The 271,685-nt window shown below is 45.7% G+C and overlaps 5 protein-coding genes, 1 long non-coding RNA gene and 1 pseudogene across 13 annotated transcripts; 4 read left to right on the forward strand and 3 right to left on the reverse strand.

Annotated features, from left to right (window-relative positions):
- Positions 1-4,449: 4,449 nt before the first annotated feature.
- RNF169 (ring finger protein 169) lies at positions 4,450-88,846 on the forward strand. Of its 2 annotated transcripts, XM_002708692.5 has the most exons (6): positions 4,452-5,016; positions 41,791-41,864; positions 63,145-63,291; positions 70,007-70,125; positions 85,895-85,994; positions 86,376-88,846. In XM_002708692.5, the coding sequence occupies exons 1-6, from the start codon at positions 4,512-4,514 to the stop codon at positions 87,561-87,563; spliced, it is 2,133 nt and encodes a 710-aa protein (XP_002708738.2). In that variant the 5' UTR covers positions 4,452-4,511; the 3' UTR covers positions 87,564-88,846. The 2 variants fall into 2 exon arrangements, with proteins under 2 accessions (XP_017200197.2, XP_002708738.2); XM_017344708.3 differs by lacking the exon at positions 63,145-63,291 and having other exon boundaries at positions 4,450-5,016.
- On the reverse strand, positions 8,998-9,097 carry LOC127485263 (small nucleolar RNA SNORA26; annotated as a pseudogene).
- Positions 88,847-95,824: 6,978 nt separating the features above from the next.
- Positions 95,825-188,703, reverse strand: XRRA1 (X-ray radiation resistance associated 1). 7 transcript variants are annotated; one of them, XM_008263957.4, is made up of 19 exons: positions 188,513-188,644; positions 186,117-186,184; positions 167,350-167,447; positions 161,497-161,678; positions 157,863-157,934; positions 156,494-156,566; positions 153,430-153,527; positions 148,503-148,636; positions 139,621-139,749; positions 138,779-138,996; positions 117,416-117,456; positions 113,371-113,496; positions 106,738-106,831; positions 106,152-106,267; positions 102,684-103,031; positions 97,545-97,743; positions 96,772-96,887; positions 96,506-96,611; positions 95,825-96,272 (listed from the first exon to the last, which is right to left on the reverse strand). In XM_008263957.4, exons 3-19 carry the CDS (start codon positions 167,441-167,443, stop codon positions 96,019-96,021), a joined length of 2,400 nt encoding a protein of 799 aa, XP_008262179.3. In that variant the 5' UTR covers positions 167,444-167,447; positions 186,117-186,184; positions 188,513-188,644; the 3' UTR covers positions 95,825-96,018. The 7 variants fall into 7 exon arrangements, with proteins under 7 accessions (XP_008262179.3, XP_069931481.1, XP_008262183.3 ...); XM_070075380.1 differs by lacking the exon at positions 153,430-153,527 and having other exon boundaries at positions 188,513-188,703; XM_008263961.4 differs by lacking the exon at positions 186,117-186,184 and having other exon boundaries at positions 188,513-188,656.
- On the forward strand, positions 111,796-117,176 carry LOC127492259 (large ribosomal subunit protein uL23-like). Its single transcript, XM_070075403.1, has 2 exons — positions 111,796-113,990; positions 116,740-117,176. Exon 1 carries the CDS (start codon positions 111,859-111,861, stop codon positions 112,327-112,329), a length of 471 nt encoding a protein of 156 aa, XP_069931504.1. The 5' UTR covers positions 111,796-111,858; the 3' UTR covers positions 112,330-113,990; positions 116,740-117,176.
- Positions 188,704-188,800: 97 nt separating the features above from the next.
- Positions 188,801-225,428, forward strand: SPCS2 (signal peptidase complex subunit 2). Its single transcript, XM_002708690.5, has 5 exons — positions 188,801-188,984; positions 209,624-209,707; positions 210,245-210,405; positions 217,214-217,348; positions 224,540-225,428. Exons 1-5 carry the CDS (start codon positions 188,871-188,873, stop codon positions 224,724-224,726), a joined length of 681 nt encoding a protein of 226 aa, XP_002708736.1. The 5' UTR covers positions 188,801-188,870; the 3' UTR covers positions 224,727-225,428.
- Positions 225,429-240,111: 14,683 nt separating this feature from the next.
- On the reverse strand, positions 240,112-242,750 carry LOC138849967 (uncharacterized). The gene is made up of 2 exons (XR_011389301.1): positions 242,561-242,750; positions 240,112-242,468 (listed from the first exon to the last, which is right to left on the reverse strand). It is a non-coding gene; the product is annotated as an uncharacterized lncRNA (long non-coding RNA).
- NEU3 (neuraminidase 3) lies at positions 242,735-260,678 on the forward strand. Its single transcript, XM_002708504.5, has 3 exons — positions 242,735-243,086; positions 249,210-249,421; positions 254,500-260,678. The coding sequence occupies exons 1-3, from the start codon at positions 243,023-243,025 to the stop codon at positions 255,577-255,579; spliced, it is 1,356 nt and encodes a 451-aa protein (XP_002708550.3). The 5' UTR covers positions 242,735-243,022; the 3' UTR covers positions 255,580-260,678.
- Positions 260,679-271,685: the final 11,007 nt, after the last annotated feature.

A 271,685-nucleotide genomic window follows, 5' to 3' on the forward strand; every position in this document is an offset into this window, starting at 1 on the left:
TCCATCCACTGGTTCACTCCCAAATTGGCCATAATGGCCAGAGCTGGGCCAATCTGAAGTCAGGAGCCAGGAGCTTTGTCCAGGACTCCCATGTGGGTGCAGGTGCCCAAGGACTTGGGCCATCTTCTACTACTTTCTCAGGCCATAGCAGAGAACTGGATTGGAAGAGGAGCAGCTGGGACTTGAGCTGGTGCCTATATGGGATGCTAGCACTGCAGGCGGTGGCTTTACCTGCAATGCCACAGCACCGGCCCCTCCATAAACCTTTTGAAGACCCCTTATATGCATGGATTTCATTTTTTGTCCCCAAATAAATTTAGCCTTTAATTCCATTTTTTCAAAAAATGTTTTATGGGGCTGGCGCCATGGCATAGTGGGTTTGGAAGCTGCTCTGCTTCCAATCCAGCTCCTTGCTGATGCACTTGGGAAAGCAGTGGAAGATGGCCAAGTGCTTTGGTCCCTGCACCCATGTGACGAAATGCAGATGAAGCTCCTGGCTCCAGGCTTCAGCCTGGTCCAGCGCTGGCCATTGCGGCCCTTTGGGGAGTGAACCAACAGATGGAAGATCTCTCTCTCTCTCTTTCTCTCTGTAACTCTGACTTTTGAATGAATAGATAAATCTTTTTAACATTTTTTACTTATTTGAAAGAGAGAGGAGAGATATCCTCCCTTCACTGATTCACTCCTCAAATGGATATAATGGCCAGGGCTGGGTCAGGCCAAGGCCAGGCACAAGGAGCTCCAATGGAGTCTCCCACATGGCTGGCAGGGGTCTAAGCACTCAGGCCATCTCCCACTGCTTTCCCAAGCACATTAACAGGGAGCTGGATCAGATGTGGAGCAGCCAGGACCTGAGCCAGCATCACTCATATGGGATGCCAGAGTCGCAGATGGCAATTAACCCACTGTGCCACAACACCAGCCCCTCACAAACTTCTTTTTCTTTTCATGTATTTATTTGAAAGTTTGAAAGGCAGAGTATCAGAAAAAGGGAGAGAGATCTTCTATCTGTTCATTTATTCCCTAAATGTGCACAGTAGCCAGGGCTCGGCCAGGTGGAAGCCAGGAGCCAAAAAGTCCCTCCAGGTCTCCCACATGGGTTGCAGGGGCCTAAGTACTTGGCCGTCTTCTGTTACACTCCCAGGTGCATCAGCAGGGTCTTGCATGGGGTGCAGGCAGCCATTGCAGGCCAGTGCCTACCCTGCTGGGGTCACTGTGCTGGCCTGCATTCTGGGAACTGTTTGAACTCCCCTTGTATGCTCTATTCTAGGCTGGTGGCCTAAGCTTACCAGACCTTTTTTTTTTTTTTTTTTTTTACAGGCAGAGTGGACAGTGAGAGAGAGAGACAGAGAGAAAGGTCTTCCTTTGCCATTGGTTCACCCTCCAATGGTCGCCGCGGGCGATGGCAGGAGCCAGGTACTTATCCTGGTCTCCCATGGGGTGCAGGGCCCAAGCACTTGGGCCATCCTCCACTGCACTCCCTGGCCACAGCAGAGAGCTGGCTTAGAAGAGGGGCAACACCAGATCACTTTGTAATCTACAAAGCACCCCTGACAACCGTTTTCAGTGACAGTTCCAAAACAACAGACCAATGTCTCCAGTGCTGCAATGCAAACAAAGGAATCTGTTGTGGGATTTAAGAAAAAAGGGAATTTCCTGAAAGGATATAAAGGGTTGACCGGAAGATTGGAGGTCGGTGACGGAAAGTGGATGGTAATCCAAAAAAGGCAGGCAGCAGCCACCACAACTGGGCTCCTGCCTTAGGAACACACTGGCATGGCCACCAGCACCATGGGAGGGGCCCTAGGCCACCTCTGAGAGCCACTGCTCTGCGTACCCACTGTCCCTGTTGCTGTGAGTCACTCCAGAATCCTCTCTCTCTCTCTGAGGATTGTGTCACCCCCTGAAGATTCAATGGTCAGACGGCAAGAGCTGGGGGTGCTGGCCTAGGTCATAGATCATAGGTCATGCCCTGTTAGGGGCGGGGAGGGAAACCTGCTTGGCTTCGGCCTCCCTGGTCTCATTAGTGTTACAGGGGGTGGGGCATTCCCTAGAGAAGGGAGGCTCCATGCTGGGGGCAAAGTAAACCAAGTGACCACCAGGCCCAGCTCCTCCTCTCCCTTCTGATCGCTCTGCCTTCTGACCTGTTCTGTCCTTGTCACTTAGCCACTGTGAGCCCAGTCCCAGGCTCCAAGGCCTGGAACTTTAGAATCACCCTCTTCTCCCTGCTTTTCCCATGGGGAAGGACCCAACAGGTCCTCAGATGGTTCTCACCATCCTGGCATTCCCACCTTGATTTTTGGGTTCAGATTGGGGGGCTGGAAAGTATGTGCACGTGTTTATGTGTGTGCATGTGTGAGGTACCTCCCAGGGTGAGAACTGAATTCTAATACCCTTGCTTTAGAGATGAGGCGGTTGAGGCCCAGAGAGAAGTTGGTTGGTTGAAATCCCACAGGGGCCAGCGTTATGGCATAGTGGGTAAAGCTGCCACCTGGGGTGCTGGCATCCCAAATGGGCATTGGTCTGAGTTCCAGCAGCTTCTGATTCAGCCCAAAAGCAGTGGAAGATGGCCCAAGTGCTTCGGCCCCTGCACCCATGTGGGAGCTCTGGAAGAAACTCCTGGCTCCTGGCTCCGGTCTCACCAAGCTCTGGTGGATGTGGGCATCTGGGGAGTGAACCAGCAGATGGACCATTTCTTTCTGTCTCTCCCTCTCTCCCTTTGTAACTTTGCCTTTCAAATAAGTAAATCTTAAAAAAAAATCCCACAGTGACTCAGTGAAGGATCCTCTGGACCAGGGTTGCTGAGACTCCGGCTTTTTCCTTCTGCAAAAGGAAATGTCCTGTCTTTATCTGTATCCACGAAAGCCTGCCCCACTCCCCTGGCTCAGCTCCTGCAACTGTAAACAGGCCCTTCAGCTTCACAGGCCCAAACAGTCCCAAGGGAACAGCTCCCACTGAGGTCGGCTTGATTCACCCGGGCTTGGCTTGATCTCTGAGCCAGAGGTCTCCCTTGTCAGGATCTGGAAAAGTTGTCCCCAGGAGCCTCAATTGGGGAGGGGAGCGAGGAGGTCCCCAGCCAAGGCGGGCTCTGTGTTAGGCAGGACGCCAGGGGGCTGGGCCTCTCCACACACAAACATTTGCTTCAGTTACTCGGTGACCCTTCCTCTTGACTGTCCCCTTGCCATCTGGTTCTCATCTTGGGAATCCACTTCTTTTTCCTTCTTTCTTTCGCCACCACTCTGCCTCAGATTGGTTTATCACTAGCTGTGAGCACATGGGAACCTAGGCATCTGATGCCTTCTAGTGCATTTTTTTCCCTGTTGATGTTGTGTTTTCTTTTAAACACACCCATAAGGAAATACCGTTTATTTAGTGCGGTCTTGTTCCAGATCTACCTTGGAGCGGAAGCTGGGAGAATGGGCTGTGGCAGAACCATGTCTCCACTGCAGGGGAGCGCTTCTTTCCTCCGTACTGAATCCAGAAAGGGGGCAGGCATCAAAGCCCCATCCCCTCACCCCAACCCAAGCAGGGATGCCTTGGTCAGAGCTGGCCTCTAAGGGAGCAGCTCTGGAGCGGGGGAAGATGGATGAGAGGCAGCGAGGCTGGGGGAGCGGGTAATCCAAGAAGAGATTGCAATAATCAAGGTGAGAGATGATGACACCTGGGCTGGGCAGTGGGCGTGAGATGAGGAGGAGGGAACGGGTGGGAAAATGCTCGTGATAGCGGGAGAATGGACGGGGTGTGGGAGATGACGGAGTGACCTATGACTAGGCTTAGAGCCTGCACACCTGGGAGGGCGGGAGAGAAGGAGGGTGGAAAACGGCGATTTTTAGAGATCCAAGAGATGTTCCCACTGCAGGCAGCTGCCTCTGGGGACGTGGACCCAGGAGACCTGGGCTGCAGGTATCAGCTGGAACTTTCTTCAGAGGAAGAAGGTGTGAGGTGGGCCAGGGGAGTGCGCCGAGTGAGAAGCAAAGGGGAGTAAGGCCTCAGCTGAGGAGACCACAGACCTCAGAGCACCAAACCCAGGGAGGGCGCAAGGAAGACGTCTGAGAAGGAGCTGAGGGGCTGGGAGAACGCCGATGCTGGACGCTCAGGAAGGCACTGACCGGCACACCAAAGGCAGGTTTATGGGTAAGCCCCTGTGCCCCGCTCCCTTCAGCCATAGTTATCTGGGTATTGCGGGATAAACAAGTGGAATCGCTTTATAATTAGTGTTTACTGTCGCTCAGAATTTCCCGGTCAATCCCCTCAGTTCATAGCCTCACTAGGCTCAATAAGAGGAACCCATGAAGAATCCGGAGGGTCAGGTTGAAGACTGGCTATATAAAGAATACCTAATGAATATTAACGAGGTATCCTTTCCCGCCAACCAGGTCCGAGAAAAACAGGCTCTGCGCTCCTCGGGCCCCGCCCCCTCATGATTATGCAGATAGAGATGGCCGCCGCGCACGGCCCCGCCCGCTACTCTTCTCCCTCGCAACGGATTCTGCCCTCAAACGGGAAACAAGATGGCGGCGGCGGGCCCGAGTACTCGGGCCTCTTCCGCGGCGGCCGCGGCAGCCCTGAGTCGGCGAGGCCGGCGGGGCCGCTGTGACGAGACGTCGGCAGCGAAGACTGGGGCCCCGGGCCCGGCTCCCGGCCCTGCGCTGTTGGTGTTGCCGCCGCCGCCGCTGCTGCAACCGCCACCAGCGGCGCGGCGGGAAGAGTCGGGCTGTGCCGGGTGCCTGGAGACCCCGGTGGAAGCGGCGGCCCTGCCGTGCGGCCACTCGTTGTGCCGAGGCTGCGCCCAACGCGCCGCCGACGCGGCGGGCCCGGGTTGTCCGCGCTGCCGCGCCCGCGGCCCTGGCTGGGCCCGCCGTCGGGCCCGCGACGACGGCCAGGCCGACGCGGAGGTGCCGGGCGAGCGCGCCCGCCGCGGCCAGCCGGAGCGCTGCCGCCCGCGCCGGGACGGGGGCGCGGCCGCCGCGAGGCCCAGGCCGGAGCTGGAGGCGCGCGCCGCGCCCGCGGAACCAGGTGGAGCGTCCCCTCCTCCCCGGTGGGGTGCGGAGCGGGGGCCGAGCCCGCCCCGGCGCGGGCCTGGGAGGGGGCGGGCGTGGGGGGAGCGCTCGGGAGGTGGTGTGCAGCAGTGTTTGGGAATTTCGAACTTCGGAGTGAAGTACGGGCTTGTTGGGTTCAGAGGGCGAGTCGGGGTTCCCCGCTGTTTACGTTGAGTCGGAAGTTTGGTGGGAAGCGGAATTCTTGGAACAAGTTAGGGGCAGGTCGGAATTAGTGCGCGGGGCGGGAGGGGGCGCGGCGGAGCCGAGAGGCGCAGGCTTCGGGGTCGTTATTGTGTGGCGAGAGAGGGGCTCCCGGGCCTGGATGGGTCAGGGCCGGGGGTGGACCCTCCCGGGGACAGGTTGGATTCGAGGGTGTGCAGGGAGCTTTTCAGACTTGCGAGGAGAGAGGGATGGGAGAATGAGCTCCCGTGTGAAATCTGGAAAACTCGCCTGCTCAGCACAGAGCCCGGCACAAAGTGCGAAATGACAGCTCTTCCCGTGGCAAAGAATAAGACGCCCCGGTCGTGCGCGAAAGGAGAAGCCGAGGGGCGTCTGAAAGTTTGGGAAGCGGACTTTGCCGGTGGGGCCGCTTCTCTCTCCTGGGCCGGCCGTGTAGATTCCCTGCAAGGCTGTCCCGGGACTGCTGCCTCGGACTTTTGTGCCTTTCTTAGCGCTGCTGCGTGCTGAGCTTTGCGATGGAAAGCGCCCGGTTTAAAACAGGGCGAGACTGTTAGAACAAGCTTCTTTGGGGGCCTTACCCAGTCAGTGCAACGTCTCCAGCTCTGATTTAAAAACAAACAAACAAACAAAAAAAAACACCTTACCTGGGACATTTTCAAGAAACAGAAATTAAGGCAGGCGAGGTGTGTTTTTTTTTTTTTTTTTTTGGGGGGGGGGGTCCCTTTTGTGTTGGGGCTTCTGAGTTCTGCCGTGTGTTATTTTCAGTGGGGAAAGGGAGGCGTTGCTTATGTCTGAAAGTGCGGTCTGGAACTACAGGTTCCAGAATGCAGTGTTTGCATTCGAGCCGAGACGGCTGCCACTGTCCTAGGGGCTGGGGAGCCCTGCTGCCTACTATGCTCCTGCTGCTCCTTGCGAGCGTCAGTGCTGACTCCTGCTGAATCAGGGGTGAAGGAAGGCCTCCCCCAACGGGATGCTGTGTGACGGTCGCGTATGCTAATTCGCTTACTTCAAAGTCTGAGATGATGGTCAAAATAGAAAAATGTTTCTCTGCTCTGGTACTGTAGTCCAATAGGACAGAAAACGTTGTTTCCGAAGCTTGGAGGCCGTTGTGAAGTAATCAGGTTTGAAAAGTGAGCCATGCGAGGGAGTATGGCTTGATGACTTCTGCAGACTTTTTTTCTCTGGAGATGCTTTTTGTCATAAAATGTGTCTGTGATGTGGGAAAATGATCTCAAATGAGATTCCAGATTAGGAGCTATTGAGTCCCTTGGTAACCCTCAGCTACTTCATGTGTTTACATGAGGGCCGTGGTGGGAAACGTTCTTGTTGGGTTGTTGAGTTTATACAGTTACATGCTTATGCAGCCAAAGCATTTTAGAAGAATAGAAAAATTATTACTGAGCAGGGTTTGTAAATTATCTTTTAGCTTCAGTAGACTGAACTTCTTGAAGTTATATACAATATCTTATGTACACAATTTTAATATGTAATGCATTTACATGATTCAAATAGAGTACTTCAAGAAGTTCATGAAAAATGTATATTGAGAAAAACCTGCTTGGAATTAAACATCTCTGCACTAAAATAAACTTTTTTTCATTAATATTTTTTAGAGGTTTATTTTATTTAAAGAGAGGGAGAGACAGAGAAAGAGGAGAGAGAGAGAGAGAGAGCTTCCACTCGCTGTACACCTCCCAGATGGCTGCAGTGGCCAGGGCTGGGCCAGACCAAAGCCAGGAGCCTGGAACTCCATCCAGGTCTCCCACTTGGGTGGCAGGGGTGCAAGTACTTATACCACCTTCTGCTGCTTTTCCCAGGCCATTAGCAGGGAGCTGGATCAAAAGTGAAGCAGCCCGGACATGAACCGCTGCCCATATGGGATTCTGGCATCAGAGGCAGTGGCTTTACCTGATAAACCATGATGCTATCCCCTAAAAATTTTTTTAAATTATTTATTTGATTGACAAGGAAAAACCCATTTGTTGGTTCACCCTGCAAATGCCTACAACAGCTGGGCTGTGCCAGCCCTAAACTGGGAGCTGGGAACTCCATCCAGGTCTGACCTATGGCTGGTGCCTGAGCCACCGCCTGCTGCCTGCCAGGGTGTGCAGTAGCAGGAAGCTGGGCGTAGAAGCAGAGCCAGGATTCAAACCTAGGTACTCCACTTTGGGATGTGGGCATATTAACTGGTGCACCAAATGCCCATTCCTAAGCTTTTAATTCTACTTTCCATGAACTATTTATTTATTTATTTTTTGACAGGCAGAGTGGACAGTGAGAGAGAGAGAGCGAGAGAAAGGTCTTCCTTTTTCCGTTGGTTCACCCCCCAATGGCCACTGTGGCTGGCGCACCGCACTGACCCGAAGCCAGGAGCCACGTGCTTCTCCTGGTCTCCCATGGGGTGCAGGGCCCAAGGACCTGGGCCATCCTCCACTGCACTCCTGGGCCACAGCAGAGAGGTGGCCTGGAAGAGGAGCAACCGGGACAGAATCCAGCGTCCTGACTGGGACTAGAACCCTGTGTGCCAGCGCCACAAGGTGGAGGATTAGCCTATTGAGCCACAGTGCTGGCTGACTTTCCATGAACTTTTTAAAATGCCTGTTTATTAGAAAGTATATGGTGAAAAAGTGCTTTCTTACCTCTTTTTTCTCATTCCCACCAAAGATTGTTATTTATTCTTTCATAGTTTATGCATCTATATGCAAATTCAGGTGTACTTATTTTTTGTCTTTTTTGTAAAAAAGTCACATACTGTTTTTCAATGACTTTCTTTTTCTCCCTTGTTTGTTAAATATGTATTTATTTATTTGAAAGGCAGAATTATAGAGAGGCAGAGGCAGAGAGAGGTTTTCCATCTGCTGGTTCACTCCCCAAATGGCCGCAATGGCTGGTGCTGTGCCAATTCAGAGCCAGGAGCTTCTTGCAGGTCTCCCACATGGGTGCAGGGGCTCAAGGACTTGGGACATCTTTACTGCTTTCTCAGGCCATAGCAGAGAGCTGGATCGGAACTGGAGCAGCCGGGACTCAAACCAGCACCATATGAGATGCCAGTGCTGCAAGCAGCGGCTTTACCCAGTGTGCCACAGCGCCAGCCCCATCTTTCCTTTTCAATTTAACAGCACATGATGGAAATCTTTTCTTTTCAGTCCATATCAGTTCTCCATTCTTCTTAACAGTTATATGGACTGTCATTATGTGGATATAATTTACTTAACCATCTATTGGTGAACATTTAGGTCAATTCCTGTCTTTTGCTTTATACATAATTTTGTATAAAATTGTTATGTAAGTGTTTATAAGCATTTTTATGTAGCAGTCACCCATAGCTTTTAACAGATTCTCAAAATGTTGTCGCCTCTAAGACAAGGCATGCTGTGAACCATTGTTTTAATCTGTGTCCCTCATCATACGAAGAGAAACTGAGGCCCAGAACAGAGAAGGGATTCTCCGGTAAAGGTTCCCTGCGTGGGTAGCAGATAGCGAAGGGCTGAAAGGGTGATCCATACAGAAGGGCTCATTCACAATGAAATGCCCATGATGGAATTTAACAGGAAAAGCTAAAAATACCAGTTTCATAAATATTTACATTGTGTTTTTATGAGCAAGACACAGCAACAAAAATGGCAACTTTAGGGCTATTCAGAGGTTTATTGCTTAGTGGGATTCTTTTGGCAAAGTTAGAGCAATTGATAAAGGTAAGGCTAGGGCTGCTTTACAGTACTGGCAGTGAGATCTTGTAGTCAATGTATATTTAAGTGAACTTCTTAATTATTTTTTCAGCTGTGACTCCAGGCAGTCTCTTCTCTAGGTTTTATGGAGCTTTTCTTTCCCCTTCTGTGTTAGCCTCTTAAAGCACACTCTCAGCTCTAAAAGGGAAAAAATTCTTAAATTTTAAATAATTGTGTTGAAGCCCAGTGTATCTTGGAATTGTCAATGAAAAAAGTGCAAGAGTTTGTTGAGAATTTTGTTGTGCTTGTGACTTTTTTTTTTGCCAGCTTTTTAAAAAATTATTTATTTGAAAGGCAGAGTATCAGAGAAAGGAGGAGAGCCAGAAGGATCTTGCATCCATGGGTTCACTCCCCAAATGGCCTCAAATGGGCCAGGCTAAAGCCAGGAGCCAGGAACTCCATCCAGGTCTCCCACATGAGTGGCAGGAGCCCAGGTACTTAAGCCATCATCCCCCACCTTCCCAGACACATGAGCAGGGAGCTGAATCTGAAGCGGAGCAGCCAGGACTTGAACTGGTGCTCTGGAGGATGTGGGATTCTGGCATTGCAAGCGGAGGCTTAACCCACTGCACCATAGCACTGGCCCCTTTGCCAGCTTCTTGGCAGACCTTAAGGTTCAGAAAGTTAGTGGTCTCTGTGTAGATGTTTTATTTAATTTTTCGACACGTTGTCAGTTTGCGTTTGAGTATAGTCTCAGGTGTTTTTGTTAATTTGTGAGACTGTATGAAGAGGCTATGTCAGTAATCATGTGCAGATGGTGAACTCTGGTTTCAGCTTCATGTTCTTCCAGGACCTCAGCTCCCTGTGTGGACTGACACATTAAGTGATTGGACCCCTGTAAGTAGTAGCTGTGGATTATGTGATGAGGGCCTACTCTGAACTAGAGACTTTTTTTTTTAAGATTTATTTATTTGAAATTAGAGTTTCAGAGAGGCAGAGAGAGAGCCAGAGAGAGCCAGAGAGAGAGAGAGAGAAAGAGAGAGAGAGAGAGAGAGATTGGTCTTCCATCTGCTGATTCACTCCCCAAATGGCCAGAGCTGGGCCGATCCAAAGCCAGGAGCCAGGAGCTTCTTCCAGGTCTCCACACGGGTGCAGGGGCCCAAGGACTTGGGCCATCTTCTACTGCTTTCCCAGGCCATAGCAGAGAGCTGGATTGGAAATGGAGTAGCCAGGACTTGAACTGGTGCCCATAAGGGATGCTGGCACTGCAGGCAGCGGCTTTACCTGATGTGCCATAGCGCTGGCCCCATAGACACTGTTCTAGGTCCTTGGGAAATATTCTAAATTTAGAGACAGTGCTGGTCCAATGTCTAAAAGAAATTACCACACAGGTGTACATAGGTACATTTAGAGCTATGCATAACAGCTGCACTTAAGCCTCATTGAATGTGATTAATGAATTTTAAGAGTTTGTTTAGTCTTTCAATTTGAGTTCAAGGATGATTATTCTAAGTTGTGTTACCTTTGAACTTGAAACCAAGACCTTTTTATATGACAATTCTTGTTCTTCTATCATGAGTAATGATTGAAGAGAAAAGCTGGATAAAGGCTGATGTACTTTTTAAATTGTCAACTTAAACTTTTTTCTATTTGTGGTTTTAAAGTTGCATCCCAGAAATTGAATTGATCAAAAAATTGAATTGTGTCTCATTCCTTCCTTTAATCCTACATCAACCTCCTTGTTCACTGAGAGTTAAAATACATTTAAGAAATGTCCCCCTCTGTGAAAAGCAAGTAGTTCTGGTTTGTTACTCAGTTAGCAGACAATGTTTGCTATGTATTCAGCCTTAATTGCATTTAGGACTAGTGAATAATGAAGCCATGTGATTGTACTGTAAAAGGACAGGAATTTTCCTGGGCTATAAGGATTTATGTGAAATGTATAAAATGACTTGACCTTTTATTCTTAATCGCACCCATTCCAGTTTGTCCTTATGTGTTGTACTGATGCAGGAAACATTTGCCTTGTGCTCGGGAGTTTTTCAGAATTCATAATGAGATTACCTCACCATGTATTCTACTAACTAGATATTAATTACTGCAGAAGAACTCGCTCTAGTCTAGAATTGAGGATGAAGCAGCAGGAATCCAGGAGGTGTTTTTGTTCATTTGTATTTACACTGCCTAACTTTATCCATCTTGGAAGAGTTGCCCACTTTGAATTCACTTACATCTGTATTTGCTTGAGGATATGATACAGGATATTGTTTGTCAAATTTCTTTCCACTAAATCAGTGATCATTTGGGGAGCACACAGAATACAAATGATTTAATAAAAAGCTAAATAAGATGTGGTCCCTGTTCTTTAAAACTCCACAGTTTGGTTGGGGAAACACACACTCAAATAACAGTATGATGTGGTAAGTGCATAATGCCAACAGAGTGTGGGAATGGGCTAACAGTCTGGAGGAAATTGGAAGAAGGCATTTGACCTGCATATTGAAGAAACAGTTCACCAGGTAAGGGAGAAGGGAATGGCCAAGCACAAGAGCCTGCATGTGCAAAGGTATGAAGGTGTTTGTCATTTTCAGGGGCTGGCAGGAAGCTACATAGGTGGAATATAGGGTTGGAGTGGGCGAAAGTAGAGACTGCTGAAGTCAGATCACGAAGAGCATTGTCAGCTGTGAGAACTCTGTACTTTATGTTGTAGACACTGTGGAGCCCTTAAAGATTTTTAAGTGGTAGAATGACATTGTCTTGACGTGCTTTAGATAGGACAGTGTTGGTTGAGGGAAGAAAGATATGAACATACGCTGGGGGAGGGAGTCCAGTTAGGGGACTACTTAAGTAGTTCAGATGCTGGGCTAAAGCAATGGCTGTGGGGATGCTACCTTTGGTCACTGATTCAGTCAGCATCTGAGGGCTTCTGTGTGCTAAGCACTGGACCTACCAACAGAGAGATAGCATGATTCTGTTTCTTAAAGTGCAGCGGAGAGATTGCTGTGAGAACATGCAACTGAAATGTGGTATAGCAAATGCAGTTACAGCTGCAATGCAAGGTGGAACTGTAGAAGGCCATGTGATATGCGTCAAGGTTGCTAGAGGAAGTTCTGGAGACAGTGAACCTGAATTCCAATTCCCAGTGTATTGTTTATAGCTGTGTGCTATTGGGCAAATTTGCTTCACTTCTCTATGTCTTAGTTTCCCCATTGGGGAAATGGAGATAACAGTAGCAAAGTTGTAAGATTGTTGTGAAGACTGAAAATGAGTAATTACAGAGGTTGGCATGTAAAGAACTCAATAAATGATAGCTGTTTTCACAAAGAGAACCCAGCTTGGATGGGATGAAAGAGACATTTGACCATTCTGTAAGTGGATGAGGGTAGGATGAATATTAGAGAAGGGTCTCTCTTTAAATGTATTTTAAAAAATATTTGAGAGAAAAATCTCCCATCTGTAGGTTCAGTTCCCAAATTCCTGCAGTGGCTGGGATTGGGCTTCCAAAGCCAGGAGCCAGGAACTCAGTCCAGGTCTGTCACATGGGTGGCGAGAACCCAATTATTTGAGCCACCCCTGCTGCTTCCTAAAGTCTGCACTTGGGCCATCATCCACTGTTTTCCCAGGCATATTAGCAGGAAGATGGGTTGGAAGCAGAGCAGCCAGGACTCAAATCACCACTCCAGAATGGGATGTTGGTATCACAAGTGATGGCTTACGCTGTGCCACAATACTGACCCCTCTGCCAGCTTCTTGGCAGTCTATGATTCAGAACCTCAATGGCCTGTGTGTAAGTCCAGCAGGATGCTGGAATCAGTAGCCAGAGCTGAGACTAGAATCCAAGCAGTCTGCTCTGGGATGTGGGCATCTTAACCACTAGCCAAACCACAGCCCTGAGAAATGAAACCACAAGGAGGGTTCTAGGAATTGTAAACAGGAGTGGTTAGAGCACAACAGTACATGTGGGAGAGTGCGAGAATGTGGAATTGCAGAAATACTCAGTGTTTGGCTAATAGTGGACTTCAAGTGTCATACTAGGAGGAGAATCTACTTAAGAGGGTCAAAGAACAGCTCATGTTTGCACTGTAGAGAAATCACTCCTGTGCAGGTAACGCAGTAAGTGAAATAAGAATCCAGATTCTTCTGCAAGATGCCAAGGTAACTGAAAACTCTGCTACAGAAAACCTAGATAATACAGAGCAATGATCTTTTCAAGGCACCCCTGAACTTGCAGGAAAGACAAGAAAATTTCCAGGTTGCAGAAACAAAACTGGGACTAAAAACCAAAAATGCCAGCCTTTGAACCCATGCTGTGTTGTCCTGTGTAACATCCTGCATGGACAGAGGGGTTATTGCCAGTTTTCTGTTCCTAGCAGATTGAGTTGTAACCATGTGCACAAAGGAACCAGAACTAAGACCGATGCAGCGAGCTGGGATTCTTGAGGTGCTGCATCGATGAAAAGGTGGGCTAGAAAAAATATCTTCCCCCGAGACAGAGATGGCAAATTTTGTGTTGATTTGCCTGGGCTCAGTGCAAAGAGGAAGTGGAAAAAGCTTTCCTGAGAAACTAAAGCGTATGATATTTTAGGGTACTTCAAAAAGTTAGTGGAAACTGCATACTAGCAAAAAAGTATGCATAGATTTCAAAGTTTTTTGCACAAAAATAAACTTATCTTCCAATTTTTCCATGAACTTTTTGAATTCTTATGTGCTTTGCACACATTTGAGGTTTGAGTTATATATTACATGATTCAGGCATCCTTATTCTTAGAAATTAATACAAAATCTGGCTCCAAGCTAGTGATCCTGCTGGGTCCCTTGGAGAAAGGGAAAATAAGACTTAGGGATGCTCGCGTGCCTTAGACCACAAGGGATTATAAGAAAAAACAAGCCCAACTTAAGGTGAACTTATAATTAAAAATGACAATGTGTGAGGAAAAAATTTCTGTGACAAATGAAAGCCAGCAGATATAACAAGCAGGGGCATCATAGCTACAGGAACTGGGATGGTAGAATGGCAGTTTGAAGGATAATTTAAATGGCATATTTTAGTGATTAAAGACATTAAAGAATCCACATACCATGAAATGAATAAAACATTGTGAAATAGGTGCTTTTGAAAGAGAAACATAGTGAAAAATAGGTTTAAAAGCTGAGTAAATAAGTAGTATATATATATATATGAGAAATTAAGCAGTATGGGAGATAATAGGACATTTCTGAGCATAAAAAACTAAGTTCAGTTGAGGAAAAATGAGAAAAGTGAAGAGAAATGAAAAGGACACATGAAGAGAATTCAGCATCTAATGATAAGTCCAGGAGGAAAATAGATACAATGAGGAAGGTGTGGAATTTGAAGAAATGATGACTTGAGAACATTTGAGAAGTAAAAGGACCTGAATTCTTAGGTTTGAGACTCATCAGGCCCTAGCAAGATTTAAAAAGGAAAAAAAAAAACCCTTGCACCTAACAGCATAGAAACTGCAGAATACCAGAGGCAGTTTTAAATAGACAAAGAGCAGCGGTCAGACTGAGAGCAGGTGTATCTTTTCATCAACAAGAGTGGCCAGAAGCAAACTATATATATTCAAAGTGTTGAGAGCTGAATCTGAGGGTAGTCAAGAGTGAGGGCAAAATAGAAGTATTTGTAAACAAAAATATAGAGAATGTACCATAAGAAGAAAGAAGTGTAACTCAGGGAAGAAAGACTGTAACAAGTCATGGCAAGCGAAGAAGTAACAAATACTTGTGACTAATTAATGGAGGACTAAAACCAAGGTGGAACTGAAATACCAGGCAGGGGACCAGTGTTGTGGCACAGTGGGTTAAGCTACTGCTTGCAACTCCAGCATCACATTTGAGCACCAGTTGATTGCCTGCTGGTCCACTTCCTATCCAGTTTCCTGATAATGTGCCTGGCAAAGCAGCAGAAGATGACCCAAGTACTTGGAACCCTGCCACCCATGTGGGAGACCTGGATGGAGTTCCAGGCTCCTGGCTTTGGCCTGGCCCAGTCATTTAGAGAGTGAACTAGTAGATGGAAGATGTCTCCCTCTCTTCTTCTCCCTCTGATACTCTGCTTTGCAAATAAGTCAATAAATAACTCTTTAAAAAATAAAATACCAGGCAAGGACAAAATGTAACCTGTGAGGGAAAGTGGTAGTTATTAAAGTGTTTCTAAAGTTCTATATATAGTACAATAGGAGGGTAGAGAAATTGATTAACTTTAGGCTTTGAGTCAGTTGCATATTAAAAATTTATGGGTATCCACTAAAAGACTTGATCTACTGTGCATGTATGGAACCGTACTTCTCCCAAATTAGAGAATACAATTTGAGAAACAAACATGGGACATGTGATTTACATAAGGAACATTTAATATAAATTTCTTTTTTCTTTTTTTTTTTTTTTTTTTGGACAGGCAGAGTGGACAGTGAGAGAGACAGAGAGAAAGGTCTTCCTTTTGCCGTTGGTTCACCCTCCAATGGCCGGCGCACCGCGCTGATCCGAAGCCAGGAGCCAGGTGCTTCTCCTGGTCTCCCATGGGGTGCAGGGCCCAAGGACGTGGGCCATCCTCCACTGCACTCCCTGGCCACAGCAGAGAGCTGGCCTGGAAGAGGGGCAACTGGGACAGAATCCAGCGCCCTGACCGGGACTAGAACCCGGTGTGCCGGCGCCGCAAGGTGGAGGATTAGCCTATTGAGCCGTGGCACCGGCCTAATATAAATTTCTAATTTCTAATTAGACCCAAAGTTTCAGCAGGTATGAAAACTTGTTACATAGATCATCCTTCATGGTGGTCTGATGGACAGTTTGGACTTTGCAGTGATACACAAGCCATGCAGATTCAGTAGAAACTGTATTTTGCATTTTGAGCTTTTTCCCAGACTAGGGACTTGTGTTATGATACTATCTTGTGCTGGTATCTCAAGGGTAGACAACTGATCATTTGCAGTATGCTATGTGGCTAAGCTGTGCTATTTTGTACTTTAGGTGCATTAAACATATTTGCAGCTTACAATCTTTATTAGAATGTAACACCATTATAGACAGAAAAGCAGCTGTATAAAGCATGTCATCTGACCCCAACAAGATAAAGAATTAATAACAGGGTGGACTTTTGGCCTAGGAATTAAGATGTCACTTGGGACACTTGCACCCCATATCAGAATGCCTGGGTTCAAGTCCTGGCTCTGCTTGTGGTTCTAGTTTCCTGCTATGTATACCATGGGAGGGTACTTGTCACCCACATGGGAGGCCTGGATTGAGTTTCTGGCTCTCAGCTGTGGCCTATCCTGAGCCTGACTGCCAGCTGTTGTGAGTGTTTAGGTTAGAACCAGTGGATGGGAGACTTTGTCTCCCACTCTCAAATCAGCACATAAAAATTTTTTAAAATAATGGAAGCATAAGCAATTCACCGCTCATCCAGTCCATGTTTATAATTTTTTTTTAAAAAGCAAACTTGTAAATAATATGTAGGCAAAACCAGGTGGCCAACTGTAGAAGTTAGACAAGTAACAGCAGACTAGACCCAAAGGAAGTACTAGGTAGGAAACCAAAGACAATAGAGGAAATAGATAGGATAGAAAAGAAATTTAAAAAAAACCTAGCTCATTTTAAGTATTACTATAGAGTCTGTAGTCAAGCCTCTGGCAAGAATGATCAAGGATAAAGAAAAACAGGAAGTTATAAATAATGTTGGGAATGAAAAAGGTAATGCAATTACAGATAAATATTTTTAAAAATCCCTAAGTATATAATATGAAAAACTTTATGCTCATGAATTTGAAAAATTAGATAAAAGTGTCATAGAAAAATACAGCTGACTCAAGAATTAGTACAGGGGTTGGTGCTGCGGCACAGCAGGTTAAGTCACCATCTGCAGCACCAGCATCCCATATGGGTGCCAGTTCAAATCCTGGATGTTCTTCTTTTGATCCAGCACCCTGCTAATGTGCCTGGGAAAGTGGAGAGATGGCCCAAGTCCTTGAGTCCCTGGATACATGTGTAAGACCTGGAAGAAACTCTTGGCTCCTGGCTTTGGACTGGCTAAATCTCTGCTCTTGTGGCCATTCTCTAATTCTTACAAATAAATTTTAAAAATTCTGTAAAAAAAAAAAAGAATAAATACAAAATATAAATTGAAATGTATTTCACAAAGAAATTGAACAAATTGTAAAAATCTACTCACTAAGTAATAAACATTTGCATACAATGAGCAAAAATCAAAATGTGAAACTTTAGGATATACAACCCATTTTCTTCCACAAATAAGAGAGAGAGAGAGAAGACTATCATCCTCCAGCCCACTCTCCAGATGACCGCAATGGCAGGAGTTGGGCCAATCAGGAGCCAGGAGCATCCTCTGGGTCTCCCATGTAGGTGCAGGGGCCCAAGGATCTGGGCCACCCTCCACTGCCCTCCCAGGCCACAGCAGAGAGCCGGATTGGAAGTGGAGCAGCAGGGACCTGAACCAGTGCCCACAGGCCATGTCACAGTTCCTTTAATAGACATTTGCCCTAGGAAAACGGTGTGTTAGAGCCCATATATATATATATATATATTTTTTTTTTTTTTTTTTTTTTTGACAGGCAGAGTTAGAGACAGAGAGAAAGGTCTTCCTTTCGTTGGTTCACCCCCTAAATGGCTGCTAAGGCTGGCGTGCTGCGCTGACCCGAAGCCAGGAGCCAGGTGCTTCTCCTGGTCTCCCATGCAGGTGCAGGGCCCAAGGACCCGGGCCATCCTCCACTGCCCTCCTGAGCCACAGCAGAGAGCTGGACTGGAAGAGGAGCAACCAGGACAGAATCTGGTGCCCCAACCGGGACTAGAACCCGTGGTGCTGGTGCCGCAGGCGGAGGATTAGCCTAGTGAGCCGCGGTGTCAGCCCCATATATATTTTCATCCTGCCCCTTCCCCCCCAACCAAGTTAGCACACATAATGATGTTTACCATAGCACTAAAATGATGGAAAAGTAACAGTTGCCTTTGGTTGGAGAGGAGTGTTAAATTGTGTCTATATAGCTGTTACAATGAATGTACTAGGTCTTTATCCACATGGGTTAAGAAATACTAAGTTACAAAAGGATGTTTCATTTGATACTATTTATACACATTTAAAATATATACATACAATAGTCATGTTTCCATAGTTAAAGGAAGGCGCATTCAGCCTATGGACTATTCTTGTAAGGAGTTTGCTAATGAAGGAAATAGAGTACAATTGTGCAGAACAGAGTTGACTCAGAATTTGGACTCAAAGTGCTTTCGGAGAGCTTACATCCCTTGGGTTTGGGCAAAACTTGAAAATCTAGTGATAGAAGTCATATTTCTTTTTTAATGAATACTGTGGGAACAGTAAGCTGCCAGGTTGGTTATAAATTGCCACTAGTGGGGCTGGTGTTGTGGCATACAGGTCGAGCTGCTCCTTGCAACGCCAGCATCCCCTATGGGAGTGCTGGTTAGAGTCCAGCTTTTCTTCTTCCAACACAGCTCCCTGCTAATTCATCTGGGAAAGCAGCACAAGGTGGCCCAAATACTTGGGTCCTTGCCATCCACGTGGGAGACCTGGGTAAAGTTCTGGGCTTCTGACTTCAGCCTGCACCAACCTCAGCCATTGTGGACCATCTGGGGAGTAGAATAATGGATGAAAGATCTCTCTGTCCTGTTCTATCACTCTGCCTTTCAAAATAAAGAAATAAAAATAATAAATCACCACTAGTTTTTCCAGGAAAGTGTTTGTTATGTCATCTTAGTGCAAAGCAGATTGTGGATTTAAGAGTTGCAATTCGTAGGAGGATGGAGCAGCCCAGTCTACAGTTGTTGAAGCTGTTCATTTTTAACTGTAGATATGGAAGATGCCCAAATTATTAAATTCTGAGGATACATGGTTATTGACATGGAAGCATATCCACCAGTAACTTTTTTTCCCCAGAATAATTGCTTATAGTTCTATGAGTAACGTACAAGTATGTTTCCTGTTTTAGACAGTACCTTGCATACCTTTGGCCTGTTGGGTATTGTATTTCCATTATATAAATGACTAGAAGAATAAATTCTGTAATAGAGTATTTCAAAAAGTTCTTTGAGAAGCATGCATTTGGTGTAGTGGTTAAGTCAACAGTTATGTCTACCTCCCTGATCAGAGTGCCTAGTTCAAGTCCTGCCTCTTTCACTTCTGATCAGCTTGCTGCTAATGCACATCCTGGGAGGCATCCCGGGATGGCTCAATACTCGGGTCTCTGCAACCAATGTGGGAGACAAGAATGGAGTTTTGGGCTCCCATTTTAGCCTGAACCAGCCCTGGCTGTTTTGGGCATTTGGAGAAGGGTAAGCAAGTGAATGGAAGATCTCTCTCTTTCTCTCCCCCTCACTCTCTTCCCCCCTTTCAAATGAAATGAAAATAAACAAAAACTTTTAAAAACCACAGGCTTGTAATTGCACACATTTTATGAGACACAGACCAGATGGATCTTGTGGTCCTTTTTTTTTTTTAATTTCTTGGAAAAATGGAATTCTAAAAGTAAGTTTATTTTGGTGCAAAGAATTTTGAAATCCATGCAGTTTTTTTCGTAATAGACATTTTCCACTGATAAATCAAGTTAGTGCACTCTAACATTGTAATTACGTTTCTTTTATCCATTGTTCCTGTTTTTGTACCTTACCTTCTACTTTGTTGATACTTAAGAGCATTAACATAAAAGTTACTTGTTAGGGAAATGACTAGTTGTAACGCTTTGTTGCCATCACTCATAGATTTTGGATAGTCTGTAAAGGGTCTTGGGCTTTGCTAAGTCATTGTTTACTTTAGAGTTTTGGCTCTGCCTGGTTACTGTTCAGCACTGCGGAAATCACTACTGTATTGTGGAAACCAGTCTGGGAAATGAAGGAGGTTTAACTTTCTCCTTGGTGACCTGAATTAGATCTATGAGTGATTCCCTTATCTGGTGTAGGAGGAAATGGCATCTTATTTTTTTTTTAAATAGAAGTGACATTTGTACAGGTCATGTGTTTTCGGGAAGGGAAGTAGATTTGAAGTCAGAAAATTTGGATTTGAGGCTCACCCCTGCCACCTTTTCGTAATTGACCCTGGCAGAGCTTAACTTCTTGGGCTATGTTTTCTGGTAGGTAAAGAGTAAACACTACAAAGCACACAGGGTTGTTATAAGGTTTAAATAAGGGTTGTGTTTGTGAAAATACTTAGCGCTCAGTGTCAGTGAATGTTGAATGACTTGGTGTGCTGTTTTTATGGCTTTTTAGATGAAGCTGTGTTAGGCCCTAGACTATGTAGTTTTTTTTTTTAACCCTGAGAGTTCTGTATTGAGGCTGCTTAGTTTAAATTGTGCTCCCTCACTTACTTTACCAATTTTTTGACCTTAGATAAGGTATTTAGCTTCCTTGTGTATAAGTGGAGATAATAATGATAACAGCCTCAAAGAATTATTAAAAGTTTAGAGAAAATTATTGTAAAGTGATATTTTAATAGTAAAATGAGATGAGATTTATAGGATGAGATAAGCAATTTTTTTTTCTTTAAGATTTATTTATTTGAAAGGCAGAGTTACAGAGAGGCAGAGGCAGAGAGAGAACATGCTTCCATCTGCTGGTTCACTCTCCAAATGGCTGCAAAGGCCAGGATTGGACCAGACCAAAGCCAGGAGCCAGGAGCTTCATCCAGGTCTTCCACATGGGTGCCCATGTGGGATGCTAGTGCTGTAGGTGGTGGCTTTACTAGCTATGTCACAGCGCTGGTCCCAAGTTATTTTTGTTGGTATTTGTTGTTGTTGTTGTTGTTTTAAGAATATAAGAGAGGTCAACATAGTGAACCACTTGTTTCCATTTTATATGTGTATTTGGGCATGGAAAATGTTGAAAAAAAATTTTTTTTTCAGATTTATTTATTTGAAAGAGTTACAGAGAAAGAGAAGAGAGATAGAATAATTTTCCAACCACTTGTTCACTCCCCAAATGGCCACAGTGGCCTGGGGTGGGCCAGGCTGAAGCCAGGAGCCAGGAGCTTCCCATGTAGGTATAGGAGCCCAGGGACTTGGGCCATCCTCTGCTGCTTTCCCAGGCACACCAGCAGGGAGCCAGATGGGAAGTGGAACATCAAGGGGATCTAACTCACACCTACAAGGGATGCTGGCACAGCAGATGGTGGCTTAACCTGCTGCATCACAGTGCTGGCCCTGAAAAAAAAAAAAAGTATTCTTACATGGATTTCTCTTCAAAAGCTATTGGCTGGTGCTGGCACTGTGGCACAGCAGGTTAACGCCCTGGCCTGAAGCACCAGCATCCCATATGGGCACCGGTTCTAGTCTAGTCCTGGCTGCTTCTCTTCGGATCCAGCTCTCTGCTATGGCCTGGAAAAGCAGTAGAAGATGGCCCAAGTCCTTGGGCCCTTGCACCCACGTGGGAGACCTAGAAGAAGCTCCTGGCTCCTGACTTTGGATCAGTACAGCTCCGGCCATTGCAGCCATCTGGGGAGTGAATCAGCAGATGGAAGACCTCTCTCTGTGTCTCTACCTCTCTCTGTAATACTTTCAAATAAATAAAATAAATCTTAAAAAAAAAAAAAAAAGCTATTGGTTAGGTAATGTGGTATGTACTAGGTACATGGTATGCCATCAATGACAGATATAATAGTAATCTTTTTTTTTTTTTTTTTTTTTTGACAGGCAAAGTGGACAGAGAGCAGTGAGAGGGAGAGACAGAGAGAAAGGTCTTCCTTTGCCGTTGGTTCACCCTCCAATGGCCGCCGCGGTCGGTGCGCTGCGGCCAGCGCACCGCGCTGATCTGATGGCAGGAGCCGGGTACTTCTCCTGGTCTCCCATGGGGTGCAGGGCCCAAGCACTTGGGCCATCCTCCACTGCCTTCCCGGGCCACAGCAGAGAGCAGGCCTGGAAGAGGGGCAACCGGGACAGAATCCAGCGCCCCAACTGGGACTAGAACCCGGTGTGCCGGCGCCACAAGGCGGAGGATTTAGCTTAGTGAGCCGCGGCGCCGGCCCCAGATATAATAGTAATCTTAAAAACAAATTATTTGAGAAGTGGGGGAGCGAGAGACACACAGAGAGATCAATTTCCCATCCACTGGTTCAGTCCTCAGATGTCTACAACAGTCAGGACTGGGCAAATGCTGAAGCTGGGGTCCAGGAACTCAATCCAGGTCTTCCACTTGCATGCAGGAACCCAGGTATTTGGGCCATCATCTGCTGCCTCCCAGGGTGTGTGTGAGCAGGAAGCTAGAATTGGGAGCAGAGCTGGAACTCAAACCCATGCACTCCAGTATGGCATGTAGGTCTTCTAAGCTGCTAAACCAAGTGCCTGCCCCTACATAATAGTAATTTTTAATCTATTGTGGATATGTACTATCAAATAAACTAGATACATATTGGTTTAGAAATTCAGTAGTCCAGACATTTTAACACATTTGCTAGTGAAAAATGCTTTTTTTTTTTTTAAAAAAAGATTTATTATTTGAAAGAGTTACTGAGAGGTAGAGAGAGTGAGTGAGTTAGTTCTTCCATCTACTGATTCACTCCCCCAAATGGTGGCAGTGGCCATAGCTGCGCCAATCTGAAGCCAGGAGATTCTTTCGGGTCTCTCACTTGGGTTCAGTGGCCCAAGGACTTGGGCCATCTTCTACTGCTTTCCCAGGCTATAGCAGAGAATTGGATTGGAAGTGGAGTAGCTGGGGCCCGAACTGGTGCCCATATGGGATGCTGGCACTGTGGGTGGTGGCAGCTTTACCTGCTATGCCATAGTGCCAGCCCCATAATTGAGTTTTTATAATTTGTGAGAACTTAAGTTGAGCTTCTGATGATTGAGAAACTTGGTCTGAAGTACTGAGTCCTGGAATAAGGTTTTGGGAAGATGGCCTAAATTTCCATGATATTGCAGTACCTGGCATATAGCAGGTTCCTAAATATTTGCTGGGTGCTTGGGATAAATGACTTTCCTTTAACAGTTCAGAATTTCTATTAACACCAATCTGACTGATTTGTCAACTGAGATTCTCTGTTCTCTTGCATCTCCTTCTCCAACACTACTTTAAGACCCCTTATATGTGTTGCTCAGCATACATGGCTTGATTGTAGCGTCTAGGATAATATAAAAGACGGTACAAGTTGTGTAGTGTTTGCTATGTATGAAAGGAAGGAGAGGGATGGTTACTTCTGCAGCTCTTTTCAAACTTGCCTCAATATACCTACTGAATCCCAGGCACAGCAATATTCTTACGTGTCTACTCCTCTAATGAGATAACAAGGTTTGTATAATGCATGCATTATAAATAAAATTTGTCATTAAGTACGTCAGTGTAATGACATTTTGCATCTTAAATAGCATTCTGGAAGGAACATAGGATCGAGAGCGAATAGATCTGAGTTTGCACACTGGTTCTACTGTTTAGTAGTTCTGTGACTTTGGGCAAATTGCTTAAACTCTGTGCCTAAATCTCCCTATTTCTGCTTTATGGATAACGGTATCTGTGTGCAGAGTTGTGAGAATCAAATGACATGACATGTGTGAAGTGCTTATAGAAAGCAAATACCTAATAAACATTAGCTGTTATGGTGTGCATCCATTCATTTTGTGGACATTTATGGAGTAGACCTCACCTATTGTGACATATATTGTGTGCCAGGCATTGTGCTACGTGCTGAGGATGCAAAGATGAGTAAGACTGTGAAAAAATTCTAAGAAGCTTGTTAGAACAATAGATACCCAAAATGGATTTATAGGGAACAAGGCCCAAAGTTAGAGAGCAAATTTGGAATTTGCTATAGAGAAACTGAGCAATAAATAGCACAATGAAGAGAGTGAAACACTGTATATTATTGTTTGCCTCAAGCCAGAGATAGCCACTGTTAATGATTGTATATTTTTGCCAGGTTATTTTCCATGCATAAATATTATGCATGGATTTTTAATGATAAGAATTAGAGAAATGGCTTTGCTTTCTTCTGATCCCTAGGGTCAGATTTATGTTTAGTTACTTAAGTGTTTTGAGTTTAGAGATCCTGGGCAGGTTCTGTTGCCTCAGGATACCACTCATGGACATCTTGTAGTAACAAATTCAGTGAAACTCTGGGTCCCAAGTACTCATGGCTCTCTTAAGCCACAGGCTGTTCTGATGCGAGAAAGTGATAACCATGTTCAAGGAGGAAATTACAGGGAAGATCGTTCTGGGGAGGGGAGAATTAGCATTTATTGGATTTATTTTGTAGCAGGTCCTATGTGCTAGGATTTAGAGTTTATATAATCAACATCTATAGAGTTCATACTATACGTAAGGCATTGAACTAGGTTCTTAGAAAGGTTGGACTTGGGAGCCAGAATATGTAACAAAGAGGAAGGAAAAAGGATCATCTATACTTAATAACTGCTTCAGGCTCTTAAAAGATTACAAGTGTTAGCCCATTATGGTGGAGCTTTGAAAGCAGGGAGTATTGTTTGCTGCTTATTCATACTGATGAGGCTAATGCAGGGCTGCCACTTGTCTTGCTTGTTTTCCAGAGGAAATAGTATTACGGTGAAGATGGTTTGTGCTAAAGCTGAACCAGCTTATTGCAGACTGGCAACTTCCATATAAGGGAGCCGTTCTGATCCTAAAGATTCTCTTTGTCTATCAGAGTATACCCATCTGGTGAAGGCTTTCATGCCTGTACCTCATGCTTACAATGCGGAGGGTGGGAGACATGGAGGGCTTCCTTGATGACTTTCTAAGAACAATTTTGGTAGAGTGAGGAGACAAGGAAAAAAGCTCTAAGAGAGTGGGTTGAAGTGAGAAAGCAGGAATGGTGAATATGTAGAAAAATCTTTGGAGGAATTGGTCAGAACTGGGCTGATCTGGAGCTGGGACTTGAACCAGCGCCCATATTGGATGCCGGTGCTACAGGCAGACTTAGCCTACTACACCAGAGCAATGGATCTGTCCGTTCGTGTTCTCTCTCTCTCTCTCTTCTTTCTTTTTTTAAAAAGATTTATTTATTTATCTATTTGAAAGGCAGAGTTACAGAGGTAGACACAGAGAAAGAGAGAGTGAGGTCTTCCATCTGCTGGGTCACTCCCCAAATGGCTGCAACAGTCAGAGCTGGGCCCATGCAAAGCCAGGAGGTCGGAACTTTCTCCTGGTCTCCTATGTGGGTGCAGGGGCCCAAAGACTGGGCCATCTTCTACTGCTTTCCCAGGCCATAGCAGGGAGCTGGATCAGAAGTGGAGCACCAGGATACTGGCACTGCAGGCAGTGGTTTTACCTGCTATGTCAGTGCCTCCCCATACCCTACACATTTTCTTTTTTTTTTATTTTTTATTTTTAATTTATTTATTTTTGACAGGCAGAGTAGACAGTGAGAGAGAGACAGAGAGAAAGGTCTTCCTTTTCCATTGGTTCACCACCTCCCCCCCCCCGCAATGGCCGCTCTGGCCAGTGCGCTGTGGCCGGTGCACCGCGCCGATCCAAAGCCAGGAGCCAGGTGCTTCTCCTGGTCTCCCATGTGGGTGCAGAGCCCAAGCACTTGGGCCATCCTCCACTGCACTTCCGGGCCACAGCAGAGAGCTGGACTGCAAGAGGAGCAACCGGGATAGAATCCAGCGCCCCAACTGGGACTAGAACCTGGTGTGCTGGCACCGCAGGTGCGGGATTAGCCTAGTGAGCCATGGTGCTGGCCTCTTTCTTTCTTCTTTCGAGACAGAGGATATCAGATTATATTTGCATTAAGCTTTGGATATTTTCACGGTAGAAGGGAAGGTGGTGGTGGTACTGTAAGGAGTGGAGAAAACGGAATGAGCCAAGTCCGTGCGGAGGTAAGGGAAGATGAGCTCTGGAACATGAGACAAGGCATTGGTCTTCGAGAATAAGGGTTTCTCCCATTGTGGTGACTTTGTATTCATTGTTCTTTATTTTCAGAGGTTTCAGTTTTTGGAAAGTTGCATCTCTCTGGTGCTTTTCTTCCCTTCCCCAAGCTTCTGATCATGCCATAGTACTTAGAGTCCTTAAAGGATAGTATGCTTTTTGCAGCCTTCTTGGCATTTGTCACCTGGTAAGTTTATACTAATCTTTATTTATTTATCCATTTATTTGTTTATTTGAGAGGTAGAGTTACAGAGAGAAGGAAAGATAGAGGGAAAAGTCTTCTATCCTCTATTTCACTCCCCAAATGGCCCCCAGTGGCCAGAGCTGGGCTGATCTGAAACCAGGAGCCAGGAGCTTCTTCCAGGTCTTCCAAGCAAGTGCAGGGGCCCAAGGACTTGGACCATCTTCTACCTCTTTTTCAGGCCATTAGCAGAGAGCTGGATTAGAAGTGAAGCAGCTGGGACTCGAACGGAGTCCATGTGGGATGCCAACACCACAGGCAGATGCTTAGCTCACTGTGCCACATCGCCAGCCACTGTGCTATTATAAATATTCTTTGTCTCCAACAGAGCAGAAATTAAGGCCAAGGATTTTTTTTAAAAAAAGATTTATTTATTTATTTGAAAGGCACAGTTACAGAGAAAAAGAGTGTGATTTTCCCATCTGCTTGTTCATTTCCCAAATGGCTGCAACAACTAGGGTTGAGCCAGGCTTAAGCCAGGAGCCAGGAGCTTCATCTGGGTCTCCCATGTGGATATAGTGGCCCAAGTACTTGGGCCATCTTCTGCTGCTTTCCCAGGCACATTAGCAGGGAGCTGGATCTGAAGTGGAGCAGCCAGGACTGGAACTGTCACCTGTATGGGACGCCATCTTCACAGGTGGCTGCTTCCCCCGCTGTGCCACAAAGCTGATCCTTCCATCATTCTTACACACTGTGATAACTGGATATGTTATCACTAATGTTTTCATTTTTCCCCTTTGTGAGTTCTACAACTCCACTACAGCCATTTCTGTCTTTAATGTGTCTTCATTGTTGAGATTATTAGGCATATTAAGTTCACCAACTGGTGTCTTTCACTTAACCTAAAGGGTTTCCCATATTATTTTTTTTTTTTTTTTTTGACAGGCAGAGTGGACAGTGAGAGAGAGAGACAGACAGAAAGGTCTTCCTTTGCCGTTGGTTCACCCTCCAATGGCCGCCGCGGCCGGCGCACCGCGCCGATCCGATGGCAGGAGCCAGGAGCCAGGTGCTTTTCCTGGTCTCCCATGGGGTGCAGGGCCCAAGCACCTGGGCCATCCTCCACTGCACTCCCTGGCCACAGCAGAGGGCTGGCCTGGAAGAGGGGCAACCGGGACAGAATCCGGCGCCCCGACCGGGACTAGAACCCGGTGTGCCGGCGCCGCTAGGCGGAGGATTAGCCTAGTGAGCCGCGGCGCCGGCCAAGGGTTTCCCATATTATTAAAGCAATATCTCAATTAAGAAAACTTGTACCATCACTTGGCAAAGTGATGGTACATTGTATGGGTCATCCATAACTAGCGTAACTATTCCATCAATATTGGATATTTTGGTTATTGCTGGTTTTATAATTATGACCAATGTTACAATGAAAATATTTTTAAGTAAAACTATTTATGGTTTAGATTTTTTTTAGATTCGTAGGTATTATGTCAAAAGTTACAAAACTTTTATGAGTTCGTGGTTATGTGGGCCAGGACATTTTGATTTGATTATTTCTTTGCCACAGGCTAGTTTAAAAGCAGCGAAATCTGATGTAGGATTGGCGTTAATTATGGTGCTTAGGTAAGCAGCCTTAAAATTTGATTTTAATTTTATTAGCTTTTAAACTTTTGCTCATGCGCCTCCTCTGTGAACCAGGTAAACATTCTTTGTATTGCCTGCTGCAAATTGATACTTGTCTTGAGCGAGTGCATAAATGAGCAGGTTGTGTTCCTGTGCCCTGGTGCTTAACTGTCATCTGTACTCCCGGAGTCTGGAAGAGCAAGCCAAAAAATGGCAAACACTCGTGAAGTGGAAACTACTCTAGTTTGGTTTTAGAACACATTTGTGGTTCACTCTTCATGTTTCCACCTACATGGTGTGCTTAATTTAACATTAGAATTTCTACTTCCACATGGCCCATCTGCGAGTGGTTACTCAGAAGTTTGGTGGACTGAATAAGCAGGTCCACTTGAGATTCGAGGGCTGGCAGCCCCCCAGTTCCTGTGCAGCGCTGCACTTCAGTTGTGTCAGTGCAGAAGCGTGCACTTGGACTTGCTGCCTCGTGCTGTTGTGCACCTGCGCCGCTTGCTGTGCTGTGCAGTGCTCAGGTATTGTATATCTCTTTGATGTTCTGTAGTTGCTGCATCCAAGGATCCCTTTTAGTATTATAATAACCATTGGAGCTTTGACCACACAGGTTCTACTTGTTATTATATCCCTCTCCCTAAAAGAAATGTTATCTACTTTCATCTTTTTCTTTACTGCCCATTCCCTCTTTAACCTCCTAATCAATGCTGGTTTTTTTTAAATAATTATTTTATTTATTTGAAAGAGTTACAGAGAGAGAGAGGTAGAGTCAGAGAAGAGAGAGAGAGAGAGAGAGAGAGAGAGCGAGACAGAGAGCTTCTATTCTGACCGCAACAGCCAGAGCTGAGCTGATCTGAGGCCAGGAGCCAGGAGCTTCTTCCAGGTCTCCCACGCAGGTGCAGGTGCAGGGGCCCATATGGGATGCCAGTGCTGCAGGCTGGGGCTTTAACCCACTGTGCCACAGCACTGGCCCCAATACTGACTATTTATGTCTTTTTTTTTTTTTTTTTTTTTTTTTTTTTTTTTTTTTTTTTACAGGCAGAGTTAGACAGTGAGAGAGAGAGAGAGTGAGAGAGAGAGAAAGGTCTTCCTTTGCCGTTGGTTCACCCTCCAATGGCCGCCGCGACCAGTGCGCTGCGGCCAGCGCACTGCGCTGATCCGAAGCCAGGAGCCAGGTGCTTCTCCTGGTCTCCCATGCGGGTGCAGGGCCCAAGCACTTGGGCCATCTTCCACTGCACTCCTGGGCCACAGCAGAGAGCTGGCCTGGAAGAGGGGCAACCGGGACAGAATCCGGTGCCCCAACTGGGACTAGAACCCGGTGTGCCGATGCCGTAAGGCAGAGGATTAGCCTATTGAGCCGCAGCGCCGGCAACTATTTATGTCTCAAAATGATCTCCTAATAAGAACTCCATCCTAGCCAAATTGTTTTGGTTTCTCTGCTATAGATAACAAACAGTGTTGCTTACAAATTATGTTGTCTCTTTCTTTCCTGTTGCCTTCTTCTCTAGCCTCTTAACTTCCCTTACCTGACTTAGCGGCTCCTTAAGTTCTGTGTGTAGCCCTCTTTTTTTTTTTTTTTTTTTTTTTGCTTTGGTAATTCCTGTGGAGGCCTCCTTCAGGCATATCTGCTCTTATAGTTTTTGGTAATAAGTCTAAGCAAGACCACAACATACACAGGTCTAGCCCTTTCACCTTAGTCCCATGCTATATTCAACTATCCATAATAGATTACCACTTGGATGTCATTTATCAAGTTCAGTATAGGGGCTGCCATTGTGGCTTAGTGGGTTAAGCCACCACCTGTGACACCAGCATCTCATATGGGTGCCTGTTTGAGTCCTGGCTGCTCCACTTCCAGTTCAGCTCCCTGGTAATGCACCTGGGAAGGCAGCAGAAGATAGTACCCTGCTACTCCCGTGAGACACCTGGATGAAGCTCCTGGATCCTGGCTTCAGCCTGGCACAGCCCCAGCCATTGTGGCCATCTGGGGAGTGAAGCAGTAGATGGATGATCCCTCTCTTTGTCTCTCCCTCTCTCTTTGTAACTCAAATACAATAAAATCTTTTTTACAAAAAGAAATTCAGTATAGATAAAACCCAAGTAGGATTAGTGTCTCCTTTTAAATCCTTTTGGAGACAACTTGAGCCTCTCAGTTTCCCCATGGTCTGTTACACCTGCTCCTTCCTTCCTCCTTCTCTTTACTTCTGCTTGTATTATTACGTTAGATCAGTCATCAATTGAATTAGATCAGTCATAGATTGCTCCGCCCTCAGATATGCTCCTTCTTAGTCATTGCTTCTGGACTAACGTTAGAGAAGAGTTTCCTGCCATTTCTTGCACATACCACTTGAGACATAGGAACATAGAGGTAATTTAGTCTCCTGGACTCTCCTCAAGCTCTGGTCCCAGGCATCCAGGCGCTTCCATCCCGTGCATGCCCCATCACGCCCGCACCTTGTCGTCCTCCATTTGACACAGTGCCCTTGTTTCTGCCTCTGCTCCTGTGCTCCCTTTGCCAGGAGCAGCTTTCTGTCCTCTGCAGGCACTTGTCTTTGATGCCTGACATACTTGCCTCCCTCACTGATCTTTCCTTTGTCCTCAGATTCACTTATGTACATACGTTTACCTCCTGAGGTGCTTTGTCTCATGGTTTACAAGGTGACTGTGTGTGATATTCAGTTTGTGGTTTCATCCTGAAAATCTTGTCTTTTCTATTGCTTATAGAGAATGTGGGATTTGCTTCTGGCTATGATGGAGCAGATTGTAGCAAAAATACTATTGCTGAGAATAACTAGAAAAGCCCGATTAAAAAAAAAAAAAACAACTATAGGAAGCCGTAGTAAGTTGCCAAGGCAGCCAGGATTTCAGACTTTTGTGAATTCTTGGCAAAGAGAGAGTGCAGGGGCTAGCGCTGTGGCATAGTGGATAAAGCTGCTGCGTGTGGTGCCAGCATACCATATGGGCCATTGGTTTGAGTCCCGGCTGCTCCACTTCCTGTCCAGCTCCCTGCTAGTGCACCTGGGCGGCAGAAGATGGGCCAAGTACCTGGGTCCTTGCACCCATGTGGGAGACCCGGATAAAGCTCCTGGCTCCTAGCTTCTGCCTGGCCCATTTCTTTTTTTTTTTCTTTTCTTTTCTTTTCTTTTCTTTTCTTTTCTTTTCTTTTCTTTTCTTTTCTTTTCTTTTCTTTTCTTTTCTTTTCTTTTCTTTCTTTCTTTCTTTCTTTTTTTTGACAGGCAGAGTGGACAGTAAGAGAGAAAGAGAGACAGAGAGAAAGGTCTTCCTTTTGCCATTGTTTCACCCTCCAATGGCCGCTGCGGCTGGCACGCTGTGGCTGGCGCACCACGCCGATCCAAAGCCAGGAGCCAGGCGCCTCTCCTGGTCTCCCATGGGGTGCAGGGCCCAAACACTTGGGCCATCCTCCACTGTACTTCCGGGCCACAGCAGAGAGCTGGCCTGGAAGAGGGGCAACCGGGACAGAATCCGGTGCCCCAACTGGGACTAGAACCCGGTGTGCCGATGCCGTAAGGCAGAGGATTAGCCTATTGAACCGCGGCGCCAGCTTGCCTGGCCCATTTCTGGCCATTGTGGCCACCTGGGGAGTGACCAGTGGATGGAGGAACTCTTTCTGTAATTCTTCCTTTCAAATAGATTAAAAACAAAACAAAACAAAACAAACAAACAAAAAAAAACAACAGTGCAGCTTCTAAAAGGCAGAAAAGTCAGCAGAGCTTTCTTCATGGGGCTGGGGATACACAAAGTTTGGTTCAGGGCTACCAAGGCAAACAGAACATAGGCAGCCACATTCACAGAGGAAGAGCAGATCCATCATGGCTTCTCTCTGCCTTCCCTGTCCAGACCCACCTGAAACGTTTTCTGCGCAGGGTAGAAGGCTAAGAATAAGAAGGCTCACAGAAAGCTGTGGAAAAGTGAGACCCTGCAGTTTTTCAGTGTTGAGGGGGAAAATGTTTAGCACTTCCTAGGAAGACAGACTGGGTAGACACACGAGACTCTCAGCGGGTCCTGCGGAGACTCCCAGCTCAGGAAGAATGAGCTTCACAGCTTGCCGGGAGTGCTGCCAGGCCCGCGTCAGTGCAGGTAGGCACTGTTCTCTGGTAGGCACATCATCTCAGTCTGCGGGGCCTCTACAGTTTTGTTTCTTCTTTTTTAAGATTTTATTATTTGTTTTATTTGAAGTACAGAGTTACAGAGAGGGAGAGACAGAGAGAGGTCTTCTATTCTCTGGTTCACTCCCCAATTGGCTGGAATAGCCATGGCTGGGCCAGGCTGAAGCCAGGAGCCAAGAGCTTTATCTGGGTCTCCCATGTGAGTGCAGGGGCCCCAGCACTGGGGCCATCCTCTGCTGCTTTCCCAGCTGCATTTTAGTGGGGAACTGGATGAGAGGAGATCAGCTGGGGCTTGAACAGGCATCTGTGTAGGATGGTGGCGTTGCTTCTGGCAGCTTAACCTACTGTGTGCCACAGCACTGGCCTCCTCTACAGCTTTTATACACTATGATAGTATTCTAACAACAATGACCAGCTCAACCAAGAAGCCAGCCCAGGAATGAGAACAGACACTGTAGGAACAGACCCAGTCTCCATTTGAAGAACATTTCAATTGCTTTCCGTCTTCAGGATTGTGAGCCATCTATAGTGAACGTTCTTGTATATGTGTCTTTGTACACCTGTATGGCATCTCTTTAGCATAAAGGAAGTCTTTGCTAATGCTTGTCTTTTTTAAAAGATTATTTATTTATTTGAAAGGCAGAGAGAGAGCAAGAGAGTGAGAGCGAGAGCGAGAGAGAGAGAGAGATCTTCCATCTGCTGGTTCACTCCCCAGATGGCTACAATGGCTGGAGCTGTGCACTGATCTGAAGCCAGGATCCAGGAGCTTCTTCCAGGTCTCCCACATGGGTGCAAGGGTCCAAGGATTTGGGCCCATCTTCTACTGCTTTCCCAGGCCACAGCAGAGAGCTGGATTGGAAGTGGAACAGTCTGGACTTGAACCAACACCCATATGGGATGCCAGCACTGCAGGTGGTGGCTTTACCCACTACACCACAGTATTGGCCCCTAATGCTTGTCATTATCAACTTTTTCTTTTTTTGCCAATCTGATACATAAATGCTCTGTTTTTAAAGTTTTAAATATGAACGACCTGTTCATGTCCTTTGCACAGTGTTATGTAGGGTTGTGACACACATATACCAGAGGAGTCCCATGGCAATAAGAAGTTCATGGAAAATGTTTATTATGAAAAAGCTATGAATGGATTTCAATTTTTTGGCACCAAAGTAAGCTTTTATTTTTTATTTATTTGACAGATAAAGTTAGACAGTGAGAGAGAGAGAGACAGAAAGGTCGTTCTTCTGTTGGTTCACCCCCTAAATGGCTGCCACTGCTGGAGCTACACCGATCTGAAGCCAGGAGCCAGGTGCTTCTTCCTGGTCTCCCACGCAGGTGCAGGGGCCCAAGCACTTGGGCCACCCTCCACTGCCCTCCCTGGCCACAGAGAGCTGGACTGGAAGAGGAGCAACCGGGACTAGAACCTGGTGCTCATATGGGATGCCGGCGTCACAGGCGGAAGATTAACCAAGTGAGCCATAGCGCCGGCCTCTACACCACTTTTATTTCAATATACCAAAGAGACCAGTTATGTGATATGGTCTCTAGTCACCTTTGCAGTTTCAGTACTGCTTCATTCTACTTCACAGTCCACCAACAGCTATGGTTCCTGGGCCAGATCATGCTGTTTCTACCTCCTGCCTCTTCCTGAAATACCCTTACCTTTTACCCTAAGTCTCCATAGCCGTGGTGGCCATTTGGGGGGTGAACCAATGGAAGGAAGACCTTTCTCTCTGTCTCTCTCACTGTCTATAACTCTATCTGTCCAAAAAAAAAAAAAAAAAAAGGCGGTGTAGAACCGACTCTTGTGAGTTGGTTATCTGTGTATGCTTAATGAAAAAAATTAGGCTGTAGTTAATCATTTTATGGCAGTTATAATACAACCATACATTATTACAATGCTAAATAATTCACCAAACGTTGAACGTTAATAGGCCTGCAAGCTTTTGAATTCATTTTTATCTTGTTGTTGTTCTGAGATATGGTTATGTTATTATCAAGTTACAGAGGCAGTTCAAATGCAGAGCATTTTTTTTTTTTAATTTGTCCAAGAATAAATAGCTAGTAAGTAGAAGTTTAGAGTTTGGGACTCAGTAAGTCTAGAGTTGTTTCTTCATTCTGCTGCATGTAAGAAATTGAACCCACAGGGCGAAAACTCAGGCACAGCTGAGTACCCTTGGGATCTGAGAGTTGTTCATATGGCTTCTTCCCAGTGCTTTGAGTATGGTTCTTTCCTTCATTTTGCATTGAGTGTGAATGCTTTGACAATGACATTTTATTCCGGATGTTTTGGTCCAGCTAGCCAAATACCTGTCTTGTCATTTGTTTCCTTTGTTTGCCTTAATTAATAACCAGTCACCCCACCCCAGAGAAAATCCCTTTATTGGAAAGGCCATCAGGAAGTAGAGCTATTAGATTTACATCAGACTGAACACGAAGCTCAGCTTAGATCACTGGGCACATGTATGTGGTGCTTAAGGCATCAGATCCTTGGAGTTTCTCTTCCTGTTAAGTGTGACGGAGGTTAGGTGTTAAGAAGGCACTTCAGCCATTGGGTTCATTATGAGTGCTGATAGGTCTGGCAGCCCAGCAATGCGTGAAGTAGTGCTTTCCTGTGAGGTGGGGGAAGGACCGGCGGTTGCTTCAGTACCTCTGAAACACTTGAAAATGCCCATGAGAGCGGAGAGAGGAAATGGCAGATTTGTGACTAATGCCCAGGGACCAGGAAGGGTGGCGGTGTCTTTTCTGGTGCTCCCTCAACACCTTGTGGCTCTGCTTCTGTGGCAGCGTGACTGGCATTTCAGCCACAGCTTCCTCTTCTGCGGTGGAGCAAACTGACATAAGGCCCTAGGAAGGCAGAGGAAGCAAAGAGAAAATTAAGTCAGGTTCCACAGCAGCAGACGTAAACTTTCTAATTATGACTAGTCATTTTCTGCTAAAATCAGGGGACCTGGATGTTTAATAACAGCTGTCTTAGTATAAATAACAACCTTGACCGTGTGCAAGGAGACTGCAGAATTCATGGAAAATGGACTTACAATGCATGTTTTCCATGAACTTCTTTTAAAAGATAATTTTTTGTTTGCAATCAGAGAGAATGTATGTGTACTACTTGGCACATGGTGCTCACATTAAATGTTAGCTTTTATTTATTTATTATAGAGACTCCACTCTGATTACTGCTGCTGCTGCTTTAGACTGTGATCTGCATTCCTGTGAGGTAGCTTGGCTAGTGCTTTCATCCACGTTTGATAGATGAGGAAGCTACAGCAAACAGAAGCTTTGACATCTCTAAATCCTCATTGATTGGCAGGTGAGGTGTCTGAACCTGTCAAGCTCTTTCACTTCTTAACCTTTCTGGAAGGTGCTACTAAGTAAGAACTAGAATTAAATGTTTAAGGCAGTGTCACATTGGGGCTATTCAGTGTTTGTTTTGAAGATTTACTCATTTCAAAGGCAGAATTAGAGAGGGAGAGAGGGAAAGGGGGAGAGAGAGAGAGAGAGAGAGAGAGAGAGAGAGAGAGAGAGAGAGAGGTCTTCCATCCACTGGTTCATTCCCCAAATGGCCGCAACAGCCAAGGTTGGGTCAGGCCAAAGCCAGGAGCCTCCTCTGGATCTCCCAGGTAGGTGCAGGGGCTCAAGGACTTGGGCCATCCTCTGTTGATTTCCCAGGCACATTAGCAGGGGACTAGATCACATTTACTTTGTAGATCAGATTTACTTAAGTAAATCAAACCAAACCACAATTTAAGAGTGTTGTCCCAACACCACAGACAATTTTATAAGTCCTAATGCATGCCATTCTACTGGCTGAGATCATTTACAAAGTATTTTTTACTCCAGGTTTGACACCTGGAGCAACCAGGTCTCAAACCAGTGCCCATATGGGTTGCTGGCATTGCAGATGGCAGCTTTACCTGCTGTGCCACAATGCTGGCCCTGGCTGTTCAGTTTTTTTATGCTTGACTGTTTTAATATGCAAGAAGTAATTCAAACTATGTATGTACTTTTTGAACTTTTATACATTATGCTATATAATGTAGCATAGGCCTCATGGGGTGAAAAGCATTTTGTATCCTTTAGCATTAATGTTAACCTGAGATTTAGGTACTTTGTATCAGTACTCAGTTTGATGAGTACAAATTGGTGCCCTGACATTTGTGTTCTCAGGTCAGGGGCATAGCAGGAGCCCACGAGGACACCGGGTTTCTCCTTGGCCTTATAACGTGGACTTTGACGTTCTTTATAAATATCTCAAAGTGAATTTAGTGTTCCATGCAACATCCATCAAAGCAGTTGCATTGTTATCTTTGTTTCTTCTATGTTGTACTTAAGTAAATCAAACCAAGCCACAATTTAAGAGTGTTGTCCCAACACCACAGACAATTTTATGAGTCCTAATGCATGCCATTCTACTGGCTGAGATAGTTTACAAAGTATTTTTTACTCTCATTGCACCCATTTGATCCCCATAATAGTATATCATGATAGGTATTGTTCTAATTTTACAGAAAAGAGAACTGAGATGGACTTATCCAAGGTTCCAAAGCTTTTGAATTGGGAATGATGCTTTTAATTTTATATTATTTATGCTACATTCAAAAAAATGAGATTGTTAAGCTCTTGAGACATTTTGTACTAAATATTAACAAGAACCATTTTAGGGAAGACATTCTCCAACAGTGAGTGAAAATTATCATTTGTACCAGGCTATTGCTAAAATATTTTTGGTCTCATGTGTTGTATAGTAGTCTTATTTATAAGCCTGAATGAGATTATGCTCCTTATGTTGCTCCCAAATAAAAATAAAGATGCAGAAATTTAAAAAGTAGATCTGAGCAGAATTTGCAGTTGGTACCAGAAGTTGTTATGTTAGGATTTGTTATATTTTAGCCTGAGGAGTCTTTCCAAATATGATAGAAAATGCAAAAGCCAAAAAAGAAAAGTTTGATTAACTACATACAAATATTCACTATAAGCAAAATCAACACAAAGGATAAACTTGAGAAAGTGTTGCTTTTCATGTGACAAAGGGCCAATTTTCCTTATATAGAGAACATTAACAAATCAAGAAGAAAGGAAGTGCATTTATCTTTCACATCAAAGGAAATGGAAACCACTCTTAGCCATATGAAAAGTATTCAATTTCACTTATGAAGTATATTGGATACAAAATGTCACCTATTAGTTTGGCAAAACTAATGAATTGCAGCACTCGTGCTGGAAAAAGTGTGAGGAAATGACACTGTTATTCATTGGTGATGGGACTGGAAACCAATAAGGCTTCCTGAAGAAAGCCTGATCTGTCAAAAGGCACACTTTTTTTTTTTTTTTTTTTTTTTTTTTTAGCAGAAATTCTGATTCCAGCACTTTATTCTATGGACCTCTTGCAAGCATGTAAAGTAATAGGTATGCAAGATCATTCACTGCAAGGTTGCTTGAATAGTCTCTGGAGATTTAAAGCCATCTTGACATGTGGTTAAGGATTTATTCTTCATATTGTTTTGCTTTCTCCCTGTTTTTTTTTTTTAACCAGTTTTACTAGAGACTAGTTTTTTGTTCATTTCAAAGCACCATGTAAGAAAACTGAATTAGCTTATGTTGTTAATTGCAATCAGCAGAAATCTACTCTGGCAAACTTAAGCAAACAGGGAATTTCTTGAGAAATAATTTGGGGCAACTCAGTGCCATCCAGGTAGATAGAAAATTAGGATATGAAAGTGGTAGCCAGAATCAAAGAACAGAGTTTGTATCATGTGAGTTATTTGAAATGTTTTGAAATGTCTTGGTGATTTAGAGTATTGTGAACATAATTAATTGCTCTTGTTTGCTTTAAGAAATAGGGAGTCAGCTTCTGTATCCTCAGGTTCCACATCTGGGGATTCAACCAACTGTTGATCAAAAATTATGTGCCTTACTGAACATGCACAGGGTATTCCCCCCCCTTCTTTTCTTGTCATAATTTCCTAAACAAGCAGTGTAACAACTGTTCGCCCAGATTTACATTGTTTTGAGGTGCTGTAAGTAATCCAGAGATGATTAGAAATACAGTATATAGGAGGATGTGCACCAGGTATGTGCAAACAGCACACTATTTTGTATAAGGAGCACGAGCATTGTGGATTTTGGTATCCTTGGGGATCCTGGAACCAATCTCCTGTGTACATGGAGGAATGACTATATATTCTGTTCCTTGGGTGCATGCATTTATTATTATTTTTTTAAAGGTTTATTTATTTATTTGAAAGTCGGAGTTACACACAGAAGAAAAAGCAGAGAGAGAGGGAGGGAGGGAGGGAGGGAGGGTGGTTGGTTGGTTGGTCTTCCATCCACTGGTTCACTCCCCAATTGGTTTCAATGGCTGGAGCTACACTGATCTGAAGCCAGGAGCCAGGAGATTCTTCTGGGTCTCCATATAGATGCAGGGGCCAAAGGACTTGGGCCATCTTCCACTGCTTTCCTAGGCCATAGCAGAGAGCTGAATCAGAAGTGGAGCAGCTGGGACTTGAACCGGCACTCATATGGGATGCTGGCGCTGCAGGTGGCAGCTTTACCCACTACACCACAGCACCAGTCCTGGGTGCTTGCATTTATATAAATAGATACAGTCACGCTTGTTAATTGTATTGTCCAACTTTCCCGTAATTTGGATTAATTTCTTCTTTATAATCCTACTAGTTTTTACAGTGTTGTAGGTTCCTACAAGCTCTTAATTGTATCTTCTTGATGGGTGCCTTTAAAAAAAAGGAAGACTATTCAAGGGGGGCTACTACAATGAAGTTTGTGATAGGGGAGATTGGGCTCAACCCCTAACTGGTCGCTTTTTTTTTTTTTTTTTAAGAATTTAATTATTTATTTTAAAGGTAGAGTTAGAGAGGACACACACACACAGAATCTTCCATCCACTGGTTTATTCCCCAAATGGCCCCAATGGCCAGGGCTGGGCTAGGCTGAAGCTAGGTTCCAGGAGTCCAGGAGCTTCTTTCAGGTCTCCCAGATGGGTGCAGGGGCCCAAGAACATGGACCATCCTTTGTTGCTTTCCCAAGCCATTTGCAGGGAGCTGGATCAGAAGTGGAGCTTCTGGGACTTGAACCAATACCTATATGGGATGCCATTGCCTCAGCTGGTGGCTTAACCTGCTGCACCACAGTGCCGGCACCAGTTGGTTGCATTTTAAATCTCTGTATGATTTCCCTCTTCTAGTTATTAACACCCTTCTCCTGGCTGTGCCACGTACTGGCTCTGTGGCCTTGGGCAAGTCATTTGACCCCTCAGAGTAAAATGTGTGCAGTACCTGCCTTAGAGTTTCTGTGACAAGTCATTGAGAAAATGTACATGGAGCATGATCTTACATGTAGTGGAGTCTCGGTAAATGCATTTAAAGTACTTTGTTTCACCATAAGATTTTTGCTTTTCCCTGCCTCCTTCTCCTCTTTTAAAGTGTCTAATTTTAAGTACTGCTTGCTTAGAGTTAGAAATGTGCTTAAGGGATATGACTAAAATAGTTATCCAGTTTTTTTATAAAACTGGGTGAAGGTGATGGTAAAGGGGACCAGCAGTTCTCCTGTGCTTGGCTAGGCTTCCCGTTACTGTTTGCTGTATCTGCATTAGGTCCAGTGTTTCTGTTTAAATGTTTTCAGGGTCCTAAACAAGAGGCCTCTTAAAACAGTTGAGACCCCAGAAAAAAGACAAATGGCAGCTTTTTGAGGAGGTTACTTTTCTAGGACAAATGTTTATATCAACCTCAGTGGGATGTGGTTACTAGTAAGTTTTAAGGTTAATACTATTTTTAGATCACCAAATGTACATAGAAGGTGTAAACATTTAAGGAGGCAGAAGGGTATACTCTCCCCTTCCTTTCTGATGGCATTTAAGACATTTATTCCTGCTTTTTATTTTTACTTTATTTTTTTATTTTTATTTTTATTTTATTTTTTTGACAGGCAGAGTGGACAGTGAGAGAGACAGAGAGAAAGGTCTTCCTTTTGCCATTGGTTCACCCTCCAATGGCCGCCGCGGTCAGCGCGCTGCGGCCAGCGCACTGCGTTGATCCGATGGCAGGAGCCAGGTACTTACCCTGGTCTCCCATGGGGTGCAGGGCCCAAGCACTTGGGCCATCCTCCACTGCACTCCCTGGCCACAGCAGAGAGCTGGCCTGGAAGAGGGGCAACTGGGACAGAATCCGGCGCCCCGACCGGGACTAGAACCCGGTGTGCCGGCGCCGCAAGGCGGAGGATTAGCCTAGTGAGCCGCGGCGCTGGCTATTCCTGCTTTTTAAACTCACTATTTGTTTGAAAGGTAGAGAGCAGAGAGACGGGGACAGACAGAGATCTTCTGTCCTGTGGTTTATTCCTCAAATGCTCACAATGGCTGGGACTGGACCAGACTGAAGCCTGGAGCTAGGAACTCATTCTGGGTCTCCCATATGGGTGGTGGGGAACCAAGCACTTATTTGTCACCTGCTGCCTCCCAAGGTGTGCGTAGGAAGGGAGCCGGACTAAAATGGAGCCAGGACTGGAACTCAGGTACTTCAGTATGGGAGGGCAGCATGCCAAGTGGCATTGTAACCACAGGGCCAAATGCCTGCTCCATTCCTGTTCTGAACTTTGATATTTAGCATCAGTTTATAGGACTAACATGCACTGTGTGCCTCCCATGGGTCTCAGATTTATAAATATATACAAAGAAGAGAAACAGAATTTCAGCTGGGAAAATAGCATACATGTATATATATATGTATATATATATGTATATGGCATGATTAAATGGTCAAGAGTTGAGAGATCTGCACAAGGCTATAGGAGGCAATCTGGAGAAGCTTGAAGGACATGTTGAAAGGTTTTGATGTTATGGCTAATCAAAACCATTGCAGGGAGGTGAGCGTGTGCCATAGTGGGTAAGTTGCTGCTGGGGATGCCTGCATCCCACGCTGGAGAACCCATTTCATGTTCCTGCTACTCTGCTTCTGATCCAGCTTCCCATTAATGAGCACCCAGAGAGGCAGCAGATGATGGATCAGCACATGGGTGTCTCCCACCCACTGTGGGGGACCTGGATGAAGTTCTGACCTCCTTGCTTCAGCAGGGCCCAGCCCTGGGCGTTACAGGCATCCAGGGAGTGGACTAGAGGATAGGAGCTCTCCCTCTCACTCACTTTTTGTCTTTCAAACAAAACAAAACAAAAAATTAAAACCAGTGAATGCTTTGAGAATTAATAGATATCAGGTTGTATTCTGAAAATAAGTACAGGATTATATATAGGTTGCATACAGAAAAATACTTTGCAATCAAAAAGAAATAGAAAAATACAGTGTAAAGAAAAAAACTTCATTTCCTTCCAAATGTTACTCAGTAACAGTTTTACATGTAGTTTTTCCTGAGGTCTTTTTAATGTAGTACTTTACCACTGAGCCTCTTCCAGACCACCCTAGAAATAACATTTTTGTCCCCAGCCTACATTTTCCCCTTCAGTTGCACTTGTACCACTGGCGTGTGCGCTTGTTTATTGTCTATTTTCTTTTCTTTTTTTATTTTATTTTATTATTTTTTTTGACAGGCAGAGTGGACAGTGAGAGAGAGAGACAGAGAGAAAGGTCTTCCTTTTGCCATTGGTTCACCCTCCAATGGCCATCGCAGCCTGCACGCTGTGGCCGGCACACCGCACCTATCCCAGGGCAGGAGCCAGGTGCTTCTCCTGGTCTCCCATGGGGTGCAGGGCCCAAGCACTTGGGCCATCCTCCACTGCTTTCCCAGGCCACAGCAGAGAGCTGGCTTGGAAGAGGGACAACCGGGACATAATCCGGTGCCCCGGCCGGGACTAGAACCGGTGTGCCAGCGCCGCAAGGCGGAGGATTAGCCTAGTGAGCCATGGCACCGGCCTGTTGTCTATTTTCTAATACAAGAGTTGCTGAGTGCTTCTCTTAGTACTTATAGCAGTGCCTGATGGGTAACCTTTAATAAATATTTATTTGATTAATGGTGTCTGCTTAAAGTAAGATTATCATAAATTTTTTAATGTGTTTTAGGATTGGGGGAGTAGGCAGCAGCAGGACAGGGTGCTGGTTCCTTCCTAGACGGTCCTGTTAAAAGGCATTTTCTTGTTCCCTTTCTTTTAGAGTTTATATTCAGAGCTCCAATCAAATTAAGCAAGCCTGGGGAACTTCGCGAGGAATATGAAAGCCTGAGAAAGGTATAGTATACAAATTACCTCGACATTTTTTTTTCTTAAGTATTACACACTTGCTGCTCTGTCTAATCATTGCTCATACTGCTTTCCTTTATCTTTCAAAGTTCCTCTGATTACACCTAGCTGGTGTTACCTTTTATTGCTTTCACTCTGTTAAGTGCTCCAAAGAACTGTAATGTAGGCCAGTAAAGGGATGTTGAAATAGTTTCCCACCTTGCGGCGCCGGCACACCGGGTTCTAGTCCTGGTTGAGGTGCCGGATTCTGTCCCAGTTACCCCTCTTCCAGGCCAGCTCTCTGCTGTGGCCCGGGAGTGCAGTGGAGGATGGCCCAAGTACTTGGGCCCTGCACCCGCATGGGAGACCAGGGGAAGCACCTACCTCCTGGCTTCGGATCACCACAATGCGCCAGCCACGGCGGCCATTGGAGGGTGAACCAACGGCAAAGGAAGACCTTTCTCTCTGTCTCTCTCACTGTCCACTCTGCCTGTCAAAAAAAAAAAAAAAAAAAAGAAAGAAAAAAAAAAAAAAAAGAAATAGTTTCCCAACCAGAAGTGTTTGCCAGTAGGAAAGATTTTAGCTGTGTTTGTATCATCTTGGGTTTTATCTTTAAACTAATTGTGTGGGAATCACCTACAGAATTAAGAATTTAAAAAGGCTCAAGACAAGTATATGCTGGCTTTGTTTCACTGTTCTCCAGTCCTCTCCTCTAATTGATTAAGTAGTCATCCCACATGTGGATATTGAAGATTTTGTAAAAGTAAGTAATCCACTTGATCTGAACTAGGCATCATCACAAAACAGAGACATGATAATAACATTATTGTGATATTTTATATTTAATGACAAATCATTATTTAGCAAAGTCATGTTAAAGACACAAGATAATAGAAAGCTGTGCTTAACTACTGTATATTCTTTGACTTCCCTTTATTGATTTATTTTTAAAAAATTGGTTATTTGAAAGGCAGAGTGGGCCGGTGCCACAGCTCACGAGGCTAATCCTCCGCCTAGCGGCGCCGGCACACCGGGTTCTAGTCCCGGTTGGGGCGCCGGATTCTGTCCCGGTTACCCCTCTTCCAGGCCAGCCCTCTGCTGTGGCCAGGGAGTGCAGTGGAGGATGGCCCAGGTGCTTGGGCCCTGCACCCCATGGGAGACCAGGAAAAGCACCTGGCTCCTGGCTCCTGCCATCGGATCAGCGCGGTGTGCCGGCCGCAGCGCGCCGGCGGCGGCGGCGGCCATTGGAGGGTGAACCAACGGCAAAAAGGAAGACCTTTCTCTCTGTCTCTCTCTCTCACTGTCCACTCTGCCTGTCAAAAAAAAAAAAAACAAAAACAAAAAACAAAAAACAAAAAAAACAAAAAAAAAAAAAAAACAAAACAGAGTGAGAGCGAGCGAGAGAGAGGTGTTCCATCTGCTGGTTCACTTCCCAAATGGTTGCGATAGCCAGGTCTGGGCCAAGGCGAAGCCAAGAGCCAGAACTCCATCCAGCTGTGGCAGGGGCCCAAGCAGTTGGACCATCTTCCACTGCCTCCTCAGGCACATTAGCAGGGAGCTGGATCAGAAGTGGAGCAGCCAGGACATGAACCCAGACTTTGATTGCATTGCAAGTAGAGCCTTAACCCACTGCACCCTTCCCTTTAAATGAAAGTGTCAAATGTCAGTTTAGATCCTTCTGCCTCTTTCATATTGATGTTGTAATTTTTTTTTAAAGATTTATTTATTTATCTGAAAGGCAGTTAGAAATCTTCCATCCATTGGTTCACTTCGCAAATGGCCACAACAGCTGGGAGTGCATCAAGATGAAGCCGGGAGCCAGGAACTCCATCCTGGTCACCCATGTGGGTGGCAGGGGCACAGAACTTGGACCATCACCTGCTGCCTCCCAGACGCATCAGCAGGAAGCTGGGCTGGGACTTGGACCAGCACTCCAGTATGGGATGTTGGCATCGCAGGCAGCAGCTTAAACTGCTGTGTTACAATGCCTGCCTCAAGGTTTTGTTTTTAAATCCCTTTTCAAAACTTTTTTCTCTATGGAAAGGAATTATTTTCAGGGACTTCCTCAACAGGTGGTTCTTTAAGTTCTAGAATATGCAGATACTTGCTTCTGAGATACCCTTTCAAAAACTTTGAGGATGTGGGGATTTTAAAGCTGCCAGTTTGAAGCTAATGTTAAAGAAAGCAAATAAGGCATTGATGTCTGAAAAAGGAGGTAAGTTAGAGTGGAGGTTTTTATAAACAGAGAGAGAGAGGGAGAGAAAACTTGAGGATTTATACTTTTGTTCCTGTTGGAGAGAGTGAAAGGACAGTGATTTTTAAAGGGGCTAATGATGTCATGTTTTTAGTGAAGCTAGGACAGCCTCATATAAACTGGATTGGGTTTTGAGAAACACCTGTGTAATTTGGGCTAAATTAAAGTTCACTCCAGATCCTTCTTCCCCACCCAAGTATCCACATTATTCTACATCCATTAGAGAACCTGGAAGATGGAAATAGAAGCAGAAAACCAAGAGGCACTCAGATGGCATATCCAGATCATGGAATACTATTCAGCAATAAAAAGGAATGCATAACTGATACATGTTCCCACATGAGTGAACCTCAGAAAGATTCTAAGAGAAAGAAATTAGATACCAGGAGCCATGTATTGTATGATTGCATTTATAAAAAAAAAGTCGAGACTTGACAAATGCATAGGGACAGAAAGTGGATTAGATGTTGATTAGAGCAGGAGGAGGAGCTGGGATTGGTAGGAAGGAGTAAAGATTTCTAAAGCTGATTTGTATATTCCCCAGCTTTGTATATTTACCTAAAAGTCATTGAATTATGTACTTGAAATGGATGAATTATATGTGTCTAAAATATGCTTCAATAAATTTGTAAAAGAAAAAGTTAAAAGGCACTAAATTTTGATGGCAAACTAGTTGAGAAAAAAATGATAATTCTTAGAATGCATATTTTCTGAAACAAAGGAAAGTAAATTTATTGTTATTTGGATGAATCCCTAGGGGAGAAAGATCTTTAAAAATTTCTACTGAGCATGGGATGATAAGTGGAAGTTAACTCTACATAGCTCATTGTTACTGAATCAATGTAACATACTGCTAAAATACTTTCTCTTTTGTATACATTGTTGCTTTAAGTGACAGTAGAAGCTTTTATGAGGACTGTAAGCAAGAAATGTTGTGTTTTTTTATTTGTTTTTTTTCTTTTAAAGATGTAATTTTATTTAGACTCTGCTACCTGTGGGAGATTTTCAGAGCAACGTAGATTGGGATGAGAGGGCTCCTTGTGGCATGGGGGTGACTTCTTCCAGGCACTGGTCCAGTTACTAGGTGCCTACTCAGGGCAGGGAGATGCCCCTTTTTCCTTTTTAATGGTTTATTTATTTATTTGAAAGGCAGAGTTAGAGAAAGAGATTTTCCATTTGCTGGTTCACTCCCCAAATGACCACAATTTCTGTGACTGGGCCAGGCTGAAGCCAGGAACCTGGAACTCCATCCGGGTTTCCCATGTGGGTGACAGGGCTCCAAGTACTAGGACCATCATCTGCTTTCCCAGGTGCATTAGCAGGGAGCTGAATTGGAAGCAGAGCAGCTGGGGCTTGAACTGGTGTCCATATGGGATGCTGGCGTCACAGGCCACAACTTAATCTGCTATGCCACAGTGCCAGCTCTGACGTGCCCTCTTTCTTTTTGGAGCTGATGCTTACTGAGATGCCTCTGGGTTTCTTTTTTAAATTTTTTTTAAGATATTTTATTTATTTGAGAGGCAAAGTTAGAGAGAGAGGGATTAGTTCACTCCCCAGATGGCTGCAACAGCTAGAGCTGGGCTGATCTGAAGTCAGGAGCCAGGAGCTTCTTCTGGGTCTCCCATGCAGGTGCAGGGGCCGAAGCACTTGGAGCATCTTCTACTGCTTTCCTAGGCCATAAGCAGAGGGCTGGATCAGAAGTGGAGCAGCTCAGACTCGAACCAGTGCCCATATGGCTTAGCGCACTGCACCACAGCGCCGGCCCTGCCTCTGGGTTTCTGAACTTTATGAGTCCATGAGTAGACTTGTATGTTTAAATATGTTCATCTTTTTCTTTCTGCCATGTGTTGTAGTTAATTTTGTCTTTTTAATGTAAGAAAAATAATGCAGAAATATACAGAGCAAAATGTGGAAATTTCTCTTAGCATGTTTTTCCCCTCTTCCCCCGGGTGACAGATTGTAGCAGCCTAGGGTGCGTTCACACACACGCAGCTTAGTCTTTCAGTATAATGAGATCATGAGCCACATTCATGTGCTGATTGGATATTTTTGTGCCTCTGGGGCCGGCCAGGCACTGGGATACGCTGCTGAAGATGCCCTGGGTCCTTGCCCTCAAGGAGACTGCCCTCTAGTGGGACAGAGAGACACGTCATTAGCAAACTGATGGTTGAGTAGGTGGTTTGAGGTAGAGGGGTCAGGGAAGTGCCCCCTGAGTGCAATGAAGAATCCTGAAGAAGAGCATTCCAGGGGGTGAGAGTAAAGGCCTGGAGGCAGGTGGCGGGGGGGGGGGGGGGGGCAGAGATGGCTTGGGCCAGGCCACAGGTCCAGGAAAGAGACTGAATTTGTTTCAGATGGGATGGGAGGCCGACCTTACACTTTTAAAAGGTCTCTTGGGGCCAGTGCTGTGGTGTAGCCAGTAAAGCTGCCACCTCAGTGCCAGCATCCCATATGGGTGCCAGTTCAAGTCCTGGCTGTTTCATTTCTGATCCAGCTCTCTACTCTGGCCTGGGAAAGCATTGGAAGATGGCCCAACTCCTTGGGTCTCTGAGCCCGTGTGGGAGACCTGGAAGAAGCTCCTGGCTCCTGGCTTTGGGTTGGTGCAGCTCCAGCCATCGCAGCCATTTGGGGGAGTGAACAAGCAAATGAAAGACCTCTCTCTTTTTCTCTCTCTCTGTCTGCCTCTCCCTCTTTCTCTGTGTAACTGTGACTTTCAAGTAAAATAAATAAATCTTTTTTTTTTTTTAAGTCTCTGGTGGTTTAATTTACTGTGATTAATAGAAACCTGAAATCATGACTCAGACAAATGGGATATTTGAGATTTCTGCTAATTGAATAGATTTTATCTGAGTTAGGTCAGGCAGCCAGGAGCCAAAAATTCCATCTGGGTCTCCTACATGAGTGGCAGGGGCCCAAATACTTGAGCTGTTACCTGCTTCCTTCCTGGGTGTGCTTTGGTCAAAAGCTGGGTAAGAAGTAGAGGTGGGACTTGAACCCAGGCACCCTTTTTTTTTTTTTAAAAAAAGATTTATTTTATTTATTTGAAAGAGTTACAGAGAGAGAGGTCTTCCATCTGCTAGTTTACTCCCCAGTTCACTTCCAGTCCAGCTCTCTGCTAATGGCCTGGGAAAGCAGTGAAAGATGGCCCAAGTGTTTGGGCCCCTGCACCCATGTGGGAGACCCGGAAGAGGCTCCTGGCTTCAGGTTGGCCCAGTTCCAACCATTGTGGCTATTTGGGTAATGAACCAGTGAATGGAAGGTTTCCGTCTGTCTGTAACTCTGCTTCTCAAATAAATAAATGTTAGGGGGAAAAAAAAAAAAGATGGCCGAAATTCTTGGGCCCCTGCACCCATGTAGGAGACCTGGATGGGGCTCCTGGTTCCTGGCTTTAGCCTGGCCCAGCCCCAGCCATGATGGTCATTTGGGGAGTGAACCAACAGATGGAAGATCTCTTTCTCTGTCCCCCTCCCTCTCTCTAATTCTGCCTTTCAAATAAATAAAATATTTTTTTTAAAGTGAGGAGGATAATCAAGTGAATTCCCACGTACTCATCACCATCAGTAATTACATTGATAATTTATCATGAAGATAAATAATTTTTCATGGTCAGAGTATTACTCAAAATATGTTAATATTATTGTATAATAATTTATTATTCAAGATATATTAATAGGATAGTAGGCATCTCTGTGCATGAAAAGAGTTTAAGAATCTAGTGAAAAATGATGAATTTAGATAATTTTACTGTATACAAATATTAACTCAAAATGAGTCAAAGACCTAAATATAAGTCCTAAAACTATAAATAGAAGAAAACATAAGACAAAAATTTCATGTAGGGCTGGTGCTGTGGTTTAGTGGGCTAAGACTCTGTGGTACCAACATTCTTTTTGTGGGTGCCGGATCAAATCCCAGCTGCTCCACTTCCGATCCAGTTCTCTGCTATGGCCTGAAGGCAGTAGAAGATGGCCCAAGTGCTTGGGCCCCTGCACCTACCTGGGAGACCTATAAGAAACTCTTGGCTCCTGGCTTCGGATTGGCTCAGCTGGCCATTGCAGCCATTTGAGGAGTGAACCAGCAGATGGAAGACTTTCTCTCTCTCTGTAACTCTGCCTTTCAAATAAATTAATTAATTAATTTAAAAAAACTTCATGATATTGGGTTTCATGATTTCTTGGATATGATATTATATCCAGGATGAGAAAAGTAAAAAAAAAAAAAAAAAAAAAAAAATGAGATTCATGAAAAAAGTTGTGTAACAGAAAATATTAAGAATGGAGTAAAAAGGAAATCCACAGAATGGGGGGAAATGTTTATAAGTTATATATCTGATAAGAATATCACATATACAGAGAGAATTAAAACTCAGCAACAAAAAAAGTACCCTGATTGATTCAGAGATGGGCAAAGGACTTGAGTAGATATTTCTCCAAACAAAATATGTGAAAAGGTGTCATTAGGGAAATGTAAATCAAAGCTACAGTGAGATACTACTGTAAAAAAACATAAATATGTATGTGTAATAGAGAGAGTCTGAAAATAACAAGTGTTGGTGAGGATATGGAATAGTTGAAATCCTGTGCACTGTTGCTGGGAATGTAAAATGCACAACCCCTATGAAAAAAAGTCTGTAGGGTCCTACCAAAATTAATTACCATATGATTTGGGAATTCTATTTCTGGGAATATACCCCCAGATTTTATTTATTTATTTGAAAGGCAGAGTTAGAGAGAGAGAGGTCTTCCATCTGCTGGTTCATTCCCCAAATGGATACAATGGCTGAAGCTGGGCCAATCAGAAGCCAGGGGCCAGGAATTCTTCCTGGTCTCTGAGGTGGGTACAGGAGCCCAAGCACTTGGGCCATCTTCCACTGCTTTCCCAGGCGTGTTAGCAGGGATCTGGATCAGAAGTAGAGCAGCTAGGGCTTGTGGTGCCCATATGGGATGCCTGTGCTGCCGGCAGAAGCTTAACCTGCTATGCCACAGCACTGGCCCCTCCCCAAAAGAATTTAAGGCAGGGTCTTGAGATAGTTGCACACCTCTGTTCATAAGAGCGTTATTCACAGTAGCTAGAACATAGAAGCAAGCAAAGTCCTTTGACGGGTGAGCAGATAAACTAAATGTGATATATATAGGTGGGCTATAAATTGTGACATCAGCTGTAGCACGTGTGAACCTTGTGGACACTATGCTCAGTGAGATGGCCTGTCACAAAAAGACAGAGTTACAGGAGGGAGCTGCAAAAAGTTTTTGGAAAAAAATAAAATTATAAGTTTATTTTAGTCCAAAAAATTGAAATCTATGCATATTTGTTTCATAATATGCATTTTCTATGTGTATTATGAAGTAGCCACAGTCATAGAAACAGAAACTGAAATGGCAGCTGCCATGGGTTTGAGGGGAGGAGGGCAATAAGGAGTTGCTGTTAAATGGGTGTTTAGGCAATGGATGGACAACATAAGCAGAGTATGTCACTGAACTGCATGCTTGCGAAGAGTTAAAATGGTACATTTTATATTTTTATTTTACTGCAATAAAAAAATGGAGGGAGAGAAATAAAAAGAATCTAATAGCCCAATAGCTTTTTCCATGTTTGCCTGTTAATGAAAACTTGATCTGCCCAGTTCCAAGTAGAAGATGAGTTGAATCCTATTGCCATGCTCCTGCTTTGCGGGAACCTATTGTGTCAGACAGGTTTATTACAGAGTTTAAAAGGATACAAAGTTGGCCGGCTCCGTGGCTCACTTGGTTAATCCTCTGCCTGCAGTGCCATCATCCCATATGGGCACCGGGTTCTGTCCCGGTTGCTCCTCTTCCAGTCCAGCTCTCTGCTGTGGCCCAGGAAGGCAGTGGAGGATGGCCCAAGTGCTTGGGCCCCTGCACCCATATGGGAGACCGGGAAGGAAGCACCTGGCTCCTGGCTTCGGATCGGTGTAGCTCTGGCCGTAGCGGCCATTTTGGAGGGTGAACCAACGGAAGGAAGACCTTTCTCTCTGTCTCTCTCTCTCACTGTCTAACTCTATCTGTCAAATAATAATGAAAAAAAAAAAGGATACAAAGCTGGCTGGAATTCTGTAACACAGAACAGGCTGTTAGAACACTGAAGATTTATTGTAACACTTACATAACTAAAATTGTTATTTTCTGGTTTTTGATTACAGTCATCACAGTGGGTGTGAAGGGGTTTCCCTTTGGGTTTGGTTTGCATTTCCTGATGACTTCTCTTGCGCTTATTCACCTTTTGTATATCTCAGGAGAAATGTCCAGTGAAGTCATTGCCCATTGCTTTTTAACTTTCCTACAATTTTTCAATTTATTGACAGAAATTCATCTTAATAGCAAAGAGAGTTAGAGAACATTTTCTGGATTTTTGCCCATTTTTGAATCAGGCTGTCTGTTGGTGAGGGTAAGAATTCTTTCTTTATCCTAGATAGTAAATCCTTATCTGACTGTGGTTCACAGATATTTTCTTCCATTCTCTAGGTTGTCTTTAAAAATTTTTCTTGACAATGCCTTGTCGTACACAAAAGCTTTCAATTTTGATGAAGTCCATTTTATGCTGTGCTCTTCAGCTTGGCTTCCTCACTCATCATCGTCGTTTTGAGACTCATTCACTTTGTTGTACCAGTTTATCCCTTTCTGGTGATGAGTAGTGTTCATAGTTTAGGTATGTCACCATTTATCCAGTTGCCTCATTTAAGTTGTTTCTGATTTTGGCTAAATAAAAATAAAGCTGCTGTGAGCATTCATGTAAAAGTCTTTGTATAGATGCATATTTCTTTTTCTTTTAGGTAAATACTTAGGAATGAAATGGCTGGATCATATGGTAGGTGTATGTTTCATTTTTAAAGAAACTGTCAAAACTTTTCCAAATTGGTTTTTCCATCTTAATTCCCACCAGAATTGTACCTCATAGAAGATCTCCAGTTTCTCTCAATCTTTAACAACATTTGATATGGTTAGTCTTTTTAATTTAGCCATTCTAATAGGTGTGAAATGGTATCTCATTGTGGTCAACTCTGCATTTCCCTAGTGATTTGTGATATTGAACATCTTTTCATGTGTTTATTTGCCTTTTGTGTATTTTCTTAGGTATTATGTCTGTTGCAGTTTTTTTTTGTTTATTTTAAAACTTGGGTTATGTATTTTCTTGATGTATTTTAAGAGATCTTTATAAATTCTGGATAAAAATCCTTTATTAGTTATATGTTTTCTAAGTATTTTTCTCTCAGTCTGTTTTTTTTTCCATTTTTATCATTTGAAAAGCAGAAGTTTTAAATTTTGATAGAATGTCATAAATTGTGCTTTTTCTGTTATAGCTATAAATGTTTTGCCCAACCCAAGGTCACAAAGATTTTCTCCAATGTTTTCTTCTGGAAATTTTATAGTTTTAGGTTTTATATTTAGGCCTGTGATCCATTTTCAGTTATTTTTATATACAGTGTGAGATTTGAATCTAAGTTCTTTTTTTGTGCATGTAGATATCCCAAGTGTTCCAGCACCATTTGTTGAAAAGACTATCCATTCTTCATTGGACTGTCTGTATATTTATCAAATGAGTTATCCATATATTTGAGTTTATTTCTAGATTGTGTTCTATCTATACTGTATATCTATTTATCTTTACATTACTGTGCTATTTTGATTTCTGTGATTTTAGTAAGTCTTGAAATCTAGTAATAGTAATCTTTCAGTTTTGTTCTTTTCAAAGTTATTTTGGCTGCCGGTGCCGCGGCTCACTTGGCTAATCCTCTGCCTGTGGCGCCGGCACACCCGGGTCTAGTCCTGGTTGGGATGCTGGATTCTGTCCCGGTTGCTCCTCTTCCAGTCCGGCTCTCTGCTGTGGCCCGGGAGTGCAGTGGAGGATGGCCCAGGTCCTTGGGCCCTGCATCTGCATGGGAGACCAGGAGGAAGCACCTAGCTCCTGGCTTCAGATTAGCGCAGCGCGCTGGCCATGGCAGCCATTTGGGGGGTGAACCAATGGAAAAAAGGAAGACCTTTCTCTCTGTCTCTCTCTCTCTCTCTCTCTCACTGTCTAACTCTGCCTGTCCAAAAAAAAAAAAAAAAAAAAAAAAGAACAAAGTTACTTTGGCTGTTCTTGATTCCTTGCATATCCATCTGAATTTTATAATCAACTTGCTATTTTTTTTTTTAAGATTTATTTATTTTATTTGAAAGTCAGTTACAGAGAGAGGAAAGACAGAGGAAGATCTTTCATCCGCTGGTTCACTCCCCAAATGGCCGCACCAACCAGGGCTGGGCCAGCCCGAAGCCAGGAGCTTTCTCAGGGTCTCCTATGTGGGTGCAGGGACCTAAGTACTTGGGCCATCCTCCGCTGCTTTCCTAGGCACATTTAGCGAGGAACTGGATTGGAAGTGGAGCAGCCAAGACTTGAACTGGTGTCCATATGAGATGCCTACACCATGGGCAGTGGCTTTATCCACTACACCACAGCACTGGCCCCAAGAATTGATACGTTAATAATATTGAGGCTTTAGCTCCAACAACATGGTATATCTTTCTGTTTATTCTTTAATTTTTCTAGGTTGTATTTCATGTTTTTTAGTTTCCAAATCCTTTGTCAGATTTAAGTATGTCTAAATTTTGATGTTATCATAGGTGATATTTTTTGGATTTCAATTTCTAATTGCTTGATATAAGTATACAATAATACAGTTAAGTTTTATTTTCTGTCCTACAGACTTGCTAAACTTTAGTAGATTGAGCAGCATTTTTTTAAGTTTTAGTGGGTTTTTCTACATGGGGGATCGTGTTGTCTCCAAGTAATGATATTATTATTAGAGGACTTTATACTAGATTTCAAGACTTACTATAATGCTGTAGTCATTAAGACATTATGGCATTAGCACAAGAAAAAGTCATATAAACCAGTGTAACAGAATATAATCCTGGAATAGACCCACTCGTATATAATTTTCTTAGCTTGGGCTGCTAGAATGATGCATTGACTGGATGACATAGACAGTGATTCCCTTCTCACGGTTCTGGAGATCAGATGTCTCCTGACAGGACTGTGGTCTCCTGTCATCACGTACTGGCAGGGGTGGAGAGAGGGCGGCTCCCTGGTGTCTTCTTGTAAGGCCACTAGTCCCATCAAGAAGGCTCCACTCTAATGACCGAATCACTTCCCAGCGTCTCTGCCTCCTAAAACCCTCACATTGGGGTTAGGTGTCACCGGCGGCTTTCGGAGGGTTGGGGACAGAAGAGGGCAGTCTGTGACAGTAGCCAGTTGGTGTCCACAGAGGCATCAAGGAGCTCAGTGGTCACAGTACAGTCTAAATGGAGCAACCCACAAATCAGTGACAGTGAGAAGTTCTCCATTCTGTATCACATGTAAAAATCAATACCGGCAGATCATAGATAGATATAAATGCTAAAACTGTGCAAAAGAAAAGAGAAGGAAAATCCTTTGACTTTGGGGATAGGCAAAGACTTTCTAAATAAACACAAAAAGTCCTAATCATAGAGGAAAAAATTGATATATTGGGCCTTATCAAAGTTAAAAACTTCTCCTCAGAAGATTCATTGAGGAAATAAAAAGGCAAAGCAAAGGCTGGAAGAAAATATTCTTAAGGTGTGTATTTAACAGTGGACTTGTATCCAGGATTTATAAGGAATGTTTCTACCCACAAATGGAGTAAAAATAAATAAATAAAGATCAAAGGCTGGAACGGACACTTCACGAAAGGCATGCTCCTGAGCACGTGAGAAGACTGTCAACCTCATCAACCAGGAGAGCCATGAAATAAAACCACGAGATATCATTTCACGTCCTCTAGAATGGTTAAAAAAAAAAAAAAGCTTAACAATTCCGAGCGTGAGAATGAATGTGAGTATGTGGCTCAGATGGAACTTCCATGCACTGGCAGTGGGAGTATAAAATGGAATAACCACCATGGGAGACATTTTGGCAGTTGCTTTATAAATTTAAACATACGTTTTTCTGTATGACCCAGCCAATTCCACTGGTAACTGTTCAGCCAACCAAAGAAAAACATTTGTTTACAAGAAGACATGAGTGGTCATAGCGGTTTTACTCACAATAGCCCCAAACTACAGTAACCCAAATGTCCAATACTTGAATGGATTAAAAAAAATAAGGCATATTTACACAATGGAATATCTTTTATCTATATAAAAGAGTATCTTAATAAAGCTCAGTAGCATGGATGAATCGCAAAGATATTGCACTCAGAGAGTGAAATCTGACACAAAGGAATCCATGCTGTATAATTTTATAATAGGCGGAACTAAGCTATGGTTATATTGATCAGAGTAGTGGTACCTGGGGCTGAGTCCGTCAGAAGACTGATTGCTGACGGGCTTGGAGGAGCTTCCAGGGGTGGTGGGAACGTGTTCTATATCTTGAATAGGGAGATACTTACCTGGGTATGTACCTTCCTGAAAACTCATTGAACTTCACATTCCATGTGTTCATCTTATCATATGCAGATTATATCTTAAAATAGTTGATTAAAAATTTAGCTCTAAGTAGATTATAGGTTAAAAGGTCAAATGATAAGCTTCTTAAAGATAACATGGAGTAGTCTCTTGATGTTGGGGTAAGCCGGATTTCTTAAATGGGATATAAGAAGCACTAACCATAAAGTAAAAGACTGATATTCTGCATTAAAACCTGGAGCTTCTTGTCTTTGGAAGACACTGCTAACAGTGGAAAAGGTAAGCTGTGTGAGGGGCGGGAAAAGTATGTGCATGGCCAGGTCTCGTTTAACCTCGGGGACACAGGCTGTGAGATGCGCTGTTGGGTGACTTTGTCATTGTGGGAACACCGCAGACTGTGCTGATGCATGTACTTGGTCTGTCACTGACCACAGTGTCGTTGTGCCCGCACACGAGTCTGCACAGAGCTGAGGGACTTCTGAAGGTTTGTGGAAGGTGGGATTAAAAAATAAGACTATTTTGGTACAAAAAATTTTTTTAAGTTGTGGGGTGGGCACTTGGCACAGCAGTTAAAACACCACCCAGGACACCCGTATCCCATTCCCGGGTACCTGGGACTCTGCTTCCTGTCAGGCCTCTTGCTTTACTTTCTGCCAGGACCCCTTGGCTGGGAAGCAAAGGATGATGGCTCAAAGACTTGGGTCCCTGCCATCCACATCGGAGCCTGGGTGGAGTTCTGGGCTCCTGGCTTTGGCCTGGCCCAGTCCTGGCTGTTGTGCACATTTGGGGAGAGAATTAGCAGATCAAAGATCTCTTTCTCTTTCTCTTTTTGAGTAAATAAAAATAAATAAGTAAACCTTATGAAAGACTGGAGAAGGGGAGGAAAATAGTTTTTAGAAAACTGCAGTGGCGTGCGCATACCTGTGACCCAGCAGTTCCCATCTAGGACATACTCCATGGGACAACGCATATGCAAGACAGTTCACAGCAGCTGACTCCAAAATAGCCCCAAATTAGCAACCATTGAAACAGGTGTCAACAATTGGATGGTTAAGTTACTTAGGAATCAAACAACAGAATGCTGTAACAAAATGCAGAGAGACAAGGTAACTCTTCATGAGTGCATTTCACAGTAGAATGCTGAGTGAAGGAAGGAAGCTCAATAAACATGTAAGACTCCACTTAGATAAAAACAGAAAATTTGGAAGTGGGTCAAGTGATTTCAGAGTGGTGGAAGCCAGGGTTGCTTCTCGGCACAGGGAGCACCGGTGATGAGTTCTGTTGATCTCTTGAACAGTGGTTACACGATGGCTTCCTCGGATTTTTTTTTTTTTTTTTTGACAGAGTGGACAGTGAGAGAGACAGAGAGAAAGGTCTTCCTTTTGCTGTTGGTTCACCCTCCAATGGCCGCCGCGGCTGGCGTGCTGCAGCTGGCGCACCGCGCCTATCCGAAGGCAGGAGCCAGGTGCTTTTCCTGGTCTCCCATGGGGTGCAGGGCCCAAGCACTTGGGCCATCCTCCACTGCACTCCCTGGCCACAGCAGAGAGCTGGCCTGGAGGAGGGGCAACCGGGACAGAATCCGGTGCCCCGACCGGGACTAGAACCTGGTGTGCCGGCGCCGCTAGGCGGAGGATTAGCCTATTGAGCCGCGGCGCTGGCCAGCTTCCTTGGGTATTTTTTTCATGTTTTACATTTATGACATACACTTTTTCTGTATATATATTATTTTACTTTTTAAAATTTTATTTTAAAAAATCATAGCAAAGTAAAGATTTTAAGGGACAAAATGCACATGATTCTTGGTAGTATGGCTGAGTATGAGATGTGGGATGCAGAAACAGAAGCAGGAGAGAGTCTTCTATGTGTACTGGTGGTCACTTGGTGTCCATGTTTAGGCTCCTCCCATCTGCCCCTTGCTCCAGGGTCTTGGTCCCTCTCACGGGGGACTTATTCAGGGTGGGGCAGACTGATGAGTGGGACCTGGGGGTCAGCAGACACAGGGTTTCCTTCTGTCCTTATGTCGTCTTAGGTGCACTTCAGTGTTTCACGTCGTCCCCGCAGCCAGTGTGGGACCTCTGGCCGCACCGTCCATGTTGGCTCTTTCCTCCTCCCTCTGCTCCTCCTGCTCATGCTGCTCAGGTCCCCACAGAAGAGAGCTGTTGAGCCCAGAGTGTCAGTAGTGCTGAGGCTGAGAAACGTGATCTGAAGCCCAAGGTTTGCTTTAAATCCAACTCCTTAGTTCAGACACTGTGACTTTGAGCTGTAACCACTGAGTCAGCATTTTTGTGGCTATAAAGTGGTCATGAGAAATACTACCGAGGCCTGGAGGAGGAAGTGAGGTGAACGTTAGAAACTCAATGCCTGCAATATAGAGGGAAGAGAATTTAGCAAGCAGCAACCGTGGGTATTTTTATTCAAGTTCTGACCCTTGCTGAGGTTTTATTATCACAGAAACTCAGAAACCAAGTTCTCTGATCTTTATAAATAACCACCAGAAGGGGGCAGGGAACCCACCTTGACAGAACCCACTTCAGAGAAAACACCAACATGATTTTTTTTTTTAAGATTTATTTATTTATTTGAAAGGCAGAGTTACATTCAGAGGGAGTGGCAGAAAGACAGAGGTCTTCCATCCACTGGTTCACTCCCCAGTTGGCTGCAACAGCTGGAGCTGCGCCAATCCGAAGCCAGGAGCCAGGAACTTCTGGGTCTCCCACACCAGTGCAGGGGCCCAAGGACTTGGGCCATCCTCTACTGCTTTCCTAGGCTACAGCAGAGAGCTTGATCGGAAGTGGAGCAGCTGGGACTCCAACCGGCACTGATATGGGATGCTGACACTGCAGACGGCAGCTTTACCTGCTATGCCACAGTGCTGGCACCTACCAACTTGATTTTTAAGATTTAAGTGCATGGATGAGTTTTTCATTTTTGCAAATTCTTAGCTTTGTTAAGATGATCAGCAAATCAATGTTGCAAAGAAAAGGCTGCTTTGCTAGCAACAAAATCCACTGCCAAAAAACTTTGAGAACAGCAAATAAAAGTTACTAGAGGGCAGGGTACATTCTAAACCACTGGAAAAGCTAGGGAGCATGGCTGCAAACACTGTTAAGTGCTAAACAGAATGATACTAAAATATGTACAGCAAAGTTGAATGTTTAGTTTTCTAGAAGTTACATTCATTTATGTGTGTGTTGTGGGGGGGGGGGGTTGCTGTCCCCTGCACTTAGGGTGCTGAGCAGCTGTCTCTGGCCTCTGCTGAGGGCCAGCAGCACAACGGGCCACTGCCACAGCTGTGACAACACGAGTGTCTCCAGACACTGCCAAATGTTCCCCCGTGGGACAGAAACCATCCTTGGTTGTGAGCTACTGAGACAGACACAGATCTGAATCCCGGTGCCCGGGCCTGTGGGTGTGTGAACTTGAACAAGTTACCGAGCTCTTAAACCTTAGTTTTCTGTAGCGCGAAGATGTCTATACAGACAGCTCAGCCCCTGACCCGGAGTTCAGCCAGTGGCGGTTATGATGTTGCTAAACCTGCTTTCTTTTGTGCCGCTCTGCCTGTCTTTTTAAAAATAAAATGCCTCTTTGTGTGGCCCGCCGCCAAGACGTCGGACAAGACCTTCTCATCTAAGATCTTCAGAAGACACTGGTTGTTTTATTTGGTCAGTCACCGTAGAGTTCAGTTTTGTTTTGTCCCTAGCCACAGCCTTTGTTTATTTATTTATTTTTTTGAGGAGTTGAATTTTTATGAGAAAGCTCCATGGTACTTGTTTTGCCCAGCTTTGTGACAAGCTCTTCTTCTTCTTCTTTTTTAAAGATCTATTTTATTTATTTGAAAGGCAGAGTTGCAGAGAGGCAGAGAGAGAGAGAGAGGTCTTCTATCCGCTGGTTCATTCCCCAAATGGCCACAGCAGCTGGAGCCATGCCGATCTGAAGCCAGGAGCTTCTTCTGGGTCTCCCCTGTGGGTGCAGGGGCCCAAGGACTTGGGCCATCCTCTACTGCTTTCCCAGGCCACTGCAGAGGGCTGGATCAGAAGTAGAGCAGCTGCGACTAGAACCGGCATCCATATGGGATGCTGGCACTGCAGGTGGCAGCTTTACCTGCTATGCCACAGTGCCAACCCCTTGTGAGAGTTCTTTAGCCGTGGCCTCTTCCAGATGGGCGGTGAGAGCCAGAACGCTGCCTCCCAGTGAGGGTGGCTGTGACAGCAAATCTCATCACTTCCAGTGTCCTACTGGGTCCTGACAGCTTCCACCAGCTCAGCCAGAGCCCCTTTGTCTTCCAAGTCATCTGCGTGAAGGTGACAGTGGCGCAGGCCCTCTGGTGGGCCTTCCCTCACAGATGCAGTAAGGGACCCCCCACCTTAGGATGCAGGGCAGCCATCTCAATGGCATCCAGGTCACGTGCAGCCTCTGCCAGCTGAGCCACCTGATTCTTCACCAGGGCAATGACAGCATCGACCCTTGCTTGGAGGACAGGTGGTCTCTGGGTGGGGGCGTCCTCCTTGCTGGCAGCCTCTGCTTCTCTCGCTTCGTCTCTGGGCTGTCCTTGCAGGCCAGCTTCAGCAGCTGAGTAGCCGTGTGCCAGTCCAGGGGCTGGGTGACAGGTTAATGGCAGGAGGCACTGTCAGCCTCTCACGGAGGAGGGCCCTCTGCCACCGCGGCCAGATGGAGTAGGGCCATTTGACAAAATGTGGGGGAGCCCTTTTGGGCTGGATGTCCTGTCCACTGCCGAAGTTCTCAGGCCTTTGCTCACACGGGATTTACCATCTTCCTGGCCTCCTGCTGCTTTGCAACAGCATGGGCCAGGGCCACCATCTTTCCCTTTTTATTTTATTTATTCTATTTTATTTGAAAGGCAGAACAACAGAGAGGGAGAGAGAGAGGGAGGGAGGGAGAGAAGGAGGCAGAGAGAAAGAGAAAGAGAAAATCTTCCATCTTCTGGTTCACTCCCCAAATGGTTGCAGTGGCTGGAGCTGGGCCAGGCTGAAGCCAGGAGCTCCTTCTAGGTCTCCCATGTGGGTTCAGGGGCATCTACTTGGACCATCTCCCACTGCTTTCCCAGGCACATTAGCAGGGAGCCAGATTGGAAGTGGAGCAGCCAGGACTTGAACTGGCACCCATGCGGGATGCCAGTGTCATAGGCAGCAGCTTTACCCGCTGCACCCCAAGAGAGGCCCCCAGCCTAATTTTCTTGTAGCATCTTGAGTGGCTGGAGGAACAGAATGGCTTTTTAAAAAAGTGTTTTTCTTTTTTTGATTTGAAAGGCAGAGTGTCAGAGAAAGAGGGAGAGATCTTCCATCTGCTGGTTCACTTCCCAAATGCCTGCGACAGCTGGGGCTGGGCCAGACCTAAGCCAGGAGTCCAGAGCTCCATCTCCTACATGGGTGGCAGGGACCCAAGCACTTGTACCGTCGTCTCCTGCCTTCCCAGGTACATTATTAAGAAGCTGGTTTGGAAATGGAGGAGCTGGGACTCGAACCAGCACTGTGATATGAAATGCAGGCATCCCAAGTAGTAGCTTAACCCCCCATGCTGCAGTGCTGGCCCGCCATATAGATCAACTTTCAATCCTCATGTGTTCTTGTTTGAACTGGACAGAGTTGGGAGTATATTATTTTATTTGAATCTCCTCCTGACATAGCATTGTCTAATGTTCTTTGCATATTCATAACTTCTTGAATTAGATTCAGTGCCTAAAGCTGGTTCAGACTTATAGTCATTGGGCCTGTAGGAGTTGGAAAAGTAATTCTAAGGCTTTATTGTTGTTTATTGCTATTGTCATTTTTTTTTAAATGTTTACCCATTTTTATTTACTCACTCATAACAGCCAGGGCTGGGGCAGACCAAAGCTAGAGGCCAGGAACTCCACTTGGTCTCCTATGTGGATGCAGCAATGTTGCATTAGCAGGAAGCTGGATCAGGATTGGAGACAGTACTCAATCCCAGGTACTCCAATATGGAATGCTGGTATCCCAAGTGGTAGTGTAACCCACTGTGCCACAATGCCTGTCCCCCCACTTTTTTTTTTAATTAAAAAGTTTATTTTCTTCTACTTGTAAGAGCAATAGAGAAAGAGAGTGATCGATTTTCCTGTCTACTGGTTCACTCCCCAACATGCCCACAATACTGAGGGCTGGGCCAAGCCACACCAGGATCCTGGGTCTCCCATCTGGGTCTCCCATATGGGTAGCAGGGGCCCAAGTAATTGAGCCATCATCTGCTGTCTCCCAGGTGCATTAGCAGAAAGCTGGATCAGAAGTGTGGAGTAGCTGGAACACAGGCACTCAGATAAGGGATGTGGGCATCTCCAGCAATGGCTTAACTTGCTACACCACAATGCTTGCCCCATTTTTTTTTTCTACTTTAACTCTAAGGCACCAACAGCCTATTAAAGATATTGATTGGTCCTTAAGCTTCATTTTTTTTTTTTTTAGATAAGAATGCTTAAAAATATTAGTAGCCTATAGTTGCTTTAATACATCATCTCATTTAGGTCTTTTTAAATCCATGGGCAGTGAAAAGGGACTAAAACTAGACAGGGAGGGCTTAATGAGCTGTAAGTGCACAGCAGGACGCTATGGTAAGTAGTATGTTCCGTGGTTATGTTATCTGTTCTGTACACTGCTACTGGCAGAGTAAGCCACATGATCTCCTGTGCTGGAAGCAAACAAATACATGATGGTTCATTTGTCCAAGAGTAACTCAGGTTTTTAATTCCACAGTCCATTTTTGTAAAGCCACACTGCCTATGCCTCTGCCCTAAGTCTCTTTGCAGGCTGTGTCTTGGCCTGTCCTGTGGCTACAAGATCAGAGTATAGACATTGGGACTGTGATAAATCATTTTTGCTGTTGCTAACAAGGCTCAGCCCAATACTCTGACTCCATGTGGCTGTCTTGGCCCTTCTGGCCCATGCAGTTACACCTGGCTCCTGAGCATAAGGAAAGTCCTTAGGATCAGCATATTTTGGCAATGTGAATATTTATTAATTTAAAAAATGTTCTGTCTAGTTTTGGAAGACAGAAGAGCTCCTATCTGCTGCTTCTGTGCTAAAGTTGGACTGGGGCCAAAGCCAGAAGCCAGGAACTCAATGCAGGTGTTCTGCCTGTACAGCAGAACCCAATTCCTTGAGCAACTGTGCAGTCTCCCAGGGTCTGCATTCATGAGAAGCTGGAGTCAAGAGCCAGAGCCAGGCATCCAACCCAGATACTCTGATGTGGGATATGAATGTCCTTTTTTTATTTTTTAAAGATTTATTTGAGAGAGTTATAGACATAAAGAGGGAGAGACAGAGAGAGAGGTCCTCCATCCGATGGTTCACTCCCCAGATGGCTGAAATGGCCAGGGTTGGGTCATTCTGAAGCCAGGACTCAGTCAATTCTTCTGGGTTTCCCACATGCGTGCAGGGCCCCAGCACTTCGGCCATCTTCCACTGCTTTCCCAGGTACATCAGCAGGGAACTGGGTCAGAAGTGGAGCCAGGTGAGTCTTTTTTTTTTTTTTTTTTTTGACAGGCAGAGTAGATAGTGAGAGAGAGAGAGAGAGAGAGAAAGGTCTTCCTTTTTGCTGTTGGTTCACCCTCCAATGGCCGCCACGGCCGGCGCGCTGCGGCTGGCACACTGCGCTGATCCGATGGCAGGAGCCAGGTACTTATCCTGGTCTCCCATGGGGTACAGGGCCCAAGCACTTGGGCCATCCTCCACTGCACTCCCTGGCCACAGCAGAGAGCTGGCCTGGAAGAGGGGCAACTGGGACAGAATCCGGCGCCCCAACCGGGACTAGAACCCCGTGTGCCGGCGCTGCAAGGCAGAGGATTAGCCTAGTGAGCTGCGGCGCTGGCCACCAGGCAAGTCTTGAACTGGCACCCATAAGGGATGCTGGCACTGCAGGTGGCAGCTTAACTCACTACACCACAGCGCTGGCCCAGATGTGAGCATCTTAACCAATATCTTAACCACAAGGCTAAACTCCTGAGCCCCTGTTTTTTTTATTATGTGTGTTATCTTAGCTCTTATGGTTTCCTATTGTTCAAGAACACAGAGCAGTCAAATTTTAAGCCATGGTGTATGTTTGATAAGAGCCAAGATTTTTTTTTTTTTAGCAGATTTACTTAAAAATCAAGAAGGCTCTATGTCTCATAATAAAAACAGTCTTGGGGCCGGCGCTGCGGCTCACTAGGCTAATCCTCCGCCTAGCGGCGCCGGCACACCGGGTTCTAGTCCCGGTCGGGGCGCCGGATTCTGTCCCGGTTGCCCCTCTTCCAGGCCAGCTCTCTGCTGTGGCCAGGGAGTGCAGTGGAGGATGGCCCAGGTGCTTGGGCCCTGCACCCCATGGGAGACCAGGAAAAGCACCTGGCTCCTGGCTCCTGCCATCGGATCAGTGCAGTGCGCTGGCCGCGGCGGCCATTGGAGGGTGAACCAACGGCAAAGGAAGACCTTTCTCTCTCTGTCTCTCTCTCTCACTATCCACTCTGCCTGTAAAAAAAAAAAAAAAAAAAAAAAACAGTCTTGGAACTGCTGTGTGATCTGTTTGCCCCCACAGTCTACAGAGTGAAAGATATTTTTATGTCAAGAGTTGCCTAAAATTCTGCTCTCTTCTGCGTAATTTGTGTTTTTAGCTGAGAGAAGAAAAGTTACAGGAGGAAAAAACCTCTGAAGATCAAATCCACAAACTGTTAGCAGAGGATACAGAAACAGGGAAGAAGAAAATGGACGAGCAGAGAAAAAGAGATGAGCCGTCAGTCCTGAAAGCAAACCCGGAGCGGGTGAGTGGCTCAGCCTCCAGAATCCGCAGGCGGCCGGGCGACGCGGGCCAGAGTCCGGTGTTGGGGAACTCCGACCCGTGACGCTCACTGACCATGAGCGCAGGGACAGTGGAGAGCTTAGCGCCCTGAGAGAGCTGCAGGAAATGGGCTGGGCATGGGACAGTGAGACCCATGGGAGGATTCAGGGAACAGACTGGGGGAGGTGAGAGGAAAGCTCCTGTCTCATCTACTACTTGTGACAAGTTTTACGTGTGTTTTGTCATTGTGACTTACGTGTTGTTATCTGGCATTTCAGTTCTATATGTCTTACAGCCTCAACTGGATTCTCCTTAAAGCTTACATTTTATCTGCCTTTGTTCTTTGTGGTGCCCTCAGCAGCACAGTGTAGGGCTTTGATATTAGATGCTTAGTCTAACCTTGACCAGGTGTGACTTCCAGTAGGGCCAAAGCTGGCCTGAATTTCCCTCATTACTTATTTGCTAAGTAAATTACTGGGAAAGGTTGTGTGTTGTATATTCAGCTTACACAAGAAGGTGCTTTTGGAGGCTCCACTACTTATACTCGAATGGTTAATTACAGTTGCATTTTATTTCTTCAGTAAGACACATTGGATTGGACACCCTCTATTACTTGCTGAATGCACTTAACTTAAAGTCTTATCTCTTAAAATATGTTGTTTCAGGTTACCTTTCTGATTAACTGGAATTAATAAAGCTTTACCATATAAAGAGGCAACTTATAGAGTAGGAAAAAATGTCTGACATGTACATTTCAGACAAGTCCTAGTTGTGTAGCCAACGACTTTGGCCCCATTACTTGGTTTCTCTGTGCTTCTGTGTTTTTTTTTTTGTTTGTTTGTCTTTTAGATTTATTTATTTGAGTGGTAGAGTTACAGAGAGAGAGAGAAATAGAGAGAAAGGTCTTCCATTCACTGGTTCACTCCCCAGATGGCCGCACTGGCCGGAGCTGCGCTGATCCGAAGCCAGGAGCCAGAAGCTTCTTCCGGGTCTCCCACGTGGGTGCAGAGGCCCAAGGACTTGGGCCATCTTCTACTACTTTCCCAGGCCATAGTAGATAGCCAGATGGGAAGAGGAGCAGCCAGGACATGAACTGGTGCCCATAGGGGAAGCTGGTGCTGAAGGAGGCTTAGAACATTCATCCGGGAGCTGGCCCCCTGTGCTTCTGGTTTAATGTTTTGCACAGACAATTTCCCTTACCTTCAAAAACTGAAGTGTGTAAGCTCTCTTGGGCTGGTAGTAACCTACCTGCCATGTGCATGTGAGTCCAGTTATAAAATAGCAACAGTAACTTATTAAAAGTAACCACTTGCATTTTACAAGGTTTCAACCTTCTAAAAGATTTAATAAGGGTGAGTGTTTGCGTACTCCTAATGCTCTAAATGTTCACCGCAAAGGGCAAAAGACTGCTACTGGGGAGGGTGCCAGTCAGCTGGGGTAGCTGGCGGAAGATGGGTGATGAGCATATGTCTCAGTGTCTCAGTGTGCCCCCTGACCAACTGTCCCACCGTAGCCCATGGTTTCTTTTCTTTTTTTTTTTTTTTTAATTTTTTGACAGGCAGAGTAGATAGAGAGAGAGAGAGACAGAGAGAAAGGTCTTCCTTTGCCGTTGGTTCACCCTCCAATGGCCGCCGCGGCTGGCGCGCTGCTGCCAGCGCACCTCGCTGATCCGATGGCAGGAGCCAGGAGCCAGGTGCTTTTCCTGGTCTCCCATGGGGTGCAGGGCCCAAGGACTTGGGCCATCCTCCACTGCACTCCCTGGCCACAGCAGAGAGCTGGCCTGGAAGAGGGGCAACTGGGACAGAATCTGGCGCCCCAACCGGGACTAGAACCCCGTGTGCCGGCGCCGCAAGGCGGAGGATTAGCCTAGTGAGCCGTGGCGCCGGCCTGTAGCCCATGGTTTCTGAAGACTGCAGCTCCACCTCTTCACCCCAGAAACACAGACAGAACCACCCAGAAACAGCTTTCTGTTTGGGATAAACCAGCGGTGATGGACCGTGCACCCTTTGCCATGGTCACCGCTCTTTCGGGCCTGGCCAGAACCAGGACTCCTCCGTGGCTGGCCTCTGATGTCAGTTCATGTCGAGATTAAGGAAATTGCTCTCCTGTTTTTCTTCTTTGGCCGCTACGTCTTTGTAAATGAAAGCAAGTGTATCAGCCTAATTTTAATCTTAAGGAGAATCAGGAAGTAGAAATTTTTAGACTCATTTGTTGCTTGAAGCCAGTTTCACACAATTTTCTACGTAAAAACACTCTAATAAAATCTGATGTAAAAACACTTCAACTTTTAGATTTTTGAGATTTTGCTTTTTGTTGTTGCTGTTTTTCAGGACTTCTTTAAGTTTTTGTTGTTGTTGTTGTTTTTAAATGATTAGAGAGGCAGAGACAGAGTGCTCCCATCTGCTGGTTCACTCCCCAAATGCCCACAATGGCTGGGACTGGGCTGGACTGAAGCCCAGGTCTCCCGCGTGGATGGCACCCGCTCAGTTGCTTGAGCCTTCCCTGCTGCCTCTCAGCATCTGCATTGGCAGGAACCGAGCTGTGTGTCAGACCCAGGTACTGCTGTGTGGGACCCGAGTGTCTTACTTACTGGGCTAAGTACTTGTCCCTTTTTCAAGGGTTGTAAAAACTCCATGTCTTACAAGTTTTTGATGTTGAGCTAAAAAACTTCATGTAATTACCCAAAGTTACATTAAACTGGGACCCAAGGGAGTCTCCAGTGGCCTCTGTGGGAAGCCAGTTGAGGGTTAGTTGTTCATTTAGAGTATTATGATTCGAGCTGGGTGGTCCTCTCACTCTCCCACCCCCAAAACTGTAGTGACTCTCCACTTCCTGTGGAACTCAGAACCCTTCCTCTGTGTGAGTGTAGTGTGTCTGTCCATCATCGCATAAACCTCAGAACTCGCGGGGGCAGAGTGGTTTGCTCTCCCCCAGTCATCCACTCTGGGCTTTTTCCTCCTGAAGCCATTGCTGTTGCATTTTCAACCCATTGCAATGCCAGCCCGCTCAATTGCTGAAGGGCTGCCCTCTCTCCATGTCCATGGAACCTGCAGGGATTCCTCCACTCTGATCATCCACTCTCCCTTCCTTCCCCCTACTTCGTATCTTTTTTACAGGGATTATTTTATTCTCTCTCTAATTGTAGTTTTGTATGCATGTGTATTTGTGTTTCTCTGTTAGACAGTAAGTTTATGGAGTATAGGAGATGCGTCTTACCCATTTTAAAATCTCCTGTAGTGCCTTGTACCTCATAAGGATTTGATACATGTGAAATGAATCCCAGTGGAGGGAAGAAGGAGTTTATTATAGAAGTCAAGAATGGAAATACCACAGGCACAGGACCATTTGCTGTGGTACAATTAACTCAATAATATTAATGTAAGTTCTTAGAACAACCCATTATAGCAAGTATAGTTATATTAAAGATTATAAAGCAAAATGAAAAATTACTTGTCACTCCCACATCTTAGAAATAATCCTTGCAAACAGTTTGGTAAATATACTTCCAGCCAGATTTATTCCCTAGTCACATGGACAAGGGCTTCAAAAGCTTCATGAAAAATAGAATTGAAAGATAAATTTATTTTGGTGCAAAAATGTTTGAAATCCATGCATAGTGTTTGCATAATAGGCATTTTCATGATCTGTTAAATACAGTTTTTTACTTATTTGAGAGGCAGAGAGAGAGAAGCAATGTGTTCCCATCTGCCGGTCTGCTCCCTAAATGTCCATGACAGCCAGGAGGCTGGGCCAGGGCTGAACACAATCCAGGCCTCCATATGGTAGAAGGAACCCAAGGACTTGCGTCATCACTGCTGTTTTCCAGGCCCAGCGTTAGCTCCTGGGGTCAGGAGCCAGAGTTAGGCATCAAGCTCAGGCATTCTGGGTTTGGGTGTGGGTGTCTTAACCACCCACTCCACCACAGACATTCTGAAGTACACTCATACATACACATGATACTAGTATATTGTTTCCTTTTCAAAAAATGCACCCTAGTCATACTGCTTTATGACCTGTTTTTAGTTAACTCTAAATCATGGATAGCTTTCTATTTAAGTAAAGAATCCACATTATTTAGTGGTCTCCTAGCATTCTTGACTTTAGAATATATTTAACTGATTAATAACCTATTGATATTTTGCTAACATAAACACCACTGTGATGAAAATCCACTTGTTTCATTAATTCCTTAGAATAAATTAACCAGAAGTAGAATGCCAATGTCAAAGGTAGTATCCTTTTTATTTTATTTTTTAAAGATTTATTTATTGAGAAGCAGAGTTAGAGAGAGAGAGAGAAAGAGAGAGAGAAAGAGGTGTCTTCCATCCGCTGGTTCACTCCTCAGATGGTCACCATGGTGGAGCTGTGCTGATCTGAAGCCGGGAGTTTCTTTTGGTCTCCCATGTGGGTGCAGGGGCCCAAGCACTTGGGCCATCTTCCACAGCTTTCCCAGGCCATAGCAGGGAGCTGGATCAGAAGTGGAGCATCCGAGACCCGGAACCAGTGCCCCTGTGGGATGCTGGCACCTGCAGATGGAAGCTTAACTTACTGCACCACAGCACCGGCCTTTTAACAGTTTGGGTATTTATTACTCGGTTGCTTTCCAGAAATCGTGCATATAATTATACTCTCATTAGTAGTACTAGAGAGCACTAAACTAGTTTCCTCACACCTTACCTGAATTTTTTTTTAAGTACTTCAGGGATTTCATGTACGCATATTTTGTACCATTTTCGGAGTCCTTAGTGCTATAAGCTTATTTTTACCCACGGTGAATGATGAGAGGTAAATGTTGTCCTGTCTTATGGTTCTAGGTTTTGTGGAGTAGAAACCTAGAGGGGTGGGTTAGCTTTTGTCCAAATAATCAGTTGTTGTTATTATGCGACTTCCAATAATTAAAAGGAACTTGGCATGTATCTATTATAAAGCCAACATTTTTCCTAAAACCTTAATAGTATTCAAGTGAATACAAATAAAATCACTGCTTGTTTACTGATGCGGTCCGTGCTTCCAATGGCTACGGGCATGGCTGAAGGAGGCAGAACCATCTTTATTTTAAAGGTGAGGAAGCAGAGGGTCAGAGAGACAAAGCCCCAGCCCCACAGTGAAATGGCAGCCAGGCATCGGAGCTGGGATCTTAGCACTCTTGTACATGGTACTGCGTTGATTATGAAGAGGCCTAAAAGGAGAGAAACTGCCTTCATCTATCTCCTATTGAGTGTTTTGGTCCCAGACTTTTTTGTTTATCCCCAGGGTTGAGAAGAGAATCATAGGAAGTTTGGCGATGGGTTAGTGCTGTTGAAGTTTCTCCAGTGAGTATTTTGTAGGGTTCTCTAAAGAGTGGACAGGCTTCTCTGTGGGCTGCAACCCTTCACCTCCCACTCACAGGCAGCTGTCAGGGGAGTAACGGTGCGGGAGGAACGAAGGGACACTGACCCGACGCCTCGCCTGTCCTCTGTCTCTACAGCTTCCACTTTGATAACCACTTGATCGTTAGATGACTGGTTAATCATTAGATGTTTATTGTTTACCTACTATGTAATGGTAAAGACAGTCTCTTGTGTTTCTGTACACAGAGTTTATTTTGTAAAGCATGATACAGACCTCTAAATAAGAAGCTAAATTCAGTGTGATTAGTTCCTACCTATATGGAAAGAAAAAGATTCTCATATTGAAACACCAGGCAGAACCTCACTAAATGTTGTATGTAAAAGGCATAAATATACTAAAACATACAAAAATGTAAATTGAAAGATTAAAGAAAGGGACTCCAAAGTAAAATGAGGATCAATGAATGGGAAAAGCTGATTCTAGGGGGATTTGGAAGCCTTCCCAGTGGAAGTGATGTTCAAGATGACTCTGAAGAGTGAGTGAGTGTGTCACAGGCAGAGAGTGCACACCGGGGCTGCAGGCAAAGCCGACAGGTACTGGAGGACATTGGGGCCGCAGCTGGGCTGTACGGAGTCCAGGGGGTTCTGTGTGTGGGAACTGATGGGAGGAACGTGACCGAAGGCTGGGGCAAACGTGAAGGCTATTCAGCCGTGTTGAGGTTCCGTCTTTATCCTGAAGCCACTCCCAGCTAAGCCAGGTACTGACAGGATTCTGTTTATGTGCTGGAAAGATAATTCTTGGTAATATGAAGAGTACTGAGCGAAGAAAACCTGAAGAGAATGAAACCACTGAGTGGATTGTTGAAACAGGCGGGAGATGATGAGACTCTAAGGTAGGATGCTGACAGTGAGTCGAAGTGGGAAGATTAAATCTGAGACATCTTAGAGCAGAGTGGAAACAGCCTGGAGATAATTTCGAGAATGATGCTCTGAATTTACAATCAACCTTATGAGTTTATTAACTCTATAATCATAGGCAGATTAAGCACTCTGAGCCTCAATTTTCCATCCGTAAAAGATAATAATCTCTGCTTTCAGTGGAACTGATATAAAGAACAAATGAAATAAAATATGTAAAAGTACTAAGGTACACAAAACTGCTGTGCAAATGTTATTGTGACTTAGAAATAAGGGAAAGAAAAGAGTCATAGATGGCGTGGAGGTTTCTGGATGGCTCAGTGGTCGTGGGGCTTGGCAGTTGGAAACCTACGTTGGGACACAGAAGAGACTTAGATCTGAAACTACATGTGGGATAGATTCCCTGGGAATCCCAGATGGACAGTGTTGACTCCCTTGTCTCCTCACCAGTGTCCTGCGCGCCTCTCAGACTCAGAGAATGAAGAACCTTCTCGTGGCCACTTGACCCAGACGCATCGCTCGGCATTTGTTTCCAAGACCAACTCCTACTCCTTAGCTTTCCTGGCAGGGTAAGAGGCTGATCCTGGATTCAGTCAGGGTTCTTTCACTTTGGGGGTGTGAGATCAAAGGGCCTGGGGGAATGAAGGTATTTGTTGTTGCTACTTTTGGGGGAGGTGGAAGAAGGGGAAAGAGATGGGAACTGATTTTCAAATATGGGTGAGGCAGAAGTGGCTGATCTGAATTTTTAAAGTAGCATTTACCCATTTCTGACATCCTCAGGATAGGACTGCGTAATATCTCTGCTGCAAAGTATGAACCTTTTATCTTGAGGGAAAAGACAATCTTTAGTCTGACAATACCCATGGACTCTCGCTGTTGACTTTAAAATCTAGTAGGCAGTAAAGCCAGTGCATAGACCTAAGATTTCCCTGCATGGATTTCAAGAAGGCAAACTGAACAGTTTTGGAGACCCCTGTCAACGAAGCTCTTGGTCCTTTCGACAGTGGAGGCCCCGTGGAGGGAGGAGGGAGGCGCTGAGTGAACACCGAATGCTGGGAGGGTAGCGCAGGGCTAGATGGAAGAGGTGGGGGGAGGAATGGGAGTGGAGGGAGGAGGGAGGGGTCATGGACTCATTGCTTCGTTCTGCACACGTTTCTGGAGCAGCTAGCACAGGCCCTGCTGGCACAATTCACCTCAGCCTGGGGTTCAGCGCCTCCTCCCCCACCTACCCCACACCACGTGGCACAATCTCTCTCTCTTGCTGCCTTCAAGGACACAGACCTAGACCCTTCCTGTGCTCTACAGGATTTACCTCAAGTCACTCATAAATAAGATGAAAAGCAGCTAGGAATTTTAGAAACTGCTTCCTTTTGTGATCCCTGGCATATGTCTATTTCTGAATCCTTCTGTGTGTGTTCTTGTGGAGCAGTTTGGTTTTTCCTTTGTCATTTCTGAGAGCAAAATTCACGGTATCTCCCTCTCTCTTCAATGCTCACCCTCCAGTGGTGGCAGCCCCTGCTGCAGGCAGGCCCTCCCACATCTGCACGGTGACACCTGTTGAATGGCCCTGTGTTGTAGCAGCTTAGGCGTCATGTAATCAGTCTTTCCATTCATGATCAAGATAGGACTCGCATTGTGTGATGAACTTGAACTATAGAGGCCCTCTAAAGTAAGAACAACAACACAAAAAACAAGATTGCTCGTCAGGATGTGAGCTCCTGATGGTGTATATGGAGATGCCCAGTTACAGTGGGTATAGTTAGTGATTCTAGGAGGGATCTTCTGAAGAGAGAAAGATCGAAACCATCCATTCCAATCAAGTCACAGTGAATACTCTCCAAAGCCAATAAATATTGCTTTACAAACATTAATTGATATCTCAATACTAAATAACTTGGGAAAGTAAATTTGTTAAAATCTGAATACAATGCCAAGAGAAATTACTTACTCCAGTTAGTTGCAGTGGATACTGAACGGGTTGAATTACTTATCACCAATTACAATCCCTACTCTTGTAATTCACTCTCTTAAGGCAGAGCAGGGGTGGGTGATGGGTAGCAGATTAATATGTCATTACTTAAAAATGCCTAGCAAGGGCCGGCGCCGCGGCTCACTAGGCTAATCCTCCGCCTTGTGGCGCCAGCACACCGGGTTCTAGTCCCGGTCGGGGCGCCGGATTCTGTCCCGGTTGCCCCTCTTCCAGGCCAGCTCTCTGCTGTGGCCAGGGAGTGCAGTGGAGGATGGCCCAAGTGCTTGGGCCCTGCACCCCATGGGAGACCAGGATAAGTACCTGGCTCCTGCCATTGCCAACCGCAGCGGCCATTGGAGGTGAACCAACAGCAAAGGAAGACCTTTGTCTCTGTCTCTCTCTCTCACTGTCCACTCTGTCAAAAAAAAAAAAAAAAAAAAAAAAAAAAGCCTAGCAAGGAACTCTGAAAAGTTCTAATGGGTGAAATGGAAAAGCCTATACTGAGGAGTGTGTTCTGAATCTTGTGTGTCTCTGCTACCTCCTTCTTTGCCTGCTCCTGGTCCATCCCTCCCCTTCCTCTTGTCATTGAACCACAGTGGGACTCATTAATAGAATGTTCACTTTAGATTTTATTATTAACAAGTGGTTGCAATCAGCACTACATATATATTTTATATGTTTGTAACATACATATATAAAATATACGTATTTCTAGGGTTCAGGGTTCATTTTCAAATCTTTAAAATATCCAAAGTTGTGGGCTGAGTTCAGTTATTAGTATAATTATTAAAAGAGTGACTTGGATTTAGTTGGTATAGTAAGATTTTTAGGAGATAGTTTGCTGATGTCATGGAACATTAATTATGGTAATTGTGATATGTATCTCTGATTTAGAATATGCCTTTTCCTTAGATATGAAAATACCAAGTTTCAACTCCAAATTATATTTAGGAAAACAATATAGAATGGTTAGTACTGACAATGAGATGTAGCATGTGGATATATTAAAAAAGAATTAGCTTGGTGATAATTGTACAGCAATGTAAGTGTATATGTAATATGATTGAAAGACCAATTTTATGTTAAGTATATATTACCATGATAAAAAATTAACATTGTTTATAGTTTTTGGATATTTCATATTTTTTCTATTAAGCAACAAGAGAATACATTTTCTATGCAAGTTCTTTTCCTGAAAGAGTTCATATTTAAGTCAAATGAGTCTGCCATTTGTTTTTCTTATCTACTTTATAAAAACATGGAGACAAGTGAACAGGTGTGATGATGGGCTGGTTAAGTTGGAAGGAGACAGATGAACAGGTGTGATGATGGTGTGGTTAAGTTGCATGGAGACAGGTGAACAGGTGTGACAATGAGATGGTTAAGTTGTGTGGGGACAGGTGAACAGGTGTGACAATGAGATGGTTAAGTTGTGTAGAGACAGGTGAACAGGTGTGATGATGGGGTGGTTAAGTTGTGTAGAGACAGGTGAACAGGTGTGATGATGGGGTGGTTAAGTTATGTGGAGACAGGTGAACAGGTGTGATGATGGGGTGGTTAAGTTGTGTGGAGACAGGTGAACAGGTGTGATGATGGGGTGGTTAAGTTGTGTGGAGACAGGTGAACAGGTGTGATGATGGGGTGGTTAAGTTGCGTGGAGACAGGTGAACAGGTGTGATGATGGGGTGGTTAAGTTGCGTGGAGACAGGTGAACAGGTGTGATGATGGGGTGGTTAAGTTGCGTGGAGACAGGTGAACAGGTGTGATGATGGGGTGGTTAAGTTGCGTGGAGACAGGTGAACAGGTGTGATGATGGGGTGGTTAAGTTATGTGGAGACAGGTGAACAGGTGTGATGATGGGGTGGTTAAGTTATGTGGAGACAGGTGAACAGGTGTGATGATGGGGTGGTTGTTATGTGGAGACAGGTGAACAGGTGTGATGATGGGGTGGTTGTTATGTGGAGACAGGTGAACAGGTGTGATGATGGGGTGGTTGTTATGTGGAGACAGGTGAACAGGTGTGATGATGGGGTGGTTAAGTTGTGTGGAGACAGGTGAACAGGTGTGATGATGGGATGGTTAAGTTGTGTGGAGACAGGTGAACAGGTGTGATGATGGGGTGGTTGTTATGTGGAGACAGGTGAACAGGTGTGATGATGGGGTGGTTAAGTTGGAAGGAATGTGTCAGTGTAGACTATTGTTGTGAGTCTTGCCTGCATGTGAGCCCATCTTCATTTGGAAAATTCCAGGTAAAGAGGACACTCTGTAGCCGTTTGAAAATGAAATTTCTTTCAGATAGGCAGATAAAATAATTGTTAACCCAAGAATACTCCTAACTTAATGAAAATATAAATATTAACTGACAAAAATTAATTTGCAATATAAATAGGATGCATACATTGTTATAAATTTCTCAAGGCTTGTTTAATTCATTAATTAGTTTTAAAAGTTTATTTCCTTTATTTCTCACTCCCAAATCTGCTACCAAAATCAAACTCAAAATATGGTTGTAAATTCTTAAAGTTCGGCCTGGAAAACGTCTCTGGTTGAGCTGCTAACTTCTCGTTTTCCCGAGAGCTCCGTGTCCAGCTGTGTTTTTGCCTTTGCTCTGTCAGGAGTGTAGGACCTGGGAGGGGTCTGAGACGGGCTGACAGAGTCACCTTAGCTTTCCCGCATGGCATACAGTTTTTAAAAATGACTCTGCTGTATCCTTCTGGTATTTACTCTCCATTAAGGCCAAGTTGATTTATTTATTTATTTGAAAGAGAGATCCTCCATCTGCTGGTTAACCAGTCTTTATTGAATATTTTACTTCACTTCAAATTCTTGGAGATGGAGTATAAATACGCAAAGGAATATAATCAAATCCAATACCCTCTTTCCAGGTTTTTTTTTTTTTTTTTTTTTTTTTTAAGAAGTGATGCAGCAGTGCCACTCCACGTGGAAACTGTATCTTTTTTTATTTTTTTTTTATTTATTTTTTTTTTATTATTTTTTTTTTTTGACAGGCAGAGTGGACAGTGAGAGAGAGAGACAGAGAGAAAGGTCTTCCTTTTGCCGTTGGTTCACCCTCCAATGGCCGCCGCGGCTGGCGCGCTGCGGCCGGCGCACCGCGCTGATCCGATGGCAGGAGCCAGGAGCCAGGTGCTTTTCCTGGTCTCCCATGGGGTGCAGGGCCCAAGCACCTGGGCCATCCTCCACTGCACTCCCTAGCCACAGCAGAGGGCTGGCCTGGAAGAGGGGCAACCGGGACAGAATCCGGCGCCCCGACCGGGACTAGAACCCGGTGTGCCGGCGCCGCCAGGCGGAGGATTAGCCTAGTGAGCCGCGGCGCCGGCCGGAAACTGTATCTTAAGGCAAGATCTTGGGTATGTGATAAGCTCCGGGGAACACTGCTGCCGCTGTTCTGTTACCTACTTTTGGAACACGGGCTCAGAGCTGCAAAGGCCCTTCCCTGTCAGTAGTTAGCCCAGTCCTGGCCTGCTGCAATGGCCTCTCCTGGCCTTGGCTTTACTGCTCCTTCCGCTACACGCCATTGTCACACATCATCCCTTGTGCCTCCCAGTGCTGCCACGGCTCAGCGCCTCCCCGACGACTTTCAACTCTTTTGAGGCCGGGACAGCTCCTTGTTCATTTATTCTGCCTGCAGTACGGAGTGCAGTGCCTGGCACACAGTAGGGGCTCAGCGAGTATTTGTGGAGCATTTGAATGAGGCCAGCCTCAACCCTGTGGGCAGGTCAGACGGGCTTGGCCAGTGTCCAATGTCAGACTGGTGGCACGGGGCGTCTAGGGGGCAGCTTTGGGGGCTGTGGAAGGACTGATGGGCTGACGGCTACTGTTGGATCGCAGTCCATGGGATTACTACCGTATAGGGAAGGGAAGTGGATACTCCTTATAGATTCGACTGAAGGAAGATCTGTTTCCCACCGAGTAGAAATTAGCCAGGGCCGCCTCATTTTGTTTTCTAATGTCCAGAGACAGCCTGAGTCTGCGGTTCAGGGTGTGGCCCATTAGGAGACCTGGAGTGGCTGTGCTTTCTATAAGGTTTATGTGAGGAGTGTTACAGAGACTCACTGGCAGGCATTTAGCATGAGTGCAGGGGCCCAAGCACTTGGGCCATCCTCCACTGCTTTCCCAGGTACATTAGCAGGAGCTGGATCGGAAATGGAGCAGTCGGGACTCGAACCAGTGCCCATATAGGATGCCTGCATCCCAGGTGGTGGCTTAACCCACTGCACCACAGCACTGGCCCCAGTGCTGTGTTTCCTTATACACACATACCTAAGATGAAGTTTAGTTTATAAACTAAACACTGAAAATAACAGCAATAACTAATAATAAAACAATGATACTACACGGATTAAAAGCTATGTGAATATGATCTCTCTCTGAAAATACCTTGCTGGAATAACAGTATCCCCCTTCCTTTGGTGATGATGTGAGGCGATGCAGTACCCAGGTGATGAGATGAAGTGAGGTGACTTGGGCCTTGGGAGGTCGTGCTGTGCTGCTGCCTGAGGACCACTTGAACCCAGGCACTGTGATACCACAGCGGCAGTTCTGATAACCAAGACAGCCTCCATGTGACTTAGGCAGGTACTGCACAGCGCATGGATATGCTGGACCAGGTGTCACCGACGTCGTATGTGCATGGTGCAAGGTTTCAACATGCTACTTAGAATGCAATGTAAGGGCTGGTGCCGCGGCTCACTAGGCTAATCCTCTGCCTGTGGCACCGACACCCCAGGTTCTAGTCCCAGTTGGGGCACCAGTTCTGTCCTGGTTGCCCCTCTTCCAGTCCAGCTCTCTGCTGTGGCCCGGGAGTGCAGTGGAGGGTGGCCCAAGTCCTTGGGCCCTGCACCCGCATGGGAGATCAGGAGAAGCACCTGGCTCCTGGCTTCGGATCGGCGCAGCGCGCCGGCTGCAACAGCCATTTGGGGGTGAACCAACGGAAGGAAGACCTTTCTCTCGCTGTCTAAATCTGCCTGTCAAAAAAAAAAATGCAATTTAAGACGTATGACTTATTTCTGGAATTTCTTGGGTGATATTTTTAGAGCACAGTTGAAAACATGGAAGCTGCAGATAAGGGGGGTCTACTCTACTGTGTATGTCCAGAGCAGGCAGATGGTTGAGGCACACAGCAGGTTAGTGCTTGCGCAGGCCTGGAGGGAGCGGCATGCAGGGGCAGTCACTAAAGCGTATGGCTTCCTTTCTGAGGAGCTGGAAATGTTCTACAGTTGAGCGCTGTGATGGTTAAATAACTGCGACTGCAGGAGAAACCATCAAACCGCATGCTAACAGAACTACAAATACTAGTATAGGCCTGGCAGCAGATAGCTTGGATCGTAAAAGTACAAGGAGAGCAAGGCTGTAACTCAATCTCAGCCACTTGTGTATGTGTGACAGCTGCTCCAGGGCCGAAGGAAGCTTCTGGTTTCTCTCAGTAGTGTCTGTTGGAGGGTCTTCAGGCCAGAGACGGCAGGGAGGGTTCTCTCCAGTCTTTAACTCCCTGGTGAGACCGGGCTCTGCTAGGTCCCAGGGTACGAGCACGAAACCAGTATGGTATAGGAATGTGGGTGACAGCAGCTGAGGCGTGACTATCTAACGTGTGTGTCATGTGTCACCGTTTGAAACCCTGCAAGTGTTGAATCTCTCAGCTTCTCAGCGGCGTGTTTATCGTGACTGCCCTTTGATTATACGTTCAGCTCACTGTGGTTGCAGGTGTATTTTTAGCTTGACCAGAAACCATCTGGTCTCTTTGGCAGTGGGAATTTGAAACCGGTCGCCTCGCAGACCGGGCTGCTTTCTCTTGTTTATGTGTTCGGGTAGCGAGAGCTTCCCTAGACGCGTCGAGTCAGTTCTGCGGCAGAGCAGGAGGTGAGAGCAGTGTCTAGTGTGTAGTTACAGCAGCTGGAGCCCGGGCCCTAGCATCACAGAGGTGCCATGGGTTTAAATATTTGCTTCTGCTGCGTAGGAAACGGAGGCTCGCTTTCCTGGTTCCTTTGTAAGGTAAGTGAGACGGTGCCCGTCTCTCAGAGTTTCTGTGTGGATTCCATGACAGAGTATATTGTAAGACACTCCCCCAGTCCCTGACAGATGATAGGTTCCAAATGAGTGCGGACATTTTCTTTCCTCTCTTTAGGGAGAAAAAAGGATTTCTGTACATATTTTTAAGTCATTTATAAGAAGTTTATTGACTATATCCATTAAGTGCCAGACACAACAGTAGGGTTTGGGGATGTGCAAATGGGTTTGCATCAAGGGGACAGGGCAAGTATTGCTTTCGTTCTTTCCAATCTAAGAACACTGTCAAGTTCACTGCTCTTGACTGTTCTGCGCCAGCATTTAGGAATGCTTTACCTGACCAAACGCTGCAATAGCAACAGTATCATCTGTGCGTTATGTCTATAGTAGTTTTACATTCACGGTTTTAGTGATGCTTAGTGTTAGCATCTGGACTCCTTGGCCCTAGCAGAAGTTCTAGGACTTCAGAGCAGGGCCATGGTAATAAAACCAAGTTTTTGCCCTATTATTCAAATATATTCCATTTGTATCTTAAAAAGATTCTCTGGCGGTGCCAGCAGAAATGGCAGAGTACTGAATTCCAAAAGCCCTCCCCTCCACAACAGTGAATAAACTGGCAAAAAAAAAAAAAAAAATCCAAATCAATCGGAACTCTGGAAATTGTCAAAGTTTACAGCAAACAAAGGAATGCTTAATCAAGGAAAAAACCTCCAAACCATGGCAGTTAAGGAACTGCCACCAGGTTACTAACTGATCACTAAGCCAACAGAATGGGGACTTCAGTGGCCATGCATTACAAAGAACAGACTTTACAAAATTTCAAAAACCTAAGAAATGTCACCTACAACACAGAGCAACGGCAGACCCAGAGGACTGTGATCATCACCACTCTAGGATCTAATAATGCGTCACATAAAGTATGTATGTGACCACATACGTGATGGAATGTGCCGTATACAGCTTAGGTGCAGAAGAAGCTGTGTTGTCTGGCCTTGTATAGACAGACTCCATGATCCTCACAGTGATAACATGACCTGATGCTGCATTCCCCGAAATACATCCCTGTCCTTAAGCAACAAATGTTCAGTTTTCAACAAAAAGTTATGAGTCACGAAACAACAAAGTGTGCCCCCTACATAGTGGGAAGAAGTAGCTGATGGGAATTCTCCTGAAGAACGCCAGGCGTTGGACTCTACTGAGAGAGACTTTATATGCTCAGGAGCTAAGGGAAAATGGACAAAGACATGAAATCATGAAAGCAATTTCTCAGCAAATGAAGAATACCAACAAAGAGAAATTACCGAAGGGAACCAAGTGGAAATCCCAGAGCTGGAAAGCACAGCTGACTGGAAGAGCAGATTTGAGAAGGTGGAAGAATCAACAAACGTCAATCAGGATGGTCCAGTGTGGGAACAGGGAGGGAAACGAAGGAATGAAAGTGAACAGAAGCTAGGGAATCTTAGTACACCGAGTGTCCCCACCAAATAAAAGTGAGAGGGTGGGGTGGGGGAGAGACAGGAATATTTGATGACAGTCATAACTCCAGCAGGCACATTACACTAAGCTGGGCAGCCAAGCAGAACACAGCAGGAAGAGGCAAATCTTCACCTACCAGCTATCTTCAAGAAGAAAAAGAACCGACTTCTTCTCAAACTATGGAGGCATAAAGGCAGCAGGGGACATGGTCAAAGCGCTTTAAAAAAAAAAAAACCAAAACTACTTCTTAACTGAGAGTTCTACATTTAGCAAAACTACCTTCAAAATTAAGGAGAGATTAAATATAGAGTTTGTCACTATTTTGTCATTTGTCTACAGGAAATGCTGAACTGGGGCCAGCACTGTAGCGTGGCAGATAACAGCTGTTGTTTACAACACCAACATACCATAATGGGTGCTGGTTTGAGTGGCTGCTCTGATTCTGATCCAGCTCCCTGCTAGTGTGGTTGGAAAAGCAGTGGAAGATGGCCCAAGTGCCTGTCCCCTTGCCACCCACACGGGAGACCCAAATGGGGCTCCTGGCATCAGCCTGGCCCAGCCCTAGCTGTTGTGGCCATTTGGGGAGTGATCCAGTGGATGGGAGATCTCTCTCTCTCCCTCCCCTCATAACTCTGCCTTTCAAACAAAATAAATCTTTTTTAAAAAAAGAAATGCTAAAAGAAATCCTCCACTGAAATGAAATGGCACTTTCTTCAAATATTCACAAAGAAATAAAAAACATTAATAAAAGTAGCTACATACATGAATGTAAAATTCACTAAAAAAAAAATAAAAAAGGCAACTACAGGGGCTAGTGCTGTGGCGTGGTAGATTAAGTCTCCCCCTGGGTCACCAGCATCCTGTATGGGTGCTGGTTTGTGTCCTGGCTGTTGTTCTGATCCAGCTCTCTGCTTCTGGCCTGGGAAAGCAGTGGGAGATGGCCCAAATACTTGGGTCCCTGCACCTGTGTAGGAGACCCGGATGATCCTGGCTCTAGATCAGTCCAGCTCTGGTCACTGCAGCCATTTGGAGAGTGAACCAGCAGATGGAGGGCTGTTCTCTGTGTCCCTCTCTCTCTGTAACTCTGCCTTTCAAACAAAGAAATAAAAAAGACAACTATATGAAATAATTACAAATATACATTATATGCCCATCAATATATAACAGTTTAATTTGTGTCAGTAATGACTTAAAGGAGGGACATCTATATGGAAGCAAAATTGTTATATACTATTGAAACTTAAGATGTTAATTGTAGTCCCCAGGTCAATCACTAAGAATATAAGCATTCATAGAAAAATAAATAACAAGGGAATCAAAATGGTATACTAGGAAATATCTAGCACAAAAGAAGGTCCTAATGAAGAAGTTCATGAACTAAGAAGGCATAAGACATATTGAAAACAAATAGCAAAATGAGAGAGCATTATCTGTAATTAAATTACATGTAAATGGATTAAGTTCTCCAGTTAATAGGGATTGATCTTTCAAAAAAATTTGCTCCAAGTATGTGCTGAGCACTTTAGATCCAACGACAAATAGGCTGATGTGAAAGGCTGCAGATATTCCATGGGAACAATAGCCAAGAGAGAGCTGGGGAGCTATATTACCAACCAGCACAGACTGTGAGATCAAAATTGTTGTAAGGGACCAATAAAGGCATTAGATAAAGGTGAGAGAGTCAGTCCAGCAAGAAGGTAGAACAGTGATTTATTGCCTAATATCAGATTCATAAATGTAATGAAGCAAAAACTGACAGAATTAAAAGGAATAATAGACATTTCAACAATAACACTGAGACTTTGGCACTTACTCTCAATGGATAGAACATACTGATGAAAGGTAAACAAGAATACCTAAGACTTGAGAAGTACTGTATAGTAACTAAACCTATCAGACATACACACAGCACTCTACCCAACGCAGAATGTACATGGCCCTGAAGAACATGCTCCAGGGCAAGTCTCAATATGGGATAAAACTAATTTTTTAAAAAGATTTATTTTATCTGAAAGGTAGAATTACAGAGAGAGGGAGAGACAGATATCTTCCATCTGCTGGTTCACTCCCCAAATGGCCACAATGGCCGAGCTGGGTCAGTCCAAAGCCAGGAGCCAGAAACTTCTTCCAGGTCTTCCATGTGGGTGCAGGGGCCCAAGGCCTTGGGTCATCTTCCACTACTTTCTCCAGCATATTAACAGGGAGCTGGATTGGAAGTGGAGCAGCTGGGACTCAAACTGGCACCCATAAGGGATGCCAGTGTTGCAAGTGGCAGATAAACCCACCATGCCACAGTGCCAGCTCCAAAACTACAAATAACAAGGAAAACTGAAAAGTTCACAAATATTTGAAAATTAAACATCACAGTTAAACCAATGAGTCAAAGAAAAAATCACAAGAGAATTTAGAAAATATTCTGAGAGGAGTGAGAATGAAAACCAGTATATTAGGACATATTGAATGAGACGAAAACAATGCTTGGGAGAAGTTCATAGTTGTAACAAAGGAGTGGTTAAGAGGCCACTGGAATGCCCAGCTCGTGGCCCAGCTCCTCTGCTTCCGATCCGGCTTCCTGCTGATGCACACCCTGGGAGTCAGAGATGACGACAGCTCAAGTATTTGGGTCCCTGCCATCCACGTGAGAGACCCAGATTGAGTTCCAGGCTTCTGGTTTCAGCCCGGCCCAATGCTGTGGATATTTGGAGAGTGAACTAGAGAGTGAAAGATCACTATCTTCTTGTTTCTTTCTTTAAACTAAAGGAAAAAAGATGTTTGGTTATTTATTTGGAATCTTTCTCTTAAAATTTCAAACTTCCTATTTTAAAAAACTAGAGAAAAGAAGAGTAACTAAACCCACAGGAAGCAAAAGGAATAAAATAAAAGATTAAAATAAATATAAATGATATAGAGAATAAAAAAATAGAGCCAATGAAACCAAAAGTTCTTGGAAAAAAATTGACAAACCTTTAACTAGACCAATCATGAGAAAAAGACAAAGACTAAAATTAGAAAAATGAAGACATTACTCCAGACCTTATAGAAATAAATGATTATAAAAAATACTATGTATAATTTTATGCCAACAGATAAGCTAACCCAGATGAAAACACAGATTCCTAGAAACACAAAAAGTACCTAAACTCAAGTACCTAGAATCTGAATAGACCAAATAGATTAGAACAAGTAATTAAAAAATCATTCAACAAGAAAAGGACAGGACCAGATGTGATTCTAGCAAACATCTTAAGAAGAATTAACATGAATCCTTCTCAAACTCTTCCAAAATTTAGAAGAAAACATTTCCCAACTCAGTCTATGAGGCCAGAATTATCCTGACAGCAAACCCAGACCCCCCCCCCAAAAAAAAAAAAAAAACACAAGGAAAGGAAGTTACAGACCAATATTTCTTATATGTATAAATGTGGATTCCTTCAACAAATACTAACAGATTAACTTAAGTAGCTTATTAGAGTCATAAGCCATAACCATGTGGGATTCAACCCCAACGATCAGTCTGTGTGCTGCACGGTTTTAGTAGAATGAAGGCAGGGAAGGCCACGTGAGCACATCAGAAGAAACAGAAAAGGCAACTGTCAAATCAAACACCCGCTCATGAGAAAAATACTCAACAGGAATAGAAGGGAACTTCCTCAGCCTCATAAAGGGCACCTATGAAAAACCCAGAGCTAGCATCATACGCAACGGGTGAAAGCCCACGGCTTCCCACAGCAGCAGGAACAGGAAGTGGATGTCTGGTGTTGCCATTTCTGTTCAGTATTGTACTTGACATTCTAGCCAGGGCATTTGGGCAAGGTACAGAAATACAGGGCATCCAGATGGCAAAGGCAGAAGTGAAATGGTCTCTGTTTGCAGATAAAATGGTATCGTTCACAGGACTCTGGGGAGTGACCCTGCGGACGGAAGATCTCTGTCTCCCCTTCTCACTGTCTGTAAGTCTGCCTCTCAAATAAATCTTTTTTAAAACTGCATAAAAATAGAACATTTATGAATAAATTTGAACGCAGAGGTGCAACACTTGAACACTGCGAACTACAAAACATTTCTGAAAGAAATCGATGAAGATCTAAATGAAAGGGAAAGCTCATGGGTTAGAAGAGAGCTAATATTGTTGAGATGGCAATAATCCCCCACATTGTTTTTTTAAAAATATTTATTCATTTGAAAGGTACAGTGTCAGAGAGAGAGGGAGAGACAGATGAGAGAGATCTTCCATCTACTGGTTCACTTCCCAAATGGCTGCAACAGCCCAGGCTGGGCCAGGCGGAAGCCAGGAGCCTGAAACTCTATCTGGGCCTCCCATGTAGGTGGCAGGGGCCCAAGCACTTGGGCGTCCTCTGCTGCCTTCCCAGTGCATGGAAGATTTCTATCTGTATTTGTTTCTGCTTCTCTACTGCTCTGCCTTTCAAATAAATAAATCTTAAAAAAAAAAAAAAATAGTTACAAAGTCTGTCATGTTAATCTGAAAACCCTTTTCTCCTATTGTCTACTTTTTCTCTGTTAGGATCACACCAAACAAGTCAAGTATGTCAAATGATAATGCTGTCTCCCTCAGCTCCATATCCCGGTCTCCTGATCCAAGTATACGATATTCATCATAGCATTTTAATCTGCCACCCAGTTAACCTGAACGTCACTACTTTTCTGAGTAGAATACCACTATCAAGCTGACTTCTAAACAGCCGCCCTCATAGGGTGATGCTGATTTGCTCCTATTGCCCGCAAATGGCCTCCCTATGGGGTACAACTTTCGCCTCACTCCTGTGGGTGAGGGGTTGAACCTCCTCGGTGAGTGCCACCGTCCCCTGCCAGCACCGTTGGCCATGAGTAGGGTGGGCAGAACCACTGTGCCTGGTAGGACAGGCTCTCACTAGGGAAGCACGCAGTGTTCCTCAACGCGCCTGTACGTTTTCCCTGAGCTACCCTGGCACTGTAGACGTTCTAGAGCAACTCTTGCAGCTAGCGTAGATATGCAGCATTCCATTCCAAAGCTCAGTGGACTCACCGAGGAAGCTGTCTCCGTCTGGGTCACCTGCCCCGCGGCGAGTCTGCCCTGACGTCCCGTAGATGCCGTCTCAGCCTTTGGGACGTGCCGGCTTCATCTCGGGTTCCAGTGGCCCCCGTGCCTTTTCTGCCTCACGCATACAGCAGTGCCCATCCACTGTACTGAGCTATCTATCTGCCGTACTGGAAATCTGATTCCTTGAAGGCCTAGCCAGGCTCCTCCTCTGCATTCCCAGTGCCTGGGTAGCGCCCCCCAGTGTCTGGCACGTAGCAAGTGTGCGCCAAGCGCATGAAGAGTCAGGGATTAGGCAGGAGTCGGGGAATGGGAAACAAAGGTGGTTGATAAATTGCGCATCTCTGCCGACAGTCTCTGGGGTAATGACAGTCGTCTTCACGGTGAGACTCCCAACTACATGTGAGGAAGAATGAGGTTAGACCACACCTCACACTGCATACAAAATTTAACTCAAAATGATTCAAAGACCTACATATATGAACACAAGCTATAAACCTTAGGAGAAAACACCTGGGGAGTTTGGCTGTATAACTGCTCTCACAGCACTCAACATGCTGCAGTGTGGTGGACTTGGATGTGCGCTGTAGGTACTGTGGAGTTTGGTTTGGGGTTATAAGGTGTGATATAATGTGTGAGACAAAAATCACGTGTTCTTGAAACCTTACATTACTGGATTTAGGCCTGTGGGAGCTCAAATGTAATGGATCAAGAGAGGGGCTGACAGCTTTAATTGTCTTTCTACATAAAAATCGAATGCACTGCTATGCATTTCTGTAAGTACTTCACTATTTGTTTCATGACTGATTTGCTTATTTTTGTTTGTATGTGAAAGGCAGCAAGACAAAGAGCCAGGCAGTGTGGGGGTGGGAAGAGAAATATCTTCCATCTACTGGTTCACTCCTCAATTGTCCACAACAGCCAGAGCTGGGGGAGGCTGACGCCAGGAGCCCAGGGCTCAATCTGGGTCTCCCATGTGGGTGGCAGGAGCCCAAGTACTTAAGCTACCATCTGCCGCCTCCCAGGGTGCAGGTTAGCAGGAAGCTGGGTCGTCAGCCTGTGAACAGGCTCTCTGAAAAGGGACTGCAGGCGTCCAGTGACCCAACCACTGTGCCAAATGCCTGCCCCTCACGGCTGATTTAGATTGCTTGAGGAGAGGTTTAAGTCTAATACAAGGAAGATGTTGTTTGCAAAGGTGATGTAACACTGTATCCACCCGATGGAGGAGGAAAAGTATTCCCACACCCAAGCATGGGCCTTGCCTCCTTTAGGTTTGGAAACAAAAGCCTGAACCAAATGTTCTCTCCCAGCACTTCCTCTTTTGGCAGTTTGTTACTAGAACCTGCTTTGTCCTGTGCCCCGGCTCACTAGGCTAATCCTCTGCTTTGCGGTGCCGGCACACTGGGTTCTAGTCCCAGTCGGGGCGCCAGATTCTGTCCCAGTTGCCCCTCTTCCAGGCCAGCTCTCTGCTGTGGCCCGGGAAGGCAGTGGATGATGGCCTAAGTGCTTGGGCCCTGCACCCCATGGGAGACCAGGAGAAGCACCTAGCTTCTGCCTTCGGATCAGCGCGGTGTGCCGGCCGCAGTGCACCGGCCGCGGCGGCCATTGGAGGGTGAACCAACAGCAAAGGAAGACCTTTCTCTCTCTCTCTCCTCTCATTGTCCACTCGGCCTGTCAATCAATCAATCAATCAATCAATAAACTTATTTTCTGTTGTAGCTGCCCAAGGGAATTGTCTCTCCTGGTGAGTGGCTCAGCAAGCACAAAAGAGATTGTCTCCTTTTCCCGGAATTAGCGTCTGGACTAACTTTGTCTCTTACGTGCTCTTTTCCAGAAAGCTGAGCTGTAAGGTGGAGAGGAGCCAGAGCTGCAGCGACGCGGCTCAAGACAGAGTGAAAGGCAGGCTCCGAGCAGCCCCGGCCAGCAAGGCCAAGGTACAGCTCAGCCACGGGCAGCCGCGGTGCCACAAAGAAACTGTCCAAATGAGAGGCAGCACGGGCCCGGTGTGCCTGTGGCGGGGAGGGGGGCTCCACAGTGATGGCGTGGAAGAGGGTCCCGGTGGGATGAGGGCCATCAGAGAAGGCTGGATAAGTCTTTTCCCTCGGATCTTTAATTTTCATTGTTCAAGCGTGTGGGAGTTTGTTTCAGTGGCGTGCCTTTTAGGACAGGGATTTTTTTCCCCATTTGTTAGACTCACATCACATCCCTTTCATCCCTTTTCTTGTCCTTCCTTTCCCTGCCCCTCCACGTCCTAAAGGAGCCAAGCACAAAACCCTCTGTGTGCGTGTGTGCATCATCTTTTTGGTCTCTTTCAGGTCACAACCATAACTCCAGCTTCCAACCCCATCATTGGCGTCCTCCTGTCCACCCAGAACAACCGCTGCCTCTCGGCGCCTGACCTGACCATTGAAAAGCGCCTGCCCTTCAGCGCGCTCTCCTCCGCGGCCCCCCCGCAGAAGCCGGAGCGCTCCGTCAGCCCCGAGAGCAATGACAGCATCTCCGAGGAGCTGAACCACTTCAAGCCCATCGTGTGCTCCCCGTGCACTCCTCCCAAGAGACTGCCTGACGGCCGCGTGCTCAGCCCGCTCATCATCAAATCGACACCTCGCAACCTCAACAGAAGCCTGCAGAAGCAGACCTCTTATGAGGCCAGCCCGCGGATCCTCAAGAAGTGGGAACAGATCTTTCAGGAGCGGCAGATCAAAAAGACCCTTTCCAAAGCCACTCTCACCTCCCTGGCTCCGGAGACAGGGGAAGACTTACTGGGCTCGGAAGGTATCCACTGCAGCAAGGAGAAGCCGCTTCCGGCTGTGCGTGCCAGACCGTCCCCGGGGCAGGTGTCTCCCGAGCGCCCCGGACCCGCCTCCGGGGACCTGGAGGACTTCCCCTGTGTTGGCCAAACAAAAGCAGAACAGGGCAGTGCCTGTCAGAGGAGCACTGAGCCCTTGGTGGGAACCTCCTCCTGTTCCTCGGAACATAGAGGGGCAGCCAGTGGGACTTCTCTGGACAGGGAGCAGTTCGAAGGGACAGGGGCGACCCCCGAAGCCAAAGTAGACCAAACCTGCAGAAGCACAGCCCCTAGAGCCTCGGCAGTGAACTCGGTGCTGCACAGAAGCAGTGCTTTGGGTGGGGTCCTCAAAACAAAGCAGCAGCTGAAGCCCCTGAAGCCTTCCGACCTGGCCAACGGCGTCCTGGCGGACAGCCTGGGCCAGGAGCCTCTTCCTCCCTTGCGTCGGGGCCGGAAAAGACACTGCAAGACCAAGCACCTGGAACAAAACGGCTCCCTTAAGAAACTGCGAGCAGCCGGCGGGGAGGTGGGCCTGGCCCCCGCAGAGCCCGTGCTGCGGGAGCTGGAGCAGAGAGCGCGGCAGGAGGAGGAGGACCGGCGGCTGGCTCTGCGGCTGCAGCGTGTCTTCGACGGCGAGCGCCGGGCCGTGAGCCGGCGGAAGGGCAGCGTCGACCAGTATCTCCTGCGCTCCAGCAACGTGGCTGGGGCCAAGTAGCCCTCCGTGAGCAGCGTTCTCCAGTTCAGAGCTCTCCGCCAGAGCCGAGCGTTCTCACGTAGGGTTTCTCTGGATGGCCAAGCGCTGTGTGAGTGGTTCTGAGCAGCTCCGGGGCCTCTGGAGTCCATCCAAGGCACCTGCATCTCTGTTCCTCCTCACCCGACCCAGAAGCGCTCCTCAGCCCGAGAGGCCACCCCCGAGGGCGCCCGGGCCACCTGCGGCAGCACCCTTGGGATGAGATTTGGAACGGCCTCATTCAGGGGGCATAAGTGCCAGCGTTAGCAGTGGTGGAAGAAAGAGGGGGGACTTTCTGAGACAAATAGTCCTTCTGACTCCTTGAATAGGGTGCTGTTTCAAATCAGGTTTATAGACGAAAATTAACTGCATCTTTTTCAAAGAAGTGGAATGGCACGGTTCTTTGGCAGATCCACGCTGAGAGGCTGTCCTGTCCCTCCTCCTCCTCCTGCCCCTTGCCACGAATACAAGTGCCCCCTGAAGCAGCGGAGCACACGCTTCTGCAGAAGCGACTGAATGTAGGTTTTTCGTGAAAGCACACCGTGTGGCTGACGCCGCGGGCCTGGCCTTCCCGAGACCCACCTCGGGAGCCGTGTTGCCCCGTGGCTGAGGGACGGAGGTGCGGCGCAGCCGTTCGGGTTCTCTCAGCTGCTACGTGACCGAGCCCAGCCTGCCCGCCGGGTCTCCTGACGACAAATCCCATGGATTTTCTACACTGATAGGTCTCCCAAGTGGGCTCCAGCCCAAAGGCATGGCAGGGGCATGTAGGGAGAGCTGGCCAGGCCCTGAACACTGACAACGCAGACTCCACGTGCAGGCAGCTGAGATGGATGAGACAGACAAACACAAACCGCGCCCTTCTCCCCTCCCACCACAGCTCACTGCCCTGCTTCCCACGGGGGTCCAGCCTGGGAGGCAGATGGCAGCGGGCTTCAGTGTTGTTTTCCTTGTGGCCAACGGTTCTCTACAATGTTGATCCCAAATCCTAAAAATTCCACCTGAAGTCAGGCAAAGAACAATGCTGAGCCTCATACTGTGGAAACGAGGCATCTAGCTGGATGCAGCTGGTAAATTGAGTCCCATGGACCTGTGGGGTTTATTTTCCTTAGCAGCCGACACCATGTGTCTTTGGCATCCCTGGTGGTGCTTGGTGCTTCTGCCCATCTGGGCTCATTGAGAATAGGGATTGAGATGATTTCCGGGAGTCTCAGGTGGGCTGGCATTCCTGTGTATATATGAACTGTTACGATAAAGTCACATGACTGGCATTTTCCCAGGCCTCCCAGAGCGTGTTGTCCTCCTTGAGTAGCCTCCTCAGGATACCGCATGGTTTTCCCAGTGATGTTACTGCAGGTGCAAACATTTCTGGAACTGTCTCCAATGTCTAGAACCTCCTGGAGACGCAGACTCCTACAATGTTATACCTGGAAGGGAGCTTAGTGGCCATCCGCCCAGCACCTCTTGCTAAGGCAGCGGCTGAGGTCTGGCACAGGGATGCGCTGGTCACTACAGCACCACCACCTTCTTTCGATTCTTCTCACGTTTGCCCCCTTCTTCTCAGGGTAGATCGTTCATGTTGTGGGGCTATCGGAGGGAGGAGTGTAAGCCCAAAACGCTCCCGAAGCCGTCTGAGGAAAGGCCTGGAGGCGTGGCAGAGGCTGCTGGGAAGCCGTCAGGGCCGTTTCCCACGCAGCCCACAGTTCCCGAAGAAGCTCCAGAGGTGTCACGAGCATCGTGGCCATCACTGAGATCTGTGGGGTCTCCTTGGTGACTACTTTGGTGGGGAACAAACCTCACTCACCTAACCTGTGTATTCTGGGCGTGTGTGCACGTGTGTGTGTGTATGTTAAAAAGCAACACATCAATCTCATTACTTTATATGCATACCACTTCAGTTCTAGGTCCTCCAGCACCTCATGGCCCACAAGGGCTGCCGAAGGGCATGGTGTGTGCACAAAGAGCTGGCGCTGGTCTGTGGCGGGTGGGCAGGCAGGTGGGCGGCCTCCCCAGAGGCCCTCAGAGAAAGCCCGCTGGTTACCACCGCTTCTTATGTTGCCTTTTCCACCTTGGTAAACACTGTTGAAAGGCTGGGAGCAAACACTTGCTTTTCCACTTGCCACCTTTCTGTACGTCTCCAGTAATCTGAAAAATACCTTTTCCGTTGGAATGGATTTTTGTTTTTGGTAAAAGGATGAAACATTTTTAATAGATGAAATATATTTTCACTATTTCCCCCAAGTGAATGCTTTCATTGGAAACAAGTGCGCAGCAGGAACAGGAGCAGAGGGAAAGCTCCTCCCTGATGCGAGCGGCGCAGGTGCTGGTCTGCCGGCAGACTTGCCCCGACCCTGGCTGCCCAGGAGGGACGGCCGTCGCTTGCAGCCCCTGCTCGGGCAGTGAGGACGCTTCCAGGTATTCCGGGCAGAGGCGCCCAGGGCAAGGGGTACAGGTCTTCACCCCGCGTGGGTCTGGAGGAGGAAAAGCTGACTCAAGCCTTATCTGACCTTTACGATGCTTTCCGTACAACCAAACCGGAACATTTCTTCTGTCTGAAAAATGCCCTCCTCTTGTCGCTGGGCTGTGAGGTGAGGTAGGTCACGAGCAGAGTTGTGGGCACGGATTCTCTGCAGGGAAGAGAATGATAAAAGGAAAACAGAATCAGGAGGGCCTGTGAGCTGGAGTGAGGAATATTCCACAAAGCGCCCGCGTCTTCTCATGGATCACCGCCGCGCAGCTCGCCTTTCAGAGCCCCCACCTGCTCGTTCCACTCCTTGTACACACGCAGCTCTGGGAAGGTCTGAGGGGCGGGCAAGGGGACGTCATTCTGCTGGGAAGTCCAGGGGACAAGGAGCCCTCTGGAGGCAGCTCCTCGCCCGCTTCCCCAGGCTCAGGGCTGGAAAGGCGCTTTGGGAAGACGTAAGAAGTCAGCCAGGCCTGCTGGGCTGGGCTAAGTCAGGGGGTCCTGTGAGCCGCCCCGGCCCCTCTCGTGTAACTGCCTCCCTGTTGACAAGACTGACATGGCTTGGCTGAGCTGGCCAGGGAAACCTTACAAAGTGGCTTCATTTTGTTTTATAATTTTAAAATGTCTGCTTGGTGGGGGCACTGGTGATGAATGCTTTTGGTTCATTTTTCCCAAGGAAAAATGCCCCTAAGCAATTAAAGCTGCTTGACTGGTTGCTGTCTGTTGACATCCGGAGAACTGACTAGGGGGATGTGCCCACGAGCTCGCCCGTGCCGCTGGGGACCAAGTCTCCTGGTCCTTTCTCTCTGATCCGACACACAGGTCCTGAGCTTCGAACCTGTGGCAACTCTGAGTCAGTCCCTGCCGGCCAGGAGCTTCCCGCATAATGGAGTGGACAGGAGCGTACGTGTGGCTGGGGAGCTGGCCATTCTGGAATGCTCACAGCAATGCTCTCCCATGGTCCCCTGTGGGATGTCCAGTGCCCAGCAGGCTGCCTTATAACACTTTAGAGACCCTCGTGGGTATCTGAGAATTTGATTCTGACACTGACCCTGCTTCCCATCCCCTAAATAATTTGACCAGGGGAGAAAGAATTCTTTCTGTAGTGGTCACAGAGCACTAATGTCTCTCCAGGAGCTGCTTTTAGCTCAAGCCCCAAGAAACGAGGCAGGCTGTGGATCCCTGACGTGGTCTGAGGCAGCAGCACCTCGATTACGTCACCTCCTGACCTCTCCCCCGTGCCTCAGCAGAGCTGGCAGGGCCTGGGCCTGCTCTCCCCTTTCCTGCCTGGCTTTTCATTGAAATGGAAGGCAGCAGAGGGGGAGAGAAAGGGCATGGGGCACAGTCACAGAATGGGACAGCTGGGCTGGCATGGAGATCACCCACATGAAACTTTCCCCACCCTTCTGTTTTTAGCCAACGATCCAGTGCCCGACTGCCTGCTTTACACTGTAGATGTCTAGGGTGTGAACAATTCTGTAAGTCACACACATACACAGTTTTTTGAAGGAGGCATACCCAAATGATGTAGGAGGCATTTGAACAGCTTTTTCTTCCACTTTTTAAAAAATGAGAATTAAAATGTCCCTATATCCCCTAACTACACACTCAGGTAGTGGAAACCCCGTGACTGAGTCACACGGATGTGGAGCTGAGGAAGCGGTATATTTTGATTGGAAGAACTGTCCTTTTAATTACCCAGGGTTCAAAGCCAGCCAGCTCCCCTTTGTTCTTTGCACACTGGACCTTCTTGAGCATCTTCAGTCTTTCTCAGCCACCCCTTCCCTCACACGTGGTGGCCTTCTGGCCTGGTCTTTGGTGTGAACACAGATGGCTGGGAATTCCTGAAGAGCAGATAGGTGGGGCTGCAGGAGGAGGAGTGTGCCTGTTACCCACGCATACCTGTTACCCACAGTGGCTTTTCTGACAGTTGTGCTGTGGAGGAGACCCGGAGATGGGCAGGGGTGCTGGTCCCGAGTCACCCAAGAGGTAAGGGGGCCATGCTGAGACTGCACGTGCAGACGGCCGCACCTGTCAGCAAGTTGGCCCTCCCTCTCCTCTTCCTGAATGTCCTGGCCGTACGAGGCGACCTCCAGCTCTGAGCAGGCTCTCTGCTGCCTTCAATCAAGAGTTAAGACAAGTCAAGATCAAACACCACTTCCTCTTCTCTCATCTGCGGTGAAAACAGTGCACTCGCTTCCCAAGTATCAAGCGGTTAGAGCTCCAGAGTTGTTCCTGATTGATTCGGCAGCCGTCAGACTGTCCCTCACCGGTCCAAGCTGTCTCACCAACAGAACAGGAGCGCTGCCTCGCTGGGTTCAAGTTTGCATCAAACCTGACGTCAGTGCTTAGCCTTCGGCAGAGCCCTCAAAATCCTAATGTGAGAACAGATCCTATGCGAGAGAAAAATGGTCTTAATGCCAGAGAATGGATTTCATTTTTATGCCTCTGCTCTGCTGTTTCCTCTTCATTCTCTGCAAATACAGCTCTCCTAAGGGCCTTTCCTCCTCCTGTCTAGGAATAGAAAGTGCGCTGTGTACTGGTCTTGCCCAACCTGCCGTCTGCAGTAGAATCGGCGAAGAGGCCTAGATACCTGCCGACTGCCACTGCTGGCTGCCTCCTTCCCGACTCCTCATGGAGAGCGTCTGGACAAAGACAGAGGACTTGCAATAGGCAATGCCTTGTCAGGGATGCTTCTGCCCACAAGGAAATGATGTGCAATCAAGTGGGATGATGCGTTTATTTAAACAGTACCAAAGTGCGTTCTTCAGCGTATTTGCCTGCTTGAGGCGAGACCCAAGCTGATTTATAGCAATGCAAATTCACAAAGTGGATGTCTTTGTTTCTAGAGAAGAATCTCAGACAAGCGTGGGCAAACCTTAGTCTGTGTGTTATTTGACGCTTGGTGCTATCCTTGCTCTGGGAGACAGCCCGAGTTAGGATGTCTTGCTTTGCATTCAGAATGGTGGGAGAGGGGAGGAGCTGGGATGGGGCTTGCATCGCGTCTTTTTGTCTTGATGCTCACTTGTGGCGTACATTCTTTGACAATTTCCTGTCATTCTCAAATTCAGCCACTCTTAATCCCCACGAGAACACCAAGGAAGTCTGAGAAAGAGTGAGTGCCAGGGTGACCCTGCCCTGCCTGCTAGTGCTGGCCTCAGAATGGCTGAGTTTTCATACATCCTGTTTTGGAACCACTGGTTCAAGACTTCATCAAAATCTCCTTGGCATCATTTGTCATCCCACATAGGACAGATGAATTCCTTTTCCACCTAAACTTAGAAAACCAATCTGAAAGACTGTTCTGAGAACCCATGATGGCAAACCAGCACTCAAGGACTGTGAAGTCATGTGGCTGTTAAAGGATTTGCCCGAAGTACAGCCAGGTGGAGACAGGAAGGTATTTTCTGACTGCCGCTTGCCCTTAAAGTGACAAAGTGCTCCCATGCCACTCATTCATTCCCTTCCAGCCTGGGCTGGCAATTGGTGTGGCCACTTATCCTTGGGAAGTTCTGGGCCTGACGGTTTTGCACAGCCTGGAAGCCTGGCCTTATGACCCCAAAGCCAGAGACTGCTCAGGCCTTGGCCAGCAGTGTGGTTCCAGCTGTTTTGTGGGCTAGAGAGACCAGACTGTGTTCCCTGGTGCCCACCGTAGGGTGAGAGGCATCCTGACGCAGTGCGGAATGTGGAAAACCTGAATCTACTTCAGCTCTGTTTTTTTTTTTTTTGACAGGCAGAGTGGACAGTGAGAGAGAGAGAGAAAGGTCTTCCTTTGCCGTTGGTTCACCCTCCAATGGCCGCCGCGGCTGGCGCGCTGCGCCTGGCGCACCGCGCTGATCCAATGGCAGGAGCCAGGAGCTTTTCCTGGTCTCCCATGGGGTGCAGGGCCCAAGCACTTGGGCCATCCTCCACTGCACTCCCTGGCCACAGCAGAGAGCTGGCCTGGAAGAGGGGCAACCGGGACAGAATCTGGCGCCCCAACCGGGACTAGAACCTGGTGTGCTGGCGCCGCTAGGCAGAGGATTAGCCTAGTGAGCCGCGGCGCCGGCCTCAGCTCTGCTTCTTGGCCACAGCCGACTCTGAGGGCACTCCCTGGCATCTTGGCTAAGTGACTAGAAATACAGTTCTGCCTGGACAGCGAGTTCAAGGACATACCTGAGATGAAGCTGGAGGGACGAGTCAGAAACAGTAGCTCCCGGAGGTCTTACACGGGGCTTCCTGGAGGAGCAGCCGAGGCACCGGAGACTTCACAGCGAGATCCTTCTTGGGAGTTCTGCGCGGACAGGATTCGGTTACATGGGTAGGTGGGGGAAGAGGAGCCAGCACTGCGTACCTCCAGAGCCTCCCAGATGGGAAACTCATCAGGTCAGGAATCCAGAATCCTCAGCAAAGCCTTGGCAAATCTAGGAGAGGTGGCCAGTTGGTTCAGCTGGTGTCCTTGGCTGAGAAGGTTCGTAGCGGCTGGCCTGGGTAAATCCGGCCTCTTCAGGGTGTCCCCTATGGACAAGGCTTGGCCTGAGTGAGCAGAGAGTACAGAAGTACTCTTGCCAGAAAGCAGAGCTGGGACCATGAGGGACTTGGACAGACAGCTCAGAACAGCAGGCTTCGCAGAAGGGAAGGGGCAGCCTGGGAGGGAAGGAGCCCAGCACTGGGTGTGCAAGCCGCAGCTGGATGACCAGGTGGACAGGGATGTCCCGGGGGGCCTTTCAGGCCTCACAGCCGGTGGTCTGATGGCTGAAGGGGGACAGTCCAGATGGGTCTCCAGAACTGGAACCTGGTGAGGCTTACGGTGTGAGCGTGAGGGTGGTTCTCCTTCCTAACAACAGGGGAAAGGTGCCTTGGGGTCTCAGCAAACCCAAGCTGGTGAGTCAGCAACAAGCCTCTGCATGGGGCTGCTGTTGTGGGCAAGCCGACCACCTGCTGCCTGGGCAGGTGCCTGTGGGAAATCTGTGAGTGGGCGAGACGTGCCTTTGCAGCTTCATGTGACCCACATGATGCTAAGTGTATGTGTCAGCGTGACCATGGCTGGGCGTCACCATTTAACTGGCTACTTTGAGACCATATAGTTGAGCAGCAGGCAAATCCTGGATTGCAACTTAGGGTGTTCCTTGCCAAGGACCTTGATCTTGGTGCACCTGCTTCCTGGACACCAGAAACTGCAGGCCTGCTACCCACCTCTGAACTACTGGCACCCCCAGGAGAGGGGCCTAGGTCACACTCAGCATTCACCCAAGTGCACAGCCCTCGATCCAGCCCCAGGGGCCTGCCTCAGATGCTCCTTGGCAGCAGGGGCTGCCTGCTGGGCACTTGGAAGGAAGCTGCGGCCCGCGCACGGCCTGGGTGGGAAGGACTTTACTCACTGAGGCCCAGCTGACCTTGCTCTGCCCAGGGTCTGCTTCTGAGCCACAGCCACATGTATGCACATGGGATTTCAGCTCCTGTCTCAGAAAACTCCATGCAGACCCTTCCCTCTGTCCCACCTTTGTGATCCGGCCAATCTGATAGGCGAGTGCACCATCTACTCTCCCCTCCCACACCACACACACAGTGGAAAAATCTACCAGACGGGGCCCTCTCCCGTGTATGGCTGGGGCAGGCCAGTTACCTCCTCTGAGCCGTGGGTTCTGTGCTGCTCCTCTGCCCCACGTCCCGGGGGGGGGGGGGGGGGCTGTCCTAGCACCTGTCTCAGCTCTGGCGCCCCCCCCGCCGGTCCCACAGCCTTCCTGCAGAAACGCCGCCATGGCCCAGTCTGGATTCCAGGCAAGAAGGCCAGCACGCACTCTGCTGCTCTCTGCGCCCACTCTTTATTGTTGCTGGGCTAGGCGCCGGGTCCTGCCCGGGCAGGGGAGGGGAGGGCCCGACAGGATCCCCACTCTGCGGCCAGAGCTGAGCTCCGACGCTTGCACCCCGCCAGCCAGCCCCGAGGAGCGGCCGCGGGTGCGTAGCCCACGGGAAGAGCGCGGGGTCCTTCGTGCAGCCCTAGCTTTTCGAGTCACTGGCCGTGGGCTCCTGGCAGAATTCATCCATGAACTTGAGGAAGCGGCCGAACTGGGGTTGCCCTTCGCTCAGAGCCGGGAGGGCAGGGGCCAGCGGCGAGGTCCCGAACACCGTGCGCAGCGAGCCGCGCACCAGCTGCCGGTAGCGCGCCCGGAACTCCTTCAGCAGCCGCTTGGCCTCCAGGTACTGCTTCTGGTTCACCAGGCGCTGCTCCGTGCGCCGGCGCAGCACCGCGCCTGCGGGGACACGGGCGGGGCGCACGTGCTCGTCCAGGGGCGTGAGAGAAGGGGCGGGGGGCAGTGGGAGCCCAGCCATCTCCCCCTCCGCACGCTCGCGTGCGTGCTCCCTCGGGCTCTCGACCATTTGCCGCCTCCCTGGGGCTCAGCTGCTGCTCGCGGCCCACACAGGGCCGTCCCCACCCCTCACAGGGGCAGAGACGCCCGGGTGCTGGCGGCGGGCACGGCCTTACCTAGTGGAGCCTCTGTGATGTTCCGGGGGTCCCGCATGCGAATGAGGATGTCATCCAGCAGCTGGGCTCGAGTCTTCCGCGGGGGCGGGATCGGGACCCTCTGGGCCTGACAGGAGGTAGGGACAGGGGGCACCTCGGGTTTTTGCGCAGACTCTTGGGGCCCACCCCCTCTCTGCCACAGCAGCCGGCGTGGGGAGCCCTTGGCGGTGGTCGGAGCGCCACCCCGGGGACAGGCACGCCTGGCCCGCGCAGGGACGGCCGCTCACCCGTTTCTCCCTGGGAACGTAGAGTTTCTGAAGGGTGTCCAGCCTGGGCTTGGAGGAGCGGTAGACGAGCGGGTGCCTCAGCAGGTGCTGCAAGGCCTGTGCGTTCTTCTGGATCCCTGTGGGGAACAGGCAGAAGGACCGGGTCAAGGCACTGCCTCTCCTCCCCCTCCTCCCCAAGTCCTCCATCCCCTGGTCTTAATGTAGTCAGCCTGGGCCAGAGGGTTTGAGAACCCCCATGAGGAAAACCCAGCTCCCAAATCTGCCCCTCATCTGCTCCTGTGCCTGGAGCGCCATCACTCATTCAGTGAACACTTGTGTCCAACCCCACCCCCCATCTTCGGGAGGCTCCACCGCAGGGGCTGGACAACCCGCACGCCCGCTGAGCACCAGGACCCATGGAAGCACACGGATCTGAAATGGGGGCTCTGAGAGGACCACCTGCCTTGCCGCAAACCAGATAGGAAGGACTCGGGCCAAGCAGCCTGGGGCTCGGCTAGCCGGGAAGCACGCAGGCCACTGGCCCTCTGGTGCTGTTCACCCACCCCCCGCCAAGGGGCAGCTCCCCTAACCAGAGCAGCCGGGCCCACACCAGTTGGACTGTAAACCAGCGCAGCTCCCCCGGAGCCAGGCAGCCCAAGGAGCCCTTCGGCAGACATTTAGCCGAGGCAGCACCGTGGCTGGGACAGGAAGTCTTGGCACCCATCTTGGCTTGGGGGTGACCTGCTCTGGGCCGTGGGGATGCCCACTGTCCTGGAGCAAGCCCATGCGCTCACCCTTCGGCTCCATGAAGCCTGGGTCCGACTTGGCTGTCAGCAGCTCCTCATAGCCACGGTACTTGCTGGGGATGGAGGCAGGCAGGGACTTTCTCCGAGTCTTCTTCACCTCCTTGGGTCCCGCTGATGGTCTCCTTTGGTCTTTCTCCTTCACTTCTGAGTCATCTCTATGGATGCCAGGGGAAGGCAGCTCACTCACCTGTGCCCAGGGAGAAAAACACACGCACTCATGCTGGGCACTCTGACTCTGTGACGGCACCCATGCTGGGCCTGTCAGAGGCAAGGCCACGGCCAGAGGAGGAGGAGTCAGATGTGAAAAAGGACGAGGGCCAAACCCATGGAAAATGCTGTTCAAATGCACAGCAATTTCCAGTGATTCCCGAGGAGGCCCCAAGATTCCCCAGGCTAAGTCTTGGAGAGCCAGGGAAGCTGTCAGAGGCAAGGAGCGAGAAAGGATTAATGTCGCAGGCCCAGGCCAGAGGTGAGACACATCCAAGTGCTTCTGCGGGAACTAAGTGTTAGGACGGACAGGGTGTGATGCGGAGAGACAGGCACTCAGAACAATAAGCAGGGCCCAGATGCAGACTTAAAAAAAAAAAAATTATGGGCTGGCGCTGCAGCTCACTAGGCTAATCCTCCGCCTGCGGTGCCAGCACCCCGGGGTTCTAGTCCCGGTTGGGGCACCAGATTCTGTCCCGGTTGCTCCTCTTCCAGTCCAGCTCTCTGCTGTGGCCCGGGAGGGCAGTGGAGAATGGCCCAAGTACTTGGGTCCCTGCACCCATATGGGAAACTGGGAGGAAGCACCTGGCTCCTGGCTTCGGATCGGTGCAGTGGCGGCCATTAGGGGAGTGAACCAACGGAAGGAAGACCTTTCTCTCTGTCTATAACTCTGTCAAAAAAAAATTATATATGCATGTATTTGAGAGGCAGAGTGGCAGAGAGAGGGGAAAGATACAGAGAGAAAGAGAGAAATATTGTTCACTTCCCAAATGGACCCAATAGCCAAAGCTGGGCCAGTCCAAAGCCAGGAGCTGGAACTATCCAGGTTACCCCCATGGGTGCAGGGGTGCCAAGCACTTGAGCCATCATCCACTGCTTTCCCACAAGCGTCAGCAGGGAGCTGGATCCTAAGTGGAACAGTTGGGACTTGGACTTGCCCTCCAATAGTGGATGCTGGCATTATAAGCAGCAAGTTAAGTTGCTGTGCCACAACACCAGCCCTGGTTGGGGCTTTTAAATGCCAGGCTGAGGTCGCCGGTTCTGTTGGCATTGTGGTTTCTTTGTGCTTACTCTGATGGCAAACCATGGAGGCTTTCAGCCTGCCCTAAGGTTTTTTTTTGTTTGTTTGTTTTTTCCTAAAGATTTATTTATTTGAAAGGCAGAGTTTATAGAGAGAAGGAGGGAAAGACACACACACACACACACACACACACACAGAGAGAGAGAGAGAGAGAGAGAGAAAGAAAGAAAGAAAGAGAGATCTTCCATCGCTGGTTCATTCTCCAAATGGCCACAATGGCTGGAGCTGGGCTGGTCAGAAGCCAGGAGCTGCTTCTAGGTTTCCCATGTAGGTGCAGGGGACCAAAGACTTGGAGTGTCCTCTGCTGTTTTCCCAGGTGCATTAGCAGGGAGCTGGATTGGAAGTGGAGCAGCTGGGATTTGAACCAGTGGTCATATGGGACGCCAGTGTCACAGGCAGTGGCTTTACCCCTATGCCACAACACCGGCCTCCCTAAGGGTTTTATAAGTAGTCAAATACTTGTATTTCATGTGGGCACACAGTTATGCCCTTTATTAAAATGGCCAGTTCAAGAAGAAATAGAAAATCTGAACAGACCTATACTAAGTAAAAAGATTGAACTGGTAATTTTAAAACTTCCTACAAAGAAAAGCTGAAGACCAGATGGTTTGAATTCTATCAGACATTTAAAGAATTAACACCAATCCTTAAGCTCTTCCACAAATTAGAAGAGGGAACACTTACTGACCCATTCTCTGAGGTCAGTATTTCTCCAGAACCCAAACTAGAGAAAGATATAACAAGAAAGGAAAGCTATAGGCCAGCATCACTTATTAATGAAGACACAAAGATATGAGCAAACTGAATTCAGTAACATGGAAAAAAGGATTCAATACCATGGCCAGGTGTGATTCATCCCAGGTAAATGCAAGGTTGGCTAAACATCAACTAATATAACATACCATGTTGACAAGGTAGAGGAGAAAACTCAGATATTCACTCAGGGTCACAGAAAAGGCATTAAGGGGCCAGCACTATGGCATAGTGGGTTAAAGCCAACACCTGTGGTGCCAGCATCCCATATCGGTGCTGGTTTGAGTCCTGGCTGCTCCACTTTTGATCCAGCTCTCTGCTATGGCCTGGGAATGCAGTACAAGATGGCCCAAGTCCTGGGCCCCTGCACCTGTGCAGGAGACCCAGAAGAAGCTCCTGGCTTCTGGCTTCAGACCGACTCAGCTCCGGCCATTGTGGCCATTTGGAGAGTGAGCCAATGGATGGAAGACCGACCTCTCTCTCTCTCTCTCGGCCTCAGCCTCAGCCTCAGCCTCCCTGTAACTCTGCCTTTCAAATAAATAAATAAACCTTAATAAAAAAAAAAGGAAAAGGCATTAACAAAAATCCAACATCCTGTCATGTTTTAAAACCACCACCATGAATTACTAAGAAAACTTCATCAACCTGAAAGGGCACCTACGGAAAACCCACGGCTAACCTTATAATTCATGTGCTTTCCCTCTATGACCAGGAAGAAACAAGGTGAGGGTGCCTGCTCACACCACTTCTATTCCATACTGTACTGGAGGTGACAGCCAGGGCAATTAGGCAAGGGAAAAAAGTTAACAAGAATTGTTTTTTGTTTTTTTTTTACAACATGGTGAGTCATAATTGATTGTACTGCTTTGGATTCCAGGAAGCTCAGAACTGCATTTTGGCAACACACCCAATTCCTTTCCTGTCTGTTGTTTCCTTTCATCTAACGGTCTTGTAAAAATGTATTCATTTGATCAGCAGATTCATATATAATACACACACACACACACACACAAAACAGGTAGAGCGAGAGCATGTGAGCCTCCCATCTGCTGGTTGGTTCACTCCCCAAATGCCTGTGACAGCTGGAGCTGGGCAGAAGCTGAAACCAGGAGCTGGGAACTCAATCCAGATGTCCTGCTTAGGTGACAGGAATCCCAATTAGTTGACTATCACTGCGGCCTAAACTAGGGTTTGCATTAGCAGAAGGCTGGGGTCTAGAGCCAGGTCCATTATGGGATGTGGGAATCTTAACTGCTAGGCCAAATACCCACTTTTTTTTTTTTTTTTTTTTGACAGGCAGAGTGGGCAGTGAGAGAGAGAGAGAGAGAGAGAGAGAGAGAAAGGTCTTCCTTTGCCATTGGTTCACCCTCCAATGGCCACTGCGGCCGGCACACCGCGCTGATCTGATGGCAGGAGCCAGGTGCTTCCTCCTGGTCTCCCATGGGGTGCAGGGCCCAAGCACTTGGGCCATCCTCCACTGCACTCCCTGGCCACAGCAGAGAGCTGGCCTGGAAGAGGGGCAACCGGGACAGAATCCACTGCCCCGACTGGGACTAAAACCCAGTGTGCCGGCGCCGCAGGCGGAAGATTAGCCTATTGAGTCGCGGCGCCGGCGACTTTTTTTAAGGTTTATTTATTTTTGAAAGGCAGAATGACACACTCTGGAGACAGGAGAGACAGAATCTCCTCTATCTCCTGGTTTACTCCCCAAATGGCTCAACAGCTGAGGCTGTGCTCGGCCAAAGTCAGGAGCCCAGAACTCCATATCTGGGTCTCCCACATGGGTGGCAGGAGCCCAAGCACTTGGGCCATCATCCATTGCCTTCCCAGGTGCATTAATAGGGAGCTGGATTGGAAGTAGAACAGCCAGGACTCAAACTGGCACTCTGACACGGGATGCCAACATTGCAACTGATGGCTTAACCTGCTATGCCCCAACACCAGCCCCCACTTAATTTTGAAATACTTACTAGTTTACACTGTGTTGCTCTTAAAAGGTTCTGAGGTAGTGCGTAAAGATACTTTAATACTGGATGAATTTCTATCTCTTATGTGGAACAGAGACAGAATGTTAGATGCAGATGTATGTCTTGGCAAGACTGGCAGTGGTCAGATTATAGAGGGTGAAGTGGAGGCAGGAGGAAGGCTGACATTAAGTCCCAGGGCACCCTGCCACTCTCCCAGCCTTACACAGGTTGACTATCCCTGGTCTGAAATGCTTGAGGCCAGAAATATTTCAGTTTTTTGGATTCAGGAATATCTGTATATACTTACCATCTTGGGGATGGGACCCAGGTCTAAACATGAAATTCATTTGTTTCATACACACCTTGGATACCTAGCTTGAAGGTAATTTTATATAATAGCTTTCATGATTCTGCACATGAAGTTTCATGCTGGAACTGTCCACTCGTGGTGTCATGTTGGTGCTCAGAAAGCTCCGGATTTCTGCATTAGGGATGGGTGGCCTGCATTTCCCTTTGCTGCCACGCCACGCTGACAGTGAACACTCACGGCTCCTACACCCACCACTGAAATGTCCTTCGTCCATACCCTGTCTCAGCACTGTCCCTGCTACCCATGCTTCACCTTGCTAACTCCTACCCACCCTGTTGCTCATTTGAACCTCTTGCAGCCCTCCTGGCCTGGGCCAGAGGCATCCTCTTTCCTCCAGGCTCCCGCCCCAGGTATCCCTCGGTCTCGGTTCTGACCACACACTTTGTTCCTGTCCCTCTTCCCCGTTAGACCAAGAGCACAGCAGGGCAGGACCCGACTCACCCATGTGCAGGCTCCACAGGCAGCACCAGCAGGGCGGTGGCTTGAGGCAGAGATGCAGAGGCAGCGGCAGACCCTCCTGAAACCCTGGCCGGACCCCCACCGGCTGCTGTCTGTGACATAGGACTGTGACATGTCCCTGTGGGTCCCCGCCAGTAGCCTCAGCTGCTGCTTTCTGGTTTCAACACTTATCCTATGCCTGCTCCTGGCTGTCCCCTTTGCACCCACGCCCCCCACCCCGTCTGCAGCTAAGGGCTATGGAAGACCCTGTGGGTGCTGAGAAAAGGGTTGGGGGCAGCTGGGCGCAGTACCTGGGTCAGGAAGATGGACTCTCTGCTCTTGGTGTCCTCGTCTGACAGGTGCTCCGGGCTGAGGCGGCCGGCTGTGTCACTCAGGTGGGACACTGTGTCTTCACTGTGCAGAGTGGAGTCAGAGCAGATGGGAGGCAGCGGCACGAAGGTCCGGTGGGACAGGGAAAGGCCTTCCAGGCCCTCGGTGGGCATCTCGGGCTCCAGTGTAGTGTTTTGGGTGGAGGGCGGCTCTTTGGCCAGCTCTGCCTCTGGCTCCAGCAGGTCCCCCAGGGAGCCCTTGATGGTGGTCAGGCACGGGTGATGGAGCAGCAGAGGCTGCTTGGGCACCTTGGGGACTTGGGTTTTCACCTGTAAGGGAGCAAGGCTGGACTGGACTTCCTCCCCAATCAAGAGTCTCCTCCTGAGCCTTGCTAGCCTGAGGAGCAGGAAGGCACCTGGGGAGGTGGGGAGGAGACTTGCTTGGCGGGTGTCTGTGCTGAGCCCTGGGGTGACCTAAGCGGTTTTATTTACACCTCAGAATGACAAAAGGGGTTCAGAGAGGCAAAATGACTGAGGGAAGTTGCGCAGTGATTCACGGCACAGCCCCCAGGCCTCATCCCTGAGCGTGCGCTGCGGCTCCCGGTAGCCTCACGATGCACAGTGCCCTTGACGTTCCCCAGGGACTGCGGAAGTGGGTGTGGAGGATGGGCCCATGTTTTCTGGAAGGTGGCAGCAGCAGATCCCTCTCAGGATGCTGGTCTCATTGTTCTATATAAAGATCCCAAAGACAAAGTCCTCTCAGGGCTCAGCTTGGACATGGAAATAACCTCTCTCTCGGGAACTGCACAGTTGCCGTGGTTACTACACAGCTGCCACCATCACGCCCTCCCCCTCCCCTCAGCTGTGGGGAGCCGTCTAGTTCTCCGCTCACCCCAGCTGGGCCGCCTTCTGCCTTCTCTCCTTGTTTATGCTGAGCACTTGCTTGGGTCCTTCCTCAAAAGTATTTGGTCCACTTGTACCGGTGCTTTGACAGGCTGGGGGGTGTGGCGAGGACAACATAGCCCTCCACCTGAGTACTGCCTCCCTCCCTCCCTCCCTCCCTGGGAAATGGGGGAAGGGCCCTGCCCTGCCCGCACCACCGAGCTCTTCCAGTAACATGGCATGTGCCAGTGTCCGCTCCAGATGAGCAGTGTGACGGATGGCTGTTTCATAATGCAAGTTTCTTTTTAGGAAAGTACTTCCTTTTGCAAACACACACAACTCGGTGCTCACTCGGGAAGCCTGACAGCCCTCGAGGCTTTCCTCGGAACCCCTGTCACAGAGGAGCAGCCAGCGCTGCGTGTCAGCCTCGGAACCACTGGATGCCGCCACTCGTCCCTCCCTCTCACAGTCCTGTCAGAGGCATGCTGGAGGAGTGCTCTTTCCTCTCCCCTCCCATCCGCCCACCGCCTCCCCGGCCCCTTCCCGAGGGGAGATGGAGGCTCTAATGGCCTGAGCTGAGGGTCACTGGCCCGCTGCACTGGTGGGCTGGGTTCCCTGGCCTCAAGGGCAGGCTGTCCCCTTTCACGTGTGCCCTCCCTCAGCGGAGGGCTCCCACAGCTACTTGGTTACAGGACCCTGGCCCCTGCCGTGCCCATGCCTAGGTATGACAGCAGAGCCTGCAGCCTTTGTCTGGTGCCGAGTGAGTAAAAGGCCTGGAGCCTGCTCTGCACACCCAGCTGCATCCCCAAGCACACTGGGGATAGGCAGGCAGCTCCAGTCTAACCTGGGGGGTGTCTGCCTCGTTTCGCAGAGCACTGGTTGGCTTATTTAGCCAGTGGCGTTTGTGTTTATCTAACTCATTTCATCAGAGCCTCGGATGTGTGGGGGGGGGAGGGAGGCCTCCTGGGCCCCAGCACCTCTCTGAACCTGTTCCTCCCCTGCTGAGAGGATTGGGGTAGCAGGTACAGGGCATGGTGCTCTGTCAAGGCAGAGAAGATTCGGGACTTGGCCTGCGTCCCCCTCTGCCCCTGCCGCTGCCGAGGGAAGGGATCCAGGAGAGCCTGAGAGCACCACGGACCCGGGGCGAGGAGGGGGCGGACGATGAACGAGCTGCTTGTCCCCAGCCTCCAAGCGCTAAAGACGAGAGCCTGGCTGGGCAGCCACAGGCTGTATTTACGTTGGGTCAGCTGTGCCCAGTCCAGCTTTTGGCTGCACAAAGACTAACGTTCAGGAGGCAGGAGCATTTCACACCTCGCCTTTCTTCAGACGAGAGAGGAATTTGTCTGTATGGCATCGCGGAAAGCCAGTCTGGGAGTGGGGAAATTAGAGAAAGCTGACTGCCCTCAGCGTAAGGAAGTGCTTCTCAAAGACTGTGCTGGTGATGTGTTCTGTTCCGGGCCCAGCCATCCCGATCACAGCTGTGCCTAGAACTTGCATTGTAGGGGTACGGGGAGTTTGTTTATTTTTAAGATATTTATGGGGCCGGTGCTGTGGCGCAGCAGGTTAAAGTGCCAGCCTGAAGTGCTGGCATCCCATATGGGCACCAGTTTGAGTCCCAGTTGCTCCACTTCTGATCCAGCTCCCTGCTAATAGGCCTGGGAAAGCAGCAGAGGCTGGCCAAAGTCCTTAGGCCCTTGCACCCACGTGGGAGACCCGAAGAGCTCCTGGCTCCTGGCTTCAGATTGGCTTAGCTCCAGCTGTTATGGCCATCTGGGGAGTGAACCAGCAGATGGAAGCCCTCTCTCTCTGTGTCTCTACCTCTCTCTGTAACTCAATCTTTCAAATAAATAAAATCTTTATAAAAAGACATTTATTTGAAAGGCAGAGTGACAGAGAAGGGGGGAGGGGAGAGAGAAATCTTCTATCTGTTGGTTCACTTCCCAAATGGCCACAACAGGACCAAGAACCTAGAACTCCATTGCTCTCCCATGTTGGGGGCAAGGCCCCAAGAGCTTGAGCCATCTTCCAGTGTCTTCCCAGGCACATCAGCAGGGAATGGGATCAGAAGTGGAGCAGCCAGGACTTGAACCAGTGCTCTGATGTGGGATGCGGGCATCGCAAGCAGCAGTGTAACCTGCTGCACCACAACACTGGCCCCTCGGGGAGTTTATGAGAGTACTATCCTATCTCTTGCTTCCTGCAGGCCTCTCAGAGCTCGCGGAGGCTTTAGAGTTGAGAATGAAACTCTCTCTCTGGCAGCCATGGAAAACAATGAAGCAGACTCATATCTGGGTCTTCTGACTTCAAGACTGATTCCTCCCTGCTTCTCCCCAGCCCCTCTCCAGGCCTTAGCAGCTCTATTCTATGAAGGCATCAGAGTGACTCCCAAGGTTCCCCCTGCTCTCACCTTTTAAGTCTTTCTGACTCTGCCCTTCCGGTTCTATCTAATAGAGAAAGACAAGGAGAAAGCATCACTGAGCCCGTGGAGAGAGTCCAGGCACTGCAGGCAGGAGCTGCTATACCACCAGGCCAGTGTGCGAGAATTACAACAGCCCTGGGGAGCCTTACCTTCCACGACTCCTTCCGAGGCATCAACATATGATGCTTAACCTTCACCGTCTTCTTTCTAATTAAGTGGATCCCCAGTCGGTCCTGGAGGAAGCTCTTGAGCAGTGGAGGGACCCCTGGTGTCATGATGGGGAAAGAAGATGACTATCAGCCCACATGTATGGGGACTTGCTGTGTGCCAGCACTGTCCACACTGGCGGACATGCACTGAAGTCACTTATTTCATTCTCCTGTCAACCCTAGGAGCTAGGCACCACATTATTCCCATTTGTTGGCAAGGACACAGGTACAGAGAGGGTGAGGAATCTGCCTCAGGTAACAAAGATGGTGTGGAGCAGGGATCTGACCCCCTTTGGTGTCACTGCAGGGCCCGGGACTCTGATGTGCTTCTGTATCTGGGACAGCGAGCCCCACGGCTGACCCAGAACTGTTGTACACAGTGTGCTCGGGACGGGGCGGGTGCTGCACTGGAACCCACACCCTGCCCAAAATGGGATGTGGGAAGCGAGCTCACAACAGATGTGCTCCACATAGCAAGGTGTAGCTGAAGCACTGGGTTGGAGCGGCAGGTGTGCAGGCCCCCTACCTCGTGTGTGGGCCACCAGAGGGTTGTTATGAAAGACGAGTTCACAGAGAGATGGGAAGAGAGCTACCGGCAGCAGGGCATCCTCCTTTGCAATCTGTAACAAATACGGAAGACATCATCAGGTCAACAGCACCCACACTCTGCCCAGGTGCAGCCAGGCCCCACAGTGCAGGGCTCTCTGCTTGCCAGCACTGGGGGAGGGCTTGGGCAAGAGATGCTGCTGCGGATGGGACTCCCCACTGGGCTTGGCCTTATCCCCGCAATAGCACCTGCTTGTCTCCTGACCAAACTGCCACCATCAGTGTTTCATGTTTGAGAGTTGGGACTTTCTCTCCCTTCACACTGGACACACAGCCTATGTCAAGTACTGGGGATGTTGGTGGCAAAGAAGCACTTGTCTCACCAAGAGTCTGGAAAGTCAACGCAGCGTGTTTGACCCTTCACCTTCCTCAGTACAAACCTACACATACCCATCAGTCTGTCACCTGCACTCCTGATGGCTTCTTCATGAGGCCAGTCCTAGGCACTGACCCAGTGAGGGAAAGGGGACGGGAGGTCAGGGGAGCCACTTATCTAAGGGATAAGCAGAGACACAAGAACCAGAGACCTCATGGCTGCTCCACACCCAGGAAACCAGCCTGTAAATGGTGGCCTGCTGGCCAAGCCAGCCTTTGAAGGACAATAAAAACACACAATCCTTGTTGAGCAGAGTGGCTGGATCACCTGGGGGCGACTCTGGGGAGAGATCAGTCAGCCAGGGTTCAGCGGCCTATCAGACCCTAGACACACTGAAGTCCTGGGCAGGGCGCAGGGCCCACAGGAGGTGCTAAGGCCCAGGGGCTGGGCTGGGGAGGGCACTTCAGTCTGGCTTCCTTGGGATCATTGGGTAGTACTGCATTTCCACCATGCAATCTAACTTATTCCTTCTCTTCCAATCACATGCCAAGCACTGTGTTGGGAATAAGTAAAACATAGGATTCCTGCTCTCAGGGAGCACTTTCTGGTGGAAAATGAGCACTGGAGAGAGAGAAACAGAAAGGAGAGTAGATTGACCACTGTGATAAGGAAAGAGAGGTGCTGAGGCCCTAGGGCCATCTGCCCTAGTCAGAGAGAGGAGGGAACGCATCCCTGAGATCTGAAGGAGGGCAAGGAGGTCATCTGTGAATGACCGTGGGGGAAGGGAGCCAGTGGCAGACACTTCCGAGTCAGCCTGAGCCATTTCCTGCACCTTGTGCACATGGCTGGACCACGTCTCTTCACCTCCCAGACTCTAGGTGTGGTCGTTGGGGCGTTCCGGCCCAGGTGATAGGGACCGGAAGTAGTTAAAGGCTCCTTCCAGGTATGGTCCATGCAAAACCTCCTGCACATCCTACACTTCTCTCACCACACTACTGTGCTCAATCATCTACCTGCCAGGTACCTAGGATCCAGTAAAGTACTCTTAAGACCCCATGGAGGGGGGCCGGTGTTGTGGTATAGCAGGCATCCCATATTGCATCTAATCCAGCTCCCTTCTGGTGGCCTGGGAGAGCAGCAGAGGATGGCTCAAGTACTGGGCCCCTGCTACCTTTGTGGAAGACCTGGATGAAGCTCTTGGCTCCTGGCCTCAGCCTGGCCCAGCCCCAGTCATAGTGACCATCTGTGTAGTGAACGAGCAGATAGAAGATAACATCTCTCCCCCTAGCTCCCCTGTAACTTTGCCTTTCAAATAAAATAAATACAATCTTAAAAAAAAAAAAAGACCCTATGGGATGACAGAGCCAAAGCCAGAGGGGTCCTGGGTCATCTGAATGATTATGTGGAAGGCCGCCTGCCAGACAGGAATATCCACAATGGACTTTGCAAAAGCCAGAAGTAACCAACCTTCGACTGCGGTAAGTGATGTGATGTCTGTGCTCGTGGTGCACGCGGTAACACCCTCAGTGAGGCCGAGAGCAAGTGCTGCATGCAAAGAGCATCAGGTGGGAAAGGCCTCATCACCCATTAGAGGAGCTGAGAGAAGGAAAGTGTGGCTAAAGGCAGAGAAAAAGTGTGTGCTTGAGTTAAAATGCGGCTGGAGCTGCAGGTAGAAGCCAGACCAAAGTCAGTTAAAGATCCTGTTCCTTGGGGGATTCATTACAAAGATTTCAGAGACAGGAGGACCTAAATTTGCCAAGACTTGATGATGCATCAGACATGGGCAGGGTGGGGGAAGGGATGGGAAGGAGAGAGGAATGTCTGGGATGACACCCAGGTTCAGACTGAGTAACAGAGTGGATGATGGAGCTACTCATTAAGTCAGGAACAAAGGAAGAATGTAAAATTTGAAGAGACAGGTCATCCCTTCACTTTGGCCAGATGTACTTGGTAGGTACCTTGGAGACCTCCAAGCAGCATTGGATAAGCAATTGGATACACTGGTCTGGAATACAGAGGACAGGTTCACACTGATGCTAGATACTTGTGGGTCACTGCCCATGGCCCCATGGGTATCTGAGGGCATCCCTAGTGAGAGAGTGCAGAGTGAGGGGAGAACAGGCACTAGAAGTGGGCCTTCAGGGACTCCAACACTTGATCCTCTAGACAAGGGGTCAGAAAACTTTTGCTGTCACAGGCTAGACAGTCAATGTTAAGGGTTTTTCCAGACCTTCCTTCTCGATGAACAAAAGCCTTCGGCTGCTGAAGATTGGCAAAGCCTATTTGCCCAGGGCACTACACCTGAGGAGAGGGGTAAAAACCCTGCCTCTGGGTTAGGGAGAGAAAACCAGTCCGGCCCAGCACAATAGAGGTCGCCTCCTACTGCCAGAAGAGTGGGAGGACCACTGAGAAACGCCTATCCTGGAGACATAGGAACGCAGGGCTGCTTAAGACTGGGGGTTGGCCCCTATTTACCCTGACTGGCAAGCACCAAGCACCGAGCAAAAGCAGTCGACCACTAGGAGAGGAACAAGAGTGTGGTGGCAAGCCCCTCGGAGATGCAGATGCACAGGGAAGGCTGAAAGCTGAAGAGAAAGCAGAAACACTGAGAATAACACTCAGACAGCCCTAGCAAAGACTAGCCATATGCCATAGAAAAGAGATGCACCTTATTTATTTTTCATACTTATTTTGAGAGGCACAGAGAGTTCCCATCTGCTGGGTCACTCCAAATGCTTTCAACATCCAGGAATGGGCCAGGCTGGAGCCAGGTCAGAAACTCAATCTGGGTCCCCCATGTGAGTAGCAGAGGCCCAAACACTTCAGCCATCACCTGCTGCCTCCCAAGGTCTGCATTAACAGAAAGCAGGAATTTTAAGTCGAGCTGGGACTTGAACCCAGGCACAGCAACATGCAATAGCACCCTAACCAACCACTTAAGTGCTGAGCCAAATGCCTACCACAGGAGGTGCACTTTAAATACAAAGAGAGAAGTAGGTTGAAAGTAAAAGGAAAGAGATATGCCATGCCCACAGTAAGCCTAGGAAGGCTGTGTAGCTATATTAAAATCAGACGTATGGAGGGATCAGCACTTAAGTGGTTGGTTAGGATGCCACTGCATGTTGCTGTGCCTGGGTTCAAGTCCCAGCTCGACTTGAAACGGGGCCGTCAAAGAAGGAGGTACCTTTCTCTGAAGGGAGGAGAGAACTTCCACTTTGACTATGACCCTGTCGGAATAAGATCGAAGTCGGTGAACTCAAAAGGCTTCCATAGCCTTGCAACTCATGACTAGAGCCTAGGGAGATTACTGACGCCCAAACAAGAGTGTCAAATTGTTAAGTCAACAACAGGAGTCATTGTGCACTTACTTCTCATGTGAGATTGTGAGATCTGTCCTTAGTGTGTTGTCCAATGTGAAGCAATGCTATCACTAGTACTGAAACAGTATTTTACACTTTGTGTTTCTGTGTGGGTGCAAACTGATGAAATCTTTACTTAATATATACTAAATCAATCTTTTGTATATAAAGATAATTGAAAATGAATCTTGATGTGAATGGAATGGGAGAGGGAGCGGGAAATGGGAGGGGTATGAGTGGGAGGGAAATTATGGGGGGGGAGCCATTGTAATCCATTAACTGTACTTTGGAAATTTATATTTACTAAATAAAAAATAAAAAGAAATCAGACGTAGTACCATCAAGACAAGGAGGCAAGTGGAGGCAATTCATAAAAGGGTCCATCTATTAGGTACACATAACATTCTGAACACATATGCAACTGATAGTAGACTTCAAGATACATGGAGTAAAAACTGACAGAATGAAAGGGAGAAATAAACAAATCTACAACCATGACTGGAGACTTTAACAGAGTGCTTTTAGTAACTGATAAACAAACAAAACAAGATTGAGGGCAGGTATTTGGTGCAGTAGGACACCCATGTCCCACACTGGAGTGCCCAGTTCGAGTCCTGGCCCCTCTACTTCTGATGCAGTTAACACACATCCTGTGAGGCAGTGATGACGCATCAAGTACCTGGGTCCCTGCCACCACACGGGAGACCTGGACAGAGTTCTGGGCTCCTGGCTTCAGACTGGCCCAGCCCTGGATGTTGCTAGCAACTGGTAAGTAAACCAACATATGGAAGATATCTCTGTCTGTCTCAGTCTCTCTGCCTTTCAAATGAAACAAGAAGGAAAAAAAAAAAGATTGACGTGACATCACCAACCACCTTAATTAATATTTATGGAACAATAGCCTCCCAAATTTCAGAATTCACATTTACTCTTAAGTCCACAAGGAGCGTTGACCAAGACAGTTCATAAGGTGGACCATAAAACACATTTTCATAGATGTCAGAGATGAAAACTATTTTGACCACAATATACTTTAACTGAAATTAACAAATACACCTAGAAGAGCCCCCATATAATTGGAAACTAAACAACTGATTTTTAAACAACCTTTGGATCAAAGATGAAATCACAAGAAAAATATTTTAAAGATTCTAATTGAATGAAAATAAAAACACAATGTATCACAATTTGTAGGATGTAGCTAAAGCAGTGCTTAAATAAATTTACAGCTTTGTATGCTTGCTGTAGAAAGAAAAGTCTGGATAAAGAAGCTAGAAAAAGAGCAGCAAGGTAAGCTCATCATAAGTAGGACAGAAATAGTTAAGAACAGAAATCAATTAGATGGAAAACAGCCCTTTTCACCAAGATGGCGCCGAAGGCGAAGAAGGAAGCTCCTGCCCCTCCTAAAGTCGAAGCCAAAGCGAAGGCCTTGAAGGCCAAGAAGGCAGTGCTGAAAGGCGTCCACAGCCACAAGAAGAAGAAGATCCGCACGTCCCCCACCTTCCGGCGGCCCAAGACGCTACACCTCCGACGGCAGCCCAAATACCCTCGGAAGAGCGCCCCCAGGAGAAACAAGCTTGACCACTATGCCATCATCAAGTTCCCCCTGACCACGGAGTCGGCCATGAAGAAGATAGAAGACAACAACACACTGGTGTTCATTGTGGATGTCAAGGCCAACAAGCACCAGATCAAACAAGCTGTGAAGAAACTCTATGACATTGATGTGGCCAAAGTCAACACCCTGATCAGACCTGACGGAGAGAAGAAGGCGTATGTGCGGCTGGCTCCGGACTATGATGCTCTGGACGTTGCCAACAAAATTGGGATCATCTGAACGGAGTCCAGCTGGCTAATTCTAAATATATGTTTTTTCACCATAAAAAAAAAAAATCAATTAGATGGAAAACAGACAAATCCAGTGAAACCATTAGCTAGTTTAATTAAAAAAAATCAGTAAAAGGGTAACTTCTAATTACTTTGGATTAGTAAAATGGAAGACACAAATGACCAATTTCAAGAAGAGGGAACTATTATAATCTGTGGCTCACTGATTTTCAACAAGGGTGTGAAAACCATCCAATGGGAAAGTAGTCTTTCAATAAACGGTATTAAGAAAACGGGATTTCCACATGCAGAAGAATGAAGCTGGATCCCTATCTCACACCATATAAAAGGGTTAACTCAAAACAGAAGAGAGACAGAAATGTAACAGCTGAAACAACAGAGCTCTTACAAGAAAACCACTGGGGAGCTTGCAGTACCAACTTTTTGGTACTGTCAGGGGGAGTAAACAGAGCTTCTGAAAAGTTGCCTACATTTCTGATTTAAGCAGGGCTTCACTAGTGGTGTTTTCCAGAAAGTCAAATGGGACATGGATATTACAAAATACAGGAAAAACATGTTAAATCTGTCCTGTGGATTTTACAGCTGCTGTGCCCTTAAGCTAGAACATTCCTCACCCCATCCTATCCTCCCCTCTTCACCTGACTAAACTCACTGATTCAGATCTTAGCTTAAACAACACTTCCTTGAGAACTTTCCTTGGTTAGATCCCCTTGTCATAACACTGTGAGATTGTTCTTAACACTGCTATTGTGACCATCCAGTGTCCATCTTCCCTATAGGCCACAAGCTCCCACAGGGCAGAGGCCGAGGCTCTCCTTTCACAGCTATGTAACTTATGCCTAGCACACAGGCTGGCACGTGGGAAGTGTGAAGTCAGAATCCGTGACTGAGTGGATGGACTCCTCCCTCGGCCTGCACTCCCTCCGCTTCCCTCACCCTGAGCACCTGGAATGCAGGGAATTGGAGGGTTGGCCTCACACCGCACCCTCCCATCGGTCACCCTGATACAAGCAGAGAGGCAGAGAGTCACCTTGTTGTAGGCCAGGCTAAGGTACCTCAGCTCTGGGAAAGGTGGGGCCAGCGTCTGGTTCCTGGCCTTCAGAGACTTCACAGGAAGAATCTCGAATATGGGAGGAAGTGAGTAGACCTTGGTTGTCTTAGAAGGGGAAAAAAAAGTCAAAGTCAGAGTGCCCTGGTGATAAAGAAGTTGAGGCTGCCAAGAGCCAAATGACCCTTCCTAAGGAATGTGGTGGAAAAGGTGACCTTTCTAGAGATGGTTGGCCCCAAGAGACATCTGAGGTCCTAAAGGCAGAAGTCACCAGGAACTCAGAATTCTAGCTCCAAGTTCTCTGAGGTCACGCAGTGAGCGGATTCTCCAGCACGCACAGTTCTGGTTTCTCATTCTCTAAGGCCACAGAGCAGTGACCAGGATGTCAGGGGGCGTTTTGTCCCACCTCCAACCCTCGGGCTACAGCAGCTTGTTCTCAACTCGCCCCTTTCACAGTTGACTCTTCTCCAGTGGTTGTTAAGCGGAGTTTTCCACCAGGCAGAGGGAGAGAAAGAGCTTCTCGGACCTTCAAAACCTTGCCTGAGGCCCTAACCCGAGTCCTACAGTGGAAAGTCTTCCTTCAGTGAGGAAACAACAGCCAGGTTGGCTTTGAAGCCCGCATGTAGCATGTGTATCTGGGCTGTTTGCAGGGTCATGGTCTCTGTACAAACCAGGCTGCCTCAGGCCAACATGTTTGATCAAGCAGAAAAAATATCTCTGTGTTACTCACGCTAACTCAGTTCACTTATTGGCTGCATAATTAGAGGGATATTAGAAGGGCAGATGTTGGGCCAGTGACTAGGTGAGAGGGAACTAGATGTTGTGCCATGCTCCACTAATCACCATGCAATCTTGAGCGAGTCATTTAAATTTTGTTTGTTCACTCAACATTTGGAGAGCACCTACCTTGAGCCAAATATTTTGTGTCTTGCCTGGCTAACGAGTAAAAAGCCACACGAACGGGACAGTTCAGTCACAGGCCAGAGTAAAAACGCAGGGACCGTGTGGGAAACCTGTATGACTGCTCTCTGGCTGATCTGAACTCCAGCTCTGAGGGGCCACAGTGCAATGTGGTGGCAGTCCCCTCCATGCTGCAACTCCATGCTTGGGGCAAGACTGTGTGAGCAGAAGGCAGCAAGGCAGACTGCAGGGTGGAAAAGGAAAAGCCAGAGAGGCAGGTTCAGGTGTGTCCTGACATGAGGCATGACTGACCCTACGGGGGGCAGGGAGGGCTCTTAGAGTGCTCATGTATCTGAATTGTGCAGAGACCACTGGGAGTCTCAGTCACCCAACTCACGCTCTAGATCCTCAGATGCCAGACAGGTGGAAACTGAGCACCAAGCGATCCCACTAATTATCTTTGGCCCTTCATATCCTTACCCCTTGAAAACAGAGTGACTATTGTATAACAGTTTGTCTGGTCTTTGTCCCAGGTTCCTTGCCTGAGCTTCTAAGGCCCTTAGCATTTCCCGAGTGCTAGGACTATCTTTGTTACTCAGGATCCTTGGATGGCACCCGAGATTATGCCAATGAAATGACTCAGGGTGGGGGCCAACCATGTGATTAGAGGGTTGGAGCTTTGAGTCAGACTGACTCTGGGAAGGAGTGGGGCTAGAGCTGAAGTTCAACTACATGGCCTTTGGTTCTCTAGTCCAAGCTTTGGCTCTGAGGCTCAGGTGAACTTTCTGATAGGTGGACTCACTGATGTGCTGGGAGGCTGACATGCTCTCTTTCCACAGACAAAGCTCTGTCGATGGAACCCTCCCACACCTCACCTTAGGTGTCTTTTCATTTGGCTGGTACTGACTTGTGCAATGTAAAGTCATTACTGTAAATACAAGCCTGTCCTGAGTCCTGTGAGTCATTCTAATTACTGAATTTGAGTGGGTCACGGGAACTCCTGAATTTATAGCCAGTTGGTCACAAATGTGCATAGCCTAGGGGTCCCCAAACTTGTGGCTGCATTAGAAGTGAGAGCAGTCTTGCTGGTAACTGTGCCCCTAAACTTGAGAGATCTGTACTAACTCTTAGCAATTAATGTCAGAATTGTACAGCTTGGGACTGGTGTTGTGGTGTAGTGGGTAAAGCTGCAGCCTGCAATGTTGTCATCCCATATGGGCACTGGTTTGAGTCTCAGCTGCTCCACTTTATATCCAGCTCCCTGATAACGCAGCTGGGAAAAGCTGTGAGGGATGGCTCAAGTGTTTGGGCTCTGGCTACCCGTGTGTGAGACCCAGATGAAGTTCCTCGCTCCTGGCTTTGGCCTGGCTCAGCACTGGCTATTGTCGCCATATGGGGAGTAACAAGCAAATGGGAGATCTCTCTCTCTTTCCTCTCTCTGCAGCTCTTTCAAATAACTAAATAAATCTTAAAAAAAAAATTATTTTGTTTGAAAGAGTTAGAGAGGGAGAGACAGATCTTCCATCTGGTGGTTCATTCCCCAAATGGCTGTAATGGCCAGGGCTGGGCCAAGCTGAAGCCAGGAACTTCTTCCAGGTCTCCCACGTGGATGCAGGGGCCCAAACATTTAGGCTATCTTCTGCTCATTTCCTGGGTGGATTAGCAGGGAGCTGGATCTGAAATTGAGCAGCTGGATGTAAACCGGTGCCCTTATAGAATTAGGTGGCAGCTTAACTAATTACACCACAATGCTGGCCCCATAAATAAATCTTTAAAAAAGTCGTACTGCAGTGTTACACTGGCCTTTTGCCTAGCTTTGACCAATGTTGCAGCAAAAATAATACCGCCTGTATTTTAGAATCTTGCAATTTGCCTTTGCCATCTTTAAACGTTGATGCCACTGAGCTACAAAGACAACGAATTGAAAAGACTGCATAGGGATGGATGCCAGAGCATGCCACCTGTCCATATGAGCCAAGCTCCCCTCCCCCCCCAAAAAAAAAGCTGGTGGCTAAATGCAGCTGCAGGGGAGCTCTGGTGGAATCAGCAGAACCACCTGGCCAACTCAGATAATTGTGAGATACAGTCACTGTTCCTGTGAGAAGGCAGTAATTACTTGGGGTGCTTTGTATGCAGCAACCGCACTGATACAGTTTCCCACATGTTGTTTCTGCGGGGAGACTGTGTGCCTAGCTTCCTCTCAAGGATGCTCAGTATAGAGCTGTACTACTCACTGTAGACAAAGAAATCAGCATTTAGTTAACAAGCACGGTCCTGAGAGAAGAAACAATTTTCCTGGTTGACAAGAGTGTCTAAACTGTGACTCAAAGATTAGACCCTGGGCAGTGTGCATGTGGCAAGGACCCTTCCAGCACTGGCGGGCTCTTGTAGGGAACTGCAGGGCTTCACTAGGGTGGCAGCTCTACTTCAACGCCAGTTTCATCCCTTGAGGTCGCCACCACGATTACACTACGCTGAACATCACCTGAGAGCAACAGAAGCTGGTCTGTGGGCCAATGAGCCAGGGTCCATCTGGCTCACTACTGCATCTCCAGGGCCAGCACAGTGCCTGGTACATGGTAGGTATTTGGTAAATGCAGAAGTTCATGGAGAAGAGGGCATTTGACATAGAAGTTATGATGCCACTTGGGGTACCTATATCCCATGCTGGAGTGCCTGGTTCAAGTCCTAGCTTCTCTGTTTCTGATCCAGATTCCTGCCTACACCTCAGGAGGCAGCAGATAATGACTCAAGTACTTGGGTCCCTGGCACTCATGTGGGAGTCCCGGATTGGGTACAGGACTCCTGACATTGGCTGGCCCAACCCTGAGGGAGTGAAACAATGGATGGAAGATCTTTGTCTCTCTGACTTTCCAGTAAAATGAAAATAGATTAATTAAATAAATAAAGATTCATGGAAAATATGTAGTAAGAAAAAACAATGCATTGATTTCAACTAATTCCACTTTTCCATGAACTTTTGAAAGACTCCACTATGTACTCAGTGAATGGGCTTTCTCACTGTGAGCTACAGAGATGCCTCTTCATGCCCCATTAATTTATTTGTTTTGGCTCTGAAAATTAATGTCCTAACTTAAGAACACAAATATAAACAGGCAGCTCCTACCTCTGAGGTGGAAAATCCAGGGTAGGATGAGAACACAACTTCTGAAACAAAAGAGAAACAGGAGGAAGGTTGATAAGGGAATGGACTGACCCCAAGGGAGGCCAGGGCGTGGGGCTGCCACCCACTGTGCACAGCAGGGGACTTCCTAGAGGGGCCGCTCCTTGGTCCTTAGCTCCAGTGCTCACCGGGAAGAGGAGCCAGCTGAGGTATTCATCAGGTGGAGTCCCCGTGCACTTAGGACAAAAACCAAACTCCACAGCCAGCCCTGCATGCTCAGGCCCTTGCCTGCTTCTCCAATCTTGGCTCAGGTCGCCCTGTAGCTGGCTCACCCTATTTCAGCCTCATCCACCTTCTTTCTGACACCGCAGCATGCTAGGGTCTTTCTAGCCTCAGAATTACTGGGGCGTTCACACTGAGCAGAACACTAATGTATGTAAAAGCCATTCTGTGAGAGGAGTTGAAATACCATTTGTTGTATTAGGAGAAACAGAATGTGTTAAGTCAGAGAATTCAGGAGCGGTACCAAGAACAACTAGCAGTGTGGCCATCAGGAGGTGCAGAATGATCTCATGTTGAAACCAGCAGAATGAGATGCATCTGTAACCAGCTGAGTTCAACCTAATGAAGCAGAGAGCACTGCCAGGACTGGTCCTGGTGTGAGCATCACTTACCTTTGCCCTATTAATAGGACCCTTCCCCATGACAGTAGCATCATTGTAAGAAAGGTCACGTGAAAATGAAGAGTAACAGAGGGTGGGACCATACATGCCATAAGTAACCTGTGTGTGAGCAAAGGAGTTCGGGAAAGATCTGCGCGATGAACAAAGTGGGAGTTCATTGAGGGTGGGACATAGCTGCAGCAGAGGGCTAAGCAGTGACATCCTGAAGCCCCACATCTAGATGGATGGGTTCCAGCACTCTGCCAGCACTCATAACCCTGCCCCTCCCACCATCACAGGAAGCAACTCCACAAACCAGAACCTGCGTTCTAAGCTTCTGACTGGAGACTGCTTCACAAAAAAAGAACAATCGAGAATCTTCTAATATTAAGGAAAAGAAGCAGTATGAAAAAGTCATTAGATAGACAAAATCAGAACCATCACCTAAAAAGAAATCAGTTTATTTAACGGAAAGAACAACTTCTAAATAGAATAATTAGAATCCTCCGAGAAATCAAAAGACTATTTGTAAAACAAAAGCTGTTTTTGTAGACAATAAGCCATTAACAATTTTATAAATTTAAAATATGATAAGCAGATAGACAAGAAATGGGCTGTACAGAAGAACATACTCAGCTGAAGACCTACTTCATAAAACAGAGACAGAGCTGAGAGACTCTGAGAGCAGCACAAAAAGCTAAAGAAATAAAATGTCAAACAAGAAGAGCAACAGAAGTTAGATCCCAAACCTGCACGTCTGATGGAAGTTTAGAGGGAACCTATACAGAAAACAAAAAGGGGGGAATTAAAAACAAAAAAATACCTAAGATGCAGGAAACCATATTATCTTTGACTGAAAGAATCCACAAAATGCCTAAGAGGGTAAACAAAAAATTGGTACATACCTAGATACATCTTAGTAAAATGTCCAAAGGATAAAAAGGAAATCCTAAGAGTTTCTAGGGAATGAAAATAGGATTCCTATAAAGAAATGAGAATCAGACAGGTATCTCTGCAGCAATGGACGTGGTGGGTACAATGGAGGAATATCTCCAAAGTTTTAAGGGAAAATCATTTTAAGGCTTAGAATTCTCTATTCATCCAAACTAGTATTCAAATATGATTATTTTTAAAATAATAAAGATAATTCTGAATATTTAGAGACTCAGAAAACCAACTACACACAAACTGTCTTTGAAAGAATCATCCAGACAGCAAAGCAAAGCAGAATAGGAAACTGGCTTTGGGACCACAAGGAAGGAAAATGTGTCTTAAATAAAAACCCAAAGACACAGACCACAAGGTACAGTTGGATAGACCTATCGTGTGGGCTGAACTGTGTTCCCCTCACATTTATATTTTGGAGTTCTAGCCCCTAGTTCCCAAGAGTGTGACTACATTTGAGGGTAGGACCTTTTGAAAGGTAATTCAGGGGGCCTGCACTGTGGTGTAGTAAGCTAAGCCTCGGCCTGCAGCGCCGGCATTCCATATGGGCACCAGTTTGTGTCCCGGCAGCTTCTCTTCTGATCCAGCTCTCTGTTAATGGCCTGGGTAAGCAGTGGAACATGGCTTAAGTGCTGGGGCCCCTGCATTCAACTGGGAGATCCAGAAGAAGCTCCTGGCTCCAGGCTTTGGATCAGCCCAGCTCCAGCCTTTGCAGCCATTTATGGAGTAAACCAGCAGATGGAAGACCTTCCTGTGTCTCCTTCTCTCTGTAACTCTGCCTCTCAAATAACTAAATTTTAAAAAATTAAAAAAAGAAACGAAAAGAAAAAGGTAATTCAGTGGGTCCTACCTGACTGGCATCCTTCACAGGGGTGGGGAAACCTTTTCCTATTAAGAACCATTTGAATATTTATAACATCATTCGTGGGCCATACAAAATTATCATCTTAAAAATTAGCCTTAGGACCAGCGTTCTGGCATAACAGTTTAAGCACCATATGGGTGCTGGTTCAAGTCCTGGCTGCTCCACTTCCAATTCAGCTCCCTGCTAATGTACCTGGGAAAGCAGTGGAAGATAGCCCGAGTCCTTGGGCCCTGCACCTGTGTGGGAGACCCTAGAAGAAGCTCTTGGCTCCTGAAGCTTTGGGGCCTGGCCCAGTCCTGGCCGTTGTGGCCATTTGGGGAGTGAACCAATGGATGGAAGCATTCTTGCACATGCGCGCACGCTCTAACTCTGCCTTTCAAATAAATGAAAATAAAACATTTTAAAAGAAATTATCCTGCTATAGATGTATTGAATTTTGAGTCCTGCCTGTGGTTGTCTTGCAGGCCTTATATAACCCACAGACCAGATGCTCCCCACGCCTGTTCTAAGAAGAGAAAATAAGGACACAGACAACAAGGACACAGGGATGACCATGTGAGGACACAGAATGAAGCTGATCATCTGCAATCCAAGTAGATCTCAGAAGAAATCAACCCTGCTGGAGATACCTTGATCTTGGACCTCTAACCTCCAAAATGATGAGAAAATGAATTTTTTTTTAACCCCCTTAGTCTTTGGTATTTTGTTTGATGGTCCTAGAAAACTAACACATTTGGCTGAATAAAAACTAAGAATTTCTTTAAAAACTGTCATCTGTACCATTATAAACAAAGTTGACAGGTAGTAATGGAATAAAAGATATTTAAACCATTAAACCTGTCCAGAAATATGAAATGGCAGTTCATAGAAACTGAAAACCAAAGCACTAAATGATAAGAAAACGCTGAAAATCACTAGGAGTTAAAAAAAATGCACCTTAAAACAAGGGAGTATGGGGGGCTGGCACTGTGGCGGTTAACACCCTGCCTTAAAGTGCTGGCATCCCATATGGGCGCCGGTTCTAGTCCCGGCTGCTCCACTCCTGATCCAGCTCTCTGCTATGGCCTGGGAAAGCAGTGGAAGATGGCCCAAGGCCTTGGGCCCCTGCACCCACGTGGGAGACCTGGAAGAAGCCCCTGGCCCCGGCCCCTGGCTTGGGACCAGCGCGGCTCCAGCTGATGCGATCATCTGGAGAGTGAACCATAGGATGGAAGACCTCTCTCTCTCTCTGCCTCTCCTCTCTCTCTGTAACTCTGACTTCCAAATAAAAATAAATAAATCTTTAAAAAAAAAAAGACAAGGGACTATCAATCTATGCCTATTACAATAGAAAAACTTATAAGTCAGAAAATACCAAGTGCTGTCAAGGATGTGGGGAAACAGAAACCTTGTGTTCCACTGGTGTGAATCTACATTTAGAGCAACCACTGCAAGAACAATCAGGCAACATTTAATTCATACTGTGTATACATATACTCTAATCATACTACTGGATAAATATTCCAGAAAAACCCTAGCACTGAGTGTATGCAAAGGCATACACAGGCTGTTCACTGTTAGTGGTATGAGACTTGAAGGCAACCTTGGTGTCCATTAGCAAGAGAATGGTTGAGTAAAATTTGGCTAAAGCATATAATGCAGAATACTACATTGATTAACATCAAAGAACTAGATGGACACACAGCAGCAAGGAAAGATTTAAGAACAGCACTGAGTGAAAAAAAATTAACAGACTGAGTTTAATAGCATATTATCATTATGAAAATTAAAAACATTATAGGGGTAGGCATTTTGGTGCTGAGAGCCTCCATACCAGCTTTGGAGAGTGAGGTGAGACCAGACCACAGCAGCTCCAGCCACTGGCGAAAAAGCTGCAGGAAGAGCCTAAAGGGAATCTGGTTGGGGTCCTGTGGGGGATAGTGTACCCACCAAAACATAGGAGAAAAAAACAAAGGAAGGGGGCATGTTTTCTCTCTCCCTGATCATCCTGCAAAGGTGTCCTGTAACAAGCTGAGAGAGAACAGGAGCCAGCAGATCAGAGATGCCTGAGTCTGGCGGGGAGAACTACAGGGGGCTGGGTGTTATGACTGTGGGAGGCTTGTGTGATGGGACTGTGGAAACACTGAGCCTATGTGGGAGGGCTCACAGTGTTGGCTGGGACTTTGGGCAGTCACTGTGGGAGGCTCCACAAAACAGGGCTCCCTGATTTCCTGATTGCTGTGGAATCTGTGCTTATACCGAGCACTGCACAGATCCTTTTGGCAGTGCATGCGAATATTATACCCACTGGGGCTAGTGCCCAGGCACTGGTCTCCTTTGAGTAGAGGAGGTGAGCTGAGTCTACAGCAATGGAGCAGAACCAACCTCCCCTCTGATTTTTTTTTTAAACGAGATTTACCACACCCAACTTGGTGTCACCTTGGACACTCCATTCACCAGGGAGCACTGGACACACCCACTATACACCTCTAGGTATTCACTGAAAAAGTAGATACTCCACTAATCCACAAAGGCATAATCCAAAGACAAGACCCGTCACAGCGAAAAAACAAAGAAACCAATAAGTATCTCCAAAAATACTAAATAATAAAAAGCACCAATTCAAGAAACAAGAATAAAGAAGATAACATTATGTCCCCAAAAGAACACAACACTTCAATACTAAATTGTGAAGATGAATAGATTGAAGAAATGCCAGAAATGGAATTCAAAAACTTGGTCATAGGATTACTTACAAGTAATCAAAAGCAAATGCAGGAGGGAGTTCCAAGATGGTGGTGTAGGGAGGGAGCTTACTTGGCCCAGGACAAGATAGCCTAAAAAAAGTGCAGATAATGTAGGCTCAGGGAAGAGTTAGGTGAAAAACGGCAGAGGAAGCTCTACGGAAATTAGAGGGACATGGTGGACCCACGTGGAGGGCGTGGGCACCCATGGCTCGCGACTCCAACAACCGAGAGCCTACGCACCAGCGCTGGAAAGTGAGGTGAGACCAGACCGCAGAAGCCCAGGCCATTGGTGAAAAAGCAGCAGGAAGAGATTAGAGGGAACCAGGTTTGGAGACCTGTGGGGGAAAGTGTACCAGCCAAACTAGAGGAGAAAAAATAAAGAAAAAGGAGGGACATGTTTCTCTCTCCCCAATCACTTTACAATGGCGTCCTGTAACAAGCCGATAGAGTGGGCACCATTTTGAACAAACGTAACAGCTGAGCCAGTTTGTGTCTATTCCTGGCAACCAGCTGAGTGGAGACTCCTGACTCTGGTGGGGAGAACCAACAGGGGGCTAGGAGCTTGTGACTAGGTGAAGCTTCTGAACCAGGACTGTGAAAAAAAAAAAAACCCCAAAGGTGTGTGGGAGAACACATGGTGTGGCTGGGACTTTGAGCAGTCTCAGTGTGAGACACCACAAGCTTGGGGGTTCCTAGTTACCTGGTGAGAGACATCACTGTGGAATCTGAACTTACACTGAGGACTGCATAGATCCTTTCTGTGGTCCTTGGAACAGAGCAGACGAATATTATACTCACTGGGGCTAGCGCTCAGGCTCTGGTCTCCATTGAGGAGAGCTCAGCAGAGCAGAATATACCTCTCTTCTGATTAAAAAAAATAAAAGAGAAAGAAAATTTAGCACGCCAAACCTGGATGTGTCACCTTAGGCACGCCCTTAATCCTGGAGAATGAAAAGAGCTCTCTGGCCACACTCACTACAAACCTCTAGAGATTCACTGGAAGCAGACATTCCATTTATCTACAGTCATAGTACAACGATGAAAGCTGTCAGGAAGCAGCAGGAGGGGGAGAGGGAAGGGGAGGGGTAAGGAGAAAGGGGAGGGGGGGAGGAGGAAGGGGAAGGGGAGGAGAGGGAAGGGGAGGAGAGGGAAGGGGAAGAGGGAGAGGAGGGGGAGGAAGGAGATGGGGAGGAGGGGAAGAGGAAGAAGAAAGGGAGGGGGAAGGCACGGGGAGGGGGAGAAGGTCTTCCATCTGCAGGTTCACTCCCTAGTTGGCTGCAATAGCCAGAGCTGTGCTGATCAGAGGCCAGGAGCCAGGATCTTTTTCCAGGTCTCCCAATGGGATTCAGGGGCCCAAGTACTTGGGCCATCTTCTACTGCTTTCCCAGACCATAGCAAAGAGCTAGATTGGAAGTGGAGCAGCCAGACTCAAAGCAGCACTTGTATGGGATGCTGGCATTGCAGGCGCAGCTTTACCTACTATGTCACAGAACTGGTCTCTGAAATTCAGGTCTTAAAGAAGAATCAAAATGAAATGAAGAATTCAATAGAACAAATAAAAATGCAGTGGAGGGCTTTAAAAACACAATCAGTGAAGCAGAAGAGAGAATGTTTGACTTAGAAGACAAAGCACAGGAAAGTATACAGTCAAATCGAAGACAAGAAGAGGAAATTAGAAAACTAAAAAACACTGTTGGGAATCTACAGGATACTATAAAAAAAAAACAACAACAACATATGGGCTCTAGGAGTTCCTTCCTCAAGGCATGGAGAGAGAGAAAGGATTAGAAGGCTTTTTTAGGGCCGGCGCTGTGGCTCACTAGGCTAATCCTCCGCCTAGCGGCGCCAGCACACCGGGTTCTAGTCCCAGTTGGGGCGCCGGATTCTGTCCCGGTTGCCCCTCTTCCAGGCCAGCTCTCTGCTGTGGCCAGGGAGTGCAGTGGAGGATGGCCCGGGTGCTTGGGCCCTGCACCCCATGGGAGACCAGGAAAAGCACCTGGCTCCTGGCTCCTGCCATCAGATCAGCGCGGTGCGCCGGCCGCAGCGCGCCGGCCACAGCGGCCATTGGAGGGTGAACCAACGGCAAAGGAAGACCTTTCTCTCTGTCTCTCTCTCTCACTGTCCACTCTGCCTGTCAAAAAAAAAAAAAGGCTTTTTTAGTGAATTAATAGCAGAAAACTTCCCAGGTTTGGAGAAAGAAAGAGACATCCAAGTACAAGAAGCACACAGAACTCCCAATAGACATTACCAGAAAAGATCCTCATCACAACACAGTGTAATCAAACTCACCACAATAAAACATAAAGAAAAGATTCTAAAATGTGCAGGAAAGTAATGCCAGATTACTTTCAGATGATCTCCAATTAGACTCACAGCAGACTTCTCATAAGAAACCCTACAAGCTAGGAGAGAATGGAGAGATATAGTCCAAGTTTTATGAGAAAAATACTGTCACCCCAGAATATTATAACCTGTAAAGCTCTCATTTGTAAATGGAGGTGAAATAAAGTGAAATAAAGACCTTCCATAACAAACAGAAATTGAAAGAATTTTTCACCTCCCGTCCAGCCCTGCAAAAGGTGCTTAAGGATGTTTTGCACACAGAAACATGGTATTCACTATGAAAGAAGGTAAAGGAAAAAAATCTGTCAGTAAAAGTACAAGAGAAATCCGAAGTAAAAAATAGGAATATTCTAGGAAAAATGGCAGAGCAAAGTCATTATTTATCAATAGTCACCTTGAATGTAAATGGCCTCAACTCCCCAGTTAAAAGACACAGACCAGCTGGATGGATTAAAAAACAAAACTCATCCATATGCTGCCTACAAGAAACACATCTCACCAACAAAGATGCACAGAGAATGAAAGTGAAAGGATGGAAAAAAGATATTCCATGCCAACAGAAACTAAAATAGAGCTGGTGTAGTCATCTTAATATCAGAAAAAATAGACTTTAACACAAAAACTGTTAAAGAAACAAAGAAGAATACTACATAATAATTGAGGGATCAATTCAATAGGAAGTTGTAACTATTGTAAATGGATATGCACCTAACTACAGGGCATATGGCTATTTAAAAGAAATGTTAAGGGATTTAAAGGGAGACTTAGATTCCAACACGATAGTAATGGAGGACTTCGATACTACACTTTTAGCAATGGACAGATCTACCAGACAGAAAATCAACAAAGAAACAGCATATGTAATTGACATTTTAAACCAAATGGACCTAACAGATATCTACAGAACTTTACATTCTACAGTTGCAGAATACTTATTCTTCTCAGCAGTGCATGGAACTTTCTCTAGGATTGACCATATGCTAGGCCATAAAGCAAGTCTTAGCAAATTCAAAAAAATCAAAATCATACAATGTATCTCTTCTGACCACAATGGAATGAAGCTGGAAATTAGCAACTCAGGAAACTCTAGACAATATGTAAACACATGGAGACTGAACACCATGCTCCTGAATGAACAGTGGGTCATAGAAAGAATCAAAAGAGAAATCAAAAACTTTCTGGAAACAAATAAAGATGACAACACAACATATCAAAACTTGTGGCTTACAGCAAAAGAAGTGTTAAGAGGAAATTTTATAGCAATAGGTGCCCATATCAAGAAATTGGAAAGGCACCAAATAAATGAGCTATCAATGCATCTCAAAGATCTAGAAAAACAACAGCAAACCAAACCCAAAACTAATAGGAGAAAAGAAAATTAAAATTAGAGAAGAAATCAACAAAAATGAATCAAGAAAACATTACAAAAGATCAGCTAAACGAAGAGCTGGTTTTTTGAAAAAATAAACAAAATTGACATACCATTGGCCCAACTAACCAAAAAAAGGAGAGAGAAGACCCAAATCAAGAAAATTAGAGATGAAAAAGGAAATATAATAACAGACTCCACAGAAATAAAAAGAATCATCAGAAATTACTACAAAGAGGTGTTTGCCAACAACTGCGAAATGAATAGATTCCTGGACACATACAACCTACCTAAATTGAGTCATGAAGACATAGAAAACCTAAACAGACCCATAACCAAGATGGAAACTGAATCAGGAATAAAGACCCTCCCAACAAGAAAAGCCCAGGACCAGATGGATTCACTGCTGAATTTTTTTTTATTTGACAGGTAGAGATATAGGCAGAGAGAGAGAGACAGAGAAAGGTCTTCCTTCTGTTGGTTTACCCTGAAATGGCTGCTACGGCTGGAACTACACCAACCTGAAGCCAGGAACCAGGTGCTTCCTCCTGGTCTCCCATGCAGGCGCAGGAGCCCAAGCACTTGGGTCATCCTCCACTGCCTTCCCGGGCCACAGCAGAGAGCTGGACTGGAAGAGGAACAGCCGGGACTAGAACCCGGTGCCCATATGGGATGCCGGCGCTGCAGGCGGAGGATTAACCAAGTGAGCCATGGCACCAGCCCCTTCACTGCTGAATTCTACCAGATATTTTAAAAAAAGAACTAACTCTAATTCTTCTTAATCTATTCAAAACAATTGAAAGAGAGGAAATCCTCCCAAATTCTTTCTAGAAAGCCAGCATCACCTTAATTCCTAAACCTGAGAAAGATGCAGCAGAGAAAGAGAACTACAGACCAATTTCCCTGATGAACATAGATGCAAAAATCCTCAATAAAATTCTGGCCAGTAGAATCCAACAACACATCAGAAAGATCATCCACCCAGACTAAGTGGGATTTATTCCTGGTATGAGATGGTTCAACATTCACAAATCAATCAATATGATACACCACATTAACAAACTGCAGAAGAAAACCCCTATGATGCAGAGAAAGCATTTGATAAAATACAACACCCTTCTTGATGAAAACTCCAAGCAAACTGGGTATAGAAGAACATTTCTCAAAACAATCAAGGCAATTCATTACAGACCCATGGCCAGCATCATATTGAATGGTGAAAAGTTGGAAGCATTCCCGCTGAGATCCAGTACAAGATAGGAATGTCCACTCTCACTACTGCTTCTCAATATAGTACTGGAAGTTTTTGGCAGAGCTGTTAGGAAAGAAAAAGAAATCAAAGGGATACAAATTGGGAAAGAAGAAGTCAAACTATCCCTATTTGCAGATGATATGCTTCTTTATATAGGGGATCAAAAGAACTCCACTAAGAGACTATTGGAACTCATAGAAGTGTTTGGTAAAGTAGCAGGATATAAAATCAATACACAAAAATCAACAGCCTTTGTATACACAGACAATGCCATGGCAGAGAAAGAATTTCTAAGATCAATCCTATTCGCAGTAGCTACAAAAAAAAAATCAAATACCTTGGAATAAACTTAACCAAGGATGTCAAAGATCTCTATGATGAGAATTACAAAACATTAAAGAAAGAAACAGAAGAAGATACAAAAATGGAAAAATTTTCCATGTTCATGGATTGGAAGAATCAATATTATCAAAACAACGGCAAAGGAAGACCTTTCTCTCTGTCTCTCTCTCCCTCACTGTCCACTCTGCCTGTCAAAAAAAAATATATATCCATTCTTCCAAAAGCAATTTACAGATTCAATGCAATACCAATCAAAATACCAAAGACATTTTTCTCAGGTCTGGATAAAATGGTGCTGAAATTCATAAGGAGACACAGGAGACCTCGAATAGCTAAAGCAATCTTATACAACAAAAACAGAGCCAGAGGCATCACAATACCAGATTTCAAGACATACTACAGGGCAGTTGTTATCAAAACAGCATGGTACTGATACAGAAACAGATCGATAGACCAATGGAACAGAATAGAAACACCAGAAATCAATCCAAACATCTACAGAAACAGGAACGTGAAGAGGCAACTGACAGAATGGGAGACATTATTGCAAACTATGCAAATGATGAAGGATTAACAACCAGAATCTACAAAGAGATCAAGAAACTCCACAACAACAAAACAAACAACCCATTTAAGATATGGACCAAGGACCTCAATAGACATTTTTCAAAAGAGTAAATCCAATTGGCCAACAGATACATCAAAAAATGTTCAGGATCACTGGCTGTCAGGGAAATGCAAATCAAAAAACCACAATGAAGTTTCACCTCACCCTGGTCAGAATGGCTTTCATACAGAAATCAACAAACAACAAATGATGGTGAGGATGTGGGGAAAAAGATAGACTAATTCACTGTTGGTGGGAATGCAAACTGGTAAAGCCACTATGGAAGACAGTTTGGAGAAACCTCAGAAATTTGCATATAGCCCTACTGTACGACCCAGCCATCCCACTCCTCAGAATTCACCCAAGGGAAATTAAATTGGCAAATAAAAGAGCTATCTGCACTTCCATGTTTATTGTAGCTCAATTCACAATAGCTAAGACATGGAATCAACCTAAATGCCTGTCAATGGAAGACTGCAGGAAGAACTTATGGGATATGTACTCTATGGAATACTACACAGTGGTAAGAAAAATTGAAATCTGGTAATCTACAACAAAATGGATTAATCTGGAAGACATCATACTGAGTGAAAAAGCCAGTCCCAAAGGGACAAATATCATATGTTCTCCCTGATCTGTGACAACTAACTAAGCACTTAAAAGGAAACCTGTAGAAGTTAAACTGACACTGTGAGAAGCAATGACTTGATCAGCCCTTAACCTGACTGTCGAGGAACAGCTTACTATTTTATTCTTTTTAATATTGCCTTTTTCTACTTAATATCATTGGTTGAACTCTTTACTTAACACAGAATTATTCTTAGGTGTTTAAATCCAATTGAAAATTGATCCTTTTAAAAAATAAGAGTGGGAATAAGAGAGGGAGGAGGTGTACAGTTCAGCACATGTTCCCACGTACTTACACCTACGGGTAAAGCTAAAAATTTGCTATGGGACTCCAAATCTCATTAAGTTGGTAGGTACTAATACCATTGTACTAGTTAAAGTGATCATTTTAAGTGCATAACTGATCATAAAGATAGGAATAAGTGTCAAAGGGATCACTTTAATAAGACCAAGTGTCTGCCAATAACAATAAATATAATTACAAAGGAGAGAATGATGCAAGATGAGAAGCAGGCCATACAGATGACTCACAGAATCTGACATACGCTTCCCTAAACAGCACTCTGGCCTCAGAATCAGCTCTTAAGGCATTAGGATCTGCTAAAAAGCCCATGAGAGCATTTCAAGCATGGAAAGCCAAGATACTATGGCAAAAAATATTCTACATGAAGGATCTCTGTGAGTGAGATCCCAGTGGAAAGAAGGGACCATCAAAGAGGGAAGTTCTCTGAATGGAGAGAACTTCCACTTTGATTATGGTGCTATCTAAATAATGTCAGAGTTTATGGACCCAAAAGGCTTCCATAGCCTTGGCAACTCATGACAAGAGCATCGGGTGATCACTGATGTCATAAATAAGAGTGTCAATTCCATCCTAGGCTCTAGCCCCCGCCGCCATTGCTGGACGTCAGATGGCCACATGGCCCAACCACCGGTGTCAAGCTCCACCCTCATCCTAATGGGATTCGCTGCTCCTGCTTCCCTGCCTGCCCTCTGGCAAAGTTTTAAAAGGACCTGCTCCTGAACACATGTCTCTCTTCTCCTCTCTCTCTGTTCTCTCCTCATTCTTGGCTCCTCTCTCCTCTCCTCTCCCCTTCTCGTCTCTCTTTGCTCTGCTCTCTCTCTCTTCTTGCTATCTCCTCTCCTCTCTCTCTTTCTCTCTTACACTCTCCTCCTCTCTTTTTCCTTCTTTGCCCCTTCCCTCTGGTCTGCTGGGTTTTCCCCCAATAAACACGTTCCCTTAAAATAAATAAATACATAAATAAGAGTGTCAATTGTTAAATCAACAACAGGAGTCACTGTGCACTTGCTCCACATGTAGGACCTCTGTCCTTAATGAGTTGTACTAGAGAATTAATGGTAAAACCTGTCTTCCAACAGTAATTTATACTTTCTGTGTCCGTGTATGTGTGCAAACTGTTGAAATCTTTACTTATAAAATTGATCTTCTGTATATAAAGATAATTAAAAATGAATTTTGGGGCCAGTGGTCTGGCACAGTGGGTTAACACCCTGGCCTGAAGCACCAGCATCCCATATGGGCGCCAGTTCGAGACCTGGCTGCTCCACTTCTGATCCAGCTCTCTGCTAGGGCCTGGGAAACCAGTAGAAGATGGCCCAGGTCCTTGGGCCCCTGCACCTGTGTGAGAGACCCAGAAGAAGCTCTTGGCTCCTGCTTTTGGATCAGTGCAGCTCCAACCGTTGCGGCCATTTGGGGGGTGAACCAACGGAAGGAAGACCTTTCTCTCTCTCTCTCTCCCTCTCACTGTCTGTAACTCTACCTCTTAATAAATAAACAAAATCTTTAAAAAAAAAAAAAAAGAAAAGCTTCCTCATGGAAAAAGAAACAGTCAGGAAAGTGAAGAGGCAACTGACATAATGAGAGACATTATTTGCAAACTATGCAACTGATAAAGGATTAATAACCAGAATATATAGAGATCAAGAAACTCAACTACAACAAAACAAACAACCCAGTTAAGAAATGGGCAGAGGACTTAAACAGGTATTTTTCAAGAGAGGAAATCCAAATGGCCAACAGATACATCAAAAAATGGTCAGGATCACTAGGCATCAGGGAAATGTAAATCAAAACCCACAATGAGGTTTCACCTCATTTCAGTTTGAATGGCTTTCATACAGAAATCAAGAAAGAACAAATGCTGGTGAGGATGTGGGGGAAAAGGTACCCTAATCCACTGTTAGTGGGAATGTAAACTAGTACAGCCACTATTGATGACAGTACGGAGATACCTCAGAAATCTGAATATAGATCTATATTTCATATGATCCAGCCATTCCACTCCTGGTAATTTACTCAAGGGAAATTAAATCAGCATGTCAAAGAGTTATCTGTACCCCCATGTTTATTGCAGCTCAATTCACAATAACTAAGGTATGGAATTCACCCAAATGCCCCTCAACTGAAGACTGGATAAGAAATTATGAGAGGGGGGCCAGCACTGTGGTATAGCAGGCTAAAGCCCCAGCCTGAAGTGCCAGCATCCCATATGGGCGCTGGTTTTAGTCCTGGCTGTTCCTTTTCCCATCCAGCTCTCTGTTATGACCTGGGAAATCAATAGAAGATGGCCCAAGTCTTTGGGCCCCTGCACCCATGTGGGAGACCTGGAGAAAGCTCCTGGCTTCGGATCGGCACAGCTCCAGCTGTTGTGGCCATCTGAGGAGTGAACCAGCGGAAGGAAGACCTCTTTTCTGTCTCTACCTATCTCTGTAACTCTGTCTTTCAAATAAATCAAATAAATCTTTAAAAAATGGATGAAACTGGAAAACATCATACTTATTGCAGTAAGCCACTCTCAAAAGGACAAACACCATATGTTCTCCCTGACCTGTGATAACTACTAGAGCACCTAAAAGGTAATCATAGAATTGAAATTGACACTTTGAGAGCAATGACTTTGAACAGCCTCTATCTTGACTGCTGAGGAACTTTTTTAATACTATTTATTAAACTCTTATCATAGAGTTAGTTTTCTGTGTATAAAGTTCATTGAAAATAGATCTTAGTGAAAAATAAGAATGGGAATAGGAGGAGGAGGAGGAGGAAGAGGGGTGGGAGTGTGGGTGGGAGGGTAGGCATGGTAGGTAAGGTTGTAATTATTAAATGTATGAAGTTTATATTCCTTAAATAAGAGTTTTCTCAGAAAAAAACTTTCAAATAAATAAATCTTTTTAAAAAGAGAGGAAAAATAATAAAAAAGAAGTAAACATCATGAAAACACATGACACCACCAAATTCACTAACAGAGCAGACATCATCAGTATCCTGTCAACAAAATAACAGGTTTTAATTCTTATGTACCAATATTGTCCTTGAATGTAAATGGAGTAAATTCTCCAGGCACAAGACTTAAGTTGGCTGAACAGATTAAACACCAAGACCCCCCCTCCACATGCTATCTACAAGAAACTCACTTTACAAAGATACACAAAGATGGAATGTGAAAACTGTAAAAGGATATATGAGGAAAAGGGAAACCCAAAACAAGCAAAAGTAGCTATCCTGGTATCAGATAAAACAGACTTTGAATAAAAACTGTAAAAAGAAATAAAGATGGACATTATATGCTGGTAAAAGGTTTGATTCAGCAAGAAGTATCATAAATATATATGCACCCAACACAAGACCACCAGGATACATACAGCAAATACTATTTGACCTAAAGAGATACTCAACACAATAATAGTAGGTAATTTCAACACCCCACTCTTATCAATTGACAGATCATCCAAACATAAAAGCAATAAAGTGTAAGAGTTGAAACATACTATGGAGCAAATGGACCTAACAGACATTTGTGGGATATTTCACCCAATAGCTACAGAACACACATTCTTATCATCACATCAAACATTTTCTAGGATAGACTATATATTAGGCCACAAATCAATTCTCAGTAAACTTAAAAAGAGTGAAATCATATCATGTATCTTCTTAGACCATAACAGAATAAAACTAGAAATCAATAAAAACAGAACACTCATAAATACTTTGAAATTAATCAATATGTTACTGAATTATCAGTAGGTCACTGGAAAAATTAAAAAGTAAATGAAAAACTTTCTTGACATAAATTAAAATGAAAAGGCAACATATCAAAACCTGTGGAATATAGCAAAAGCAGTATTAAAATGGAGGTTTATAGCAATAAGAACTTACATTTAAAAATGAGAAGTGTCTCAAATTAAAGATCTAATGATACATCTTGATGACTTAGAAAAACCAAACCCAAAATCAGCAGGAGGAGGGAAAAAAATAAGGATCAGAGTATAAATAAATGAAATTGAAACTAAAAAAATATACAAAAGATCAACAAAGTGAAAAAGCTGGTTTTTTGAGAACAAAATAGATAAACCTCTATACAGACTAACACAGAAAAAAAGAAAATTCAAATAAATAAGAGATGAAAAAGGAGACAGTACAACCGACACCACTGAAATACAATCAGTGATAAGAAACTACTTCAAAAAACTATACACTAATAAACTGGAAAGCCTCAAAGATATATACAACCTATAAAGATCAAATCAAAAAGATACAGACCATCTAAACAGACTCATAACAAGCAATGAGATTGAAGCAGTAATGAAAAGTCTTTCATCAAAGGAAAGTCTGAGGTCTAAAGGCTTTACTACTAAACCCTATAAAGCATTTGAAGAAGAACTCCAACACTTTTCAAACTATTCCAAAATATTAAACAGGATGGAACTCTGTCAAACTTTTTTGTGAGGTTACTTTGATACCAAAACGAAAGACACAACTTGAAAAGAAAACTACAGACCCATATCCTTAACGAACATAAATGCAAAGATTCTCAACAAAATATTAGCAAACAAAAACCAAAATCATATCAAAAAGATCATAAATCATGATCAAGTGGGATTTATCCCAGAAATGCAAGGGCAGTTAAACATTTATAAGTCAATTAACGTCATAAATCACATCAACAAAATGAAGAACAAAAACCATATGGTCATCCAATAGATGCAGAGAAAGCATTTGGTAAGATTTGACACTCTTTCATGACAAAAACCCTTCACAAATTAGGTACAGAAGGAACATATCTCATATAAGACAAACCAACAGCCAATATCATACTGAATGGAGAAAAGCTGAAAGCATTTCTCCTCAGATCTGGAACAAGACAAGGATGTCCACTTTCATCACCCTTATTCAATACAGTACTAGATGTTTTAGCAAGGGAAATTAGGGAGGAGAAAGAAATATAAAGGGCATCAAATTTGCATAAGAGGAAGTCAAACTATCCATGTTTGCAGATGATGTGATGTTGTACATGGAAAATCCCAAACACTCCACCAAAAAGCTGTTAGAATTGATAGGCCAATTCAGTGAAATTGCAGGTTATGAAATAAACATAAATAAGATTTTTATATACACTAATGATGAACTGGCTCAAAGAGAAATTAAGAAATAATTCCTATTCATAATAGCCAACAAAAAAAATCAAATATTTAGGAATGAATCTAGCCAAAGAAGTGAAGGATTTCTATAATGAAAATTAACAATACCAATGAAAGAAATCAAAGACACACAAAAAAATGAAGATATTCCTTGCTCATGAATTGGAAGAATCAATATCATTAAAATGTCTATACTACCTAAAGCAATCTACAGATTCAGTGCAACCCCTGTCAAAATACCAATGACATTATTTACAGATTTAGAAAAAATAGTCCTAAAATTCATATGGAATCACAAAGGACCCAAAAAGGTCGCCAAAGTGATCCTGAGCAAGAAAAATCATGTTAAAAGCAACGTAACACCTGACTTCAAAGCATACTACAAAGCTATATTACTGGGGCTGAAACTGTGGCATAGTAGGCTAAGCCTCTGCCTGCAGTGCTGGCATCCCATATGGACATGTCCAGGCTGCACCTCTTCTGATTCAGCTTTCTGCTATGGCCTGGGAAAGTAGTGGAAGACGGCCCAAGTGCTCAGGCCCCTGCACCCCTGTGGGACACCTAGAAGAAGCTCCTGGATCCTGGCTTTGGATTGGCTCACCTCCAGCTATTGCAGCCATCTGGGGAGTGAACCAGTGGACGAAAGATCTCTCTATCTGTAACTCTACCTCTCAAATAAATAAATTTTTTTTAAAAAAGGCCCCATTCACATGACTTTTAAAAAAAGCTATAGTACTTAAAACAGCATGGTACTGGCAAAAAAAACTGACACATAGATCAATGGAATAGAAGAGAGAGCCCAGAAATCAATCCACATCCATACAAATGATTTTTTATAAAAGTGCTCATGCCATACAGTAGAATAAGGATAATCTCTTCAACAAATGGTACTGGTAAAATGATGTATCTATATGTAGAATGAAATTAGATCTATATTTCTCATTGTATACAAAAATCAACTCAAGATGGATCAGTGTGGGGCTGGCGCCATGGCTCACTTGGTTAATCCTCTGCCTGTGGCGCCGGCATCCCATATGGGTGCCGGGTTCTAGTCCTGGCTGCTCCTCTTCCAGTTCAGCTCTCTGCTGTGGCCCTGGAGGGCAGTGGAGAATAGCCCAAGTGCTTGGGCCCCTGCACCTACATGGGAGACCAGAGGGAAGCACCTGGCTCCTGGCTTCAGATCAGTGCAGTTCTGGCCATGGTGGCCATTTTGGGGGTGAACCAACGGAAAAAGGAAGACCTTTCTCTCTGTCTCTCTCTCACTGTCTATAACTCTACCTGTCAAATAATAATAATAATAAAAAGATGGATCAGTGACCTAAATTTAGTACATAAGATTGTAAAACTGAAGCCATCTTCCACTGCTTTTCCAGGCACATAACACAAAGCTGGATTGAAAATGGAGCAGCCAGAACTCGAACGGGTGCCCAAATGGGATGCTGGTGTTATAGGTCGAGCTTAACCTGCTGAGCCACTGCACCAGCCCCACAGAGATTTCTTAAAAACTAGAAATAGTATAGAGTTGATCTTCTGTATATAAAGATAATTAAAAATGAATCTTAATGAAGAATGAGATGGGAGAGGGAGTAAGAGGTGGGAAGGGACTGGGGATGGGAGGGCAGGTATGGGGGGAAGAACCGCTATATTCCAAAAAGCTATACCTATGAAATTTATATTGATTAAATAAAAACTTTCAAAAAAAGAATAAAAAAACTAGAAATAGGGGCTGGCGCTGTGACACAGTGGGTAAAGCTGATGCCTGTAGTGCCAGGCATCATATGGGTGCCGGTTCAAGTCCTGGCTGCCCCACTTCCAATCCAGCTCTCTGCTATGGCCGAGGAAGGCAGTGGAGGATGGCCCAAGGACTTGGGTCCCTGCACTAGCATGGGAGACCTGGAAGAAGCTACAGGCTCCTAGCTCTGGATATGCCCAGCTCCAGCTATTGCGGCCATTGGGGAGTGAACCAGCGGATCAAAGACATTCTCTCTCTCTCAGCCTCTGCCTCTGCAACTCTGCCTTTCAAATAAATAAGTACATCTTAAAAAAAAAACTTTTAAAAAACTAGATATAGACTTGCTGTATGATCCAGCAATTCTACTTCTGGGTAAATTCACAAAAGACATGAACATGTTGAATGTTTTATTAAAGATAGACCTACACCACCATATTTACACTAGCATTGTTTTTAACAGCCAAAATTTGGAATCAACCAATGTGTCCATTATCAGATGAATGGAGAAAGAAAATGTGGTATATATTGAAGTCAGTGCTGTGCTGCAGCATGTAAAAGCAGTGCCAGCATCCCATATGGGCGCCGGTTCTAGTCTCAGCTGCTCCACTTCTGATCCAGCTCTCTGCTATGGCCTGGGAAAGCAGTAGAAGATGGCACAAGTCCTTGGGCCCCTCCCACATGAGAGATCTGGAGGAAGTTCCAGGCTCCTGGTTTTGGATCGGCCTAGCTACGGCCATTATGGCCATTTGGTAAGTGAACCAGTGATGGATGACCTCTCTCTTTGCCTCTGCTTCTCTGTAACTCTGCCTTTCAAATAAATGGATAAAATATTTTTAAAAAAGAAAATGTGGTATACATACACAATGGAATATTTAGCTATAGAAATATAGAATGAAATTCTATTATTTGCATCAAAATGGATGCAACTGGAGGACATCATGTTGAGTGAGATAGGCTGGACACAAAGTTAAATACTGCATGTTGTCTCCCTTATATGTGGGAGCTAAATTTTTTTAAAAAATCAAAAACAAAGGAAGAAATAAAGAAATGCCTGGATATGCCAATATTGCTTCAAATGCTTTGTCAATTTTTGTTTTATACCTTTGTCAGACCAATGGTTAAGAGTGTTATATCACTACACTTTTAATGATCTGTGATTACTTTAAAATTTACTGTATATGGGTAAAATGACATTTTTCCATTCAATTATTGTTTATATCTGTTGCCTAAATTCTCACTAGTCTTTCTGCTTGTTAAGTTTCTTATTTGGTGAAGCATTAAGCTTTTTTTCCTGTAATGTATTTTTAAAATATGCTATCTCAAAATCTAAGAAAAAAAGAAAGAAGGGAGAGGAAGGGAGAGGAGTAGGAAGGAAAGGAATATAAATATATTCTTAGAATTCTATCTATGAACTATATTGAATTTATTAAAACTAAATTTTTTTAAAAAAATTTGCAAATGCTTTAAATGTTTATGGATATTACACACATTTAATTAAGAGAAAATGGAACAAGGTTTAATAAAACTACATGTTAATGCAAAAAAAGGGAGTACTCATCTCAAAAAAATTCTAGTTCTATACAAGTTTTCTGTACTTTATTGAGTGATTTTCCTCAATTTAAAATAAATGGGAAAGAAAGCATGTGGCACAGTAACAGAAAGCTAGATCAGTGGACCAGAATACATAATCCAGAAATAGACTCGTGTGCTAGAGAGAGATAGTTTCTAATAAAGGAGACATTTCTTCCATTTTGCCTCTGACTGCTGTCACGTGGGCCTGAGACCCCATGGGAACCACCTACAGGAGAGCAAGCAGGCGAAGGCTGGCAGAGAGAGGAAGCCAGGACCTGAGCCTCAAGGACCTCCATACACCACACCACACAAGCGAACCTCTCCGAAAGACTTGCTTCTGCATTTCTCGATATTTGAGATTAAAGAAAAATTACCCACTTTTAATTGGATTTTAAAATCATCTGAACTGATATAATCAGACAGGAAACCATTGCAACAGTTCTTTATATATATATATTGCAGGCAGAGTTAGACAGTGAGAGAGAGAGAGAGACAGAAAGGTCTTCCTTCCATTGGTTCACCCCACAATGGCCGCTATGGCCGGCACGCTGTGCTGATCCAAAGCCAGGAGCCAGGTGCTTCCTCCTGGTCTCCCATGGGGTGCAGGGCCCAAGGACTTGGGCCATCCTCCACTGCCTTCCCGGGCCACAGCAGAGAGCTGGCCTGGAAGAGGAGCAACTGGGACAGAACTGGCACCCCAACCAGGACTAGAACCTGGGGTGCTGGCGCCGCAGGCGGAGGATTAGCCTGGTGAGCTGCAGTGCCGGCCGCAACAGTTCTTGCTGCTGAAGAGACTGCTACAGTGCAGCGGCTCCCAGGGAGCCAGACTGGCAGAACACAGGCTCACGGGGGCTGGCGTCTGGGACACGGGGCATGGCTTACCTGTGCGGTCGATGTCCTTCCTCATGGGCAGTACAGTGTAGTCCGGCTGCTCCTCTGAGGTGTCAGACATCCACGGCTTGGGCTGTGGCACAGATGGGAGCTCTTTCCGGGGACTTGCCCTGCCTCCAGCCCAGTCCCCTGACCCTTGGCGGAGCTGAACCTGCTGTAGGTACGGGATCCGGAAAATCCTGTTTTGGTCCAGGCTTAACTTCTTCAGTCTTCAATTAAGGAAAGCGAATACAGAATCACAGCAGTAATGATACTTCAGGGATATTTACCAAGCAACTTTAGGGAAGGAACACAGAATCAGGCTTGTGTGGGCTTGTGCCAGTGACTGGCCCTGTGTGCCCCAATATCCCTGGCTTAAAAATGGAGATAACATTTAGCAATCTTTAAAGGTTTTTGTGAAGATTAAATGAGATTATATGTAAATGGCACGTGGTAGTACACTCAGTAAACAGTGGCTGAATCCAGAGTCAATTTTAGGGATCTCAAGCTTAATCATTTGCCAGCATTTTTTCTTCCCTTTTTCCCTTCAACCGAATTAGAAGTCAGCAGTCAAACTTCCCTTTCAGATTTGTTTTTCCCTGTCCCCGCCCTCAGGCCAGGGGTACTGTCTGGGGTGACAGCTCCCCGTTTGCCAGTTCTCACCAGTCACACGATCAGAAATGTCCTTCCTGATGCCCCACTTCTTTGGTCAGCTGAAGCTCAGAGTGGGGAGATGACTTAGCCCTGGCTACACAGTGGTATCCAAGCGGCAGAGCTGGAAGTTAAACCCCAGGCCCTTTGGCTTCCACTGTGGCACTCAGGGAGGGCCAGCAGAGAGATGTTTGTGGCATTACCTCCTGAGCCCAGCCAGGCTGGCGAAGCAACTGGGGGTGGAGAGTTTGTTGTCATCCAGCATCAGGGTCTCCAGCGCTGGGAACCTCAGCAGGTACCTCTTTCTTGTCAGCGATGTCATGGATGCTTCCCTGTAAGTGCAAAAATTTTGGGTAATGAGCAAAGCAAGAGACAAATTCCACCATCTCTGTGAAGAAATGGAAGGCAGGTAATCAGTCGGGAGAAGTTCCCACCAGCTGGCGAACTTCTCAAGTGCCCATCAGAGGTCCCTGTGGGGTAGACAGTAAGTACAGTCCTTCCCCCACAGACTCCTGCCCCAAACCCCACTTCCACACACAGTCACGTATAGGGACAAAGGTCATGCACATCCCAGAGGCAGGGCAAGGCAGGGCACAGCAGGGCAGGGCAGGGGGAGGGTACTAGGAATGTTCCTGGCAAACAGTGAGTGGGGCAGGGCTGTGCCTGGGGGGTACTGCATGGTTTGAGCTCAGGGAGGACTCCCAGGTATGCTATGTGACCCTGAGCACTGGAGGCCAGCCGACAATGCAGGCCACAGCTTTGCCGCTGAATGTAGTGTGGTGGGCTGGGCTGAGTAACTGTCTAGCTGCGGGGGGGAGGGGGGTCTCCTCTCAAGTGCCTTCATAAAATGCACACGCCAGTGAGAAGCTGAGAAGTTTCTTCTTAAGCTCAAACTGAGCACACCCAGAAATATCTGAGAGCGAGAGTTAACTGGCATGAATAATACGGATGGGTGGGAAGGGGTAGCGTTTCAGCTGCTACCCTTAATGTGACCTCAATTGTGTCTCCAGGTGGATGAGGCCTAGGTGATTCTATTTATATGTAAAAAGTAGGCGACTCAAGCTCCCGGCAACTTGCCTGAAGTCTCATCATGGGAAAGTGGCAAGGCTCAAATCAGAAGCTCAGTCTGCTTGACTTTAGAGTCAAGTCTTTTCCACCTCTGCTCGCACCTCTGCGTCTCATCTTCCAGCTCCGTGAGGACTACTGGGTGGGGAGACGGCAGCCGCTGTCTAAGCTAGAGCGAACTTAACAAAGGTAGGCAGTGAGTTCAGGGCTTGACTGGAACTGCAGACCTGAGGTCAGGAGTAATCACAGGTAAACTTAGAGAGGGTACGTGATGATCCACTTGGTTCATCGCACTCACAAATGTAACACACTAGGTACTAAGAATACAGGGAGAAAAATGGCACATCCCTCCCCTCAAGGAGCTTACAATCCTTGTGGCACAGGTGCACACACCACACACAGTGGGGCAAGCTTGAGGAGAAAACACGTGAGTCCAACAGCAAGAGTGGAGAAAGAACTTGCTGTGCTCCCAACTACCACGAAACAGGAGGAGAAAAAAAAAGCATCTCCTTGGGGCTGGATGCGTCACATAATGAGAAGCTCTGGGCAGCCACATCTCCCGCCGTGGGGCCTGGAGACACACACAGAGCCCACCTGTGAAGAAAGGCGTGGCGAGCCACAGAGAGGAGCAGATGAGAAAGCTGAGAGACACAGCTTCCAGGCTGCTCCTCAGTGCTCAGGACCTACATTCAGCATGTCCCTGAGGCACGGCTCTGAGATTCCTCATTGTGCTCATAATAAATCTGCCCCTCCCCAGCCCTACTTGCTTACTGTAACATGGACAGACTTCTGTAGATTATAACCAAGATGGTTAAGACTAAACAGAATAGATAAGGCTTAAGAGCAAGTCGTGGCAGCAGTGTGCAAGAAAAGGCTTCAATGTCAAAGCCCAGACACTCAACGGAGAAGGAAGTGGTGAGTTCATGGAATCTCAAGGTTACAGGTGACTTTTTCCCCCTTCCTGGAAACATCAACTTTCACACACTGAATTTCTCTCTCTCTCTTTCACACACACACACACACACACGATGGCAGAATGATCTTGCATCCAATTTCTCTCTCTCTCTTTCACACACACACACACGATGGCAGAATGATCTTGCATCCATTGGTTCACTCCCCAAATGCCTGCAACCATGGGGGATGGGGCAGGCTGAAGCCAGAAACCAAGAACATAATCCAAGTCTCCCAGCATTGTGGCAGCATCCCATGTGGATACTGGTTGAAGTCCCAGCTGATCCACTTCTGATCCAGATCCCTGCCAATGCATCTGGGAAAGCAGCAGAGGATACCCCAAGTACTTGGGTTCCTGCATCTACGTCAGAGACCTAGATTTGGACAGGTGCAGCTCCAGCCATTGCAGCCATTTGGAGAGTGAAGGTCGATTTCTCTCTCTGTCTCTGTCTCTCTCTCCTCCTGCCCTCTCTAATTCTGCTTTTAAATAAATAAATAAATAAATAAATAAATCTTTTTTTAATTTTTTTAGAAAAAAGCTCCACCCTAATCACAAGCTGGGCAAGTTTCATTTCGATCTCTAAAACAGATGTCTTAAAGTGGGAGGCAGACATCAGATGGGAGAGAACAGAAGCCAGGCTTCAGAGCTTCAGAGCAAAGCATCGGGCTCTCCTACGGGACCCACCCTGGTGGCAGAATCCAAGGCTTCCAGCTGTTCAAAGCGTTATCTCCTCACTTGGCAAGAGGAATTAAAACCACTTACACTCTGACAGATTTAACTTCATTAATTTAGACACTTAACGGTACACCACAGGGTTGGATTTAGCAGTGGGAGTTCGTGTGCCATTTTACAAGCAGCACAGGAACAGGGATCAGGAGCTCTGAGCTCTGGCTTCTGTTGCTGTTGCTTTGCTGGCTGTGTGACTTTTGGTTGCTAGGGAGCATCTCTGGGACCAAATCTTCTATCTATTTAGTAAAAGAGGATTTTTTTTTTTTACTTCACAGTGTAAGACTTTGGATGAGGCTAGGAATATTGACTTAAGATGGGCATTTTGTCTGGCAAAAGGACATGCTGTGAGATGCCCGCATTCTACATCAGAGTGCCTGTGTCTGGGTCCTGGCTCTGCTCCCAATTCCGTCTTCCTGCAGGTACACACTCTGGGAGGCAGCAGGTGGTGACTCAAGTGGTTGGGTCACTGCCACTCACATGGGAGACCAAGATGGAATTTTAAATTCTTGATGGATCACATTGCTTTCCATCTCCTCTGAGAATGCCACCAATATCCAGGCCTCTGATGTGGCAGGGACCCAAGGACCTGAGCCATCACTTGCTGCATCTCAGAGTGTGCATTAGCAAGAAGTTGGAGTCAGGAGCAGACCCAGGACCTCAAACCTAGGTGCTCTGAAAGGGGATGCAGCACCCCAAGTGGCATCGTAACTGCTGTGCCAAACACCTGCTTCTCCGTACTTTTGAATGGACCGCTTTTCTTTATGTATTTAATTCATCATTCTTGTTTTCAGTGGAAGGCCTTTTTACAGGAATAAAGGCAAGTCTCTAGCACCCTTTAATTCCATTTCCTTATGTATAAAGCAGAGACTAAACGTACTCCTCCTCCTACGTCGGAGAATCCATTGAAATCTTTGTGCTTTGAAAGCTGCAGGGCTCCAGACAAGTATCACCTTCATGGTTTTCTTAGTACCTATCTGCCCACACTTAGTAAGCTCTGTGAGTTCCTCTCTGGCAACCTCTTTTTTTTTTTTTTTTTTTTTTTTTTGACAGGCAGAGTGGACAGTGAGAGAGAGAGAGAGAGAGAGAAAGGTCTTCCTTTTTGCCGTTGGTTCACCCTCCAATGGCCGCTGCGGCCGGCGCGCTGCGGCCGGCGCACCGCGCTGATCCGATGGCAGGAGCCAGGAGCCAGGTGCTTTTCCTGGTCTCCCATGGGGTGCAGGGCCCAAGCACCTGGGCCGTCCTCCACTGCACTCCCTGGCCACAGCAGAGGGCTGGCCTGGAAGAGGGGCAACCGGGACAGAATCCGGCGCCCCGACCGGGACTAGAACCCGGTGTGCCGGCGCCGCTAGGCGGAGGATTAGCCTAGTGAGCCGCGGCGCCGGCCCTGGCAACCTCTTAAATGCTGATGCTCTCTAGTTGTCTACCCTCAACCCACTGTTTTTCTTACTCTTTAGACTCTTTCTTAGTGGTCTGATCCCTTCCCAAGTATTCTAGTTTTTTCTCTGCCTCAATTCTATCTTCTGAACTTTAAGCCCCAAACATATAATAAAATAGACACATTAAGCTACTGGCAAAATACCCACATTTCTTTACTGACCAACAAAGTGAGAGCTCTTCTAGGAGGAAGTGCCAATTGAAGCCCCAGGAACTTTTCTTCCTAGCTGAGAGTGTACTCCTGAGGTGACCTCACAGATTACTGCCATCACTCAAGATTAGAAAGGTGGAGGGATAGCCAGAGCCGCTGCTCACTAGGCTAATCTTCCACCTGCAGCGCCAGCACACCGGGTTCTAGTCCTGGTCGGGGCGCCGGATTCTGTCCCGGTTGCCCCTCTTCCAGGCCAGCTCTCTGCTGTGGCCCGGGAGTGCAGTGGAGGATGGCCCAGGTGCTTGGGCCCTGCACCCCATGGGAGACCAGGAGAAGCACCTGGCTCCTGGCTTAGGATCAGTGAGGTGCGCCAGCTGCAGCGGGCCGGCCACGGCGGCCATTGGAGGGTGAACCAACGGCAAAAGGAAGACCTTTCTCTCTGTCTCTCACCGACCACTCTGCCTGTCAAAAAATAAAAATAAAAAAATATACAAAAAATAAGAAAGGTGGAAGGATAATGACTTTTTTTTTTTTGGACAGGCAGAGTGTACAGTGAGAGACAGAGACAGAGAGAAAGGTCTTCCTTGGCCATTGGTTCACCCCGCAATGGCCACCGCGGCCGGCGCACCGCACTGATCTGGAGCCAGGAGCCAGGTGCTTCTCCTGGTCTCCCATGGGGTGCAGGGCCCAAGGACCTGGGCCATCCTCCACTGTACTCCCGGGCCACAGCAGAGAGCTGGCCTGGAAGGGGGGCAACCGGGACAGAACCGGCGCCCCGACCGGGACTAGAACCCGGTGTGCCAGCGCCGCAGGTGGAGGATTAGCTTAGTGAGCCGTGGCGCCGGCCTGATAATGACTTCTGTGACATCCCTGCCTAGCATCGCTTGTTTGTTTGGCTTGTATGGAAGACAGATCTTGAAACATGACTGTAGATTATTTTAGGCTTAATCATTTGGTGACTCCCATTTCACCAGCTGTTCCAGGTGTGGAACCTTTTTACAATACAAAATCAACATAGCCCCTGGCACCAGGGATATAGCTAAGGACTTGGCAAATTTTTATCAGTTACGCACTTTCACCTGACAAGGACAACAGTACACCTCAGTCCTCTTCCCTCAGGGTTAGCTCTGATCTTGAGCCCTCACATAATCTGTTAATAAGATCTTGTTCTCACAGACCATCATGCTCATTGGACCTGGTGAGCAGGAAAAGTTGCTAACACCCCAGATGCTACTGTGAGATACTTGTGTGCAATAAGATGGAGATAAACCCCACACAAATTCAGGGTACTGCCATCTTAGTTAATTTTCTTGCTGTCCTGGTATCTGGAGCACACAAGAACAAACCTCTAACACAAAAGACAAACTCCTGCACCTTGCATTATCTGTAACTCCATCTTTCAAATAAATCTTTTTTAAAAAGACCTCGTTGCTTTGTGGGCATTAAAGTTTGAATGTAAAGATTATTTGCAGGGGCCAGTGTATGGCATAGCAGGGTTGAGTCTCTTCCTGTGACACCAGCATTCCATATGGGCACTGGTTCCACTTCTGATCCAGCTCCCTGCTAACAGGACCAGGAAAGCAGTAGAAGATGGCCCAAGTGCTTGGGCCTCTGCACACACATGGGAGACCTGGAAGAAGCTCGTGGTCCTGGCTTCAGCCTGATGCAGCCCCAGCCATTGCAGCCATTAGGGGAGTGAATCAGCAGATGGAAGATCTTTCTGTCTCTCCTCTCTGTAACTCTGCTTTTCAAGTAAATAAAAAATAAATCTTTAAGAAAGAAAAACATTATTTGACTATCCAACAGGGTGTCACGGTGTTTAAAGTGATCAACGTAAGGTTACAAATACTTTGAGGTGGACAAATGTAAACTAAAAGCCTTACAGAGGTACAATGTTGTATAAAAATAAAAACAGAAACCCTTCCAGAGTGAATGCTTAGCACATCAGTTAAAGAAACAGGACCAGGGAGATGCTGGCTGAGGGTAAAGGAGCATTAAATTATTGACAGCAGAAGATTTCTAAGCACCCACTGGCCCCCTGACAGTTAAGCAAAAGTAACTAACTGTAGCCACTAGAGTCAGCCCCCCATTGATTTGACAAACCACAGATCAAAAACTACTGGAAAATCAAGTCAGACAGAGGTGTCTCTCATCTGCTGGTCAATCCCCTACATGCCTACAACAGGAGCCAGAACTCCATCCAGGTCTTCTATGTGGGTGGCAGTTACCCAAGTATTTGAGCCATTACTGCTGCCTCCCAGGGTGCACATTAGCAGGAAGCTGGAATCAGAAGTGGAGCCAGGACTTCAACCCAGCTACTCCCAGTGTTGAAGGTGGGTATTCTAAGTGATGTCTTAACCACCGCACCAAATACTCTCCTCCCTTTTTCCTTTTTAGAGGACAATGAAAATGTCCTCAGTGTATGAGGAAATATTCTTTTGTTTAGGTGAGGCATGTTGTGGTTGCTAATGTCATTTGGAATTTAAACATGGAGAGGAGGAAGAGATTAGATGTCGGGGCTCTCAGGGTTGGATCACTGCCTATTTATTCTCGGCCTTCATACCTTCCCGGTATGCTATGTCCTGGAGGGCCTGGAGTCACTTCCTGAACTACACTTCCCAGAATGCCTTTCCAGCTGGCATCCAACTATCAAGGAAGGGATGAGTAAGAGCTGACAGCCAGAGGAGGGGGAGAAACAACTCTCTTGTCTGGTGTTAGTATTTCTGTTGGCAGCAACAGCAGCAGTGATGTAGCAACAATGGCAGTATTGACAGGAGACAGATCATTGTTGGGACATAGGTATATGGGAGTTTATTTTACTAGTGACTGTATTCTTATAGGTGCTTGAAATTCTCCATAATTAAATATCAACTATTCTCTCTCTCCATTGAGAATAAATAAATAAAGCCCATCTATTTGCAATACATCCAGGGGTTTTTGTATTCCTTATCTGGTTAATACAGCCTAGAAATGCAGTCGATACCAAGGGAAACAAAGGCATGTGGATGTGCATGTTAGGGCAAGTGAGAGAGAGAGAGAGAGAGAGAGAGCAAGTGAGTGCCACAGAGCTGCACTCATGACCAAGAAACAGTGCTAACACACAGAACCCTGATAACATCCTGGGTACTCGCACCCAGTTAAATGAATCTGCCAGATCCACCTTAGCACTCTTTAGACACATAAGCCAATACATTCTCTTTTGTTTAAGCTAGTTGAAACTGGATTTGCTTCATTTGCAAACAAAAGAACCCTAACTAATGAAATCCTAAATAATCACTACTTTTATCATAGTCCCCTTTCGCAACTAAGCCAAGCCTCCATTTTCACCAGAGAGCTCCATTACATTTTCCATGATTGCAATGAACATTATCACCATGACTTTCACCATCACCATCTCCAAGTTGGTTAACATTTACTGAATACCTACTGTGTGCAAAGTACTGGGTCATCATCTCAGTGCTCCAGATCAAAGATAAGTAAGACAGAGCCCCTGCCCTCACTGAACTCACAATATACTTGGAGGGGGGGAGGCTGGCGCTGTGGCACAGCAGATTAATGCCCTGGCCTGAAGTGCCAGCATCCCATAAGGGCGCTGGTTCTAGTCCCGGCTGCTCCTCTTCTGATACAGCTCTCTGCTGTGGCCTGGGAAAGCAGTAGAAGATGGCCCAAGTCCTTGGGCCCTTGCACCCATGTGGGAGACCCAGAAGAAGCTCCTGGCTTTGGATCGGCACAGCTCTGGCCGTCGCGACCATCTGGGGAGTGAACCAGCGGATGGAGGACCTCTATCTCTACCTCTCTAACTCTTTCAAATAAATAAAATAAGTCTTTAAAAAAAAACAATACACTTGGGATGGTTATATATACCACCCATCTATCTACCTATTATAAAGGTACACTTATATTTATGAGGCACATGTCACAATGGAACAAGCTAAGTACTAAACTTACTGGGAAAACATTACATTCAACTGAGGCTTAGAGAAAGCAGGAAGGGGCACGGGCTAAGGAAGTCAGAGAAAGCTTCTGGTAGGGAAAGGAGCAGAACTGGAGCTGAGCCTTGGTCTAGGTACAAAATCTAAATAGGAAGAGAATGTAGCGGTCATGACTGTGGTCTCTGAAGTCAGACAGACTTGGTTCTAACTCTGGCTCTGCCATTGACAAACTTTGTAACTCTGGGAAAGTTATTTAACCTGTTTGTGCCTCCATTTCCTCACAATCAAAATGGGCATAGTAAGAGGACACCTACCACTTAGAGCTGTTTTGAGGCTGACATGAGTTAACAGTGGTAGTGTGGAGGGCTGGGTCTGGTATGCAGTAAGCCCTAATTTGGATAGCTGTGATGAGAGATGAAGGAACAGTACCTCCTGGCCAGGAGGAAGGGCCTCAGAAAGGCACTGAGGGGGAAGGCACAAAGCTCACTCACCAACCTGGAAACAGACGTACTGAGCTGGAACCGAAGGCTCCTGGAAGGGAATTGTCTGGCAAGAGCAACATCTACAATTTACAAGTGACCAATCAGCAGCAGCGAAAGTGGATGGCCAAACACCAGGGCCTCTCTCAATGGCACCCAGTAAAGGGGGCACCTGCTCCAGGCCTCTCCCCAGAGCTTCAGTACGTGGCCTTCTCCGAGCGCTCAGCCCATTTTTAAGGCACTTCCAAGCTGCTCTGGGCTATTTTTTTTCTTGCATACTTATAATCAGGAAAGGCTCCCAAGGCAACACCCAGGACAGATTCCACGATGTACAACTTACTGCTCTGCGACGGCCAAATTAGGTGGCAGGGAGGTGAGGCCGTTGCCTGTGAGGAGCAGGACCCGGAGGCGAGGCAGAATCCCCAGATCACTGATGGCCTCTGCAGTCAGGCTGTTGAAGGAAAGGTCCAAGAACTGCCAAGCAAAGACAGAAGGGCGACAGAAGCATCACACGTGACAATGGTGTTCACTCACGACGGGGGAACTAGCTATTTTACCCCTAAACTCCCAGAGCGCCTTAGCCCCCACCCAGCCGGAGGATGACAGATATGCCAGTTATCCTGATCTGACCAGTAAACACTGCATACATGTACTGAAATGTCACACTGGGTCCCATCAATATGTAGGATTACTATGTGTCAATTAAAAACAAAGGTACACTGGAAAAAAAAAAAAAAAAACCTCTGGGATTAACATTCAAGGCCTACGAGAGTCAGTCCCCAACCTATCTTCTAGCCTTCACTGCCACCGCAAACCTTTGTTTATCCCGCGGTGCTGGCCAAACCAATTCCTCTCCAGTCCTTGCACCATCCCACCTACAGATCTTTGCGTCGCTTTCCACTCGAAGAGGAATGCCTTTCTTACATGTACCTGAATCCACAGCCTTATAAAACCTTTCCTAATCCCCCAATCAGATGGAATCCCTTCCTCCCCTGACTCTGAGTGCTCAATCTAAACAGATATCAGAGTACTTATCAAAGTCTGCAGGTATCTGACAGCAGAATACATGTTTGAAGAATAAGGGTACTGCTACTCAGATGTGGTTAGCAAGCTGCTGGCACACAGTAGCCCCTCCACACACACACATACACACAGTGAAGCCTACTGAACGGGGTCAATCTCAGTAAGTTACTCAGTGTAGGAGCAAGGTCTTCCGTCAGCCTCATCAGCATTATAGAGACAGATATATACACCCTGTAGGTCACTGCCAGTGAAGGAGTGGGCTCGCTCTAACGCTGTTGTGAAAATGAATTGATGGGCTTTGCAAACCTAGGCTAAAATTCTGGATGTGTGATTTTCCTTATCTATAAAGTGGAAATAAGTGACTCTTTTAGCCTGAAGTCTGGTACACAGTAACTGCTTACTTAATGTTGGTTGGCACCACCATCCTCCTCCTCCTCATCATCATGATGCCTTCACTAATCAACCCCATGTTGAAGATTTATTTTGTACCCATCCCTGCCCTTGGGAGCTCCCAGCCTTCTTGGGAACCTAGGTACATATATGAGGGGAATTTTAAAGTTTGTGGGAAAATGAATTTAAAGTTCATCCGGTACAAAGAAATTTTAAATTCATGCATAGCTTTTTCATAATATTGATTTTCCATAAACTGTTTAAAGACCCCTTGTAGATATAACTGTTAAGTGGCAATTAGGCTGGGACAGATATTTGAACACAGACCAGTGGGGGCATAAAGGAAGGGATGACAAGGTCAACCAGGGATCAGGACATGCTTCATAGGGCAGGTGACACTGAATCTGTCCTCAGAGATGAATAGATATTTACCAAATTTTAAAGAACAAAAACACAGGGGTCAGCGCTATGGTATAGTAGGTTAAGTCTCCACTTGCGATGTTGGCATCCTATATGGGTGCTGGTTTGAATACTGGCTGCCCCACTTCTGATCCAGTTCCCCGCTAACGTCCTGGGAAAGCAGTGGAAAATGGCCCAAGTGCTTGGGCCTCTGAACCCACGTAGGAGACCTAGAAGAAGTTCCTGGCTTCAGATTGGTGCAGCTCTGGCAACTGTGGTCATTTGAGGAGTAAACCAGTGGATGGAAAACCTCTCTCTCTCCTTCTCCCTCTATCTGTAACTGCCTCTCAAATTAATGAATAAATCTTAAAAAAAAAAAAAAAAAAAAGACACTCAGGTTAGCAAGTGGAAGCTAATGAAGCCAGGAGGTAGAAGACAGCCTTGCTTGATGTGAGAACTGCAAATGGTTGGGCTATGACTGAAGCCTATGGCATAGGAGAAGGCTTGGCACCAGCTATCAAAGGAGTGCTGAGTTCATCAGCAGCAAATGCCAAGGTCTGAGGGTTCACACAAGTGGCTGATGTGACGAGAAGAGGAAGGCTTGGAAAGGTAGCTCAGATAAGCGTAGGAAATGCGAGGGAAACGTTTCTCCCTCATACCCATATCTGAATGGTCATTAAGACCTATGGATTCTATCTGCCTCTTTAGCATCTCTCATACTGTTCCCTCCAATCCAGTCTCTCTTCAGCAGCCAGGTGGTTTTCCTAAACTTCAGTTCTGACGCTACCACTCCTCAGCTACAACCCTTCAGTGGATCCCTTACTACTCATAAGAGAAGATTTTAACTCCTTAACATGGTTCCAAGGTGCTCCATGGTCTCTCCAACCTGCCTCCTCTCCAGGCCCATACATCCAACACTTCATTGTGTCTCACTCTCCACCCCTTCTGTGCTGTTGCCTCAGTGTTTGAGCTCAGGAGTTGACAATCTGTGGTCTGTGCACCAAATCCAGCCTGCTGCCTATGGTGCATGGCCCTGAGCCAAGAATGATTTTTACCATTGAAATGGTTGAAGAAAATTCAAAGAGTAATTGTGTGTTCTATGTGGGAATTGCATGAAATTCAAATTTCAGCATTATAAATAAAGTTTTATTGGAATGTAAAATTTGTCTTTTCTATGCTGCTTTCTTTATACAATAGCAGAGCTGACTGGTTATGACCATATGGACCACAAAGTTGAAATAGTTATTGTCAGCCTCTTAGAGAAAGCACTGTTCTAGTTGTTTTTGCTATTTTGTTAGACCTAAATTTTCTTTCCATAGGATTAACAGCCTTTGAATCATGGGCCACAGAAGTTCAGAACTCTCTCCAACTTCACAGAAGAGGAAAACCAAATTCCAGAGGGGAAAGTTATTTGACCAAAGGGGCATGGCAAAGCACCGGCAGAACCAAGACTCTCTGGACTGCCAGGGCAGGGCTCCAGCTGGACCTTCGTCAGATCAGTGAGCAGAGAATCAAATCATGGCAATGTTTAGTTTTCCTAAATTGACTCCTGAAGAATTCTTCTCTGGGCTTTTCCCCGAGGCAGCCTTTCTGGCAAACAAGGGCAGAAGATGCCTAACCTGGCTCCTGGACCTGCTGAGTCACATCAAGTTTTATTACACATCAAATATTCATTTCTGTGAGCTGCAAATTCAGGATATTTGACAGGTTTATCTTTTTTCTTAGGGCACCCTTGCAAATCATAGAGCGATAAAAACAAATGATTCCACAGGAGATTTCCTCTTCTCATTTATATTCTGCCTCGTAACTTTGGACTGCTCTCTTATGTAAATAAATTCACTTGGCCTGGGTTTGTTGGATAAAGAATCGTCATCAGATGCAATCCAACTTAAAGTAAGGTCTCCAAAAAGTCAATCAAGATCAACTATGGGATCCTACAACTCTTAGAGGTGGGATCACAGCCTGTGGTCACAACCCCTCCCCATGGCCCGGTGGCAGCTGAACTAGGGATCTGAAATGGTACCAGAGAGGAAGACAAGTTGCCACGTGCAACGTACAACACACGGCAGCTGAGTACTCTTTGGAAAAGTTAAAGAACAAACAGAGGGAAGTGCTTACGAAGCTCTTAAGCCCAGAGGCAAGGAGGGTGCATCTAGCACCTGTTTCTCACTGTCTAGTAAAATATACCACAAAATGGTCTTTTTTTTTTAACATAGTAGAAAATTGCATGAGTTGTTGTAAATTGACTTGACTTTCAACTACATTGGCTTTGATTCCTAGACAAGTGTGAGGACCACTACTGTTCCAAACCACAGACCACTGTTACCCACAGCATGACCTGAAACCAAGGAGAGAAGGTGCCACTATACTCAGGACAGTATGCTTTGGGGATGCAAGGACAGACAATCTATCTGAGGAAGGTGGCCATTCCAAGTGGTTAAAACTTCTCAAAACTTTGGCACCTGAAGGCCATCAACTCTTTGAAACATTCACTCTTGTGGGAGGTCTCTGTCTTTCTGACAAGATCAGGTTAAGTGAGGTTTTTGTGGAGAATGGCTGACTGTATATTCACAAATTAAATAATTTTAAGTTTCTAACTCTTTGGGGTCACCCCCAAGGCTCATGACATGCAGACATTTTGCTGAAGTTTGAATCAGAAACACTTTTACTACCAGGCCAGTGTGTAGGGAAGAGGCTATCATTTAGTGAATGACCATGAACTTGGCCATCTGCCCAGCCCCATACCTGGTCCCACCACTGTTCTCTACTTTCAAAGTGTGGAGTGACTCCCAGGTAGTGATAAGAGCTTTGTCCTTTTGTGAAAAGTGGCCCTCACGTTTTCATGGATGTTAAAGAGGTCATTAACTTGAAGCATTAGGACATATAGGGAAAATGCATAACTATAAGAAATTCAATTTAGGAGAAAGGAATGCAAATAAAATTTTGTTCTACCCCAGCCCACTAGGCTTAATCCAGCTTCCTCAAACCAAGATAATATTTGGAATCAATTCATAATGTCTCTGCTAGTTCAGCTGGTCTAATCTGCACCTGGCTCTTAACCTCTTATGCTCTGCAGCCCCTAATGCATCCAGCTTGCCCCTCAAGATCCCCTTCCTCTAATACCCTGTTTACACTCACTTCTCTGCATGGACTCCCTTGGTCAGGACCTCTGATCTTTATTTTCTGGGCTCATTCCCCAGAGCCATGAGTATCATCTATTTGTTGCCACTGCTACCATTACTGCTCTCACCATTACCATCACCACCTCTACCCTTTTCCTCATCCCGACTGTCGCCACCATAACCACCGCCCTCTTCAGAGTTCGGTCATGAAGCAAGCACCCAGCTGTTAAGTCCCAGAGAGCCCCCACCCAGCAATTATAATCAGTAGAGAACCTATACTCATTCTTTAGAGGTGAACAGGTGGGCACCAAAAACTCCCTACCTCCAACTTACTTCCAATAACCTGAAGTCTCCATATTTCACATAGACTGTTTTGATGCCATTAAAGGCAAGCTCCAGTTCCTTTAAAGCTGGAAAGGCATTAAATACTTCTATATAGGGAAGAGAAAGCGAGAATCAGCAGAAAGATATCGGTAACAACCATTTACTGCATTTTCACTGGGTCAGACCAGATGCTGTTAAGGTGCTTTACACATGTAGCCTCCAAAATCCTAAAAGAGTCTGAAAAGTAGGGATTACTATCACTTCCATTCTACAGCTGAGGAAGTTGAAGGTCAGCCAGGCCAAGTGATTTGTTAGGAGTGGAACTGCTGGTAAGCAGAAGAGCTAAGAATGGAATCTAAGTCTACCCAACTGCAAAGCCCATTTAAAAACTATCTGTAGGGCTGGCATGGTGGTATAGTGGGGAAAGCTGCCATCTGCAGTGCTGGCATCCCATATGGGTGCATGTTTGAGACCTGGCTGCTCCACTTCTAGCCCAGTTCCCTACTAATGCACCTGGGAAAGCAGTAGAAGATGGCCCAAGTCCTTGGGACCCTGCACCCATGTGGGAAACCTGGAAGAGGCTCCTGGATCCTGGCTTCAGACTGGCCCAACCCTGGCCTTTGCAGCCATTTGGGGAGTGAACCAGCAGATGGAAGATCTCTCTCTCTTTAAAAAAATTTTAAAAACTTATAAAATTTAATCATACCCAACAAAAATTATCAAGCACCATAGAAAAATAAAAGTTTCCTTTAATCCCAAAATCCAGATAATTATTACAAGTTTAATCATAGAATGCTCTGGGCTTTTTCTCACGTGTATACCGAAATACACACCTTTTTTCAAAAACAGAATCATGCTACACATATTGTACTCCACTTGCTCTTCCGTTAATGGAGTGACTTAAAATTATTCTGTTAAAACATACAGATCTCCTAATTGTGTTCTATAATATAGATGTTCCCTAGTTCATTTAACCTGTTCCCTATTAACGGCCTCAGGCTATGTAGATAAAAGGTAAGAGAGCTTCGCCTTTGGCATGAGAAATGAAACCTGGGTTAACTTTCTAGCTCTGTTCTCCGGTACCCTGAACAAAGAGCAGAGTAAGTGTGTTCCCAGTCCATATTGCTTGTGGTACAAATGACCCCAGATTGGTCAACAAACACCTGACGGAACTGCTTCTCTGCACACAGTGACTCCTGCAACTGGACATGTCCCTTCCAGGAACTCCAGGAGCTATCCCTATGGAGTGGCACAAAGGATACTGGCTTCTGTGGGGAATGAGGTCTCTAGGCCAGCAGGGGTTCTTGCATCCAATCAACAAACATCTCATTGTCTCCCCACTGAGGTGACACCTGGGGGAACACAGAGTGGCTCATGAAGGGCCATGTGGGCTGCTGCCTGGACAGCTGGGAGGACTCCACTAAAGAGGAACTCTTGATGCTGTGCCGCTCCTGGCACACTAGTGCCTTCTGAGTGAACCTGGTGTCAAGCAGGAACACTGATGATCTGGGAGTGTGAATGTTCGGTAGAGTCCAACAGAAAGCCTGCTTGGTGTGTATTTCAGGATGCTTCCAATGAACATCCTTGCACAAGTGTGTTTCTACAGAACAAAATCCTGGAAGAGGAACTACCAGATTAAAGGCTATCCTAAATTTTAGGAAACATTGCCAAATCACCTCCAAGATGTCACACCACTGTATTATACTCCCACCAGTTGAATACAAGAGAATCTATTTCCATACCAATGCTGGCTATCATCAGTCCTTTCAGCCTTGGCAACACAAGACAGGCAGAAAATAGTGTCTTGATGCTGTTTTAATTATTTGTGAGGTTGAATGTCTCTTCATATGCCAGCTGGCTTTCATAGTTCAAGCCTTGGCCCCTGACAGACCACACTGCCCCCTCAAGTGCACTTCTTTAAAAACACTTCCTTAAAAACAGCCTCAAACTCAATGCAATAAAACTGAACCCATCCTATTCCCCCAGCCCACCCACAACCTGCCTCCCCCCAGTGCGCTCTGTCTCAGTGACAACGTCCTAGATTCCTTCCTCTCCCCTCATCCCCACCAGGCACCAAGTCCTGTGATCTGCACCTCTTCAGGCCCTCCCTCCCTTCTTCCTTCCGCCTTTCCTGTCTGTCTCCCTGTCTCCCTCCCTGTCTCCCTCTCTATCCCCTCACCTCTCCTGTCACAGCCTGGGGTTAAGGTCTCATCTCCCCTCCCCTGGAAAACAGAAACAATCTCCCAGGTTTCCTGGCCCGGATCTTCTTCTTCTTCTTCTCTTATACTCTACCCTCCTCACAGCTGCCAGTGAGCTTTTCTATTTAAAAGCCTTCCAAGGCCCTCGGCAGGTTTAGGTCCAGGTCACTCGAATTCCTTGATGACTTAGACCCCACCAACACCTCTAGTCTCAACTCTCTCCCACGTGCATCCTTTGCAAACACACAAAAACACAATGGCACTGCCACTCTGCACCTACTCCATTGGCCTCAAACTTCTGAGTCACTCCTACTCCTCCTGTGGCCTCCACTTAGGTGTTCCTCTCCTGAGAACTTCCTCCGACCCTCTGGCCTGCGGTGAAGTACTAACTCGCTTGCCTAGCATTTCCTGGTTCCTTCTAGCACCGTTGTTACCGCTTTGTCTGAGCCCAACTCTCCCACCAAACTATGAGTGGACGAGAGCAGGGACTACACACTCATTTCTAAAACCCTGGCAATTCAAACAGTCCTGACACCCAGCAGGGGTCGCTGTGGATCTGCCATGAAAACTGCAGCAGCTTTCTGCTCCTGCAGGAGCACTTCCACGCTTAAAAAGTTTATGCAGATCTTGCTCCCTGCAAGGGAAGGAATTATCCCCATTTACAGACAGAGAAGTAGCAGCTCAGAGAAATGCTCTAAGCAGGTAGGGCAAGCGCTAGGCTGACATGGAGATCTACCCTCTCCGGCATCCAGCCTCTTGCATTCCATAACAGAGATGTGTGGCCAGTCACGGATGGATGAACGGAGAAATCCCAACAAAATGAGTGGCTGTGCCAGCCACAGGCGGAAGACAGTTTTCAAGAAGCAAGTGCTTACCTAGAGGCAGCGTGTTTTCTGAGGCATTGATATAAATCACAGAATGAAAATTCTTGAAGTCCTTTTCCTTAGCCTGTGAGGCGGCATTTGAAAAAACACAACATTAGTTCCCTGCCTGGCAGCTTTGCTGAAGCTCCAGTGAACAGCACAGAGCCATGCAGGGCCCCAGTAATGTTTGAGGGGCCGTGGGTGGGTGGGTGGGTAAGTGAAGGAAGAAGAGTGCCTAAGGCAGGGCAGTGCTTTGGTCCACCAGATTGTAATCCTCACAAGTAGCACTGACAGAGACCCCTGAAACCTTCGACTTTGTCTCGCCAACATCTCTGGGGACTGGTGGGCTGGCCCAGAACACAGAGCCTCTCAGCCTCAAGATCGAGACTTGTCCTCAAGAAACTCAGTTCGGAGAATGCTGCGTGCTAAATGAAGTGAGGCACAACCCTGTTGGGAAGCTGTCTGCTCCACCACTCATCTGGCAGTTCTGTGGTTCAGAACTCCTACTCCACAGGACTGGTTTAGAAAAGCAATCTCTCTTACTATAAAATATTCTACATATATGTTAGCTAATGGTAGGCTATAATTCTGGCTCTGAGCTGCCTATAAGTCAAGGCAAAGAAAGAAACATGACTCATGACAAGAGTGTCTCTGAGTTAAGGGCACACCAGCTTCTTGGGAGAATGGGTACCACTCTTGGCACTGAAACCTAACAGAAATGACTCTTGAAGGTTTTTGTGATGGGAACTTGGTGGCACAAAATGAATTATGGTCCAACAAATTCAAAACCAGTTTCATAAGGTGATTTCCTTTTATTCATCTCGAATTAGAAGATGGAAACACCAACTTTATGGCAAAAGTTTTTTTTTAATTTTTAATTTAATTTTAATTTTTTTGACAGGCAGAGTGGACAGTGAGAGAGAGAGAGAGAGAAAGGTCTTTTTCCGTTGGTTTACCCCTCAATGGCCGCTAAGGCTGGCACGCTGCGCCAATCCAAAGCCAGGAGCCAGGTGCTTCTCCTGGTCTCCCATGGGGTGCAGGGCCCAAGTACTTGGGCCATCCTCCACTGCACTCCCGGGCCACAGCAGAGAGCTAGACTGGAAGAGGAGCAACTGGGACAGAATTCAGTGCCCCAACCGGGACTAGAACCTGGGGTGCCAGTGCCGCAGGAGGAGGATTAGCCTACTGAGCCATGGCACCAGCCAAAAGTTTATGATTGAATTTTGTTTCTACCCAGTGGGTCCTTGTCTGGCCCCCTGCCCCAACCCCCACCCCTATTCCCAGGCCCCAGCCAGGTGACCAGAATTCCAGTTCCCAGGGACTCGGGAGGTGCCCCACAGGTCTGGCTCCCTGACTGCAGTCTGCCGCCGGCTGGTCTCACCTGGTTGAGCTTCAGGCCGCTCACATTAACGCTGAACAGGTCTGATGGCTTCCTCACACAGTGATACTTCAGCTGGAACACAGTGCAGGGGTCAGCTCTCAAGGCCCACCAACGTTTCATCAGTTAAGCTATTTTTGTTCAGTTCCCTTACATGGGCGATCTTGTACCCCTGACATCACGTTTGCTTGTTCACTCATTTATCACTCAGCCATTCACTCACCATATACTCACTGAGCACTACTGCACCATGTACTGTGCTAAACACATTAAAACACTCTCTTCTAATCCTAGCTAAACTCTTTGATGTAAGTAGGATTATCTCCCCTGTTGTAATGAGAAAAAACAAGGTTAAGAAAGGTAAAGTGCCTTGCCTAAGGTCACACAGCTAGTAATGGACAAATCTACAATCTGAATCCAAATATATAATCACTAAGCTGTAGGCTCTTTCGACCTCCATATGTCACCTCATATAACTAAAGAGTTAGAAGCAAATCTCAGCTTTGCAGCTTCTAGCTACATTTAATCAAACCTTGTTCCTTTTTTGTTAATCATTTATTTATAGTACCTATTATATTTAGGTACTGAACTAGACTTTGAAAAGACAACAAAGAAAAAGTACAAACACTACATGCTTTCAGAGAGCTTACAATCTCATGGAAAGTCAAGTAGCAAGCATTTATAAACATGATAAATATTTCAAAGGAGAAATTGAAAATTTGGAGACAATGACAGGAGGTCCAAACATCAGTCTGGAAATGAGGACATAATACTTCAGTGGAAACTTAAGCACTGAATAGAGTTGAACTCTGGAGAGTGGACAGAGGGCCTGAGAAGACTACCAAGGCAGGAAAAAGGCAAGGTGCTCTTGAGAGGATAGAAAGCAAGGCAAGAAGAGACAGGCAGGCGTTAGATCTCATAGGTCCATGCTGGCTCTGCAAAGGAATAAGGATTTTATACTACAATCAACAGAAAGCTGTCAGAGGCTTTCTTGGTAGGGGCTGATAATATTTTTATGAAAATCTCTATGTCTGACATAGATAGAATGGAGATGTTGTTAATTACCTTCCCAATAACCACTTCTCTACTTTCTTCTATTAAAGAACACCAATGTTATTGACATTTCTCTGAGTAGATATGTTAAGCCCCGGGTCCAAGGGATAGGTCTTGATTTGTCTAAGCCAACTGTAGAGGTTGTGTTCCCTTACCCAGTGACTGGGCATCTGATATAGTTTGAGACACTGGCTGCTGGGGAATGTGAGTGCCCAGTTTGTGGAAGCTTTTCTCACTTTTAAAAATAGACATAAGCCAGTGACAATCCCTTCTCTACGGGTGTTGTCCTCTATCTGTGATGACCAGAATCGCTACGAGAATCTCAGGATCATGAAGGCAATCAGCCCAAGACGACAAGTCAACATGCTGTAGATGACTGAGCAGGAAGACAAAAGGAGCACGGGCCTTGGAAGATGCCATTAAATCAGCCAATTAACCTACCCTAAACAAGGACTCTGGATTCTATTCATTTGATTAAAAGCATACTGATTTGTTCAAACTGGTTTGAAGTCACTGAATTAGTCCAATTAGAGATTAAGTGGCCCAGAAGAACATGGTGGCATAGAGCTGAAAAGAAGACGGATTTGACAACTATTTAATAACAGTGCCAGGACTTGCAAAGGGATGGTTGGTGCAGACAGTGTGGAAGAGACAAATATCAAGATAACATCAAGTCCCTGGCTTGGGGGGGAGGGGGGGGGAGCTGGGTAGAGAGTAGTGACACCACAGAGATGGTATACAGTAAATGATAGAAAAGAAGTATGTTTGCGGACTTGGAGTGGCAGATTTGTGGAGCAGTTAAATATGAGATGCGAGGGAAACATTCGAGTGAACTATTGACCAGGCAGAGTGGATATGCCCTTATTTCTGCCACCCAAAGTGGCAACCTGAATAACAAACCGTATCTGTCAAATGTGGGAATGCATACATGTTTGAAAGCAGTGGGAAAGAGATCACAAGGAGACTGTTTCTGCTTCTCTGTAGGATTGTGGTTTCTATCCTCATCCCCAGTGAGTAGGCATGACACTGAAACACACTCCACCAGACTAGAAAAATCTGATAATGTCCACTTGCAGTGAGAGCAAACCAACAACATCTGACCAATGCACACATTATCAGGGGAACCACAACAGAACCCGGGAAGCAGTGAAAAACAGACTAAATGTTAACATTGATTTACAAGGGCCGGCGTCACGGCTCACTAGGCTAATCCTCCGCCTGCAGCGCTGGCACACCGGGTTCTAGTCCCGGTCGGGGCGCCGGATTCTGTCCAGTTGCCCCTCTTCCAGTCCAGCTCTCTGCTGTGGCCCAGGAGTGCAGTGGAGGATGGCCCAAATCCTTGGGCCCTGCACCCGCATGGGAGACCAGGAGAAGCACCTGGCTCCTGGCTTCGAATCAGCACGGTGCGCCGGCCGCAGTGGCCATTGGAGGGTGAACCAATGGTAAAGGAAGACCTGTCTCTCTCACTATCCACTCTGCCTGTCAAAAAATAAAAATAAAAATAAAAATAAATTGATTTACAAAATAGGTCTTTCAGAATACAGGAGATACAAAATGACCTGGCTATGGGGCCAGCATTGTGGTGCAGTGAGCTAAACTGCTGCCTGCAATGCCAGCATCCCATACCAGAGCATGGATTCAAGACCCAGCTGCTCCACTTCTGACCCAGCTCCCTGGTAATGTGCCTAGGGAAGGCAGTGGAGAATGGTCCTAGTAATTGGCCCCTGCCAGCCAGATAGAACTCCAACCTCCTGGCTTCAAGCTGGAAACGCCCTGGCCATTGCACTCATTTAGAGATTAAACAAGCAAATGGAAGATCTCTCTTGTATCTCTCTCTTTCTGTTATTCTGCCTTTTAAATAAACAAATAAATCTTTAACAAAATAAATTACCTGGCTTATTTCCAACACAGCTATCCCCGTCTTTTTCGTAAAGCCTGCTGCAGGCACTGGGTACTATCTGGTCTGCTTATCTGGCTTTCGGCTGGACAAAGGACAAACACCATGGAGAGCAGGACCTCCCCAGTTGCACCTGATACTAGAGAACTGGCTCCTGAGTAGAGCAGAGCAGGAATTTCTCCATCCTATTAGGTCCTGGAATGGGATCTTCAGTGGACTATTCCTCCGGACCTCTCCCTTTGCCTCTCCAACTCAATTAAGAGCTTTTACCCAGTGTAATATAAAGGTACAGGATTTGGAATCAGTAGACTGGAGAATCAGTAGACTCATCTGACCCAGTAATTTACTAGCCGTGGGACCTTAGCCAAGGCAAATGACTTCTTGGGGCCTCAGTTTTCCCACCTGACCATGGTAAGGCTATAATAGGGAGGACAACACTATACTTATCTCACAAGGTGGATATAAAGAAAGCTTTACATGCAAGCAGAGTTTGGAGTCCCCTTAGCACCCTGGCTGTGCTTACATTGCCAATATCACTCTAATAGTTTGCAGTGACTTGGGTGTAGTTGTGCCACAGCAGAGCAAATCCTTTTCCCACACAGGACAAGAGCAAAACAGGGCATGCCCTTGTCCCTCCCTACCCCCCAGCCAATGCTGCCAGCTACTCCAGTATGCATTTATTCTCACCAGAAAAGCTCGGTCCAGGATGTGTCCAGAAATGTCCAACTGGCTTTCCTGCTGAGACTCTTTATTCCCCCTGACCTCAAGAGAAATCTTCTTCTGGCTTTCCTGACCGCCAGCAGGTGCTTCAACCACACCCTTAGGCTTCTTGAGGTTACCTTTCCGAGCCACTAACCAGTGTCCTCGGCCTGTTGGGAAAATCAAAATAGTGAGAAGGGGCAAAGTCCTGAAAAGCTACAGCAGAATACTGATCTAAAATACTCAAACCTAAAATAGCTCCTCGTTACCTAACATGCACCAGACACTCCATTCCTACTGGAAGAGGAAGAGAGCTACACAAACTGGCCCCCCAGCCAGTAAAGGGCATCTTGCTCTCCCTGCTTTGCAGATGAAAAGTCTCAGGTCAAAAGAGGTGGAAGGACTTGCCCATTTCCTCCTTCCTTCACAGTTTAATTTCCAAACTGCTGTTCCCTCAGAACCCCAGATCAAGTATTTCCTGTTCTGTGAACAGGAGCAACAGAGCTGATCACTTTTGTTTTTAAAGATTAAGTATTCACTTTTTTTTTTTTTAAGATTTACTTTATTTATTTGAAAGAGACAGAGAAAGAGAGAGAGAGGGAGGGAGGTTTTCTATCCCACTGGTTCACTCCCCAAATGGCTGCAATGCTGGAGCTGAGCCAATGTGAAGCCAGGAGCCAGGAGCTTCTTCTGGGTCTCCCACATGGTTGCAGGGGCCCAGCAACCTGGGCCATCTTCCATTGTTTTCCCAGGCACATTAGCAGGGAGCTAGATCAGAAATGGAGCAGCTGGGACTCGAACATCCATTTGGGATGCCAGTGCTGCAGGCCGGGGCTGTAAGCCACTGCTCCATAGTGCTGGCCCCAGCTAATCACTCTTTCCTGTATCAGCTGGTTGCTCCCCTACTGGTCAACTCTTGGGTAAAGCCCAATGCATGACCTCAACTCAACGGGCTCCACCTTCACAACCTCTGCCATTAAAGGGGAAAGGTTATTTTAGGAACTCAGAATAACAAAAAAAATAGGACACTCAGAATTTAAAAACCAATCATGCATGTTCACTATAAAAATAATCAGAAAATGCAAAAAGACTATGATGTTTACCAGTAAGCCCATCTAACAAAAATGACAACATTCTAGAATCTGTTTCTTCTTGTATCTACAGTTTATATACTATATCATTTATTGAAATCTGTATTTGTTTTATTAATTCACTTATGTATTGTTTATCTTCTTCTCTAGAGTGGAAATTCCATAAGAGCAGGGACTATGATTAATTCATCTCAGTATTACCAAGCTCTGCGTACAGCTTACCACATTGCAACTATTGCTGAATGAATAGACAGCCCCAGCCCCGGCCCCCACAATCAGACCTTTTAAGCATCTACTTTGTGCTGGAAGTGGGGTTACAGAAACATATAAGACAGAAGCTGTGATCTAAAGGATCTCAGTGATGTAAAGAGTGCCATGGAAACCTAGAGACGGGAGCAACCAGCCTAGGACATGAATGGATCTACTATGCTGAAAGGAATTCATTAGGTAAGATTTAAAAATTAAGTACCACAGGCAGAGGGAAGAGCGAAAGAAATACCCAGAGGTATAAAAGATCAGGACCACACAGAAGAACAGCACGGCTCTGGGAACCAACTTGGTGTCTCTATCCACTGGTGTCTTCTGCCATAGCCCACTACCCCTATCTCAGGAGCTGGCCACAGCTTGCTCAACCACTGCCACCAATTCTGCCTCTGCAATTCCTGCCGTGCATCTCACATGAGCTATTTCTTGTTTCTGCTCTGGGCCTGACACTCCAAGTACCCTATTTTCTAAGCCTGTTCCAAGGACTTAGGATCTCCTTTATCTTACCTCATATCCCTGATTCCTGAAGGCCCCAGCATCAGTTGGTACCAAACCCCCAACAAAGCCAGGAAGGAAGTTCCAGAGATTAACATGAGGAAGAAGAGATGGTGCTGGAGAGGTCAGCAGAGTCATAACATAAAAGGTCCTGAGGACCAGAGTAAGGGTTCTGGGTTTGATGGGGCAGGCTTTTAGCAGAAAGGGGACCACAGGAAGGTGATTTTTTTCATTTGGAGATAATTTCAGGCTTTCAGAAAAGTTGCAAAAATAGAACAGAGTTCTCATATGGTCTTTGCCCAGTTTTCCTAACCATAATACAATTACTGAAACCAGGAAATTAACACTGGTCTATCAGTTGCTAATCTACAGCCCTTCTTTGAATTTTGCCAGCTTTCTCATTAATGGCCTCCTGCTATTCCAGGACTCAACCCAGGATCTCACACTGCATTTACGGTTGGTATGTCTGCTGCGTCTCTCTGAGTCTCTGATGGTTTCTCACTCTTTTTCTTGCATGACCTTGACAACTGTGAAGAGCAAAGGTCAATTAGTTCATAAAATGTCCCCTAAATTAAAACTGATGCTGTGCCTTTCTTGGTGCTTTATCCAAGGGGTCAGGGATATCAATAGGCCTTAATACTGGTGAAATCCATTATGGTCACTGGGTTAAGGTGGCGTCCGCCTAGTTTCCCTACTGGGATAGTATTCTGTAACAATCAATATATAAAATAATTGATGTTAAGGAAAAGAGACTACCCTTGAGGATGTGGGTGGTCCTCACTCAGCTGAAAGACCTTAGGAGAACAACAGAGATGAACAATACAGTGTTTTTGAGGATTAGAAGCCCTGAGTGACCTAGATCGAACCTGGTATCCCCAGCCAACTCTTTGATAGTTCTGTTTATATTTCCTTGAAGCCTGGGCACCGAAGCAATGGTTGCAGAGATCTAGAACCACCTGGTAACAAGACAAGGACCTAGGTGGTGAGGACACATCTGGGAAACCCCACCCCTACATCCTTCCTGCATGACTGTGGTTATGTAACTAACTGTGTATTTCCCTGGCCCTCTTCCCTTGGATGTAGAGGGGGGATGTTAAGGTGCTGGTCTGACACCTTCCAGCTTGTTAGTACCCTAAATAAACCTTCTTCCTTTCTTTCCCCTAAATCCTTGTCCTGAGTCACTGGCTTCTCTTGCAATGAGTACCCAATTTCAGGTTCGGTAACGGGAACAAAAACTGAGGTTTTCTGGAGACAGATGAAACCTTGCCTTGAGATTCTCAGTTCTTGCCTCAAATTCTGGGTTCCCTCTCAAGAATTTTCAGCCTGCTGGTCTGATCTAAAAATTTCAGACTTGCCAATCCCCACAAATACATTAGTCAATTCCCTGAAAATGCAGTCTATCATTCTATTTACCTATTTGCTACTAGTTCTGCTTCTCTGAAGAATGCTGATTTATACAACAGCCACAGATGATTCTTACCTGCAAAATAATTGTTGTGTTGTTTGAATTATTAGTCTTCATTTCCCTCATTCCTTCTACATTGAATATCTGGAATTTTACCATAAGATAAGCTCTTCCTTTTTCCACCACTTACGGATTTAAATATTTTTATGTCAATATGGACTATCGATTTATTCTGTGGTTTATAGCCCAATTCCACTATCATGTAGCTCATTGCTCAGATTGTCCCAGCTTTGGCCACTGGGAGCTCCTTCAGGTTGGCTCCTATGTCCTTTTAACTTGCCTCTATCATTTGTCTCAGCACTGCTTTACTTTCTGGCACCATGAGATGTTCTAAGCCCAGTGTTTATCTTTCCTACCCCAGCCCTCAGACAGGTGTTTTTTTCTCCTTTCAATGAAGAATGGTGTTTAGAAACCAGGCATGCTCAGCAGACTGGGAAATACATGTATGCAAGAGTATACTAACACAGGCAGACATGTACAACCATGTTTTTGTACCTATCTGTGTGTGTGTTTGACAGGGGGAAGGAGGGAGAGAGGGAAAGAGGGAGAGAGGAAGAGAGAGAGAAATGTGAGTTCATGCTGAAAGCCCCACTGGAAGGGGTTTTTTTTTGGTTGTTTGTTTTTTTGTTTTGTTTTGTTTTGGTTTTTGTTTTGGACAGGCAGAGTTAGACAGTGAGAGAGAGACAGAGAGAAAGGTCTTCCTTCCGTTGGTTCACCCCGCAAAAGGCCGCTATGGCTGGCATGCTGAGGCCAGCGCGCTGTGCTGATCCGAAGCCAGGAGCCAGGTGCTTCCTCCTGGTCTCCCATGTGGGTGCAGGGCCCAAGCACTTGGGCTGTTGGGCATTGCCTAAAATCTCCATTACAATATGGTGCCTGGCGGATGTTTGTGTCTGCGGCTGCTGTGGTTAAGCTACGTAAGATCAGACCACCAGCAGGGATAGGTCTGCTTTAGTTCTGGACAAGTGGACAGTGCGTGATCCCTATACTTTGCTTAAGGTGCCCCTGTGCGTGGTCCACCTGTGCCTGCGTGACCTTTTCTCGGATTGGCTCCCCTACTGCGCATGTCCTTCGTAAGCTTTATAAGCCTGTACACTTCCTCAATAAAGCTGTTCCTGCTTCGACAGGACTCACAGGTGCTTGTGGTGTGTTCATCACCCGTCGACCTTACCTTTCCCATTCGCCTTGTTGGGGAGTACCTGCGCTGCCCCTGCTGGTCAGGGGCTAGCATTGAGCTTGAGACCCCGACACTTGGGCCATTCTCCACTGCCTTCCCGGGCCACAGCAGAGCTGGACTGGAAGAGGAGAAACCGGGACAGAATCCGGAACCCCAACCGGGACTAGAACCTGGGGTGCCAGCACCACAGGTGGAGGATTAGCCAAGTGAGCCGCGGCACCAGCCTTATTGGAAGGTTTTAAACAAGAGGTGGCAAGGGAAGGTTGCTATGTGAAAAATGAATCATTTTAGGGGGGTGGGGAAGACAGACTGGAAAAGGTTCTTTCAATATTCTATGTACAGGCCAGCACCGCCGCTCACTAGGCTAATCCTCCACCTGCGGCGCCAGTACCCTGGGTTCTAGTCCCGGTTGGGGCGCCGGATTCTGTCCCGGTTGCTCCTCTTCCAGTCCAGCTCTCTGCTGTGGCCCAGGAGTACAATGGAGGATGGCCCAAGTGCTTGGGCCCTGCACCCCATGGGAGACCAGGAGGAAGCACCTGGCTTCTGGCTTCGGATCGGTGCAGCACGCCGGCCGTAGTGGCCATTGGGGGGTGAACCAACAGAAGGAAGACCTTTCTCTCTCTCTCACTCTCACTAACTCTGCCTGTCAAAAAAAAAAATATTCTATGTACTAAGTGACCAACAAGTCCCAACATCTGGAGTAGACAAGCATACTTCTCCCTGCCCTACCCTTTCAAAGCAATAAATCCAATCCAGAGGACCCATACTTCCAGACAAGGCTGCATCAATAGAGCTCTGCTCAGAAGGATGGGGAATCTCGACTCTGGGGGAGATTTTAACTAGATACACTCTTAAATAGGAGAGTCCGGTTAATGACATTTTATTTAGGACCTGCGCAGAATGCGATTGCTTATCAAATAAGAAATATACAGGAGGACAGTTTTTAAGTGAGGACAGGCACTGAGGACTTGTTAGAAGCAGGAGAAGAGCGGGCATTGTGTGATAGGAAGAGTTTGGCTACCTTGAGAGAGGGCTTGGATAGTCAGGGCAACTAAAAAAGCTGCAGGAAAAGACAGCACTGTGGGACAGAGCATAAATAAAGGGATGTGGTTATAGCAGAAGGTCAGGGCAGTTTAGACACTGAATGAATAAATGTCAGGAAAAGGAGTTAGCACTGAGCAGTCACTGAATAGCAGGGGGCACTATGGTTAACCGGGCACTTTAGAGACAACAGAATGAAGGGGACAGGATTGCCAGGGGCAAGGAATGGTAGTGAAAGGATAGGAGAAATGGTCTAATGCAGGGGCCCGGTGTGAGGGAAAAGTCTCAATCTGAAAATTTTGTCACCTGACCTTTCTCCGGTGTCCGAAGCAGATTTTTGGCTGGAAAGCAGTTGTTCAGGTAAGGTTTCCCATCATCCAGCTTGTAGCTTCCCAAGTAGGCCATCTTCCTGGGAGCCAGGCAAGGAAAGCAGGGAGAAGCGTGAGAAGGTACAGCGAACTTGGGAGCCCACCAGAACCACCACGCCCTGCACATACCCACCTCTGAGGCCCGAGGGACCCCTGCTCTGCTTCATAAATGGGCTGGTCACTTACATGAGGAGGCAGGTAGGGCCCTGGGCTTTCCAGTTCAAGTAAACTATAACTGAGTGGAGCACTAGAAAGACTCAGACCTGGTTTGAGTTCTGGCTCTTTCTTTTCTCTAGGACAGAGCCAGCTCCCCTGCTTGCTTGTGCCCCAGTTTTCTCACCTGTAAAATGGGGATAATAACACTCATTTTAATGGATGAGAGGATCAACTGAGAAAGACAGTGCCTAGCACATTGGAGAGTACTTGAAACATTTCACAAAACATGGATTCCAAAGATAAGTTCAGGGGATGGGCATTTGACACAGTAGTTAAGGCACTTCTTGGGACGCCCATATCCCATATTGGAGTGCATGTGTTCAAATCCCAGGGCCACTCTCCATTCCAGCTTTCTGTTAATGTCCATCCTCAGAGACAGCGGTTATAGCTCAAGAAGTGTCTCTGCCACCCACATGAGACCTGGATTGAGTCCTGGACTCCTGGCTTCAGCCTGGCCTAACCCCAGCTGCTGTAGGCATCTGGGAAGTAAACCAGCAGATGGAACATCTCTTTCATCTGTCTCTGTTTCTCTGTCTTTAAAATAAATAAAACTTTTTAAAAAAAAAAAGTTTATTCTGGGGCCAGCACTGTGGTGTAGAGGGTTAACACCCTGGCCTGAAGTGCCGGCATCCCATATGGGCACCGGTTCAAGACTGGGCTGCTCCACTTCCTATCCAGCTCTGTTATGGCCTGGGAAAGCAGCAGAAGATGGCCCAAGTCCTTGGACCCCTGCACCTGCATGGGAGACCCAGAAGAAGCTCCTGGCTTATTGGCGCAGCTCCGGCCATTGCGGCCATCTGGGGAGTGAACCAGCAGATGGAAGACTTTCTCTCTCTCTCTCTCTCTCTCTGCCTCTCTGTCTGTCTCTCTCTGTGTAACTCTCTCAAATAAATAAATCTTTAAAAAAAAGTTTATTCTGTCTCTTTTCTCTATATAACTCTTTCAAATAAATAAATATTAATATTTAAAAAAAGAGGGGGAGCTCTGTGGTGCAGGTTAAACCACTGTCTGCAGCACTGACATCCCTTGTGAGCACTGGTTCAAGTCCCTGGCTGCTCTACTTCTAATGTGCCAGAGAAAGCAGCAGAAGGTGGACCAAGCCCCTGGGCCCCTGCCACCCACATAGGAGACCCGGAAAAAGTCCCTAGATCCTGCCTTCGGCCTGGCCCAGGCTTGGTCATTGTGGTCATTTGAGGAGTGAACCAGCAGATGGAAGATCTCTGCCTCTCTGTCTGTCTGTCTCTCTCTCTCTCTCTAACAGCCTTTCAAATAAGTAAATATATATTTTTAAAAGATTTTATTTATTTATTTGAGAGGTAGAGTTACAAACAGAGAGAGGGAGAGACAGAGACAAAGGTCTTCATGCACTGGTTTCCTCCCCAAATGGCCCCAATGCCTATAGCTGGACCAATCCGAAGTCGGGAGCTTCTTCCATGTCTTCCATGCAGGTACAGGGGTCCAAGCACTTGGGCCATCTTCTACTGCTTTCCCCAGGGCCATCTTCTACTGCTTTCCCCAGGGAGCTGGATCAGAAGTGGAGCAGTCGGGACATGAACTGGAGCCCACATGGAATGCCAGAGCCACAGGTGGAGGCTTAGCCTACTATACCACAATGCCAGCCCCAATAAATAAGTCTTTAAAAATAAATAAGTAAATAAAGTTTAGGGAGATTCAAGATAGCTGAATAGGGGAAAGACATGTTGATTTTGACCACAGGAAAATACCAGAACAGGGAAGGAACAGCATTCCCAGTAGACAGTCGCAAAGCAGCTTGCAGTGGAAAGTCTACAGAAAGAAAGGAGACACCATGGAGCAGCGGGGATGGTACAATCATGCAGCAATGAGTGGGACCTCCAGCAACTCCCACAGCCGGTGGCCGGAGGGGATGCCATCTTCTTGGAGTGAGGTGAGAGGAACCTGTGGCAGCGGGTGCCACTGATGACATTGCCTGAGGGAGAACTTCCCGGTCCCCACTGCCTCTGAGTCCGGCCTGAAGCATCAGCAGGGGCAGGGTGCCCACCTTACCCAGTGAAGGGAGAGCACAATGCTTCATTCCCACCCCCTACTAAAGCACCCGGCAACCAGCAGGGAGGAAGTGCCATCTTAATAAGGTGAGTACTTTCTCTCTGTCTCTCCCGCTCACTGTCTGTAACTCTACCTCTCAAATAAAATATATAATAAAAAATAAGGTGAGTAGAGGAGGCTGCAACCCTCCCACAACTAGGGGGTTCCATCAGAGGGATAAAGCTGCAGTCCCCACTGACTGAGTCTGGCCTGGAAGGCTGGCAGGGGGCAGAGTGCCCACTTAGGTCCATGATGTGAGAGCACATTGCTTCCCTTCACCACCAGACTTAACTTGCCAAAGGGGAGCCTAGCAGGCATCTGGCTCAGCGCACGCTGTGGCTCTCTCTGTGGCTGGGAGGCTTTGGGGCTGAGAGCAGGATCCCCTGTGCCCTGTGACTGTGTGATAGGGTGTAGGGTACGGCTAAGTCTTTGAGCAATTGCTGGGTCTGCTTTTAGAGGCTCAGAGTTCCCCGAGAGCTGGGGTGGGCTCTGTGCTGACACTGAGGAGCACACAGATCCTTTACGAAGCTCCCGAGACTGAGTGGGTGGGGTGCACAGGTACTGTGGGTTGTGGACAGCTGGTTCACACACCCGCCAATAGAATCGTACCCTTTTCCCCTGCTGATGATAGAGAAGATTTACCACTCCCAACCTCGCCCCATCCTAACGCACTGGCTGGAACTCCCTGTTCCCACTCAGCGCCCATCTCTGGATATCCACTGAAGGAGCAGACACACCACTAAGCCAAAGAGGCGTATGTCAATGATAAAAGCCCTCAGAGGAGAAAACCAACAAGTGTTTCCACAGACGTCTAAACATAAGTTTAGAAATACAACAAACAGGGGCCGGTGCTATGGCGCAGAGGGTTAATGCCCTGGCCTGAAGTGCCACCATCTCATATGGGCACCAGTTTGAGACCTGGCTGTTCCACTTCCCATCAAGCTCTCTGCTGTGGCCTGGGAAAGCAGTAGAAGATGGCCCAAGTCCTTGGGCCCCTGTACCCACGAGGGAGACCTGGAGGAAGCTCCTGGCTCCTGGCTTCAGATTGGTGCAGCTCCAGCCATTGTGGACATTTGGGGAGTGAACCAGTGGATGGAAGACCTCTCTCTCTATCTCTCTCTATCTCTCCTTCTCTCTCTGTGTAACTCTGACTTGGAAGTAAAATAAATAAAAACCTTAAAAAAAAAAAAAGAAATACAACAAACAAAAACAAGGAAGACAGTATGATTTCCCAAAAGAAAGTCAGCAACACTTCAATATAGAATGTGAAGACAAAGAGATTGCTGAAATGCCTGGAAAGGAATTCAAAAGAATGATCATAAGATTATTCAAAAAGAATGATTCCAAGATGGCTGAATAGGGAAACGGTGTACTGATTCGGACTAGGGGAACAGAGCAGAAGAAAAGCGGAGGAAGCACGTTTCCTGGGGAGAGTTGGAGAGAAGTTTGCAGCGGAAATTCCACAGGAAGAAGACGATGCTGTGAGCAACATGGAAACAGCAGACATGCAGCAGTGAGTGAGGACATCACACATGACGCCTGCAGCGGGGGCTGGAGGAGACGCCCGCTTCAGAGAGCGGGGTGAGGGCAGGCTGCAGCGGTCCGTGCCACAGGTAATGCTGCCTGAGGAAGAACCTCCTGGACCACACTGACTTTGAGTTCAGCCTGGAGCCCTAATGAGGGGCAGGGTACCCATCTCATCCAGTCAAGGAAAACCACATTTTCTCTCCCCATCCCTCCACAAGGGCGCCCAGCAACCAGCGGGCAGGAGGCACCATCTTGACTCCAACAGAGGCTGAGTCAGCTCTCACATGCAAGACAAGTGGATTTTGCCAGAGGGGAAAATCTGCCATTTCCCACTGACTTTGAGTCTGGCTGGGAAAACTGACAGGGGCCTGGGTGCCCCCACCCTCTCAACCTATCAGGCTCCAGGGCTCAAACCGTCAAGGTGGAACACCCATAGGCAGCTGTCTCTGCTGTCTCCATGGACAGGGCAGGCTAGCGGGGCTAAAAGGGGGGGTCCTCCGCATCCTGTGACTATGGTACCTTGGGCGCTGCGACTATGGGTATTTTGTGACTACACGATATGGCTTAAGGTGTAGCTGGGTCTCTGAGCAATCACTGTGTCTGGGCTCAGAGGCTCAGAACTCCCTGACTGCCTGAGGAGGGTCACTGCAGAGGTTCCACGCTCACACTGAGGTCTGCACAAATCCTTTGTGTGGTTTGTGTGAGGGTGAGGGTTGTACTCACTGTGGACTAATCTTGGGCATTTATCATCACCTTGGAAGAGAGGAGGTGAGGGCGACAACTTGGGTGTCACCCTGTATTCTCACATTATCCCTGAACACTGACCAGTGCTCCCCTGCTCCACCCAGCACATGCCTCTAGGTAGTCACTGAAGGATCAGACACTTCACTGTCATCCTCCCAAACTCCTTCTATGAAGCCAGAATCACCTTAATACCTAAACCTGAAAAAGATATAGCAGAGAAAGAGAACTACAGACCAATCTCCCTGATGAACATAGATGCAAAAATCCTCAACAAATTACTAGCAATTGAATCCAACAACATAGCAGAAAGATTATTCACCCAGACCCAGTGGGATTTCTCCCTGGTGTGCAGGGATGGTTCAACATTCACAAAACAATGTGATACATCACATTAACAAAGTGAAGAACAAAAACCATATGATTATCTCAATAGATACAGACAAAACATTTGATAAAATACAACACCCTTTCATGATGAAAACTCTAAGCAAATTGGGTATAGAAGGAACATTCCTCAACACAATCAAGGCAACTTATGACCAAAGTCCTATTGAATGGGGAAAAGCTGGAAGCATTCCCACTGAGTTCTGGAACCAGACAAGGATGCCCACTCTCAACATGGCTATGTAATATAGTCCTGGAAGTTTTTGCCAGAGCCCTTAAGCAAGAAAAAGAAATCAAAGGGGTACAAATTGGGAAAAAGGAAGTCAAACTATCCCTATTGGCAGATGACATGATTCTATATATAGGGGATCCAAAAGACTCCACTAAGAGACTATTGGAACTCACAGAACAGTTTGTTGAAGTACCAGGATATAAAATAAATACACAAAAATCAGTAGCCTTTGTATACACAGACAATGCCATGGCTGAGAAAGAACTTCTAAGATCAGTCCCACTCACAATAGGTACAAAAAAAATCAAATACCTTGGAATACATTTAATCAAGGATGTCAAAGATTTCTACACTGAGAAATATAAAACATTAAAGAAAGAAATAGAAGAAACTCAAAAAAATGGAACAATCTTCCATGTTCATGGATTCGAAGAATATCAAAATGTCCATTCTTCCAAAAGCAATTTATAGATTCAACACAATACCAATCAAAACAACAAAGACATTCTTCTCAGATATAGAAAAAATAATGGTGAAATTCATATGGAAGCATAGGAGACACCAAATAGCTAAAGCAACAACAAAAACAAAGCCAGAGTATCACAATACCAAATTTCAAGACATACTACAAGGCAGTTGTAATCAACACAGACTTGTACTAGTGCAAAAACACATGGGAAGCCCAATGGAACAGAACAGAAACACCAGAAATCAAATCCAAATATCTAGAACCAACTTATATTTGACCAAGGAGCTAAAACCAATCCCTGAAGCAAGGACAGTCTCTTCAACAAATGGTGCAGGGAAAACTGGATTACCACATGCAGAAGTATGATGAAAGACCCCTACCTTACACCTTACACAAAAATCCACTCAAAATGGATTAACGATCTAAATCAACAAACCAATACCATCAAATTATTAGAGAACAACGGGGAAACCCTACAAGGCATTGGCACAGGCAAAGAGTTCTTGGAAAAGTCCCCAGAGGCACAGGCAGTCAAAGCCAAAATTAACAAGTGGGATTACATCAAATTGAGACATTTCTGTATGGCAAAAGAAACACTCAGAAAAGTGAAAAGGCAACCAACAGAATGGGAGAAATATTTGCAAAGCATGCAACTGATAAAGGATTAATAATCAGAATATGCAAAGAGATCAATAAGCTCCACAAAAAAAAAAAAACAAACAAACAAAACAACCCAAAAATCCGTCAACTGAAGACTAAAGAAATTATGGGATATGTACATCATGGAATACTACACAGCAGTAAAAAAAAATGAATCCCGTCCTTTGCAACAAAATGGATGAAACTGGACAACATCATTCTTAGTGAAATAAGCCCATCCCGAAAGGATAAATACTGTATGTTCTTCCTGATCTGTGGTAACTAATTGATCACCTAAAAGGTAATCTATGGAAGGAAATTGACAGTTTGATTAGAAATAACTTTGAACAGTCCTTGTCTTGACTGTTGTGGAAGTTCTGTTTTCATACCGTTTGTTGAACTTTTTACTTAGTATAGAAGTAGTCATATGTGTATAAAATTAATTGAAAATAGAGTTTAGTAAAAAATAAGAATGGGAATAGGAGAGGGAGGAAGGTAGGTATTGTGAGAAGAATCACTAAAGTTCCTTAAGTTGTACTTATGAAATGCATAAAGCTTGTGTTTCTTAAATAAAAGGTTTCTGGGGGAAAAAGGACAATGAGGTTTCACCTCACCCCAGTTAGAATATTTCTCATACAGTAATCAAAAACAATACATGCAGGGCTGGAGCTGTGTGTAGCAGTTAAAGCCACTGCTTACAGTGCCAGCACACCACATGGGTACCAGTTCAAGTCCTGGCTGTTCCACTTCCAATCCAGCTCTCTGCTATGGCCTGGTAAAGCAGCAGAAGATGGCTTAAATCCTTGGGGCCCTGCACCTGCGTGGGAGACCCAGAGGAAGCTCCAGGCTCCTGGCTTTCAATCGCCCCAGCTCTGGCCATTGTGACCATTTGAGGAGTGAACCAGTAGATGGAAGACCTCTCCCCTACCCCGCCTCTGCCTCCTTGTAACTCTGCCTTTCAAATATATAAATAAATCTTAAAGAAAAAAAAATGAATGCTGGTGAGGATGTGAGAAGAAAGCTTCCCTAATCAACTATTGGGGGGAATATGAATTAGTACAGCCATTGTTTATGACACTATGTTGATTCCTCAGAAATTTGAAAATAGATCGAGTGTATCACCCAATCATCCCACTCCTGAGATTTTACTGAATTGAAATGAAAGAAGCATATAAAGGAGTTATCTGTACCCCCATGTTTATTGCAGTTCAATTCACAATAGCTAAGATATGGAATCAACCCAAATGCCCATTAACCAATGAGAGGATAAAGAAAATGTGGGGATCAGCGCAATGGTGTAGCGGATAAAGCCACCACCTGTAGTGCCAGCATCCCATATGGACGCCGGTTCAAGTCCTGGCTGCTCCACTTCCTATCCAGCTCTCTGCTATGACCTGGGAAAGCAGTAGAAGATGGCCCAAGTCCTTGGCCTCTGCACCCACATGGGAGACCTGGAAGAAATTCCTGGTTCCTGGCTTCAGATGGGTGCAGCTCCAGCCATTGTGGCCATTTGGGGAGTGAAGACAAACAGACCTCCTTCCCTCCCTCCCTCCCTCTCTTCCTCTCTCTCTTTCTGCCTCTCCTTCTCTCTCTGTGCAACTCTTTCAAGTAAATAAATAAACCTTTTTTTTAAAAAAAAAAAGAAAATGTGGTAATATATACACTAATATTACTCAGCCACAAAAAATGAAATCCTGTCTCACACAACAAAATGGATGCAACGTGAAATCATTATATTTAGTGAAATAAGCCAGTCCCAAAAAGACAAATACCATGTTTTCCTTGATATGTTAACTAATAGAGTAAAAAAAAAGTAGTGTATATGAGCAAAATTGACACTTTGAGAATTGATTATTACTTACAGCCCTTGTCTCTACTGTTGTGGAACAGTGTTTTTTTTTTTTTTTTTTTTTGTTTGTTTGCTTTTACTGAGATTTTTACTTAGTGGAGGGTTATTCTTATGATTATAAAATAAACTGAAAGTATGTCATTGTAAAAAATAAAAGGATAAGGAGGAGGGAGGGAGGGAGCATTGGCAAAAGGGACAGTATGGTGAGAATTATCACTATGCTACTAAATCTATATATATATGAAAAACACGAAATTTGTTCACCTAATATGAATTTGAAGAAATTAATTTAAAAAGATTACTCAAAAATATAGAAGAGAAAATATGTGAGTTAAAGAAACCCATACATGAGATGGATGAGAAATTCTGCTGGGAGATAGAGATATTGAAAAGAAATCAAACTAAAATATTAGAAATGAAGAATTTATTATGTCAAATGATTATTGGATCAATTCAACAGGAAGATGTGACTATAGTAAATGTATATGCACCTAATGCTAGGACACTTTACTATTTAAAACAAATGTGAGTGGATCTAAAGGGTAACATAGCCTCCAATACAATGAGGGACTTTAACACTTTCATCAATGGACAAAAATCAACAAAGAAATAACAGAGCTAATTTACACTATTGATGAAATGTATCTAATTTATATCTATAACATTTAATCCCACAGCTGCACAATACACATTGTTTTCATCAGTGCATGGAACTTACTCTAGGATATACCAAATGTAAGGCCATAAAACAAGTCTCAATGAATTCAAAAGAATTGAAATCATGGGGCTGGAAACATGATATAATGGGTAAAAGCCACTGCCTGCAACACTGACATCCCATATGGGTGCTGGTTCAAGTCTGGCTGCTCTACTTCTGATCCAGCTGCCTGCTAATGGCCTGGGGAAAGCAGTAGATTATACAAATGTTTGGGCCCCTACTACCCATGTGGAAGATCAAGATGAAGCTCCTAGCTCCCAGCTTCCCACATGGCTCAGCCCTGGCTTTTGCAGCCATCTGGGCAGTGAACCAGCAGATGGAAGATCTCTTGTTTTGTGTCTTTCTCTCTCTTTCTCTTTCTCTCTCTTTCTCTCTCTCTCTCTCTCACTCTCACTCTGATTTCAAATAAATCAATCTTTTTTTTTTTTTTTTTTTTTGACAGGCAGAGTGGACAGTGAGAGAGAGACAGAGAGAGAAAGGTCTTCCTTTGCCGTTGGTTCACCCTCCAATGGCCGCCGCTGCAGCCGGCGCACCGCGCTGATCCGATGGCAGGAGCCAGGATCCAGGTGCTTTTCCTGGTCTCCCATGGGGTGCAGGGCCCAAGCACCTGGGCCATCCTCCACTGCACTCCCTGGCCATAGCAGAGAGCTGGCCTGGAAGAGGGGCAACCGGGACAGAATCCGGCGCCCCAACCGGGACTAGAACCCGGTGTGCCGGCGCCGCAAGGTGGAGGATTAGCCTATTGAGCCACGGCGCCAGCCCAGATTTCAAATAAATCAATCTTAAAAAAAAAAAAAAAAGAATTGCAATAGTATCATGTATCTTTTCTGACCACAATGGAATGAAGCCGGAAATTAACCATTTAAGAAATTTCAGAAAATATGAGAACAGATGTAGACTGAACAACAGCTCCTGAATGAGTGCTGGATCATAGAATAAATTCACAAATGCCTAGAAACGAATGACAATGACAACACAAGATAGCAAACTTACGGGCTACAGCAAAAGGATGTTAACAATAAAGTTGATAGCAAAGTGCCTACATCAAGACATTGGAAAGTTATCAAACAAATGACCTAACAATGCATCTCAAGGATTCATAAAAAAGAACAAATCAAACCCAAAATTAGCAGGAAGAAAGAAATTTTAAAAATTGGAGAATAAATAAAATTGAAACAAAAAAATACAAAAGATCACTGAAATGAAGAGCTGGGGTGGGGGGCAATTAAGGAAAATTGATATACTTTTGGCCCAACAAACCAAAAAAGGGGGAGGAGAAAATCCAAATTAATAAAATCAGAAATGACAAAGAAAATGCTACAACAGATACCACAAACATAAAAAAGAATCATCAAAAATTTCTACAGCTGTATGCCATCAGATTGAAAAATCGAGAAGAAAAGGATAGATTCCTGGACAAATACATGTCTATGAAGACACAGAAAGCCTAAATAGACCAATAACCAAGATGGAGATTGAATCAGTAATAAAGACCCTCACAACAAAGAAAAACCCAGGACCAGATGGCTTCACTGCTGAATTCTACAAAACTTTCAAAGATGAACTAATCCCAATTTTTCTTAAAACTATCCAAAACAATTGAAAGGGAGGGAATCTTTCCAAACTCCTTTTATGAGGACAGTATCACTTTAATTCCAAAACCAGAAAAAGATACAAAAAAAGAGAACTATAGACCAATACCCCTGATGAACATAGCTGCAAAAATCCTCAGCAAATCCAACAACATTGCAGAAAGATCATTTACCTGGCCAAGTGGGATTTATCCCTGGTATGCAAGGATGGTTTCACAGACCAAATCAATAAATGTGATACATCACACTAACAAATTGAAGAATAAAAAGTTATACAATTTTCTCAACAGATGCAGGGAAAGAACTTGATAAAATATAACACCCTTTCATGATTGGAAAAAAAAAAAAAAAACCTTAAGCAGTTTGAGTAGAGGGAACATACCTAAATACAATCAAGGCAATATATGGCAAACCCACAGCCAGCATCATACTGAATCAGGAAAAGTTGGGGGCATTTCCACAGAAATCCAGAATCAGACAAGAATCTTACTCTCACCTGTGGGGCTCCATGGGATGCGCAGCCATTGAGCCCCCACGTCAAGGTCGGTCTGATAGCTGTTGCTGTGTCTTTATCACAAGGCGAATGTTGCTAGTTTCGGTTAGGACAATGCTTTCCCACGGTCGGAACTTTCTAGAGGAGTTGAGAATGTCATAAACAAGATGGCGCTGAGGACTATGCGGTGAGCCTGCCTGCTGCGTGACACCTCATCTGATTGGCCCAAGGACGCGTGCACACTGCGTGAACAGAGAGCGGATTGGAGTGTTCCGTGCATGGACTTGAGCCCGCTTGCAATTGGCCAGATTTTGTATATAAGCTGTGTGCTGAGGAAGGAGGGGGCTTTCCTGTCCACTCTCCTCCCTTCATTCTTTCTCTGTCCCTGTTATTTTCCCATTAAAAGTCTGCTGAAGACCGATAAGCTGCGAACAGTGTCGTTCCTTTGCGGGCAAGGGAGCGGCACTCACCATTAGTATTCAATATAGTTCTGGATGTTTTTGTCAGAGCCATTAGACAACAAAAAGAAATCAAAGAGATAAAAATAGCAAAGGAGGAAATCAAATTATCCCTGTTTGCAGATGACATGATCTCATACATAGGGGAATCAAAAGAGTCCACTAAAAGATTATTGGAACTCATAAGAGAGTTTGTCAAAGTTACAGGAAATAAAATCAACATACAAAAATCAATAGCATTTGTATACACAAACAATGCCATGGCTGAGAAAGAACTTGTCAGACCAGTCCCATTCACAATAGCTACAAAAACACTTTAAATACTTTGGGATAAATTTATCCATATATGTGTAAGATCTCTACAATGAAAATTATAAAACATTAATGAAAGAAATAGAAGACACAAAAAAGGAAAAATCTTCCATGTTAATGAATTAAAAGAAATATCATCAAAATATCCATACTATCCAAAGAAATTTACATATTCAACGTGATTCTAATCAAAATATCAAAGACAAGTTCTTCTAAGATCTGGAAAAAATTATCCTAAAATTCATTTGGAATCACAAGAAACCCTAAATAGCTTAAGCAATCCTAAATAATAAAAATAAAGGTGGAAGCATTTCAAGACATATTGCAGGGCAGTTGTATCAAAATGGCCTGATACTGGCACAAGAATAGACATGTAGACAAATTGAACAGATTAGAGATCCTAGAAATTAACCCATACATCTACAACCAACTCATCTTTGACAAATGAGCTAAAATTACTTACCGGAGAAAGGACAGTCTCTTCAACAAATGGTGTTGGGTAAATTCCATCTCTGCATGCAGAAGTATGAACCAAGACCCCTACCTTACACCCAATTAAATAATCAACTCAAAATGGATAAGGGATCTATACTTAATGCCTGAAACCATCAAATTACTAGAGGAAAACAGGAAATACTGCAAGACATTGACATAGGCAAAGACTTCTTGGATAAGACCCCAGAAGCACAGGCAATAAATGCAAAAATAGACAAATGGGATTGCATCAAGCTAAGAAGCTCTGCACAGTAAAACACACACCCAACAAAAAGGCAACTGACAGAATGGAGGAAAATATTTGCAAAGTATACATCTGACAAAGGATTAAAATCAGGATACATAAGAAGCTCAAGAAACTCAACAACAACAAAAAAACAAGCAATCCAGTTGAGAAACGGGCTAAGGATATGAACAGGCATTTTTCAAAGGATGAAATTCAAATAGCCTACAGACACAGGAAAAAATGCTCAGGTTCACTAGCCAAGGAAATGCAAATAAAAAACACAATTCATCTCATCTCAGTTAGAATGGCTCTCATACAGAAATCAAAAAACAATGAATGCTGGGCATGGATGTGGGTAAAAAAAAAGGTTCCCTAATCCACTGTTGATAGGAATGTAAACTAGTACACCCATTGTGGAAGACAGTATGGAGATGCCTCAGAAATCTGAAAATAGATCTACCATAAGACCCAGCAATTCCACTCCTGGCAATTTACCCAAAAGAAATGAAATCAACATATGAACAAGTTATCTGTACCCCCAAGTTTATAGCAGTTCAATTCATAATAGCTAAGATACAAAATCAACCAGATGTCCATCAACTGGATAAAGAAATTGTGGTGGGGCTGGCGCTGTGGCGCAATGGGTTAACACGCTAGCCTGAAATGCTGGCATCCCATTTTGGTGCCGATTCAAGACTCAGCTGTTCCACTTCTGATCCAGCTCTCTGCTATGGCCTGGGAAATCAGAAGATGGCCCAAGTCCTTGGGCCCCTGCACCTACGTGGGAGACCTAGAAGAAGCTCCTGACTCCTGACTTCAGATCGGCGCAGCTCTAGCCGTTGTAGCCAATGGGGGAGTGAACCATCAGATGGAAGACCTCTCTCTCTCTGCCTCTCTTTCTCTCTCTGTGTAACTCTTTCAAATAAATAAATAAATCTTTAAAAAAAAATTGTGGTATATTATACACACTAGAATACAATGAAATTCTGTCTTGCACAATAAAATGGATGTAACTAGATAATTATGCTTACTGAAATAAGCCAGTCCAAAAAAGACAAATATCTTATGTTTTCCCTGACTTGTGGTAACTAAATATACAGAAAACAAAATAAGTAACGTATGAGTGAAATTCTCACTTACTACTTGTTGAATCACTTAGTGGAAGGTTAAACTTGTGATTATAAAGTAAATCAAAAGTATGTCATTGTTAATATTAAAATAAAAATAAGGAAGAAGGAGGATGGAGAGTGAGAATGAGGGAGGAAAGCTCCATGAGAGCGGAGGAGATCAGCAGAGAAGTCAGGTAAGGTGAGGACTGAAACCAGGTCATGAGGAAGTGGAAAGTCAGCTTCCAGGTCAGACTCCAACTGCATATGGAGAAGTGAATGTAAGAAAATGCAAAAAGTGAATCGGGGCAAGTTTTTCAAGAAGCTTGACTATGAAAGGGAGAAGCAAGACAGTCCTGAGAACAAAGGCAAAGTCAAAAGATGCACTGGAGGAATGTGAGAGAGACACCACAGGAAAGTCTAAGGGGCACTCGCCCTCTCTCAGCGTTGTGCAAACGCAGGCCAGCCCTTGCCCCCAGTCCTGGTTCCAGTCCTGGCAGGCAGAGTCACTACTGAGCATGAACGTGGGCTCTTTTTTCCTAAGATTTATTTTATTTTATTTTATTTGAAAGTCATAGCTAGTGAGAGAGATCGAGAGAGAGAGATCGAGAGGTCTTTCACCTGCTGGCTCACTCCTCAAATGGCCACAACGGCCACGGCTAGACCAGGCTGAAGCCACGAGCTTCTTCTGGATCTCCCTCATGGGTAGCAGGGGCCCAAGTATTTGGGCCATCCTCTGATGCTTTCCCCAGAGATCATCAGCAGGGAGCTGAATCAGAAGTAGGGCAGCCAGGACATGAACCAGCACCTACACAGGATGTCAGTGTCACACATGGTAGCCCCACTTGCTATGCCACAATGCCAGCCCCTGAGCATGGACTCTGAACACAGCATGGGTTCAAATTCTAGGTTCAAGATCTGTGTGGTCTTGACTTTTCTATATTTTTGTTTCTTTCTCTGTGAAATGAGGACAGGTACACTTATTTTATAGGGCCGTTTTAATGATTAAGTGAGAAAATACTTGTGAAAGGGCTCACAACAGTACCTGGCAGCTGGCTAACACACATTGGCCATTTTCTGTTACAATGGTCATTAACAGGAAGCTATGATATGTCCCTCCAGGGTTCACGGGTAGGAATCTGGAGCGATGCTAAGGAATAGTGGGAAGCTTTTAGGTCACTGGGGATGCATCCTCAGAAAGGGGGGGGGGGGAGGCAGTCTCTCTCTGGCTTCCTGTCTCACCTTGTGATCTTTTTCTCCTGCAAATGCTCTCACCATGATGTCATTCACCATGAGGTTCTTACCAGAACTGAAACTGTTAGTACCAGGCCCCTGAACTGTAGCTAAATAAACCTCTTTTCTTTATAAAGTACCCAGCCTCAGGTATTTTGTTACAGTAAGAGGAAACTGCCTGATGGTAGCTTTGGGATCCGCAAGGAGGGAAGGCCTACACTTCCGGGAATGGAGAGGCCTACTTCTAGGGAAGAAAGTCCTTGTCAAGGTCCCTGCAGGTGCCTAAAGGTCAACCAATGAGGATCAGACCCGCCTCAACCTTTAACCCCCACGCCCTGAATCTATAAAAGGAGCCCTCCCAATCTCTGATGCGCGACTTCCCCGGCCCCAGCTCTGTTGCACTGTTGGGACCGGGGAACCTCGCCCGGGAGCAGAACCCCAATAAAAGCCTGTGAATTAATTGATTCGTCTGCCTGGGAAGATCTGTTACACACCGGACACCTTACACCTGGTACACAGGATGAGAAAGACTTGGCTACATCTACAGACTGAAGAGGGGTCAGCAGAGAAAGAAAGGGGGATTAAAGACAGGCAGACCTACAGGGCCACCCTTGAGGAGGCAGGAAGACTAGCCCTCAGCACCCAGGGCAGAGGCTGCTTCACTGAGTGTGAGAGAGGGTGAGTAGAGAGCTGTGATGGGGAAGATTTCAAATATTCCAAGTGCACCACCTCTCTGACATTTAAAGAACTAGAAGAGCAGGAAAGAAACAAGCTCCCACCTTCTATCTTCTGAAGAGGAGTCCAGAGCCTCACCATTCCGAATTTAGATGAGTCAGAGAATTCTTTGGGCAGGTGCATGTGTGTGTATGCACATGTACATACATGTACATGCACAAAAGGAGAATAGTGTTCTAACTTTAGGGTCTGACTCAGGCTTTTTTTTTTTTTTTTTTTTTTGACAGGCAGAGTTATACAGTGAGAGAGTGAGAGTGAGAGTGAGAAAGGTCTTCCTTTTCCGTTGAATCACCCCCCCAAATGGCCACTACAGCTGGCGCGCTGCACCAATCCGAAGCCAGGAGCCAGGTGCTTCCTCCTGGTCTCCCATGCAGGTGCAGGGCCCAGGGACTTGGGCCATCCTCCACTGCCTTCCTGGGCCACAGCAGGGAGCAGGACTGGAAGAGGAGCAACCGGGACAGAATCCAGCATCCCAACCGGGGCAAGAACCCAGGGTGCTGGCACCACAGGCGGAGGATTAGTCAAGTGAGCCGCGGCGCTGGCCAACTCAGGCCTTTCTTTACCAAATTACTATCCTGTTCACAGAGCCTGACACCAAAAATCCCTCAAGGGAACCAATACCCCTAATGCAATTGCACTCACTGTTTATCATTCAAGGATTCTGAAGGTAAAGAATTTGCTAAGAAAAATATGTAGAACTCTTTGCCATAGTCTGATGTCAAAGCTCGCAAAAATCTGCAGCCCAGCGAGGAGCCGCAAATACAGATGGCTGCAGGTGTTAGGTGGGCCATGTCAGTGAAGAAAACCGGACATGAAAAAAGAAGGTGGGAAGGGCCGGCTCCGTGGTGCAGTAGGTTAATCCTCTGCCTGCAGCGCTGTCATCCTATATGAGCACTGGTTCTAGTCCCAGCTGCCCCTCTTCCAATCCAGCTCTCTGTTATAGCCTGGGAAAGCAGAAGATGGCCCAAGTACTTGGGCCCCTGTACCCACATGGGAGACTGGGAAGAAGCACCTGGCTCCTGATTGGTGTGGCTCCGGCCGTAGCAGCCAATTAGGGAGTGAACCAACGGAAGGAAGACCTTTCTCTCTGTCTCTCCCTCTGTAACTCTCCCTCTCAAATAATAAATACATCTTAAAAAAAAAAAAAAGAAAAAAGAAGAGAATGGGAGTGAGCGTGCCAGTCAGTGAATGTATGTGTGTGTGTGCGCACGTGTGCGCATGGACCCACACAGCAACACAGCAGCCACGTTCTTGCTCTTACCTACTGCCACCCGGCAGAAACCCAAGTCAGTGTTGCTGGATCTTCATGGGTTTTTGGGAAGTCTGCCTTTTATGTTCAATCTCTTCATTATGTAAGTGTCAGTAACTAATCTGCTATTTAGAAACAACGTGCAGGCCAAACAAAGCACATCGGAACCAGATTCAACTCATGGGCTACAAGTATGCTTTTTCTGATTGACTTTTTTAATGTTTTTCAACCTGTGGGAATTTCAGCAAAATGAATTCCCATTACTTGGCTTTTTCCTATTCAGTAACCAACATTTCCTTTTTGTCTTGACAATGTACAGTTGGGCACTGCCCAATGCAGTATGAACATCATCCTAACCCCAGTGCCTTTCTTATCTCATGCATCTCATTGGTCCCCTAGTAGTGATAATTCCACCTCAGAAACACTGCCTCGAAGATCTACTTTTCTCCATCTCTACTGCTTTCATTAAATCTTCCATCATCTCTCACCTAGAATACTGTAACAATCTCTGTTCCTACTTAGCCTGGAGACCAGGTGCCTGAGCTTGGCCTTGAATGGCCTTTAAGTCCGAGTCCATCCAGGCTCACAGAGTCATTCTCTAGTCCCAGAGCAAAACATTCAGATTCACTCTCTCCTGCCTTTGTCCTTGGCATTCTTTTAGCCTAAAATACCCTCTTACACCTGGGTCACCTGGTTGATCACATCTTTTATGATTCAGCTCCCACACCACCTCAAAAACTTTAGTTTCCTAAAGCTTGAGCTCCAGAAATTTCTGTTTAAAGGGATCCAGCCATTCCCAAATCTACTCTGAGCCCCCTTCAGAAAATTTCAGGCAGCAGAAATGTGGAATCTGCAAGCCCTGGCTGGGAGAAGGGAGGCCATCTGGAGAATGCTGGGGCCACGGCATGGAGGATTGGGGAGGAGTTCAGTAGAAGGAAGAAGCTGTGCCGACAGCTGGAATCAATGTGACCTGAAAAAGAGGTTTCCTGGAAGTGACAAATAGGAAGAGCAGAGTGGTTTGATAGGAAGGGAGTCCATTTTAGAAACAGGAAGCTTGAGTCTAATTTCTACGACTAAGCTGAATGACCACGGGCATCATTCTATCCAGTGAGACCTGAACTTCCCACATATAAAATGAGGATAAAGACTCCATGTCTCAGAGAAGGTTAGCCTTCGCCAAACCTTCCAGGGAGAAATAGCTGTTGCCTCTGGCAAGCTCTGGGGTTATTCTTCAATTTCTCCCTCACAGCCTGAGCCCTTTCTACCACCTTCCAAATGAACCTCCAAGTCTGGAAATTTGTCCAAGTCACCGTCTCTCTTCAACCTTAGGACCCAACTCATGGGATGTACCCAGTGGACATGTGGGAACCAAATGAAGGCTCAGATGGCATTACCAAGACTGATGCAGTCCTGATGCCCCTAATTAGATGCTAAACTCTCCAAGGGGAAAAACAGTTTCTATGGTATTCATCAATTTATCCTTAACACAGCACCTGACACATAACATATTTCACAAATATATGTGGAACGGTGAATGAATTTTGGTATCTCCTTTGGTTTGACACAAGGCACTATGATTTCCTGATCCCTGACCTCCCCTACAAAGGATCTGAAGCTCTCCTTAAGTGTTCCGACAGCACCCCATGCTTCTCCTAGTATAGTACTTCTCACTTCTTAGAATCGTTTTCTCTGCTCATCAACTTCCCACCTGCTATGGGGCCCATGACTACCTGATTCACCTGTGTAAAATCAGCACTCAGCGCAGAGCCAAGAACTCACTGGGGCGATTACTGGAAGATCTACACCCAGTTAATCTGCCTTTCAGGTGTGTCTTCTGACCAACCACAAGCATCTGCTAGATAGGTGAACGAAGGAATGAATGAGTAAATCACTGGCTGGGAAAACTAAGAGAAGGTTCTAGCAACTTATGGAATAACGGGACCTGGCTGCAGGTGTGCGTGGTACTTACTTGATCTTTGACTTTGGGAATGCTCCCTTGACTTCCTTTTTTTTTTGTTTCTTCACCTGTTTCTTCACCTGCAAAATTACAATCCTTCTTAACCTGCCATTCCGAGCTCTTGGATTTTCTCATTAATTATATGCTACTGTGAGAAATCTTCTCCAAAATTCGTCTCACCTGGACCTACAAAACCTATAGGACCCAACAATCATGAAGTACACGTGTGCATATAGAGAAAGAGACACAGATTGGGAGGTAGAAAAGGAGAATAGCTTTATGCCAATAGGGTGTGGCTGGGTTGCTTAAAGAGAATACGAGAAGCACAATCAGAAACAAAGGGACTGGTTACCTGACTGATCACACAAAACACATTTCTGTAGGAACGGTAAGACATAACCTAAAAAAGATGTTTGCTATGCATATAACACAAAGGATGAATCAAACTCAGGTTCATGAAGGGCATACAGACCTGGATATAAGTAATAGAAAGTCCAGTTCCCTAGGAGGAGTATTCAACGAGAAGGTAGATCTACAACTAGTGGACCAAGAAGGGGACATGACTCCAGGGTTACGTTTTCTAGAAATTAACCCTAAGAAAATATTTATATGGTAGAAAAAAGAAAGTCTAAGTTCCAAACCTGCAGGGCCATGACCTAGGTTAGCTTCAGCTACCTCGTTTCTATCTCAATTTTGACTCAGTTAATGTCAATCTGACTGGACCTCTAGCTCCAAAACACATTCATCCTCCCTCCCCCTCCCTCCCTCCCTCCCTCTCTCTCTCACACACACACACGCATATATGTTCTTCATCTGCATGTACATGTTTGTTCCATTTTGCCTGGCTCAGATAGCTACCACCTCAGGCCCACTTCTTAAAGGAGGCACTCGCCACACTGCATTATAATGGCCTGCTCTCCTGTCCAGTCCCCACCCCAAACAAGTCCAGGCCAGGAGACCCTACAGAGCTGGGCTTGGGTCCTGCTTATTTAAACCCAGCACCTCATACCAGGCCTACCGGAGGAAAAGTCCCGCATGTTAATGAACTAAAGGGAACCACGAACAACATGCTGTCGGAGCACTTCACCTGTCTGTGAAGAAGGCAGCAAGGATCAGGGAAGGTTCCTACAGCAGGTGACATGAGAGCTGGGTCTCAAAACTCGAGAAGTTATCAGGTATCCACAGAAGGCTTCAGAAGCATCTGACTGGAGTGGCCCAAGACCGCTTCACAGAGTGAAGAATCTCGCTTGCTATTTAGTGATAATTATTTTCACATGAACGTTAACTTCGCCAAGATTGGTTTTCACCTGTTTTATTCAGGGACCCAGGCCCTATAACTAGACTAAGGCCTGCAACTCAACAAGTATTCGTTCAATAACTTGGCCATTCGTGGGGGATAGACAGGAGTTAAAAACGAAGACATGCAATGTAACAGGAGACGGTGTAATACCACAGTGCTGCGGGATGAAGCTGGGACACTCAAGCAGGAGTTCCACCAGAGGAGCGACCAGGTGTATCCTGATGCCCCCACAGGCCTCGGGACAGTGCCATGCAACATTTGTTGCTTAAAAAAATAAAAAAGTTAGGACTTGTGAGACTATTGGGACTCAAGGGGTTAACTCTCCAATTGGTAAAACCGGATCCAAGCAAAACCACCCTGAGGATAACACCGTGGTATTCATTGCCTAAGATTCCACCCACATAACTCCTTTACAGTTCCTTGCTAGGGACATCCTGGGCCAAGACCACACAGTGTACAGCGCTGGTCCTGATGAACGCCTGCCAAGGGGGCTTTTTGCCCATTCACACCCACCTTATGGCAATGGCCCCCTCCCAACCAGCAACATAAACGGGCTGAACACTCTGGGCCGGCTACAATCCCACCTCCAACTCCACTATGCTGTGCTTTCTATCATACAAGTCTTTTCTACTTTAACTGGCTGTCTCCTTGACTTCCTCGAACCCTAAAATCCTAAAACCTAACAAAACGATAATGACTTCGTTAAAATCTAGACTACTACTAAATCCTAAAGCTGTAAAAGTGGAATGCACGAGGGGAAATACCATGGCTGTGGAAGTTAAAAAGCAAAACAACCCGACTTCCAAACCGGGTTCTGATACCTGCTATCTGGCCTGGGGGCGCTTCCTGGGGGTTTCCTCAGCTGAAGGGGTTATGGGACTAAACCAAAGACAGCATGGCTGTAAATACACACAGCAGGCCCTGAGGAAACCGGAGTTCTCTGTAACACGACGACGTTACTAACAGCTACCAATGTCGTCTGAGAGGATCATTGGCAAGAGCTCTAACAGCGCTAGAAAACGATGAACGACTCCTCCCTGCCCCGTTAGGAACTACATCTGGGGTGCAGGACGCTCAAAAGCCAAGCAAACTAAGTTTCTAGGCGCACCTGCCTCCGGCGTCGCTTCCGCCTCCGAGCAGTCCGCGGAGGCGACGTCCCGGGCGGGCGGGATGCGCGCCTGCGAGCCTCCCGGGGATCTCGGAGCCGCTCCACGGTGGCGCTGGCCGCTGGCTCCCCTACTCCTTAGTAACCGCGAAGCGGCGACTGGCAGTGTGGGCGGCAACCGGTGACCGGAGCGTCTAACTACAATTCCCGGCAAGCCCCGCGGCCACTTCCGCTGACAACCTCGCGTCAGCGAGCCTTGAACTACGAATCCCGGTGAACCCCGCGCGGCGCGTCACGCCGTCAGTTTCAGCCAATCAGCTTCGGACAAGTCGGAGGGGAGGGAGACGCGGAGGCAGACAAGATGGCGGCGGCGGCTGCACAGGGCGGGAGAAGCGGTGGCGGCGGAGGTGGTGGTGGAGCTTGCGGTGGCCCCAGCGGCGGGACAAGCAGTAGCCGCAGCGGCTTATTGGATAAGGTGAGGAGCCAGCTCTGGGGGACAGTCGAGCCTGGGGGAAGCCCCGAGGTGAGATCGCATCTTCCCATCCCCGCCCCCCTCCTTTTCTGCGGCCTCTCGAGAAGCCCTTATCTGACCACCATGGGCACCCTCCGCGCGCTGGTAGCCGGCCCTCTCCTCTCCGGGGCTTCCTTCCTTCTCGGGAGCTTTCTTGGCCCGTGATGCTGGCCGTCGCAGTTTCTTCACCTGATTCCGTTATTCCTGTATTGCATGTGGCCATCGCTTTTCCCTTATGGTGCCCATTTCATTGACAGGGAAAACTGAAGCTGGAAGCAATTAAAGAATCTCTCTTTCCGTCTCCGTCGGTATCCCCCAAACTCCCCACCACCGTCACCCTCGCGTGTTACCACAGATTCCAAAGTGTTCCCTGCCTTTTGCCGACTGAAGTTTCTAGGCATTTCTGTCGCCATACGCCAAATACTGATAGTGTTGGAGTATTTGGGGGCTGACGAGAAGCCTTTAAGAGTTTCCCTTTTTTTTCCCCTGTCGTTTTCCTCCCCTTTCCCTGCTACTTGCCGCCAGCTGCTCTGCTCCCTGCGCCTGCTCGCCCCTTTCCTTTGTGCCCATCCATTAAAAACAAACAAAAAAACCCCAAAGAAACCTGGTAGTCCTAGCAGCAAGGCCGTAACCGAAGAGAAAGGCAGGAAGACTGCTTCAGGATTGGCCTTTGCCCTTTGCACAGCATCTTCGAACTAAACAGTTGTGTGGAGAGCTGGGTCCTAGTATTGGTTATACTTCTAATTAGCGCTGTGACCTTGAAGTATGCTTGCTGTCCCCACATTTGGTCATCTGCAAAACGAGGGGTTTAGCCTTCATTATTCCAGTTTTCTCGTTGTGGGGCTTCCAGCTGGTTTGACGGAAGTGTTAAGCCTGGTGTCTTTCATAAAGGGTCGAGGATTTCTCCTTAGTTGAAAACAGCTTTCAGGCCTGCCTATGCCTAAAGCATGGGAGGTGCTTAAACAGATGAACACGGGATCTTGTGGAGGAGTTCAGAACCAGATCTTTGTTTGTCTTGTTGAGTGTCACTGGCTTCTCTTTACCTCTTCTCGCACTCTTAACCCTTCTCCGGAGACAGGAGCACATTCGGGAGGTTGGGATGTAAATCACTTCAAGGCGAACGTGAGAGTGTTGGGACTTGAGGGTCGTTTCTGTATAGAAACCCTGCCTGGCGCTTATCCTTACTCTGCCCTCCAGCAATCAGTGAGCATGGGGCACTGCTAAGGGCTTACTGAACACATCTGCCCCAGGGGACGTGCTTTCAGGACCTCCTGTAGATGCCAAAAGTGGCAGTGCTCAAGTCCTGTACATAGAATGGCGTGGTGTGTGCATAGAAGCTATGCACTTTCTCCAGTGTGCTTTAAATCCTCTCTAGATAACTTTTAACACACTTAATAGAATGTAAATACTCTTTGGCTAATTGTTATACTTTATTGTGTAGGGAATAAGGTTAATACTAAAGGAGTGCATGTTCAGCACACAGGATTTCTCCCCCGCCAAATATTTCCTTTCCAAGATTGGTTGATCCATGGGTGGGGAACCCATGATTATGGAACTCATGGATTTGCAGGGCTGACTGTAATTTATGGCATCATTGTGTTATTGAAGGAACCTGGATTTGGGAATCATAAGATTTCGGCTTTGAGATTGCTGGTTACTTGCAAAAAGTATGAAGATTTTTCATCTGAAATGTTAGGGTCTTAGGTAGTTACAGCACAGAATTTTGGGAGGAATCAAACTAGATACACATTAGCAAGCTCTGTAACTTGTAGTGTCTGATGCAAATATGCAATGGCAGAAAAAGTTAATCATACTGTCAGAATATTGAAAATAAAAAAAACCCTGAACATAGGAATGGGATACTCAAACTATTAAATGTACTTAATTAAGGAAGGATATGGTATATTCAAATGTGTACTTTAAAAATTTATTTATTTGAAAGGCAGAGTTAGAGAAGGAGAGCCAGAGAGTGAGAGAGAGATCTTCCATCCACTGGTTTACTCCCCAGACAGCCACAATGACCAGGGCTTGGCCAGGCTGAAGCTAGGAGCTTCATCCGGGTCTCCCACATAGATGCGGGAGCCCACGCACATGGGCCACCTTCCGCTACTTTCCTAGGGACCATTAGTAGGGAGCTGGATCAAAAGTGGAGCAGCTGGGACTCAAATTGGCACCCATTTGGGATGCCAGCTTCACATTAGCAGCTTAACCCACTATTGCCACATCGGCCCCCAAATTGTGCTTTTTCAGAAGTTCCAATGAAGGAGGATGATCCTTGAGATTTGATTTATGAAGGTGGGGCCCCCACAGGATGACCTGTGTGAGTGAGTGGTGGAGCCTAATTTGGCAGGAGAGAGAGGAAAAGCATACTGGGTGAGAAGACTCCTTAAGCAAAGTACACAGAATGTGATGGTGCCTGAAGTTTTTTTCTTTGTTTTTAAGATTTATTTATTTATTTGAAAGTCAGAGTTACACAGAGAGAGGAGAGGCAGAGAGAGAGAAGTCTTCCATCCGATGGTTCGCTCCCGGATGGCCGCAACGGCTGGAGCTGTGCTGATCGGAACAAAGCCAGGAGTTTCTTCCTGGTCTCCCACGTGGGTGCAGGGGCCTAAGGACTTGGGCTATCTTCTGCTGCTTTCCAACGCCAAAGCAGAGAGCTGGACAGGAAGTGGAACAGCCGGGTCTTGAACCAGTGTCCAATGGGATGGGATGCCGGCGCTTCAGGCCAGGGCGTTAACCTACTGTGTCACAGTGCCAGCCCCAGTGCCTGAAGTTTCTTAGGTGGAGAGTTGACTGCAGTATAGTGACAAGTAGGTAAAATCGGATTAGGGAGGGTGTGGGTTGCCCAAAGTTCAAGCAGGAGGTTGTTTAAGGATTTTGAGACTATGGAAAGTGGTTTTCAGGACAATTATTTAGGTAGTTTGGAGAAGTAAAAATTAGAAGCCTTCTGTGGGCAGGCATTTGATAGTGATTAAGCTTTCTTTTGGGACTCCCACATCCTGTATTGGGCTGCCTGGATTTGAGTTCCATCTTTGCTCTCCATTCCAGCTACCTGCTAATGTGCACCCTGAGAAGTAGCAGATGATGGATGGGTCAAGTAGTTGGGTCCTTGCCACCCACATTGGGCACCCAAATCGAATTTCCAACTTTTGCCTTCAATCTGGCTGGCCTAGCCCAGTTATTGGAGCAATTGGGAGAGTGATCCAGCAGATGGGAAAACACTCTCTCTGCCTTTCAAATAAGAATTTAAAAAATTAAAAGCCTTCTAGTAAGATCATGTGCCATCCTAGTGTGTGATTTAGTGAAAAGAAAAGCAAATTTGAATTCTGGTACAGCATGTTAAAAGATGTATGGCTGTGAATAAGTTGTAAAATGACTGAACTGGCTGGCGCCGCGGCTCACTAGGCTAATCCTCCGCCTTGCGGCGCCGGCACACCGGGTTCTAGTCCCGGTCGGGGCACCGGATTCTGTCCCGGTTGCCCCTCTTCCAGGCCAGCTCTCTGCTGTGGCCAGGGAGTGCAGTGGAGGATGGCCCAAGTGCTTGGGCCCTGCACCCCATGGGAGACCAGGAGAAGCACCTGGCTCCTGGCTTCGGATCAGCGCGGTGCACTGGCCACAGCACGCTGGCCGCGGCGGCCATTGGAGGGTGAACCAACGGCAAAGGAAGACCTTTTTCTCTGTCTCTCTCTCACTGTTCACTCTGGCTGTCAAAAAAAAAAAAAATGACTGAACTTAAATTTCCTTCTGTAAACATTGTGGACACTCATACATTTGATAGGCTTACTATAAGGATTAAATTGTATAATACTGGTAATTGTTCTTTGTAAAGGGCTATGTAAAAATAGAATAAGGTGATGAGAGCTTCAACTTGAGAAACAGAAATAAAGACCTCTCAAAGGAGCACCTGGAAGACTAAGAAGTGAGAAATGGGAGAGAATAGTAGTTGGAAGCTATTTAAGTTCTTGTTTCTGTGAAAACTTCATTTCAGCTTTACATTGAGCTGTTCCCCTTCTGAATTCCTCGAACACTTACCATACATGGGAATTGAATTGTCACTTAATAAGCCATCCTTTCTTGTATTGTTTCACCAATTTGTCCGGTTTCCCATGAGGGATTCTTTATGGTGATCAACCCAGGATAAATGCTCATAGCATTGAATTTAGCAGAAGAAAGTCAGTCTGCCACCTCGATTTTCAGAAACAGCTTTAGAGAATGTACCTCTAATTGTCTGAAAACTGAAGGTTACTGTAGGAGAGAGAGAACATGGGGAAAATGTTCTCTGTGGGGCAGAATCTGAATGAGTAGAAAAATCTGTGCTCTGTGGGAATGAGAGGCTGTTACCTGCAGTATAATCTCTTTGATTTGATTTGTCTTGGTTTGGGGGGGAGGATTTTAATTTTATTTCTGCAGCTATAGTTTCATTGCTATAAAGAAATGTAATAAAGAGATGCAAATGTGCTACTAGCTTTCCCTAACACATGTGAATTTCTGCTCCCAAGAAACTGCCTTTAAGAACAGCAGTTCTCAGCTTTCTGATGTTAACATTACAAAAATAGTTTCTGGCCTCCATCTCGGAATGATTTAATTTCAATCATTGCATTAAGTCATTTTGCCCCAATAACATCAAGGTTTTTTTTTATATGTACAGCTGTAAAGAAAAGCTGCTTGCTTAATTTGTTTTGGCTATTAAAGTTGGTAGGTAATGTTAAATTATGCTTTCCAGAAGCTATATCCAGATCTTTTAACCTCATACCTGGATTCTGTCTCCTGGCACAGCTTTTATATCTTAGTTGAGGACACAAGCTCTGGAACCAGGCTGGCTATCTGGGTTTGAATTCTGTGTCTGCCACTTGTTAGATGTGTTTTCTTGGGCAAGTTAATAAACCTCTTTGTATCTCAGTTTACTTATCTGTAAAGTGGGTATAGTAATAATCTTTACCTTAAAATATGGCACATAGTAAAAACTGAGATATATGTATCATTTAACAATATAAGTATATTGTTACTTAAAGGTAGTCATTCTGGACTTTAGCTTTCTTAGACAAATATTTTTCAGTGCATGATGTGAAGTCTGTCTACATCAGACTCTCTTGAGTATTAGTTAAAAATAACAGGCGTCTGGGTTCTCTTCCAGACCTGAATCAAATTTTCTCAAAGTGGGGCCTGAACATATGCATTTTCTCACACATTTCTGTTACTCTTGCATTTTTTTTTAAGACTGACTTATTTGAAAGGCAGTTACAGAGAGAGAAGGAGAGGGAGAACTTTCATCTGCTGGTTCACTCCCCAAATGGCCACAGTGGCCAGAGCTGGGCCGATCCGAAGTTAAGCACTTCTTTCAGATCTCCCATGTGGGTACAGGGGCCCAAGCACTTGGGCCATATTCCACTGCTTTCCCAGGCACATTAACAAGGAGCTAGATAGGAAGTGGAGCAGCCAGGACTAGAACTGCTGCCCACATGGGATGCCAGCACTACAGGTGATGGGTTTGCCCACTATGCCACAGCGCTGAGTCCTACTCTTAGATTTTAAGGTCCTTTCTGGTTCTGACATTTTAAGAGGTTTTTTCCCTCCTTTATTCTGTTTAATGCAGATTTCTCTAAAATTTTATAATGAAGAGGCTCATCTCTTCCAGCTTCCTTAATTTTATTGACCATGGACACAAAGAGATTAGGATGAAGCAACTTGTCCAAGTTGGTAACATTTCCAGCTTCTCCCATACTTTATCTGGTCTTCTTACTTCACTCAGCACTTTGCCTCTCACACTGGAACAGGCCTTGTGCTAGCTAATGTGGTAGTAGGAAGAGCCTCTGTTTTGAGATGGAACACCTAGACTGTCTTTACCTTTGTCTCCCACCAACCATGTGTCCTTAGGTTAGGCCTACTCTTTATCTCCCCTGGATGATATCTTAGCTTGCCAGACTTCAGGGTGTATGCTTGTGCCTTGTTACTTAGCTATGGCAAAGATGAACAGTTTTATGACAATCCTGTAATTGTGTATGGTTGTATTTAAACAAACAAGCTGCTGAGTTTTAACACTAATAAAAATTTTAATAGCATCTCAAACTTTTTTATTTCATGAAAATAAAAACCTGTGTCAAAGGACACTGTCAAGAAAGGGAAAAGACAACCTACAGAACAGGAGACGATTGTGAATCTGATAAAGGTACAGGATGTAGCTGGCGCCTGTGGATTAGTAGGTTAAGCCTCTGCCTGCAGTGCCAGCATTCCATATGGGTGCTGGTTCATGTCCCGGTACTCCTCTTCTGATCCTGCTCTCTGCCAATGGCCTGGGAAAGCAGTGGAGGATGGCCCAGGTGCTTGGGCTCCTGCACCCATGTGGGAGACTCAGAAGATACTCCTGGCTTTGGATTGGCCGAGCTCTAGCCATTGCAGCCATTTGGGAGTGAACCAGCGGATGGAGGACCTTTCTCTCTGTCTCTCCCTCTCTCTGCTGTAACTGCCTCTCCAGTAAACACATTTTTTTTTTTTAATATTAAAGCTCAATAATGCAGAAAATAATGTAATATTTAAAAGGCCAAAGGGTATAAATAGACATTCCTCTGTAGAAGATACACATATATCCAATAAGCATATGAAGAGGTGTTCAGGACAGTAGGCATTAGAGATACCATTTCACATTCACTAAATTGCTATATATAAAAACTATTTTTTAAGTGAAAAATAATCAGTGTTAATGAGGGTGTAGAGAAACTGGAATGTCATACATTGCCTTTGGGAACATAAAATGGGAAAGCCACCTGTGGAGAAGAGTTTGATAGTTCCTCTGAAAGTTTAATATAGAATTACCATTTGACTCAGCAGTTCCACTCTGGGGTATATACCCAAGAGAATTGAAATTGTATGTTCACACAGAAACTTGCACACAAATGTTCAAGCCCAGTTATCACAATATCCAAAGGTAGAAACAGAATGTCCACTGATGAATGGTAAACAAAATGTCCTATCCATATAATAGTACTGTGGTCATAGAAAGGAATGAAGTGGCCGGCGCCGCGGCTCGCTAGGCTAATCCTCTGCCTTGCGGCGCCGGCACACCGGGTTCTAGTCCTGGTCGGGGCGCCGGATTCTGTCCCGGTTGCCCCCCTTCCAGGCCAGCTCTCTGCTGTGGCCAGGGAGTGCAGTGGAGGATGGCCCAAGTGCTTGGGCCCTGCACCCCATGGGAGACCAGGATGAGTACCTGGCTCCTGCCATCGGATCAGCGTGGTGTGCCGGCTGCGGCAGCCATTGGAGGGTGAACCAATGGCAAAGGAAGACCTTTCTCTCTGTCTCTGTCTCTCTCTCACTGTCCACTCTGCCTGTCCAAAAAAAAAAAAAAAATGAAGCATTAATACATGCTACAGCATAGATGCACCTTGAAAAATACTATGCTAAGTGAAAGAAGCTGTCATTAAAAAAAAAAAAAAAATGTTTTTTCTGACTCCATTTATATGAAATGGCCCAAATAGGCAGATTGCCACAGGGACGGAAAGTGGATTTGTGGCTGCCAGGCTGGCAGAGGGAATGAGGTGTGCCTGTTCGTAGGTGTGGAGTTTTCTTTTTGCAGGATTGTGGCAATGGTTGTGTAAACTTGTAAGTATGCTAAAAACCACTGGACTGTACATTTTAAAATAATGATGAATTATTAATTTTTAAAACTTATTTTTGTCTTTATGGATTAACCCTTAAAGCTTCAAATTTTTTTTTTAGTACCATATTCATCATTATGTAACAGTGGTATCACAGATATTAATTACTTTTACTTTTTTAAAAATGATTTGTTGGGGCTGGCACTCTGGTGTAGTGGGTAAAAGCCACTGCCTGCAGTGTCAGCATCTCATATGGGTGCTGGTTCAAGTCCTGGCTACTCCACTTCTAATCTAACTCCCTGCTAATGTGCCTGGGAAAGAGCAGAAGATGGCCCAAATGCTTGGGCCCCTGTACTCATGTGAAAGACCCCAAGGAAGTTCCAGGATCCTGGCTTTGAATTGGCACAGCCTTAAGCTGTTGCAGCCATCTGGGGAGTGAACCAGTGGATGGAAGACCTCTCTCTGCTTGTCTGTAACTCTGCCTTTCAAATAAATAAATGTTTAAACAATATTTATTCATGTGTTCATTTATTTGAAAGGCGAAACAACAGACAGGGTGAGCAGAGAATCTGGTTCACAAAAGCAGGTCTGGGCTCCATCCTGGTCAACCACATGAGCGGCAGAGGCACAACTCCTTGGGCCGTCATCTGCCATCTCAGACTCGTCAGGAGTAAGTAAGCTGGATCAGAAGCAGAGCATCCAGGACTCAAACTAGCTCTCCAGTATGGGCTGCTGGAATTGTAAGTGGCAACTTAACCCACTGTGCTGTGACCCTGGCCTTGAACCAAAGTCCTAGCAGGTTTTTGTTTTGTTTTGTTTTGTTTTTTTTGAAAGTCAGAATTACACAGAGGGAGAGGTAGAGAAATCTTCCCATCCACTGGTTCACTCCCCAAATGGCTGCAATGGCTAGGGCTGGTCAAAATCAAAGGCAGGAGCTTCATCTGAGTCTCGCATGTGGGTGCAGGGGTCCAGGGACTTGGGCCATCTTCTGCTGCTTTCTCCGGCTTATGAGCAGGGAACTGGAAGCAGGTGGAACTCCAACCATCACTCACATGGGATGCCAGCATGGCAGAGGAGGTGGCTTTACCCACTATGACACAGCCCTGGACCCTCTTTTTTTTTTTTTTTTTTTTTAATGTAAAAAAAAATTTTTTTTTTTTGACAGGCAGAGTGGATAGTGAGAGAGAGAGACAGAGAAAGGTCTTCCTTTTTGCCCTTGGTTCACTCTCCAATGGCCGCCGCGGCCGGCGCGCTGCGACCGGCACATCGCGCTGATCTGAAGCCAGGAGCCGGGTGCTTCCCCTGGTATCCCATGCGGGTGCAGCGCCCAAAGATTTGGGCCATCCTCCATTGCACTCCTGGGCCATAGCAGAGAGCTGGCCTGGAAGAGGGGCAACTGGGGCCACAACCAGTTGCTTTCAATCCAGTTAGATTGACCACTCTTGCCTCTGTTCTCCTTTCTCTGTCCCAGTGTGAATTGAGGAATCCTTTGAGTCTGATTGCCAATTTTTGAAGCTGAGGACAATCCACTGAATTCTTTTAAAAATAATGATTATTTATTTGAAAGACAGTTACAGAAAGGCAGAGAGAGAAAGGGAGGTGGGTCTTCCATCCGCTGGTTCACTCCCTAGCTGGCTGCAACAGCTGGAGCTGCACTGATCCGAAACCAGGAGTCAGGAGCTTCTTCCAGGTCTCCCATGCGGGTGCAGGGCCCCAAGGGCTTGGACCATCTTCTTCTGCTTTCCCAGGCCATAGCAGAGAGCTGGCTTGGAAGTGGAGCAGCTGGGACTAGAACTGGCACCCATATGGGATGCTGGCACTGCACGTGGTGACTTTATACGCTATGCCACAGAGCTGGCCCCTCCACTGAATTCTTTGATAATGCTGAATAACTTCTTTTTTCACTGTTACTAAAATAAGAAAATGGAAGATGTTCATGCTGTCCAAGACAGTTTTGTTCTATTGATATACCTTTGTGACCAAGGATTTTTATTTTTTTGTCCCCACTGTCCACCCTGCTAAGGCCAGAGGATGCTTGAGGAACCAGAGGAAACTGTAATCACCAAATCAGTGAATTCAGAAACTGCTTTCCTGATCGTCACACATCTTTCCTGTGTTGAAGAATTCCAAAAATGGTGTTCTTCAGCTGCAGTGAAATGTCTTTGTAGAACTCTATTCAAATGTGCACTGGAAAATTGTAACTGGAAAGAGTCTATCAAAGCTATCACATGCCTATTTTTTGTAAACTGGTTAGCCACCCAGCTCTGGTATCAGGTATGTTAGTTTGATTAAAAGTCTCTTCACTTGGTGGTGTTGGGAAGTGATTTCCTTAAAATAGTATTTTTGAGCTATATTTTCAGCCAAATTCTGATTGTTTTAAGTTGAGGGAAATGGGAACTACAAGGTTTTTTAGATGTCACAGGCTCTGCACATATAATCACCATTGGAATCTTTTGTCTTAAGGCAGATGTTCAGCCTAGCAGTTAAGATGCCCATGTAGGGTGCAGGGCTGTGGTGAGGTAGGCTAAGCCTCTACCTGTGGCACCGGCATCCCATATGGGCACCGGTTCCAGTCCCAGCTGCTCTACTTCCAGTCCAGTTCTCTACTTATGGCTTGGGTAAGAAGTGGGAGGGAAAGCAGTGGGAGATGACCCAAGTGCTTGGACCCCTGCACCCAAGTGGGAGACTTGGAAATAGCTCCTGGCTCCTGGCTTCAGATCAGCCCAGCTCCAGCCATTGTGGCTATCTGGCGGGGGTGAACCAGCAGATGAAAAATTTGTATCCCCATCCCTCCCTCTTTTCCCTAAATTTTTTTTAAAGATTAATTTATTTACTTGAAAGAGTTACAGAGAAAAGGAGAGGTCTTCTATGTGCTGGTTCACTCCCCAGTTGGCCACAACAGCCGGAGCTGCATTGATCTGAAGCCAGGAGCCAGGAGCTTCTTCCAGGTCTCCCATGCAAGTGCAGGGGCCCAAAGACTTGGGCCATCTTCTACTCTTTTCCCAGGCCATAGCAGAGAGCTGGATCAGAAGTGGAACAGTGGGGACTTGAACCGGTGCCCATATGGGATGCTGGCATTGCAGGCGGTGGCTTTACCCGCTTTACCACAGCGCTGGTAATAAAAATAAAAATAAAAATAAAATGCCCATATAGGCAGCCCTGGCTGCTGATGCCAATTTCCTGCTAATGCAGACCCAGGGAGGCAGAGGTAATAGGTAAAGTGATTGGGTTCCTGCCACCCACATGGGAGACCTCAGTACCAGCTGTTGAGTACGTTTAGGGAGGCCTGTTTGCCTCAAAAAGCAAAACAAAACTTTTTTTTTTTATTAAAAAATATTAACTAAAGCTTGTTATATAGGAATCAAGATACGTATACTGGCTCATGGCTGTCTCTTTGGGGATCCCTTTGTTTCCTGTTCTTTTTTTTTTTTTTTTTTTTTTTTTTTTTTTTTTTTTGAGAGAGAGCGAGCTGCTAGTTTAAAAAAGGAACCAAATGCCTTTGACAGCCAGTGCTGCACCAGGCTGAAGCCATGAGCCTGGAACTTAATCTGGGTCTCCCATGTGCAGCAGGGACCCAGGCCCTTGAGGAATCACTGCTGCCTCTCATGGTGTGTGTTAGCAGGAAGCTGGGACTCCAGTATGGGACGTGGGCTTCCTAAGCAGCAACGTAGCCACTGTGCCAAATGCCTGCCCTTGTTCTCATGTTTTTGATGGCTAATAATTCTTTTCCTTTCTTCACAGGAAGCATTGTGAGACATTAAGAGAATGTGGGTTTTGAAATCATAAAAGGTTGATTCCTGGATTTAGTACTTTCTAGCTTTCACCTTTGGCAAGTTTAATAACACTGTTAGTGGTGTCTATAAAGGAGGATGGTAAGTGTGCTTACCTCATAGGGTTATTGTAGGGATTAAGTAAGACAGTATAAAATGTTCAGTAAAATATATAGCATATACTACGCATTTAAGAAGTGGTGGCTATCGCCTGACTTCTGCCTGGCCCAGACCTAGGCATTGCAGCCATCTGGGGAATGAGCCAGCAGATGGAAGATCTCTGTCTCTCCTCTCTCTCTCTGTAACTCTGACTTTCAAATGAATAAATAAATCTTTAAAAAAAAAAGAGTGGTGGCTATAATTATGCCTTTTGCCTACCTTCTATCCTTAAATTCTGTGAATAACCAGTGAGATGATGTTAGCTATGTTTATATTTGCTAAACTTAAACTAGAAGTTAACATTTTAGAAATCTTTCTCACCTTTTAAAATCAAGGTTCAGATTTTTTTTTTCAGATTTAAAAAGAAAAGAAAAAGAATAGATATTAACATATCATGTCCGTGGCTCTAAGCATACAAAAATGTGTAGTCCTTTTTACCTTGTGAGGGAGACAGAACAGACCATGAAGTAACCATGACACAGTGTATATAATTTACATAATTGATAGCAACAGCAGTAGCTAATTTTAGTAAATGCTTGTGTATCAGACACTGTGCTGTGTCTTGTAATATTTAATTTCTTACCCATCTGGGAAATGGACACTTTTACCATTCTTTTAACAATTTAGCGAACTAAGGCTTTGGAGAAGTAAAGCTATTTGCTCTATCTTCCAGCAGTAAAGTAGAAAAGTGACAATTAAAATCAAGTAGTCTGGCTCCAAACCCCCTTGGATAGGAAAGACTCACTTTATTGAATGGAGGAAAAAAATCTGTTTGCCTACATTTGTATTCAGTCCAAACCCAGTCACTTTCTCAAGATGAATACATCTATGAGAAAACCACAAATATAATCTGCTGTGGGGTTGAGTTCAGAGATTAAAGCAAGTAATTGTCCTGAAGACAGAACAATTTTTATTTTTTTTTAAATTTTAGTTGAAAGGCAGAGTTGCAGAGAGGGAGAGATCAATCACCTATCCGCTGGTTCACTCTCCAAATGGCTGCAACGGCCAGAGCTGATTCCATCTGAAGCCAGGAGCCTCCTCCGGGTCTCCCACCTGGGTGTAGGGGTCCAAGTACCTAGGCTGTCTTCCTCTGCTTTCTCAGGTGCATTAGCAGGGAGCTGGATTGGAAGTGGAGCAGCCAGAACTCAAACTGGCATCCATATGGGATGCTTTAGCTTCTACTCCACAGCACTGGCCCCAAGACAGGACAACTTTATAATGAACCCATATATTTGCCAGTCAGCTCTAAAGAATTTTGTTGATTTGTCACTCTGGTAGCGTGGCACTTAACGTGTTTAAACTCTAGTTTTCCAATCTGAAGGACATTGGTTTCTGGATTGAGAGTCTGCTTGGTGCACTGAGAATCTGGTAGTAGCAACTAGTAGTTTCACATTGGATGAAATTTGACCTGTGCAAAAGATATCATACTGAAATTTTAAGTTCTGGCAACATAATGAACTTCCTGTGTCGTATGTAAGTTTTTCCAGAGACAGCATGAATATGAAGGATCAGGAATTCAAAAGTAGCCAAACATGTTAAAACAGTTGAATTATTTATTTATTTTTTTGTCAGGCAGAGTGGACAGTGAGAGAGAGAGAGACAGAGAGAAAGGTCTTTTCCTTTGCCTTTGGTTCACCCTCCAATGGCCGCCGCAGCCGGCGCGCTGCGGCCAGCGCACCGCGCTGATCCAAAGGCAGGAGCCAGGTGCTTATCCTGGTCTCCCATGGGGAGACTCCACTGCACTTCCCTAGCCACAGCAGAGAGCTGGCCTGGAAGAGGGGCAACCGGGACAGAATCCAGCGCCCCGACCGGGACTAGAACCCGGTGTGCCGGCGCCGCAAGGCGGAGGATTAGCTTAGTGAGCTGCGGCACCGGCCAAAACAGTTGAATTAAAACAGTTGAATTAAGAAATCATTATTCTGGTGTGAGTAGATTAAAATGACTTTCAGATACATAAAATCTCAGAATTTATTTCCCATGTGCCCTTTCCAAGGAAACCAATAGAGGAAGTATTTCACCAAATCAAGGGAATAGTAAGCCAGGGAGAGAGTAAAATTCTGTCTATGCAGAGTCCTGTCCTTGAGAGAGAGGTGGGGAGGGGAACCTCCAAGGTTACAGTAGAGTCAGATACGGTTACACAGCAGGCTTGGAAAACAGTCCCTTTAGATTGAAGCAAGTCTAAAGGCTCCAGGAAGATGAAATTCACAGAATGCTGAATATGGTTGCACATTCTGAAAGGAGAATTAAACAGTTGGGGGAGAATTTGAAAACAAATTGGTGATAAATACTTTTGCAGTAAGAACAGCAGTAGCTCCAAAAAATGAAAAGGTATGCAGGAAAGAGAAACTAATTTTATTATATGACTCACTTGTGAATAGTATCTATGGTTATAATGTAAACTCCAAATGATTGCCCAAAATTAAGTTATTATGTAAGACCAAATTGATACTGATTCATAGCTTTATTAAACAGATGATGGGGAGGAGCAGAAAAATGTGTGTGTGACAGCCAAATTCCATCTTTCATACCAAGAAATCAACAGATGCAGTGTCAAAAATTAAGACATAACAATGTAACTTTAAAAAAGTTTATTTAGCCGGCGCCGCGGCTCACTAGGCTAATCCTCCGCCTAGCTGCGCCGGCACACCGGGTTCTAGTCCCAGTCGGGGCGCCGGATTCTCCCGGTTGCCCCTCTTCCAGGCCAGCTCTCTGCTGTGGCCAGGGAGTGCAGTGGAGGATGGCCCAGGTGCTTGGGCCCTGCACCCCATGGGAGACCAGGAAAAGCACCTGGCTCCTGGCTCCTGCCATCGGATCAGCGCGGTGCGCTGGCCGCAGCGCGCTGGCCGCGGCGGCCATTGGAGGGTGAACCAACGGCAAAGGAAGACCTTTCTCTCTGTCTGTCTCTCTCACTGTCCACTCTACCTGTCAAAAAAAAAAAAAAAGTTTATTTAAAAGAGTTAGGGAGAGACAGACAGAAATTTTCCATCCACTGACTCATTCCTGGAATGGCTACAACAGCCAGGGCTGGGCCAGCCTGAAGCCAGGAGCTTGGTCGAGACTTCCCACATGGGTGCAGGGGCCCAAACTCTTGGACCATCTTCTGTTGCTTTTCCCAGGCGCGTTAGCAGGGAGCTTGATTGGAAGTGAAGCGTAGTACAACTCATTAAGGACAGAGGTCCAGCATGGGGAGCAAGTGCACAGTGACTTCTGGTGTTGAGTTAACAATTGACACTCTTATTTATGACATCAGTAATCACCCGAGGCTCTTGATAGAGCCTCCAAAGCTATGGAACCCTTTTGAGTTCACAAACTCCGTCAGTTTTTAAACAGGGCCATATGCAAAGTGGAAGTTCTTGCCTCCCTTTAGAGGAAAGTACATCTTTCTTTGATGGCCCCTTCTTTCCACTGGAGTCTCACAGAGATCCTTCATGCAGAACTATTTTTGCCACTATATCTTAGCTTTCCATGCCTGAAATGTTCTCGTGGTGTTTTCAGTCAGGCTTTAGGGGCTGACTGAGGTCAGAGTGCTGTTTAGGGTATTTGTCGTGCTATGAGTCTGCTGTGTGGACTGCTTCCCATGTTGGAACTTTCCTTCCTTTGTAATTCTATCGTTATTACCAAGCACTTTTCTTATTTATGTGATCCCTTTGACTGATGGTCCTATGTATATGATCAATTCCGTACTTAATATGATCACTTTATCACATAAGATGGGATTAGTGCCATCCAGCTAAATGGGATTTGGAGTCCCATGGCAAATTTTTAGCTTCACCCTTAGGAGTAGGTCTGTGGGAATGTGTGCTGATCTGTACAGCTCCTTCCTCTCTCATTCCCACTCTTATTTTTAACTAGTATCTATTTTCAATTGACTTAATACATCTATGATTAATTCTATGTTAAGTAAGGAGTTCAGCCAATGGTATTAAGTAAAGAAAAAGAATTAAAAAAAAGTGAGATAATAAAATGTTCCTTGACAGTCAAGACAATGCTGTTCAAGTAATTACTTCTCATAGTGTCTGTTTCACTTCTACAGGTTTCCTTTTAGGTGCTCTGTTAGTTGTCATGCATCAGGGAGAACATATATTTATCCCTTTGGGACTGGCTTATTTCACTAGTATGATATTTTCCAGATTCATACATTTAGCTGTAAATGACCAGATTTCATTTTTTTAACTGCTGTGTAGTATTCCGTAGAGTATATATCCCATAATTTCTTTATCCAGTCTTCCATTGATGGATATTTAGCTTGATTCCATGTCTTGGCTATTGTGAATTGAGCTGCAATAAACATATAGGTGCAGATGTCTCTCATTTTCTGATTTCATTTCCCTTGGGTAAATTCCAAGGAGTGGTGTGCGGGCCAGCTGCACCAGATGAATGGAACCTAAGGGAGGGAGAGGGACTGAAAAGAGGGACAAGAGATTGTACAGAGTGGGATGGATGGGTCGTATGGTAGGGCTATATTCAGATTTCTGAGGTATCTCCAAACTGTCTTCCATAGTGGCCTTACCAGTCTGCATTCCCACCAACAGTAGATTAGGGTACCTTTTTCCCCACATCCTCATCAGCATTTGTTGTTTGTTGATTTCTGTATGAAAGCCATTCTAACTGGAGTGAGGTGAAACCTTGTTGTGGTTTTGATTTGTATCTCCCTGATGGCTGGTGATCCTGAACATTTTTTCATGTGGATTTCCTTTTTTGAGAAATGTCTATTTAAGTCCTTTGCTCACTTCTTGACTGGGTTTTTTGCTTTGCTATTGTTGAGTTTTTTGATCACTTTATATATTCTGGTTATTAATCCTTTATCAGTTGCATGGTTTGCAAGTAATTTCTCCCATTCTGTTGGTTGCCTCTTTCCTGACTGTTTTCTTTTGCTGTACAGAGCTTCTCAATTTGATATAATCCTACTTGTTAATCTTTTATTATTTTTATTGCCTGTGCCTCCAGGGTGTCTTCCAGGAACTCTGTGCCTAGGTTGACGTCTTGCAGAGTTTCCCCAGTGCTCTCTAGTAATTTGATGGTATTGGGTCATAGATTTAGGTCTTTAACTCATTTTGAATGGATTTTTGTGTAAGGTGTAAGGTAGGACTCCTTTACTCTTAACTGCTTACATGTACGGCCTTGGCACAAAAAGAAAGAAGCTAAATAAGTAAAAATAGGTGGGGTATAAATAGTAACTAAGTGAATGTGTATCTGTAATAAGCAGGAGGAAATGAGAAGAGGAATTGTGTATGAACTACAGCATGTGACAGATCTTTTAACTGGAAATACAGTACTGCCTATATCAGGGGTTCCCAAGACTGCCCTGACTGATGATTTGTTAGAAGGACCCATTGACTTAGCATGTAGTTGTACTCATAGGTAAGATTTATCACAGCAAAAGGATACAAAGCAAAATGAGCAAAGGGGAGAGGTTCATGTACAAAGTCCAGAGGAAGCCAAATGCAAGGTTGTGAGTCTTCTGCCCCTGGAATCCCATAGGACATGCTTAGTTCCCTAGCAAAGACAGTTGTGACAGTGCATATATGGAGCATTGTCTGCAGGGGAAGCTCCTTAGAGAATTTCTGCTTGGTTTTTAGCAGTGCCTGGGTAAGTAGGCACCTTCTGCCTCGAATGTGGCAGACTCCCAGAAGGAAGCGTGTTCACCATAAATCACATTGCTTATACAGTTAAGGCACAATGAGCCACTCTTGTCACTTAAGGGAACATACTGTATCAGTCTAGGGAACTGTTTACTAGCCAACTGGACAAGGACCAACCTGGCAGGCAGGCCTTTCTAAGCATGATTGTTCAGACCTGTGTTAACTCTTCTGTGTACTGCCTCTTGTGATTTATCCTTCGATGTCCCACATGACAGAAAATAACCTTTGCTTTGTCTTTTAACTTTTATTAGTACAGAAGGAAAAAGTTTGTACTTAGTGTTGAGGAAGACAAGAATAAGGGAGGAAAATGATAGCTTCTAAAATAGCTGAGTAGCAGTAGAGAGAACATGAGTAGCAGCATACATTTTAGTTGATGAGCAATAGGGAATATCAGAAAAATAAGTGCTGTTATCAGCTTGCCCCTTTTCTAGAAGTTCTCTGTTCTGTAGCAGAGTCACTGTTTGGAAATGTCCTCTGGCTTTTCATGCACACAGAATGATATTTCCATCTCTTCAGAAATCAGATTATCACCTTTTTTATGATTCATATAACTCTTGAAATGTTCTATTCACATCCTGAAGATTACTGTTAGGTACCAAGCAGTATTTCTGCACACATTGTAATGCTGTGTTTATAGTTCATTCCTGAACATTTTTAAGAAATGGCCTCTGAATTGTAGAGCCATGTTTTTTTTCTGTGGCGATGCCTGAAGTGATGTGTGGCTTGTTTCCTATGAGAATATGATTTTTCTTTTTTGGAATGACTCAAATTTTTTTACATTACTTTATTCTGACTTTATTTTTACAAATAATTCAAAAACCTTTTTAACTTAATGGTCTTTCTTGGAAAGAAAAAACTAGCATATTCAACTTGGAATGGACGTAAGTTGTAGTGTCTTGGACAGCAGTGTTGATGGTTGTGCTGAGGTCTACAGCTGCAGCCTACTGTGCTGGCTCCAAGTCATGGTTTAGAAGGTTTTAAAAACAGAACCCAAAGATGCTCCCTTGGTAAAGGTTTCTTATTAAACATTTGTGTGAATGGTGACAACCAGACACCTGTTTTACTCTAATACAATTCAGACAATGCCAAACCTATATACATACACAGGCCTGTTGCCAGTGTGTGTCAGGGTCACCACAGGTTGGAGCACACCTGTGTACAAGAGGACCATCTTGCTAGTGGGGCTGCATTCAACAGCTTCTCCTTCACGCATCTTTCTGCCCATGATACAGAGGTAAACCAGTTTTAAATTGTGTTTGTTTTCAGAAAACTGTCTGAGAATGTATCCTAACAAATTGAACTAGTACCCATCTGAATAGGTTTTGAATTTTTTTTAGTTTTAATACAGATGACTCTGCTCAATCATCAGACTGCATGCATGAAAAACTGGCCAGCCCACACAATGTATTATTAATCATTAGCAAATGAAACTGTAAGAAGACTGCTTAGTGCTTCCTTGTCATTAAGGTAGTACAGGTATGTGTAATGTAGCTTGATCTTTAGGAGACTGGGTCTGCAACCAATGGATGGAAATTTGTGTGTATGGGCAGAAGATACTTTCAGTGTTCAGTTTTGCTATATAGAAGCAGAATGAATAAATGAACATTTTTTTAGCAAGAGGTAGGTAAATGATTCATTTGATTCTTTTGGGTGGGGAGGAGAAAAGGAATTGCAGGTGGGCCTTTGTTTTGCAGTCACTTGTGTGAATTCTTCATAGTTGACTTACCTGTCTCCATCAGTATCTTTTGGTCATTTCCACTGCTTACTCATCCATACCAGTGTAACCGATGCTGTCCTTGTCAAAGGCCCAGAATGCTTCATGGATCTTCTGTTACCTCATTTTTCTAGCCGCCACAGTCAAAAAATTTTGGGAAGTCCACAGTGCCATTACTGTCAGTATCTATTTCATTGATCATATCCTGCAATTTAGCTTCTCCTGGGTTCTGATCCAGTGACTCGTGACATTTCCAAGTTTCTTTGTTGTGATGGTGCCACCACCTTTGTTATCAAATAGGGAGAAAGCTTCCTTGAATTCAGCAGTCTGTTCTCTGGACAGCTGGTCAGCCATGGTACAAGGGCAGAGGAAGGTGTAGGGGGATGGTGGCGGCACCAGTGTGGGGCCTCTGACGGGAGTATACAGCTGCCGATGCTGCAAAGGCACCTGTGCTGCCACTTGCACCCTGCCCAACTGCGAGTAACCACAGCACCGCATCCACATACTGGCTCAAATAATTCAGATTCTGTTGCAGGTTTGTCTCCACCAGTTGTCATCAAAATGGGATGTACTTGACTGCATGTAAGTGAGCTGGCTATTTAGCTAGGAAACAGTTCAGTTTTTTTGTGGTTCAATTTGCATTTTTAAATATTAGGTGTCATGTTTGATTTGTAGGCTGGCAGGCTGTGAAACTCCATTGCAGCATGTTACCATGAGCAGTTTGCTCAAAGAAAATTTGTTTTTATAAGGTGCCAAAGGATAAAACTTGACTGGCTTTTAATCACTTTCAAGTGTGACTGTTTTAGTTCCTATTTTCCCTTCTAACAAATTTCAAGAGCAGTATTTCTTTTTCATTTGTAACTATTTCACAGCTCAAGATTGGTGAGATATGTTTTTAAAATAATCCATTCTAAAGTCAGATGCATTTTGATTCATCTGCCAGTTTGTCATTTTGTGAATTACAGGATTTGAGAGTTGTCTATTGTGATCTCTAAAAGACAGCTTTATCACATTATTTGTAGAACCCTGTTCCACTTCAGCTGTGGTCACTTAATCACTAGAATTTGAGAAAAATTTTTATGTCATAGATTCACATGGTTAAAAACTTTCACACATTGAGAAGTCTTCCACCATATCCTTTTACCCCTACAGGATATCTGGATGTACTATTGTTTATTTAACCAGTCCCCTCTAGATTAATACTTTTTTAACTACTAGAAAAATTGCAATAAGTAGTCTTGTACTAGATGTCTTCAAACATCTAGTTCATGGAAAATGAGTATTATGAAAAAACATGGATTTCAAAATTTTTTGCACAAAATAACCTTTTTCATTTCATTTTTCCATAAACTTTTTTTTTGACCGAGTTAGAGAGAGAGAGAGGTCCTCCTTCCGTTGGTTCACCCCCCAAATGGCTGCTATGGCCAGTGCTGTGCCAATCCAAAGCCAGTAGCCAAGTGTCCCTTCCTGGTCTCCCATGCGGGTGTGGTTCTGGGCCTGCAGACAGCTGACTTCCCTGCAGGAAGGTGGCAGCATCCTGGGAGAGCCGCCTGATTCTAGTGATCCAACCTTAACCTTGTTCAATCTCTTTAAATTGTTTTAGTTTTCCAGCATTAGAGGACAAACACTAAATGTTATGCACACTTACAGATGCTCTGAAGAAAATAGTTCATTTTAATTTCAGTGAGATGCTGAGTTTCTTGATGTACAACTTTTCTTTGTTTTCCAGTGGAAGATTGATGATAAGCCTGTAAAAATTGATAAGTGGGATGGATCAGCTGTGAAAAACTCTCTGGATGATTCTGCCAAAAAGGTAATTTTCTTGAGCAGGCATCCATTAGCATGGATATAACTGGCAGCCCACCTCCTGGAGGATCTTTCTCTTCTGTGATATTAATTTTCAATGTTAGGAACTGAGCCAGAAAGCAGTGTCTAAAATTCTCACAGAACAAGTAGGGGAAAATGTTAAAATATAAATGTTTACCCTCTCAGGAAAGGTAGTAATTTATTGTTTAGCCTAGAGCACCAAAGGTTGAAGGAGACAGGACGTTCTTTCAGAATTAGTTGACTGTCTCTCCATTTGAAAAGGGCAAAGAAAATTTTAGCCGTGTCCTTTGGGGAAAGCTGAGGTAGGGTTTATTGTTGTTGATTTATATAAGGTGTTGGTGAGCTTTTTCTCTGGGATCGTTCACAAACAGCTGAGTCTTTGCTTGGAGTAGTAAAATCCCAATTGGAGAGAACTACTTGGTAATTTCTATAATTCTTAACATTTATCATGGAAAGCAAGAATAAAAGAAGGTAGTAGAAAGGAAGCATTCCTGTTAGCTTGATTCCTTTTTCTTCTCACCAGGTACTTCTGGAAAAATACAAGTATGTGGAGAATTTTGGTTTAATTGACGGCCGCCTCACCATCTGTACCATCTCCTGTTTCTTTGCCATAGTGGCTTTGATCTGGGATTACATGCACCCTTTTCCGGAGTCCAAGCCTGTTTTGGCTTTGTGCGTCATATCATATCCTTTATTGATGCTCAGGTTTGTTTTCAAGTGGCAGTTTCTAACAATCTTTACTGATAACTCCTTCCCGTTACTCACAAAAAGCAAACTCTCATCGTAGGGCCTAATGATGTTAGAACTTAATATTATGAGCTGTGGACATCTGTAAATGTGTGGTGTCTTAGGTTTAATATGTCTATTTTATCTGTAATTCACTTTATGAATGTAGAGGTTATCATAATCCTAATATGAACACTCAATAGCACAATAATAGTGAGACCTGGCTCTTTTCATTTCTAACTTAGAACTTTTGGCATCAGAACAGGCTACCTCAAGCCATTCCTTCCAAAATGTTAGGAAAGGATCTGAGTTTGGAGGTTCAGATCCGGGTCAGGTTCCCTTTAAGCTACAGAGCTGTCCTGGGAGGTCCTAAGCTGAGGTGCTTGTGTTACAGTGGCATTAAGGACCTCTTTGGAGCTAGAGAACATGGGTTTGAAATCCATGGTATTTATAATTTTGTGCTAATGAACAAGTTTTTTGAGACTAGAATGCTTGTTACTTGTAAATATGAGTAGTAAGCCCTCAGAATTGTAAAGATTAAATGAGGGGCCGGTGCCACGTCTCACTAGGCTAATCCTTTGCATGCGGCGCCGGCACCCCAGGTTCTAGTCCCGGTTGGGGCGCTGGATTCTGTCCCGGTTGCTCCTCTTCTAGTCCAGCTCTCTGCTGTGGCCCAGGAAGGCAGTGGAGGATGGCCCAGGTCCTTGGGCCCTACACCTGCATGGGAGACCAGGAGGAGGCTTCTGGCTCCTGGCTTCGGATGGGGGCAGCGCACTGGCCGTAGTGGCCATTTTGGGGATGAACCAACGGAAGGAAGACCTTTCTCTCTCTGTCTCTGTCTCTGTCTAACTCTGCCTGCCCAAAAAAAAAAAAAAATTAAATGAGATGGGGTGGTAAAGTGGGTAAAGCCGCTGCCTGCAGTACCAGCATCCCATATGGGTGCCAGTTTGAGACCTGGCTGCTCCACTTCTGATCCAGCTCTCTGCTATGGCCTGGGAAAGCAGTAGAAGATGGCCCAGGTCCTTGGGACCCTGCACCCACGTGGGAGACCCAGAAGAAGCTCCTGACTCCTGGCTTCAGATCGGTGTAGCCCAGGCTGTTGGAGCCAATTGGGGAGTGAACCAGTGGATGGAGACCTCTCTCTCTCTCTCCTCTCTCTCTGCCTCTCTGCCTCTCTGCCTGCCTCTCTCTGCCTCTTTCTCTCTCTGTGAAACTCTGACTTTCAAGTAATAAATCTTAAAAAAAAAAAATTAAATGAGAGATCTTATAATACATTTCCTTATGTGATACAGACAATTCCCAATTAACGATGGTTTGTTAATGATTTGTCAGTGGTGCCAAAGCATACCCATGCAACGGACTTCAGAAAGTTTGCGAGGAAATGAAATAAATTTAAGGGGGCCAGCGCTGTGGCGCAGCAGGTTAAAGCCCTGGCCTGAAGTGCCGGCATCCCATGTGGGTGCTGGTTCTAGTCCCGGCTGCTCCTCTTCTGATCCGGCGCTCTGTTTTGGCCTGGGATAGCAGTGAAGGATGGCTCAAATCCTTGGGCCCCTGCACCCATGTGGGTGACCCGGAAGAGGCACTTGGCTTTGGATTGGCGCACCTCTGACCGTTGCAGCCATCTGGGGTGTGAACCAGTGGATGGAAGACCTCTCTGTCTGTTTAAATAAATAAATTTTTCTTTTTAATCTTATACATTCATTTGAAATGTGGAGTTACAGAGAGAAAGGGAGAGACACAGAGAAATCTGCTGATCTATCCCCAAATGGTCACAATAGTTGGTATTGGGCCAGATCAAAGCCAGGAGCCCAGAACTCTATCCGAGTCCTCCACGTACTTAGCAGTTGCCCACGCACTCACTGTCTTCTGCTGCTTTCCCGGGCGTGTAGCAGGGAGCTGTGTCAGAAGTGAAGCTGCCAGGAGTTGAACCAGTACACATGTATGGGATGCCAGCATTGCAGATGGCAGCTTAACCCACTACACCATAATGCTGGCCCTGGGAACATGGAATTAAAAGACTACACGTTGGACATGAACTTCGAAAATACTACTGGTAATGTTTTTCACTTTCAGTACAAGTACAGTCTTCAGTGAATTACTGGGGATATTCAGTACTTTACGTTTATTGACTTTACCCAACTGCAGGCTAATTATTTTGAACACGTTTAAAGTATGATAGCCTAAGGTATGATGTTCTGTAGATTAGGTTATTAAATCCTTGGGGGGTGTGTGTGTTTAACTTAGGAAGGAAAGGTTTCTTTAGCTGACAGTTTGGAAGCTGGAAGTCCGAAATGGCTTGATGCTGACTCTGGTGAAAGCCCTATCGTGGATGGTGGAGCTTCTGTGGAGGAAGGATCATATGGCAAGCCAGGAAGCAGAGTGGATCAACCCCAACTCAGGCTTTTATTACTCTCATGAAAACTCATACAGGGGCCAGTGCCGCAGCTCAATAGGCTAATCCTCCAGCTGCGGCGCCAGCACACCGGGTTCTAGTCCCTGTCGGGGTGCCGGATTCTGTCCCAGTTGCCCCTCTTCCAGTACAGCTCTCTGCTGTGGCCAGGGAGTACAGTGGAGGATGGCCCAAGTGCTTGGGCCCTGCACCCCATGGGAGACCAGGAGAAGCACCTGGCTCCTGGCTTCGGATCAGCATGAAGCACCGGCCACAGTGGCCATTGGAGGGTGAACCAACAGAAAAAGGAAGATGTTTCTGTCTCTCTCTCACTGTCCACTCTGCCTGTCAAAAAAAAAAAAAAAAAAAAAAAACTCATACAGGAGCTGCCTTCCAGCAGCATGCCCTCAATGCCCTAGGGACTACCTACTAGGTCCCACCTCCTAAAAGTTCCACCATCTTATGGTAGTGCCACCCTGGGGACCTGAGCCTCCAAACCACATCACTCCTGGCCTGCAAAAGTTCATGACTATCTCACAATGCAAAATGCCTTTATTCTATCCCTAGGGGTCCCAAAGTCTTAGTTCTAGTTATTATTAAAAATTCCAAGTCCAAAGTCTCAGCTGAAGTCAGGGCAAATTCTTTTAACTATGAGACCCTGTAAAATGGAGAACAAGTTACATACTCTGAAGATATACTTGTATGATATCAGAGGATAAATAGTCTTATCTCAAAAGGAAATGATAGGGAAAAAGAAAAGAGGATGAATCAGCTCAAAGCAAGAAACCTAGGAGGGAAAACGTTAAATCATTTTTTTTTTAATATTTATTTATTTGAAAAGCAGAGGTACAGACAGTTCTTCTGTCGGTTCACTTCCCAAATGGCTGCTGTGGCCGGTGCTGTTCCAGGCTGAAGACAGAAGCCTGAAATTCCATCCAGGTCTCCCACATGGGTGGCCGAGGCCCAAGTATTTGGGCCATTTTCTGCTACTTTCTCAGGTTCATTAGCAGGGAGCTGGATCAGAAGTGGAGCAGCTGGGACTTGAACTAGTACCCTATGGGGTGCTGATATGAAAGGCATCCGCTTAACCTCCTGTGCCACATGGCCAGCCCTAAACATCAAGTCTTAAAGCTCTGTGTCCAGGTTCTGGGGCACACTGTGGTGCTGGAATGACTCTTATGGATTTGGGAAGCCCTTAAAGGGATTTTCAGCTTTCAGTACTTTGGATTTACAGTGGGCTTGTTGGGATATAACACCATCATTAAATTGAGGAGTGTCTTCAGTTACTTTCCTTTCTATGATTATACAAAATTAATGATTGTTATCAGTCCAACTTGATTATTTCTCAAGAAGTTGAATACAAAGAATTATTAGAAAAGTTGTGCATATTCAGGGGCAGGTGTTTGGTTAAGGCACTGCTTGGGACAGCTGCATCCCCTATTGGAGTGTCCACTCCTGATCCATCTTCCTGCTGATGTCCCACACCCCAGCAGACAGCAGAAAATGGCTTAATTCGGTCCTGCCACCCACACAGGCAACCTGGATTGGTTTTTGGAGTCTGGCTTTGGCCTGGTCCAGCCCCTACTATTACGTGCATTTGGGGAGTGAACTTATGGATGGGAACTTTCTCTATGTGTGTATATGTATGTATTGTCTGTCCTTCTCCTTATTTCTCTACCTACCTCTCTGCCTCTCAAATTTAAAAAAAAGTTACGCATGTTCATAGTAACTTTTTTTATGTCTCCCCTTCTAACTTCAATCTGTATGTACTGCTCAATATTTTATTGCTAATTAGAAGATACAGTGGACATCTTTTCCTGTTAGTATATACAACTTTACCTCTTTTTTTTTTTTTTTTTTTTTTTAACATTTATTTATTTGAAAGGCAGAGTTAGAGGCAGAGAGAGGTCTCTCATCGGCTGGTTCATTCCCCAAATGGCTATGATGGCTGGAGCTGGGCCAGTCAAAGCCAAGAGCCTGGAGCTTCTTCCAGGTCTCCCGTGTGGGTGCTGGAGCTCAAGAAGCATCTTCTACTGCTTTCCCAGGCCATAGCAGAGAGCTGGATTGGAAGTGGAGCAGCTGGGACTCGAACCTGTGCTCATACGGGATGCCAGCACTACAGGCAGCAGCTTTACCTGCTATGCCATAGTGCCACCCCCTCTACCTCATTTTTAAGAGTCACATAGTGCTATTGAGTTATTTGTGTGTAGATTTTTAAACCAAGTTATTTTGGTAGATAGTTTACTTTTGTTTGTTTTTAACAGTGTTATGGGGCCCTGCCTCCTGTGGGGCTTAAGTTTGAGCCTGGTTCTGCACTACCCTGCCACCCAGGGTAGGTCACTGGGCTGCTCCTGGCCTTAGCTTCCTCTTTTGTAAAACGGATGCGAGAGCACTTTGTACTCATGAAAGTGGGGTTGTTATTGCACGTTCCCAAGAGACGTATTCTGGAGCCGGTGCTGTGGTGTGGTAGGCTAAGCCTCCACCTGTGGTGCCGGCATCCCATATGGGCACCAGTTAGTGTCCCAGCTCCTTTTCTGATGCAGCTCTCTGCTATGCCCTGGAAAAGCAGCAGAAAATGGCCCCATGGGAGACCCAGAGGAAGCTCCTGGCTTTGGATCAGCGCAGCTCTGGCTGTCATAGCCATTTAGGGGGAAAAACAACAGACGAAGACCTCTCTGCAACTCTACCTCTCAAATATTTTTAAAATGTTGTTATTACTTGAAATATTTTTAAATTCTACTTTAGAAATTTACCTTCAGGCATTTTGCAAACTATCTAATAAAGCAGACCCTGATCAAAAATGTTATCCAAATTGATCCCAAATTACGATTCCCGGAATTGGCACCAAGTGATCTTTGATTCTATTCAGTATTCAAATTAGTCATCTCAGTGTAGGTTTTTTATTCTTGAGACAGTTCAGAAGAATGGCCACTGGTTCTAGAGATAGTTCCCAGGGAATTCTAACAAGCTTTGAACAGTGACAACATTATTACAGATACATAGCCTCCCAAGAGAACTACTTTGATGGCACTTCATTTGTTTGGTTATATTTGTTTAAAACAAAACAAGATCTCATTTTAATAATCACATCAGGTTTTTTTTTTTTAGTTTTTTGAGAGAGAAAACGCTCCTGTATGTTGGTTCACTCCCTAAATGCTCACCACACGCGAGGACTGGGCCAGGCTGAAGCTGTTAGCCGTTAGTGAGGTATTCCATCCAGTTGCTCATGTGGGTGACTGGAACCACTTGAGCCATCACTGCTGCCTCCCTGAGTCTACATTAGCAGGAACTGGAATCAAGAGCTGGAGTCAGTTAATGAACCCAGGCTGCCCGATATGGGATACAGGTGTCTAACTGGTATTTTAATTCTATGTACATGAGAGAGAGACACACATATACCCCACTATGGCATTTCTAAAATGGCAGGTATATTTTCCTTTTTTAAAAGATGAGAATACTTGGAAGAAAATAATTTGTCAGTGTTAGGCATGTTAAAGGCCACAATTCCACACTAGGACTGTCTCACCTGAGAGTCCATACACTTCGCTCTATACTTTCCTCCCTTTCCTGTTGATAATGTTTGCAGGACACAATGTAGAAGAAGCTTTTATGGTAGTTTCTGATACTTGGTAAGTGCTCAAATATGATAGTTAATACTGTCAAAAACAATATAAGTCTTTGTATACATAGGAAGTAATTATTTTACAGTAAATAATTTGAAGTCACTTTGCTAGTTTCTAATTGGTTGAGTATGGTCAAGTCCACTATCATTACTAGTTGAGTTTTTTATAGAGAAATAAGCAAATGTTATCCTTGAACATAGAAAATGAGAGAGCTGGTTTATACCCTTTTTTTCTTCCTTTTCGAAGTGTTTGTAGAATTAACCAGAGAGCCTTATTTACTTCAGTATATAAACATAAGGATAAAAGTGAAATAGCTGAGGTTAACAGGTTAAGCCACTGCCTGTGACACCAGCATTCCTTATAGGCATGTTTGTGTCCCGGCTGCTCCACTTCTGATCCAGCTCCTTGCTAATGTGCCTGGGAGAGCAGTGAAAGGTGGCCTGAGTGCTTGGGACCCTGCCACATAAATGGGAAACAGGGAAGAAGTTCGTGGGTTTGGCCTGGCCCAGCCCTGGCTATTGCAGCCATTTGGGGAGTGAACTAGTGGATGGAAGATCTCCCTCTGTCTGTGTCTGTAATTCTGCCGTTTAAATAAATAACATAAATCTTTCTAAATATAGTAGCTCAATTTTCAGTGTTTTTGCAGTAAGAAGTATCTTGAGGATTCTCATTATGAAAGCTTCTGTAGCTCTTTTTTTCAGTTGTATCTTTTTTGTTTACATGTTCTGTATTTTCCCCTTAACTTTATTTGAACCTATTTTGTGATGATGGGGATTCTCACCATTTATACCTCATATAAGGAGAAGAGCATCTTTCTTGTGGCCCACAGGAAAGATCCTACAGGAATGGACCCTGATGATATTTGGCAGCTGTCCTCCAGTCTCAAAAGGTATGATTGTCTTCACAGATTTTTAACTTGTGGTATTGAATTTATTCAGGGAGTGTTGTCAATATCATTAATAGACTATTGTATTACTACTATATGCAGATTATAGTGCTAGTCATTTAAAGTGAAGAAAGGGATAGAATGATCTAGAAGGCTTTTTCTAGCACTGCAGTTGTGAGATGGTATTATCCTGGAATTGCTCTGAGTATAAACTGTGGGAGAAAGCACTTTGGTGGAAGAATGAGAAATGATTCTTTTTCTTGTGATCGGCTAACTGATAGTAAGTGCAGAGCTACAAACGCTAAAGGTATGAGGTAAGTTATCTTTGAAGAACCTCTTTAGGTTCTGTGTTGTCTGTGATTCTGACTGTACTCCAAAGGATCTCTAGAGCAGTGCACTGTGCAAGTCAAAAAAGCATGATTTAGAATCTATTTTTGATTGGTGAAGAGTATAACTGTGTATAGCTGTCTTTGTGGGTACCCAGAACTGAGTTTCATGTTCCAGCTCAAGTGTATAACTTTTGGTAAATCATTAGTGGAGTCAAAAATGACTTTAGAATTGTTGGAGGACAAGATACTAGTTATAATACCAGAAACCTATAAAGCGTTTACTATATATTGAATATTGTACTAAATGCATTATCTCATTTAAACCTTGGAACACTTGTCTTTATAAATACAAACACAGGCCCAAAAGGTTAAATTAATTTTCCCGGGTCATACTGCCCAAAAGTGGTACAGCAGGAATTTCAGCCCTAGTTTGAGCCCAGAATTCATGCTGTTAGTACCATTCTACATATATGTGATATATTTCCTATCACATAGTAGACCTTACTTTTTTTTTTTTTTTTTTTTTTTTTTTTTTTTTTTTTTTGACAGGCAGAGTGGACAGTGAGAGAGAGAGACAGAGAGAAAGAGAGAAAGGTCTTCCTTTGCCGTTGGTTCACCCTCCAATGGCCACCGCGGCCGGCGCACCGCGCTGATCCGATGGCAGGAGCCAGGAGCTAGGTGCTTTTCCTGGTCTCCCATGGGGTGCAGGGCCCAAGCACTTGGGCCATCCTCCACTGCACTCCCTGGCCACAGCAGAGAGCTGGCCTGGAAGAGGGGCAACCGGGACAGAATCCGGCGCCCCGACCGGGACTAGAACCTGGTGTGCCGGCGCTGCTAGGCGGAGGATTAGCCTAGTGAGCCGCGGCACCGGCCCAAGACCTTACATTTTAAATACATTGATTCACATATATGAAGATCAGTATAGCATCTGAAGTTGGCAGCTGGGAACACAATCTAGGTTTCCCACGTGGGTGGCAGGAACCCAGTTACTTAGCCATCACCACTATCTCCCGTGGTTTGTGTTAACAGGAAGCTGGAGTCAGGAACAAAGGCGGGTATTAAACCCAGGCACTCCAGTATGATATATGGGTATTTTACTATGAAGCCAAAGGCTCACTTCTGAGTTATTATGTACTTTTAAAAACATCTTTATTGAGAAACAGTTCGCCTACCAGACAACTCAGCCATATTCAAAAGACTTATTTGAAAGGCACTCTTTCCCCTTCCCCTCACCACACACACACACACACACACACACACACACCTCAGCCATATTCAAAAGACTTATTTGAAAGGCACTCTTTCCCCTTCCCCTCACCACACACATACACACACACACACACACACACACACACACAACGTAAGCAAGCTATCTCTTCCATCCTCTGGTTCACTTCTCAAATGTTCACAACGGCCAGGGCTGTGCCAGGCTGAAGCCAGGAGCCTGGAACTCCATCTGGGTCTCCCACATGGGTGGCAGGGCCCAAGTACTTGGGCTGTCATCTGCTGCTTTCCAGCCTCATTAGCAGGGATCTGGGTCAAGCAGAGCAGCTGGGGCTTGAACCAGTGCTCCTGTACAGGATGTCAGCATGCAGGCAGTGGATTAACCCTCTGCACCAGGTCAGCCCCCACTTTATCCATTTAAAATGGTCAGTGATTTCTAGTGGGTTTTCAGATTTCTGCAACCATTACCACAGTCAATTTGAGAACAACCTTTTAGCTATAACCTCTGTATCCCTCTAATTACCCTAACCCTAAGCAACCATCAGTCTACTTTTTATTTATTATAAATTTCCCTTTTTTGGACTTTTTATGTGAATGGAATCATATAATATGTGGCCTTTTCTGATTGGCTTATTTGACTTAATATGACGTTTTTGTATTTCATCCATGTTATAGCAGGTATCGGTAGTTCATCCCTTTTTATAGTTGGGTGGTAATCCATTATGTGGACAATAACATTTTGTTTATCCATCCATTGGTTGATGAAAAGTTGGATTGTTTCTATCTTTTGACTATTATGAATAATACTGCTATAAACATTTGTGTACAAATTTTCATGTGGACATAGGTTTTCATTTTTCTTGGATAGTATACCTTGGAGAAGTTACTAGATCATTTGGTAATTCTCTTTATTTGTTTAAGGACTTGCTAGATGATTTTCCAAAGTGGCTACACCATTCTGCAATCCCAATAACAGTGTATGGTATGAGGATTCTGATCTTTCCAGATGCCCTACTGGTTTAGCAATTGCCGTGTTACTGGTGGAAGGAAGTATGAGTGTTCTCGCTCAGACCTCCTGAGCCTTCCACCCCGATATCTCAGAGTGACTTGGTAGTGCTTGGCTGTGATGTCTTGTTTCATGGCCACCCGATCACGTGATGTGAAATGACAGTGAAAAATTTCACAGACTGCCAGTGCCACGTGCAAACTTACCACACTCAAGTGACTCCCTTCTAAAAAAGTCTTCATTTGGTTCTCAGTATATTCAGTATATAGTCTGAACATCTTCAGTACAGGAAGTCTTTAAACATTAGTCTCCTAGTGACATCCCCAGGTTTGTTTCATGTCCCTCCCAAAACACATTCTTTATGTAGCAATATTATGGGATTTGCTAAGTTCTAGGCTTCCCAGTGATCTTAAGACTTTGGAAAGATTCTTCTCTGGCTTGACTGTCACCTGGCTATCTCCTACTTAGCACCTTTTCTAAGTAGCCTTCCCCCTTAGTCTGGATTAGATACTCTAGGTATGCTGAAGAGTGTTTAATGCTTTCCTCTGTTACCTGAGTCATACAATTTAGTTTACTTCTGGGTCCCCAGACCTAACCCAAGGTCTAACACAGCTTAGATGTATAAAAGTCTTGTTATGTGAATGAATGAAATTTACCCGGACTCAGTTGCTGCCTTGGCCTCCACTGAAGCTTTGACCTCTTAATTTGCAGCCAAGTCATTGTCAGCCACCCACAGAATCCCATATAATCTTCCCTTGTCTCTAGACATTCCCTCTCATTCTTCGCCTAAGTGAAATTTGACCATGATCCTAAAGATAAATTTCCTCTGTAGACTACAAATGGTGGCTCCTGTTCTTGTCAGACCCTTCATCACCCTGGTACTAGAGATGGGGGTCGGTCTCTCTCTGTTCCCCTTTGCTGTTTCTAATTCATCCTCAGCCCTCCTCCCTAAAACACCCGCTTTGAATTACATGTCAGTCCATTTTGCCACTCATGGCAGTTAAATAGAGAACCACTGTTTTCTTGAAGATAGCTCCTGGGTCATTGGCACCCTGTGACATAATAGCATACTTCAAAACGTTCAAGGAAAATAGAACTAAGATTAAATTTGATTTAAAAGTTTTTTAAAAATCATGCATATGATGACTGGAAAATGTATATTATAAAAACATTAGTGCATGGATTTAAAAAATGTTTTTACCAAAATTAGTATACCGTTTCCAGTTTTTGTGTTTTTTTTTTTTTTAAGAATTATTTATTTATTTGAAAGGCAGAGTTAGAGAAAGAAGACATTTCTCCCTCTCCATCTGTTGGTTCACTCCCCAAATGGCCACAACAGCTGGGGCTGGGCCAGGTCGAAGTCAGAAGCCAGGAGCCTCTTCCTGATCTCCCACATGAGTAGAGCGGCCCAAGAACTTGGGTCATCTTCTGTTGCTTTCTCAGGTACATTAGCAGAGAGCTGGAGCAGAAGTAGAGCATCCAGGACTTGAACCAGTGTCCACATAGGATGCCAACACTGCAGATGGCAGTTTAACCCACTATGCCCCAGCATCAGCACCCTTCCTCCCCCCCTTTTCAGTTTTTAAGTGGACTTTTTGAAGTATACTATGTCATTTCAGAAATTTTGATATTTCTATATCCAAATATGTGATTATTCCAGTACTTTGGCCTCTTAGTTTTTACTTCTCTTCCAGTTACCTTGGTTTTTTTGTCATTCCTTACACACTTATTTCCATGAATATGCCATAGACTTTGCTATTACTAATAACAAATCATCTTCAGTAATTTGAGTATCTTTCTAAAGCCCTCCCTCCGTTGGTCACCTAAATTTCTGATTTTTTTTTATACTTGATGTTTCCCTGTCTGCTGGATCATTACTTAGATGTACAGACATACTGTAATTTCTACCAAGTAAAAGAAAATTCATTCCCCTTATGCTTTTCATATGGTCTTTTCATCTCTCTACTCCTTCTATTTTTCTCCCATTATCACTTGGATCTGCTTTTCTGTTTCCTCATCTTATTGACCTGTCCCCAGTATCTGAAAGTTGTTTTGTTTTTGTTTTTTTTTTAAACAACCAACCAAAACTAGGCATCTAGATTATTTTCTTCTTAATGTATTTTCCTTCTCCTTTGTGGTTCTTCACCTCCTCTTTCTCTAAATTTGGAATGCAACCAGGGCTTGTTCCTAGAACCACTTCTCTATAGTAACTTGCTAGAATAAGTCTTAGAGGAAACTTTCATAAATACTGCCTGTATAATGCAGATCTCTACATCTGTATTTTTCATCCCAGACCTCTTCTCCAAGCCCTAAATACGTCACAGCTTTCTGTTTGACATTAGATCCAAAGAGGAAGCTCAGAGTTAACAAGTCCAAAACCTAACTGCTGTCCTTCATCCAAACCTGCTCTTCCCTGTTTCCCCCTCTCAGTAAGTGGGAATTTCATCCCTATTGAACTCTCAAGTCATTTTGACTTCTGTCTCTTGGTCCTTCCTCTAGTCTGTCAGCGAATCTATATATATTCAGCCTGATCATTTACCGTCTCTCCTGCTACTTCCATCTCTCGTTTAGGTTATTGCAATAAAGCTCTAATGGACCTCTGTAGCTACTCTCCCTGCCCATAGTCTTTTCCCAGCACAGCCAACAGAGTAATCCTTTTAAAACATAAGTCATATCAGCCCAGGGCTCTGCTCAAAATTTATTCAGAGAAAAATGTAAAATCCTACCGATGTTTAAGGAGTCCATATGTGTCTCTTCTCTTCACTCCACACATGTGCATACATATCCCTCGTCTCCTGTGGCACATTCTTTCCTCCATTCCATTCACATTGGCCACTTTACTGTTCAGCCATTCTAGGCCTGCTGTTGTCTTTGCACTGGCTGCTCCTCCTTGTTCTCTAACCTTATTTAGGGTTCTGCTCAAACATCTGCTTAGTGCAGCCTTTCCTGCCCACTGTATTTAAAACAACATCTCATGGTTGTTCTTTCTTATTGTCTATCCCCTCACACACTAAAATGGAAATTCCTAAAGGCAGACATTTGTGTTGTTCAGTGTTATTTATCCTTAGCATCTAAAATTGGCACATACAGTAAGTATTTGAATTAATGAATAACTATTTCTGAAATGTGTTAGGTCACAACTTATTTCTTGTCTTAGCTACACATTAAAGTACCATTTAACTGCCAGTAAAATTGCCTGGAAGTCCAAAAATTATTGTGACATCAGCAGCAGTTGGTTAGAGTTTTACAAAATCTTTTGAGAGGTGGAAAAGATTTCAAAGCCCATTATTACTCCTTAGACCAACAATTGAGCAGGAAGCTGTGATTTTCTAAGCACTAGTTAACAGGAGGCAGTGTTCTAACCATGACAGTAATCCTGGACTCCAGAAGTAGAGCTTCAAAAACCCACTTCATCTGAAGATAATGCTAGCTGGACTATCCACTGAATATGCCCCAATAAATGGAGACAGAAATGGGTAGTGGTTTTGCATGGAGAATGTGGGTGCCACTAAACCCTATTGAGTGGGTGGAAACAGTAAAGTGCCTTAAGGTATACCTCAGGAATCTGTAATGCATGCAGCGAAGCAGTTGGCACCCTAGGCCTGGGGTCAGAGTAGGACCCGGAGCTAAATTGGATCACAGGATGCTAAGATCTAAGAGTCTGGAATTGGGGGAGCATCCTTGAAAGCAAGGTTCCTAATGAATTCATAAAAATTTGATCACCTACCAGTTTGCAAAAACAATTTTGAAAATCACATGTAGTTTTTTCTTTTGTAATACTTTACATATGTTGTGGAGAAACTTTTTTTTTTTTGAATAGATAAGCTCCTGTACTATCAATGAACTATCTATCAGTAGACCCTGGTATATAACAGGCGCTCAGTATGTGAGTTGAATATTGATTGATGGTGCTGTGGCGGACAAAGGGGGCATTTAAAAGCCAGATTGGGAGCACTTGGGAAGGGTTTCCCAGAAAAGTTTATATCTAAGGGTAGTGTTAACAAATGGGAACTAGTAAGATGAAATAGGAGATAAGTATGTACTACTAGGAAGACCCTTTAGTATGGCAAGTGTAAAACCCAGAGGTCAAAGAAGATGCCTGCAGTGACAGTCTCACATATGGGCACCGGTTCAAGTCCCAACTGCTCCACTTCCGACCCAGCTCTCTGCTATGGCCTCAGAAAGCAGTAGAGGTTGGCCCAAGTGCTCAGACCCCTGCACCCACGTGGGAGAGCTGGAGGAAATTCCTGGCTCCTGGCTTCAGATGGGCCCAGCTCTGACCATTGCAGCCATTTGGGGAGTGAAGACCTCTCTCCCTCTCCCTCTGCCTCTGCCTCTCTAACTCTGCCTCTCAAAGAAAGAAAGATGGTCTGTGTGACTGACACAGTACAGGAAGTGCACAGTGATGAAATCAGGAAAGGCATGTCAGCACATGGAAATCAGAACTAGTATTTGGGAGCCAATTAGGAGCTTCAGTCTGTTTTTGTTTTTGTTTGAGAGATCTATGTATGTGTTCTCTGTTAAAGTGCCCAACTTATCCCTGTGCTTCAAAAATATTTGGTACTATATTGTTATTGGTTAAACCTCTATGTCTAGTTTTTGATTTATTTATTTGTTTTTTTGCCCCCTACTTAGGTTTGATGACAAATATACCCTGAAGCTGACTTTCATCAGTGGAAGAACAAAGCAGCAGCGAGAAGCTGAGTTCACCAAGTCCATTGCTAAATTTTTTGACCACAGTGGAACGCTGGTCATGGATGCGTATGAACCTGAAATATCCAGGCTCCATGACAGTCTTGCCACAGAAAGAAAAATAAAATAACCAGTTCTAAAAGCAGCCCAATTTCTGTTGGCTCATGCTGAATTACCAAGTGGGTGGGGGGAAGAAACAGAACTTAAAATGGGTAAAGTAAGAATGTTAGAAATGTCCCTGTTTTGTCCTGAAATTTTAGTCCATTCTGGATAAATAGCATTTTCTAGCACAGATATGAGAAGTTGTAGCTCTGATGTCTAGCTGTAGCCTCTTTGGTCTGCTGGTTGTATTTTATTTGCTTTTTTGGAAAAGCATTTTTGCTAAAAGCCGTGCAGACTTTTCCCTTTGTACCTAGCAGTACTTACATAGTATAGCTTTGTGCCATGCAGCGTTTGAAGACTCAGTTTTTAAAAATTGCTAACCTCTTGCTGACTTTATGTTAATTCCTATTTCAACAGCTGTTTGCCTGAGAATTCAGGATACAACTTCTTGTGTATGACAGCTTTCCTTCACACACCATTTTTGTGGGTGTGTGTGTATCTCTGACTTGGGGAGAATTAAAAAGAAAAAACACAGCTTTTTAATTTGTTTAAAACAGACCTTCGCCTGTTACATTTTGTGCTCTTAACCAATTAAAGAAGCCAATGGCATTTTTAGTTTTATATTGTCTGTGTTTTCCACTAGTGTATCCCTGTTGATTTGTTTGTGCCCTTTATTAACTGCCATTTTTCTAAAATTTTTTTCAATAAAAGGAAAGAAGATGTGAAAAAAGAGTTGTAGTCTTGATGGATGGAGCAGAGCAGCAGGGGCCAAAGTGTTGCTGTTACTATTGATTCTTCTCACCCCTAGGCTGTGTTATTGGTCAGAGGCCCCTTGAGATGCAGTCACTGAAGACCTCAGCCTTCTGGTGGCGACAACACCTATAGCAGCACTCAGTGTTCACTTTGTGCCAGGGGCTGCTTTGAGTACTTAACATATAACATATTCCTGGTAATACTCATGTTTCTAAGCATTTGGTACTATGATTTAAATTTTTAATTCATTTTATATTATTTGAGAGAAAGAGACAAAAAGCTCTCGGCTACTGGGATCCCACTCACCCCCAAATGCCCACAGTGGCCCCTGGGTGGGGCTGAAGCTAGAAGCCAGGAATTCAGTCTAGGTCTTCCTGAGTGGCCATCAGTGCTGACTCCCAGCATCTGCATCAGGAGGAAGCTGGAGTCAAGAGCTGAGCAAGGTATTGAGCCAGGCCCCCCAGTATGGGATTGCAGGAGTCTTAACCATAGGCCAGATTACCCCTGCTTGATGGATAAGGAAACCAAGGCACACAAGTTCAGTGGTTTGCCACATAGCTGTTGATGAAACTAGAATTCAGACCCAAGTAAGCTGTCTCTAGAGTTTTCTTCTGCAAAGATGAAACAGCAGCATCTTTTCCAGTATTTTCCCAGCATGATCCGAAAAGAACTGGGCATAGGCCCCTATCTCTGACCTTTAGAAATATGGTCCTTTGTCTTAGAAAAGTGCAATTCCAGCTGAGCCTAGTTCCCCAAACTGTATTCAGGTTAACACATGTGCTAGTTCACCTGGGAATGGTGCCCTAAACAGCACCACACGGTAGGGGATTATGGAACAGCACTGAAGGGGAAGTTGAAGCTTTGGATTCTGTGTTCTTTATTCTGGTAAGCCGTGGGTAAGCCACAGAATTCTCTGAGCTTCCAGTTTCCTCTTTCTGTTTCTCACCCCCACTGCCCCCGTGATAATTCTAATCCTGTGAGCTACTTCAAGCTTTTGGAATGTATAATCAGTCTATTTTTACAACAGAGAAATTCTTGTTAAGACACAGGTTCCACGGCTTGTTGGATGTAGGCAGTGACTAGCTGTCTCCATGATGACCCCTTGACGTTCCTTCACACCAAGTGCACCTTTGTCTTTGTTGTGGGGCATACAGATTAAAACACAGCAAGACTTTTGAAGTCAAATTAGGAGTCTTTATTAGCCAGCTGACAACTGCCCTCTCACAGAGCAAGTCCAGAGAACACAGCCCTGAGTTGCGGGGGCGGGGGCGGGGAGGGTGGTTTAAAGGCAGAAACTACATTTTGGTGGCTTTGACCATTATCAAGCAAGCAAACAGAAGTACAGAAGCCAGAAATATGCCCATTAGAGCTGGAGGAGCAGACTGGTATCTATAACTTTTTTCTCTCAGAGGAACAGTTCCTGCTCTGAAACAACCAACCAAGATAACCTATAACCACTCGGGCAGGCTGTGTCCCATGGGAAAACCTTAAACTTAGACACCCTGTCACATTCCCCACTGGTTTTACTCTGGATTCAAACCATTGACTCGCCTTGCTGACCCAACACCTAGCGGGGCCCTTCTCCTTCCTTTTGACTTTGTTGGCAATGAGTTCAGAGCATTAATAATTTGACTGTATTTAACCTGCTGGTAATATACCTCAAGAGAAAATTGAGGATGCATGGCCCTATAAAAAGTCCTATAAGTACAAGGGTGAGGGGTCCAACAACTGCTGAGATAAGTGTTGTTAGCCAAGGTGACCATGGGAACAGGTTTTGATAACATTTATATCCCCTTTTTTTGTTATTTTTATTTTTGAACCAGCTCTAAATTGTCTTTAATCAGCCCTGAGTGGTTAGCGTAGAAACAGCAAGTTTCTCCCAAGGCCATGCATAACCCTCCTTGTTCTAGGAATGAAAGATCTAAGCCCCTCTGATTTTGTAAGGCCACCTTAGCCAAGGAGTTGAGTGAAGATTTAAGCTGAGTTATAGATTTCTCTAACTCCACTAGACTACCATCTACCTGTCTGCTTAGGGTCTTGAAATTTTGTTGACCAGTGAGCAGGGCCAGTGTTCCAACTGCAGTGGAGCCTGTAATCCCTAATCCCATCAGCAGAGGGACCAGTACTGAGGCTCTCCTCTCTCTGTGGAGGGATCCCAGATGTTCCCTTCCACCTTTCCCAGAATAATAGTACACCTGAGGTATTATGTGTACTAGTACACACAGTTCTGTCTGATTGGACTTACTGAGTCCCACCTTTGAGAGGCAAGGAATAACTTCCAGGGTACATGCAAACCAGGTTCCCTCTGGAGCTAAAGGTAGTTTTGATCTCCCAGGCTAGAGGGGTTCAAAGATATAGATTGACTGCATGAATCTTGATAGGGAGAGTGTTGGACATGAAACCCTCTAATCAGTAGACTGGTGCCTTTATCTTGGAGATCTCCAAGAGTGAGCTTTGGTATTTTTCCCCATTGGCAAAGGTTTTGTTGCTGGGCTTGACTGGCAGTGAAGTTCCAAATGTCAGAAGAATGAATGCCCACAGAAGCATTTGTTCCCACACCTACATAATAAGGGGGCTTTGGGTCCACACATAGCCAGCAATCCTGGGTGGCATTAGGATTAATTTCATTTAGGAAAGTAAAAACAGAAGTCAGTATGTCCAGTAGGGGACGACAGGGGGCATTTAACTCTGTCTGCTTTGTTGGCCTCTCTGTAACAGATGTCAAGGGTGACGTGGGCTTGAGAACCGGAGAGTTACTGGATGCAGGTTGAGGAGCAGGAGGGGGCGTCGCAGGTGGTAAATGTAACCTTGTCTCCTTTCCTGGTCTGATGGGATTAAGGCCTCATTTTGGTGGATAACGTTGAATAGTGAATTTTATTCCTGGGTTATAGTCAAGTACATACAGTCTAAGTCCCCAAGTGTGTCCAGTTGCCCACCCCTTGCCTTGTTTATCTGTTATGATAATGGGATTACACTGGCTCTTTTGGCATCTTTTTTGTTTGGGTCCTCAGGAGAGGCTTATAAGGTGGTCTTAGTTCAGTCTGTTATGGTCTCATAACCCCAGCTAGCACAGTGATGTTGATCTGTTCCCTCACACTTAGGAGAACCTTGGGGACAGACATACAACTGGCCTGTTGAAAGATCTTGTGCTACCCAAGCTTCCCCACAATGTAGGGCAGGTGGGTAGGGCCCCGTTGAGTAATACAGGTGTGGTCTCCCTTTTCCCTGGTAGCAAATTTTTTTAGTACTGGATCCAAACAATGAACAAAGATCAAATTGAAACCAAGGAGATTTTTTACAATGACAGTGCCATCCTCAGTCCTATGCAACTCCCAGGTATAGTTAACCAATTGGTGTGGGTGAGGTGAGTCCACACTGTCCCCTGTTAGCATGTTAAACACTAACATACTTAGCACAGAAAGTCTTCTCTTTAACGGGTCTTCTGTAGGGCTGGCGGTCCATCGCTCTGGGCTACAGATGATGAGGCTCTTTTTACTTGGGTGTGGTGGCTTTTTCCTGCTACTTTGACTGCAGTTAGTGTGCTCAAGATTACAGGCAAGGGTCCAGTCCACCGTGCCTTAAGGGTTGAAGGGTAGTGGTTTTTTATTCACACCATTTTCCGGGTTACAAGTGTTGGCACTAGGGGTTGATTGGAGAAGATCCGGTCGCATAGCTCTCACCAGGGTGTGGGCTTGTTGCAGGACCATCTAAAGAGCCTATAACAACGGCCGGCGCCGCGGCTCACTAGGCTAATCCTCCGCCTAGCGGCGCCGGCACACCGGGTTCTAGTCCCGGTCGGGGCGCCGGATTCTGTCCCAGTTGCCCCTCTTCCAGGCCAGCCCTCTGCTGTGGCCAGGGAGTGCAGTGGAGGATGGCCCAGGTGCTTGGGCCCTGCACCCCATGGGAGACCAGGAAAAGCACCTGGCTCCTGGCTCCTGTCATCGGATCAGCGCGGTGCGCCGGCCGCAGCGCGCCGGCCGCGGTGGCCATTGGAGGGTGAACCAACGGCAAAGGAAGACCTTTCTCTCTGTCTCTCTCTCTCTCACTGTCCACTCTGCCTGTCAAAAAAAAAAAAAAAAAAAAAAAAAGAGCCTATAACAACTTAAGGGAGTCATCCAATTCTGCCAGCTGATCCACCCCTAGTTTGGTAAGTAGGGGTGGCAGTCTCCCAAACATTATCTCATAAGGGGTTAAGCCCTTTACATAAGGGGTATACCGTGCCTGTAATAGAGTGAAGGGAAGGAGGCTTACCTAGTTCTTGCCGGTTTTTAACTTTAATTTTGTCAAAGTTTCTTTTAGGGTCCTATTTATTCTTTTTACCTGTCATGAACTCTGGGGTCTATAGGCATAATGTAGCTTTCAACTTATCTTTAACACCTTAGTAATTGAGTCACTTGAGCGATGAATGCAGGACCATTGTTGGACCCCATTGTTAGTGGGAGGCCAAATCTGGGGACAGTTTTAGAGACTTTTTTTTTTTTTGACAGAGTGGACAGTGAGGGAGAGAGACAGAAAGGTCTTCCTTTGCTGTTGGTTCATCCTCCAATGGCCGCTGCAGCCGGCACACCGCGCTGATCCGATGGCAGGAGCCAGGTACTTCTGGTCTCCCATGGGGTGCAGGGCCCAAGTACTTGGGCCATCCTCCACTGTACTCCCTGGCCACAGCAGAGAGCTGGCCTGGAAGAGGGGCAACTGGGACTAGAACCTGGTGTGCCGGTGCTGCAAGGCGGAGGATTAGCCTAGTGAACCGTGGCGCCGGCCTGAGACTAATTTTTTTACTACTACTTGGGCTGTTTCTGCCTTTGTGGGGTAGGTTTCTATACCCAGAAAATGTATCAACAAAAACCAGAAGATAACAGTAACCATATTTTCCAGATAATATCTCAGTAAAATTCACTTCCCAATGTTCTCCAGGGGCCTCTCCTTGCAGGCGAATCCCTTTGGCCAACTCACCTCTTTGTCCTGGGTTTACCTGGGCAAAGATCAGACATCAGGATGAGACTTGGTGCGTCCGCTGAGCCAGTCCAGGAATGTAATAGTAGCATTGTAGTAACTCAGTCAATGTCGTATTTCTTAGATGGGTGCTGTGGTAGACTTGTTCTATCAGTCTCTGGCCAACTGCTGTCGGGAGGAACAGCCTCCCATCGGGAAGGCACAGCCATCCCTCGAGGTCTTTCGTAGCCCTCAGTGACTGTCCTTTGATTTTTTTCTCTACTGTACAGACGGGGGCTTTTGGCAGAGCTTGGATGGGCACAACGAGGAGAATATGGGGGAGCCCCACTGGTTTTAAGGCAACTTCCCAAACTGTTTTGTCCACAAATGCATTTTCTTTTGCCTCTGGGGACTCCGAGTTTTGGTGTCTCCTGCAGTGAATGATGGCTATCTTTTTTGGTAGCCACACTGCTTCCAAGAGGGCCAAGATTTCGGATACATCATTTGTTTTCCTCCAGATGTTATAAAAGTTCTCTTTATACAGAGCCCCATGAACATGGGCAGTGGCAAAAGCGTACCTGCTGTCCATGTAGATGTTGACAGATTTTTTCCTACTCTTATCTTAAGGCCTGACTTAGTGCTATTAGCTCAGCCCTCTGAGCAGAAGTTCCATTTCCCAATGTTTGAGCCCAAATAACTTCTGAGGTAGTGACTACGGCTGCACCCATGTACCTTCCGCCTTCAGAGATAAAGCTGTTTCTGTCAGTGAACAAAACAGCATGTGGGTCCTTGAGTGGGGTGTCAGTCAGGTCCACCCTCAGGTTGGTAAAGGGCTCCAGCACCTCCTTGCAGTCGTGGATGGGCTCCAGTGGATCATCATCAAGAAGCAAGGTGGTGGGATTTAAAGCAGAAGTTTTAGGAATTTGACTCTTGATGGATCCAAGAGCAGTACCTGGTATTGGGTGATTCTTGGATTGGAAAGCTACCTCTCTAGGGGGCTCTGCAATAAAGCTTCCACTGAGTGTGGCGGTACTATTTAAAAGTGCTGACCCAAAGTCAGCTTTGAGGCTTCCTTGGTGAGGATAGCCATAGCTACCACAGCCCTCAAACATCCTGGCCATCCGGCAACTATATAGTCCAGTTTTTTTAGATAGATAGGCCACGGGTCTCTTCCATGGTCTCAAGGCTTGGGCTAGGACCCCCTTTGCAATACCCCAAACTAATGCCACATAAAACTGAAAGGGCTTTCATAAGTTTGGGAGGACCAGGGCTGGGGCACTTGTGAGGGCCTTCTTTAGGGCTTGGAAGGCCTCACTCTGTTTTAGTCCACTGGAGAATATCCTCTTGTCCAGTGTTGGCATATAAGGGTTGGGCCATTTCTGAGAAGCCCGGAATCCAAAGACAACAGTAGCCTACGGCCCCTAAGAACTCCTTAACCTGACATTTTGTTTTTGGTTATATTTTGAGAATGGCCTCTATGTGGCTGGAAGACAACAACCTCCTTCCTTCTCTTAGCTCTTACCCTAAGTAGGTGGCTGTGGGCGTACAGAGCTGGGCCTTCAGAGCAGATACACGGTATCCTAGGCCCACCAATTCTTGGAGCGGGCCCTCGGTGCCTCAAAACACTTGGCCTCAGTTTTTGCTGCCAAGAGGAGGTTATCTACATACTGTAGCAGTACAACCTCTGGGTATTGCTATCTGAAGTGGGTCAGGTCTTGATTCAAAGCCTCATCAAAAAGGGTAGGGGAATTTTTAAATCCCTATGGCAATCTAGTCCATGTTAATTGTCCTGAAAAACCCTTTTCAGGGTCTGTCCACTCAAAGGCAAAAATGGGTTGACTTACTGCGGCCAGAGGAAGACTGAAGAAGGCATCCTTTAAATCCAGGATGGAGTACATTCGATGGCTAGGAGGCAAGAGACTTAGAAGTGTGTATGGGTTAGGCACTGTGAGGTGAACGGTCTCAACCCGTTTGTTGACTTCTCATAGATCTTGTACTGGCCTGTAATCGGAGGTCCCAGGCTTTTGAGTGGGTAACAGAGGTGTAGCCCATGCTGACTGGCAGGGAATTAGGATGCCTGACTCCCGCAGTCTGTCAGCGTGAACAGTTATCCCTCTCTTTGCCTTTAGGCTTATTGGAAATTGCCGAACTCAGATTGGCTCAGCAGAGCTGGTTAGCTGAACAACAATGGGGGGCCAGTGGGCAGCAAGCCTAGGGGGATTGTCCTCTGCCCAAACCTCAGGGATTTTGTTTTTAATCTCTTGAGATAATCAGTGTTTAGTGAAATAGATTTAGTTTCAGTTATTAAAAGATACTCCTCAGACGGGGCATGTAAGGAAGATGGAGAGTGGACAAGTTAAAAGACAGGTCAGCTGAGTCTCCATGGAAAGGTATGGTAGCCTGCAGTTTTTTGAGCAAGTCCTTCCCCAGTAAGGGGTAGGGGCAATCCGACATCACCAAGAAAGAATGAGTAATAGTCCCCCTTCCCAGATTGGTGATCCGAGTTCTTGTCCATGGATATTTTTTGGTTTTTCCTGTAGTCCCCTGGATAAGAGCCTTTTCCTCCATAACTGGTCCTTCTGCTTTTTGTAACACTGAATGAGTTGTACCAGTGTCTACTAAAAATCTGATAGGCTTGACCCCTACTTTTAATGTGACCATGGGCTCCTGGGGGCTTAAATGTGTGGAGCCCCGGCTCCGTCAGTCACCCTCTTTCACCAAAATTGGGGCAGACTCTGATCCTTGTTCTGTTTTCTTTTAGGGCATTCATTTTTCCAATGTCTGTTTACCTTGTAAAAGGCACATTGATCTTTTCTTAAGGGCACTCTTGCCTTATTGGGCCTTTGGCCCAACCACTAAGGTCTTTTTTCTGTTCTTTAAAGGTTACTGCCATAATTCTGGCCATCTTTTTTTGTCTGGACAGTAGTAGGATTATCTCTCTTATTTTACACCTGTTGAGCCACCTCTACCAATTCAGAAAGAAGCTTTCCCTCAAACTCTTCCAATCTTTGTCACTTACATCTAATATCGGGGGCTGACTGAGACACAAATGCCACATTAATTGTGCGACTATTTTCTGGGGCTTCTGGGTCTATGGGAGTATACACGCGGTATGCTTCAAAGAGGCGTTCAAGAAAAGCCGCCGGGGACTCACCCAGCTTTTGGATGGTCTCACTTATCTTAGATAACTTAGTTGGCTTCTTTATTGCTGCGTGTACCCCCCTTATAAGAATCTGGCGATGGCCAGCGCTGCAGATCACTAGGCTAATCCTCCACCTGTGGCGCCGGCACACCGGGTTCTAGTCCTGGTCAGGGTGCCGGATTCTGTCCTGGTTGCTCCTCTTCCAGTCCAGCTCTCTGCTGTGGCCCAGGAGGGCAGTGGAGGATGGCCCAAGTGCTTGGGCCCTGCACCTGCATTGGAGACCAGGAGGAAGCACCTGGCTCCTGGCTTTGGATCGGTGCAGCGCACCACCGTAGTGACAATTTAGGGGTGAACCAACGGAAAGAAGACCTTTCTCTGTCTCTCTCTCTCACTAACCCTGCCTATCAAAAAAAAAAAAAAAATCTGGTGATACCGTTCGAGAGTCTCCCTACCTCCATCATCATTTGGGTCCCAATCAGGGCAGCTAAGGAGAAATACTCTCTCCTGTCTGATGGGTTCAGAGGAAGGCTGTCCATCGGGACCCAAGACCAGTTTTTGGGCCACTCACCGGATGCAGTCTCTCTCCTCCGAGGTGAAAAGCGTCTGAAGAAGCTGCTGGCAGTCGTCCCAAGTGGGTTGGTGAGTGAAGATAATAGACTCAAGAAGAGAGATTAGACTCTGTGGTTTTTCCGAGAAAGAAGGCTTTTGCTGTTTCCAGTTATACAGATCACTAGTGGAAAAGGGAATATAGACCATGCAGGGGGGCCTGCCTTCCCCAAATGGGGAGGCGACCTGGCGTAAAGGGAGGACTGGAGCAAGGGGCTGAGTGGAAGCTGGAACCTCCGGCAGCTGTGGGTAAAGCTGATACCTCATCCCACTCTGTGTGTGCAGAGGGCTAATGAGGCCAGTCTCCTCCTGACCCTGATCAGTCCACTGAGGACGCTCCGAGGTCCTCGGAGTTACAGGGGTCAGCAGGCCTGCAGGGGACGTTGGAGTGGAAATCAGGGGCACTTGGGGTCATTGGCACGATCCCATATCAGGGAGGGTCTAGGACATCTGAATCCTCTGGCAGACTTGGAATAACTGAAGTGGAGGCTTATCCTTCCTTCGGCCGCCAATACACTATTTCTGTTTGATGACCTTACCTGTTTCTTTAGGCTGGCTTTCAGCCATGTTGGGGGGGTTGACGAAAAAATCCATCCAGACCTCAATATATGGGGCCTGGTCAGGATGACCTAGTTTCCCAAAAATCACATTTGAAAACCTGTAAAGCTAAAAACAGAGTAGTGGTTTCTTCCGGTGGCCACCCAACATTAAATGCTGGCCACTCCCACTCACAAAAAAAGTGGAAATCAAGAGCATTTATATCATATCCAAAATATCCAATTACACACTTTTTTTTTAACTTTTATTTAATGAATATAAATTTCCAAAGTACAGCTTATGGATTACAATGGCTTCCCCCCCCATACCTTCCCTCCCACCCGCAACCCTCCCCTTTTCCTCTCTCTCTCCTCTTCCATTCACATCAAGATTCATTTTCAATTCTCGTTATATACAGAAGATCAGTTCAGCATATATTAAGTAAAGATTTCAACAGTTTACACCCACATAGAAACACAAAGTGAAAAATACTGTTTGAGTACTAGTTATAGCATTGAATCACAATGTACAGCACATTAAGGACAGAGATCCTACATGAGGAGTAAGTGCACAGTGACTCCTGTTGCTGACTTTACAAATTGCCACTCTTGTTTATGGCGTCAGTAATCACCCTAGGCTCTTGTCATGAGTTGCCAAGGCTATGGAAGCCTTTTGAGTTCACCGACTCTGATCATATTTAGACAAGGTCGTAATCAAAGTGGAAGTTCTCTCCTCCCTTCAGAGAAAGGTACCTCCTTCTTTGAAGACCTGTTCTTTCCACTGGGATCTCACACATGGAGATCTTTCATTTAGTTAGTTAGTTTGTTTGTTTATTTATTTATTTATTTATTTTTTGCCAGAGTGTCTTGGCTTTCCATGCCTGAAATACTCTCATGGGCTTTTCAGCCAGATCCGCGTGCCTTACTGCCTTGCACCTGAACAAATGCCATCTGGCTGGTGACATGCAATTATGGATTAGGTTAGACTAACTGCCCTCAGGCAGTTTTCCAAAAACAGGACTGGTCTCAATTCTAAGTGAACAGGGAACTCTTAAGGCCTACCAGGAGGCATATTGGAGACATCATGAACCTGTGTCTCCAAATGACCACCGATCACTTTCTTGCCAGGAACTTACATGCCTCCAAGAGTGTACTTGTGTGGAAGCCAGGTATTAACCCTTGTGGGAACATAGTGCCTTAGCCCATGGGGTGGGTCATAGCATCCTTCTTCAAGTGTTTAAGGAAATACCATCTGTAGATCCTACAGCCTTCAGACCACTTTGAGGATCACTGCACAGCGGGGCAACCCTTGGTTACTGGCAGTGACTTCCTGGAAGAGTAACAAATTGGTTTATGCACATTCTGCAGCTGGTTATACCTGTCTTGACTCTCAGTCTATAAAAAATGTTGATAAGGAACTTTGTTCCTGACTTGAGTTGAAGTCATCAATGACTCAACCTCCTCCCTGGAAGACATAGAAGTCAGCTTCAACTCACTGGCCAGATGGTTATGGGTGATAGCTGCTCCTAACTCTCCTTCTGAACCAAGGTGTAGTCTTGTAATCACTAATACATCCTGCTATGCCTTGGGCCAAGTACAGGGTCAGTACAGAAATTTGAGAATGCCACTGGCTTTCTAAGGCAGATCCTGATGGTTTGTTTATTCTTCTAACTGGCCAGATCCATCCTTAGACATGCGTGAGGTCAGTACTAACTGTTCTCATCCTGTTACCTGAAGTTCTGATGGTGTCTTTAATTAAATGTTGTGTGAGACTGAATGGATTTGGTCTCAGTTTATGTCAGAATAATCAGTGACAGATGGAGTGGCATACTCACCAAAAATTCATCAAGAGCTAAGATGGTGTCAAAATGAAAGATATAAATTATTGGGGGGCAACTCCCCTTGGGTCTCCAGCATCTCTGCATATGTGATTGCCTTTGTTCCAGACTAACAATGTACAGCAAACAATCTTGGAAGATGTCATATCTCTAAATTAGAACAAAGGGCATCCCTGGTTTGATCCTGGGTTTCGGCACCAAAAAAAAAACAAAAACAAAAACAAAAACAAAAACAAAACAAAACAAAACAAAAGAACAAAGGGCAGACTTACTGCTCGTTATAAATGCTTCAGGTTCCTCCACTGTATGTGTATGTATCTGGCTTTCTTTGTATCACCCTGTGGGGATTGGAGTTCAGGACCTGGCACAAGTGCTGGTACTCTGGCTACTGTTATTACTGTCAGTAATAGGGTATCTTCTGCCAGCAACTATCAACTTCTGGCAGGCTACCTTGTTTACTTAAAGGTTAGATAAATCTCAGACTCAACACAGATCTTGGCAGTAGCCATATCTTGAGAGTGCCATAGCTTCTGTCACAGCAAGTGCCCAAGGGTACTTCAAACAGTTCATTGAAGATCAAATGAAAAGATAGCTATTTTGGTGCAAACATTTTTTGAAATCCATGCATATGAAAGACCTTCAAAGGTTCATGCAAGATGCACATAATGAAAAAGCTGCATGGATTCCAAAACCTTTTACATTACAATGAACTCACCTTTTAGTTCCAGGTTTCTGCAAACTTTGCGACATGCCCTTGTACCTCTCCTGTCTAATCACATTGCTTTCTCAGTACCTTTCTGCATCCCTCTTCCTTCATCAAACTTTTACAAAATCCTACTCTGCTAAAACCTGTATCAGACAATTCTGATCCCTTAAGTTTCTTCCAATCTCGTGATGGCGTCAGACACTCAGGTACAATTTGAACTCCATAGAAGGAGGTACAAAGTGCTGAGGAGTTTGGAAAAGGAGTATTTATTCTAATATGGAGTCCTGGTAGATATGCACATTGGAAGTAAAATCTATTAACCTGAGTCATGAATGAAGAGGAAGGCCAAATGTACCCATTTTACAGATGAGGAGTCTGAGGCAAAGAGGTTAAATAATTTGCCAAGGTCATTCAGCTTGTAAGTAGGAAGTCAGGATTAGAGCCAATATCTTTCCACTTCTAAATATAGAGATCGTTGGGGCCAGCACTGTGGCACAGCGGGTTAAAGCCCCAGTCTGCAGCACCAGCTATCGTTATGAGCAGGCCTTCCTAAGGATGGTAGTCTTGGACCTGCTATGTTAACTCTTTGGTGCCAGTATAATTCTCTCAATATTGTGCAATTTGCTTTTTTTTTGACAGGACAAGTGGACAGTGAGAGAGAGAGACAGAGAGAAAGGTCTTCCTTTTCTGTTGGTTCACCCTCCAATGGCCACTGCAGCCAGTGCACTGCGGCTGGTGCACCGCGCTGATCCGATGGCAGGAGCCAGGTGCTTCTCCTGGTCTCCCATGCGGGTGCAGGGCCCAAGCACCTGGGCCATCCTCCACTGCACTCCCGGGCCACAGCAGAGAGCTGGCCTGGAAGAGGAGCAACCGGGACAGAATCTGGTGCCCCGACCGGGACTAGAACCCGGTGTGCTGGCGCCGCAAGTGGAGGATTAGCCTAGTGAGCCGCGGCGCCAGCACAATTTGCTTTTATGCTCAATATTGTGTTTGTGAAGATCCTTTATACTGATACTTCAAGCTATAATTTATTCTTTTTTACTGCTATCTATTATTAACAATTTTTTTCTATCAATGGACATTTAGGCCTTTTACAATTCTTTACTATTACAAATTTGCTACTATGAGCATTCTTGCATGGGTAATACCTAGTAATGGGATTCCTGGGTAGGAAAGGATACACATCTCCAGCTGGTCTAGCTGTTGCCACATTTCTCTCCAAGGTGACTATAACAATTTGCATTCACACTATTAGTGAAGGGAAAATAAGATTGGAATTATTTGGTCCTTGCATGTTTGGTGGAACTCAAAAAGTTGGTTGGACTGATTGTGTAATTTTTTGTGGATAGAGTTTTAAATGATTAAAAAAAGTTGTAGGACTTCCTGTTTGCCATATCTTATTGAGTCAGTTTGTGACTTCTATTTTTCTCTCTCTCTCTTTTTTTTTAAAGATCTATTTGTTTATTTGAAAGTCAGAGTTACAGAGAGAGGTAGAGATGGGGGAGGGTCCTTCTATCCAATGGTTCACTCCCCAGTTGGCCACAACGGCTGGAGCTGGGCCAATTCGAAGCCAGAAACCAGGAGCTTCTTCCAGGTCTCCCATGCGGGTTCAGGGGCCCAAGGACTCAGGCTATCTTCTACTGCTTTCCCAGGCCATAGCAAGGAGCTGGATCAGAAGTGGAGCAGCCAGGACTTGAACTGGTGCCCATAGGCAGTGGCTTTACCCACTACACCACAGCACCGGCCCCATAACTTCTATTTTTCTAAAGCTATGTTCTCTTTATCTAGATTTTCCAACTTACTGAATGGAGTTTGTAAGCATTCCTTGATTATCCCTGATCTCTGCTGTTTCCATGTTTACATTTTTTTTTCTTAATGGGTCTTTCCAGTTTTCTCAAATAATATTTGCCTGTTTTGATACCTCCCTGTTGTTACCTTTGCTTTCTTTTTTATTTATTTTTGCTCTTATTTTCATCATTTACATTTCTACTTTTGGGGGTTATTCTGTTCTTTTTTAAGTTATTAAGTCAGATCCTTAGCTCATTAATATTCAGCTGTTTTTTCTAGTGTAAGGGCCTTAGTTTGGGTTCTCCCAGTGGCAGACTCTGAGACCAAGGTCTGAATGCCAATACTGTATTTGGGAGATGCAGGGACCGCCATAAGAAAGTGAGGAAATGACACAAGAAGGTGGCCAGTAAGATGTACATGATCAAGCAAGTCTGCCGCCTGATAATGGGTCTAATCCTATTGGGGAGAGATAAAAAACATACCAGCATTATCAGACTTGAAGGGTAAGAACCTTGGGTAATAATATACCTGCTTCCTAAGAGACATGCTTGAAGACTGAGAGTCTATGTGATTTCTTCAGCATTGCTTTCAGAGCTGCCAAATTCATGGTGATCCTGTGTTTAGATACAAGCATCTGACTGCTTCATTATACTGCCTAGTGTAGTCATAGTAGAGAATTTATATATAGGAATATATATTATTCGTCAACAATTGTGTTTCATTTATTTCCCTTTTAAAAGTGTTATTTCATCAATTTAAAAATATATAACTAAATAATTTTTCATTTCAGGATAATAAAATTGGTGTTAAAACATGTGTGTAGAGAGGTGACCCGACGTGGTCTCTTCTGAGGACCCCTAATACACTGACCAGGGACCCTAGACCAGTGCTCTGAATGTGGAAAATATATTAAAGGATTTGGAGCCAGCCTACAGATAGCCCAGTCACTGCCATTCAGGTGTTTCAGATTGGGCTGCCCAGGAAGCAGTTAAAATGGAGCTTGGCAAGGTGCCTACGAAGTAGTACTCTTGAAACCAATGCTTGTGGAAGGGAAGGTATGCATGCTAACAGGGCAGAGGGAGTTGAGATATGATACAGGCCCAAGGACAATCTTTTCTTTTAAATTTTTCATTTATTTATTTATTTGAGAGAGTTCTCAACTACTGATTCACTCACCAAATGCCTGCAACAGCCAGGGCTAGGCCAGGCTGGGACTGAGAACCTAGAGTTCAATCCAGATCTCCCACATGGGTAGCAGAGACTGAAGTACATGGGCCATCACTTGCTGATGATGTATGTATTAGCAGGAAGTTGGAATCCAGAGTATGGCTAAGACTCGAACCCAGGCGCTTTGATAAGGAATCCAGCATCCTGAGCAGCGTCTTAACTGCTAGGTCAAACGTCTGCTCTGCACTGACAATCTTAACTGACTGTGTGGGTTGCTCTGAAGCTGAGTTGGACCAGAATGGCCAGACCTTTATGTTCTCATATTAGATATTGGGTTTTAAACTTGGGACAACCTGGGAAAGAGCATGATTTGGGATGAAGCAGCTTCCTGTAGCTGCAGCAATCTCTGAAGAATGTGACAGCTAAAGACTCCTGACAGTACTCCCAACAGCTGAGGCAACATGACTTCACTGAAGGGGAATCTGGGACTTGTTCCCAGTGTCCATCACAACAGGAAAGCAGAATCCACTGACACCATGGCAAAGCCTTAGCCTTGGAATGAAACACTGAAAGACAGCCATGAATCATGCCAGTCCACAGATGCTATTTTCTATGTCGTCTTGTTAGGATAACTAAAGTCCTCTAGCCAGGCCTTTAAAGGGAAGCTAATAGTGGTCCTCTATTTCCTTTTTCTATGTTTATTAATTGGCATTGTACTATAAGGAAGAGATATCCCTTCCAAATTATTCAACTGTATTAATATAGACTCATTTTTCACTTTATTCTATAGATTATAATCTAGTATTATCAATATTTATTTTCTCATCCAAAGTTTAAGCTTTGGCCATTAGGAGCTCCTTCTGTTTGGCTCCTGTGTTGAAAAAATTCTGCCCTTTTGTGAGCTCTTTCTTCCTTTCTGGTGCCATAAGATATTCCACACTTTTCTTGTATTTTTCCCTGCTTCATTCCTGGAATCAACATGTTCTCAAGAAGTCTTGATTCCTTTTATTAGATAAAGAAGTTAGAGACTAAGATATGGGACTCAATGTATTCATGGTTGCATTTTCTTAAAACATAACTACTATACCATTATTGCTACTTAAGAAAATCCAATTTCAATGTCTTTTTAGAGTTGGCTTATCCAAACTAGAATCCAAACAAGGTTCAGAGTTTTTATTTTAGTCTATACTATGTTTCTACAATCTTTATATTTTCTAGCCATTTGTTCAGAAATCATGTTATTTTTCCTGTGGAATTTTCCATGTTGAGGATTTGGCTGTTTGCATCTTAATGGTGTCATTTAACATGTTTTCTTCTGGAGATTCAGGTCTTATTTTTTAGCAAGAATAAAGGGGGCTATGTAGTTCTTACTACATCTCATCAGTAGGCCACACATCTTGTTGCCTCTCTTGTGTTATGATTCACATAATTTGGACCCTGTCCTTCTATTATAAAATTTTGTACCAACTTTTCACCAAATGGTTTCAGCAGCCATTGATAATTATTGTCTAGATTCATATTTAATCATAGGTTGCAAAGTGATGAAATTCTAATTCTGTAATTATTTTGGGAGTTATTAGCTAACTGTTTTATAAAGAACTTTCCCCTATCAACTATTTGGCTACCCTGAAATATGGTTTGTATAGTAAAGGCAGAATAAAAGCTTGATTCATTCTTTAGCAACCCCTGTGGTAACCAAACAGACTTTTTTCTCCATATGTCAATGAAGTTTAACATTTACTTTGATCTTTTGCAGTCAGTATTCCTTTTGTTGCTCAGATTTTCCCATATTTGGCCAGTGGGATCACCTTCTGGTTGGTTCTTGTCTTCTTTTGACATAATCCCCATAGCCTTTTATAACTCCCTTACTTGATGATGGGACAATTTTTTTTTTCTTCCGTGTATCTGAAGTCAGACATTTTTCCAGGGAACCCTGGATACTTTTAGGAGGAAGTAGTAGTATTTGTGCTCACTGCTACCGGGTTAGTTTTTTTTTTTTTTTTTTTTTGGTTTGTTTTTAAGACAAACACATCAGGTTGTATTCTGGTTGATTTCTGTGTTCTTTGGCGAAAACCCTGCCCTTTTGTGAGCTCGTTCTTTAGGGCACCAACGAAATTCCATCATGCATGCCAAGTTACCAAAGTTTTCATTTCGAAGTCCTCTAAGTTAGAAGAAGTCTTCCCCGCTTAATCAGTGTTCCCGATTCCTTTACGCTGTAGGTGGCTCCAACAAAGTGACCTTAGTCTTTTCCGCTTTGGGAGGCAGAAGGGAATTAATTTCCGTGACAGAATGGTCTCAGTGCCTTATGACAAAAACGTATAAAGGTGTGTAAACACACATATAAGATAAATTACATATACAGTACAAATCTGTTTTTTCTGCAGTGCTCCCTACCTTCTGGTCCCTTTTGTAGAACTCCTTCTGAAGCTCGGAACTTTTGCTAGCCTCTCAGGCTGTCCAGGGAAGTTTTAGGCGGTGATACCTATCCGCCGGCAACCAATAGATGGAAGCGCCGTCGCGGGCGACGCGAGCGAGGGGGGACGTCCGAGGCGGGGCTACGGCCGGGCCGGCCCCAGGGGCGGGGCGGGCTCCCGCCGGGAGCCAACTGCTGGTCCCAACGGCCACCGCGCGGCCTCCAGTCCTCGCTGGTCTCCCTGTCGGGCTCCGGGTCCCTGTCGCCCTGCCCTCAGTCGCTGCCTGCTCGCCGCTTCTCCGGGCTGTTCTCAGTGTCCTCAGTGTTTCTCCCTGTCCTCCTCTGTCCCCGTCGCTCGCTGCGCTGCCCTCATCTCCCAGCCTCCGTGCGGGTGGTTCTCCGGAGCTTCGGTGTCCGAGACTTGAAGACTTGTCCCTGCGCCCATGGAAGAGCCCGTTGCGCCCAGCTCTGTCTCCAGAAAGCCCGAGGAGCCAGGGGCCCGGGCAGGTGAGCCGAGCAGGGAGTCAGGAGGGCTCCCTCGGAAGTGGGGCCCTGTGGCTCTGGGGACAGTTTGAGCAGCGCTGCCTGCGTTTGGGAAATCCAATCGCCAGGGAATTTCGAGTCAGAGCCGCCCTGCCAGCTAGGTTCTGACAGCTGGAGACTATTTTTGGCTGCTTCATTTCTTGTGTTCTTCCCCCTGAAGCCAGATTTATACCTTAGAATTAGCATCGCAGAGATGGAGGGGAGCTGACTGGGGAAACGCTTCTAACTAGAGAGGGGGTCTGTAGGCGGTGGAGAGAGCCCTAAGCTGCTGGAATTTGGGAGACCTGGGACTGGGTCCAGCCTTTGCTATCAAGAAGCCTTATTCAAAAATGTCCACCTCCATGGGCCTGAGTTTCCCAAATGTACCAAGAGGGGTTTAGACTCCTGGATCTTCAAAGATCTGCCACGTGGCAGGTGTTCTCTAAATGTTAATTGTTAGGAGTGAACGAAAAAAGCCTCCTTCTGGGCTTCACTGGAGGCTCACTGGGAAAACTGTGAAGTGTGGAATTACATCGTGATTTTAGCCTGAAATAGGTGGTTTTAATCCCATTTTCCAGGTGAGGAAACTGGGGCTCAATGGTAAAGTGACTTGCTAATAAGCATCAAAGCCAAGTCAGACTTCAGAGCCCATGCCACATAATATTCTCTCCCAGCAAGAGGACAGGCAGGACTTCATTGGAAGGTGATTGTATAGAGCAGCAATTACGAATTTGAATTATTCATCAATATGAACAAGTCCAAAGTAGACCTATAGCCGATTCTTCTCTGTCCCTAGTTCCCAGCGCATGATTGCATGAAATAGTTTGGGTGGCAATACCAAAGCCACCAGTTATACTGTCCTGCACATGATCAGCATAATCATAATTCATAAACATAATAACTAATTGTTAGAGCAGTAGCAGAGCCCTAAGTGCAATTGTGAAGACATCAAAAATTGTAATTATTACAGACTATTATTATACAGTGCTTTAAAGTTTATGAAGCTCTTTGAAGTAGTTCTTCATGTTGATCCTCTTAAGCATGTATTATCTATGTTTTACAAGCAAGGGAGAGATTGAGTAACCAGCACGAGGTCAGATGGTATGAACTAGGGCTGGGCTGTGAATCCAATCCTTAGGACAAGTTATGCTTCTCCATTAGTGATCTCCCTACTCCTTCCATCCCACTCCCTGCCTGTTCTGTGTCCCATTCTTCTTAGTCCCAGCAGAACTGGGACTGTTAATGTATATTAGTGAACTATATGTTAACAAATAGTCATGTGCTTGCTGATGACTAATTGTGTGGTATAACTCATTAAAAAAAGTGTGAACACTTATAAGAGCTTAAAATATGATCTCTCCCAGAGGTAAAGAGGGATTTAAATGCTTTTAAGAAGTGAAGCATATAATGATAGGGCTACCTTCTAAAAAATGCATTGTTAGATAATTTTGTCACTGGGTATATTTACACAGATGTAGATGATAGAGCATACCACACAGCTAGGCTATGTGGAGTATACAAATTGTATAGACTATTGCTTCTGGGGCCATGAGAAACAAAACACAAAATCAAAACAAGCACAAGAGAAAATAATGCAATCAGAGTCAGTAAATGTGAGATATAAAAGGCTACTGTGGGTATATCACTGCACACTGTTTTACAGCCAGCTCTTCTTAATAAGTAGAGGGAGCACACCTAAATAACAGTGAAAGTCCAGTCCAGTAAATACATAAACCAGTAACATAGTCTTTTTTTTTTTTTATCATTTCAGGTATTATGTCCTATATGTGATTTTATGTGCTATACTCATAATTTTATATGATGAGCAATGCAGTAGGTTTGTTTACTCCAGCATCAGCACACACATGAATGCATTGTATGATGCTGCTAAGATGGCAAGACATCATTAAGTGATGGGAATTTTTCAGCTCCACTCTTTTTTTCTTTTTTTCTTTTCTTTTTTTTTTTTTTTTTTTTTTGACAGGCAGCGTGGACAGTGAGAGAGAGAGACAGAGAGAAAGGTCTTCCTTTGCCATTGGTTCACCCTCCAATGGCCGCCGTGGCTGGTGCACTGCAGCCGGCGCACTGCGCTGATCCGATGGCAGGAGCCAGGAGCCAGGTACTTATCCTGGTCTCCCATGGGGTGCAGGGCCCAAGCACTTGGGCCATCCTCCACTGCACTCCCTGGCCACAGCAGAGAGCTGGCCTGGAAGAGGGGCAACTGGGACAGAATCCAGCGCCCCGACTGGGACTAGAACCCGGTGTGCCGGCGCCGCAAGGCAGAGGATTAGCCTAGTGAGCCGTGGCACCGGCCCTCCACTCTAGTATTATGGGACTATCATTGTGTGTGTGTGGCCCACGGTTATGTGACATATAACTGTACTTTTTTTTTTTTTTAAAGATTTATTTATTTATTTGAGAGGCAGACTTACAGACAGAGGGAGAGACAGATAGGTCTTCCATCTGCTGGTTCACTCCCCAAATAACCACAACAGCTGGAGCAGGGCTGATCTGAAGCCAGGAGCCAGGAGCTGCTTCTGGGTCTAACACGTGGGTGCAGGAGCCCAAGGACTTGGGCCATCTTCCATTGCCTTCCCATGCTACCAGCAGGGAGCTGGATTGGAAGTAGAACAATTGGGACTTGAACCCTTGCCCATTTGGGATGCCGCATTGCAGACGGAGGCCCAAACTACTATGCCACAGCGCCAGCCTCCATGACTGTATTTTTGTTATCACTCACAAGAGTCAAGAAATAAAACTAGAATATGTAGTGCTTGATAGTCTAAATAATTGTCATATTGTTCTCATGCTATGTCATAGGACTTATAACAGCTTCTTAAAGCTGTTAATTCTGTCAGCCACTCTACTGGATTTTATAGGCGAGGATCCTGAAGCAGAAAGAAGTTAAAGAACATGCATGGGGCTGGTGCTGTGGTGTAGTGGGTTAAGCCACTGCCTGCAATGCCAGCATCTCATATGGGTGCCACTTTGAGTCCTGACAGCTCCACTTCTGATCCAGCTCTCTGCTATGTCCTGGGAAAGCAGTAGAAGATGGCCCAAGTCCTTGGTGCCCTGCACCCACGTGGGAGACCTGGGAGAAACTCCTGGCTCCTGGCTTCAGATCAGTGCAGCTCCGGGCATTGTGCTCCAGCCATTTGTGGCCAATTGGGGAGTGAACCAGTGGATGAAGACCTCTCTCTCTCTCTCTCCCTCTCTCTCTCTCTCTGCCTGCCTCTCCTCTCTGTAACTCTTTCAAATAAAATAAATAAATCTTTTAAAAAAAGAAAAGAACATGCATAAGGGCATGTCGTCCTGCCTGGTCCCAATCCGGTGTTAACCATTACAGCAGCCTGGCTCAGGGCCAGATGTTTACGTGAAAGACAGCCTGACCTTTCTGGGCAGGAAAGCCCAGCTGGAGGGAATGAGGCATGTTGTAGTATCGTGTGAAGAAGGCCATCTACCTCACCTATCTTGTGATCTTGTGCTAACAGTCCAGCATTGCAGTAAGGGGAGGCCTCTCTTCTGAATGCAATGAAACCACTTCCCCCAGTCCCTGTAGCCTCCAATTCTCTCTTAAGGTAGAAACAAGTACTAAATGAATCATTCTTTGATTCTTAATTCTTGATTCTTGATGCTTGACTTGACCATCACTAGTAGCAGTGTACCTTTTTTTTTTTTTTAATTTTTTTTTTTTTTTTTTTTTGACAGGCAGAGTGGATAGTAAGAGAGAGAGACAGAGAGAAAGGTCTTCCTTTGCTGTTGGTTCACCCTCCAATGGCCGCCGTGGCCGGCGTGCTGCGGCCGGCGCACCGCGCTGATCCGATGGCAGGAGCCAGGTACTTCTGCTCTCCCATGGGGTGCAGGGCCCAAGTACTTGGGCCATCCTCCACTGCACTCCCGGGCCACAGCAGAGAGCTGGCCTGGAAGAGGGGCAACCGGGACAGAATCCGGTGCCCCGACCGGGACTAGAACCCAGTGTGCCAGCGCCGCAAGGCGGAGGATTAGCCTAGTGAGCCGCGGCGCCAGCCAGCAGTGTACCTTTCTACTAAAAGCAGTGTACCTTTGTCCCATGGTTCACTGCCCAGAAAGATGCCTGAGAGATCAGTCCAAAATGATCAGACTGTTCCTTTGTCCACACTCTTGAGTGACTCCCTGTATGTGGGATAACACTGAACAAGGTGGCAAAGCTTTCCAAGGCCTGTACTCTGCTGAACTCCTACAGTCACATCTCTGCTCACAGCTTTTTTTTTTTTTTTTTTAATAATTTATTTGAAAGGCAGGGTGGCAAAAAGAAAGGGAGAGACAGAGTTTTTGTTGTTGTTGTTGTTTTAAGATTTGTTTTATTTATTTGAAAGCCAGAGTTACAGAGAGAGGGAAAGATATACATAGAAACAACTTCCATCTGCTGGTTCATTCCCCAGATGGCTGCAATGGCCAGGGCTGGGCCAGGGCAAAGCCATGAGCCAGGAGCTTCATCTGGGTCATATGGATGCAGGGCCCAAGGACTTGAGCCATCTTCTGCCCCTTTCCCAGGTTCATTTGCAAGGAGCTGGATTGGAAGTGGAGCAGCCGAATCTTAAATCGGCGCTCCTAAGACCTGGCACCCATATGGGATGTGGGCATCGCAGGTGGTAGTTTAACCTGCTAGGCACATGCTGGCTGGATGTGGGTTTCTTGAGAGCAGGAACCTCTGATTCTTTCCATCTCCTCAACACCCACATTATGGCCTTCAGGCACCTAGAAATATTTATTGAATGAATGAAGAAGGCCTTAAAGCTAGTTTTTACATCCTGATCACATTTAAATAATTTGTAAGATAGTGCTTGGGGGTGAGCGCTGTGGCATAGCAGGTAAAACTGCCACCTGTAGTGCTGGCATCCCATATGGGTGCCGGTTTGAGTCCCGGCTGCTCCACTTCTGATCCAGCTCTCTGCTATGGCCTGGGAAAGCAGTAGAAGATGGCCCAAGTCCTTGGGCCCCTGCATCCACATGGGAGACATAGAAGAAGCTCCTGGCTGCTGGCTTTGGATCAGCACAGCTCCAGCCATTGCGGCCAAATGGAAGACACCCCCACCCCCAACCCCAACCCCACCGCCGCTGCCCTCTGCCTCTCTGTAACTCTGCCTTTCAAATAAATAAATAAATAAATAAATAAATAAATAAATATTAAAAAAAAAAGGTAGGGCTTGGATGACAGTTAGTCTGAGGGAAAAAACAATTCTAAGCTTGGTTTTGTCTGCTTGACTTCCTTTTTGGGCCTCAGAGAAGCAGAACACCTGTTTTCTTTGAGAAGAGTACTGGGAGACCTTCATTGTCAGCTTTGTGACAAGCTGACTTTGCTGTCAAATGACGGATAAATTATAATGAACCCCTTGTAGCTGAATTTGCCAGAAAGTAAGAAATCCTAAGGGACTTGAAGCCAAGAACAAACTGAGCACCAGAGCAGACATCTCCTTCACCTGCCCTCCACAGCCCTGCATGCTTGCTGCCCTCACCCAGAAGTGTGGGTGTTAAGAGGCCTGTTGTCACAGCAAATAAAGCTGCCGGTCCGCATGGGTTAGACTCTAGTTAGAATTGAGAGCCCTACGTGAAACTAGGTCCCATGATAATCTATACACTCTGATAGGGTAGACAGTAGGAACTCTTCCTACTGACATAAAAGGTTGCATTTGATCTTAGGCTCCAGTACAGGGAAAAGGTTTCCCTGGAGAACTGTTAAACACAGGCATTACTCATAGGGATCTAGCTGGATTTTTATTTATATTGCCTGAATGGCCTGGAAACCTTACACCAATAAATTGATATCAAAAACCATCCCTGGCTGGTATACCCCTGGATGTTTGACAGAGGCAAATGCAGAGCCCCTCTGGATACAGACATGCTTGATGCAGGCTCTGTAGGATACCCCTGGAGTCTGAAGAAGAGATTTGTTATGCATATTGTTTGCTTTGTGCTGTTGAGACCATGATGTTGCCTTTGTATAAAATAAATACTTGGGTGCACCCGTGCCTCCCCTGTGCTCTCTAGAAGTGGAATGATAGAGCAGACCTGGTATGCAGGCCAGCATCTGGGTATGCATACACATTGAGCTGCCTCCTGTCCTTACAGAGGTCATGGAAGAAATGACAGCGTGCTCCTTCAACAGTCCTCTGTTCCAGCAGGAAGACAAGAGAGGGATTACCTACCGGATCCCAGCCCTGCTCTACGTCCCCCCTGCCCACACCTTCCTGGCCTTTGCAGAGAAGCGTTCCACGAGCAGGGATGAGGATGCTCTCCACCTGGTGCTGAGGCGAGGGTTGAGGACTGGGCATTCGGTGCAGGTGACTCCTTATCCCAGATCTGGGCCTGGGCTTCAGTTTCCACAGAGCTCAGAGTACATCAGGGTCTGTGCTTTTTCCCTTCAGTGCAAGAAAAGCCCTGTGTGAGGTTTTTGGAGGAAAAAGCAGTACAAACAATGGCTCTTGTTGAGTGCTTGTTGTGTGCACATTGGATCCTCACAGCATCTCTGTGTCATGCATCTATTGTAAGTCCTGTGTTACAAATGAGGAAATTGAGGCTCTGAGGGGTTATCATTCAGTCAAGGTCATGCAGTTAAAATGCAAAAGTAGGAGCACACTTCAAACTCAGTCTCAATTTCCAGAGGCTTCCATGGTCCACTCAGATTCAGCTAACATGAGATTGCTTTCCATTTATATTGCCGCTAACCTTTGTAAATCACCCAGGGAAGTAAGCATTGCTAGTTCAGTTTTGCTGGTGAGGGATCCTTGTGCTCCAAGAGGTAAGTAATGTGTTCATTTAGTCAATGACAAAAGAATGACAGTGACGACCACACTGTGGCTTCCACTGCTGAATGCTTTAGGAGAGGTCCATGTTAGTATCCCCATTTCACAGGAGGAAACTGGGCCTGAAAATTAAGTAACTTGCTTTGGGCATAACATCTGATGAGTGGCAGACCTGGAGTTGGAGCTCTTGCCCTTAAGTAGTATATTTGTACTGTATTTGTAGTGGAGAAAGAATGGTGACTGCTGTTGGTCTGGGAGCTGCAGGGTTATTTCAAATCTCATGTTGTTTCCTATTGTTGCTTTCCTCTCTCCCAGAGCTGGCTGAAGTGAAGATCAAATGAGATAGTGGTTTTGTAAAATATATATAGCTGTATCTCTATCTCTTTCTATATATACCTTTGTAATAGGCACTTTAATCCCCCCTAACTTGCCCTGCTTTTCTACCTACAGATGTCTGAAATCACACCATTAAAGCTTTGCAATGAATGCATTCTGCTGCCATGGTACAAATGCTATTCTGTTGAATGCAGGCCTTGCCAGCAGCCCCTGTCCTCTCTCTTGATGACATTGGTTCACATTTCCCAATGGGGACATTTTTCATTCAGGGAATTTCCAACTCCTGCTTTTCCCTGCGGTTTCCCAGGCCCTGACTTCTGTTTGAGTAACTGCCTTCCACAGAGGCTCAGCCCTGCAACCCCTGGAGCTTGGAGTTCTGGCTCTTTCATGTCCTCTAAGCAGGTGTTCCCTCTGGTCATGTTACCTCACTTTCTTTCTAACAAACCACATCTATACATAACCTCACTACCAAGTAGCCATACATTCACAAGAACGTCCACTTTAATTCATTCTTGCTTGTTTATTTTATTTATGCTCATTCTTTGATTTACTTGATTGTAGATTTTTTTTTTTTTTGACAGGCAGAGTTAGACAGAGAGAGAGAAAGGTCTTTCTTCCTTTTTCTATTGGTTCACCCCCCCAAGATGGCCACTACGGCTGGCACGCTGTGCCGATCCGATGGCAGGAGCCAGGTGCTTCCTCCTAGTCTCCTATGCGGGTGCAGAGCCCAAGGACTTGGGCCATCCTCCACTGTACTCCCGGGCCACAGCAGAGAGCTGGACTGGAAGAGGAACAACCGGGACAGAATCCAGCCCCCCGACCAGGACTAGAACCCCGGGTGCCGGCGCCGCAGGCAGAGGATTAGCCTAGTGAGCCGCGGCGCCAGCCTGTAGAATCTTGAGAAGACTCATTAGCCAAACTTCTTTCTGATTCTCAACACAGAAATCCTCTGTATTTCACTGGTAGTTACTAATAGCTTAGCAGTGGTTAAGAGCATGATTTTGGAGTCAGTCTAAGACCTACCAGTTACTGGTTGTGTGACCTTGTATACTTCCTGTTATATCACATGTAAAATGTAATTAATAACAAATTACAGAATAACAATTCAACATCAGTCACTTTTCATAAAAGATCTGACTGTAGAAACGTTTAAACAAGGAACAGAATCTAGTGGCATATAGGTCTTTCTTTTTTTTTAAGGCAGAACAAGAGAACATGCTTCCATCTGCTGATTCACTCCCCTAATACCTGTAAGAACCAGTGCTAAACCAGACCAAAGCCAGGAACCAAGAATTCCACCTGAGTCTCCCATGTGCTTGGGCCAATATATGCTGCCTGCACATTAGCAGGAAGCTGGATTGGAAGCAGAGATGGAACTCAATCCCAGTCACTCTTAATATAGGATGCAGGCATCCCAAACTGCAGCTTAACCTATACCTGCCTTTTTTTTTTTTAATTAAATGAGATAATCTCTGCTTCTCTATAATTACACGTTGGTCTTGTTCTACCTTCTGGGGCTATCAAGTTAGTCTGTACATAGTGCAGATAAAGTCCCATGGAACAGCTTTCTGAGATATCTGGAAGCAGAGTTCGTACCCAATAAGTCTTCTGTATTCTGGGCTAAACAGTTACAGTTCTAGTGACTTAGGCCACAGTCCTGAGTTGTGATTAATGTTCTTGGGATCTAGTCACGGATGTCAGTGTCCATATTCAAAGTGTGATAACTCAGAATTGGACTTTAGACCTCAAGGACAGATAGACCATCTCAGCAGTGATGTGGATTATTCCATCTTGTATCTTTGTATTAAGCCTGATACAAAATGGCATTTACTTTCTGGGGAGCTTCATTACACAGTTGATTAATACTGTATAGAAGGTCAGTTAAAAAAACCTCCAAGTTTTTTTTTTTTTTATATTTTGTTGTTAAAATTTTTAAGTTGTGGAAAGATATATCTAACATAAAATTTACTATCTTAAATCTATCTTAAATACTGTGTAGCAAGTCAGTTAAAAACCTTCACTTTTTAATTGTGGAAAAATGTATCTAACATAAAATTTACCATCTTAATCATTTTTAAAAAGATTTTATTTATTTATTTGAGAGGTAGAGTTACAGACAGAGAGAGGGAGAGAAAGAGAAAGGTTTTCCATTGGTTGGTTCACTCCCCAAATGGAGTTGGGCTGATCTGAAGCCAGGAGCTTCTTCCAGGTCTCTCACACAGGTGCAGGGTTCCAATACTTGGGCCATCTTCTACTGCTTTCCCAGGCTATAAGCAGAGAGCTGGATTGGAAGAGGAGCAGCCAGGACATGAACCAGCACTCATATGGGATGCTGGCACTGCACGAGGAAGCATGCTACAGTGCCGGCCCCATATGTTAACCATTTTTAAGATTTTGGTATCCATGGGATGGGGGCGGAGGTGTCCTAGAACCAATCCCCTGCAGATACAGAAATGACTGTATATCCTATTCCCATTTCCCTGCCTCCTATAGACTGTGTCTATTGTTTCTTGGGTGTCTTTCATACAGAAGCAAAGAAAAATATATCTTCTGAATAGTCCTTTCTGGAACTTTTAAAATGTGAATTAATAACATTTGCATAAAACATAAATGTCAGACACACAAAACGTGCATGTGAGCTCAGTGAATTATGACAAAGCCATCGTAGTGAACACACTGCTAAGTTCACTAGCAGTATCCCACGAAACAGAATGCTGCTGGCGCCTGAGAAGCTTATCTATGGCCCCTGTTTCCTTCCCAGAGGTAATCACTATGCTAATGTATAGCTGTAGAGTTTAGTTTTGCTTATTTTTAATCTATATGTTTTTTCTGACTGACTTCTTTTGTTTGGTATCTTGCAGTTTGTCAAAATTGTTGTATATATCTAATTTGTTAATTTTCATTGTTGAATGAATTTCATCGTATGAGTATATCACGACTGATCTATTCTACTGTTGTTGGCTATTTGGGTTAATTATTACGAGTAGAGATAATTCTGCTCTGCATATTCTTGTATGCATTTTTGGTACTATGGGTGTGTATTTTGGTTAGATATAGATTTAGGAATGGAGCTCCTGAGGCATCGCAGGTGCATATATTCACAGCAGTAGATAATGCCAGCAAGTTTGCTAGAGTGCTTGTTGAGGGGGCTGGTCTGCTTTGGTCCCATCCTTATTCCTAGGATTTAGCCCTTTAAGGCTTCATCTCAAATCATGTAGCATTTACCAGGGCCTTGTTTTTTGTCCTCCTACCCTCAAAAGGTTATCAAATGGATCACTCGGCTTCTCAACATTTCAGTGACATCTTTGAGAATCAGTAGGGATTATTATGGGAAAAGGGAGTTGAAACAGCAGGCTAATATGAATGAGCTCTTAGTTCTTGGACTATAATTCATCATTGCCTTATTTTCTCTCTGGTGTTTTCAAACATACATTTTTTTGTTTTAATATTTCATATATTCTTTCTAGTTCTCAGTGGAAGGGTTGGTCCAATTACTTAGTTTGTTGTAACTAGAAGTTCCTTTCTTCTACATTTCTTATGTAAAAACAATCATACTACATACTGTTTCCTATTTTGCTTTGTTTATTCAGTAGTATATTATGGAAGTATTTTCATATCATCAAATATGTATATGAAAGGAAATGTCTTCCTCTGTCTTTGTTTCTGTTTCTTTCTCCTCCTTCCCTCTCTCCTTCCCTCCCTCCCTCCCTCCCTTCCTCTCTTTCTCCCTTCCTTTCTTTCTCTCCCTTCCTTCCATCTTTTCTTCCTTCTTTCTTTCCTTTTCTTTTTGTATTTTATAAAAAGTATTTAGCTACTATCATGTGCCAGGTACTGAAAATAAAACATTTGTGTACCATAATTTTTGAAAAATTTAAAATTTTATTTGATAGGTAGAGGGAGGGAAGAGAGACAGATGTGGAGAGCTCCCATCCACTGGTTCAATTTCCCAAATACCTACAGTGACTGGGTCTGGGCTTGGCCAAAACCAGGAGCTGGGCCTCCATCCAGGTTTCTTTCCACATGGGTGGCAGGAAGTCAAGTTCTTGAGCTATCACCACTGCCTCCCATGGTACACATTGTCAGGAAGCTTAAATCAGGACCCAAAGCCAGGACTTGAACCCAGTGACTACAATATGGGATGTGGGTATCCCAACTAGTGTCATAACATTTATGCCAAACATCTGCCAGGGCCCTAATGCTTTTAATGAACTATTAATGAACTTCCTATTAGTATCTCACACCTCCTCTTTTTTTTTTTTTCTTTCTTTCCCCTTGTCTAGTGGGGTCCCCTGAAGCCACTGATGGAAGCCACATTACCTGGGCATCGAACCATGAACCCCTGTCCTGTGTGGGAGCAGAAGAGTGGTCACGTGTACCTATTCTTTATCTGTGTGCAGGGTCATGTCACCGAGCGTGAACAGATTGTGTCAGGCAGGAATGCTGCCCGCCTTTGCTTCATCTGCAGTCAGGATGCTGGATGTTCGTGGAGTGAGGTGAGGGACTTGACTGAGGAGGTCATTGGCTCAGAGGTGAAGCACTGGGCCACATTTGCTGTGGGCCCAGGTCATGGTATCCAGCTACAATCAGGGAGGCTGGTCATCCCTGCATACGCCTACTATATCCCTCATTGGTTCCATTGCTTCCGGCTACCATGCAAAACCAGACCTCATTCCCTGATGATTTACAGTGATGACCTAGGGAGCACATGGCACCATGGCAGTTTCATTAGGCCCATGGTGACAGTGGAGTGTCAAGTGGCAGAGGTAACTAGGAAGGATGGACAAACTGTGCTCTATTGCAGTGCCCGAACACCCAACAGATGCCGGGCAGAGGCTCTGAGCACTGACCATGGTGAATGCTTTCAGAGACAGGTCTTGAGCCCACAACTCTGTGAACCCCCACATGGCTGCCAAGGCAGTGTGGTGAGTTTCAGGTCTCCAGAGATCTCACATAGGAGCCAGATCCCTAGTGGCAAAGGTACTCCCACCATTCAAAAGAGCCCTCTGCTTGACAGTTCACTGAGGCTGAAGGAGGAAGCTGGACAGCTGGCAGAGTCATGGCTGTTGTATTCACACCCTACCAGTAAGAAACGGAGGGTCAACCTAGGCATCTACCTCAACCAGAACCCCTTGGACACTGCCTGCTGGTCCCAACCCTGGATCTTGCACTGTGGACCCTGTGGCTACTCTGATCTGGCTGTTCTGGAGGAGGAGGGCTTGCTTGCATGTTTGTTTGAGTGTGGGATCAAGCGGGAGTGTGAGCAGATTGCTTTCCGCCTGTTTACAGACCGAGAGATCCTGAGCCACATGCAGGGGGATTACACCAGCCCTGATAGGGAACCTGAGTTAATTCAAGACTAATTGGCTTATGCTCCAACTTTCTATGGAAGGGGATGACAGCCACAATGAGAACAACAGAGGTTACTGAAGCCTATAAAGCAAAGAAGTTAATATTCTGCTAACTTTTTTTCATTTCTCCTCTTACAAAGGGCAAAATGAAAATTTTGCCATAGCTAGCTACTGCAGTGGAAAGAGCACTGAACTGAGAGTTGGCAGACTTTGATGTAGTCCTGGCTCTGTCACTGGCTTGTTTTAGGACCTTGGAAATGTCAGTCGAACTCTGTGGACCTCAGGTTTCCATCTGTATTGGTTTTGTGATTTTTTTTGTCTTCCCATCCATCCCTAAAAACATGCTTCAAGTTCTGGATCCATAAAGAATTCAGATCCCAAAGTAGAACACAGAGGACTTACCTTTTCAATTGATTCGCCCCTCACTGAATGTGAGGTTATAAGCAGACGACATGGAAAAAAGGATGATCTGGATGTCTTCCTCCATTTCTCATAAGAAAAGCATCACACCCTCCTAATCATGCTCAAAACTCTATCCTAGAGTAATTAGGTGAAACAGTAGAATCATGAGGTCACCTACCTTCTCTAGCCGTGCAACTCTGCTCAACCTTCTCTTTCTCATCCAGAAAGCAGCATTTCCCAGGAAGAAAAACAAGAAGTTCATTATCAGTAGTCCTTAATAATGATGTTTATTGCTTCTGATGTCATTATGATGATCAAAAATGAGCCTGGAGTTTATTTATTAGGATGGTTCCTGAAAGGAAAAGGATATGGGTTAAGACTTTTAAACAGTGGACAAAACTTAGCAGTCTCTACCCTCAAGGAGCCCACAGTTTAAGGGATTAGAAGAAGAAGAAAATTCAAGAAGACAAATGCAGCTTGTGGGATGGTTTGTAGATGTTGGGCTATAAGTTGGGGTGATGGTAGCTCCTGATAGCATTGGCTTAGTTGCATCTTCAGTAAGCCTGGATTCATCAGCCAAGGGGCTTGTGTAGGCTGCTGGGTTTCCCCTGGGTTTCTCTTTCTCAGAATGCTGTTCTGGGCTAGCCACGCCTTTTCCAGCTGAGGAGGTCTTCTCCATTTAAGTAGGTCTCTGGATTCCCAAGCTTCTATATCAATCCTATTTGTTTGAGCCTACTTGTGAAATGGAGAAGCTTCTCTAAGAGTTTTGGGGCTGAACTTAGCTGGTGTTGGGTCTCTCAGATGATACCAGAATTCTCCTATCTTAGATTGTATCCCCCCATAGACTTACTGTGGCATAAATTCTATCACGATTTATTGTTTGTCACATTTTAGGAGGTTAATGCCTTAAATTGGTATCAGTATTTTTGGTGCTGGGTAATGACCATGGTGAGCAAATCTTAGTCATAGAATGCAGCTAAAGGGGCTAGGGTTTGGACTTGCACCAGTCAGGTGAAAGACAGTCCTACAGGGTGAAAAGTAGAGGTTAACTTTCCCTACTTTGGCATATTGTTTAAGTCCATATTTTAGAGTGGCTTTTTAAAAATATTTATTTATTTATTTATTTATTTGAAAGAGTTACAGAGAGAAAGAGGCAGAGAGAGAGAGGTCTTCCATCTGCTGGTTCACTCCCCAAGTGGCTGCAATGGCCAGAGCTGGACCAATGCAAAGCCAGGAGCCTGAAGCTTCTTCCATGTCTCCCACATGTGTGCAGGGGCCCAAGGACTTGGGACATCTTCCACTGCTTTCCCTGGCACATTAGCAAGGAGCTGGATTGGAAGTGGAGCAGCTGGGACTTGAACTGGTGCCCACATGGGATGCTGGCATGACAGGCAGCAGTTTTACCTGCTATGCCACAGCGCTAGCCCTTAGAGTGGCTTTTATAAATTCCCTTAGTTTCTCATACATTTGCTAAAATAATCTCCCCAATTCACAAGATCATCCATTCACTTATGTGTACGTTAATCCAAATATTTCTTAAGTAGCTGTGCATAATGCAAAGTAGTTTCTATTGTCATTCCTTGGTCCACAGTCATTTGTGCTTCCCCATTGCTTGCTAAAGGATGTTTACATTTAGCCTAACACACAGAACCTTCCAATTGGTGGATGAATTAATGGATAAATACTTCCCTCTACTTCCTATGTGAAGCCCACTGTCAGGGAAGACCTCCATATCATGTTGGCAAATGGAGGGCAGCAGGGGCCTAGTGGTGGGCAGAGCTGGTGATGCAGGGAGGAACTGGGGAAAGGAGGGATTAAAAGGGCAGCTTTCTTCTGAAGGGTAGCGACTCTTTACTCAGTAAAGTTTTCCTGAGCACTGTACCCCAAGTAGATTGAAATAGGGATGATGGCTATGCTCTTTAACCAGGGCAAAAGAAAGGTTAAGAGAATGAGAATATAAAGACTTCCTTAGGACTCTCCAAGAAGGGAGTCAGGGAAGGACCTCAGTCACTCTTTTTTTTTTTTTTTTTTTTTTTTGACAGGCAGAGTGGACAGTGAGAGACAGAGAGAAAGGTCTTCCTTTTGCTGTTGGTTCACCCTCCAATGGCTGCTGTGGCCGGCGCGCTGTGGCTGGCACATCGCGCTGATCCGAAGGCAGGAGCCAGGTGTTTTCTCCTGGTCTCCTATGGGGTGCAGGGCCCAAGCACTTGGGCCATCCTCCACTGCACTCCCTGGCCACAGCAGAGAGCTGGCCTGGAAGAGGGGCAACCGGGACAGAATCCGGTGCCCCGACCAGGACTAGAACCCGGTGTGCCGGCGCCGCAAGTGGAGGATTAGCCTATTGAGCCACAGCGCCAGCCCAGGACCTCAGTCACATGCCAGTGTGAACCAGATTTCAAATCCAGAACTCAGGAGACACCCATGTCTCTAAATTTCCTTCTCCTAACTCCTTTCCATTTGACTCATGTTTGTTTCTCCTTAGCATTTAGCAGTAAAACTATTAATGGGAAAGAGTCTATTAATTTATTTTAAGGATAGTAAGAAAAGAGGGTTGGGGACATAGCTGAAATCAAGAATTAGGACTAGAGTGAGAACAGGATGGGTGATGGCAGCTGTGAGGCAAGAATGGTGGATAGGAATCCTGGCACCTGTCAGCAAAGGGAGAGTAACACAGACATGAGTGTTAGGCTAAAGATATGGCATAGGTGGCAGCTGCTGTGGAGAACAAGTGACAACAGGCTGGAGCTGTTCCCTGATATCTGTGAAAAGGGAGAGACGTGGACAGGCCAGCAGCTTAGTCTGCAGAAGGAGTCCTACCCAACCCTGTAACTTGTAGCTAGCTCAACTTGCCCATGTTCCAGGTGGCCAACAAAGACAGCTTTAGGCACTCCAACTCTTTTTGTATCAATCACCAAGACCTCCAGGGCCCTGGGACCTATACATGATACTGGTCCCCTGAGCCCATTTCAGCCACTTTCAGACTGGTAGAGTAGGAAAGACAAGGCAGGTGATGGCAGCTGTGAAGAAAAGAAGAAAGCTCATGGGAAGCCAATAGTCTATACAAGCATGAAGAAAGGATTATTATGGACTATGGTTCTTTGCCTTCTGAAGCTTCCCACTCTTCCCTTTGTGTGTTTAGAATGAATCCATACAGCACAGATGGCCCACCGTTGACAGTGCAGGAAAGTATGGTTAGGGGCCTCTTGCTGCTGGTATCTACCCAGACCAACTTCCTATCCATTGAACCTTCTGGCTCTGCTCATGCTCCTCACCTCCTCAGCTCCCAATAATTACCTCAGGCCCTTGTTGTTTGGGTACTTTTATCTGGACCTGTTTCTCATGATCATCAGTTTCCCCTCAGCCACAGAATATCATGCAGCTACAGTTAGAGGTAAGAAACTTACCCTGCCTGTTGGGAAGCACAGACGACCTATAGAAGTCCACCTGAGCCCACAGTCTTCTACCAAGGGCAGTCATATTAGTCAGCTTTTTGTTACTACAACAAGATACCTGAGAAAATCTACTTAAAAAGCAAAGGAAGGTTTATTTAGTTCACAGTTTGAGAGGCTGAAAGTCCAAAGAGCATGATGCAGACTTTGGTTCTAGTCAGGGTTTGGGTGCAATGGTGGGGTGCATGGGAAGGAAGGATCATATCCAGGAAGCAGAGAAGACAGGTTGGACCCAAGCTCAGGCTTTATAACAGCCCTCTGGTGAGAACTACCTTCTGAGGACACACCCCCAGACACCTGAGGACTTACTAGGCCCCACCTGCTGAAGTTTCTGCCACCCCCCAGTAGCACTGACCTGAGGACAAGCCTTTAATACAGGGGTCTTTGGGACACCCCCAGACTGATATCCAAACCACAGCCCCTGTAGGATTTGATATCTCCACTTTGGCAGATTAGGCTGTTCCCTCTTCTCCAGTACTCCCCAAGTTTTCCCACTACATTATTCAGATAGATGTTGTGTCATTCTTTTTGCTGCCAAGGTTCATGGTCTGAGTTCCCCCTTGAGCCTTACCACAGACTACCTGTGTTATTGTCTGTGTTGTGCCCTCTGGGCCTCTGCTGGGCTGTAGATGTCTCTCTATGTCCTTTTTATCTTTTTACCAATGGCTTACCTATAAATATATGCTTTTTCTATCCTATCCTGAATTCCCTGAAGGTAAGGACTGTGTCTGATTCCTCTCTGTGTCCTCTGTAACCAGCATAGGGCCTGATGCAGAGTAGGTAGCAATAAAGCTCTGCTGAATGAATGAATGCATCAACAGTGCTTGGCCTTGTGGAGCATATGGAGGAGGCCAGGGAAGCTCTGCCCCAGGGTGGAAGATGTTGCCTCCTGGATTGCAAATCATTTGAGACCTCTTTGCACTCACTCTGAATGAGTGTTGTCTGCTGCCAGCTCCCTGGTCATAGCACTGCCTGGAAATGGGCTTTAATTCTGGTTTAGGCTTGACTCTGTCTAGATGTCCTGTGGAAGATGCCCCAAGCCCAAAGGCATTCCTTCATGGCATTTCACTGCCATGTCCCCTCTGCCCTCGAGTGGGTTTTCTACAATTGCCTCTCATGTAGGACTTCAGTAGAGATACTGTGGCTCAGTGTGCTGTGTGTCTGCTCTGTGATGCCCAGTGTTACAAATACTCTCTGTGCCATGCAACTCCTGCCACTCTTTGAAACATGAAAGATAAATAAAGAGCTTGATTCTGGTGACTAGTGTCTGTTGTTAAACTGAGAGCTGATTATGGTCCTAATATCTAGTTTGTTTCCAGCTTCTTTCAAAAAATGCATTTGAAGCAATTTCTTCTTTTCATAAGAACTTTTGTTTTCAGAAAGCTTTATTAATAATAATTCTTTGTACTTTTGCACATTATTGTTTGAACATAGTTATCTGATAAGACAGGCAGGTCAGGGATTACCGTGACTGATGTGGCAGCATGATGTTGTGAGCTTTTTTTTTTTTTTTTTAAGATTTATTTATTTATTTGAAAGAGTTACACAGAGAAGAGGCGGGGGTGGGGGGGTGTCTTCCATTGCTGGCCTACTTGCCAAGTGGCCGCAATGGCCGGAGGCATGCTGATCTGAAGCCAAGAGCCAGGAACTTCTTCCAGGTCTCCCATGCGGGTGCAAGGGCCCAAGGACTTGGGCCATCTTCCACTGCTTTCCCAGGCTATAGCAGAAAGTTGGATTGGAAGTGGAGCAGCCAGGACTCAAACCAGAATCCACACAGGATGCTGGCATTGCAGGTGGTGGCTTTACCTACTATGCCACAGCACCGGCCCCAGCTAGTTTGTCTCTTAAAAATAGTTTTGTAGGGCATGAAATTGGTGTCAGAGTTAAGTCACCTCTTGGGATATTTGCATCTCATATTGGAGTGTTTGGTTCAAGTCTTGGCTACTCTGCTTCTGATCCAGCTTCCTGCTAATGCATACCCTGAGAGGCAGCAGGTGATGGCTCAAATACATGGGTCCCTACCATGTATTTGAGCAGCCCTGGACGGAGTTTCAGTCTCCTGACTTTGGCCTGGTTCACCCCTGGCTGTTGCAGGTATTTGAAGAATGAACCATCAGATGGAAAATCTCTGTCTGCCAATTTCTCTCTGCCTTTCAAATAGAATGAAAATAAATAAAAATTTTTTAATAATTATACAATTAAAAAAGAAATCTCATGATCTATTTTATTTTTGCACATTTTACTAGATTGTTTAATGTGGGGAGTAGGGCCTGTCTCCCACAACATGGCGAAATAAGTACTGAGACTACCGAGACTAGACTAGACCACTGAGATTATTAAGACTAACTCTATGCACCTGATCTCCCATCATTTGGCACTGAGAGAGTAAACAAATCTTACACAGCTGCCCTGTCAATTAGCTGATTTCTGATCAGCGTGCTCAGCATGTGGGCAGCAGAGCACGGATTGGTGGGAGAGGACTATAAGAGAGAGAGAGACAACATGCGGGGGGGGGGGGGGCCCTGAGAGAGTGGGCGGGAGAGCTCGTTAGTGCCGCTCCTCCGCGAAAGCAGGGGAGCGGCAGCAAATCCGGGAAGGACCGGGGAAAGAAAACAGCGTCCGGTGTCGTTCCGCCGCGAGTGGGGAAGCAACAGTTTAATGTCTGAGGGGCCTTTGAATCTGAGAGGAATATACATTATTGCATAAACTTTAGGACCCAATTTATTAAACTATCCAATAAACACTGAAAACCTATTGAATATTTATTTATTTTTAAAGATTTATTTATTTATTTGAAAGACAGAGTTACACAGAGAGAGGAGAGGCAGAGAGAGAGAGAGGTCTTCTATCCGCTGGTTCACTGCCCAATTGGCCGCAACGGCCAGAGCTGCGCCAATCCAAAGTCAGGAGGCAGGTGCTTCTTCCCGGTCTCCCATGCAGGTACAGGGGCCCAAGGACTTGGGCCATCTTCTATTGTTTTCCCAGGCCACAGCAGAGAGCTGGATTGGAAGTGGAGCAACCAGGACTTGAACCAGCACCCCCATGGGATGCTGGCATTGCAGGCTGGGGCTTTAGCCCACTGTGCCATAGTGGCAGCCCCGAACCTAAATTATTCCTGCTACACCACAGTGGCGGCTCCATCTCTCGAATATTTAAAGAAATTTAAACTGCCTTAAACATAGGTATCAATTTCAAATTAAGTATAGTTGATCCTTTAAACATTTCAAACACTCTATGTGATAGATAAAACATAGAGTCCAATGATTATAAAATATATCCTTATATCGGCCAGCGCCACGGCTCACTAGGCTAATCCTCCACCTGCAGTGCCGGCACTCCAGATTCTAGTCCTGGTTGGGTGCTGGTTCTGTCCCAGTTGCTAATGCCATGGATTTTAAAAAAAATTTTTTTGGAAATAGAAATCTCCCACCTATTGGTTCACTCCCTAAATGCCCACAAAAGCCAGAGCTGATCTAGGCTAAATCAGGTGTCAGGAACTCACTTAGGGTCTCCCAGATGGGTAGCAGGGACCCAAGTACTTGAACCATCACCTGTTGATCCCCAGAGTGCACATTAGCAGGAAGCTGGAATCAGGAACCAGAGCTGAGACATGAATCCAGGTACTCTGTTACGGAATGTGGGTATCCTAATTGCCAGGCTAAATGCCCACCCTGCTGGTATGGATTCAGCTTTGTTACTTATTATGCCTTTTATGGCATTTCTAACATTTAGCCCCCTTGGCTTTTAATAACTTTACTCCCCACCTTCTTATGTATCCACTCACTGTTCTTCAACATCTGCAACACTGGGCAGTTGAGTGCAGGGGAGGAGAGTGCTGGAGAAGAAGAAAGTAGACAGCCATCTTGCCTTACCTAAGACATGTCCTAACAAATGGATTGTTTTAACCCATCTCACTTTGCCCCAGACCTTTTGCTCCTTCACTTTGAGGAAAAATCCAGCCCCTAGAAGTTGAGAAGGGACTTGGTCTGAGTCATCTCTGTTTTCTGTACCCACCACAAGGCCAGACATATTACAGTAAAGAAAAAAAGGGTGTAAGGGGGAAAACACTTCTAAAATGCCTGTGTATACTGAGCTATATATACATTTCTCATTTAACCCAACAACCCTGGCTTATAGGTAGTGTATGTCAGCTTTTCATACTGCAACAAAATACCTGAGGCAACTAACTTGATAAATGTTTGTTTTGGAGCTGGCGCTGGGGTGTAGTGGGTAAAGCTGCCACCTGCAGTGCCGGCATCCCATATGGGTACCAGTTCGAGTCCTGGCTGCTCCTCTTCTGATCCAGCTCTCTTCTGTGGCCTGGGAAAGCAGAAGATGGCCCAAGTCCTTGAGCCCCTATACCCATGTGGGAGACCTGGAAGAAGCTCCTGGCTCCTGGCTTTGGATTGGCCAAGCTCCAGCCATTGTGGCTACTTGGCAAATGGGCCACTTGGTGAGTGAACCAGCGGATGGAAGCTCTTTCTGCCTCAGCCTCTCTGTAACTCCACCCTTCAAGTAAATAAATCTTTTAAAAAAGAATAAAGAAATGTTTGTTTCAACTCATGGCTTTGGAGATTCACAGTCTATGCTCAGTCAGGCCCTACTGGTTCAGCCTTTAGTGATGGTGTTCTTGCTGGCAGAGTCCTCAGTTGGCACAGAGCACCCACGGCCAGAGGGAATGCATGTGGCCATGTTTGTAGGATCTCTTAGACAGCACCAGGATTTCATCACTGGGGTTCCACCCAAACAACCCAATCCAACGCCTTCAAACAACATAATTAGATTAAATTTCCACTCTCTTAGTGCCATAAACAGCATTTTGGGACCAAACCTTTAACATATGGGTCTTTGGTGGACATTCAGCATCCAAGCCACAGCAGGTAGGAAAGCTGAAGTTCAGCAAGGTTATACAATATGTTCCAGCATCATACAACCATAAGTGATGAGGCCAGACATAATCCCAAACCAATGTTTTTGTCATTCAGCAAAGAAGAGGCAGAACTGGTGGTAATGTTTACCTTGCAGATTGATAGGGACAGAAACAGTGTTTCTGAAGTCCTTGGAAGATGGTAGGCATCAGCAAGTAAAAAGAAGCTGGTCATGAAGACCCCTATAATAGGTCTCACAGTTGCACTCGAGTCTCCCCACAAACCAAAGTTCTTCCCTTCTAGTTCATCCAAGAGATATGCATTAATTTCTTCCCTTGGAAGCCCTGATCTCACTGGAGGTTACTTTCCAGTGCCCACAACCCTGAGAATAGTTAACTTTTAGAATCATCCTAAATACAGATTTTGTTATCAACTAGAAATAAAATCAGAAACAAGAACAGGGATTCCCTTAAGGAGTAAACAGAACTTGATAGGTGAAGCCAACTTAGTGCCAAGTAAGAAGGTCACAGGGCTGCAGGCATGAGGCAGTTCTCTGAGTTGGGCATAGATTTTGTGGTTATAGGCCTCTGCCTTTCTTCACTGTGGGCCAGTTTCTGGAGCTGCACCCAGTGGCTACGTCTGAGTCCACCATGCAATATGGATGATGTTCTACCTTGTCTCTAATCCTCACAACAGCCAAAGAAGGTAGATGTTATTGTCCCTAACCAGATGAGGGAACGGAGCCTTGGGAAGGTAAGTAACTTGGCTAAGTATAATTGCTTCATCTGTAAGAACAAAAATACTAAAAGTATCTCATAGAATTGTTGCAAGAATGAAGTGAGATAATTTTTAAACTTAGATAAAAGTTTAAAAGTGTCTGACATATATGAGATGTTCAAAAAATGGGAGTTAGGGCCAGCACTGTGGGGCAGCAGATGCCTGCATCACACATTGGAGTGCCAGTTCAAGTCCCAGTTGCTCCGCTTCTGATCCAGCTTCCTGTTAATGCACCCGGGGAAGCAGAAGATGGCCCAAGTACTTGGGTCCCTGCCATTCATATGGGAGACGTGGATGGAGTTCTGGGCTCCTGGCTTTGGCTTAAATTCCAGGCCATGCAGCCATTTGGGGAGTGAACCAGTGGATGAAGATCTTTGTTTCCCCAAATCACTCTGCCTTTCAAAGATAAATAAAAGTTTGTTTATTTTATTTAAAAAACAAGTTTGTTTGTTTTTAATGAGAACTGCCACGATTATTGCTTTCTTTGGTAGTAACCATATTAGCCCACCAAATGCATACAATGTGTGCTACAGTTTGAGTGTATGTATTCCACCCAAATTCACTTGTTGAAACTTAACCCCCATCATGATAGTATCAAGAAGAGAGGCCTTTGGGAAGTGATTAGTTCATGTGCTGCTTTAAAAGGCCTGAGGGAATTTGTTAACCTCTTTGCCCTCTGGCCACGTGAGGGTGCAGCAGCAACCTGTAAGACAGAAAACAAGCCCACCCTGGCACTGAATCTGTTGGTACCTTGATCCTGGACTTTCCCAGCCTCCACAACTGTGAGTGTTTTCTGCTGTTTATAAATTTCTCAGTCTAAGACATTTTAAAGCAGCCTGAACCATACTGTGTCAGCAGTGCTTCTCAAACTTTTATGTGCCTACGAATCACCTGTAGAAGTTTTTCAAAGGACCAGTTTCCAGCCTCTTGTCTCCCTCAAGCCTCTCTCCCTAAGAATCCAGCTCAGTAGGTCTGGGGTGGGGCCTGATGCTGATGCTGCAGGTCCACAGACCACTCTCGGGGTAATGCTGTGTTACCATCTATTGCCTCACCTCCCTTCTGCTCACATTCCTGCCTGCCCCACCAGGAACAAGGAACAGAGACATACGACTAATGTCTGTGTGGAATCAAACTTCATTTTCCAAATACAAGGGTGCTTTTAAGAAGTTCATGGACAATGGATTAAAAGACAAGTTCGTTTTGATGCAAAAAATTTTCAGATCCATGTAGCCTTCTCATGATATACATTTCCAAGAACTTTTTGAAAGTGCTTTTATATCTCTAACTTAGGTCCCTAAACTGCCAGTTAGCTGTATCTTTCCTGGGTCCAAAATTCAGTTTTCCCATGTACAGTGTCTGCCTAGGATTCTTACTATTATTCCTGCCAAATCCCATGGAGATTAAAGGAGACAAAGGGTACTTTCATATCTGTAGGGCAGGTTTGGTAGACCTCAGCCAAGGACTAGGTAGGCTGTGAGCAGAGACCTTGGGCTACTTGGGCTGCCAAGGATTCAGCTCTATGAAAAAAGGAGTGGTGCTGGCTGCTGTGGCGCAGTGTGTTAACGCCCTGCCCTGTAGTGCCGGCATCCCATATGAGTGCCGGTTCAAGACCTGGCTGCTCCACTTCCAATCCAGCTCCCTGCTGATGGCCTGGAAAAGCATCAGAAGATGGCCCAAGTCCTTGGTCCCCTGCACCCGTGTGGGAGACCTGGAGGAAGCTCCTGGCTTTGGATTGGCACAGCTCTGGCCATTGCGGCCAATTGGGGAGTGAACCAGCAGATGGAAGACCTCTCTCTCTCTGCCTCTCCTCTCTCTGTGTAACTCTGTCTTTCAAATAAATAAATAAAACTTAAGAAAAAAAAAAAGGAAGAATGAGGGTCAGAGCACAGAGCATGAACTAAGTCTGGACAGTTGCCAAGCTAGAGACTGCTGAACTCCATGGGTTGATGGATCAAATGTGCTTCAGGGGTAAAAGTGGTGGGGCTGCATGGTATCTGTGAGTCACAATACCCTGACCCTATGTCTGGTCTGGTCTGTCATATTCTGCCCTTGGTGGTTGCACAGTGTGTGACCATAAGGCAGAGCTCCTCCTGGCTGTCTCTTCCCTTATTTAAAGACAAAAATTACTTATATTTGAAAGGCAGAGAGAGAGAGAGAGAGAGAGATCGATCGATCTTATCAGCTGGTTCACTCCCCAAATGACTGCAACATCTGGGGCTGGACCAGGCTGAAACTGGGCACTGCAAACTCAATCAAGGTCTCCCAAATGGGTAGCAGGGACCCAGCTACTTGGCCATCACCTGCTGCCTCCCAGAGTACCCATTAGCAGGGAGCTGAAATTGGAAGTAGAGCCAAGACTAGAATCCAGGCACTTTGATAAAGCATGTTGGCATCTTAACTGCTGTGCCAAATGCTGTTCCATCCCATCCCCTCTGCTGTCTTTTGGTACTTCTCTCTTAAGCTCTCTCCCATCAATGGCCCCAGATTCAGGTTTCTTTGGGGTCCAAAAATTGGAAAAATTTCAAGAATCTGTAGTGCCCTTCCTGCCAGTATATATGCTTGGCTTGAAAGCTCAGGTTTCTGTATTGAAATTGGTGGTTTTAGTACTTGGAGTTTGGGTTAAGGCCAAGTCCTACAGGCAGGTATGAACATGGAGAGTCCCAAGTCTTATTTGTTCACTGTATTATTCCACTCCCCCATACAGAAGGGGCTTAACAGACATTCAACGAATGAATCATTGGAGAAGTCAAAGGTGGGTCTCAGGCAGCATGGGACTCTCCTGCTTTCTTAAACTCACTGTTTGGCTTGACACTTCATGACATCAAAGTGACCCAGAGGATGATCTCTGCTAGCCCAAGTTAAAGCTTAGATTCCAGGAGGTGCCATTCAGAGGACCCCAGGCTGAAGCTGAAGAACCGCTTTGCCATTCCACTAAGTCAGGCTCATAGCATGTTCTTTGTTACTACTTGAAAACCTCCTCTGAAGCCTGGTCTGAACATTGCAGCCTGACATCCACTGTGCTGTCAGCTCTAATGAAAGGCGGGATGAGCGCATTTGCCCTGGAGCTCTGAAAGTGAACAGTGAGGCTTCCTAAAATCTAGCAGGGTGGTGGCAGGAGGACTGAGCAAGGAAAGACCTAAAGGGGCAGATGAATCTGGGGGTTCAGAGTCTGGAAGATCAGCTGCTCTCCCTGCCTCCTGTGAAGATGCTCTTTTGGGAGACTTACAAGGTCCTTACAACTCTCCCAAGGGGCTGGTGCAGTTGTCCCAGGCCAGTGGCTAGTTCAGTGCTTTGTAAGTTACCAGTGAGAGCTTGCAGGCCTCATACCAACCCGAGGAACTGGGGCAAATCCTCATCAGACTGCCTAAGGTCCCTGGGGCCTGATAAGGATCCTGAGCTGCAGACACACACTTGCTAGGGGCTGTGACCAATCCTGCCTCTGGTGCACAGGTAAGTGGATATGTTTGGGCAGGGCTGCTGTTTTTGGTGTGCAGTACAAATGTGCCCGGCCATGGGGCAAGGCAGCTGCCATCCAAGCCCAAGGTGGAGTTCCCCAGGCCAGGCACTTAAAGTCTGCAGCTGCCAAGGAGTAACTTTTCCTAATTAGCACAGGCAGACTACAGGACATGTGGTTTTGTGTGTCTGGGACGGTGCTAACCACTGCTGTCAGAGAGCCCTGGGCTGAGAAGTTCATGCCTGGCTTCTTTAGGAGGTGATGGGGCTAAGGCTGGCTCTACTCCCCCTGCTGCTTCAGAGAAGCTGCCTTGGGCCTGCGAGCAGGCTGAGATCCCCCCACTCAGGGTCTGGGCTTTGCCATCCTGCAGTTAAATATAGAGCATCCTAGGCCACTGTCAAAAGAGGCCAAATTTGACAATGAGACCTCTGTTCTGATGGCAGGGATTAATGAACCTTTTTTTTTTTTTTCCTTTGGTGACAAGACTGGGAGGCAGAGAGGCAAACCCTTAAATGACATTTAGGAGAATATCATGTATTGAATAGGATCAAATGAATAAAATTATGTGAACTTAGGGTTGTGCTAGGAATCAAGAGACAGCTCTTAAGATCCCCTTGGGTTTCTGGAGGGAAGCTGACCTTTGTTTTTACTAATGGAGCCTGCCTTTCCTCTTCTGTAAAGTGGGTGCAGTACCCTGACCTCTCAGAGGGTGGGAGGATTCAGAATGCATCTGTGGATGTGCTCAGAACAGGGATAAATCAGGCTTGTTCTCCTGCCTCGTTCCCACTCTAAGAACTTGGCAGAGCCAATGGCCTGGGAGCAGAATCAGTGAGTGTGGGGCCATGAGGGCTCTCCCTCTGGCATCTGAGGGAACCTCAGTGGCCCACTTAGGAGGCCTGGCTATTTGCAGAGTGAGAACCTGGAGACATGAAGGGTGCAGGCCTGCCACATCTTTCAGGACTGCCCAGTCCTCATTGCTCCACCAGCTCCCTGTCACCCTTCCAGTCCCCTCTGCACGCTTCCCCCATAGGATAAAGCCTTAACCTCGCCATTTAGAGTCCAGGCTATGTTTTTACCCATCTCCCACTACAGTTCTCCCCACACATGACTGAATATTCCTGAGCAGGCCCACGTGGTGATGCCTCTGTGCAGTTCCTTTTGTTTGACATGCTCTTTCTCCTTTTCTGGTAGGAAAACCCCTTTTTCCTCTCAGGGTCTAGCTTCAATGTCCCATTCACCAAGGAGCCTCCCCCGTCCTCACCTATGGCCACTCACCACCCCCTCTAACACAGCCCTGGCCATTCTTTGTTAAATGCTCTGGTGCTGTTTCTGAGCCCTTTTCTGGACTATGAGCTTGCTGGATGCATGTATCCATGCAGAAACATGTATGTAGCTGCGCGGTTGCAGGCAGGTGACAGGCAGCCCTGTCCTCAAGCCTCAGAGGGTCACCTGGACTGGGCATAGGCTAGATTATATTATATTGGTCTCTTTTGTCAAAGAAGGTTAGGTCTGAACTTGTTTCCAGAAACCAGAATAAGTTATCTGTAAGACTGCCTAGGGAGAGTGGCAGAAATCTAGGATCAGTTATTGTGAGGAGCTGTCAGAGGTGACCATGGGCTCTGCTCAGTCCTGTCCATGGCTGAGAAACCACCTCTGCCAGCCACAGGTGGACACTAGTACTGCACTCAGCCCTTGCCACCTGCTGGCAGCTCCACAACAACCTCTGAGGACATGGAGGTCCCCTACTCTCTGGGATCACCCTTTCCCCCAGTCTCTGTTGAATATTTCTTGAGTCTTTGTCCTGTGTTCTGTGCAAAGCTCAGGGTCTTTCCCAAGATTCCTAAGATTTCCTGGGGAGCTAATATTGTGATCCCCTCTCATTATTAACTCCTGCTTCCATTGCATTCTTATGCCTCTGCATTATTTTGCGCCAAGCTCAGATGCTGCCCTACTCCTTTGTTCCCCAAGCTGTCGCTGTCACAGACATGTGTGTGGAATAGGTTTTCCTTCAGGGTTGGCATCAAGAGGAGAATTATAGTACAAGGCAGGTATGAGAGGTTTATACAAAAGAGGAGACACAGCCAAAGACACTGACCTAGTGACCTGTTGAAGGTTATGCAGCAAGACAGTACTGGAACCAAAACGGAAACCAGGCCTTCCGATAGACTCTCTGCAGAGGGCATTTCACTTTTCTGAACTTCTGTCATCTGAGGAGCCATCAGGGCTGCATTAAGAATAGTTCCACACAAAACAGACAGCTCTGGATGACAGCAGGGAAAGAAACAAGGGGAGCTGGGACTCCCCAGGAGGGTGACTCACCTCCCTCTGTGCCCTGAGTCCTGCAGAACAAGACCAGGAGGGTCAGCTGTACTGTGGATCTGCCTGACACAGGCACAGTAATGCAACTGTTTAGTTTTATCCTCACAACGGACCTGCAAGGTTGGTATCTTTACCCACTTTAGTTGAAGATAAAGGCTCAGAGGGTGAAAGTGTCTCTTGTCCAAAGCCATACAGTTAGAGTCAGGCCTGGCTCTGAGCCTAGGGGGCTCCCAGACGAGGACTCGGCCGGCAGTTCCATGGCACTGCCAACGTTGACCACCAGGTGGCAATCTTCTCCAACTGCCTGCAAGCCTGTAATGAACCACAGCGCTGTGGTGGGGACCAGACAGCAATCTGTCCCTGGATTCTTCCTTATCTCTGCAGTTCACACGGGGAAACCGATCCCTTGAGAGCGGTGGTGGCCTTTCAGAAAAGGAAGTTCTATGCGTGCGCATGAGCTTGGAATCTAGTCCACCTGGGGCTGGTGGACACAGTTGACCCGCGCTAGCTGGGAAGCGGTTGGCACGATTTTCGGTACAGTGCCCAGTCTCCCTCTGTCCCCTCTGTTGCCAAGGCCCGCCAGAGATGAGCAGCTGCGTTTCCTTTCACTCTGCCAGAGGCCCACGATGCCACCCTTTGTGGGGTGAGGGCCGCCTTTGCCTGCTGTGAGGCCATCTGAACAGCTCCGTGGATCCTCACTCTGCTCTCACCGCCTGCTTCTTTACGTGGAGCCAGAAAGAATGGGGCCCGGGGGCCATGGAGTTCTTCCTGGAATTCCGGCTGGGTTCCGTGTGAGCAGCGCTGGCTGGAACAGGCCCCCGGACGGGACCCCCTGCACCGCCTCTCACC

Source organism: Oryctolagus cuniculus, chromosome 1 (genome assembly GCF_964237555.1).
Source record: "Oryctolagus cuniculus chromosome 1, mOryCun1.1, whole genome shotgun sequence".
Classification (NCBI taxonomy): Eukaryota; Metazoa; Chordata; class Mammalia; order Lagomorpha; family Leporidae; genus Oryctolagus; species Oryctolagus cuniculus.

Bases quoted from the DNA above. Each gene is read 5' to 3' on its own strand.
- SPCS2 (XM_002708690.5), top strand. From the start codon at position 188,871: ATGGCGGCGGCGGCTGCACAGGGCGGGAGAAGCGGTGGCGGCGGAGGT. The intron at 209,708-210,244 runs GTAATTTTCTTG...TCTTCTCACCAG, and splicing joins TGGATGATTCTGCCAAAAAG to GTACTTCTGGAAAAATACAA. The intron at 217,349-224,539 runs GTATGATTGTCT...CCCCCTACTTAG, and splicing joins CTGTCCTCCAGTCTCAAAAG to GTTTGATGACAAATATACCC.
- LOC127492259 (XM_070075403.1), top strand. From the start codon at position 111,859: ATGGCGCCGAAGGCGAAGAAGGAAGCTCCTGCCCCTCCTAAAGTCGAA.
- XRRA1 (XM_008263961.4), bottom strand. From the start codon at position 167,443: ATGGCCTACTTGGGAAGCTACAAGCTGGATGATGGGAAACCTTACCTG. The intron at 161,679-167,349 runs GTCAGGTGACAA...TTTTCCCAACAG, and splicing joins GCTTCGGACACCGGAGAAAG to GCCGAGGACACTGGTTAGTG. The intron at 113,497-117,415 runs GTAGGAGCTGCC...TCCCCTTCTAAG, and splicing joins CTGGATTTTCCACCTCAGAG to ACAACCAAGGTCTACTCACT.
- NEU3 (XM_002708504.5), top strand. From the start codon at position 243,023: ATGGAAGAGCCCGTTGCGCCCAGCTCTGTCTCCAGAAAGCCCGAGGAG. The intron at 243,087-249,209 runs GTGAGCCGAGCA...CTGTCCTTACAG, and splicing joins GGAGCCAGGGGCCCGGGCAG to AGGTCATGGAAGAAATGACA. The intron at 249,422-254,499 runs GTGACTCCTTAT...CCCCTTGTCTAG, and splicing joins GGACTGGGCATTCGGTGCAG to TGGGGTCCCCTGAAGCCACT.
- RNF169 (XM_002708692.5), top strand. From the start codon at position 4,512: ATGGCGGCGGCGGGCCCGAGTACTCGGGCCTCTTCCGCGGCGGCCGCG. The intron at 5,017-41,790 runs GTGGAGCGTCCC...CCTTTCTTTTAG, and splicing joins CGCCGCGCCCGCGGAACCAG to AGTTTATATTCAGAGCTCCA. The intron at 70,126-85,894 runs GTAAGAGGCTGA...GCTCTTTTCCAG, and splicing joins TCCTTAGCTTTCCTGGCAGG to AAAGCTGAGCTGTAAGGTGG.